This window comes from Bos grunniens, chromosome 2, assembly GCF_055505025.1.
Source record: "Bos grunniens cultivar Pamir isolate PY7600 chromosome 2, Bosgru_T2T1.0, whole genome shotgun sequence".
Lineage (NCBI taxonomy): Eukaryota > Metazoa > Chordata > Mammalia > Artiodactyla > Bovidae > Bos > Bos grunniens.
In genome coordinates this window covers 131,606,347-131,875,190 of record NC_141166.1, presented here as the reverse complement: position 1 = coordinate 131,875,190, position 268,844 = coordinate 131,606,347, and the positions used below count along the sequence as shown (strand labels likewise).

The following is a 268,844-nucleotide window of genomic DNA, read 5'->3' as shown; positions in this document are numbered from 1 at the left end:
GTACAGCACTGTTCCTGGTTGTGAAGTACAAGGCCCTTATGCTGCCCACACGGCCCACTGGAGAAAACCAGAGAAACAGGATGAACGTCTAACAAGGCAGACGCACTGTGCAGAGGCCAAGTGGCTGGTGAAGATGGCGATGCTTATGAAAGAGAGGGAAATCAGAGCGAGTAGGGTGACCAGGGAAGGCTACCTGAAGGAGTCCAGCTTCAGCTGGACATCAGAAGGCAGGCAGGACCCAGGTAAGAGAGGAAGGGCCCTCAGGCGGGGAGGAGGAAAAGACAGAGTTTGGGATGGAGCTTCTGGCAAGAGGAGAGTCAGTGGCTGTTTGTAAGGTCTGGGGCTGCTGCATGGAGAAAGGAAGTCATGGTCCTGATGACTTGGGCAGGAAGCATGAAGACCATGTGCCCAAACACACAAGAGGGGCGGCTTTCACAGCCAAGGAATGTATAAAGATGCCCCCTGCACCCCCATGCTAGCTCCAGGATCCTCCCCCATGAGTCTGCAGCATCACTTTTACCCCATAGCCTGCTATCCCTCATTTCACCTTCCAAGTGCAAGGCGCTGTGCTTGTTCACGGGGATTCCTGCCCATCTTCTCTCCCCTGCCATCTCCTTGCCTCCCGCCTGCTCCCCAGCCTAGCCCAGAAGGTCAGCTCCGTGTGAAGTTTACTTAGGGTCCACCACAAACCCTGACCAAGAATAAGGGACTCTGCCAGAGGCGCCCACCTCCAAACCAGCCGAGATGCCAAAGCATCAGTACCTAGAAGAGCCAGGGCATCTGCAGCCAGCGCAGGAGACTCGGGTCGCCTCCCTGAAGCAGAGAAGGTCAGTGCCACCAGCTCTTACCAAGTTCTGCTGACTCTGAAAGGCAGGCATCACCTGGAGTGTCCGGGTGAGTCCAGGTATGCGGCATCTCTGCTCAATTGCGACAGCCTTCCAGCAGGGGGCGCTGCCCTGGTCCCGCGGAAGGGTTCCGGCCCGGGCAGCTTCACCCGGCGTGGTGGACGTAGCCGACTGACCTTATCTGTCTCTGGGGTTGCTCTTCCTAGGTGTGAGTTGGTCCGATTCAGTCAAGTTGAGTCAGATGCTAGAGCAGAACTCAGGCATTCCGGTTAGAGACGGTTGAGAGACGGGAAGGAGTCTGCGTGCAGGGAATTGCCCGAATTTGTGAGGACGAGGGAGAAGGTACGGGAAGCAAAGGTGTGAAGTAAAAAACAAAAGCCAGAATTATCAGGTGGCATCCAGAGGTGGGACGTTCAAAAACCTCCCCTTTGGGATCAGGCTCACACAGGTTTAAACCTCATCTTGGTTCTTTCCTGGCTGGGTTAACTTCCCTGGGCCTTAGTTTCTTTTCTGGAAATGAGGCCAAGAAGAGCATCCACCCAGGGGGTTGGTATGGGGATCAAATAGTGTGTGTGTATATAGATATACGATAATATGTATATAATATATAGATGTATATTATATATGTGTGTTTATAGTTTATTTCTGGCTGCACTGGGTCTTTGCTGCTTTGCGCAGGTTTTCTCGAGTTGCAGCCAGTGGGGGCTACTCCTCACTGTGGCGCACGGGGTCCCCCTTGTGGTGACTTTTCTTGTTGTGGAATACAACCCACTCCAGTGTTCTTGCTTGGAGAATCCCGAGGGATGGTGGAGCCTGGTGGGCTGCCGTCTCTGGGGTCGCACAGAGTCGGACACGACTGAAGCGACTTAGCAGCAGCAGCAGCAGGGTACATGGGCTTTCAGATCGTTTCTACAAGGTGGACAGGGCCTGGGACTTAACAAGTGATTGAAAAGTCGAAGTGTTAGTCGCTCAGTTGTGTCCCGCTCTTTGTGATGCCATGGACTGCAGCCCGCCAGGCTCCTCTGTCCATGGAATTCTTAAGGCAAGAATACTGGAGTGGAAAAAAAAAAAGGAATACTGGAGTGGGTTGGCATTTCCTTCTCCAGGGGATCTTCCCGACTCAGGGATCAAACCCGGGTCCCCTGCATTGCAGGCAGATTCTTTACCCTCTGAGCCACCAGGGAAGCCCACGTGACTGATTAACTGACAATTTTCTCTTCCCTGCTCCCCAAATATGTCAGAGAGAAGGGGAAGATCAAAGCCCAGCAGGAATGGGGTCCCCTTTCACAACTGCCAGTGGAGGCGGCGGTTAGCAGGAGAGGAAGGGCAGCTGCCATCTGTGTTGCAGGTTACCAGCCATCAGCTCTGAATGCTGAGTCACCCCAGATTCCCAAGGTCTGGCGGGCGTGCCTACCTAGTATCGGCCAACTCTGGAAACAGGTGTCAGAACCCAACGTGAGCTCACGTACTGGCGAGAGTGATTAGAGGTGTGAAGGCTTACAGGGAGCCTCTGCCCTCACCCCCTGCCTCTCCCCTTGCCTGGTGTCCATTTGTGTCTTCTGGCGTAGAAGCCAGGCTACTCAGGGCTCACCCTGGGAAGGGTGAAGAGAGGAGACAGTCCTGGGTAGGTGGGTTCCCCGTTAAGAAGTGGAGATGAATAGATACAGTCCAGTGTCAACAGCACAATGGCACATTGGTTCTTTTTAATTTTATATTGGAATACGGTTAATTCACAATGCTGGGTTAGTTTTAGATGTACAGCTCATCTCACACTCTAGTAAAGTAATGCTCAAAATTCTCCAAGCCAGGCTTCAGCAATACGTGAACCATGAACTTCCAGATGTTCAAGCTGGTTTTAGAAAAGGCAGAGGAACCAGAGATCAAATTGCCAACATCCGCTGGATCATCGAAAAAGCAAGAGAGTTCCAGAAAAACATCTATTTCTGCTTTATTGACTCTGCCAACACCTTTGACTGTGTGGATCACAATAAACTGTGGAAAATTCTGAAAGAGATGGGAATACCAGACCACCTGACCTGCCTCTTGAGAAACCTATATGCAGGTCAGGAAGCAACAGTTAGAAGTGGACATGGAACAACTGACTGAATCCAAATAGGAAAAGGAGCACGTCAAGGCTGTATATTGTCACCTTGCTTATTTAACTTATATGCAGAGTACATCATGAGAAACGCTGGGCTGGAGGAAGCACAAGCTGGAATCAAGATTGCCAGGAGAAATGTCAATAACCTCAGATATGCAGATGACACCACCCTTATGGCAGAAAGTGAAGAGGAACTCAAAAGCCTCTTGATGAAAGTGAAAGTGGAGAGTGAAAAAGTTGGTAAAGCTCAACATTCAGAAAATGAAGATCATGGCATCTGATCCTATCACTTCATGGGAAATAGATGGGGAAACAGTGGAAACAGTGTCAGACTTTATTTTTTTGGGCTCCAAAATCACTGCAGATGGTGACTGCAGCCATGAAATTAAAAGATGCTTACTCCTTGGAAGAAAAGTTATGACCAAAGTTAGATAGCATATTGAAAAGCAGAGACATTACTTTGCCAACAAAGGTCCGTCTAGTCAAGGCTATGGTTTTTCCTGTGGTCATGTATGGATGTGAGAGTTGGACTGTGAAGAAAGCTGAGCATCGAAGAATTGATGCTTTTGAACTGTGGTGTTGGAGAAGACTCTTGAGAGTCCCTTGGACTGCAAGGAGATCCAACCAGTCCATTCTGAAGGAGATCAGCCCTGGGATTTCTTTGGAAGGAATGATGCTACAGCTGAAACTCCAGTACTTTGGCCACCTCATGTGAAGAGTTGACTCATTGGAAAAGACTCTGATGCTGGGAGGGATTGGGGGCAGGAGGAGAAGGGGACGACAGAGGATGAGATGGCTAGATGGCATCACTGACTCGATGGACGTGAGTCTGGGTGAACTCCGGGAGTTTGTGATGGACAGGGAGGCCTGGCATGCTGTGATTCATGGGGTCGCAAAGAGTCGGACACGACTGAGCGACGGAACTGAACTGAACTGAAAGTGATTTAATTATACATATTCATATATCTGGGTTTCCCTGGTGGCTAAGGTGGTAAAGAATCTGCCTGGGTTCGATCCCTGGGTTGGAAAGATCCCCTGGAGAAGGGAACGGCTACTCACTCTAGTATTCTGGCCTGCAGAATTCCATGAACTGTATAGTCCATAGGGTCTCAAGAAGTTGGACATGACTGAGCATCTTTCACACATTCATGCATCTATGCTTTTTCAGATTCTTTTCCCATATAGGTCATTGCAGAGTGTTGAGTATAACTGCTGGGCTCTACAGTAGGTCCTTGTTGACCTGTTTTCATTTTGAAAGAAAGAAAGTGAAGTCACTCAGTTGTATCTGACTTTTTGTGACCCCGTGGACTGTAGCCTACCAGGGCTACGTGGGATTCTCCAGGCAAGAATACTGGAGTGCGTTACCATTTCCTTCTCCAGGGGATCTTCCTGACCCAGGGATTGATCCCAGGGCTTCTGCATTGAAGGCAGACGCTTTAACCTCTGAGCCACCAGGGAAGCATTCATGTGCCAGTCCCATCCTCCCAATTCATCGCTCTCCCCAGCTTTCTGCCCTGGCAACCATAAGCCTGCCCTCTAAGTCTAGGAGTCTGTTTCTGTTCTATAAACAGGTTCATCTGCACCATTTTTTAAGATTCCACATATAAGTGACATCTTTTGCTATATGTCTTTCTCTGTCTGACTTACTTCACTTCGTATGGTAATCTCTAGGTGCATCAGTATTGCTGCAAATGGCATTATTTCATTCCTTTTTTTAAAAAAATAGGTGTGCAGTATAATTTACAAGCAGTAAAATTCACTCATCTTGAATGAACGGATCTGTTCTGACAAATGTATGTAATAGTGTAACCAGCAGCACAAGCATTAAATGGGTCATTTTTAACACCCTCACAAAGTCACCCTGTGTCTTATCCCCAGCCCCTAGCAGTCACTGATCTGATTTCTGTTGTTTTCTATAGAATGATAGAAACATGGAATCCTTACAGTATGTAACCTTTTAAAACTGGCTTTTTCATTCACCGTGAAGCTTTTCAGATTTATCCATGTTGATGTGTATATCAGTAGTTTCTTTCGGTTGCTGAGTAGTTTCCATTATACAGAACTGCCACATATTGTTATCTGTTTGCCTGTTATGGGCTATTATTAAATAAAACTGCTAGAACACTCACCGGAGAAGGCAATGGCAACCCACTCCAGTGTAATTGCCTGGAGAATCCCAGGGATGGGGGAGCCTGGTGGGCTGCCGTCTATGGGGTCGCACAGAGTCGGACACAACTGAAGCGACTTAGCAACAGTAGCAGCACACTCACACACAGGGTTTTGCGTGGGTATATGTTTTCTTTCCTTGTAGGCAAATATCTAGGAATGGGATTGCTGAGTCATATGGTAAGTACATGTTCACTTAAAAAAAAAAAAAGAGTGAAAGCAAAACTGTTTTCAAAAGTGGCTTATACCATTTTGCATCCCCACCAGCAACACTTTGTTGTTATTGTTCAGTTGCTAAGCTGTGTCTGACTCTGCAACCCCGAGGACTGTAGCACACCAAGCTCCTCTGTCCTGCACTATCTCTTGGAGTTTGCTCAAATTCATGTCCATTGAATTGGTGATGCAATCTAAACATCTCATCCTAACAGAAGCAGAAGAGCTTAAGAAGAGGTGGCAAGAATACACGGAAGAACCATGCAGAAAAGTTCTCAATGATCTGGACAACCATGGTGTGATCACTCACCTAGAGCTGGACATCCTGGAGTGTGAAGTCAAGTGGGCCCTAGGAGGCATCACTATGAGCAAAGCTAGTGGAGGTGATGGAATTCCAGCTGAGCTATTTCAAATCCTAAAAGATGATGCTATGAAAGTGCTGCACTCAGTATGCCGGCAAATTTGGAAAACTCACAACATACACATGTTCTAATTGCTCTGCATCCTCCCCAGCATTTGGTGTGGTCAGTTCTTTGGGTTGTAGCTTGAATTTTTACTTCCCTAATTACTAATGATGGTAAGCATCTTTTTCATGTGCTTACCTGACATTTAGGGCTTCCCTGGTGGCTCAGAGGTTAACGTGTCTGCCTCCAATGCGGGAGACCGGGGTTCGATCCCTGGGTTGGGAAGATCCCCTGGAGAAGCAAGTGGCACCCCACTCCAGTACTCTTGCCTGGAGAATCCCACGGACGGAGGAGCCTAGTGGGCTACAGCCCATGGTGTCGCAAAGAGTCTGACGAGACTGAGCGACTTCACTTTCACCTGACATTTATATACCTTCTTTTGGTTATGTGATGGTTTAAATCTTTGACCTATTTTTTATATTGAGTTTTGAGAATTTTTATATATTCTGGCACTAAGTCTTCTGTCACATAAAATTTTCTTTCAGTCAATGGTTTGTCTTTTATTACTTAACAGTGTCTTTTCATGAGCAAATATTTTTAATTTTGATGAAGTCCAATTATCAATTTTTTTGTGTGGTTTTTGTATCCTACCTAAGAAATCTTTGCCTTAGATCATGTAGCTCACAAAGGCTTTCTCTTGTTTTCTTCTAGAAGCTTTATGGTTTTAGCTTTTGCATTTGGGTCTCCAACCCATTTGGAATTTATTAATTTTTATATATAGTCTGAGGCATAGATTAGTGCTTTAATTTTTTTCTCTATATGGATATCGAGTTGTCCCAGCAGCATTTGTGACAAACTCTGTCACTTTCCCATCAGTGTCATCACTTGATATTTTGTTAAAAATCAACTAACCATATATACATGTGTCTATATCTGCACTATATTTTTAAAAAAGATTTTATTTATCTTTGTCAACGCCAGGTCTTTGTTGCTTTGCGGGGGCTTTCTCTAGTTGCGGCAGGTGGTGGCTTCTCTCCTTGCAGAGCACCGACTTCACTTAGTTGCATAGCAGCCCCACAGCACGTGGAACCCTTTCACACCAGGGATCGAACCCACGTCCCTTGCCTTGGCAGGCGGATTCTCATCCACTACGCCACCAGGGAAGTCTATATTTTATTCTATTGATCGATCTGTTCCTCCTTATGCCTGCATCATATTGTCTTAATTTCCTGGTCACTGTTACAGGACTCTACTGAATTATGAAATCGGGTAGTGTAAATCCTCCAGCTTTTTTTTTTTTCAAAATTATTTTGGCTATTCTAGGTCCTTTGCATTTCTACACACATTTTAGAATCAATTTCTACACACATTTTATTTTTCTTAATTTTATTTTATTTTTAAACTTTACAAAATTGTATTAGTTTTGCCAAATACCGAAATGAATCCGCCACAGGTATACATGTGTTCCCCATCTGAACCCTCCTCCCTCCTCCCTCCCCATACCATCCCTCTGGGTCGTCCCAGTGCACCAGCCCCAAGCATCCAGTATCATCTACACACATTTTAGAATCAATTTCTACCTAAAGAATGCTTGCTGGAATTTTGAATGGGGTTGAGTTGACTCTATAGAACAATATGGGCAGAAGAGACATCTCAACACTGAGTCTTCTGATCTATTAGCATGGTATTTCTCTCTATTTTTTTAAAAGTCTTTGTTAATTTCTCACGAAAGTTTGATAGTTTTCAGTGTGCAGGTCTTAAATATATTGTTAAATTTATCCCTACTTAATTCATGTTTACTGCTACTGCTAACTCGCTTCAGTGTCCAGCTCTGTGCAACCCCAGAGACGGCAACCCATCAGGCTCCCCGTCCCTGGGATTCTCCAGGCAAGAACACTGGAGTGGGTTGCCATTTCCTTCTCCAATGCATGAAAGTGAAAAGTGAAAGTGAAGTCGTGTCTGACTCTTAGCGACCCCATGGACTGCAGCCTACCAGGCTCCTCTCCATGGGATTTTCCAGGCAGGAGTACTGGAGTGGGGTGCCATTGCCTCCTCCATAATTCATGTTTAAGATTTATTTATCTCCGGCTGTGCTGGGTCTTTGTGACTATGGCCTTCCTCTAGTTGCAGGGTGTGGGCTTCGCATTGTGGTGGCATCTCTTGCTGTGAGCATGGGCTCTAGGGGACCCAGTTTCAGTAGTGTGGCCCATGGGCTTCCCAGGTGGCTCAGGCAGTGACGAATCTGCCTGCAATGCAGGAGACCTGGGTTCAATCCCTGGGTTGGGAAGATCCCCTGGAGGAGAGCACTACAACCCACTCCAGTATTCTTGCCTGGAGAATCCCCATGGACAGAGGAGCCTGGTGGGCTACAGTCCAAGGGTTCGCAAAGAGTTGGACACGACAGAGCGACTAAGCACAGCACAGCACATGGGCTCAGTAGTTGTGACACACAGGTTAGTTGCTCTGCAGCGTGGGATATTCTTCGACCAGGAAACAAACCCCTATCTCCTGCATCGGCAGGTGGATTCTTAACCACTGGACCACCAATGAAGCACTTATGTTTTAAAAATGTTATTATAAGTGGAATTCTAAAGATTACAATTTGGAATTGTTGGTTGCTAGTATATAGAAATACAATTGATTTTTTAATATGGAGACTTTTTTCAGTTTTATTGAAATACAGTTAACATATATTAGTTTAAGGTATACAATATGATCTGACATATATGTACATTACAAAATGATGACCACAATAAGTTTAGTAACCATCTATCACCTCATCCAGTTATAATATTTTCATTGTGATGAGAACTTTTAAGATCTAATTTCATTGCAACGTTCATACATGCAATACAGCATTGTTAACTATAGTTACCATGTTCTACATCACATCCCCAGAACTTATTTACTTATAACTGACCTCCTTCACCCATTTCTGCCCCCATCGCTTCTGACCAACCTGTTTCCTTAATCTATGAGTTGTTCTTTTTCAATTTAACACATTAGGAAGAAGCAAGAGAGTTCCAGAAAAACATCTATTTCTGCTTTATTGACTCTGCCAACACCTTTGACTGTGTGGATCATAATAAACTGTGGAAAATTCTTCAAGAGACGGGAATACCAAACCACCTGATCTGCCTCTTGAGAAATCTGTATGCACGTCAGGAAGCAACAGTTAGAACTGGACATGGAACAACAGACTGGTTCCAAATAGGAAAAGGAGTACGTCAAGTCTGTATATTGTCACCCTGCTTATTTAACTTATATGCAGAGTACATCATGAGAAACGCTGGACTGGAAGAAGCACAAGCTGGAATCAAGATTGCCGGGAGAAATGTCAATAACCTCAGATATGCAGATGACACCACCCTTATGGCAGAAAGTGAAGAGGAACTCAAAAGCCTCTTGATGAAAGTGAAAGTGGAGAGTGGAAAAGTTGGCTTAAAGCTCAACATTCAGAAAACGAAGATCATGGCATCTGGTCCCATCACTTCATGGGAAATAGATGGGGAAACAGTGGAAACAGTGTCAGACTTTATTTTTCTGGGCTCCAAAATTACTGCAGATGGTGACTGCAGCCATGAAATTAAAAGACGCTTACTCCTTGGAAGGAAAGTTATGACCAACCTAGATAGCATATTCAAAAACAGAGACATTACTTTGCCAACAAAGGTCCGTCTAGTCAAGGCTATGGTTTTTCCTGTGGTCATGTATGGATGTGACAGTTGGACTGTGAAGAAGGCTGAGCGCCGAAGAATTGATGCTTTTGAACTGTGGTGTTGGAGAAGACTCTTGAGAGTCCCTTGGACTGCAAGGAGATCCAACCAGTCCATTCTGAAGATCAGCCCTGGGATTTCTCTGGAAGGAATAATGCTACAGCTGAAACTCCAGTACTTTGGCCACCTGATGCGAAGAATTGACTCACTGGAAAAGACTCTGATGCTGGGAGGGATTGGGGGCAGGAGGAGAAGGGGACGACAGAGGATGAGATGGCTGGATGGCATCACTGACTCGATGGACGTGAGTCTGGGTGAACTCTGGGAGTTGGTGATGGACAGGGAGGCCTGGCGTGCTGCGATTCATGGGGTCGCAAAGAGTTGGACACGACTGAGCGACTGATCTGATCTGATCTGATCTGATACAGTATTTACCTTGAAGCTGAGTTCTTGATCCTGCAAGCATTTGCTATCATGAACAACCAACTCAGTTTGTCCGGGATTCTCCTTATTTTAGCAGTAAAAGTCCTACATCAGGTAAACTCTTCCCTGGGATGAGAAAATTCCAAGTTTTCAGTAATGGGCACAGAAGGTTGGGGGAAAGGTACAGCCCCCAAAGGTGACCCCAAAAAGAGAGGCTGAAAGCCATACTGATTTTAGTACCAAATGAACATGGCACTCTCCCTAGTTTCTACCACTGCTGATGGCAACCACAATTTGCAGTTCCTGATAATGGATCATTCATTATAACCATCCTTCCTGACCCAGGGATTCAACTCAGGTGCACTGTAATCTAAAGCATGAACATCCACTTTGCCTGTGAACTGACTGTTGTGATTTGTGTTGAGACAGTGCTAGTTCAATTTTTAACACGGTGAATATTGTGGCCATGTTTTTTAATAGTTCAGTTAATGAAAATGAGAATGATGACAATACCAGTCAGTGCCAGCAGGAACCAGACATGATGATCATTTAGAAGTCCAAACAACTGTAACGTTTAAAAATTACATTTATTTATTTATTTGGCTGCATTGGGTTCCAGCTGTGCTACACGGGTTCTCTGGTTGCAGTGTGTAGGCTTAGCTGCCCCACAGCATGTGGAATATTAGTTTCCCCACTGGGGATTGAACTCATGTCCCTTGCATTGGAAGGTGGTCCACCAGGAAAGACCCATAACTGTGTTACTTTGCTGACTACTGGCATAACATTGCAACTGGTTTAGGGAGGTAAATCAAAAAGGGCATGCTTCACAATATGCAGAAAAGAATCTGAGGTTGGGCATGGTTGAGAAGGCTTCCCAGGGGGCTCAAGGCAACCCACTCCAGTATTCTTGCCCGGAGAATCCCATGGATAGAGAAGCCTGGTGGAATACAGTCCATGGGGTCCCAAAGAGTTGGACATGACTGAAGCGACTAAGCATGCACACAAGCACATGGTTGAGAAAGGAATGTAAAAGTAGAAACTGATATTCACAACTCTTCAGTGAGATAGACAAGGGCTTCTAAATTCATCAAAATTGTTTTTTTGTGTGTGTGTGTGTCCCCCAACCAATTTGCAGTTGAGTATAGCGGCCACTGGAGGAAACATGCTAACTTCAGACTATACTACAAACCTACAGTAATCAAAACAGTATGGTCCTGGCACAAATACAGACACAAATCAGTGAAACAGTATAGAGAGCTCAGAAATAAACCCATTCCCTTATGGTCAATTAAGTTCTTACCTGCTGAGTGTCTTGCAAAATTGTCCACAGCACAACTATTGGAGTGTGGGTTGTTTCCTGGGATACTGAGGCTTTCACAATAAAAGGTGTGGTGACTTCTGTTTCCCCAAAACACGCAAAAGCAAAAGTTTCTAGAAACTCCAGCCACTTGGGTTTCTAGAAATGGAAGACGAGGATCTCCTACAGACATATGCCTACAAGACAGCTCTGACTGCGGTCAGTCATACACCACAGTTAACCTGCCATAGATGTGGACAGGCTATACAGAATGGATAGACAACAAAGTCCTACTTATAGCATAAGGAGCTATATTCAATATCCTGTGATAAACCATAAGGAAAAAAACATGAACAAGAATATGTATATAAAACTGAGTCACTTTGCTGTAGAGAAGTAATTAATGCAACATTGTAAATCAGCTAAAGATAGTGAAGATAGTGAAGTCACTCAGTTGTGTCCAACTCTTTGTGACCCCATGGACAGTAGCCAACCAGGCTCCTCCGTCCGTGGGATTTTCCAGGCAAGAATACTGGAGTGGGTTGCCATTTCCTTCTCCAGGGGATCTTCCCTACCCAAGGATCGAACCTGGGTCTCCCGCATTGTAGGCAGACGCTTTACCATCTGAGCCACCGGGGAAGTCTTATCAACTATACTTTAATTAAAAAAAAAAACTTAGCCTTCTACAAAACCATCTTTTCAAAGTGTGGGACAAGAATAATGACTTTCTCTAACATGGGGATAGACTGAGAATGAGAATGGAGAAAAGGGTTGCAAGCAGAAATTTCTCAACTGTTCCTCTAAAACTGTTTGATCTTTGAAGAGGCCATCCAGACACTAAAAATGGGTGAGCTGACTGCACCTGATTTGTTCAGTGTGATATGTAGGTAGTGACAAAAACTCATATAACGAAAAATGACTCAGTTTGGGGGAAATAAAACAAACATCACCAGAAGAGGAAAACCAGTTTAAGCAGGACTTGATCATTTCTTTACTAAAACTGGAAATTATTTGTCATTCAACTTTAATTTCCCAAGTTCATATATCATTGTGCTTTAAAACCATTTTTCCTAACAAATAGAGGTTTCGCTTATGACATCCAGAGTGCTTCAACATGTTTAAAAAGAAGGCTATTTTAGACATGGATATCCTATACACTGAATTTATAGATGCAAAGGAGCTCACAAACAGCTGGTCTACCAAAACCAGCCTGTAGGTACAAAGTGGATGCACATTTTTGGAGAGCTGGAAACTAATCCCTACAGTCTAAAAACCTGCTGTTGTTAGTAAGACCCTAAGTATTCCCTGCTCAAATGATTTGGTGCCATCAATGGTATCTTGATGCCATTACATTGGACTGACAGCCGGAATCAGTATAAAGTTGGCTCAATAACAGCAGAGTTGCAAGTCAAAGAATTTTATGTTTAACCACATTCAGTTGGATCACTACATAAAGGAAGTGTTCCCTAAAGGCTGCAGGCAAGGAAATAGAGGTAAAAAAAAGCCTTTGTATCATAGGACAGAAATGTCACTGTTATTTTTTAACTTAAATATTGGTAATTGGTCCTATTATATTTGCTTTCTCTTTTTCAAAAGTCTTATATGTATCTTTTTTAAAAATTTATTTTTGTACAGCAGTTTTAGGTTCACAGCAAAATCCAGGGGACCCCCACACATGCATAGCCTCCCCCATTATCTACATATCTGACATAGTGGTACAATTGCTACTATGAACCTGCATTGACCCAACATCATCAGCTAAAGCCCAGAGTTTACATTAAATTCACTGTTGATGTAGTGCTTCACCTACTCATCCCTGCCACTAGCCCCACCCCCAACCCCTGGAAGCTACTGATCTTTTCATTCTTCTCACAGTTCTGCTTTTTTCCAGAATGTCATAAAGTTGCAATCATACAGTACATAACCTTTCATACATATGTATTTAATACAAAATTTAAGTAACCCATAATGGATTAAAAAAAATTGCCCTATCAGAGGACAGAAACATTCTAAAACTATTTGTATATTTCTTTCTCCTGCATATTATTTGTTTAATTCGTCCTACTATGAATTATTGCCATTGTGACTAATCCTATTGTTTAAACAACAGCACTTATGTAACAGAAAAGTAAATACAGAATATATAATTTCAAATAAACACCTATTTTTCATATTTTAATAATGTGTACTTCTAATTGTATCATTTCAAATAAATGATTTGGTCATTTTCACAAAGCGTAGAATATTTTTACATATTACTAAAGTGAAAGTGAAGTCGCTTGGTCGTGTCCGACTCTTTGCGACCCCATGGACTATATAGCCCACTAGGCTCCTCTGTCCATGGGATTTTCCAGGCAACAGTACTGGAGTGGGTTGACTATGGGTATAAGAACTGCATTTTTTACCTATTACATTATCATGGGTTTGGGCGATCTGGTACGCCTGTGTCTCAGGTGGGATCACTAAAGTTGGTTGCTCCACTACAAGTCTACCTCCTCCTGTCCCCGGGCGCTGTTTAAACCCCAGGGATTCAGAGCCTTCTGACACCCGGTCGCTGCCCTCCAGGGGCTCACAGTCTGGTGACGAAGCCAGACACAAAACAGGCAGGCGGAGAGCGAGGTCGAAGGTGCCAGGAAGGATGCCCCGGCCACCTTGAGGCGGACTCTATCTAGCTCCTAGCAGTCCGGGTGGGAAGGCTGCCTGGAGGAGACCAGCCCAGGCTGGACCGCGGGGGAAAAGGCCGGGACGGGGACGTGTGATCCGGTGGGCGGAGCCGCCGCCCGGGCCTCTCCTCACCCAGGACTGGCTCCAAAGGACCTGCGCAGCGGGGGTCTCCCTCCGGGTCTCCGCCCCTGTGCGCTCTGGGTGTTACGCGCTTGAGTTGCGCCAGGGGCAGTCGTAGTCCTTCCGGGCCCAGCTTCTAGCGTGGCTACTGCGCCCGGCAACGCGGGTTGCCCGGCCCCACAGAGGTCAGGATCCTGCAAAGCTGCTCCTGTGGCGGGACCTGCGCCCGGGCCCGCGCCGCTCCGACTCCCGCGCGGCAGCCGCCACGCCCCTACCTCCGCCGGCTGCGCCGCCCGCCCGGCGCCCCGCTGCCCGGCCGAGGCGTGTGCTGGATGCACGCCTGCAGCTGAGTCAGCCTGTGAGTCAGCGCCCCCTGACCGCTGGCCGCTGCGTCTGGGCTGCAGTTGGGGACCGGCGCGGGGAGCGGAGGAGGAGCGAGGGATGGGGGAGGGGGAGAGAGCGGGGAGGATAGCCGCTTCCAAAGCAAGGGTCTGCAGCCCACGGCCTGCGGGCCGAATCCGACTGTCTCGTGTTTTTGTTCAACCCAGGAGCTAAAAATGACTTTTACATTTTTAATGGTTTTGAAGTACCAAAAAAATGATTTATTTTGTAAGAAACAAAATGACATAAAATTCAAACCTCAGCGTCCATGAAAAGTTTTATTGGAACAGCAGTGCTCATTTGTTTCTGTATTGTCCGTGGCTGCTTTGCAAGACAGCTGCAGAGCTGAGCACCCGTGAGGGGCTGTGTGGCCCCCAAAGCCTAGGCGCTTCACTTTCCGTACGTTCACAGGAGGCACGCTCAGCCCTGGCTGTTAAGGAGGTCCCTTGGTTTGCAGAGAGCAAGTCTTGGGGTGGGGGTGGGAAGGGCAAACTCAGGCCCGAGGGGGATTACCACCCTGGGAAGCTTTCCAGCCCAGCTGAGCTGCCTCAGGGTTTGTCAGCTGGCGGGAGAGCCCCCAGGCCTCTGTGGTTGAACTTGCTCTGGGATAGAGGGCTGCAGCCCTGGAAACCAGGTTTGTCCCACAGCACCCCTGGGAGCCCTAACTGCGCTGTAGCAGGGTCCCCCACGGGGCCACAGACTCCCAGCGGAGTGGTTTCTGCTCCTGGTTACCCATTAACTGGCTAGTCCTCACGTAAAATTTCAAGGAAGTCAGGCCTGCTTGTTTATTGCCAGGTGGATCCCTGGTGACGACCTACCCTATCACTTGCAGCCTGGGGAAAAGCATCCTGGAGAACCTTTATGACAGCTGTGGCTCCAGGCAGTGCTTTTCAAACTTTAAAACAAAAACAAACTCAACCCTCAGTAAGAAACATATTTTACATGGTAACAAATTTGCCCTTAGTACAGTTAACCCTTAATACAAGTTCACCCTTAATACCTTGATGCATTCTTGCCACTGTCAGTTCCTTTCTTCTTGCATCTCTCTTGAAAGAAAAGCTTGCTAGAAGATATATTTTACAGAGACTATTGTGGAAAGTCTCAAACACAGAAAAATAGAATAATATAATTGGCTTTCATGTACCAGTCCCTGAGCTTCAAGATTAAAGTTTTGTCCAACTTGTTTCATCTCTTCCCATCCTTTTTTCCCCAGAATATCTTTCCTATTTTTCAAAAATTATGATAATGAAAAAAAAATCATGAAACACTGAATTGATTTTTTGACCTACTAATAGGTTGCAGCCTGTTGCATGTGCGTGCAAGTCCCTTCAGTCATGTCCAACTGTTTGTGACCCTATGGACTACAGGCCACCAAGCTCTTCTATGCATGGAATTCTCCAGGCAAGAATACTGGAGTGCGTTGCCATGCGCTCCTCCAGGGGATCTTCCCATACCGGGAATTGACCTCCACCTCTTACATCTCCTGCATTGCAGGGGGATTCTTTACTGCTGAGTCGCAGGGGAAGCCCTGAAACCTTAGTGCAATATAAATGTGTTTGATGGCATCCAGACATATCTGTCTCTTCTCTTTTCAGTTCAGAAAAGGTCCTCCTTCGCTTACTGGAGGAGGCTTCTGGCTCTCAGTTGCCATGACCCTCCTTGACTTCCTTTGACTGAAAGAGCCCTCAGCCTCTATGGGCAATAAATACATGTACCTGTTTGTTATTATCTGATGTGCATTAAATTCTTGGTAAATAACTCTGATAACCTGGGAGAGCAAGGATTCCAGAAATACATTTGCTTCATTGACTATGCTAAAGCCTTTGACTGTGTGGATCACAACAAAATGTGGAAAATTCTTAAAGAGATGAGAATACCAGACCACTTTACCTGCGTCCTGAGAAACCTGTATGCAGGTCAAGAAGCAACAGTTAGAACCGGACTAGTTCCAAATCGTAAAGGAGTACATCAAGGTCAAGGCTATATATTGTCATCCTGCTTATTTAACTTATATGTAGAGTACATCATGCAAAATGCCAGGCTGGATGAAGCACAAGCCAGATTCAAGATTGCAGGGAGAAATATCAATAACCTCAGATATGCAGATGACACCACCCTTATGGCAGAAAGCGAAGAGGAACTAAAGAACCTTTAGATGAAGGTGAAACAGGAGAGTGAAAAAGCTGGCTTAAAACTCAGCATTAAGAAAATGAAGATCATGGCATCCGATCCCATCCCTTCAGGGCAAGTAAATGGGGAAACAATGGAAACAGTGACAGACTTTATATTCTTGAGCTCCAAAATCACTGCAAACGGTGAGTGCAGCCATGAAATTTAAAGGCGCTTGCTCCTTCAAAGAAAAACTATGACCAACCTAGACAGCATATAAAAAGCAGAGACATTAATTTCCAACAAAGATCTGTGTAGTCAAAGCTATGGTTTTTCCAGTGGTCATGTATGGATGTGAGAGTTGGACTGTAAAGAAAGCTCAGCGCTGAAGAATTGATGCTTTTGACCTGTGGTGTTGGAGAAGACTCTTGAGAGTCCCTTGGAGTCCAAGGAGTACCTCAGATTAGCACTCGAACCCAGCCAAAGCCCACAGTACCTGGTTTCAGGACCCAATGAAGCTCAGATTCTTGGTGTCTCATCGCAGAAAGAATTCAGTGAGAGACAAAGTGATAGGTTCAGTTCAGTGACTCAGTCGTGTCCAATTTTTGCAATCCCATAGACTGCAGTAAGCCACCTTCACTGTCCATCATCAATTCCTGGAGCTTATTCAAACTCATGTCCATCAAGTCGTTGATGCCATCCAACCATATCAACCTCTGTTGTCCTCCTCTCTTCCCACCTTCAATCTTTCCCAGCATCAGGGTCTTTTCCAATGAGTCAGTCCTTTGTATCAGGTGGCCAAAGTATTGGAGTTTCAGCTTCAACATCAGTCCTTCCAATGAATATTCAGGATTGATTTCCTTTAGGATGGACTGATTGGATCTCCTTGCAGTCCAAGGGACTCTCAAGAGTCTTCTCCAACACCACAGTTCAAAAGCATCAATTCTTCGGTGCTCAGCTTTCTTTATAGTCCAACTCTCACATCTATATGTCATGTGAGTGTATGTTCCTCAGTTCTTTGTCTCGTCACAACAAAGATTTGGAGCGATGCTGAGAAGGATTGAGGGCGGGAGGAGAAGGGGATGACAGAGGTTGAGATGGTTGGATGGCATCACCAACTCGATGGACATGGGTTTGGGTAAGCTTCGGCAGTTGGTGAAGAACAGGGAAGCCTGGTGTGCTGCAGTCCATGGCATCGAAAAGAGGTGGACAGGACTGGGTGACCGAATGACACCCTGGGCGGGAGGGCGGGAGGAGGAAGGAGCTGGGGATAGGAAGAAGACTTTTCACTGTTGTGTTTGAATTTTGTCGCATGTATATTGCTTTGAAATTTTTATTTAAAAATATTTCCAACCTACACAAAGGTGTCAGGAACAAATGTAACACCACCAAGCCCACATACTCGGCCTTCCTCCCATTCTCCCTTCTGTCCGCCTCCCCACAGACAGCTCCAGCTAGCCTCTCTACTGCCCAGTGGAGTGGATGAAGCCAAAGAAATAGCATTCAGGGCAGCCCTGAGCTGAAAGTTACTTGCTATCTTGTAGGCTGCCCCCTCCCAACACTGTCTGCCAGCACCCAGTCTTTCTATTTTGAAAATCCCACATGTCATTTGCTTGTCTTGGCTCCTGGGTCTCCTCCCATCTGGGACAGTTCCTCAGTCCTTGTCCCTGGGGCAGTTGTTTTGTAAGCTATTCCTCACTTTGGGTTTGTCTGATGGGTTTTTTTTTTTTTTTTTCCCTTACTAGATTGAGGTTATGCGTTTTAGGCATAACACCATCATACCACGGAAGTGATGGTGTGCCTGGCTCGGGATACCACATCAGGTGTTGTGTCAATTATTGCTCATTGCTTTTGTTGTACTTCACTTATGTTCCTTTTTTTTTTTTTTTTAACAGATTGAGGGTTTGTGGCAGCCCTGCATCAGGTGCCTCTGTTGCACTGTTTTTCCAACAGCGTTTGCTCACTGTGTTTCTGTGTCAGATTTTAGCAATTCTCACAATATTCCAACTTTTTCTGTATTATATTTGTTTCGGTTGTCTGTGATCAGTGACCTTTCGTGTTCCTACTACCTCTCACTAAAGGCTCAGAAGATAGTCAGCACTCCTTACAATAAAGTATCTTTAAATTAAGGTATGAACATTGTTTTTTTAGACATAGTGCTATTGCAAACTTAATAGACTAAGGTATTGTGTAAGCATAACTTTTATAGGCACTGGGAAAATAAAGTGTGACTTGCTTTATTGCGATATTTGCTTTGTTGCAGCAGTCTGGAACCCAACCCAAAATATCTCCCATGTGTGCCTGTACTAGTCATGGTAACTTTAACTTTGATCACTTAAATGTGTCCTTGAGATTTCTCCACTGTTACTGTTTTTCTTTGTAATTAATAAACATCCTGTGGGGAGAACCTTTATGACTATGTAAATATCCTGTTTCTCATGGTACTTTTCCCCCCTCTAAGTTTAGATTAGATCATACTTGTTTGCAACAGTTATTACTATAGTTTTTACCAAACGGTGGTTTTTCTAAATATTACTATTATTCTTTCTACATTGGTTCATTGGAATTCTGCTGTAAAAAAAAGAGCTGTCTCTTTCCCCCATTTATTTATGTATTCCTTTATTTCTATATTTGTATGGACTTTTGAGTGTTTTTTTCATTCTATGAGTTATCAGTTCAGTTCGGTCACTCAGTGGTGTCCAGCTCTGTGTGACCCCATGGACTGCAGCACACCAGTCCTCCCTGTCCATCACCAACTCCCTGAGTTTACTCAAACTCATGTGCGTTGAGTAGGTGATGCCATCCAACCATCTCATTCTCTGTCGTCCCCTTCTCCTGCCTCCAGTTTTTCCCAGTATCAGGGTCTTTTCCAATGAGTCAGTTCTTCGAAACAGGCGGCCAAAGTATTGTAGCTTCAGCTTCAGCATCAGTCCTTCCAATGAATATTCAGGACTGATTTCCTTTAGGATTGACTGGTTGGATCTCCTTGTAGTCCAAGGAACTCTCAAGAGTCTTCTCCAATACCACAGTTCTAAAGAATCAATTCTCCTGTGCTTAATTTTCTTTATAGTCCAACTCTCACGTCCATTCATGACTACTGGAAAAACCGTAGCTTTGACTAGATGGACCTTTGTTGGCAAAGTAATGTCTCTGCTTATTAATATGCTGTCTAGGTTGGTCATAGCTTTTCTTCCAAGGAGCAAGTGTCTTTTAGCTTCATGGCTGCACTCACCATCTGCAGTGATTTTGGAGCCCCAGAAAATAAAGTCTGTCACTGTTTCCATTGTTTCCCCATCTATTTGCCATGAAGTGGTGGGACCAGATGCCATGTTCTTAGTTTTCTGAATGTTGAGTTTTAAGCCAACTTTTCACTCTCCTCTTTCACTTTCATCAAGAAGCTCTTTAGTTCTTCTTTGCTTTCTGCCATAAGCGTGGTGTCATCTGCATATCTGAGGTTATTGACATTTCTCCCAGCAATCTTGATTCCAGCTGTGCTTCCTCCAGCACAGCGTTTCTCATGATGTACTCTGCATAGAAATTAAATAAGCAGGGTGACAACATACAGCCTTGATGTACTCCTTTCCCAATTTGGAACCAGTCTGTTGTTCCATGTCCAGTTCTAACTGTTGTTTCCTGACCTGCATATAGATTTCTCAAGAGGCAGGTCACGTGGTCTGGTATTCCCATCTCTTTAAGAATTTTCCACAGTTTGTTGTGATCCACACAGTCAATAAAGGCTTTGGCATAGTCAATAAAGCAGAAGTAGATGTTTTTCTGTAACTCTCTTGCTTTTTCAATGATCCAGCAGACGTTGGCAATTTGATCTCTGGTTCCTCTGCCTTTTCTAAAACCAGATTGAACATCTGGAATTTCATGGTTCATGTACTGTTGAAGCCTGGCTTGGAGAATTTTGAGCACTACTTTGCTAGCGTGTGAGATGAGTGCAATTGTGCAATAGTTTGAGCATTCTTTGGCATTGCCTTTCTTTGGGATTGGAATGAAAACTGACCTTTTCCACTCCTGTGGCCACTGTTGAGTTTTCCAAATTTGCTGGCATATTGAGTGCAGCACTTTCACAACATCATCTTTTAGGATTTGAAATAGTTCAGCTGGAATTTCATCACCTCCACTAACGTTTTTTGTAGTGATGCTCCCTAAGGCCCACTTGACTTTGCATTCCAGGATGTCTGGCTCTAGGTGAGTGATCACACCATCGTGATTATCTGGATCATGAAATCTTTTTTGTATAGTTCTTCTGTGTATTCTTGCCACCTCTTCTTAATATCTTCTGCTTCTGTTAGGTCCAGACCATTTCTGTCCTTTATTGAGCCCATCTTTGCATGAAATGTTCCCTTGGTATCTCTATTTTTCTTGAAGAGATCTCTAGTCTTTCCCATTCTGTTGTTTTCCTCTATTTCTTTGCGTGGATCACTGAGGAAGCCTTTCTTGTGTCTCCTTGCTATTCTTTGGAACTCTGCATTCAAATGGATATATCTTTCCTTTTCTCCTGTGCCTTTCGTTCTCTTCTTTTCACAGCTATTTGTAAGGCCTCCTCAGACAACCATTTTGCCTTTTTGCACTTCTTTTTCTTGGGGATAGTCTTCATCCCTGCCTCCTGTACAATGTCAGGAACCTCAGTCCATAGTTCTTCAGGCACCCTCTCTATCAGATCTAATCCCTTGAATCTGTTTCTTACTTCCACTATATAATCTATGGGTAATAACCCATTACTATCACACCTTTATTTTTGCTCAGATTGTACCACATTCAGCTATTGGGAACATCTTCGAGTTGGTCCCTGTGCCTGTGATGTACCCCATCTCCATTTGAGCATTTCTTTATTGTCTGACACAAGATGTTCCAGGCTCATCTTGTACTTCCCCTGTTCCAGCTTTGGGATCAACCCTTTTTCTAGGAGGTCTAGTTTGTTTCCAGAGAAGGCAATGGCACCCCACTCCAGTACTCTTGCCTGAAAAATCCCATGGACGGAGGAGCCTGGTAGGCTGCAGTCCATGGGGTCGCTAAGAGTCGGACACGACTGAGAGACTTCACTTTCACTTTTCACTTTCATGCATTGGAGAAGGAAATGGCAACCCACTCCAGTGTTCTTGCTGGAGAATCCCAGGGACGGCGGAGCCTGGTGGGCTGCCGTCTATGGGGTCGCACAGAGTCGGACACGACTGAATCGACTTAGCAGCAGTAGCAGCAGTTTTTTTCACTGGAGAACAATATTTAGAAAGTAAGATCTAGGCATGAGTCAGATTCAACTTGGTTAAATGAAAATGCAGAACTGGGCTGGCGTTGGGACAACTTGGGAAGGAGAGGGGCAAAGTGCAGGGTTGTGGAGAGAGGCAGGGGGACACAGAGACTGTGGGACTGAGAGTGAGTCACAGCTTGGCCCCTCAGTCCTTGGCTGGAAGCACCTGTGGGGCCCTGGCCTCTGAGCAGGCGAAAGGGTAAATTCAGAGCAGCAGTGCCCCTCAGTCCACTGGGCTCTACACAGAGCTTGTCTCTGGGAGTGGAAAGGGAGAGAATAATTTTTCTTTTTCTCTCTTGGCTCAGTACTATGTAAAAATTTTTTTAACCACAGCATCTATTATTTTTAAAGCAGTACAGAAAAGATCAACTATACTTTTTTTTATAGTAAGCATTTTTTTTTAACAATGTTTATATTGTTTCCTTTTCTCAAACTGAGGAACAGTGGAGGGGTTCTGGATGGATTGTTACAGCAGCGTTCACCCACCACAAAAAGTGTTTGTGGGTGGTCCACCTGCACTTCAGTTCTGAAGGAGAGGGGCTTTCGTACTCTCCTGATTGTCACCCAGAATTAAAAATATATGTTACAAAATGTCCTACCATAAAGACACACACTCAATTTAAAATTTCACAACGTAATAGTCGTGTTTTGTGTGACATTTTCTACCCAATGCAGGTTATTTCCCAGTACTTTGATTTCAGAACATACTAGCGAATGCATCAGGACCTGCAGTTTGAAAAAACACCCCTCTAGGCTGACTTGTTCTTGTGCATGGGGGGAAACAGAGGTCCTAAGAAGGGGAGTGAGTGTCCAAATGGCTGTGGCTTTTCAGGATACATTTACTTATAGCATTTAAAACTGCTTTTTTACAGCTGTTGGGGAGAAATAGGTCTGAATAATAAGACTAGATTTTTTTAAAGTGTCCAGAGCTAGATGAAAGTAGGCCAACAAGGATCATGAACCAGTGACTTCCTGCCCTTATTCCATAGTCTCAAATTCCTAATGTTGGAGGCGTTTGGCTCTTTAAAATAAATGTTTTGGGACTTTAGTAGTCCAGTAGTTACGAATCCGCCTGCCAGTGCAGAGGACATGGATTTGACCCCTGGTCCAGGAAGAGTCCTGATGCCATGGAGCAACTAAGCCTGTGCGCCGCAACTCCTGAACCTGTGCTCTAGAGCCTGCGAACTTCAACTCCTGAAGCCTGTGAGCCTAGAGCCTGTGCTCTGCAACAAGAGAAGCCACCGCAATGAGGAGCCCGAACACTGCAGCGGTGAGAGTAGCCCCGGCTCACTGCAACTAGAGAACGCCTGCATGCAGCGAACGAAGACTCAGTGCAACCAAAAATAAATACAGTTTTTAACAACAAAATAAGCATTTTGTCCTTCACCTACCCACGCATCTGCTTACTCAGCAAATATACACAGCTCGTCCTAGGCAGAAGCAGGCATGCAAGGTGAAGCTGGGGTGCTTTCCCCTTGAGGTGCTTTCGGTCTCATTGGGAGGCAGCTGTACAAGCAGCCACAGAAGACCTTGCAGTGACAGAGATGAATAGGGTGAGAGTGAAACTGTCAGCCCGGCAGGATGGGAGTGTGACTGTTGAAAAGTCATCCTTCTGAGCCTCAGTTTCCTCCCCTGTAAAATGGAGCAGTGAAGCCCTGCCTGCTTGAGTTGTACTGAGCCTGGGAAGGGCCTCAGGAGAGCATTGTCGGGAGGCCTGTGGAGGGAGTCAGGGGAGGGGAGGAGGCGTTCAGCAGGGAAACTGCAGGCCTGAAAGGTGGGGCTGGTTGAGGATTTGGGGGCTGGAGAACAGGGCATGATGAGAATAACAATGAGGGGTTGGAGATGCAGAGGCCCCAGCATGGAGGCCTTGACTGCCTGCCACACAATGGAGTTTAAACTTCATCCTATGGGCAGGGAGGCCAATGAGGTGCTCCGTGAAGGGTTGTTGAGACAGACTGGGACTTGGGACCCTTTGCTGCAGTGCTTCCATCTGGACATATATCTCCAGAGCAACCAAATGCAAAGAAACTGCAAGGGACTAAAAATAACTATATACATGTGCTGCTGCTGCTGCTGCTGCTAAGTCACTTCAGTCGTGTCCGACTCTGTGCGACCCCATAGACAGCAGCCACCAGGCTCCCCCGTCCCTGGGACTCTCCAGGCAAGAACACTGGAGCGGGTTGCCATTTCCTTCTCCAATGCATGAAAGTGAAAAGTGAAAGTGAAGTCACTCAGTTGTGTCTGACTCCCAGTGACCCATGGACTGCAGCCCACCAGGCTCCTCCATCCATGGGATTTTCCAGGCAAAGTACTGGAGTGGGGTGCCATTGCCTTCTCTGATATACATGTGCAGTTGGGACAAATTATGGACAATAAGAAACAAAAAGACCAAAAACCCCAACTGCCACTTCTGAAGAGCTGGGAGCAAAAGCAGGGGTCCAGAGCAAAAGCAGCGTACAGCGCATGTTCCCTGCACTCAACACCACCAAAGGCGGTGGGCAAACCACGAAAGCCACCCCTCTGGGCTGACCCTCACCTCATATAAGGAACCAGCTCACTTGCAAGAGAGCAAGGGAACCCATTACTTGTTCTTGCTCCCTCTTGCTGCAGTAGGGCCCCAATAAAGCCTTCCTGAATTTCTTGTCTGGCCTCTTATCAATTCCTATTGACTAAGGAGGCCAACAACCCTGGTCTGTTACAGAATGATGTGGCCAGATCTGTATCCTTTACACTGACTCAAGAGATTCCTGCAGCTGTAAGGAGACTGGTCAAAGTCTGACATCATACAGCACTTGGAAGATAGCCTATGGAGGTGAGGCAAGAACAGAAAAGGGAAACTGGTGTTTCCAGTGAGAGGAGACAGGCTGAGGCATGAAGGCAGTCACAGCCTCTCCCAGCCAAGTGCAGGGACCATCTGCAAGAGTCAGACCTGCCCCTGATGTCAGACAGAATTCTCCAGCCCTCCAGCTGTGGGACCGCCCTGGAGAACTGCTGCAGGCTGAGCCCAGGAGCTCAGTCCCTGAACCCCCGGGGCACTTGAAGTGGAATGTCACAATGAAAAGACAGGGTGCTGCACCACAGAGAACCAAGTTGGAATCCTGTTTCTACCACCTCCAATTTAGGTGATTTTAGGAAAGTTAGTTTATTTTGCCCTGGACTACAATTTCCTCATTGTCAAATTCAACAGGGAGATAAGTGTGAATGAGGTAATATGTTTAAAGTCTGTTGTAAGCCCCCAGTAAGGAGTCACTCTTAATATGATCTCATAGGCTTCCTGTCATGATGAGGAGGCTGAGGTCAGAGAGGTTAAGGTTAAGGGACTGTGTAGCCCAAGCCTACACAGCTGGCAAAACCAGGACCCCAGCAGTGGTCTGACTCTCTGTACCTGGTGTTCCTACCAGGAGCTCCTGCTGCTCCGGGCTCGGTTCCAAAGAGGAAGCCTGGCCGGCTGTACCCAGCCTGAAACCGCGTGTACCTGGTAACCTCGTCCCAGGGGCCACAGTGCGCAGGAATGAGTCACCACAACCCATTCCCGCGAGGAGACCCCCCTCCTCCCCAGCCCGCTTGCGGCCCAGACCTGGTTGCCAAGCAACAAGACACAACACACATAAACACACTGCGATCCCTCGCTGTAAGCGTGAGGCTGTCTTTGGCGCTGCTGTCTTTCCTTTGCTCCTCCCCGCCAGCCGGGGCCCTGGAGCGAAGGTTTGACCCTCGGGCTAAAGGCTTCCAGACTGGAGTGAATGTGTATTCCCTTGTGTGGGTGTGGGGCTCTGCCCTAGCGAGGAATGGGACGACGCTGCACAGGGCAGGGTGCAGGGAGGGGCAGCCGAAGGCGTGGGCGGCGGCAGGCGGCGTGAACTTTCACCATTTCGGCCCGCGGAGGTGGTGCCCAGGCAGGACTTCCTGAGTCTGAACTGGAGGATAGCAGGGTGGCTCCGCGATGAGAGTGCGTGCCCATTTCCCAGGCACGAGAAGCTTCTGATGCCCCGAGGGCGGTGACACCGTCCTGTGTGGGGCTCGGAAGCTCCACAGTCCCTCCTTTAGAATCTGCCACCCTGCGCTCTCCTTACTCCACCACTCAGTTCAGCTGAAAACGTCTTGAGAGGGTGGCTCCCCTGGGTAGCCTCTTGCCCACACATTTTGCCTGCATGGTCAAAGACTGTGTGCGTGGTTAACAGCTCTTATTTTAGATCTGCTGTCCTACTCAGGCACTGAACTGGGGGCTGCATATGTATCATTCCATTAACCCTCACAGTGACATTGTAAAGTAGGTATTTAAAAATGAGTTTTATTAGGCTTAATTTACAACAAAATCCAGCAATTTTATGTATATAATTTGATGAATTTTGACAAAAGTATACAAGCTTTTCACCACCACCACACCGCAATGTTCATGACATATTAAACAGAACATTCCTATTATCCTTCTGCAGACAAGGCTCCACTTTTGGCTCCTGGCAACCACTGATCACTATAGCTTTACCTTTTCTGCTGCTGCTGCTAAGTCGCTTCAGTTGTGTCCGACTCTGTGTGACCCCAGAGATGGCAGCCCACCAGGCTCCCCCGTCCCTGGGATTCTCCAGGCAAGAACACTGGAGTGGGTTGCCACCTCCTTCTCCAATACGTGAAAGTGAAAAGTGAAAGTGAAGTCGCTCAGTCGCATCCGACTCTTATCGACCCCATGGACTGCAGCCTACCAGGCTCCTCCGTCCATGGGATTTCCAGGCAAGAGTACTGGAGTGGGGTGCCATTGCCTTTTCTAGAATTTCATATAAATGGAATCATGCACTGTAGTCTTTTGTCTAGTTTAACTTAGCATAATGCTTTTGAAAGTCATTCAAGTGAGCCCTGGTTTTTTTCTTTCTTTGCTAACCAGTTGACGAATATTTGGGTTGTTTCCAGTTTGGGGCTATCATAAAAAAAGCAGCTGTGAACATACGTGTGCAAGTCTTTGTGTGGACCTATGTTTTCATTTCTCGTGAGAAAATACTAGGAATGGAATTGCTGATTCATTCAATGCTATGCTATGCTATGCTAAGTCACTTCAGTCGTGTCCGACTCTGTGTAACCCCATAGACTGCAGCCCATCAGGCCTCCCTGTCCCTGGGATTCTCCAGGCAAGAACACTGGAGTGGGTTGCCATTTCCTTCTCCAATGCATGAAACTGAAAAGAGAAAGTGAAGTCGCTCAGTCGTGTCCGACTCTTAGCGACCCCAAGGACTGCAGCCTACCAGGCTCCTCTATCCATGGGATTTTCCAGGCAAGAGTACTGGAGTGGGGTGCCATTGCCTTCTCTGGATTCATTCAATAGGTGTTATTATTATTATCATCTCCTTTATGCAGATGAAAGATTGAAGCTCAGAGAGGTTAAGCAGCCTGCCTGAGCTCAGTTTGGCAGAAATTCAAAGTCAAGTCTGACCTGTATGCCAAGTGGCCATCCATAGGAAACAGGTATTTATTGAGCTGAAAGTACTTCCTTGGTCAGTAATCAGTGTAGCAATGTGTACGTGGCCTGAATTCATCTGCACTCAAGTGCATAGCTTGACACTGAGCACAAGTTGCTGAGCACAGCATGTACACAGGGACAAAGGGCACCCCTCGTGGCCACTGCAGTGCTGACTTCTGGAAGCCAAAGTGGCAGAGCTGCAGGGTATTTGTGTGCTGAAGACAGTGTTTGCCAGGTTTCTCCATCGTAAAGTTACTATTTCTCCTTTGTAATCAATAATTTGAGAAGAGAAACTTTGAAAGTAAGTATTCTATTTCTCATCACGCTTTCACCCACCTGTTTGAATATGCAACATGAATTACCTAACTCCACCATTCCTTTTACTTATTAGCTGAATTCTTCTGCTATGGAGGTTTTCCCTTTATGTGTCAGTATGACTCATGGGTTATTTTATAATATGGGATAGAATTCACTGTTTTAATGTTCAACATGTCCCATATTTGGCCAGCAGCAGTTCCTTTACGCTGACTCCTGACATGCCTTTATGGTCTTCTGGGCACTTCCGTACTCTCTGATGTAAGATGGTCCAGGGCCTCGCACGTCTGCACCAGTCCTGGTCCTGTCCATGGAGAACGGCATTCAGAAACCCTACCAGGGCACTGAATATACGCATCATCACTGGGATGTCTGACTCACAGGCCCCCCTCAGGCTACCGGATCTTATGGCAGTAGAGTTAGGTGAAAGGCAGGGCACTGAGACTGGACTGGCAAGTGAATGCTCAGCAAAATCAGCCATCAGCCTGTACGGGAATTTATAGTAAAAGCCTGGTTCAGTGGCCATGGAAACCCAAGCCAGACCAATCACAGTACGGTTTCTCTGCTCAAAAATGTCTCTATAACTTTATAAGCCTCTGGGGGTAACATCTTTCAACATTTCCTGCTTTGGTGTGAATTACTTCCAGGGCAGAGGACATGAGAGCTTGGCTCTCAGGGATGGTGGAAGAGGGTTAGGGAGAGTGGGGGAAGGATGGTCTCAGGGGCTCCAGATAGTCGGCTGTGTATCCCACGGTGTAGAAAACAGCACAGATTTCTCCTGGCACAGACCCTGTTCTGTGCTGCAGGCTGACTGGCCAGTTGGCTCATCAGGGCCTGAGCATTGGTGTGAACTCCAGGAACGAGAGGTGGTGACTCACAACGTGAGGCCATAACTACACCTTCCGGTTCTGTTGGGTGCTCTCCATTCCGAAGGGCCGGCTGGCTCTGTAGTCTCCAGGGAGGGGCATGCTGGGCTTCTTGCGGGCAGCAGGTGGGGACAAGTGCTGTTGCCCAGTGGCTTTCACATGCATTAACCCACTGTGTCCACCACAACCCTGGGCCAGGATGCCTTCCCGTCTTCAGATGAGGATGCTGAGTGAAGTGGCCGAGAAGGCAGACACCAGTGTCTGCCAACTCCAGTGTTCTGTATGGTTCAGGCTGGCCCGAGCTACCAGGCCTGGCCATTGCAGAATGACTACCATTTGAGGGCACAGGGAGCCCCACTATCTGAGACGGGTCTGAGCAGTCTGGAGGGCCTGAAGGCTCAAGTGGGACACTGAGCTCTCTCTGCTCAGCTTTAGCCAGGCTGGTCTATAGTGTAGAACCAGTTGAAGAAAGGACACCAACCCTTGTGACTTGCCTTGCAGAAATCGCTTGTGGAAGGAGCTATGTCACACTGGGTTGAGGGATATGGTGAACCTTAAGGAGGGATATGGCTAACTCTTCACTCACCTCTGCTAGTGTCAACCCACTTGATGGTATACCATTGGGGCCTAGGGTCCTGCAAAGCAGATCTGAGATGGGGCTGGGAAGGCTTGGACAGAAGGACCATGGTTTCAGGAATGGTGAGGCTGAACCTGGAGAGCAGAGCCCTGGTGCTGGGAGGGGCACAGGGCATTAGGCAAATGGAGAGAGCTGGCATCAAGGAGCCAAGTGAGACATCAGGAGCAGAGAGGGCTGGACAGGCAGACTCTAGTTCAGGGCTGCTCCATTAGATGTCCCAGGGGCCTGGTGCAGCCCAACCTTTCTCTGACAGTTTTTCCTCATAGGTGAATGAGGTATTAATTCTGCAACCTACTTCATAGGATGTTTATGAAAAATAACTAATAAAATTTGATAAAGGAGAGTGAGGTAGAGGTAGATAGAGAAGAAAAAAGTGGAACGGAAAAGAAATAAGAAGCCAGTGTTAATAAAAACAGAGGAAGGGAAGAAGCAGCCAATCCTTGTTTTGTTGACAAGTCAGAAGGGAGGAGGAGCCCATGGGCAGTGGTTCGGTTGGGGGCTGCTGCAGTGGTGGAGGCCACCAGGAGGCCCCAAACAAACAGCCACCTTCTTAAAAAATGATTATTATTGTTCACAGTGTTGTTGTTGTTGTTTAATATTTATTTGACTGTGCTGGGTCCCAGCATCTTCAATCTTCGTTGTGGCATGCGAACTCCTGGTTGCAGCATGCAGGATCTAGTTCCCTGACCAGGGATCAAATCTGGGTCCCCTGCCTTAGAAGCACAGAATCTTAACCACTGCACTACACCAGGTAAGACCACACAACTTGATGTTTTCAAAGCGTATCTTGGGGGACTTCCCTGGTGGTCCTGTGGTTAACCATCTGCCTTCCAATACAGCGTTCAGTTCAGCTCAGTCATGTCTGACTCTTTGCGACCCCATGGACTGCTGCACGCCAGGCTTCCCTGTCCATCACCAACTCCCGGAGCTTGCTCAAACTCATGTCCATCGAGTTGGTGATGTCACCCAACCATCTCTTCCTCTGTTGTCCTCTTCTCCTCCTCGGTGTTCTCAGGTTCAATCCCTGGATGGGGACTTAGGACCCCACACGCCTTGGGGCAATTAAGCCCACGAGCTGCAACTAGAGAAGCCAGAGTGCACAACTGCTGCAACTAAGACCCGACACAGCCAAAAATAAACAAATAAAAATATAGTAAAGAAAAAAGAGCATATCTTAATAAGACTGCCCTGGTGGTCCTGTGGTTAAGATTCTGAGCTCCTAATGCAGGGGGCTTGGGTTTGATCCCTGGTCAGGGAACTAGATCCCACATGCCACAAGGTACAGCCAAAAAAAAAAAAGCATATCTTTTAACTAGATAGTCTTAGAATGCACCAACTCATATAAAACATAGGATTTAAGTACCTCTGGGTTCTTTTCCAAAACAGGATATTCTCCCCCAATGGTAATCCATAATATTCTTTTGACCTTGTAAGCAAAATTCGATCATGCTGGGCAAGGGCTAACAGAATATAAAAGGGACAGTCGTTATGTGTATGAGCTTCACTTCTCAGATCTAGCTGAGCATTGGGATCTCCTCTGGTTGCTCTCACGGCTCAGACACTAAGCGCAAAAAAAAAATCTCTAATGTGTCCCATGGTACACAAGAAGCTGTCACTGGCTCTACATATATCCATTTTATGAACATTTTTCATTAAAAAGGTTAGAATAAAGGTAAAACTTTAAGTATATATGCCAGCTGTTCAAATTTGCTTGCAAGTATAAGGGAAGATAAAGTCAGACTACTTATGCTGTGTAAGTGAAAAAAGTAGGACATAAAATTACATGTGAAATTACTTAAAAACTATCTAAAAATGTATCTAAAAGTAAAAAAAAAACACCCCTACAACAAAGCTCCACACATAGAGAAAAGATGGAATGGAAACAGAGCTACACAATGAATTAGAGGCTTTTCCCCCTTGTGTTTTCAACATTTTCTATTAATTACAGGAAATATACTACAATTTTAAAGAAATGTACGTATTAGCAACAGATAAATGAAAGAATTGGAGATGATCAGGATCACAGAAAATTCAAGATAATCCCTCTGTTAGAAATCCTTCATATGCCCTTTCACCAAACTCAGAAAACGTAAAGGGCTATTCTAAACAGCAGAAATCCCAGAAATGAGTTTTCTTTGATCGTGGAAGCACTGTGCACTTTTTATCAGAAGATTTACCTTGTTAATGTTTTGTTTTTTAAAACAGCAAAGTTGAGTTTCAACCGCAGCTGCCCTGAGGATGACAAGGATAACAAATCTCCCACAGAGCATTTACACAGTATAAGATAAGCTTAAGGGGTCCTGCTCTGGCTCTCCACATCCTGACTCTCCAAGCACTTCTCAGGTACACCCCATTGGCTACTACACAACAGCCATCCATTCCTCGACTCCCTTGCAACCTCACCCAGGTTTCTGTCCAGACATGGCCTGGCAGTGTTCCCAGTCCCAGGGCGGGCCTCCTGTGGGCTGAACCCTTTGTGGTAAAGCTGAGTCCTTTGCAGGCACAGACACAAGGCCCAGCTCCTACCAATGAGATGCTTTTAGGAGTAGGGTAGGTTCATCTACTGGCGACAAGTATTTACTCTTCTCTCTTGTGAAAGTATAGAGCCCTGGGAAGAGGGCTCTGCTTCCAGCTCCACCATTCCTGTTTTTCACTCTCCAAGAAGGCCAGGAGGTATTCCAGGATGGAGGAAGGGATGAAGACAGAGGGGCAAGAGCAGTGGTCTGTTAAGGAAAGATCTCTGAAAGCAGGTACTTGGACTAGACATTTTCATTTATTTCCTTTTAGACAGTACTTAGTCACCCAGCTATGATGAGTTGCAAGTGAGATTGGGAAATTGACTCTTTACTATGGGGTGGGGATACTATGTACTCAGGTAAAATCTGATGACTTTGGGGCCACCATTAGAAGATCCTGCTGCAAAAACAAAAGAGGCAGCCTTCTCAGGAGAGCTGATGTGAGGACATCCTCAAAAGAGAATCCCAAATATACTCAGCATCAGATCTTTGTTTCTAATGTCATTCCCCAATAAAAGGAAACAGGGCTCCTTGGAGAAATGGCTGACTCTAGGACTGGGGCAGGAAACAGTCAAGATGAATTGGCACCTCTGGTAAGGCCAGAAAGTAGGGGAGTTCTCTAAAAGTAAAAACAAAACAAAAACACTCAACATCCCAAAACAAACCAACACAAGAAAACACCCCACAATGATGGGGATATGTCAAAGGGCGACAAAAGTCAATGGAAAGAGTTCCTAATGCCCAAACTTGGAGTAACTTGAACAAAATAAATAATGTGGTATTGGATTATTGGTTCAGTTTAATCGTTCAGTCGTGTCTGACTCTTTGCGACCCCATGGACTGCAGCACGCCAGGTTTCCCTGTCTATCACCAACTCCTGGAGTTCACTCAAATTCATGTTCATTGAGTCGGTGACGCCATCCAACCATCTCATCCTCTGTCGTCCCCTTCTCCTCCCACCTTCAATCTTTCCCAGCATCAGGTCTTTTCCAGTGAGTCAGTTCTTTGAATCAGGTGGCCAAAGTACTGAAGTTTTAGCTTCAGCATCAGTCCTTCCAGTGAATATTCAGGACTGATTTCCTTTAGGATGGACTGGTTGGATCTCCTTGCAGTTCAAGGGACTCTCAAGAGTCTTCTCCAACACCACAGTGCAAAAGCATCAATTCTTCTCCACTCAGCTTTCTTTATAGTCCAATTTTTACATCCATACATGACTACTGGAAAAATCATAGCTTTGACTAGATGGACCTTTGTTGGCAAAGTAATGTCTCTGCTTTTTAATATGCTGTCTAGGTTGGTCATAGTTTTTCTTCCAAGGAGTAAGCATCTTTTAGTTTCATGGCTGCAGTCACCGTCTGCAGTGATTTTAGAGCCCCAGAAAATAAAGTCTGTCACTGTTTCCATTGTTTCCCCATGTATTTGCCATGAAGTGATGGGACTGGATGCCATGATCTTAGTTTTCTGAATGTTGAGTTTTAAGCCCACTTTTTCATTCTCCTCTTTCACTTTCAACAAGAGGTTCTTTAAACCAGAGATAACATAAAACCCATGAGTCCATAGTAACATAAATAAATGATTCCATAAGTAAGTAACTGAGGGAGAAGGGACACATCTCCCATGCAGAAGAATTCCATGGAATTCATGTCGATACTTTGTACTCCAGGGAATGGAGCCTAACTCCCCACTCTCCAGGTGTGAGAAGGGTGATTTCTTTGCAGAGAGTACTGCATGGAAAGAAGGTGAAGAAGCCTGACAAATAAAACCACAAACAGGCAATCAAGGTCAAGCTCAACAGCCATAAACCATGTGGTCAGGAATGTCCTTGATAAGGCTGTGGTGAGAATGACATGTTACCTCAGTGATCTACATCCCCCAAACCCACAACCCTGGTCAAATCACCAGAAAAACAGCAGACACACTACAGTGAAGGGATAGTCCTCAAAGCACCTGACAAGCACTCCTCAGAACTGTCAAGGTCATCAAAAACAAAGAAGTCATGGCCAAGAGGAGCCTAGGAGGCATGATGACTAAGTGTAATGCGGTATCCTGGATGGGATTCTGAAACAAGAAAAGGACATTAGGTGAAAACTAAGGAAATCTGAGTCGAGTATGGACTTCAGTTAATGATATTGTATCAATATTGGTTCCCTGATTGTGACAAATTACCATTTTCATGTAAGATATGAATTAAAGAGGAAACTGGCTGTGGGGTATATAGGAACTCTCTGTACTATCTTCTCAACTTCTCTGTAAATCTAAGACTATTCTAAAATTAAAGGTTTATTAGAGAGTGAGAAGACAAAGACTTTCTCTCCTTTCCTGAATGAGAGGTCATAATGTCTGAAGCTGAGGCAGTCATATTCTGACTGTAGAGATGACAATTCACAGCTCTAGCCCAATTTTGCATTTTTGTTATGTGAGAAAATAAACATTACTGTTTAAGCTGTTTTGTTCCTTGCAGCTGAAAAAAAAAATATTCCAAGCTCACGAATTTGTAATCATATATCCCCAAATAAGCCAGCATGCCAGAGATTTACGGTCTAAGCAAGTATCTCACCAATGTAAAAAGAGACTGGAGAAAAAGAAAAAAAGAGGCTTTTATTAATATACACGTGTGGTGGAAAATGATGGATGAAGTCCCAGTTAGGGTAGGGAGAGAAAAAGTGAGTAGAGGTATGAAGAAAAATCCATCTCCATCTTGAGATTATTTTGTAAACAAGAATTTATTGAGTACTATATGGTCAGGCTGCTGCTGCTGCTGCTGCTAAGTCGCTTCAGTCGTGTCCGACTCTGTGCGACCCCATGGACGGCAGCCTATCAGGCTCCCCCGTCCCTGAGATTCTCCAGGCAAGAACACTGGAGTGGGTTGCCATTTCCTTCTCCAATGCATGAAAGTGAAAATGAAAGTGAAGTCGCTCAGTCGTATCGAACTCTTAGCGACCCCACGGACTGCAGCCTACCAGGCTCCTCCGTCCATGGGATTTTCCAGGCAAGAGTACTGGAGTGGGGTGCCATTGCCTTGCTAGGAACCATGGAAAATAATATAAAAGTTTAAGATTTAAATCCTGCCCAAGTATATTGAGATCCTTTATTTTTCTGTGGTATATCAGGCTTGGATGTTAGAACCAAAAGCCATCTTAAAGACCCGTTTTCTGCTTAAAAGTACTCTACTTTTTAAATTAGTGGCAGCAAACTGCTTTTCTATTAGGCTTTGTATTTTTGAGGTCCTCCAGCATTAGCCTTTCTTTGTGGTGGCCGCCTAATTCTCTGCAGAGCAAATGAACCATTATTTATCCGCTCAGTCGGAGTCATTTAGATTTCCAGGCTTCACCATTACAAAAACTTGCCAATGAACATCTCTGTTCTTGCTCCTTTGACAACACCGCTAGTGTGCCTGCAATAAAAATTTCACGAAGGGGACCTAGATATTTTATTACATAACACCCTTTCCCTCAGTCCCTGCCCCACAGGTGCGATCTCCCCTGCTCTTCAGGGCAGCAAGTTGGGTAGCTGCTTACCTCTGGGTGGGCACCATGCCCATCTCTCCTATTTCAACTGTTTGAGTGGATATGAGGTCTGGAAAAGGCAGGAAACAGGTGGGATCCATAACCTACCAAGAAAGCACGCAGATACTAAAGAGGGAAGAAATGGCGCAGGAAGTTGTAAGGGGTATTTGAGGAAACAAGAGATGGGGCAGGAGAGATACTCTCTGGATCATAGTGAAAGTGAAAGTGAAGTCACTCAGTCGTGTCCGACTCTTTGCGACCCCGTGGACTGTAGACTACCAGGCTCCTCCCTCCATGGGATTCTCCATGGCAAGAATACTGTAGTGGGTTGCCATTTCCTTCTCCAGGGTATCTTCCCGACCCAGGGATCGAACCCGGGTCTCCTGAATTCCAGGCAGACGCTTTAACCTCTGAGCCACCAGTCATAGTAGTTTGGGCTAAAGACAATGCAGAATGCAGGTCAGTCACATGACAGAGGCCTCCAACGCTAAAGCGAGGAATTTGTACTTAGTACTGCGGGGCTACGGGGAGTGAAGAAAAGACTCAGTGAAAGCGACTGGGTTTTAGACTCTGTCACAAGTCCTGGGGGTGGAGTGTCAACTCATCTTCCTGCACCGAGATTTCCACATTTGTTAACAATTAAAAAGTAATTGCTGGGCCGACCTCGCATACATACAAGTAAACCGTGAACTGTAAAACTTAGAAGGCCGATCTCCAGGGTAGTGGTTTACGGTCAGGTGACAGGTCGACAAAAATTTCTTAAGTTTTTTAGGAAAAAATGCTGAAACCAGATCCCAAAACGAAATCTTTTCGCCTGCAAACGACTTGCTATGGACTCGAAGTGGGTCGCAGCCTCTTCTTGCTCTGCTGCTCTCGCTCTGCCAGAAGCCCACGCGGGAGACCATTTTCGAGGTTTGTTTTGGCGTCTCGGCGCCAAGGACTCCCGTAAGGGAACTGAGGTGCATGTGTGTGCGTGAGAGCACAGGCCCGGAGCCGGCTGCCACGAGCTATCGGCAAAGTGGCGCAACAGCCCTGGCAGGCCAGGAATCTCCGCACTACTGAGCCGGCGGGTGCAACCGGGCGTGCGTGGGCGCAGCCAGCCACTGCGCAGGCGCGGACTCGCTCCCCCTCGGCCTCCGCGCGGCGCTCTGGGTGAGCGCGCGCTCCCGGCGGGTTCCGCTCCCGACAGGCGGAGGGCTGCGTGCGCACGAGAGAGCCGGCCGTGACGTGCACCGCGCTACGCCCGACGTCACGGGTCCGTGTGTAGTGGCGGCCGGGCTGCCCTCAGCAGCGGCTCCCGACGAGGGTGGTGCGGTCGCTGGGTGCGGTGTTCGGGGGTCCTGCGGCCCGCAGCGGCAGCGGCGACGACGACGACTACCGGGAGGCCCGGCGCTCCCAGCCGCGGAGTCGTCGCTCCCGCCCCTTCTCCGGCCTCGGCGGCACCCGGCCCGCGGCTTCCTCCTTTTCTGCCCAGCTTCCCGCGGGCCTCGGGGCCGCGGCGGCGAGAAGGAACGAGGGGCGCCGAGAGGCCCCGGCCGGCCGCCACGGTCCACGCTGCGCCCGGCGCAGGCTCCATGTGAAGGAAGGCCGGGCCTGGCCCCCGGCCCGCGCCCGACTCCTCGTGCGCCCCTCCGGTCCCCGGGGGCCCGCAGCCTCCCTCGACCGGGGGGCGCGGTGACAGGCCGCGCGGGTGCGGAGGGGTGGGTCTGCGGCTCCCTACGTCCCCGCGGAGCGGCGGGTAAGTGCGTGTGTGTGTCTGTGTGTGTGTGTGTGTGTGTGTGTGTCTGTGTGTGTGTGAGCGCGCGCGCGCGCGCCCGCACAAATGTGTGGCGGTAGGGGTGGGGGAGCGGGGAGGGGGCCGGACGTGAGGAGGGGGCCGTTACCGGCCTGGGCGCAGCCCCTGGGGCGGAGATTTCGCTAGGTTGTTGCCTCGCTTGGGGTGGGCGGACCTTGGGTCCCTTGCATCCAGTCCCGAAGTCCAGGTCCGAGCGAAGTAGACCGCTGGGCGGTGGAGCTGTCAAGACGCGTAGTCCGCCGGGTTTTGGAAGGAAGATTGCGCCTGGTCCTTGGGAGACGCAGAAATGTTACATGCAGGAAGCGAGAAAGTGCTTGTCTTTGCCCCGCTGTATCGTCGTGCACTAGTGTTAGGGTTGATGCCCTTTTCTCTTTATGGACCGTTTAGCGAGCACTTGTTACGCCCCCGGTACTTACCGTGCATCGCTCACCTCACCTTCGAAGCCCAGTGAGGTGATACTGTCTTCATTTTACGGTTGAAAACATCGAGGCTCAGATTGAGGAACTTGCCCAAGGTCACGCAGCTTGGTAATCTGGGAAAGCCTTGGTTCGAATATGATGTCCTTTCTGTAGAAGTGTATTTCTCTAGTTCAGATCTTGCGAAAATAAATATGTGAGGAAAATGAGAAAACATGAAAAGTTTTTTCTTGGGAGTAAAATCTAAATATTTACAAAAGTAGATCGAGCTTACATGCCCGTATTGTAGGTTGTTCAGTGTGTTTTGCCTGCAGCCTAGCCAAATGATTTTCTTGATTCTTTCCCCCCAAAAATTACTTTTAAAAGGTGACTCCAGGCACCTTTACCTTTTTCTTTTTTTGCGGTGGAACTGACCGAACAGAAAATATTTCCCCTCTTATCAAAAAGAAGAAATGGATTTAGTTAAACTCCGTATTTCTTGAAAAGTTACAATTTGTGCAATTTATTCTTGATGCATACAGGGAACTCACAGTTGGGTTATTTGCTTGAGATTTCCTTATTGCAAAATTTGTCTCTGGATTATGTGGCAATGACAACATGCTTAGTAATTTGTGCATTAACTTGTGCAATAGCTCTGAGTGGAGTGCCAGAATTTAATGTGTAGAGTTGCACAAAGTTATCTTTTAATGATGTGATTGTTTTCTTTCGTATTTATGTAGAAAACTAATGAGTATTTATAAAACTAACTGAAATTCTCCTTTTAGCATTGACCTATACTCTGTTTCTTGGATTATGATTAAAGTTAGAGCCTTTACATTTCTCTTTGCAGAAGAAAGTGTTGATAAAATTCTCTTGAGTAACTTAAGTTTCATGTTTAGTTGTAAATGTTTAAGAAATCTATTGATGCCCCAAATTGTAGTATTTTATAATTTTTTAAATGTATTATCAGGTTTAAGAAAATTTGTAGTTGAATGTCTTTGTAATGTCTGTAGAGAAAAAGTTGAATTATAGAGTTAAGAAGTGGATGGTTCACAGATTAATTTGTTGTTTGCTTAAAATATAAACATATGTTGAGTCTTGTTGAATGTAGTATCATTATAGAATGGTTATCTAGTCATGCTCTCCATGAATCTCTCTTGAAAGAAATAACTATTAAAGATTTATTGTAAATAATTTTATGATTAATTGTAGGCTCAGTCTTTTAAGTGTTTTAATTGGAACTTTCTTCCCTTGTTTACCTTATTGCTACCACAGGGGTAAACTATATTTAATAGATGCTGTATTAAAATGGAATTGTGTTTGGTTCTAGACAAGTCCCACAGCTTTAGTATCAGATTGATTTTATTTTTCCTTGTAGAATTGGAGCTAAGCTCCCTCCCACCTGCCCCCCAACCCAGCCCCAGCTTTTTATTATGAAACAGTTTTAAGTACACAGGAATTTGGTAATATCAAACACCCATATAGTAATCCTATAGATTGACTTATTGGCATCTTGCCATAATGTGTACATTATTTTTGGCCATGCGTACCTGTGTGCTCAGTCACTCAGTCAGGTCCCAGTCTTTGTCACCCCATGGACTGTAGTCCGCTGGGCTCTGTCCATGGGATTTTCCAGGCAAGAATATTGAAATTGATTGCCATTTCCTCCTTCAGGGGATCTTCCCAACCCAGGGATTGAATCACTATCTCCTGTGTGTCTCTCGCATTGGCAGGCAGCTTCTTTACTACTGAGCCACGTGGGAAGAATTTTTAGCTATACTATTTGAAAACTAAACTGTGGACACTATGACACTTTACCCCTAAATATGCCAAATTGCATTTTCAAAGATAAGGACATTTTCTTACACAGCCAAAATATTATTGTTAAGTTTCTGATTAATAGTTTCTTATTGTTAATTTCTTAATGTAATCTAGTATCCATCCATGTTTAAATCTCCCCATTTGTGCTGGAAAGATCTTTTTTGGCTTTTTATACTTACTCCCACCAAACCAGGATCCTATCAAGGTTTATTCACTACATTTGGAAGTCTCTTTGATCTCTTCCAGTCTAAAACAATATCACCTCTCCATTTTATTTATTTTTTTATCTTTTGGCCATGCCACACAGTATGTGGGATCTTAGTTTCCCAACCAGGGATTGAACCTATGGCCCCTGCTGTGGAAGCACAGTTTTAACCACTGGATGCCTTGGAAGTCCCATCATCTCTCTATTTTATAAAATGGATTTTTTTTTAATAAAAGAGATCAAGCCAGTTATCTTATAAAACCAGTCACATTCTGGATTTGTCTGATTCCCGCCCCCCCCCCCCCATGGTGTCATTTAGCATGTTCCTCTTTGCCTCCTGCGTTAGCTAACTGTAAGCTAGATTTAAAGAATCATTAGTTTCAGGTTAAATATTTTGGGCAAGAATAACTACTGAATGTTTCTGTGTACTTTATATTGCTCCCCATTGGGGTCATATATTGTTAAGTCCTATTTGTGATCCTGAGTTTGATCACTTGGTTATGGGGGTTGTTGTTGTTCAGTTGCTAAGTCATGTTTTTGCGACTCCATGGACTGCAACACTCCAGGCTTCCCTGTCTTTCACTATCTCCCTAAGTTTGCTCAAACTCACGTCCGTTGAGTCAGTGATGCCATCCAACCATCTCATCCTCTGTTACCCCCTTCTCCTGCTGCCCTCAGTCTTTCCCAGCATCAGGGTCTTTTCCAGTGAGTCAGCTCTTCCCATTAGGTGGCTAAAGTATTGGAGTTTCAGCTTCAGCATCAGTCCTTTCAATGAATATTCAGGGCTGATTTCCTTTAGGATTTACTGGTTTGATCTCCTTGCTGTCCAAGGGACTCTCAATAGTCCTCTGCAGAACCACAGTTTGAAAGCATCAGTTCTTAGGCGCTGAGCCTTCTTTATGGTTCAACTCTCACATCCCTACATGATTACGGGAAAGACCACAGCCTTGACTAGATGGACCTTTGTCAGCAAAGTGATGTCTCTGCTTTTTAATATGTTGTCTAGGTTTGTCATAGCTTTCCTTCCAAGGAGCAAGCATCTCTTAATTTTGTGGCTGCAGTCACCCTCTGCAGTGATTTTGGAGCCCAAGAAAATAAAATCTGCCTCCGTTTCCACTTTTTTCCCATCTGTTTGCTATGAAGTGATGGGACCAGATACCATGATCTTAGTTTTTTGAATGTTGAGTTTTAAACCCGCTCTTTCACTCTCCTCTTTCAGTCAGTTCAGTCGTGTCCGACTCTTTTTGACCCCGTGGACTGCAGCATGCCAAGCTTCTCTGTCCATCACGAACTCCTGGAGTTTACTCAAACTCCTATCCATCGAGTTGATGATGCCATCCAACCATCTCATCCTCTGTCATCCCCTTCTCCTGCCTTCGGTCTTTCCCAGCATCAGGGTCTTTTCTAGCGAGTCAGTTCTTTGCATCAGCTGGCCAAAGTACTGGAGTTTCAGCTTCAGCTCTCCTCTTTAGGTGAGGTATATTTTCCCCACTGCAACTGGCATGTGTTCTCCAGTAATCTTTAAGTTTTCAGTAGATAGTAATATTGATTGCTGCATCTGTTGGCAAGCTGACTTCTGAATTTCAATGCTAACAATCTTTTGTTGGTCTGTAGACAGCAACAGAACCGCAGGAATTGTAAAAATATTCTGTGTAGCTGTATTAATCAGGTTCTGATTTTGCAGCTGTATTAATCAGGTTTTGATTTGGGGGATTTTTAAGTATTTTTAATAATGAATTCAAGGTTATCGCCAGTTATGAATAAAAAGAGACCTGACTTGAGAGAACAGAGGACAATTCAGTTCCTGTCTTTTCCTGTACTCTCTCAAGGAGTGTGTGTGTGTGTGTGTGTGTTTTGGCTGTACTGTGAGGCTTGTGTGGCTCGTGAGATATTAGTCATCACTGAACCTCAGTCCTTGGCAGTAAAGTCGAGGAGTCCCTATCACTGGGCTATCAGGGAATTCCCTCAAATAATATGTTTCTTTTAAGTCTTAGCCAATATTTGTTGCTCAGGAATAGCTGAAATATAAAAGGAGAGCTACTTTACTAAAGAATATTTTGAGAAAACTGTTTTCTGGTGTCATGCAAAGGAGAACTGGATTGAGAATCAGAAGGTCTAAACCCTAGGCTTAATTCAACTGTTATATGAAGTTCAAGGATTATAAACTTTTTAACTTCACTCTGTATTCTCATGTCATAGTGATTGTTAGTAAACATGGTCGTAAACATGTCAGGAGGATAGGAATAGATTCTTCTTTGGTGTTCTTCCCATAACTAGCCCACCACCTTTCTTGTAAGTGCTCAAGAATGTTATGCTTGAGATTCATAGTGCTATAAATTTAAAAAGCATTCTGTAGTTTATAAACTTTGGAAGTTTTTTCTAGGGTAATTTCCCCCCATTTATACAGTTAGTCATTTAGTATGGACTTTAATAAATTAATAGTGACAAATTAAAAGAGTAGTTTAAGATACAATTTTATCAGCATTCTTTCAATAATTCCCAGATTGTGCCTGCTCAGCGCCACTGCCTCAGGCAGGCTTCCCATTGAGCGCCCTGTGTTCGCCTCTGCCACCCTCGCCTCTGCCACCCTCTGACTGCACGGCACCCGCGGTTGTCTCTGTGTCCTCCGCGGAGAAATTAGCTCTTCAAGCACAGAGGCAGTGCTGTGTTGATTGTGGTGCCCCAACGCCTAGCACAATACCTGTTGCCAAACGTTTATTACATGGATAGGTAATTGACAAGAGGCCTCCTTCAGTGTTCTCAGATTCTTAAAAGATGGCAGCTACATTAGTGGAACAGGGTGGGGAAGTTCAATAAAATGTTTCTGTACCCTCAGAGAAAATCAAGCATTTGTGGAAAGCTCTACCACAGAGGCAAGGTAGTAGAAAAGTTTCTGAAAATTATTAATAGGAATCAGTGGGAGAATGTGAGATAATACTTATTATTTCTGAAAGTCTTTTCAGAGAACAGTTCTGCAGTCTAAGCCGAAATAAAATTTCAATTCTTTCTGTGCTATTTAGTAATAGTTATATGCTCCCAACTCATATTGTATTTTAGATTTGTGACTTGAAGATGTTTCATTATCATCATTATTGTTTGATAAGTTTGTCATTACCCTAAATTTGACTGACTTAGCTACATTTTAATGATATTTATGGAGCTTTAACTCAAAATACTTTGTTCTTTTGTTTTAATATGAAAGGAATGAGACCAATGTTCTCCAACTAAATTTTGCGGAGAGATTAATATCATGATTTATATGATGCTTTAATGCATTTTAAAATCAGTTTAGGCATTTTTAGACCTGTTGACTGCTTTGTAAAATTAGTAATAGTTATTATATGATATGACATAATATATAAAAACAGTATGTCAAAGAACATTTACAAACTTTCTTGTTTGTTTAGATATTACAAGGAAATGAAACAAGTAGAAGGTAGCTAGCTCAGCCTTGATGTTGATAAAGATTTACTTTGAGAGATGGTGTATCATTAACCATCCAGTCTGTTAGCAGTACCTGACTGCATTCAGTTGACTTCACCCCCAAACCACCATATACCTTCATTATAAATCTTTCCCCATGATTTGAGAAAGAGTAGATTAATTTTGTGTTCTGAGATCATGTAATGTGTATTAATCAGCATCTCAAAGTTTTGTCCCATAGTTATGGACTGTTGCATACTGCCTTAAGGTTAGAAGGTTTACTCAGGGATGTACCTGAAGAGTTTCTTGCCTAGAACGTTCCTGAAGTGAATACACAGACTGCAAACTGTATTTCATACTGTTTGTTGAACACTGATAGTAGATGGAAAGCCTGATTTCAGTCTTAAATCTGCCATTAATTAGAAGTTGACTGTGACAAAGTGACTTCAGTAATTTTTTAAAAAACATTATCTTAGCACATAGCAGGTATGTGCAGGTCTTCGCTGTGTCATGTGAGATCTTTCTTTGTAGCACACGGACTCTTAAGTTGTGGTCCACGGGCTCAGTACTTGTTGTGCTTTGGCTTAGTTGCTCCACACCATGTGGGATCTTAGCCCCCAAACTAGGAATCCGCTCTGCACCCCCTGCATTGCAAGGTGGATTCTTAACCACTGGACCACGAAGGAAGTCCCTAGTTCAACATTTCTGAATTTGAAAAAGTTGCTCTAGTTGATTTCTTTTTTTAAAAAGATTTATTTATTTTTTGGCTATGGTGGGTCTTTTTTGCTGCATGGGGACTACTTTTTCTTGCAGTGCCTGGGCTGCTGCTTGCAGTGGTTACTCTTGTTGTGGAGCACAGCCTCGAGGTTCGTGGGCTCGGTAGTTGCAGCTCCCGGCCTCCAACTCAGGCTCAGTAGTTGTGTGCACAGGCTTAGTCGCTCTGCAGCACACGATCTTCCCCAGCCAGGTATTGAATTGACGTCCCTTGCATCACCAGGTGGATTCTTAAACACTGAGCCACCAGGGAATCGCCCCCCGCCCCCCACCCCACCTAGTTGATTTCTTAAGGACCTATCTAATCTATGATTCTGTGAGATCCACAGCATCATAGAAAATAATAGAGTCAAGAGAGATTCAAGTTTTCTTGCTTGGGAGATTGTTAAGATGACAACTGTCCAGGGAAGATTTGTTATAGGGCAGCATTTGGAAGATAAATAGCTCTGTTTAAATGTGATTAATTTGTCAGAATGACATCTTTTACTTAAAGATGTTTTATAGCCAGGTAGCTTGTGTTGAACTGTGATAATCTGTGGTAGGTTCGCAGTAAATACTTGTTGAAAGAGTAGATGAATAACTTCAGGACTGATACGATTAAAATCAGAATCACCTGATGATATTTTAGTGATGAAAATCCAGGATAATAACCACTGAATTCTAGAAAAGAACTAAATTATTCTCGTAAATGGGCACCCAAGACTAGTGAAATACATTTTTTGAAATACTTTAGCCAAAAGTGAGGGAAGATCTTTTTGGAAAAGGAAAAAAAAAGAAGTATTGGAAAAATTTTACCTGCAGTCTATGCCCGCTAGAAATTTTAAAATAATTTTATGGATGTACTGGATAAACCCCAAATGATTACATTAAAAAAAAAAATTCTTACTTCCCAATGGAAAAAAAACATTTGGGGCAAACCATACATCAGCAAAAAAAAATTTAATATATATATTTATTTTTGCGAGGCTGTGTGGGATCTTAGTTCCCTAACAAGGAACTGAACCTGTGCCCCCTGCATTGGGAATGTGGAGTCTTAACCATTGGACCACAGGGAAGTCCCAGCAAATTTTTTTTCAGAATCTTTCTGCTTCTTTATTCTTCATTTCTTCCATCTTCGCATCTCTAACCAAAGCATAGAAGTACATTAAGTGTTGTTAGCTTATTTTGTTTTTAGGTAATAAATTGGTATTGGCATTTGTTAAACTAGAGCTTCCCTTATGCTCAGATGTTAAAGAAACTACCTGCAGTGCTGGAGACCTGGGTTCAATCCCTGCAGTCTGTGGGGTCACAAAGAGTTGGACACGACTGAGCGACTAACACTTTCGTTAATCTGATACCCACTCTAGTTTTTTCTCTCATATAAATCTTGCTCTTTTGCAAATGGGAGGATCAAGTTTGGATGATATGGCTTCATAGAATGAGGGCGCTTCATCCTGTTTTCAAAGATTGGCAGCTCAGAACTGATAAAAGAAGGCTTGATTGGAGATTATAAAAGACTAAGTGGCTTAAATTTGGTTATGCAGGAAGGTCTCTAGAGGGAAAGTTGCAGAGATCTAGATCAGTAGGTGGAGGGGGGGCTTGAGTAGTTGCATGAGTTAGGGTTCAGTCACAGAGGAAGAACGAACTGCTGTGGTATCATGGAATTAAGGAATTTATGAAAGATAAAAGACCTTATGGAGTTGTGGGAGAAGCTTGGAAACCAAAGTCTGTAAGGGGGAATTGGCAGATCAGAGAAATCACTAATCAGCCTTCCTGAAGCAGTGGTGCAGTGGGCAAGTCAGAGTTTGCAGGGGAATTTGAGAAGCTAGTTATGCCCAGCTACTGAAGTGTGGGCCCACACAGTAGAGCTGGTGGAAAGTATAGAACGCTGTTGTCTCTACATAGCTACCTCTTCTGTGGTCTTCAGTCAGGCTTTTGATGGTGGGCCTGAGGTTGCTGTTTGGTTGGCAGGGTTGACAATAAGAAAGAGCTACATGCAATACAGTGGAGAGCAGAGACACAGTGAAATACTCTGTCAGCTCTATATCCATCTAACCATAATCTTCAGAGAGTAACTTCCGTCTTTGACCATTTCTAACCAGGAACCTGGTGGGAAAAGGATTCTGGAAATGTAGTTTGAACTTAAAAGTTGAAATGGTACAAACTGTCACCGGGGGTGAGAGTGGAGGGTGGGTGGGAAATCACAGTGAGGGCTGTGATCGCTGTGGTAGTCCACAGTGACGTTACATCTTCTGTGAGAGAGCAAGTGCTTTAAAATCTCCAAGCCTTTCTCTTCCTCTGTAAGATGGGAAGATAATACCTACAGGAGGGATTATTGTGAGCATTAAATAAAATGTTTTGTATTTAGCAGACTGTCAGCACAGTGTAAAATAACGTAAATAATAGCTTTTATTAGTAGTAGTAATTGTGGTAGTAAAGAGGATGGATTGAGAAATAGGAAGGGTGTATTTTGAAAGAGAGGGGAGAAGTAGAGAAGATGAATGGAGATAAGAATGAAGTAGAAGACATAGTTCCTGTAATTGAAAATGCAATAATCAAGCTGCGGAGGACACATGCCAGCCTAGAGCAAGGTTGGGAAGGTGTTAAATCAGATAATATCCTTTGAGACAAATGACCCTGCCATGATGAGTGGAGAAACGACGAATGCTGTCGTCCCGGCACGCTCATGCTCCATCGTCCATTTAAGTCCGACTCTTTGTGACCCTGTGGACTATAGCCCGCTAGGCTCCTCTGTCCATGGGAGTTTCCAGGCAGGAATACTGGAGTAGGTTGCCATTTCCTTCTCCAGGGTGTAGTTAAGATTAAAAGTGGTAGTGTAAAATTCCTAGTACACTGTCAGTCCTCAGAGGTTATTTTTCACTTCTTTATCATTTAGAAAGATGGACAGATGAAGGGAGTAGAGAAGGCTGAAACTGGGTCCTTGTTTAGACAAGAAGGAAAGGAGGACACATTTCAGATAGCAGAAATAGGAGGAGGCATCATCATGGCATGCAGCACTTCATAAGACGAGTTGGTACCTACTGGCTCCTACTCTGTGCTTTTGATAGCCTGTTTGTAGTTTCTTGATTTTGATTTTGAAGGATTGCTTATGCTTGTATCACTGCAAACAACCAGTACCCAGTAATTGTGTAGCACATAATGATACTTACTGTACAACAAAGCCTGAGTTTTTACCAACTGTAAACCCCTAGACTTAGGTGTCTCCCTCCTCATCCATAATCTATACCATGGCGTTTTCTCTTCACACTCAGTAGATTCATAAGGTCATTTACCTTTAGTGACTCCACTTGCTTACAGTATGAAATGATGAAGGTTGATAAAAGGAGAGATTACATTTTTAAAAAATAAATAATAAAGAAGAAAAAAGCAAAGCTTAAAAGAAACAGCAGCTCTAATTTATTCGTGAGTCTCAGGGCTCCTTAAATGTTTTACTATTTTGGCTTTTCAAATCTAGCCTAAGCTAAAATGATGAGGTGTGGTAGATGCTGTTAGACATACTCACAGTTCCCAAAGACCCCAGTAGAGTAAAGACCAAAAGAAAACAAAACTAAAAGAAGATAAAACAGGAGAGCTGGGTTTGATCCTTGGGTTGGAAAGATCCCCTGGAGAAGGAAATGGCAACCCACTCCAGTATTCTTGCCTGGAGAATTCCATGGAGCAAACACCCTCTTCAAAGAACACAAGAGAAGACTCTGCACATGGACATCACCAGATGGTCAACACCAAAATCAACACCGATTGATTATATTCTTTGCAGCCAAAGGTGGAGAAGCTCTATATAGTCAGCAAAAACAAGACCGGGAGCTGACCGTGTGGCTCAGATCATGAACTCCTCATTGCCAAGTTCAGACTTAAGTTGAAGAAAGTAGGGAAAACCACTAGACCATTCAGGTATAACCTAAATCAAATCCCTTACGATTGTACAGTGAAAGTGAGAAATAGATTTAAGGGACTAGATCTGATAGACAGAGTGCCTGATGAACTATGGATGGAGGTTCGTGACATTGTACAGGAGACAGGGATCAAGACCATCCCCAAGAAAAAGAAATGCAAAAAGGCAAAATGGCTGCCTGAGGAGGCCTTACAAATAGCTTTGAAAAGAAGAGAAATGAAAAGCAAAGGAGAAAAGGAAAGATATACCCAAAGAATAGATATATAGATATGGAAAGATATATCCAAAGAATAGCAAGGAGAGATAAGAAAGCCTTTCTCAGTGATCAGTGCAAAGAAATAGAGGAAAACAACAGAATGGGAAAGACTAGAGATCTCTTCAACAAAATTAGAGATACCAAGGGAACATTTCATGCAAAGATGGGCTCGATAAAGGACAGAAATAGTATGGACCTAACAGAAGCAGAAGATATTATGAAGAGGTAACAAACAGAAGAACTATACAAAAAAGATCTTCACAACCCAGATAATCATGATGGTGTGATTACTCACTAGAGCCAGACATCCTGGAGTGTGAAGTCAAGTGGGCCTTAGGAAGCATCACTAGGAACAAAGCTAGTGAAGGTGATGGAATTCCAGTTGACCTATTTCAAATCCTCAAAGATGATGCTGTGAAAGTGCTGCACTCAGTACGCCAGCAAATTTGGAAAACTCAGCAGTGGCCACAGGACTGGAAAAGGTCAGTTTTCATTCCAATCCCAAAGAAAGGCAATGCCAAAGAATGCTCAAACTACCGCACAGTTGCACTCATCTCACATGCTAGTAAAGTAATGCTCAAAATTCTCCAAGCCAGGCTTCAGCAATACATGAACCGTGAACTTCCAGATGTTCAAGCTGTTTTTAGAAAAAGCAGAGGAACCAGAGGTCAAATTGCCAATATCTGCTGGATCGTTGAAAAAGCAAGAGTTCCGAAAAAACATCTATTTCTGCTTTATTGACTATGCCAAAGTCTTTGACTGTGTGGATCACAACAAATTGTGGAAAATTCTTAAAGAGATGGGAATAACCAGACCGCCTGACCTGCCTCTTGAGAAATCTGTATGCAGATCAGGAAGCAGCCGTTAGAACTGGGCATGGAACAACAGACTGGTTCCAAATAGAAAAAGGAGTATGTCAAGGCTGTATATTGTCACCCTGCTTATTTAACTTGTATGCAGAGTACATCTTAAGAAGTGCTGGGCTGGAAGAAGCACAAGGTGGAATCAAGATTGCCGGGAGAAATGTCAATAACCTCAGATATGCAGATGACACCAGCCTTATGGCAGAAAGTGAAGAAGAACTAAAGAGCCTCTTGATGAAAGTGAAAGAGGAGAGTGAAAAAGTTGACTTAAAGCTCAACATTCAGAAAACTAAGATCATGGCATCCAGTCCCATCACTTCATGGCAAATAGATGTGGAAACAGTGGCTGACTTTATTTTGGGGGCTCCACAATCACTGCAGATGGTGACTTGCAGCCATGAAAATTTTAAAATTACTTACGCTTACTCCTTGGAAGAAAAGCTATGATCAACCTAGACAGCGTATTAAAAAGCAGAGACATTACTTTGCCAACAAAGGTCCGTCTAGTCAATGCTATGGTTTTTCCAGTGGTCATGTATGGATGTAAGAGTTGGACTAGAAAGAAAGCTGAGCACCGAAGAATTGATGCTTTTGCACTGTGGTGTTGGAGAAGACTCTTGAGAGTCCCTTGGACTGCAAGGAGATCCAGCCAGTCCATCCTGCAGGAGATCAGTCCTGGGTGTTCATTGGAAGGACTGATGTTGAAGCTGAAACTCCAATCCTTTGGCCACCTGATGTGAAGAGCTGACTCATTTGAAAAGACCCTGATGCTGGGAAAGATTGAAGGTGGGAAGAGAAGGGGACAACAGAGGTTGAGATGGTTGGATGGCATCACCAACTCGATGGACATGAGTTTCAGTAAAGTCTGGGAGTTGGTGATGGACAGCGAGGCCTGGCGTGGTGCAGTCCATGGGGTTGCAAAGAATTGGACGTGACTGAGCGACTGAACTGAACTGATGGGCTACAGTCCATGGGGTTGCAAAGAGTCAGACATGACTGAAGCAACTTTTATACTTGTAGTTTCTAAAGATTGTCCATGTTTACTCCTATTTGGGCCAGTTGCGCACCTCTGGACCATCTGTTTTGGTGAGGGACCACACTGAGCTAATTTGGTGACATTTAGTAATCAAATGGGTGGTTGGAGGTTGTGTTTGTAGAAGGGATAAGCTTCCAAAAGAAGGCCACTAGAGTGAATCACTTAATTCAGTATATTAATTGATTAATTGGTCAGTTCAGTATAATCTACCTTGTTATTTTCAAGTTCTTCGAATGAAGCGTTTTATTTTAATACAATCAATATGCAAGTTAAGTTTCTTTTCTTCACCTTTTCATCAATTTCTTGCTAGCTTTTGTTCTACTGGAATCGCTTTCCTTCTTCATGAAGTAATATCCTTTATCGTGGCCTTCTTAAAAATATTTATTGATTGTATTCGGTTGCCCAGGGGGCTTTGTTGCCTGGTTTTCTCTAGTGGTGAGTGGGGGCTTCCCTCTAGTTGTGGTGCCCAGGCTTCTCACTGCAGTGGCTTCTCTTCTTGAGGAGCACAGGCTCTCGGTGCAAGGGCTTTAGTAGTTATGGCATGCAGGCTCAGGAGTTATGGCACATGGACTTAAGTTACTCTGAGGCATGTGGAATTTTCCTGGACCAGGGACCGAACCTGGGAAAATTCCATGTGCCTCAAGAGTAACCAAGTCCACGTGCCAAAACTATTGAGCCTGGGACCAGGGATCAAAGCCAAGGAGGGCATGGCAACCCACTTCAGTATTCTTGCCTGGAGAATCCCCATGGACAGAGGAGCCTGCTGGGCCAGAGTCCATGGGATTGCAGAGTTGGACATGACTGAGAGACTAAGCACAGCACAGGGATGGAACCCATACCCTGCACTGGCTAGTGAATTCTGAACCACTGGACCACCAGGGAAGTCCAAAACCCACGGTCTTTTGTTTGTTTGTTTTTAAACTTTTTATTTTGTATTGGGATATAACTGACTAGCAAACAATGTTGTGGTAGTTTCAGGTGAACAGTGAAGGGACTTAGTCATTCATATACATGTGTCCATTTCCCCCCACATCCCCTCCCATCCAGGCTGCCACATAGTTGAGCAGAGTTCCAAGACCTATGGTCTTTTAACTGAGATCACACACCAGGTTTTGCCTTAATGAAGCTCAGATTCTTGATGTCTCATCACAGAAAGCAGTCAATGAGAGACGGAGTGATAGGTAAGAAGAGTATTTTATTTATAGAAAAACACACTCTACATGGAGTATGGGCCATCTCGAAGGCTAGAGTGGCCATGAATTATATCCTGTTGAAGTTCCTAGACTAAGGGTCTCTTGGTGACAAATTACAGTTTTTGTTGGAAATCTTTAGCTCGTGTTCTTGAAGCTATTTTAGTTGTGAATGAAAGTCTAGACTGGCAGTTATTTTTCCCTCAACATTTTGAAGATATTATTCCATCCTGTTTTCTACTGTATAATCAGATCTAAAAGACTGTATGGATATGGGGTTTTTTTTGAGTATTTTTATTTATTTTTGATTCAGAATTTTTTTTTTTTTTTTTTAGTATATACTTATTTATTTGACTGCATCAAGTTTTAGTTGCATCATGTGGGCTCCAAAGTGCACGGGCTTAGTTGCTCCACAGCATGTGGCATCTTAGTTCCCCAACCAGGGATTGAACCCACATCCCTTGCATGGCAAGGCAGATTCTTAACTACTGGACCACCAGGGAAGTCCCTGGATGTTTTATTAATAATAATTTTTTATTGTGTTGTTAGAGTATATAATTGACTTTTTAATGGAAATATTCACATTGGTTTTTATTTTTTCTACTTTAATTTTTAAATTCATTTAACGCTTATTGAAAATCTTAGGAATGTCTTAGGAATCAGTAAAATAAGCCTTTAATAAATTTGTTGTTGAGTTTTAATTGTTGGTGGGCACAATTATTAGTAAAATGTTTGACTTCCTTCTGTGTGTTAGCACTGAAGATAAATGAATCGGTCATTGTTTCTATAATTATAGAGCTCCATTCTAATGTGGGAGGGAGACAGACATACCTTGCCTCATAATTTGTTAGGGCTTCCTAGGTGGCTCAGCTGGTAAAGAATCCACCTGCAATGCAGGAGACCTGGGTTTGATTGCTGGGTTGGGAAGATCCCCTGGAGAAGGGAATGACTACCCACTTCAGTATTCTGGTCTGGAGAGTTCCATGGAGAGTCCATGAGGTCACAAAGAGGTGAACACAACTGAGTGACTTTCAATTTTCACCCAGGTGGCTCAGTTCAGTTTAGTCTGTCAGTCATGTCCAACTCTTTGCGCCCCCATGGACTGTAGCCTATCAGGCTTCTCAGTCCATGGAATTTTCCAGGCAAGAGTACTGGAGTGGGTTGCCGTTTCCTTCTCCAGGGGATCTTCCCAATCCAGGGATCGAACTCGGGTCTCCCGCACTGCGGGCAGATGCTTTACCGTCTGAACCACCAGGGAAGCCTTGGTACACATAACCTTTCTACAAAACTTGAAAGGGACTTTGGGAATTGATTTGATGAAAACTGGGTAGCCTTGGGTTTTGTGTTTTGGTTTGTTTGTTTTTGGTTTTGTTGAGTCTTTTGCTGCAAGGGCTTTACTCTAGTTGTGGTGAGGGGTGTACGTTCTAGTTTCGGTGTGCGAGCTCAGTTGCAGTTGCTTTTGTTGCGTAACAACATGCTCTAGGGCATGTGGGCTTCAGTAGCTGTGGCTCCTGGGCTCAGAGCACAGTCTTAGTTGCTCCACAGTGTGTGAAATTCTCCCAGATCAGGGATCGAACCCTTGTCTCTGGTACTGTCAGGCGATTCTTCACCACAGAGCCACCAGGGAAACCTGGCTGTAGGGTTTTATGTTAGAGTTTGAGGTTCCTGGCAATATATACTGACTTCAAGAGTTCTGACTGAGAAGTACTGTATTTCATATTTCTTGGCAGCTTTGATTCATATGACAAGCAATAGAAAGTGTTTGACTCCTGCCAGCAAAATGAGTATGCTGAACATAATCCTATTTTGACTATAACCCTGGCCATCATTTTACTCTACCAGTATAGGGTATACTTGTTTGCGTACTTTTTAAGGTTTGGGTAGATTTTAGAATTTTAAAGAGACATTAATATTTTAGAACTTGGTATTTTGTTATTTTTTTGAATCCAGGAGCTTAGCCGGTGGAGCATATTGGTACACATTAGGCATGGGCTAAGTGTTGGTTGAGCAAATGAGAGGCAATATAATGTAGCATGTCAGAGTGGATTGCAAATAAGACTGTCTTGAGTTCCAAAGCTGAACTTATTATAAGTAAACTTAGCTCTTACTATTTTTTGAGTGTTCACTGTGCTTTATTTTTCAAAGTGCTTAATAAGTAATATTTCATTTATGCCTTACAATATTTACATAAAATAGGTACAGTTACTGTTCCCATTTTATAGATGAGGAATTGGGCACTGAGAGCCATCATTATCATTATTATCAATGAATTTTGAGAGGTATTTTTGGTAAACTAATGATATTTTTTTCTCTCTGGTACCTGATAGAAATATCAGGGAATGACAATTACTTCTTCATCAGCCTGCAGTAATTTAAGTTTGAACAAAAGCCTAAATTTCTTACAAGTGTTGACTGAAGAGTTACCTCATTCTCCGTTAAGATCCATTTAATAAAATGTAGAAAATAATTAAGATGTGTAGACATTTAAATTCCCCTACATGTATATGTATGGCTGAGGCCTTTTGCTGTCCGCCTGAAACTATCACAGCATTGTTAATTGGCTATACTCCAATACAAATAAAAAGTTTTTAAAAAGTTAAAAAAAAAAACACCAGTATTCTCAATTTGATTTAAGAACTAAGGAAGAGGAAAAAAAAAAACTCAGGAGATATCAACTTACTTTTAACAAACATTTGCATAATTATTACCAATATGCTAGGCCCATTCTAGGCACTTTACAAACATTAACTTGTTTAATCTCCATGGTGATCTGGTGATGATTATAACTATATAATCATTCTAGGAGGCTATGTATTTTTTGTTACTACTTTTATAAAATTACTTAAAATGTTTTAGGAACACTTTTAAAGCGCACACTCTTTTTTTTTGTCTATGCCATGTGGCATGTGGGATCTTAGTTCCCTGACCAGGGATCAGACCCACACCCCTTGCAGTCCCTCCAGTTCTCTTTAAATTTGAATTCTATATGGTTTTGAGTAGATAATCTGGTACAAAGTTCAGAAACTATGAATAGATAAACAATGCAGGTCTGCCTCCCCAGCTACCCAGTTCTTCCTAACTGGAAGTGACCAGTGTTACTAGGCAAATACTCCCTTGAAATTGTCTTTAGAATTTTTGAATACCTGAAATTGGGATGTGTCTGACACATGATGACAGATTTTATTTTTTAAAGTCAGAATTCATTTGTAGTCTGGCAAATAAAGGGGCTACTGCTCTGTGTAATATTTTTGTAAATCAAAAGCAAGGGGTGTCCGTAAGGTAATGAGACTCGTGTAACTTATAAATTGGCTTAAGGTCAGTAGTCATAGATGCAGTGCTAGTAGCATTATAGAATAAAATTTGTAGCTAGATTGAGATAATCGACAGACTACACATTTAAGGTATGTGATTTGGCAAAATCAGATATGTGTATATACACGTGAAACCACAACCTCATCAAGATGGTGACCATACCCACCGCCCCCAGGAGCTTCTTCATGCCCTTCTGTACTCCCATCACTGTCTTGCCTCTTTTTATTGTCCCTAGGCAACCAGTGATCTGCTTTTTGTTATCATAAACTAGCTGTTCAGCTGGTAATGGGCATTTGAGTCTCCAGTTTGGGGCTATCACACAGTAATGCTACAAACATTTGTATACAAGTATTTGTGTGGACAGTCCATGGGGTCGCAAAGAATCAGACACAGCTTAGCAGCTGAACATCAGTGAACAGTTTGTGTGGACTTACACTTTCATTTTTCTCGAGTAAATATCTAGGAGTGGAATGGGTGGGTCATAAGATTTTGCCAAACTGTTTCATAAAGTGGTTATACCATTGGACATTTGACATTCTTACCAGCACTGTGAACATTTTCATTGCACAGCATCCTTGCCAACACTTCATATGACCATTCTTTTGGAATCTCATTGTATTTTTTTCCCCCTCCCCTCTTTTCCAAAGGTGAAAAGGAAGGAATTTTAAGGTGGTTTTTTTTTTTTTTTTTTTTTTTGAGCAGTTTTAGATTTACAGAAAAATTGAGCGTTGAGTTCCCATTTACCCTCTCCCTTGCTCCAAGTTTTCCCTATTATTAACATTTTGCATTAGTGTGATACATTTGTTACCTTTCATGAGCCTGTATTGATATATTCTTATTAACTGAAGTTCATAGTTTACATTAGGGTACACTTTTTGTGTTATTTATTGTATGAGTTCTGACAAATGTTTAATGACATGTATCTACCATTCTTACAGTATCATGGGAAATAGTCTCACTGCCCCAAAAATCTGTGGTCCTCTTACTCATCCCTCCCTCCCTGGCTGCCATGCCAGCCACAGACCTTTTGCTTGTCTCCTTAGTTTTGCCTTATCCAGAATGTAGTATGGTTGGCGGAGAAGGCAATGGCACCCCACTCCAGTACTCCTGCCTGGAAAATCCCATGGACAGAGGAGCCTGGTAGGCTGCAGTCCATGGGGTCGCTACAAGTCGGACATGACTGGGCGACTTCACTTTCACTTTTCACTTTCATGCATTAGAGAAGGAAGTGGCAACCCACTCCAGAATTCTTGCCTGGAGAATCCCAGGGATGGGGGAGCCTGGTGGGCTGCCGTCTATGGTCGCACAGAGTCGGACACGACTGAAGTGACTCAGCAGCAGCAGCATGGTTGGAGGCATACAATATATAACTCTTTCACATTGGCTTCTTTCACTTTGTAATGTGCATTTAAGTTTCCTTTAAGGTCTTTTTCATGGCTTGAGAGCTCATTTCCTTTCAGCACTGAGTGTTCTACTGCTCAAATATATCAGTTTATTTATCCACCAACTTAAAAAAAAATTTAACTTTCATCACTCTTTGAAGGTTTGGAGTGAAAACAGGCTGATTAGATGGGAAGGTATTGGAGATAACCCCAGGCAAGAGATAGTATCATGCCTCTGAGTGGAGTGGTAGTAGTGGAAATGTGTATTTAAAGAAAAGCTAACAGGATTTGCTGATCCAGGCGTGAATGTAGAAAGAAGGAATAAGAGGAATTAAGGCTGTCCCAAAATTTTTGTCTTGAACAACTAGAAAAGTAGAGAATTTTTGTGTGTGTGTGATAGTAAAGACTGGGGAGGAATACTAATGTTTATTTTCCAAACTTTGTTAAACATTTTTTCTTTAGAAATTTTCAGAAGTTGAGGAATTTCTTTTCTTTTCATTTGAGAGTAAATTGCCAGTATGAGGCCCCATGACCTCAGAACACTTTAGTTTGTAATTGCTGTCAGCAAGGAAATATTCTCACATATCTGGAAAGAAACCATCAAATCATGAAGTTAGCATTAATGGAATTGGTATCATCTAATCCACAGAACCCATTCAGGTTTTGTCAGTGGTTTCAGTAATGTCCATTTTAGCAAAATAATTCAGTCTAGGGCCGTATTTTGTTTTTAGTGTCTCTTTAGTGTTTTTCGTTCTGGAACTGTTCTTTCATGTTTTGTTTTTTTTTTTCCAATTTATTTTTAATTGAAGGATAATTGCTTTACAGAATTGTGTTGTTTTCTGTCAAACCTCAACATGAATCAGCCATAGGTATACATATATCCCCTCCCTTTTGAACTTCCCTCCCATCCCCCGCCCCATCCCTCCCCTCTAGATTGATACAGAGCCCCTGTTTGAGTTTCCTGAGCCGTTTAGCACATTCCCATTGGCTATTTTACATACGGTAATGTAAGTTTGCATGTTACTCTTTCCATACATCTCACCCTCTCCTCCCCTCTCCCCATGTCCGTAAGTCTGGTCTGTTCTTTATGTCTTTTTCTCCATTGCTGCCCTGCAGATAAATTCTTCAGTACCATTTTTCTAGATTTCGTATATATGTGTTGCTGCTGCTAAGTCGCTTCAGTCATGTCCGACTCTGTGCGACCGCATAGACAGCAGCCCACCAGGCTCCCCCGTCCCTGGGATTCTCTAGGCGAGAACACTGGAGTGGGTTGCCATTTCCTTCTCCAATGCATGAAAGTGAAAGTGAAGTCGCCCAGTCATGTCCGACTTTTCGTGACCCCATGGACTGCAGCCTACCAGGCTCCTCTGTCCATGGGATTTTCCAGGCAAGAGTACTGGAGTGGGGTGCCATCACCTTCTCCAATATATGCGTTAGAATATGACATCTATCTTACTTTTTCTGACTCACTTCATTCTATATAATAGGTTCTGGGTTCATCCACTTCATCAGAACTGACTCAAAGGTGTTCCTATATTTATGGCTGAGTAATATTCCATTGTGTATAGGTACCACAACTTCTTTATCCATTCATCTATCAATGGACATCTAGGTTGCTTCCATGTTCTAGCTATTGTAAATAGTGCTGCAGTGAACAATGGGATATTTGTGTCTTTTTCAATTTTAGTTTCCTCAGGGTATATGCCTAGGAGTGGGATTGCTGGGTCATATGGTGGTTTTATTTTTAGTTTGTTAAGGAATCTCTATACCATCTTCCATATGGCTGTATCAGTTTACACTCCCACCCACAGTGCAAGAGCGTTCCCTTTTCTCCACTCCCTGTCCAGCATTTATTGTTTGTGGACTTTTGGGCGATGGCCGTTCTGACTGGTGTGAGGTGATATCTCATCGTAGTTTTGATTTGCATTTCTCTAATAATGAGCGATGTTGAGCATCTTTTCATGTGTTTGCTAGCCATCTGTATGTCTTCTTTGGAGAAATGTCTGTTTCAGTCTTTTTCCCACTTTCTGATTGGGTTATTTGTTTTTCTGGCATTGAGTTGTATGAGCTGCTTGTATATTTTGGAAATTAATCCTTTGTCAGTTGTTTCATTTGCTATTATCTTCTCCCATTCTGAGGGTTGTCTTTTCAGCTTGCTAATAGTTTCCTTTGCTGTGTAAAAGCTTGTAAGTTTAATCAGGTCCCACTTGCTTGCTTTTGTTTTTATTTCTGTTAACTCTCGGAGGTGGGTCATAGAGGATCTTGCTTTGATTTATGTCATCGAATGTTCTGCCTATGTTTTCCTCTAAGAGTTTTATAGTTTCTGGTCTTACATTTATAGTTTCTGGTCTTTAATTCATTTTGAGTTTATCTTTGTGTATGTTCTTAGGAAGTATTCTAATTTCATTCTTTTACGTGTAGCTTTCCAGTTTTCCCAGCAGCATTTATTGAAGAGGCTGTCTTTGCCCCATTGTAAATTCTTGCCTCCTTTGTCAAAAATAAGGTACCCATGGGTGCATGGGTTTATTTCTGGGCTTTTTATTTTGTTCCATTGATCTATATTTCTGTTTTTGTGCCAGTACCATACTGTCTTGATGACTGTGGCCTTGTAGTATAGTCTGAAGTCAGGAAGGTTGATTCCTCCAGGTCCATTCTTCTTTCTCAGGACTGCTTTGGCTATTCGGGGTCTTTTGTGTTTCTATATGAATTGTGAAATTTTTTGTTCTAGCTCTGTGAAAAATGCCATTGTTAATTTGATAGGGATTGCACTGAATCTGTAGATTGTGTTTGGCAGTGTAGTCATTTTCACAGTATTGATTCTTCCTGCCCAGGAACATGGACTGTCTCTCCGTCTTGGGACAGTTCTTTCATGTTTGCCTGACATTCATGATCTTGACAGTTTTGAAATTTATAGAATAGTTGACTCTTAAAATATTCCTCAGTTAAGGTTTGTCTTATGCTTCCCCTGTAATTCAACTTAGGTTATATATTTTTGGCAGAAACATTACAGAAGTGATGTGATAGTCTTCTCAGTACATCCTGTCAGGTGCAAGTGATTTTAATTTGCCCATCACTGGTGATCTTGATCACTTAAGCATTCTGCCAGATTTCTACACTAAAAAATACTTTTTTCCTTTATAATTAATAAATATTAGGAGGAAAAGTATTTTGAGACTGAGTATTTCATTCCTTATCACTTCACCTGCTAGTTTTAGCAGTTACTGATTTTTTTGGCTGAATTACTATTATTGATGATTGCCAACTAATTATTTTATAACTTCATTAATTATAATTTATTAATTAACACTCAAATACCTATGCCTTGAATGTCAAAAAAAGATAAAGCTTCTTTCTCTTCTCCCATTTACTGATTCATTTTTTAATTGTATATCTGTAGACTTGTGGGTTCCCTTTTTTTGTTGTCATTCAATGGGTTGTAGTTTATCATTATTTGTTTTGAAACCCAAATTGTCCCATATTTGGCCAGTGGGAGCCCATTTAGAGTGGTTTTTGTGTCCTTTTGACATGTCCCGTGATTCTTTGTATACTTATATTCTGGTACAGTAAGATGTTCTCGGGTTACCTTGCAGTTACATGGAAATAACCCGTATTTTCAAGGAGTCCTCATTCCTCTTAGTGGAGATTGATATTTAGAAACTGGTATCTAGCAGATGTACTCATTGTGAGTAGGATGTCACTGCTTCCAGGTCTCCATAGCCAAAGCTGTAAAACACATATGGGTACAAATGTGTATGTTTGTGTACATCTGTTTCTTTACATATTTCAAAACTGTGGTCTCATGATGATACCTTCAGTTCCAGTTCCACACCACAGAGTTCATTCTTAACCTTACCCCTTTCCATGTTTTCAAGAGCCCAAAGGACATTAGATGGGGCAACTGTTGCATGGTGGGAGGTGGGTGTAATGGCAACACAGAGTGGTCCTGTAAATCTTCCTCTTATCACTTCCTTACCTGCATTTTATATGATGTAACATGTTATATTTTTATTTAGTTGTGTATACTTAAAAATTTGTTGAGACTTTCTCGTTTAGCTGCAGATTATTCTTTACGTATGTTGTTTCACTTCCAAATGTTTGGAGATTTTTCCTGTTGTCTTTCTGTTATTACTTACTGCATTGCTTCCATTATGATCAGAAAACATAGTTTATATGATTTTAAGTCTTTTAAGTGTGTTATAATTTATTTTGTGGCTCAGGATATAGCCCAGGTCTACCTGGGTTAATGTTCTGTGGATGCTTGAGAAGAATGTGTAATCTGCCATTAGCCATTAATGGGTGGAATGATATGTGTGTGTGTATGTGTGAACTAGCTGTATACAGTCAAATTTTTTTAAGGAGCTCAAGAGGAGGAAAAATACTAATCTTTGAACTTACTCTTAAATTTAATTCTTTTGATTTGAATGTTCTTCAGTTTGTCTGCTGGATTTGAGTTTCCTCCTCTAATGTCACTTCTCAGTCTGAAGAACTCCCCTTAGTATTTCTTATAAGGCGGTTTTTGCAAAGAGTTCTCTCAGTTTCTGTTTATCTAGGAATATATTTATTTCGTTTTCTGTTTTGAAGGATAGTCTTGTTGAATATATGATTCTTGCTTGATATTTTTGTTTTGTTTCTCTCATTGCACATTTCATTGCACCTTCTTCTGACTCAGTTATTTATGCTAGAAGTCAGTAGTTAATTGTATTTTTTCCCTGTAGCAAAATGAGTTATTTTTCTGCTTTTAAGATTTTATTTATCTTTGGCTTTCTATAGTTTAACCATGATGTGTATCTAGGTGTGGTTCTCTCTCTCTCTTTTCTTTTTTTTTTTTTAATTTTTCAAATGGTATTTAAAAAGATTTAGGTAGAGATCTCTTGATATTTATTGTGTTTCAGGTTTATTGAGCTTCTTGGATCTTTAGATTCCTGTTTTTCATGAAATTCGGCTACTTTTCAGCCATTGTTTTCTTCAGATATTTTTTTCTGTCTACATTTTTCTTTTTTCCTTGTGGGACACACATTAAGTGTTGGTCTTCTAAGTGTCTCATAGGTTTCTGAGACTTCGGTGATTTTCCTTCAGTCTTTTTTCTCTCTGTTCTTCAGATTGTTGACTACTGTTGATCTTTTTGTGGAGTTTAATTTTTTCTTCTGCCATCTCAGATTTACTAGTGAGTCCATCTGATATATTTTAGCTTTGGATATGGTATTTTTCAACTCTAGAATTTGCATTTTTTTTTATAGTTTATTGATATTTCCTATTTGTGGAATAATTTTCACCAGATTTTCCTTTAATTCTTTTAAATGTATTTATGATAGCTACTTTGAAGTCTTTAGGCTTCCCAGGTGGCTCAGATGGTAAAGAATCCACCTGCAGTGTGGGAGACCTGGGTTTGATCCCTGGGTTGGGAAGATCCCCTGGAGGAGGGCATGGCAACCCACCTCAGTATTTTTGCCTGGAGAATCCCCATGGACAGAGGAACCTGGCAGGCGATAGTCCATGGGGTTGCAAAGAGTTGGACATGACTGAGCGACTAAGCACAAATTCCAACATCTTGACCTACCCAGAGTTTGTCTCTACTGACAGCTTTTTAAAAAAAATCTTAAGTGTGGGTCCCACTTTACTCTTTGTTTGCTTGCCTTACTTTTTTTTTTTTGAAAACTAGACAGATAATGTAGGAATTTTGGATTGGGCTTTTTAAAAAAAAAAAAAAACAAGTTTATTTTTTTTTAATTTATTTATTTTAATTGGAGGCTAATAACTTTACAATATTGTAGTGGTTTTTGCCATACACTGACATGAATCAGCCATGGATGTACATGTGTTCCCCATCCTGAACCCCCCTCCCACCTCCCTCCCCATCCCATCCCTCGGGGTTATTCCAGTGCACCAGCCTTGAGCACCCTGTCTCATGCATTGAACCTGGACTGGCGCTCTGTTTCACATATTGTAATATACATGTTTTATTGTGTGATCTGTTTACTAACCAAAATGTATGATTGAGAGAATGTAAACACAAATGAGAATATACATGTTTTAATGCTGTTCTCTCAAATCATCCCACCCTCGCCTTCTCCTACAGAGTCCAAAAGATTGTTCAATACATCTGTGTCTTCTTAAAACCAACTTTAAATTTAAATGTGGAATACATCATTGGCCATGCTTGTTGGGCTGTTATTATATTTGTTTAGTTATTTTTTGTTTGTTTTTCTGTCTGTATCTTTTAAGCCAGACTTCCTAGGGGTTACCCTGTAATTGTGTAACTTGGTGGTCAGGCGGTGATTGGGCAGAGGTTGCATTCAAATACCTCAAACCTAAAGATGACTTCAGCCATCTTCTGGTGGGTGTGTATGAATTGGCGAGCACAAATTTAAGGCAATAGCCAAGTGGACCTTAGTTTTTATTTTGTACCTGGCCGTTTTGGGCATATTCATGTCTTGGGTCTATGCATTCATGTCTCTGCGTGCTCATAGTTTCCTCCTCAGCCGGAGATTTGTAGAGTCCATCGAGCACTTCTGTGGCTCTCTGATTTTCAAGATCTTCCCATTAAATTTTTGGCCAGTCTGCCTTTGCCTTCACCTGAGACATTTTTCTTCCTCCTCCTAATAGAGTTACTGGTTTTCCCCATTCATTTTTACTGTGTTTTTTCCTTTTATTGTTGGTGTCGGTATTTAGCGTGACTTTTCATCTTTCACTCCAAATCACGTCAACCCCTCTAGCAAGAGTTGCTGAATTTCAAAACTGTTGAAAGTTCTTATGTAGACCAAGCTAGGTTAGTGTTGGGAATCTACTGACTCCCACTGCTTTACCTGAGGGTCTGGTAGTTTTCCATGAATAAATACTTCTCAATTTGTTGTTTTATCTTTTGGTAAGTTCCAAATCCCTGAAATAGTTTTTGGCAATTTGTCCAGTTTTATTCTTATTTTTGGAGAAGAGGATTTGCTGACTTCAGTATTCTGCATTAACTGGAAGTCCCAAATTCTTTTTTTTTTTTTTTTTTAATAATTTTATTTATTCATTTATTTTTGGCTGTGGGGGTCTTGTTGCTGTACGGGACTTTTCTCTATAGCTGTGGTGACCAGGGGCTACCCTTCATTGCAGTGTGCAGGCAGAGCACAGGCTCTAGGGTGTGTGGACTTCACTAGTTGTGGAATGTGGGCTCTGGAGCGCAGGCTCAGTAGTCACGGCGCGTGGGCTTGGTTGTTCCACAGGATGGGGAATCTTCCTGGACCAGGGATCGAACCCCTGTCTCCTCCTTTGGATGGTGGATTCTTTACCACTGAGCCACCAGAGAAGCCCCCCAAGTTCTTTTTATTCTGTCTTCAAAATATGCCTTGAATCCATCTTTTTTTCTCCATCTTCCCTGCTGCTATTTTATTCTCAACATTTTAATGTATCATCGTCTCTTTCTGGACCTGAGTAATCCTATAACCAGTTTTTGCTGCTTCTGTTCCTTTTACAGTTCATTCTTTAAATAATTTTTTGAGTTTGCAAATGTTCTAGATTTATAGGAGAGTTTTAAAATAGTTAAGAGGGTTCTTGTACTCTGTATCCAGTTTCCCTAGTGTTAGCATCTTATGTATACATCTGTCACAAGTAAGGGAGCAATATTGATTGTTTTTGTTGTTTAGTTGCTAAGTTGCATCTGATTCTTTGCAACTCCATGGTCTGTAGCCTGCCAGGCTCCTCTTTCCATGGGATTTCCCAGGCAAGAACACTGGAGTGGGTTGCCATTTCCTTCTCCAAGCATTATTGATACATCATTATTAACCTCATACTTCATTAAGATTTCATTGTCCTTTCTCCATTGCAGGATCTCATCGAGGATACAACATTGCATTTGCTTTTGTAATGCTTTAATTCCTCTGGATTGTGGCAGTTTCTCAAACATTCCTTGTTTTTAATGACCTTGACAGTTTTGAAGAATATTGATCAGGTGTTTCATTGACTGTCTCTCATATTTCATTTTGATTAATGTTTTCTTATGTTACTTAGTTTTTGAGTTCTTGGAGGAAGATCACAGAGATAAAGTGCTATTTTCATCACATTTTATAACATCGTATTAAAGGCTGAGTATGACATGACCGAATAAATGGACACGAACTTGGGCAAACTCCAGGAGATGATGAGGGACAGGGAAGCGTGGTGTGCTCCACGGGGTTGTGAAGAGTCAGGCACAACTTGGTGACTGAACCACAGCATAAACATGAATTCATCACTGTAGTGTTGGTATTGGTCACTGAGCGGAGGCAGTATTTATTGTATTTCTGCTCCGTAAAGTTACTCCTCCCCTCTTTTACAGATGAAAACACACTAAGGATTCTTTTTTGTTTGCTTTTTTGCTCAACATATGTTTTTAACTTTAAGCATTTTTTGCTCAATAGGAATTAATACCCATGTTTTATAACATGTATATGTAGTAAAGCAAATGAACAAACTAACATTCAGTGTTTGAATTTATAATGTATCCTGTCTATGCCTGATACACATTTTGGCTATTTACTGAGCAGCCAATGTGACATTTAAGAACAGATGAAAAAACAGAAACAAAACCCAACCAACCAAACAGAAAAAAACCCTCAAATCAAATGATGTCGTATCTTTGCTTAAAACCATTATCGACCTACTGTTGTATTACATAGGATATCTAGATTCCTTTATGACCTTCCTTGGTTGTAGTTCTGGCTTACATTTTCAGTTTATTTATTGTCACTCCCTCTTTGCTTTGTAAAACGCTGATCACACAGTTCTTGCTATAGTTCCTGGGACATGCTGAGCTTTTTGGGCATTTGCGTGTGCTTTTTTTCGGCCTTGAGAGCTTTCCCACTGAGTCTTCTTAAGATTAATACCTTCTCAGTTTTAGAGGTTTTACATGTTTTCTCATTCACTGAGTTCATTTTCTTCATTGGCACTTTGTAGTCACATGTTTGTCTTCCTCATTAAAGTGTAAGCCCCAAGAGTACAGCAGTATATGTGGCGCATAGTGAGTAGACACTTAATAAAATGTTTTTTGTTTGTTTTTTAAGAAACTAGTGAATAGTAGTCCTCAAAAAGTGTTTGAAATGGAGAAATTTACAGTGTTAGTAGATCATTGGAAATACACAGTAAATTCCTACATTGAAAAAGTAAATGATTGCATTTGAAGGAAAGGACAGTGTAGGATCATTAGATTTTAGAGTTGAGTCTTGTCGGCATTTTGCAAGAAATAAGGTTTTGGGGGGGTTTTCTTGGTATTTTTATAAATTGTGGTGGTGGTTTAGTTGCTAAGTCATGCCTGACTCTTGCAACCCCATGAACTGTGTAGCCTGCCAGGCTCCTTAGTCCATGGGATTTCCCAGGCAAGAATACTGGAGCAGGTTGTTTAAAATTGTGGTAAAATACAAATAACTTAAATTTACCATCCTCACTATTTTTTTAAACTGTATAGCACAGTGACATTAAATATACTAGCATTCTTACGTAACATTGCTAGTATATTTCACTGTCACCACCATCCATTTCTAGAACTCTTTCATCTTGCAAAACTGAAACTCTAGATTCATTAGACAAGACTCCTCCTTTTCCTCTGACCCTAGCTCCTGACAACTTTCTTTCTACTTTCTGTCTGTGTGAATTTGACTTAAATAAGTAGAATCATACACTATATTTTTGTTGACTGGCTTATTTCATTTAGTAAAATGTCCTTAAAATTTATCCCTGTTGTAGCGTATGTAAAGATCTAATTCCTTTTTAAGGCTGACTAATTCTCCATTGTATATATGCTTCCCTGATAGCTCAGTTGGTAAAGAATCCATCTGCAATGCAGGAGACTCCAGTTAGATTCCTGGGTCGGGAATATCTGCTGGAGAAGGGATAGGCTACCCACTCTGGTATTCTGGGGCTTCCCTGGTGGCTCAGATGGTAAAGAATCTGCCTGCACTGTGGGAAACCTGTGTTTGATCCCTGAGTTGGGAAGATCCCCTGGAGGAGGGCATGGCAACCCACTCAAATATTCTTGCCTGGAGAATCCCCACGGACAGAGGAGCCTGGTGGGCTACAGTCCGTGGGGTTGCAAATAGTCAGACACGACTGAGCGACTAAGCACAGCACAGAATGGTAACTTAGTTTTTAATTTCTGAGGACCCACCATACTCTTTTCCATAGTGACTGCACATTCCTACCAACAGTATACAGGAGTTCCAAATTTTCCACATTTTGCCAACATTTATTTTCATTTTTCTTAACAGTAGCCATTGTATGGGTGTGAGATGATACTTCATTGTTTTGATTTGTGTTTGTTTCCCTAATGATTAGTGATATTCTTTGGAGAATGAGTCCTTTGTCCATTTTTTAGTCTTGTTTTTTTGTTGAATTGTAAGAGTAACTGATAAATTTGGACATTAACCTCTTATCAGATAAATGATTTGCAATATTTTCTCCCATTCCATGGATTATCTTTTCACCCTGCTGATTGTGTCCTTTGATGCACAGAAGTTTAAAATTTTTAAAGTTTTATTGAGGTGTAACTGATAAAATAACTGCACATTTTTAATGTATAGAGGTTTTGAGTTTGGACATAAATGAACACTCGTGATGCTGTCGCCACAATTGGAGTAATAGAAATGTGCAGTGCCTCCCCAAATTCCTTGTGTCCCTTTCCCTGCTTTCTTTTTTTGGTGGTGGGAAAGGAGTAAGTCAAGGCTATATATTGTCATCCTGCTTATTTAACTTAAATGCAGAGTACATCATGCAAAATACTGGGCTGGATGAATCACAGACTGGAATCAAGATTGCAGGGAGAAATATCAACAACCTCAGATATGCAGATGATATCACTCTTATGGCAGAAAACAAAGAGGAGCTAAAGAGCCTCTTGATGGGGGTGAAAGAGGAGAGTGAAAAAACTGGCTTAGAATTCAGCATTCAAAAGACAGAAATCATGACATCTGGTCTCATTACTTCATGGCAAACAGGGGAAAAGTGGAAACAGTGACAGATTTTATTTTATTTTCTTGGAGTCCAAAATCACTGCAGATGGTAACTGCAGCCATGAAATTAAAAGATGCTTTCTCCTTGAAAGAAAAGCTATGACAAAACTATGCAGCATATTAAAAAGCAGAGACATCACTTTGCTGACAAAAGTCCATATAGTCAAAGCAATGGTTTTTCCAATAGTCATGTGTGGATGTGAGTTGGACCAAAAAGAAGGCTGAGTGCCAAAGAATTGATGCTTTCAAACTGTGGTGCTGAAGAAGACTCTTGAAAGATCAAACCAGTCAATTCTTAAAGGAAGTCAGTCTTAAATATTCATTGAAAGGACTGCTGCTGAAGCTGAAGCTCCAATACTTTGGCCACCTGATGAGAAGATCTAACTCATCGGAAAAGACCCTGATGCTGGAAAATATTGAGGCCAAGAGAGAAGGGGGCGGCAGAGGATGAGATGGTTAGATAGCATCACTGACTCAATGGACATGAGTTTGAGCAAGCTCCAGAAGACAGCTGAAGGACAGGGAAGCCTGGTGTGCTGCAGTTTATGGGGTCACAAAGAGTTGGATATGACTTACCAACTGAATAACAACAAGAATACTTCCCATGACATCTACCTTCTTAACAAAATTTGAAGTGCCCAATACCATATTAATAACTTCAGGCAATATGTTTTACAGAGGATCTCTAGAACTTAAATCATCAGCATAAACGAAATTTTACATACATTGAATAAAAATGCCCCATTTTTGCTACCTGACAACCCCCCGAACCCAACAGCCACAGTTTTATTCTCTGTTTCTATAAATTTGACTATTTTAGATACCTCATGTAAGTGGAATCATGCATTATTTGCCTTTCTATACCTGAATTATTTCACTTAACATAATGTCCTCTGGGTTTATCCATGAGGTGTTTTAAATTTTGATTAACTCCAGTTTACCTATTTTTTTCTCTTGTTGACTGAGCTTTTGATGTCACATTCAAGAGATTGTTGCAAAAATGGTTTCCCTCTATACTTTGAAGAGTTCTGTAGTTTTAGCTTTTACATTTAGGTTTATGATCCATTTTAAGGTAATTTTTGTATCTGGTGTAAAATACCAGCTACTTTTTTTTTGCGTGTGGATATCCAGTTTTCCCATCACCATATTATTAAAACACTATGCTTTCCCTCTTAAATAGTCTTGGCACTCTTGTCAAAAATTATTTGACCAAATATGCAAGGGTATAATCCTGGGCTCTGCTCCATTGGTCTTTATGCCAGTGCTGTGTTGTTATGGTTACTGTAACTTTGTAGTGAGTTTTAAAATCAGAAAGTGTGAGTCCTCTAGTTTTGTTTCTTTTCAGGAGTGTTTTGATTATTTGGGATCCCTTGAGATTTCGTATGAACTTTTGGATGGATTTTTCTGTTTCTGCAAAAAATGTCATTGGGATTTTGATAGGGTTTACATCAAATCTATTGATCATTTTGTGTAGTATTGACATCTTAGTATTTTAAGTCTTCTAATTCATGGACATGGGATAAGTTTCATTTATTTGTATCGTTTTAATTTATTTCAGCAGCATTCTGTAGTTTTCATTGTATAAGTCTTTTAGTACCTTGGTTAATTCATAAGTACTTTATTCTTTTTGATGCTATTGTAAATGGGATTTTTGTAGTTTCATTTTCTGATTGTTCATAGTGTGTAGAAATTTAATTGGTTTTTGTGTGTTGATTTGTAACAGTACGCACAGTGTTGTTGAATGTGTTAGCTTCAGCACCATGTCTTTAGGCATTTCTGTATTTGAGATTATGTCACCTTCAAATAGAGATAATTTTGCTTCTTTGATGCTGATTTGGAAGTCTGTCTGTTTCCATTCCTGTTGCTCCTACTAGAACTCCCAACACTGTGCTGAGTAAGAGTGGCCAAGTGGACGTCTGAGTCTTGTCCTTGGTCTGGACAGGAAAGGCGTAGGGAGAAGCCTTCAGTGGTTTGCCCTGAGTGTGATGTCAGGTATGCTGCTGCTGCTGCTGCTGCTAAGTCGCTTCAGTCGTGTCCGACTTTGTGCGACCCCATAGACAGCAGCCCACCAGGCTCTGCCGTCCCTGGGATTCTCCAGGCAAGGACACTGGAGTGGGTTGCCATTTCCTTTTCCAATGCATGAAAGTGAAAAGTGAAAGTGAAGTCGCTCAGTCGTGTCTGACCCTCAGTGACCCCATGGACTGCAGCCTTCCAGGCTCCTCCATCCATGGGATTTTCCAGGCAAGAGTACTGGAGTGGGGTGCCATTGCCTTCTCCAGATGTCAGGTATAGGCTCTTCTTATATGACCTTCATTATGCTCAGGGAATTTCCTTCTGTTGCTAGTTTCCTGAGTGTTTCATCATGAAAGAGTATTAAATTTTGTTAAATGGTTTTTATGCTTTAATGGAGAGGACTGTTTTTTCCCCTTTCTTCCCTTAATGTGATTTATTACGTTGATTTTTTCATGTGTTGAATCATCCTTATCTTTTAATAAACAATCCCATTTGATTGTGATGCATAATCCTTTTCATATGCTGCTTAGTTTTGTTTCCTAGTATTTTGTTAAAGATTTTTGCATCAGTATTCATAAGAGATAATTGGTCTGTAGTTTTCCTGTAATGACTTTGTCTGGCTTTGGTATCAGGCTAATGTTGGCCTCATCCAATGAGTTAGTAGATTTTCCTTCCTCTTCAGTTTTTTGGAAGAATTTCTTCTAATGTAGAATATTACCAGTGAAACCGTCTGGACCTAGACTTTTCTTTTTAGGAGGTTTCTGTTTATTCATTTGGGTTTTTTGTTGTTGTTGTTTGTTTGTTTGTTTAGCTGTGCCACGTGGCATATGGGATCTTGGTTTCCCAACCAGAGATTGAACCTGTGTACCTCCTGCAGAGGAAGTGTGGTGTCCTAACCACTGGACTGCTAAGGAATTCTCTGATTATTTTTACTTCTGTAATGTTTCCTCTTTCATTTTTGATCTTAGTTTGACTCTTTTCTCTCTTCTTAGTCTAGCTAAAATTTTGCCCATTTTGTTGATCTTTTTGAAGAATCAACTCTTGGTTTTATTGATTTTTCTTTTATTATTTATCTCTTTATTTTGCTTCTCTCTGCTCTAATCTTTATTATTTCTTTTCTTCTGCTAGCTTTGGGTTTAGTTTGTTCCTTTTCTGGTTCCTTAAGATGTAAAGTTAGGTTGCTGATTTGAAATCTTCTTTTTTAACATGTACATTTACAGATATAAATTTCTCTCTTACCACTGCTTTCACTTCATAATTGCTATACATTTTTCTTTTAGCACTGCTTTTACATATGGTAGTGTGTGTTTCCATACTGCTGTCTCCATTCATCCCACCCTCTCCTTCCCAACCCTCACCCCATGTCCATAAGTCTGTTCTTTATGTCTGCATCTCCTCTGCTGCCAAACAGATAGAATCATTAGTACCATCTTTCTAGATTCCATATATGTGGATTAATATATGATACTTGTTTTTCTCTTCTGACATACTTCATTCTGGATAATAGTCTCCAGGTTCATCCACCTCAGTAGAACTAACTCAAGTGCATTCCTTTTTTATGGCTGAGTAATATTCCATTGTGTATATGTACCACAGCTTCTTAATCCATTCATCTGTCGATGGACATCTAGGTTGCTTCTACGTCCTAGCTACTGTAGATAGTACTGCAGTGAACATTGGGGTAAATGTATCTTTTTCAGTTACGGTTTTCTCAGGGTATATGCCCAATAGTGGGATTTTGGGGTCATATGGTAGTTTCATTCCTGTTTTTTTAAGGACTGTCCATAGTTGTCCATAGTGGCTGTATTGATTTACATTCCTTCCAAGAGTGGAAGACGGTTCCCCTTTCTTCACATGTTCTCCAGCATTTATTGTTTGTAAATTTTTTGATGATGGCCATTCTGACCAGTGTGAGGTGATATCTCATTGTAGTTTTCATTATTGCATTTGTCTAATAATAAGCAATGTTGGGCATCTTTTCATGTGTTTATTAGCCATCTGCATGTTTTCGTTGGAGAAATGTCTGTTTAGGTCTTTTGCCCACTTTTTGATTGGATTGTTTGTTTTTCTGGTTTTGACTTGTATGAGCTGCTTGAATATTTTGGAAATAATCCTTTGTCAGTTGTTTGATTTGCTGTTGTTTTCTCCCATTCTGAGGGTTGTCTTTTCACCTTGTTTTTAGTTTCCTTTGCTGTGAAAAAGCTTTTAAGTTTAATTAGGCCCCACTTGTTTATTTTTGTTTTTATTTCATTACTCTAGGAGGTGGGTCATAGAGGATCTTGCTGTGCCTATGTTTCCCTGTAAGAGTTTTATACTTTCTGGTCTTAAATTTAGGTCTTTAATCCACTTTGAATTTATCTTTGTATACGGTGTAAGGAAGTGTTCTAATTTCATTCTTTTACATGTAGCTTTCCGGTTTTCCCAGCACCACTTATTGAAGAGGCTGTCTTTTTCCAGTGTATATTCTTTCCTCCTTTGTCAAAGATAAGGTGCCCATAGGTGTGTGGGTTTATGTCTGGGCTTTCTGTCTTGTTCCATTGGTCTATATGTCTTTTTTTGTGCTGGTACCATATAGTTTTGACTGCTGTAGCTTTGTAGTACAGTCTGAAGTCAGGAAACGTCCAGATCCATTCTTCTTTCTCAAGATTTCTTTGGCTGTTTGGGGTCTTTTGTGTTTCCATACGAATTATGGAATTTTTTGCTCTAGTTCTGTGGAAAATGCCATTGGTTATTTGATGAGGACTGCATTGCATCTGTGGAGTGCATTTGGTAGTGTAGTCATTTTCACAGCTTTGATTCTCCCACCCCAGGAACATGGACGCTCTCTATCTGTTTCTGTGACCTTGATTCCCTTCATCAGCGTGTTACAGTTTTCTGTGTGCAGCTCTTTGTCTCCTTGGGTAGGTTTATTCCTAGGCATTTTATACTTTATGTTGCAGTGGCATAATGGGCTTGATTCCTTAATTTCTTTTTCTGATATCTCATTGTTCATGTATAGGAATGCAAGTGATTTCTGTGTATTGATTTTTGTATCCTGCAACTTTACTAAATTCACCAATTAGCTCTAGTAATTTTCTGATAGTATCTTTAGGGTTTTCTGTGTATAGTATTGTGTTGTTTGCAAACAAGAGTTTTACCTCCTTTCCAATCTGGCTTCCTTTTATTTCTTTTTCTTCTCTGATTGCCTTAGCTAGGACTTCCAAAACTGTGCTGAATAATAGTGGCATGAGTAGGCACCCTTTTCTTATTCCTGATCATAGATCTCTTTTAACTTACAATTTATTCATATCAGGATACAGTCTGCTAATCATTATTCATTTCTTATAAATGTGAAAGTCATTAAAATCTTGTTAGAATGGTTTGATGTATTTAGATTGAGTACCACTTTTGACTGTCATTTTTACGTGAAGACAGAGATACATAACATTTGGTTTGATCTCAATTCATACTTTACTTGGGGATGGGGGAAATGCACTTACTCTAAGTTATTAATGGTTGGAGGACAGTATGGCAGATACTGTCACACAGTGGGCTGTTTCTTAACCTGTATTTTAATGACATCTCTCTGTTAAAATCCATAATACTACAGCAGTGTCTTTTTCTCTTTTCTTTATTGGTCCATGGGCTTTTTGAGTGTGGAGTACAAAACTGTCTTGCTAATGTCTTACTCATTTTCTTAGTATCTGAGCATTTGTGTAGACCTCCCCACCCCCGCAAACCCATTCTTTTAGAGTTAGTTTTTTGATCTTTGCAAGATAACTCCTGTCTTCTCTTATTCTTCACCTCCCACTTTTTAAAATGTTCTCTTTTATTCTGAAATACCCAGCACCTTCTATGAGCCATGCAGTATTCTGTGCATCAGAGGTGCAGTGATCAATGATACCAACAGAGTCTCTGTTCTTAAGGCTACCGTGTGCCAGTGGGGATGGAGGTGCAATAAATAAGTAAATTGACTAAAAGAATTTTTATGTGATGATGTGTTTTATCAAGAAGCAAAAATAGGATGATGTAAAAAAAATAAATAATTGGGTGAATGAGGGAAATGTTTTCTATTAGATGGTCAGTAGACCTTAGCAGCCACTTAAAGACTTGGGGGGAAAGACCCTTAAATGTAGCAAAAGTGAGTCAGGAGGCCCTAAGTTGGCTGTTGTGAATTGAACAAAGTCTAATTGGTTATGCACAATTTATTGTGTTATTTTAGGTAAATAAATATATAGCAGTCAGTGAAGTTAAGTGAATATCAGCTGCTTTCATATAATCTATTGGCTTATAGTGAAAGTAAACCTTAGACCAAATCCTTCCAAATGCAGTAGACTTTTATTTTGCCATCATTTATTAGCAAGCAAGTTCAAAAATAGTAAGTGCCATCTGCTTTGTAAACATGTGAACTCCTCAGCTTCCTTATCTTTAAGGTACTTCAGCCATACCTTGTGTGAAAGATTCAGTTGATTTACAGATGTAACAAAATTGTAGACGCAGGAGTTGGTTAATCTTATTGGTGGCATTAAATAACCAGACTCCTCAAAATGAATGACTGGCCTTGACACTGTCTTTAAGAAGATAGGCTTTTATAGAAATAAACCACGTACCTACAGTCAGTTAATCTAACAAAGGAGGCAAGAATATACAGTGGGAAAAAGTTAGTCTCTTCAGCAAGTGTGGTGTTGGGAACACTGGACAGCCACATGTACATGAGTGAAGTTAGAACACACCTTCACACCATAGACAAAAATAAACTCAAAACGGCTTAGAAACTTAAATATGATACACGATACTGTAAAACTCCTAGAAGAGAACACAAGCAAAACATTCTCTGATGTAAATTGTGCCATTGTTTTCTTCGGTCAGTCTCCCAAGACAATAGATGTAAAAGCAAAATTAAGCAAATGGGACCTAATCAAACTTAAAAGCTTTTGCATAACAAAAGAAACAAAAAACAAAATGGAAAGACAACCTACGGACTGGGAGAAAATATTTTCAAATGATGCGACCAACCAAGGCTTAATTCCCAAAATATGCAGTCAGCTGTACAGCCCCATAACAGAAAAACAACCCAATCAAAAAATGGGCAGAAGACCTAAATACACATTTCTCCAAAGAAGACATCCAGATGACCAGTAGACGCATGAAGACATGTTCAACATTGCCAGTTACTAGAGAGATGGAAATCAGAACAACAATGAGGTACCACCTCACACCAATCATAATGTCCACCTTTAAAAAGTCTACAGATAATAAATGCTAGAGAGAATGTAGAGAAAAGGGAATGTAAATTGGCACAGCAACTATGGAAAACAGTATGGAGTTTCCTTAAAAAACTAAAACTAGAGTTGCCATATGATCCAGCAGTCCCACTCCTGGGCATATATTGGGAGAAAACTCTTAATTTGAAAAGATAGATGCACCCCAGTGTTCATAGCAGCACATTTACAATAGCCAGGACATGGAAGCAGCTTAAATGTCCATTGACAGATGTAAGGATAAAGAAAATGTGGGATATATATGTGTATATATATGTATACACACACGAATACTCAATTCAGTTCAGTCGCTCAGTTGTGTCCGACTCTGTGACCCCATGAATTGCAGCACGCCAGGCCTCCCTGTCCATCACCAACTCCCGGAGTTCACCCAAACTCATGTTCATTGAGTCGGTGATGCCATCCAGCCATCTCATCCTCTGTCGTCCCCTTCTCCTCCTGCCCCCAATCCCTCCCCAAATCAGGGCCTTTTCCAATGAGTCAGTTCTTCACATGAAGTGGCCAAAGTATTGGAGTTTCAGCCTCAGCATCAGTCCATCCAATGAATACCCAGAACTGGTCTCCTTTAGGATGGACTGGTTGGATCTCCTTGCAGTCCAGGGGACTTGCAAGAGTCTTCTCCAACTTCTCCACAGTTCAGAAGCATCAATTCTTCGGCGCTCAGCCTTCTTCACAGTCCAACTCTCACATCCATACATGACCACTGGAAAAACCACAGCCTTGACTAGACGGACCTTTGTTGGCAAAGTAATGTCTCTGCTTTTTAATATGCTATCTAGGTTGGTCATATTACTCAGCCTTAAAAAAAGAATAAAATAATGCTATTTGCAGCAACAAGAATAGACCTATAGATTATCATACTAAGTAAAGTCAGTCACATACAGAAACAAAAATATCGTATGATATTACTTACATGTGTAATCTAAAATATGACACAGATGAATCTGCTTACAAAACAGAAACAGACTCACAGATATAGAAAAATAGAAAGCAAGCTTGTTTACCAAAGGGTGGGAGAGGGATAAATTAGGAATTTGGAATTAACTGTTAGAAGCTTCTGTGTTTAAAATTAAAGTTGTAGCGCCAGTACTTTGACGACCTGATGTGAAGAGCCAACTCATTGGAAAAGGCCCTGATGCTGGGAAAGATAGAAGACAAAAGAGGAGGGTGACAGAGGATAACATCATTATCTCGGTGGACATGAATTTGAGCAACCTCTGGGAGATAGTGAAGGACAGGTAAGCCTGATGTGCTGCAGCCCATGGGGTTGCAAAGAGTCAGACACGACTTAACAGCAACAGCAATGTAAAAAATAGATAAAAAGCAAGGTGTAGTAGTACAGGGAATTCCAGTTGAGCTATTTCAACTCCTAAAAGATTTGTGAAAGTCCTAAAAGATGCTGTGAAAGTGCTATACTCAATATGTCAGCAAATCTGGAAAACTCAGCAGTGGCCACAGGACTGGAAAAGGCCAGTTTTCATTCCAATCCCAGAGAAAAGCAATGCCAGAGAAGGTTCACACTACCATACAATTGCACTCATGTCACACACTAGCAAAATAATGCTCAAAATTCTTCAAGCCAGGCTTCAGCAGTACGTGAACCGTGAACTTCCAGATGTTCAAACTGGATTTAGAAAAGGCATAGAAACCAGAGATCAAATTGCCAACATCTGCTGGATCATTGAAAAAGCAAGAGAGTTCCAGAAAAACATGTACTTTTGCTTTATTGACTATGCCAAAGTCTTTGACAGTGGATCACAACAAACTGCGGAAAATTCTTCAAGGGATAGGAATACCAGACCACCTGCCCTTCCTCCTGAGAAATCTGTATGCAGGTCAAGAAGCAACAGTTAGGACATGTTGGACATGGAACAGCAGACTGGTTCCAAACAGGAAAAGGAGTACGTCAAGGCTGTATATTGTCACCCTGCTTATTTAACTTATATGCAGAGTATTTCATGAAAAATGCTGGGCTGATGAAGCACAAGCTGGAATCAGGATTGCTGGGAGAAATATCAATAACCTCAGATACACAGATGACACCACTCTTATGGCAGAAAGCAAAGAAGAACTAAAGAGCCTCTTGATAAAGTGAAGGAAGAAAGTGAAAAAGTTGGGTTAAAGTTCAACACTCAGAAAACTAAGATCATGTCATCTGGTCCCATCACTTCATGGCAAATAGGTGGGGAAACAATGGAAACAGTGATAGACTTTATTTTTTTGGTCTCCAAAATCACTGCAGATGACGACTGCAGCCATGAAATTAAAAGACGCTCCTTGGAAGAAAAGCTATGACCAACCTAGACAGCATATTAAAAAGCAGAGACATACTTTGCCAACAAAGGTCCGTTTAGTCAAAGCTATGGTTTTTCCCGTAGTTATGTATGGATGTGAGAGTTGGACTATAAAGAAAGCTGAGTGCTGAAGAATCGATGCTTTTGAACTGTGATGTTGGAGAAGACTGTTGAAGAGTCCCTTGGACTACAAGGAGATCTAATCAGTCCATCCTGAAGGAAATTAGTCCTGTATATTCATTGGAAAGACTGATGCTGAAACTGAAACTCCGATACTTTGGCCACCTGATGAGAAGAACTGACTCATTTGAAAAGACCCTGATGCTGGGAGGGATTGGGGGCAGGAGGAGAAGGGGACGACAGAGGATGAGATGGTTGGATGGCATCACCGATTCGATGGACATGAGTTTGGGTAAACTCCGGGAGTTGGTGATGGACAGGGAAGCCTGGCATGCTGTGGTTCATGGGGTCACAAAGAGTTGAACGCGACTGAACTGAACTTATAGTATAGGGAACTATATTCAGTGTCCTGTAATAAACCATAATGAGAAAGAATATGAAAAAGAATATGTGTATAAATGTATAACAGAATCACTTTGCTGTACACCAGAAACTAACACAATGTAGTAAATCAACTGTACTTCAATAAGAAAATTTTTTTTTTAATTAAACAATAAAGAATATAGGGTTTTATATTTTGTTCATGCAGAGTAGCAGAGTGTTTCTCTGGTGTTTTAGGCAGTCCATATATTTGAATTCCCACCAGTTTTGTGGATTAAAAACTCATTACTAATATGTCTTTTATGCCAGTTAATAATCACTAGAACACACATGCACATTTTTATCATAGCATAAAAATAGGAGGATAGCAGAGACAGTAGTAACTGGAATGTAGACTTTCTGAAGAAATAATTCCTATACATATTCCAATTTCATCATTTGACCTGATAATGGCCTATATAGCCGTTTCTCTCTGGTGCAGGATCCAGTCTAGGTTTAGGAATGATCAAGTTGCTGTATCTCTTTACTCTCCTTGAATCTGCAACATTTTCATAGCCTTTCTTTGACTTTTATTTGATTGACATTTTGAGGAATGCCATCTCCGTTTTTGTTTAAATGCAATGTTTCTCATTTTGTCTGAGTTTTCTTTAATTATATTTAGGTTATACAGTCTCAGAAAGCTGCTTAGTTTATGCTGTTTCCTTCTCAGAGTATTAAACCTTGAGACACAGAATGTCCATCTGTCTTTTATATGTGATGCTAATCTTAATCACCTCATTAAGGAGTTGCCCAAATTCTCTGCTGTATACTTACTGACTACATTAGATTTGTTAGAGTGAAGATACCATAAACAAAGTGTAAAGCTAAGACATAGACCGTAGACCATAATGAACATATCCAACAGAGTTCTTGTATTTAAAATTTTTAAATGTGCAAAAGGCTTGTTAAATAGCCACTTTACAAAAGAGGATATCAGAATGGCCAGTAAACCAATGAAAATGGTTTTCAACATCATTAATCACCAGATAAGTGTAAATTAAAACTATAGTGATAAATACATTACACAGCCACCAGAATGACTGCTAGGGTTGGTGAGGATGTGGAAGAACTGGAACTCTCTTCCATTACTGATGAGAGTATCTGTGTTTAACACAGGCGCTTTGAAGAAATGTTCCTCCATAAGTGCTGAAGGTAATTATATGCATGTCTTGGAGATTTAGCAGTTCCCTCCTTGGATATATATCCAACAGAAATATGTGTGTATGTTTACTGAAAGGCATGTTCAAGAGGTTCATAGAGCTTTTATTTGTAATAGCCAGTAACTGGAGACAGCCTTCATGTCCACCAGTAGTAGAATGGGTGAATTAGTCGAGGTATAAGCTTATAATGGAATATTGCACAGTGATGAAAGTGAATAAAATACTTGTACAGAGTATGTTGAAGAATTCCAGAGACATAAGATATCAAGTGAAAATAGATACAGGCAGTTCCATGGTGGTCCAGTGGTTAGGGCTTCACGGGCTTTCACTGCCAAGGGCATGGGTTCAGCTCCTGGTCGGTGAGCTAAAATCCTGTAAATTGTGTAGCACAACCAAAAACATAAAATAAAAAAGAAAAATACAAAGAATATGTCTTGTATGTTTCAATTAGCATGAAATGTTAAAAGGCAAAACTAATCTATGGCAGTAAATGTCAAGATGAAGGTTCCCTTATGGGGTAATGGTGGCTGACAGGGGACAGGTACAAGGGAGTCTTCATGGGTCCTGGGAATGTCTATATTTTTATCTGTTGTGGTTATTTGGGTGAATGCATATGTAAAATGTATATTAAAAATGTGTGCCCTTTAGGTAAGTTCTGCAGGGTGGTAGGTAAAAAATGATGTTTATACCTCTGTTCCCTTCTAAGAGTTTTATACATTTAGCTTTTCCATTTTGTGTTTGATCCATGTTGAATTAATTTTTGTATAATGTGTGAGGTAGGAGTCTAACTTCTTGTTTTGGCGTGTGGATATCTAGTTGTCCAGTACCATTTATTGATGATTATTATTTCCCCATTCTCTTGGCACTCATTTAACTATGGATGTTGGAGTTTATTTCTGAACTCTCCCTTCTGTTTCACCAGTCTCCCTCCTTATTTCTGTACTCCCACTGCTTTGATTGCCATAACTTTGTAGTAATTTTTAAAATCAAGAGCGTGTGAGTCCTCCAACTTTATTTTTCTTTTTCACTATTGTTTTGGCTCTTCAGGGTCTCTTTTAGTTCCATATGCATTTAAATATCACTTTTTTCATTGCTGTAAAGAAAGGTCATTGGAATTTTGATAGAGATTACATTGAATCTGTAGGTGACTTTGAGAGTTTTACCATCTTAAAAACATTTCTTCCAATCCTTGAACATGGAATGTCTTTCCAGATACTTAGGTCTGTTGTAATGTTTTTCAGAAGCGTTTTATAGTTTTCAGTGTACAAGACTTGTTGTTGTTAAATATATTCCTAAGAATTATATTATTTTGATGGTAATATAAGTGGAATTTATTTGTAAATTTTAGTTCTATATTATTCATGGCTTGTGTGTAGAAATACAACTGATTTTTTAAAATTATTTTTTATTGAAGGATAATTGCTTTACAGAATTTTGTTGCTTTCTGTCAGACCTCAACTTGAATCAGACATAGGTTTACAACTGGTAATTTTAAATGTTGATCTTGTATCCTGCAACTGTGCTGACCTCTTTCATTAACCCTAATACTGTTTTTGTGAACTTAGATTTTCTGTATACAAGGTTGTCGTCTGCAAATAGGTATAGTTTTGCTTCTTATTGAGTCTGAATTCCTTTTATCAAATATTTCATTTTCTTGCCTCATTTTCTGACTAGGACTCTAGTACAATATTAAATAAGACTGGCAAGACTAGAATCCTTGTCTCTGATCTTAGGAGGCACATATCCAGTTTTTTATCATAAAATATGTTAGCTGCAGATTTTTCATGGTTGCCCTGATCAGCTGCAGGAAGCTCCCTTCTCTTCCTTATCTTCTGAGTAGGCAGTTGGATTTTGGCACTTGCATTTTCTTTGTCTATTGAGGTGATTATGTATCTTTCTTTTATCTGTATTTTATTACATTGATGTTGTATGCTGAATCCACCTTGCTTTTGTGGGATATATCCTATATGTTTCTGGTGTAGAATCCCTCTTTTTAATGTTCTGGATTAGATTTGTTAGTGTTTTGTTAGTATTTTTCTATATTCACAAAGTTATCAATCTGTAGTTTTCTCAAAATATCTTTGATTTGATTATCAGAGTAATCCTGGGTAATAAAATATTAATAATTGGTGGTAATTCTTCCTTAAATGCTTGAGCCATCTATCTGGGTTAGGACTTTTTATTTGTGAAAAGCTTTAAAATGTCTGATTCAGTCACTTTATTTCCTCCACGTGGTCTTATTCACTGATGTACAATTATTCATAGTGTTCGCTTTTCCTTTTTGTTTCTGTAAGGTTGGTAGTAATTCTCCTTTAATTCCTGAGTTTAGATATTTGAATCCTCCTCCTTTTTTTTTCTTGGTTAATCTTGCTAAAAATTTGTCAGTTTTTTTGATCTTTTCATGTAACCAACTTTTTGTTTCATTGATTTAAAAAATTTGTGAGTTTATTTTCTGGTTTGTTTCCATTTCTAATCCTTATTGTTTCTTTCCTTCTACTTGCTTTGGACTTAACATGCTCTTACATCTTTTAAGGTAGAAGTTTAGGTTACTGATTTGAGATCTTTCTTATTTTTTAATATAAACATTAACAGTTATAAATTTGTCTCTGATTTTTTGGGGAAGGGGCATGCTGTGTGGCTTGTGGGATCTTGCTTCGCTGACCAGGGATTGAACTCAACATTGAGAGAGTTGAGTCCTAACCACTGGACTACCAGCAAATTCCCAGCAGTTACAAGTTTACCTCTAAATTATACTTTAGATGCAGCTGATACTTTTCAGTATGTTTTAAAATTTTCATTCATTTCAAAGCATTTTCTAATTTTGCATGTTACTTCTTTTTTGTCTTATTAGTTCTTTAGGAGTGTGTTTAATTTTCATGTTTGTAAATCCCCCAGATTTCCTTCTGTTAACAATTTCTCATTTCATTGTTGTCAGGGAACATACATTGTGTATCTTTTTTCTTTTATTTCTATTCAATTATATTTTTATTCTCTTGACCAAAAGGAGGAAAAATCTGTTTGGCTTTATGGTTTGCCTTTTATGCATATGGTTGTCTAAAGTTCTATATTCAAAGTTATAAATTTCTACAGTTAGGAAAGGCTTGATAACATTTTGTTTTAATAGATATTTTATAAATATTCATGATTATGATTTACCTGTACTTTTTGTTGTCATTCCTGCACATTCATTTACTTATTTTTTGTCTTTTGAGCTTTTTCTTTTATACTGAAGTACTCTTGCCTAGAAAATCCCATGGATGGAAGAGCCTGGTAGGCTGCAGTCCATGGGGTCTCTAGGAGTCAGACACGACTGAGCGACTTCACTTTCCCTTTTCACTTTCATGCATTGGAGAAGGAAATGGCAACCCACTCCAGTGTTCTTGCCTGGAGAATCCCAGGGATGGGGGAGCCTGGTGGGCTGCCGTCAATGGGGTTGCACAGAGTGAACCCGACTTCAGTTGGGTCCGACCGACTGAAGCAACTTAGCAGCAGCAGCAGCATAGCCAATGAGGGCCTCCCTGGTGGCTCAGACAGTAAAGAATCTTCCTGCAATGCAGGAGACCTGAGTTGATCCCTGGGTTGGGAAGATCCCTTGGAGAAGGGAATGGTTACTCACTGCAGTATTCTTGGCTGGAGAATTCCATAAACAGAGGAGACTGGTGGGCGATAGTCCTTAGGGTCACAAAGAGTTGGACAAGACTAAGCGACTGACGGAGAAGGCAATGGCAACCCACTCCAGTACTCTTGCCTAGAAAATGGACGGAGGAAATGAAAATGCTTCTCCTGCCATGGACGGAGGAGCCTGGTAGGCTGCAGTCCATGGGGCTGCTAAGAGTCAAACACGACTGAGCGACTTCACTTTCACTTTACACTTTCATGCGTTGGAGGAGGAAATGGCAACCCACTCCAGCGTTCTTGCCTGGAGAATCCCAGGGACGGCGGGGCCTGGTGGGCTGCTGTCTATGGGGTCGCATAGAGTTGGACATGACTGAAGCGACTTAGCAGCAAGCGACTGACACATTCACTCAGTACTATAGCTGATTAACACTTTATAAGTTTCAGGTGGACAGCAAAGGGACTCACCTATACATGTACCATTCTCCCCCAAACTCCTCTCCCATCCAGGCTGCCACATAACATGGGGCAGATTTCCTTGTGCTACATTTGGACCTGCTTGGTTATCCATTTTAAATACAGCAGTGTGTACATGTCGATCCAAAACTCCCTAACTATTCCTTCCCCGAATTTTTCACCCCTGGCAACCATAAGTTTGTTCTCCAAGTCTGTGAGTCTATTTCTGTTTTGTAAATAAGTTCATTTGTATCGTTTCTTTTTAGATTCTGCATATAAGGGATGTCATATGATATTTCACCTTCTCTGTCTGACTTCACTCATTATGACAATATGTGGGTCCATCCATGTTTCTGCAAATGGCATTATTTCATTCTTTTCAATGATTGAGTGATATTCCATTGTATATATGAACCACATCTTCTGTATCCATTCCACTGTTGGTGGACATTTAGGTTGCTTCTGAGTCTTGGCTATTGTAAACAGTGCTGCAGTGAACATTGGGATGCATGTATCCTTTCAGACCATGCTTTTCTCTGGGGTATATGCCAAGAATATTTCTTAAATCTATTTATACTTACTGAGATAAGTTTTATTGCCTAACATGTGATCTGTCCTGGAAAATGTTCTACATGCATTTGAGAAAAATGTGTATTTTGCTCTTTTGGGGTTGAGTGTACTATAGATATGCTCTATATCTAAATAGAATTATTTTATCTATATAGCATATTATAGCATTACTTAAATCTTTAGTTTCTCATTGATATTTCTGTGTACTTGTTTATCCTTTATTGAAAATGAGGCATTGAAATCTCCAACTGTCCTACTTTAATTATTTCATATCTTTTTTCATGTATTTTGAGAGTCTGTTGTTACATGCATACATGTTTACAATTATGTATCTTGTTGATAAGTTGGCCATTTTTTCACTGTAGATATCCTTCGTTGCCATTAATAACCATTTTGTAATATATTCCATTTTTCTGCTAATAGTATAGCCTTTTGGCTACTGTTTGCATGGTATTTTTTAGTCTTTTAATCTATTTTGTGCTTGAATCTAAAATGTGTCTGCTGTAGATAGTATGTAGTTGTCAAGTTTTTTAACCTAGTCTGCTCATTTCTGCCTTTGTTCGTTCTGCTTACATATATATATATATATATATATAATTATGCAAAAGGGAAGATTACTTCTGCCATTTTTGCCAGGTGTGTTCTGTGTGTTTTATATCTTTCTTTGTTCCTCATTCCTTCATTAGTGCCTTCTTTTTGTTAAATAGATATTTTCTAGTGTGCTTTTTAATTCTCTTGTTTCTTTTGCCATTTAAATAAATGTGCACTTCAGTGGTTGACCTGGGGATTAAAATCAACATCTCAACCTACAACAATATAGTTTGAGTTAATACCACTTAATTATAGTGGCATACAAAACTTTCCTTCTGACTCCATCCCTTGTCTGTCTTTTGTGCTATTGTTGTTATATAAACTACATCTACATAATACACACCGAACAGCATGCTTATAATTATTGATTATGCAGTTTCTTTAAACTTGTCTATTAATTTCCTCCTGCTGCTTGTGTAAAAAAGAGTTACAGTAGACCTTGCTCCTTATCCTTGAAATAACTGCTTATGAGGCCTGCTCGTTGCTGGCATCTGAAAACTTGGATTTCAGGAGGGTTCCCACCCGCCTAACTGACACGAATGGCTTACTGTGCCTAAACTGCTTGTACAAACAATGTAGTTCGTGCTGAAGGGAATCTGGAATTTTGATACAGATCTAGTTAGTCTGACATTTGGGCTTCTTCAGGGTCGGTTTCTGTTGATTGCTTTTTCTCTGTGTATGGACCAATGTCTTTGTTTTTTTTTTTTTTCCTTGAAAACTGGACATTTAAAATATTTTAATGTACCACCTCTGGAAATCTGGTTCTTCTCCCTCCCCTGTATTTCTTTTGTTGTTATAGTTTGTTTGTTTAATGACATTTCAGAACTCATTTTTAAAGTCTGTATTCTGTTGTATGTGGTCCCTGAAGACTGCTCCTAGTTTAGTTGTCAGCTCGTGATTAGACACATTTCCTTAAATACTTGGAACCTTTAAGTCTCACAGTCTTTCAAGGGGTGTGTGTGTGTGTCAGGCATTTACAGTTTGGCCTCGTGCTTCACTTAATGCTGCACAAAGCCTCAAAGTTAGCCAGAGGTGAAAGGCCTTTCTTGACTGTGCAACAGCCTTGGGCGTTTGCATAACTTCTAGATTTCTAGGAATCTGTAGGAGATTTTCAGAGTTCCCTACTGACATCTCATTCCTCAGCTTTTCTAGAAAATTTTTTTCTTAATGTATTGCCTGCCCCAACTATTTTTTCCCCAACCTCTGACAGTTGAGATATGTAATGGTTGTCCTTGATTGATTTTCAGTAAATACCCCAAGCTCTTCGCGTTGGAAAAGCTTTAAGTCAGGTTAAATAAAGGCAGCCGTTCAAATGGGGGTCTATCAGCAAACCATTAGATAGGTCAAATATAATAATTTTGGGGGAATTCATTCTGCCTTCAGTGGCTGCCAGGCTGCTCATTTTCATGGGGACTTTGGGCTTGTTGGGGCTTTTTGTTTTGGGGCCACATTCTAGCATGTGGAATCTTAGTTCCCAGTTGTATGTATGTGCTCAGTTGTATCTAACTCTTTGTGACCCCACGGACTGTAGCCTGCCAGGCTTCTCTGTTTATAGAATTTCCCAGACAAGAATACTGGAGTGGGCTGCCATTTCCTATTCCAAGGGATCTTCCCAATGCAGGGATCAGACCTGCATCTCTTGATGTCTCCTGCTTTGGCAAGCGGATTCTTTACCACTGTGCCACCTAGGAGTCCCCTTAGTTCCCTGACCAGGGATCAAACCTGCACTCCTGCATTGCAAGTACAGAGTCTTAACCACTGGACTGTCTGGGAAATCTCTGGGCTTGTTGGTTTAAATTGCTAATTTGGAGCTGGAAGTAAAGGGTGGAAAGATAAGAATAGGGAAGGCCAAAACACCACAAGGCTTTCTGTTTTTATTGAGACTACAGAATTTCTTCCCAGATGGCCGCAAACTTTTGGTTAATTCCTTTGTGTTGATTCTGATAATTTTTTCTTTTATGGAGGAGAGAATTTTTGTAGGCTTTTACTACTTTATTGATATCCTCCTTTTTGTCTCTGAACATGACCTTTTCCATTCATCTTTATGTGCCTCTGCCTTGTGGGAGCTTGAGTTTATTCAATTATCTCTTAAGCTTTTTAACTGTCAACAATTGTTCCATTTTGTTTTGCTTTAGTTTAGATAGACAGGAATCTGAACAATATTGAAATAAATTTAATATGAAGTCATAATGATTTTTAGTTCATTCTCAATAATTGAATATCTGGGAAGAATAAGGCACTTTCCCCATAAAAATGTGTAAAAATATTAATATTGTACATTCTCATTAGTGGTACTTGTAGATTTTTTTTTTTTATGGCTCCCTCTTCTCTTCCTTCTTACTATTACCGTGTTCATTTTTTACCTCCTTAGGCCACAGAGAATGCTGATGGGAGAACCATTTCCCTAATTTCCAAGTAGTCAAGCTGATTGCCATGATGGGTGAGTTCCAACTAAAAGCATTTCTCATCTATAATTAAAGGATAATATGGGGTGGGGGCTTTCTCTGTGTGTATGATGAGCTTCTTAGGAAGAAATCTTATGATTTAGTAGGTTTATATAATGTTTTACATTTATTTACTTAATAGATTTTCGATTAAAGCACTTACTGTGTTGACTTTTACAGTTTTGGGATAACCAATTTGTGCAGGACATGATGTGGACATTCAAAATAAACTGTTAAGATGGATTGTGATTTTTTCTTTCTTTCTTTTATTTATTAATTTTTTTGGATTGTGATTTTCTTAGAGTCTGATGGCCAGATAAAGTTTTTGGTAAAGAAACCTGACTTTTAAAGATTGAGTAAAGGCTGAGGAATGAATTATTATATAATTACTCAGCAGTATAGTCGTATAGATAGACTAAAGAAAATAGCTGCATAAAAATAGTGAATCATAAAACTTTATAACAGAATCGAGGAGTAAATCATTGGTGCTCAAGGAGGATATGTTTTACAACTCTTGTGAGTTTTCTGTGGTGTCATATAATGTTAATGGAAAGGAAGGCCAAAGTATGGGAATGGATTGTGGGGTTAAGTTTATATATCTTTTTGTTTTCTTCTGTACTTTCTTTTTTCCCCCTCCTTTTCTCCTTGGAGTTGAGGGTTCCAATGTGAGGCAGGGATTAGACAGGGAAAAACTAGAAAGAAATGGAGCAAATGGCCCATCCTATCCTAATGGGGAAAAATAGACTGTGTAGTTGGAAGCTGAGGTTTTAAATTTAGACCAGTATCTTATACCAGTATCTTAATTCTGACATGTATTTGCCAATGTTTGTCTTTGTCACAGTGTTCCTATCCCTTGCTTAACAAAGATATTATTCAGTCTTATATGTATATACATGACATTAGAGCCAAAGAGCTTAAATTTGTCCATGTTCTTCACTGGAAGGGCTAGCACACATCAGTGTGTCTGTTGTGGTAAATGTGTAGGCAAAACCCCCACCTTCCTACTTTTTAAATTTCTCTTCCGTTTCCTCTTTTTGTAACGAGGAGTGCAGTGCCATCAGGTGGTCCAGATGCTCCACTTTTGTCACCTTCACCTCCAGTTCCAAATTGGAACTTTTACTGAATTCGTACCAGCTTTTCATTTTTGTTGCTCTCACCATAGTATGCAAAGTACAGTCATTGCTTAAAAACATTTACAGAGGTAGTCTCAAGAAACTGTGACTATTTAGAAGGATGCATCACAGATACTTGAATTTTAATTGAAGATTTTCTCCTGTAAATACTTTTTTAAGTATAATGAATGAACCATAAAAGCTAATAAATTAAGCATTTCTGATAAATCTTTTATTTGAAATTATTACCTCCCAAACATTTTCTGTGTTTGTGCTCAACAATGAAACGTCCTCTTAATGTGTGTCAGAAATTCACTGCTGCTTCTGTGTGACTCTTGGTCAGACTGTGGGATCCTCTGAGCAGCCTCTCTGCCACATAGAGCAACTCATGATCCTGTGATGTTTATAACCTGTCTAATCTTGCTGGTACCTGTAACCACCATAGAGATTCTTAATAGAGTAAAATGGTCTAGAATTGTTAGAGCAGTGCTTGTAGTATAAGTTCACCACTTTGCTTGATCCTTTGGGCATTTGTTAGCTTATATCTTATCAAAAGCAAGTTTCCTGTTGGGTACTTATGTAGCATCTGATTCTCCTTCAAACCAGAAAAAAGAAGGAACTCGGTTAAGTAACCCTTCATTTGTATGTCGTCTCCCTGAGAAGTTACTTTTATTCAGTGGCCCTCTCTACTTTTTTACATGTACAATGGCAAATGGTATTCATTTCTTTAAACTCAGTACATGTAATATACTGAGTATATATTACATGTACTGAGTTAATATATGTAAACGTGATAAGAGATTTAAGCCAAAGCCTTCCCAAGAATTTATTTTGGTGTTATAATATTAAACATGTAATGTTGAACATGAAATATGGTGAAAATGCCTAAATTCACATGCTTAAAGAAGAAAATAATTAGGACATAGATACGTGTAGGTATTAAAAGTTTTCCTCTCCCCAGTGTAGAATTACGGGTCTTACTTTTCATAAGAAAGTTATATCAGATAATTTCATTCCAGTTCATAGTATTTTCAGCTTATTCTTTTTCTAAGGAAGGATTTATATTTTATCAATAAATGACATAGTCTGGCTTGGACCCATATACAGCACACATGTTGTAATTACGTTATAGACCCATTTGGCTCAGTTACTGTTTGGCTAAGCTAATATTATGTAGAAATTATATTTCACAAACAATACTTCTTGAAGGATTAAAATTTTCTCTTGACCTGGAATTTGTTAACAAAACCTTTGGAGCCATAATTTTAATTTTAGTATGCAAGTAGTTTCACCATAGAACAGAATATATTGAGTGTTGTAAAAAAATTAAATGTTAGAGAAATAAGCAATTTGTGTGTTCAAAAGACTGATAAAGCCATTAACTTGCCAAATTCTTTTTAATGATCTCCCTTTACAGGATAAAGCATGTTTTAATTACTACTGCTGTGGAACATAAATTATTATTACCAAAAATGGTTACATTGTAAAATGTAAGCTGTAAAGTCCCTCAGTTCCTTTATTGACCAATTGTTGATTATCATTAGTAGAATTGATTTACTAGTGAAAAATCAATTAAATTGTCCAGAGATCATATAATTATCATTACTAGGATGCTCATGCTTATATAGTCTTAGAAAGAAATCTTTGGTATGTTTGGAAAAGATTAAAAGTTCATGGTTCATGATCGTTTCAGTTTTATGGATTCAGTACTTTTTTCTAAGAAGTGAATTTTTCTTGCATTGATACCTGTTAAGTTGTTAGTGGTTGAGGTCATTAGTCTGTTAATGTAGTCTTGTTGAACCTTATGGTAAAGATATTAAAAAAAAAAAACCACATCCAAATATCAGTAGCCCTTTATCTACAGATACAGCTTTTCTTTGTTTCTGACTTGAAGTACTGATGAAAGAGAAAAACTCTGAAAGGAATTCTGTATTTTAAACATACATGCTAAATAATGATAGTATTTAGAGAAAGGTATTTATTTTTTCCCCACTTGTTTTAATTAAGATTTTAGATGTCTTGTTGATGTTTTGTTTAGGAGTCATAGAAAAGAATTTGTTATAACAGGGTTGTTTTGACCCATATCCGAGGATGTTACATCAGGAGAAGAGTCAGGACTGTACTTGCCTTATAAATGTCTTGTGTGAACACCTAGTGTGAGGCAGGCGCTTGATATAGTACAGTTTTAATGTTATTTATGTTCAGTTTTTAAATAACTAAGCTTTTCTTTCACCAAAAAAACCAACGCAGGCCTTAAAAGTGTTCTAGATGCATTGAGTTGTATTATAAATTTTGTATTGATGTCTATGATAAATACATATTGAAATCACAGTTCTGTGTGTGTTTTATTTTTAAAATACCTAGATGATCAGCAAGCTTTGAACTCAATCATGCAAGATTTGGCTGTTCTTCATAAGGCCAGTCGACCAGCATTATCCTTACAGGAAACCAGAAAAACAAAGTCCTCATCACCAAAAAAGCAGGTATTTGTCTCAGTAATATTTTAGTAAATATGTATTTGTTCTGTGAATTATCTTCTTTGAATATCCTAATTGTATAGAGTACTTGTTTGAAGTGATTAGCTTTTATACTTTTGAATCAAGTATTTTGTTGTTTGTCATACATTTTTCTCTAAGGGTGTCAGTTTTTTTTTTTTAATGATAGTTTCATTTGTGGTAACTTCTCTCTAGAGTAGATACCTCATCCAATTCCTAAGGCATGTAACACACACAAATGGCTTTTACTTAAATAACTGACTATTCTCTGTATTTACAGATGAAGATAATTTTGATTCTCATACATGAAATTTATTTGGAACATCTAACATAGATAGTGGAAGTGTAGTATTCTGTATTGCTCTCTAACAGAATTAGTAAATGTCTCATACTGGGGATGCCATCACTAATAGATCTTGGTGCTCTTTCCTGTTGAGCCCAGGTTAAGCAACCTAATTCTCAACTCAGCTCTTTGGTAGAAACTGTCAGGTGATTGAAGTTGACACTGATTGAAATCTCCTTCCCCCTCTGCTCTATCTTAAATGAGTGACTAAAAAGAAAAGTGATTTAGAAATTCTGGGAATTTTATCTCATCTCTGACATGACTTATCATTTCATTACAGAATGATGTTCGAGTCAAATTTGAACACAGAGGAGAAAAAAGGTAAGGAAGGAAGCATTATATGTCAGTTCATTGATTTAATCAAATGCATGGCCTGCTTAAGATAGTAGAGGTTCTTTGTAGATTTTAATGTAGGTTCTCATGGCTTACAAATTGAGAATGGAATAGTCCTTGTTGGTAACTGTAATGTGTACTTGTACTTAAGATAGAGTCTATCAAATTTCAGGCTAAGCATCAGAAGTGAATCATGTTTTTACTTTGCAGTATTAGGAAATAAGTCAGGTCATTGTGTAATGCAGCTTTAAATATTACCATTTAAAAACATTTTTACTCAGTGGAAATTAAATATTTTTCTCCTTATAATTCTATCATCTCTTCAGATACTATACAGATTTTAGGTGTATGGATTTAAATTCACAATTTTGAGTATTCTGAAAAAACTTGAATCATTTGACCTTTATTAGTAACATTGAGAAAAGTGTTGGACTGGTGACTGTAAATTATTTAGCAAAGGTGGACGACTACCCTTCACCTGGGCGTTTGTATCTCAGTGGAATGGTGGAAATGGTCGCAGTGGTGGGTGGTTGACGACAGAATTGCTGACAAGACCTCGTAGATGTTAAAGAAGATAGAATTTTATTTCTATTATTAGTGTCTCATTAATGTAATGAAAGATCTATCCGTCTTAAGGATTTTAAAAAGCTTACAGATCATATAACCTGAAGATGTAAAAATGTTTTACACAGAGATTAAAAAAAAAAAAAGAGGTGGAGAGTCTTCCCTGGCGGTCCAGTGGTTAAGACTGCACTTCGAATGCGGGGACTGTGTATTTGATCCTGGTCAGGGAGCTAAGATCCTACATGCCTTAGGGCCAAAAAACCAAAACATAAACAGAAGCAATATTGTAACAAATTCAATAAGGACTTTAACAAATAAGTAAACTTAAAGAAAAGAAGGGAGTAGGGGATGCAGATACATCATATAAGTATTGTCCTGTCTACTTTTTCCTGTTTACAACTTTTATGGATATATTCTCAATTTTGTTATAGTTCATTGAGCACTGTTTATTGAGTACTTACTATATGCTGGGCTATAAAGGGAATAAAGTTAAGTGAAATATGCATGATCCCTCCTGTTACAAAACTTACAAGTCTAGTAGATAATCTCCAAGCTTAGAGGCATGGTCCCTAGGGGCAACACAAGTCAATCCTTTGTGAAATAAGAAGAAAATTCTAGGATTAAAAATTTTTAATTCTTTAAAAATATTTATTTGGGATGTGTATGCTTACGTGATATATATGTGTGTATGTGTGTTTGTGTGTGTGTGCATGCACATGCACTCAGAAATACTGAGTTGATAAGAGTTCAGAAATCAGAACTTGGATTCCCAGAGAACAACTTTATTCTTTTAACAGTTTCATCGTATGGCCATGATGTAGTTATTAATCACTTTCCAAAATGAACATTTTACATTGTTATTTAGTATTCTTATAAATAACAGTGCAAATTATAAACTGCAGAGTATTTTGAGTATTTCCTTTTTATAATTTTTATTAGGCTAGAACAGACTTCAGAGTTCTTGAACTTTGTGTTAAAATGTTAGTGCACCTGATCAGAAATGAGCCATTGTAATGTGTAAGTAAAGTGAATATTTATATTTTAACTTGATTTTGTATTTCTGTATTCAGGAGATAACTGTTACGATTAAGTTATTTAACTGTGCATAAGAAAATAAAATATATTAAAATTCTGTTTACATAGAATCCTTCAGTTCCCCAGACCAGTTAAACTGGAAGACCTGAGGTCTAAAGCTAAAATTGCCTTTGGACAGTCTATGGATCTGCATTATACCAATAATGAGGTAAACATGTGCACATTAACTTTCAAGTTCTTTTTTTGGAAAAATAGTGTGTTTATTTAAGAGATTGTTTTAGGATGATTGTGCTTTTATTTGGGCATCGATACAGATGTGCTATTTTAGAGGAATAAGATATCAGTAGTAAATTTTAACTCATTAAAATGCATTTTTTCATCGTGGAAGGTACTGAAAGGTGCTGCTGTGCAACAGTTGAGAATCTGTTAAAGGAGGAAATGCATGTATCGCCTAGAAGTTTGCTGCTTGTTTATGTTTTATTTTTGTTCTTTGTTCTTTATTGATGAACTCTGTCCTTTTCATACTGTATACTTTTCTACAGAGACAACAGGGCTTTGGTAGTTGGACAGTTTAGTTAAAGCTTAAAGGATTGCTTTCATACTGGTAAGGATGTGATTAGATTATGTTTGGGAGTCAGTATGTAATCTCAGGGGCTCACTATGACACTAAGGAGCTCTGTGTTCTGGGGAATCCCTTTTGAGCCTTCTGTAAAATTTGGATTGCAAATCTCTGAGATTTTTTTCAGATCCTGTGATCTCAGATCAAGATCTTGAGATTTAAAAATTTCTAGGGACAGTTTAGTTAATTGGTTAATTTATTTTCTTTTCCCTCTCAGAAATATCTGTTGAATTTGCAAGGCATGATGGTTATGATTTATGAATTGCAGCCCCTAGTGAATTTTATAGACTTGTAGTAGAGGTAGACAGTTAATAATTGAATTGTTTAAATATGTGAATTCTTTGAAGGAAATGCATAAAATATTATGATAAAGGATAAAGGCAAGGGCAGTATATGTCTTATTTAGTTAATAATAAGGAAGAGCTAAATGAGGTCGTAATACTTGATTGTTGAGATTTGAAGTATGATAAGCCAACCCTACAAAGAATTTGAGGGGAATAACATTCACGGTAGAGAGCAGCTTGAGAGCAGAGCGTACAGAGATCCTGGGAAGGAAAAGACTTGTGTGTCAGGAATAGAAAAAAATGTCAGTGGTAATGGAGTGACAGTGGGAAGTTTAGTAAAAATTAGAAAATGTGCAAGTACTTTGCAAATGTTAAAGCATTGTGCTAATAAAAATATTTGAAATATTAGATTTTCTAATGAATTACTGTCATTTTAAAGCAAGAGAACATGCAAATATGGCTTGTCTAAAGATATCACTCATAAAGTGGAAAGTATTTTGAATAAGTAAAAATCCGTATCCAAACAAACAGTGTTTCTGAACAAAGTGATGAGTACCATACTATAGTAATACCTTAAAATATCATTTTTCAAATACTTTTTGGGTTTTTGGTTAGCTATGAACACCTCTTCTTGCCTGGCCCTGTCTTGACACTTATTTGTGTCTGTGCTGGCCTGATTTCCAACTGCCTGCCCCTGAGATTCTGAGGACTTCTCAGAGATACGACTGTAGGGTGTAACCTGAGTACATAAGGGAGGGAATGGGGATTGGTGATACGAGGCTCAAGGATGTGGTGGGAGATGGGGATGGATGGGCCCCACTTGCCCACAGTGCCAACTTGCTGGGTGGTACACCCTTTATGGACCTCCTCTCTTCCTTGTCTTCCCGATTACCCTGCCAGTGTTTCCTAGTATCTTTTATAAACATACCTGAATCTTTATCTCATGGTACGATTCTGGGGAACCCAGATATATCTTTGTTTTGGTTTTGTTTGGTCTAAAATTGTGTCATGGAAAACTTTCAAATGCCAAGGTACATTGACTACAATATTTCCTTGACCTGTGAGCCTAGTATGTCTGTCAAGAAAATTAGGTTAGTTTTGCATGATTTGTTCATATTATTCCTGTCTGAGCTCTTAAAATTGCCATTTCCTTTTCTGAGTTCTCCCAGTTTGTTTACAGACATACCTTGTAGATACTGCAGGTTCAGTCTAGACCTCTACAATAAAGTGACTGTTGCAATAGAACCAGTCACATGAATTGTTTTCCCAGTACAGTTATGCATGTGTTATAGTCTCTCAAGTGTGTGATATTAAAAAATACTTTATAGTTAAAAATGCTAGCCATCATTGTAAGCTTCAGCAAATTATAATCCTTTTGCAATAGTAACATCAAAGATCACTGATCATAGATCACCATAACAGTTACAATAATAATGAAAACAGTTGAAATATTTGGAAGAATTACCAGAAAGTAACATAGAGACACAGGGGAGTAAATGCTGTTGGAAAAATGGTGCCAATAGACTTGAGGCAGGGTTGCCACAAACCTTCACTTTGTGAAAAAACAGAATCTGTGAAGAGCATAGGTGATGTGCTCTAAAGCAGGGGTGCCTGCATATAATATTTTCTAGGGTTTTCTTGAGGATTGACGTAGAGCTGATTGACTAGGTTTTAGCAACTTGCTCCCATTTTCCAAAAATTGGGAAATTTCTCCGTATCAGCTTCTTTTTCTCATGCTTTCTGAAGGAGTCTTAGAGTGGTTTTGCTGTTTATATCTGGGTGTCCTCTTGGCAAAAGTATGGTAGAGGAGGCATTAGGGTACAACATTACATTGCTTAACGTTTTCCTGCCGCTCTGAGTTCCTGTGAGAGTCTGTGATTTTTGAGTTAGCTATGTTCTGATTCACAAAATGACAAGCCTGGTGTGTGTTCTTGGACAGTGGGGGTACTAGGGAGAGACTTAAAAGAGGTGTTAGTTTTATGGACCTGTAGATATGCAGAAAACTCACTGATACTGTTTTTATTCCGGTTCTATAAATATTTTTTTTTCTGTGTAGTACAAAATCCTCTGTTCTAAAAGAATTTTTTGGTTTACCAGAATTGAAACAATTTAAGCTGGGATTGGATCTTTATCTTATACAGTGTCAGGCAGGTATGTATTGTCACAGGGCATAGACGGGGATGTGCAGGCCAAGTGGATTTTCTAAGACTTTCTCCATTTTAGATAGGTAGACGGTGAACCTTTTTATGAACTGTTTTCATGTTTCACTATGTAAAGTTAAAAGATAATTCATTTATTTCAAATTTAGGTTCTATTTAATGAGATTTTTGGACTCAGTTTTTTGTTTCCTTTCCAGAAATTATTTTTATTAACATACAACTGATTTACCTGTAATAAGCTTGAGGGAAATAGATTTTATGAATGAGACTGAAGTGAACTCACCAAACAAGAAAATATTGGGTAATTTATTTAGTATAATTTAGAAAAGGTGAAACTTGTTCTCGACTTTTAGTTCTTGTTTTAAAATTTGTAACAGGTGCCGTTAGCACATATGAGAGATTACATCAGAGCTATAGACCAAGGTGCCACTCCAGGCTCCTCCAGAATGTCCAGATTTCACTCTAGCAAGCTGTAGAATCATTTATGTTAATATTCTGTTACTGTGATTTAAACTAGTATCTTTTCCTTGGAGAAGTAAACAATACAATTATAAATAATGTGTAGTTAAAGTAAATATTCAGGTTTTCTCCTTAAGTGAAAATTGGCAGAACAATCCTTATCATTGCTTTAAAATGTTTTCTAGTATTTAAAATTTAATTTAAAAGCTATTAAAGATGGGAACAAAGGGTTCATGATTGATAGAAAAGTGAAAGGAATTTAATTAAGTAGATCAGACTTGTTTTTTGATATCAGTTACTATTCTGTTTGTTTGTTTGTTTGTTTTAAGAAAAAATTCTCAGGAAAAAAAAGGGCCTAATAGTAGATAAGTTGTAACAGTATAAAATTTGCTATGAACAGAAACTGGGAATATAATTTCAAGTACTGAGAGAGGGTAGGCAGATTGTATGATGTAATTCACATTAGTCTGCCTTGTATTTGTGTCTGGCAGCCTTTCTTAAACAAGGGGTAGTTTTCATAAAAGAAATCGACAGAGAACGAGTTCACACCATGTCAGCTAGTGGGTTTGAGTACAGATGAAGCTTTACCCTATGATATTTATTAGACAGACAGTATTTACCAAGAAGTTGCTTTCTGCTGTGCTCTGCCTTCACTGCTAGTTTAGGGGAAACCCTTGTCTGCTGGGTGTTCATACTGCACAACACCCTTACCTAGTTCACTGGCCCTTTACGTTCGCATGGCCTGTATACTGCTTGTGTTAGTGCAGGCTCACAAGTGTGGAGTACGTTTGCTTGTTTTCATTCTGTCCTTTTAATGAAATGGAATGTACTTTGAAGATTATTGACAGAGTTGTCTTTAGCTAGTAAATTTACATTTTTTTTGTTACTTTTTTATCTTTATTTGTATTGGTTTTGCCATACATCAACATGCATCCGTCACGGGTGTGCACGTGTTCCCTATCCTGAGGCCCCTCCCACCTCCCTCCCCATACCATTCCTCTGGGTCATCCCAGTGCACCAGCCCCAAGCTTCCTGTATCTTGCATTGAACCTGGGCTGGTGATTCGTTTCTTACATGATATTATACATGTTTTAATGCTATTCTCCCAAATCATCCCCCCCTCCCCCAAAAGACTGTTCTATACATCTGTGTCTCTTTTGCTGTCTGAGCCTATTATACAGAGTGAAGTAAGCCAGAAAGAAAAACACCAAAACAGTATACTAACGCATATATATGGAATTTAGAAAGATGGTAACGACAGCCCTGTATGCGAGACAGTAAATTTACATTTAAAACAAGTATTTTGTTAAGTAGTGTGAAGCTTGCTTTTCCCTCACGGACTGTTTAGGTGCTTCTGTCGCTTATAACGTCTGATCCGTAAGAGGACTGATGAAAGCAGAGTGCAGCATCCAGGGCTTACTGAGGGTGGCTCACCTGTTCAGCTTACTGCTTTAGATGGCGGTGGCCACGTTGCCATGGTCAGGGACAGCAGTGCAGGGTGGGCTATAGACTGCGGGCACGGTACTGGTGGCACCCCGCCACGGCATCTGCCACCAGTGCTTAGTTGCGTGTTATATGTTGGTAAGTACACTGGTGAGAATGCATTTCTCTGGTTATTATTTTTAAAAAATAAAAATTTCATCAGTGCAGGTGAAAGATAATACTTTTATATAGTTTTTGTTTATGTTCCTTAATGCTGTTTTGAGGTGAAGAGACTATAACTTAAGTTTAACGATATTGTGGAAATATCCTAGAAAATTGATCTTTAATCTTTAAATATGTTTTCTAGAAAAATTTAATGTATAAGAAAGCAAAAAATTTATTCATATTCATTTTATGATTTCAGTGATGGTAGGATGAGAAGAAAAAAACCTAGATACATGTATTCATTCAGAATTTCATTATACTGACAAGGAGCAAAGTATTTTGAGGTTGATAATTCCATAATAATGGAGATACTCCTGGAAGGACTTGATGAGATGGCTACACAATTCCTTATGTTCCTTTTTGTTTAGTTGGTAATTCCATTAACCACCCAAGATGACTTGGACAAGGCTGTGGAACTGCTGGATCGTAGTATTCATATGAAGAGCCTCAAAATATTACTTGTAATAAATGGAAGTGCACAGGTATGAACTGGGAATTTTTTTCAGTGAGGATTATAGGATATATGCCTGTAAGAAGACAATGTATGAAACATAGTTATATTCTATAATCATTGATATATTTTCAGTATGATTAAATTTAAACTTAAACATTGTAATTGCTATAGTTCAGTATCCTTGCTCCTCAAAACTATATAGCCAAAATTACAAATAAGTATAATATACTGTACACATGATGTTAATAGCAGCTGAGAACCTGGGAAGAATTACATTAGATTTAAAATTTCAAAGAGTAAATTTGCTAAGACCCAGACAGAGAATACTTGGGTTGTATTTGATAGGGGAAGGAGTCTGATTAAAACCCTAAAGGAGGGTACTCTTTCTGCCCCCTTCTGATGCCTATGTCAGAAGCTTTCTCTATCTCCTTTATACTTTAATAAAACTTTGTTACACAAAAAAAAAATAAATAAATAAAAATAAAACCCTAAAGGAGAAGAATAACATTCATCTTCCTTTTTTCTCTTTAGGCTACTAATTTAGAGCCATTGCCATCACTAGAAGATTTGGATAACACAGTATTTGGAGCAGAGAGGAAAAAAGGACTTTCTGTAGTAGGTAAGAAAGCTTGAGTGTAAATCATGAAATGGGTTATTCTCAGCTTCATCTCCATTCTTTAATGTAGGGCAACACCTGTACATAATCCTGATAAATAGTTTATCTTTTTACTCCTTGTAGTTTATTGCAGTTAACTACATTCTAGTATCTGATGTCCCTTGAAAAGTTACTTCAAGTATTAACAGGATTAGCAGTCACCAGTTTAAATATTTCCTTTCTGTATATACATGGGGTATTTTGATTTTTAAAAAATTAAAACCTAAAAAATGTTTTAATTGTAAAAATAAAGGGAAAAAATTAAAAGTAATTCCAATATATTAAAGTTAATGGATGGACTAATAAGTTCATAGGCCTTTCTCTAAGTTTTAATTATTGCCAGGAATGCTGTCAAAATAAAGATTGCTAAGAATTTGCAGATTATGCTTTATAATTACTTTAGTAGTCATTAAAAATACACTTATAATTAAGCTTATGATAGAAAAATGGATCCTATGTGCAATTTTTTTTTTAAAGGAGGCTTATTAGAGAAACATAGGCTGGGCAGAGGTGCTCTGAACTCGCCAGTTCTGTGAATCTTCTTGAGTTTGTATAAAACATTGATATTCTACATTTTTATATGATAAAAACATTATATTGCTCAAAAAACATTGATATAAATGTTTTTAACAGATAGGGCAGTGAATATGGGCATTAAAGGTAGCATGAAAACATGAGAGATGGATTTAAAGAAGGAAGGTAGAAGGAGATAAAAACAGATGAACAGGGAGAAAGCGAAAGGGAATCTAAGACTGGTGATAGAAGAGGATTGTTAGTAATGAAAGAAAAGGTTAAATTGGCGTGTGAACAAACCAAAACATTTATGAATTTGTTACTCATCTTCTGTCTTGTCCCCCCAAACTATTTATGACTTGCTGCTGCGTGCGTGCATGCGTGCTCAGTCATGTCTTGACTCTTCATGGCCCCATGCACTGTACCCTGCCAGGCTCCTCTGTCCACGGAATTCTCTAGGCAAGAGTATTAGGATGGGTAGTCATTCCCTTCTCCAGGGAATCTTCCTGGCCCAGGGATCACACCTGAGTCTCCTACATTGCAGACGGGTTCCTTACCATCTGAGCCATCAGAGAAGCCCATTTTACATCTGCATCCTTCCAAGTGTCTGTTTTATGTTAAATCTCACTTTGGGTTTCCAAAGTGTTAGAAATATGAGCAGCAGAGATAATATACAAGTAAAATAATAATAGTTGCTTATCTTCATTTGTATTTATTTTTATATAATTTTTGATAAAAGAATATTACAAGTATCTGAGTTCAAATTCTAGCTCTCTAATTAACCAGCAGCCAGTAACATGGTCCTCATCTTTAAATCATGGGATTATTGCAGCAGACAGTTGAGAGAACACTTTAAAGTACATTTAGCTTTTCAAACTAGAAAGCATGACGGTTATTAATCATCGATTTCTTTCTGTATTCCCTTTTCTTATCATTATAGTACCTATCATTTTAAAGCAAAAAAATGCCGGTTCACCTTAGTTGTATTAGATAGAACAAGCTAAATACATTAGTTAAATTGGCAGTTTTAATTCATTTTCATTTAAAACTGTGCTGAATGCCTCACTTTTACTCTGCTAATAAATATTCTTATTTGACTTCAGTGCCAGTATAAAAGAAACGGAAATTGTAAAGTATAATACTACTAGTCTTTTCTTGGCACCTCTTTAAGCTTGAAGTGGGCTTGATAGATATGACCATTATCTTTTCCCTTTGTTTATTAAAAATTATTTCCTTTAATTATTTTCACAAAAGATAGAAGAAGAACTTCTTTGGGACAGGAGTATATGCTGGTGTGAAGGTCTTGACCATTGAAATATCCAGTACTAACAAAGTTTCAAAAATATAGGTTATCAAGTAAGGAGATAAAGAAATTTTCAAAGCCTTTTTTCTTCCCTGTTGTGCTTTGAGAAATGAGTGTATTTATCTTCTTTTGTAAATAAGAGCTTATGGAAGGAATAAAAACATTAGGGACATTGTGATCATAGTTGTTGCAAAGTCCAAATCAATTCCTGGCTCAGAGGTTTCCTAATAATTTTAGAATCAAGTGTAGAATATTATCTTTTTTTATGCGTATCTCTTGGTAATCATTTTGTTCTCTTTCTCCCTCTCTCTCCACTAACAAATGCCAACATGTGTTTAGTGACCCCTTTACATGAGGCAAGAGGCTTTTTTGCTTGAAATTTGACCAGAATGCAAATGCTCACATAACTTCCTCAAATCTCTTTTTTAATTTCAAAAAATTAGGAGGAAAGCACAGAAACTGTGTTAATAAACATAGCACAATGAGATGAGCTATTTTAGTGTCTCTAATTCTCTAAACTATGAAGAAATTTAAATTCCAGGAATGTGGCTTGCCACCAGAAGCCTAATTTTAAGTATCCAAGGATAAAATCCAGCATTCCAAATTGGAAACATTCTAATATTGGCTAAATGACTAAGAAGTAAATCTCACTTTAGATTTCTAAAGATTAAAGAGAGGCAGTGCAAAGAACATCCTGTAGACAAATGTGCACGGCGTATGTTCATTAGGAATAGTTTTGCCATCACAGCACCTTTGCAAAGGAAAGCTTTAGTCCCATGTTTACAGATGAGGAAACAGGTTCAAGGAGATTAGATAGCTTTTCCAAAGACAGAGCTGGTAAATAACTGGAACTAGAATTTAAACTGAGGTTGGACTGTGAAGTTCACATACTTTCACATGATCACATAGATCATGATGCCTTTCATAAATTACATTAAAGGGTAACATATATCAGGGTACCAGTGACCTTTGGAAATGAAGAAGCAGTGGCATTTATCTAAAAATATAAGATCCCCTGGAATGGCTACTCACTCCAATGTCATTCCCTGGAGAATTCCTTATACAGAGGAGCCTGGCAGACTATATAATGGGGTTGCAAAGATTCAGATACGACTGAACAACTTTCTTTTCTTTTTGTTTTTCATTGTGTTATCAACCTCATAATGCAGTTGTCAGCAGGCAGAAGAACATACTACCTAACAAGTATAAATGACTATTACATTAAGGTGGGAGTTTAGAAAAGAGTAAAAAACATTTGAAGTTTTACAGACATGAGTGCTCTGATAACTTTTAATCAAAATTGGAGATCAGTTGCTAAAATCAATCATTAAGTTCTGAGTGTATATTTAATTAAAATAAGAATTGGTCCCCTGATAGAATTTATAAAATCTATAATTTTTCTCTCTTGAGGTCCCATTAGTAGAGATAGAAGCTCCCCTCCCCCTGGATACATTCCAGATGAGTTACACCAGGTTGCCCGGAATGGGTCATTTACCAGTATCAACAGTGAAGGAGAGTTCATCCCAGAGAGCATGGACCAAGTAAGCAAAATTTGAATGTTGTTTTTCATTTCATTTAAAGGGATATTGTCAGGGGATAGTGTGGTTTGGCAGGTATATGGAGGAAGGTATTTGTTTTACCTCTTGTCCAGTCCCATATCTTCCTTTTCAAGTGAGCAAAACAGGGGAAATACAGGAAAATACCCACTAATTTACATGTGTCTGTATTCATATATAAAGAAAGGTGGTATAAGGCTGATTTTCTTATGTTCATAAATGAATGAATGCATTTGTTTATAATCCTGATATTAACATTCAATTTAATAAATGTTTAACTTTGTGAAGTTGAGGTTTGTCTACTAGGATTCCTAAAACATTGAAAAAAATTTTTTTAATCTTTTTAAAAAAGATTTACTTTTTAATTTGTATCTTTGTTTTTGGCTGCACTGGGTCTGAGTTGCCACAGACTTTCTCTAGTTGCTGCTAGCAGTGGCTGTGCTTTGTTGTGATGCGTGGGCTTCCCGTTGCAGAGCACAGGCTCTAGAGCACGCCTGCTTCGGTAGTTGTGGTTCGCAGGCTCAGTAGCTTTCGGGTTTAGTAATTATAGCGCATGGGCTGAGTTGCCCTGCGGTCTATGGGATCTTCCTGGACCAGGAATCGAACTCCTGTCTTCTGCATTAGCAGGTGGATTCTTAACCACTGGACCACATGGAAGGCCTTAAAATGTTTTTTTAAAGTTTTGTAGTAGTGAAGTATTTTTATGGAGTTGCTGTTGTTCTCTTATCATTACATTGGCTGCTTGTATTATTACAGGAGTTCACATTTTCTAATAATGTAGCAGTCATGGTGTCATTTATTTCAGTTTGGGTGGTGCTGTTGTTCAGTTTTCAGTAGACAAAATTATGTGAAGTGTTTAGCTTTTAATTATTTAGATGATAATCCAGAGCGGAAGATATAGAAAATTCCTATTTTTCTATTAGTAAATTTTGCAGTTTTAGTCCACCTACAGGGGACAGCTACTTTTAGAACATTTAAATAGGGTGGCTGCTATTGGATATGGAGTTTATTTTTTGGGTACTGAAAGTGTTCTGCGATTTTGGTGAAAGTTATACATTCTGCTATTAAGCACTGAATTGCACTATATGCTTTAAAATGGGTGAATTTTATGATACATGAATTATAGCCCAACAAAGTTATTTTTAAAAAACAGTAACTTCGGTTATATTCATGTAGAATCAAGGTGGACTTTTTATTTTTCTAGATGCTGGACCCATTATCTTTAAGCAGCCCTGAAAATTCTGGCTCAGGAAGTTGTCCATCACTTGATAGCCCTCTGGATGGGTAATGTTGATTGTAGTTTTTGTTTTTTAATATACATGGGTAAATATGCATATGTATTAATAGCACGTTGAAGTAGCACATCAACTCTTCTGTGCTACATTCAGAGGAATGTAGTTCATACTCATGTATACTTAATGGCAAATTGATTTTTCCAGTCATCAGGCTCAGTATCTTTTTTACTTAAAATGATTTCTGATGATAATATTTTGTTTCCTTCTTGGTAAATTTACTTTTAAACCTGTGTTGGTGAAACTGCTGTCAAATGTTTCATAATAGGTTTAATTTTGGAGATTCTTTAATTTCTGTTGTTCAGAATTATTTTTATTCTGGTACCAAATTATAAGTACTGTACATTCTTGGTAATTATGTCCCAGTTTTGGTTGTCAGTTAAAATTTAAGTACTTTTTGTGAGGAATATACTTTTGTTCAGGAATATAAGCATGGTCAAGTTGCATCTGTGAATTTTTGTTACAAGTGCTCCCTCTCTCCTGGTCTCAGCAGGACTGTTTTCACTTGTAGCGTGCAAAGTCAGTACCTATTTACTCTCCTCTGAGACTGCTTTTGAAAGTAACTTCTGAAAATGCAACTACTATTGTATGGAAATATACATTTAATTTTCTATTAATCATGTATATGAAACCATTGTCTGTGCCCATGTCTGTCTCAAGATAGATACTTAAAACATTTAAGGAATTCAGGGGAATGAATAGTGATGTGAAAGCTACATATTGAGTACTTAGTATTTGAAAGACAGTGTCCTGAGATAGACAAGTATAAAATTGCTGAGTTAGTATTATCTCCTTGTTATAAATGTGGAAATCATTTCAGAAAGATGATTTGCCAGGGTTGCAATAACTAGTTTAAGTGGCAGAGCTAGGATTGAAACACAGGTTTTTCCATGTATCTATAATGCCAAAATGTATCTTTCTTAACCACTGTACTCTGTAGGTCAGTTTTAAAAACCAGGCTTTTTGTGTGCGTGTATCAAATAAGTGTTTGAAAAAAGTTTCCTTTTTTCAGTTAATGTTTCAGAGAGAGTGCTGTACCTGTGTATGTATATATTATATATATATAAAATATGTATATTTGTGTGTATATATTTCAAATACCTATATATCTATACATACATATAGATACTGATATTGCATAAAGATTTTTTTAAAATATCTTAAATACTTTCTCTTAAAATAATGACACTTTTTCTACTTTTTAGAGAGAGCTATCCAAAATCACGAATGCCTAGGGCACAGAGCTACCCAGATAATCATCAGGAATTTTCAGGTTAGACTGTTCACGTTCTAAATGTTTAAATATTTATGTCATTGAATAATATTTTGGCTGGGTGGGAGAGAGAAATTTTTTTAAAAATCCAAAAATGTGTAAATGTGTTTTTCATGATCAGAAATATTTGATTTTTTAAATATATAACTTTCTTATGTATCTTAATAGACTATGATAACCCTATCTTTGAAAAATTTGGAAAAGGAGGAACTTATCCAAGAAGGTATCATATTTCTTATCACCATCAAGACTATAATGATGGTAAGTTTATTAGGTCAACAACAGTTGTTAAAAATCTCGCAGACAAAAATAAGTTTGTTCCTGTATGACTTAGTTTTCTACTTAAAACTTTTTAAAAAGACTTTGGATCATAACTACAATAGCATTTTAGCTTTATGCCAGCTTACCTCTTGAGACATGTCTTTCCTTAGAAAAAAAAGAAGTAGTTAAAAATGGTACTAATTAAAATTACTCCTTTAGTGATGAAATGCATACTGTATTCTTTTTTTTTTTTGTATTGTCCTTTTAAGGAGAAAAAGTACTTCCTATTAACTTTACAGTTTTTGTTTATATTTTAAATCATTACTGAAAATGAAAATAAAATATTTTTCTCCTTTTTATACAAAGTGAGAGAGTTCTGTCTGTGCTTTTATGAATGTGTGAGCACACAAGTTATTTGAACTTATATTCAGACTCTGTTTCTTTTTTCCCCATTTTTCATTTCTACTTATACCTTTTTTTTTTTTTCGTGATTCAGTGTTAGCTAGGGTAGTTCCTTGAACTCTTAAAAATACTGTTCTTAAGTTTAAAACGTAAAATCAAATAATCATTGCTGTTTTAGCTTCTTATCCTAGTCACAGAACAAATTCTGTTCCTTATGCTACAAATTTTAAATACTTTGAATTACGATATATTATTACAAGTTGCAAGGTAATTCTGTTTTCATTTTGTAGGTCGTAAAACTTTTCCAAGAGCTAGAAGGACCCAGGGGACCAGCTTCCGATCTCCTGTGAGTTTCAGTCCTACTGACCACTCCTTAAGCACCAGTAGTGGAAGCAGTATCTTTACCCCGGAGTACGATGAGAGTCGAATAAGAAGAAGGGGAAGTGACATAGACAATCCTACTTTGACTGTAATGGACATTAGCCCACCCAGCCGCTGTGAGTAATAGAAATTGGCATAGTGAAATGTGTGGCAGAACCTGTGCAGAATTTTATAATATTAATAGGAGCAAATATAACGAAGCCAGTCCTCAGGGTGCAAGCAGGTTTTCAAAAGAGGTAAAAATGATATTTCTAATGTGTTTATAATGTTGGGTAAAAGCATGGTATTACTGCTAATTACTTTAAATGATTTACTATCTTTTGCTTTTTTTGGGAAAATTGTTACCAGTTACTCATTCGTTCATTCCACATATTCTTATTGAATGCTTAGTTCTGAGAAATTTTAAATATGACCTCCAAGATGTAATCTAATGGGGAGAATGATGTGTGGAGAAATAATTATAGTATAGTGTCTAATCAAGACCTTTAATGTGAGGAGGAATTCACTAGTTAAATAGGTGACATATACAGGAGGCCATGACATATTTTGGGCTTCCCTGGTAGCTCAGCTGGTAAAGAATCCTCCTGCAATGCAGGAGACCCTGGTTCAATTCCTGGGTTAGGAAGATCCCCTGGAGAAGGGATAGGCTACCTTCTTCAGTATTCTTGGGCTTCCATGGTGGCTCAGATGGTAAAGAATCCACCTGCAATGTGGGAGACCTGGGTTCGATCCCTGGGTTGGGAAGATCCCCTGGAGGAGGGCAACCCACTGGAGTATTCTTGCCTGGAGAATCCCCATGGACAGAGGAGCCCGGCGGGCTACGGTCCATGGGGTCTCAAAGAGCTGGACATGACTGAGTGACTGTGCACACATGACATATTCTGAAAATGAGAAATAGTTCTTTTTTGGCTGAGGTGGAGGATATCTTACTTGAAGCAGCAGAAATAGAACTAGAATGGTAACTAAGGCCAGATTGTGGAGTATGTGACCTTTATCTTGTAAGCAATATATAAAAGATTCATGCTCAAGGGTATTTTTTGCAACAATATTTGTATACTCTGAATTCCTTGCTTTTGTGCTCGTGTTGTCGTATTTTACTTTTACACCTGCAACTTCCATTACATTGCTGCTATTTTTGGCTTAGGCAACTATATTTTAAAGTAATTAAAATAAGAGATGAATGTCTTTTATATTTACCTCCAGCTTATTTCTATAGATCTTTATTTATGTTGATCCAGGATTCTGTTAGGTATCATATCCCTTTTGCCTGAAGAATTGTTTTTAACCTTTATTCTAATATGAGTCTACTGGTAACAAATTCTTTCAGCTTTTGTTTGAAAAACTTTTATTTCTTTATTTTTGAAAGATACATATATTTTTCAGGGTATAGAATTCTGGACATTTTAATTTTTTTCTTTCAGCACTTTAAAACTGTTTCTCCATTGTCTTCTGGCTTATATACTTGCTGAGAAGTCTGCTGTATTTCTTACCTTTGTTCCCTTGTATGTAATGTGCTTTTTTTCTCCCACTGGCTGCTTTAAAGATTTCCTCTTATTAGAATGAGAGTGATGGTCTTCCAGCTTTCTGCACTGTAGGCAGATGGAAAAACTTATTACAAATATTACTGCAATAAAGATTAGAAATAGCACATCTTATATAATCAGTGGCATTTTAAATTGTGTGAAAGATGCTATTATATTTATAATCAGGTAAAAAAAAGCCTCATTGGAAAAAATTAGTCCTAGGAATCTGAACCATGTTTGGATTTAGAATTCTTACAGTTTTCAAAGATGATGATCATTATGAATTTGGATGAACATGATTTTCTCTTAATATCCAAGCATATTCAATTAAAGATATCACCAATGCAATAGTCCTTAACCATTGTGTGCCATTGGGCTACTCCCATTTTAAGAAAATGTTCTTTTTTAGCACCTCGTGCTCCAACCAACTGGAGATTGGGCAAATTACTTGGCCAGGGAGCCTTTGGCAGGGTCTACCTCTGTTACGATGTTGATACAGGAAGAGAATTGGCTGTTAAACAAGTTCAGTTTGACCCAGATAGTCCTGAGACCAGCAAGGTAAGAATCATTGAACAAGCAACTTTGTCACATTATAAGAACCATTTTTACTAAAATAAATATAACACACCATAGAATTTTTTGTTTTTCCTCAATGCAAATTATTTGAAAAAAATAGATAATGGATATGTTTACTTGCTGTGTACTCTGGATTTTCTGTTTTAGTACTCAGTTGTATTCTTAATCTGATTTAGTGTTGGTTTAGCATACCATCAAGGACTGTTACAGAATTATTGCCTAGAGACTTTAAAATGTTTATTCTTTGGGAAGTGGAAATTTCAGAATGAAATCACCTTGATGGTCTATGATGTTTGCATTTTTTTTGCTTTTACTAGCAATGCTATAAAGACTTAACAATGAGTTCTGTCTTTCAGGAAGTAAATGCACTTGAGTGTGAAATTCAGTTGTTGAAAAACTTGCTGCATGAGCGAATTGTTCAGTATTATGGCTGTTTGAGGGATCCCCAAGAAAAAACACTTTCCATATTTATGGAATATATGCCAGGGGTAAGTTAGTACATCCTTTGAAATTAGAGATACTCTATTTAAAGTCTTAGTTGAGGATAAAGAAAAACAACAACTTTGATTATAAAATGTTATGGACATTTTGGAAGAGTTTAAATTTAATATAATTTTATTTTTCTGTCTTCTTCACTTATCTTTGTATTTTTTTTTAAATACTAAAGTATACTAAAATAGGTTATAAACATCAGAGCAGTCTATACTCAGATTTCCCTAAGTGCACTAAAAATAACACACAAGTGGTTTATCCAAACCAGGATTCAGCCCAGGACCACACCTTACATTTTGCTACTATGTCTCTTACCCCTCTTTTAACATAAAACAATTTTTAGGTGACATAGATTTGACAAAGAGACCAAGCTAGTTGTTCTGTTGACAGTCTCATCTCATAGACTTCTCTGATCACATCCTCATGGTAGTATTTAGTTTGTTCCTTTGTCTGCATATTTCCTATAAACTCCAACTTAGATCTAAAATCTAAATTATATTCAAATTCAGCTTTTACCAGCATGCATCCCAGATGATGCTGTGCATCCCATTAGAAGACACACAGTTTCTGGTGGTTCTGAGAGTGATGTTAAGATTGACGGCTTAATTAGGGTGATTGACATCCTGTTTTCTCCATTGTAAAGTTTTTTTTTTCTGAAGACCAGAAAGTAATCTGAGCGGTAGCAGTGGCACATGGGAATATCCAGTTCCTTTTCAATCATCTACCTAAATGTTTTTAACACAGATTAATAAGAATTGCCTGAGTCATTCATTTCATTAGGAGGTGAAAATGTGATTTGCAAAAAACTCTTTCATTCCTTCTACATTATTTTTAGTATATGTAGAGTACATTCTAATACTAATGATTTTCAACATGGTGGTATATTTACTCACTTAAAAATACATTCATTCTCATAATAGGTGATATGTGTTAGAAAAAGATTTGTGGATCTTTAAGGAAAAAGCTTATTAGAATTGTATGTAAAATAAAATATACATATTGCAGCTTAATCTTATGGATCAACAAAACCGTGGACCAGTATCTGATAGTACAGTTGTCCTTTGGTATCCCCGGGGGATAGTCAGGCCCTCCCACAGATATCAGAATCCAAGTATGCTCACGTCCCTTATCTAAGGGTATAGTATTTGCGTATAACCTGCATACATCCTTCCATATACATTGTCATCTCTAAATTACTTATACTACCTAGTACACTGTAAAATGCTACATAAATAGTTGCCAGTGCAGCAAATTCAAGTTTTGCTTTATGGAACTTTCTGGAAATTTTTTTTCCAAATATTTTCAATGAGTAGTTGGTTGAATCTGGAGATGTGGAGTCCAAGAATATAGAGAACTGATTGTAATGGTTTTAACCATCCTCAGTCTTACAAGAGCAACAGTAAACTTTGATTTTTATCTTCATGAATAATTGTTTATAGTGACATCATTGTTATTCATCATTGCTGCTGTTTTATTTTCAAAGATTTATCTTGGCAGTGTAAAAATTGTTCTTTAAAATTCAGTCTACAGAAATAATTCAAAAGAAGATGAAAGTTGTGTACCTTTGTTTTAGTACTGTCTGTAATGGCAAAAGTGGAAATATCAGTTCACTCAGTGGGAGTAAATTATGATGACATTGTCCAAGAGAATATATATTTAAAATTGTGAAAACCAAGTAACAAAGTTGGAGGAAGTAGGAGTACTTTGAGAACGAAAAAGAATATAAAATGCTTTTTAATATTGGTAATGGTATTTTAAAAGTATCTGTATTTGAAAAATAACAGAAGAAACTAAAAAATGAAAATGTAATATGTTGGTGTTGTGATTGATTTTTCTTTTATTCAGATTTCCATTACTGTTTGTGCAGTAAAGATGTAAATTAAATACCTATGAATAAATGTGACTAGAGATGGAGATTATTGAATATAAAGTTAATTAAATTGGTTTGTTGGCTAGAACCAATTTATGTCACAAATAGAGATGTAAGTCCTCTTTATATATTTAGCCATCTTAAGACTAAACTAGGACTATTCAGGAAAAGGTATTAGATCATATTTCTGATTAGATTTTGTAAAGATAGCTATCTTTTCAAAGTGTAGGTTATCAGTCCTTGAATTTGAAAAGCATGTTACTAGATTAATTACAGTTCTCGTATGATAAACCTATGGCATATATGGACTGGACATAAGTGTTCCTAGACTTTGCTGAATCTCCAGGTCTGTGAATTCTGTATAATTTCCATCAGTAGATTTGGTATAATGGGCCCCTTTATGCCCTAGATTCAAGCTTTGCCAGAAACATCATTCTTCAATTTTCCCAAAAATAGCATTTCATTTTTTAGTTAATCTAGAACTATTTTCATATTAGAACTGTAAGTTTCTTTTATCTCCAGTGCCTGGATTAGCAGTTGACTTCTGTTACTCTTACTTACACACACAGTTTATCTGGCACAGTGCTTTCCAGCCCACTCCAGTTGTTCACACCAAAGAAGGTAACATTTTCATGTTACATAGCAGTATACACACTACATTGAGAGAGCTGTTAGCACCATGGGCCACTGGCCTAGCTGCCTGAGGACCCAGAGGATGCAAAAGTCTGGCAGTCATTTGCAGCCTACAGGTATCTGGGGGCTTATGATTTGGAAAGCTCAGTTCTAGCTCTGTTATTTTGTGCATTACTACAAGAGAGACATAGTAAGTTGACTGAACAAAAAGCCACATTGAGTTATAGGTATGCCTGGTTGCCTAGCTTGAGTCACTGTCTAAGGCTTTCAATACATGTCTGCAAGTCAGGGTTAGCAGGACTGCATCTTGCTGTCCCTTCAGGGATTGCTCAGAATAGTGGAAACAGCATATGGCTAAGTCTGCAAAATCCAAGGATCTATTTTTATATGACAGAGTATACAGTTTACAAGAATTGAAAGAAAGACAGGAACATTTGGATATATTTTTTCTTTAAAGGAAAAGATTTTGTCCCTCAGGAAGCATTTTATTTCTATCTTTTAAAGTGGTGATTGTCAAATTTGCACGTTGGAATTATCAGAGAAGCTTTTTCAAAATTCAGATGCCCATGTCTTACCTCAGATTGATTCTCTGTTCTCAGAAATAGCACCTGCCTAAAAAGACTTCAAAAAATTAGAAATCCCTTTTTAATATACTTTTCTCATGTTTTGAGCTAAAATGGTGAGTATATAAAAGAAAAACTTTAAAATCTTATATGTGTTCTGATCTTCTAATCATACCCATTCTTTCTCCTGAGAAGTAATTTTTCAGATATCAATAAAACAGTGTTTTAAAAACAAAGTAAGAACAAAATAAATAAATTTAAAGTAGGACATACATAGAAGAGCAAGTAGGAAAATAAAAAAAATGTATTCAGGGCAAAAACAAGCAAGACAAAGGTACTGGAGAATTTTAAAAATTGTAATTAGCAAGAGAACAGGAGATAGAACCAGTGCAGTCACAGAAACAAGGATATCAGTCAAAAATAATTTAAAGGCTTTCTTCAGCTATGCCATATACTCTTTCACAGTTCTAGTCCAGAAATACAGTAGAGTTTTGTGTTAAATTAATGGCATATAATGTCCTTTCTAAGAATTCCTGTGTTCTCCAATTAGAGCCTTCTAGTCATTGATTAGAATTCTCTAAATTAAAACATCTAGTTTTAAATAAGTAAGTCATGGGATGTAATATACAGCATAAGGAATATAGTCAAATAATACTGTAATGACTTTGTACCGAGGTAGATGGTTACCAGGAATGATCACAGTGGTGATCATTTTGTAATGTATTTAAATGTTGAGTCATTATGTTACATACCTGAAACTAACATGACATTGTATGTCAACTAAGCTTCAAGTAAATAAAATAAAGAGCACTTCATTCAGTCAATAAGAATAATAGATAAATATAGGTACACAGATCTTAAAAATATTTACCAGTGCTTTTCCTTTCCAACCATACTCTAGTTTTCTTTTGTTTTCTCTTTTCCTAGGGCTCCATTAAGGACCAATTAAAAGCATATGGAGCTCTTACTGAGAATGTGACCCGGAAATACACCCGTCAGATTCTTGAGGGAGTTCATTATTTGCACAGTAATATGATTGTTCATAGAGATATAAAAGGTAAGTAGTGAGGTGTTTTTTAAGTACTCAGTTGTTTTGTTTTGTTTTTTTTTTTAATGAAAATGTGCTATGGTTAAGAAATTTAACATTTAAATTAATTCATCTGCCTCTACAATGCCATAGGAAAACAATTCCAGCTAGTCCTGTTGTTCAGGTTTCCAAAAGGGAAGCTGTCCTGTGGAGGTTCACAGAATCAGTAAAGTTCAAATGAACATAAGAATGAGACATATTTTCATACACAGCACACAGGCTTAGAACATAGTGGTTAGGAATAGGGGGTCTTGGGGTAAGGAGAGAGTGGGACAAATTGAGAAAGGAGCATTGAAACATACACATTACCAGGTGTCAAACAGACAGCCGGTGGGGAGCTGCAGTGTAACACAGTGGTCACAGCCTGGAGCTCTGTGACGACATAGAGGGGTATGGGAGACACGTTCAACGGGGAAGGGGTATATGTATAGTTATGGCTGACTTACGTTGTATGGCAGAGACAACACAGATTATAAAACATCCTCCAATTAAAAATAAGAAAAAAAAGGGGGGCTCAAATTTGACCCAGTTCGCATTCAGGCTTTATCCATCATCACATGTGTAATCTTGGACAAGACACTTAGTCTTTCTATGCCTCGGCTCCTCAGTTTTTAAACATTAATTTGGCTGATCTGGATCTTCGTTGCTGCACTTGAACTTTCTCTAGTTGTGGCAAGCAGGGGCTGCTCTTAGTTGAGGTGCATGGGCTTCTCATTGTGGTGGCTTCTCTTGTTTTGGAGCACGGGTTCTAGGTACACAGGCTCAGCAGTTGTGGCACATGGGCTTAGTTGCTAAGGCGTGTGGAATCTTCCCTGATTGGGGATTAAACCCGTGTCCCCTACATTGGCGGGAAAATTGTTACTCACTGCACCCCCAGGGAAGTCCCAGAAGGAGCAGTGTTTAAATGGCAAGGGAAAAAGAAAGCTAGTTGCTTACTTTTAAGTTTATACTCATGAGTTCATAATGAAAAGTAGGGAACCAGCTCATTATTTCGTAATAGGGTTTCTTTATTTGACCTTTCTTTTATGAACTATACTGCTGCTGCTGCTGCTGCTGCTGAGACGCTTCAGTTGTGTCTGACTCTGTGCGACCCTGTAGATGGCAGCCCACCAGGCTCCTCTGTCCCTGGGGTTCTCCAGGCAAGAACACTGGAGTGGGTTAAAAGTGAAAGTGAAGTCACTCAGTCCTGAGAACTCTTAGCGACCCCATGGACTGCAGCCTACCAGGCTCCTCTGTCCATGGGATTTTCCAGGGAAGAGTACTGGAGTGGGGTGCCATTGCCTTCTCTACTGAGGACTAAATAGAGGATGACCTTTATAAAAGTATTTTGGCTAACAAAGAGGGAATGATAGAATAGTACCATTTTACAACTACTAATGGGATTAATAGATATATGCACTAAACATTAATGGTTGCTAACATCACCTCACAGAGACAGTCTGTCATTGCATACTTCCTATTTGTAGACTATATCTACAAAGCAGTTTCCTACCCACCCACCCCCCAAATTCTTTTTGAACCTGAGTCTGATCAAGCCTCTAGATTCAGCTACCAAATTGGAAAATTATGGAACATTTATAGAGAACAGATCAGCATGTTAAATGACTCCTTAGGATGGGCTCGGCAGAATCTAGACCATAAGAAAGCTGTAGGCAGACAACTTAGATTCTTCATAAACTGCAAAGAAAAAAAAAGATTGGAAGGAACTTTAGGAAAGACCTAAAAGATGTATCAGTGATTCTCAACATAAGGTCCTTGTTTGGATTTGGATTTTTTTGGGGAAAAAAAAAAAAAAAAAAACTTAAAACCCCACTGACTATATATTTAATAATGTCAAGGAATTATTATCTGTGGTCTTATGTGTGATAAGAGTCCTTGTCTTTTAAAGATGTGTACTGAACTGTTTATTGATCATGATGTCTTTAATTCAATTCAGATAATATGAGGGGAAGGAGTGGCTAGTAGTGTGGTTCGAAGAGGTTGCCCAGATGATTACTGGGATTGGGTGAGAGGGCCGTGCAGTGTTCTGTCTGCTTTTGTGTGTCTTTGAAAAGTCTCCTTAACAGTTTACTTTTAACGTATCCAAAGTAAGGTTTTAAAAAGTTAGGTAACTATATTGGGAACCTGGTATGTACATTTTCTCCTCAGCCCTTTGTATGGATGAGCATTGATTCAGCATTGGTGATGACTCCCCAGTGATAGCTCTCCTTGTCTACCTGCCTGGGACTGTTTCTGCCCAGGTGGTAACCATTAAAAACTGGCTTGTTGGTTGTCCTTCCCCAGCTTAAATATTTTAGACACAGTGGTGTGGGTTTTTTTGACAGAGTCCTTCTTTAAGTATTGGACAGCAAGAGGTGTCAAAAAGGCAGTGCTGTTTTAGAGAATCATTGGTACCAAGGCATACTTTGGCTTATGCATGCAGAGAATGAATCCTTGACTCTCCCCTCAAGACAGGCCTTAATTGACTAGACTGGGAAATTTGCTGGAGAACAGAAGACAGGGCCAGAAGTTCATGGTAGGGATGGACAATTTGCATTCTCTCCAGTCTATAATATACGTTTTTCTCCACTATTCACATTCCTTCTTAGAGGCTGTTTTTAAAAAAGAAAAAGAAGGTAGGAATCTTTTTTTTAATCTAAAATATGCTGAAGGTTAGGAAGATTTTAGGTAAAGTTTAGAAACTAAAATTAGATAAGTCGATAAAATACTTGTTTAAAAACAGCAACTTAGCTGGAACAACATGAGCAAAAAAAATAATAAAGTCATTGGTTTATAATCAAAGTGCAAAATAAATATCCGTGTATTCATACTGGTAGAAATGGATGGTTGAATAGGTAGGAAAAAAGAGACAAATCTCCTATGCAGAATAATTCCAAATAATATATGTAACTACTTAAAAAATGGTAGTTTTTTAGAAATAATTTATATATGAAGAAACTAGACTTATAATCCTAGAAAAAAGGTTGAGTTTAAAGAATGGTAAAGGGGAAAATAGAGAATAAAAATAAATGAACCTAGCTCCTAGATTGCTGGTTTCTGATACCATTCTCCACTAGAAGGAACTAGTGTCCCTTGGAGAAATGGCTGACTGTAGAGCCGGTGCAGGAGGTGCAGAGTGAGCATGGGGCATCTTCTGGTTCCAGAATGTAAGGCAGTGCTGACACAAACAGTCCAGAAATCCAAACAAGTGAGAACACGATGACTGAATTATGGCAGTGGGACACAGGCGTCAACAGAGAGGACTCCCAATGGACAAAGCTGTAAACAACATGAGCAAAAACAAAACAAAAATAATAATAAAGTCATTGCTTATAACCCAAAGTACAAAATAAATATCCACATATTCAGATTGGTAGAAATGGATGGTCAAATAAATAGGAAAGAAGAGACAAATCTCCCATGCAGAATAATTCCAAATAATATATGTAACTACTAAGCCTAGAGCATAATTTCTCACTCACTTATACGTAGTGAACTTCTTCCAGAGAGCTGAGTATGGAAAGGGGGAAAGAGTAACTTTACACTGGAGGACTCTGTAAACACTTTCTCAGCTAAGCAGTCGTGGTCAGTTTATAATAAATAAAGTTAGAAGTTTGTTATAGAAGCAAATGAAATTTTAAAACAGAAACCTTGAAGCTTGCTTAGATTAGATTTAAAATGTACTATATAGAAGTTGAGGAGAAATTTTGATTCTGGAGGTTCCTGAGGAGAGGCTAGGTTCACAGGGAAGTAATCTTGTAGACATGGGCTTCTTGCTTTATAACAGAGAGGCTGGGGCCAAGAGCCTGCTATTGCTTTCATCATCCTTCCCTGAACTTCCCGTTCCTTTTTTTTGAACTTCCCATTCTTAGTCCTTTTCCCCTTTCACTTCTTTTTCATCCTCACCTCCCACTTGCACCAGCCCTTTTCAGTGGGGGAACCTTTTCTTAGGTCTTGAAGCACACACAGTGACACTAAATTTTCATTGTTCCATGTAAGAAATCTTTAATACACACTGACCTTACACCTAGCATTATGCTAGGTACTATTCAGAGGTGCAAAGCAGCCTGATTTTGGAGACAGATTGAAGAGTCTAAGTAATTTTTTGCCATTTTCTTTTACGTTATATTCCAGATTACCAATAAAAATAATGAAATGAGGATATTTCTTGTTTTAGGCGCAAATATTCTGCGAGATTCAACAGGCAACGTCAAACTAGGAGATTTTGGGGCCAGCAAACGGCTTCAAACCATCTGTCTTTCAGGGACGGGAATGAAGTCTGTGACAGGCACACCGTATTGGATGAGCCCTGAAGTGATTAGTGGAGAAGGCTATGGCAGAAAAGCAGATATCTGGTAGGTTTTGACGCGGGATTTGCCTGAAAACACATACCTTATTAACATATTTCCACTCAGGATGGAAATTATTGAAATGAACTTAAATTCTTTTTTGTATTTTTGAAATAAAATGTCAGGATTACAAGGATTGATATCATTTTAATTATGCCCTTTGAGGCTTAATAACTGACCAAATAAATAAAGCTTTCGAACCATTTTTTCATTCTTTGAGAAGAATTTCATCTTAAGAAAATTTCAGCATTAGAAAGCTGTCTTCATTTTATTTCCCGGATGAACTTCTAAAGTAATTAATGTTTATTGCTAGTCTTACAAGTCATTTAACCTTTAATTGCTTAATAATTTTAAGTTAGAACATAAAACGGCCATTTCCTACTTCCCACTGAGAAAAGTGGTTTTTTCCCTTCGGTGTTTATTGGTATTTGTTGAAGTGGCAAAGAGAAGGTTTCTCTCTGTGACCAGTGCAGAGCTAGGAAGTGAGGGAGGGGAGTCTCTGTTCCTCCTCTTGCCGTTCAATAAAGGTCACTCTGGTTCCTCCTTAACCAAGTTCTCACTGCCTGCCAGCTCCTGAGCCTGAGATTGGGCACCCTGAGAGGTCAGCAGTTCTCTAAACCCTTTCTATTGTGCAGCTCGGGAGTCTCTCCTGCCTGCTTCTCAGCCCCAGCTACTTATATGAGTTCTTTTGAGTAAAGTTGTTAATAGGTATTCGTTTTAGGCACCTAAAGACAAAGAATTTCTAATGTTTCTATTCTTTGTGAGATAAAGACAAAAAAAACACTTACATTCAGTGGCAGGCTAGAGAATTATATGGAGCAAAACTTATGAATAATATTCTGTGCCTAACAAATTTGAGAGCTTAAATTGTAGTTTGTTTTCATTGATTTTTATGTTTAAAGTACAGGTTTGGGTTTTTGTTTTTAGCTCAAACATAAGCTGCTTATTTTTTTAACAAGATAATAACACAGTAATTTAGTTGTAACAAAGCCATCAACAGAGCCATATAGAAACAAAACTAAATGTATTGCTTTAAATTGATGATCTCCTTTAAATAGGAAAAATTTAACCTGTTAGTCTAGTGGTTCTCAAACATATCCACACATTTGAGAAATGGAGGGAAGAAGGAGGAATAAAGTTAACTATACCCAGAGCTCATCTCAGAACTATTATATGTGAGTATCTCAAGAGTGGGGCCCAGGCAAAGATTTCTGAAGTGTTGTCAGGTTTGAGAAGTACAAGTCTAAAGTAATAAGCAATAAAAATTATGCCTTAAAAGCAATTCAAAAACACAAAGTTAAAAAAAGAAATATGGTAAATTTCTTTTCTCTTACCCTAGCAAAAGGAGGAGGAAAGCACCAATTCATTTCTCATTATTTTTTATCCGTTTTTGATTGCCCAGAGTGGAGTTTAACAAACATCAAATATTGAAAGTTATACAAATGTATTATATGCTACAGTTTTCACTACTTTACATTTGGAAAGCTCTTCTAAGACAGTACCAGCTTTCAGAAAGAAAATCACTTTTTAAAATTTGCATAGATGTTTAAGTTGGCTGTTGGTTCAACTAAGAGTTGATATAATGCACTAAAAGGCATTTTATTAGTAATAGTTATTATAAAACAATTCATGTACCACAAATTTAACTTTTTGGTGCAACAAGAAGAATATTTGTTTCCCATTTATTTCTACAGCTGTTAGAATTCATTGAAATGCAGACTTAAAACATAAATTTTTCTTCGAGACTGCATACATAAAATACTTTTCCTATAACTACACTATATCCCTGACAGATCCCTACGGGGGAGTTCAGTAGTGACTACAGGCATATTTATCTTTAAAGCAATTTTTTTCTCATTGTTTGGGTTTGGGATTGATACCAAGTTTGGAAAAAGATGTTTCTTTAAGATTACATAAATTCACTTAAAAATGTCTCCTCAAATTTAAAAGCCCTGTTTTCTTCAGCTCCTTCTGTCAGGTCTCCATGTCAGTCGATCTAAACCACATCATTCTTGCCCTGAAGTGCTCTTCTCTCAGGTTGTCTTCATTTGACCTTCCGTGGATTCTCCTCCAGGGCTGGGAGGGGGCCTGGTGGCTGGGAGCAGGTGTCCCGGCCATCACGCGGTTGGCCAGGCCAACTGAGGCCTCAGTCACCCCTGCGTCTTTTTGGCGCTTCACAGGGGCTCCAAGACCCCTCAGGGCTGCTGGGGAAACGGACAGTCCAGAGCAGGAGCCCTTCAGAGGCACGTAGAATGTCAGCCTCAGAGCCCAGCGGCTCCATGAGGGCGCCGAGGGCCGTGACCCCAGTTCCAGCTGTCAATGGTGACAGCCTTGTAATGAAGTTTTACACTTGAAACCAAGTCATGTTTAAATGTATATGAACTTCACACGTTTCTCATTTCGTAGGTAGTTAACTGACTTTCATGATGATGTTGTTTGTGTAAGGTGTTTTTTTTCCCCTCTTAGGAGCGTGGGCTGTACTGTGGTAGAAATGCTAACTGAAAAGCCTCCTTGGGCCGAGTTTGAAGCGATGGCTGCCATCTTTAAAATCGCCACTCAGCCAACGAACCCAAAGCTGCCACCTCATGTTTCCGACTATACTCGAGACTTCCTCAAACGGATTTTTGTAGAGGCCAAACTGAGGCCGCCCGCCGACGACCTGCTGAGGCACACGTTTGTGCACTGCCACTAGCGGCCGGGGCCTCTGTGCGCCTGCCCAGCTCCCTGCTGTCCACGCACCCTCTCTCTGACTGCACTTTTCCTTGTTTATAACAGAGAGATGCGGAGGGAAAAAGACAAGAGGGAAAAGTGTTTCTCTTGATTCTTGGTTAAATTTGATTACTAATAATAATAGTAACCTAAATTTTTTATATTTAATCTTTTTTTTCCCTTATAAGAACTTGAAGCTTTTTTTTTTTTTTTTAATTTTTATAATGTACTGATGTGGTTCAGAGACATACAGCACTTTAGTACATAGTCACTCTTTTTAGTACAAAAAAATCATTGGAATACCTAAAGATTGTAGAGTCTTTCCCTGTGTCACTGACGGATTGGCAGTGATGGGGAGACAAGGAAAACGAGAAGAAAAAAATGATGTATAATTTGTAGATTTTAGTGATAGTATTTAAAATAGATTCTCGTTTGTGGGGTTGAGCCCTAAACTTGAGTTTAGGATAGGTACTCAACTGAAAGAATATAGGTTTCTTCTTGTATCTGTATTCTTTAGATCCTAACCTCTGTCTACCAAGCTTTTTGCTCAGTAGGAATCTTGATAGAAAATATGAATCTCTAGAGGAATGTTTATTTGTTAATCCTAACCAGTATAATAAGCAAATACACTATAATAGATCCATATTACTGGAATCTATCAACCTTGAGGGATAGCTTTCTGCTTTAAAAAAAAAAAAAAAAGATACTGTTTTATTTTAAAGCAGATATGTGAAGTCAATAAGCAAATTCAAATTAAAAGATAGAAGACTGCTCTAATTAAATGTCTGAGAGTAGAAGAGGCCACATTTGCCAGTCAGCAGAAATGAAAAGAACCGAGTGTGGTTTAGTGCATGTTAAACTGCGTTCTTTACCTGAGGGGGAAGCCCCAAAATCAAGGGGAAGGAGAAGTGAAATCATGCATACTGTATCTTTGCAGTTCCAGCTCCTGATTCCCCGCAGGTAAACATCTTGAGGAACTGAGAGTTTAACCTGCAGTATCCATGTCTTAAAAGCTAATGTTGTGAGAGAAAACCCTTGTTCTTTGGATCACAGAGGACTAAAGTACCTCAGAAAACAGTTACCATGTAAAACAGTGGTTTTCATGGCTGGGGTGGGGATAGTTTTACCTGGCATTTGGCAATGCCTGGAGACATTTTTGGTTGTCATAAAAAAGAGGATGCTAGAGGCATCTAGTGGTTAGAGGTCATGGATGCTGCTAAACAAACTAGAATACACAAGAACAGCACCTCCCTTCCCCATCAAAGCGTTATCCTCCTCAAATATTAAAAGTGCTGAAGTTGAGAATCCCTGAGATCAATACTAGCCCTGGTTATAAACCAAAAATGGCTATGTACAAAGCAGGTTCCTTGCAAAAAGTAAATTTCAGAGAGTGATATAGTGCATAATGAGGGTTTTACAAGAGCAGAGATCACTACTTCAAGTCAAGGGTGAATGATCTGTACAAACAGCAAGGAGCAATCCTTTTCTTACCAGCTGCATATTGCACCCAAATCAGTAACTTTCATTTTGGAAATAAAATTAACTTAAACATGGAGCCTGTTGAACTCAGCCATCTGTATGTATGTATTCTTTCCTCGGAAGTCAGTTCATTCATAATTGTGGGAAAAGAAAGGCATATTAAAACAAAGTATTAACTACTTTAAACAAAGGTTAAAAACTGCCAGATATTTCTAGTATAAGAGCCAAGGACATTAAGCAGAAAGAGACTGCTGGGAAACTCCCACTATCTCTGATGGACCTGTGCTACTGAAAAACGTGAATGATACAGTGATTTGGCCACTTGCAATGTTTTCAGCATATTAGAGCAAGGGCTGAGTACTTTAAGGGTCTAGAAAATAGTATTCTTCCTGGAGGCCCTCAGTGTGATGCCTTTCATGGGATTCATAAGGGACTTGGGTATTTTATTTTCTGCTGAAAGGTATGCTTGTTTAGGAATCGTTTTAAAATACTTTGTTTCTGAAGTTAAGTAGATGTTGGTTTACTGTATCAAGGTCCTATCTGGCATTCCCTGTAGGAATATTTGAAATTCCACTAGCTAGTCTGAGAAGAAGTCAAAGCACAAATACAGCTGTTAAAGCTTCTCCTATTCCCGTATAATGAAAGGAAGCAGCTTGCAAGGAAGAATATGAATTAGTAGCCTACCTCCCACCCCCCAGAAAATCAACTGCCAAATCTTGTGCTATAAACATAGTCCCCAAGGATGTGGATCTATTATAATTTCTTCATCTTTTATGAGTGAAGGCATCTCTTCTACTTGAGCAAGACCATGGTATCTGGACCAGTGGGCTTTTCCTTCCCTTGTGCTGTGTGCTTGTGATTTTCTTTTGGCTCAATTTTGGTCTGTCAGGGTAATCAGCAGTGCAGAATATGAGACAAGTGCTCTTTAAAGAGAAACCTTGGGAGACTGTGAAACCCAAAGCAAAATGTTTGCTTTTTTCAGTCTCTCTCTCTTTCCAAAATGCTATAGAAAATAAAATCACCTGAAAAGAAACTACTATGTTAACACTGCTGCGTAAGACCTTTGTTTTATAAGAAAAATATTAGCTATGGAAAAGTATTGTTCTCTATGTAAAGACTTAAGAATAGATAATAGTTTACAGAGCTATATAAAAATGTGATGTGAATTTATTTCATACAAGTTGTTAAAGGTACCAAAAACACAAAAAAGTTAATATATATAAAAACTACTAGAACAAAAAAGCTTAAAGTGGGGTGAGGTATGGAAGATCAAAATTAAATTTAAAAAAGAAAAATTTGAAAGGAAACACATCTATCAGGGGCTGTAACACTCCATTTTTTTTTCTTTCTAATAATGCTATGGATCAACAAATGAAATTTGAACTTTTTAGGATGACTATAAATGTGTTTTGTTTTTTAAATGCACAGCCTGATTCTTCTATACTGTAATGTTTCTTTGCTGAGGCTGGAAAATGACCAGACTGCTAACTTTGTGCCTTTAAAATGCGTTCTGCTTTGATAGTGGCAGACTTTTTGGTGCTGGAGAAGATTCACTAGCAGTCTTTTATGTGCTTTTCAGGATATACCTTTCTACTTAGGCCTTGAGAGATTCAAGATGGCATGACTTAGGCTTGGACCAAATACAAGATCTTTTACATTGCACTCAAATTATATTGAATAAAAGGGTTTAAAAATATCATAATGACTAATAGAAATTTTGATGATAATTCTTTAAAATGTATTTTAAAATATACAGACTTTGAAAGTTTCAATATGATGATCTTTAATTTTCCTCATTTACAAAACATGTTTCTAACCTGAGAAACAGTTGAAGACTACTGCCTTAGAAAAGTTTTCAAAGGCATGACAACCTTACATAATTTATATGGATTGAAATGTTAATGCATAGGCTGAACTAGAAAAGAAAAATTAAAACTTATTTCATAGTAAATTGAATTGGCTTTGAAGGAGTCTTTATCTTATTTCCAATAGAAGCTACATTTAAAAGGTGAAATTATTTCTTTAGAGTAGCTTTCTCTGCTACTTCAGTTCTTGTATATGTCAGGTCTGGTGTGTAATATTTCTGAGATGGAAGTATAATAAGGTACATGAAATTACTGAGAAAATACAATTTGAACAGTTTATAGGGACAACCAAGCTTGGGAGCAAAAGCAAATACATTTGCCAGATGCAAACTCCTTGGCCCACAGCAGAGTTCTTTGTCATTGATTTCATTTGGGACCAATAGTTCAATATAAAATCACCTAGTGTCAGCCAAGTATAGGGATCTATCTATTTTTTTTTTAACATGGTGAGTCTTTTTCATTTACTTATTCAATATTGTGACTTACTATGTCAGGTATTAAGTTAACTTGTCCTTAAGGAGGTCACAGTCTAGGAGGAAAAAATGGGCAAACAATTGTTTTTTTTGACATATCTTAACTCTGAAAAGTTCGTCAATGATGTTTTAAACTGTTATTACTTATAAGGTGAGGGGAAAGCGATTTTGGGTGGCCATTGGCTGTGATAAACTGAACAGCAGACAGCAGAAGCGCCCCAGCTGGAGAGATCTGCCACAGGTCAGGCCCCCTCTCGCTCAGGACTCTGAAAACCCAGCCTCTGTTCAGACAGTCCCAGTGATGGGGCATTTATTCCATCACATGGCACTTTTTTTTCCCCTGCTTTTTTCTTTTAAGGAAAATATTTTCTTTTGGTCTGAATTATTAAAATACCCAAAACATTTGATAGAAACTGAATTCTGCCAACAGTGTTTTTTATACTAAGATCAGGAAAATCTTGAGATCTTACTGTTTTATATGAAGTTTGGCCTTTGTTACACATGTAATGTTCATATTTATTTGAATCTTAAGATTGGTTAAAATGTTAATGAAAAGCAGTTTAATTGTTAATTTTTCGTAGTGCCTTTTTCTCTGTATGCCTTAATTTTGTTTTATATCAATAATAATTCACATTACCCACCGCAATGAAAGTTTCTCCAAAATCAGTAGGCTTCAGGAGTTCCTTTGGCCTTAGACTGTGTACTGGCCATTAAACTTTTCTTAATGCCTGCTTCCTCCTACCCTTTTCTACCTCTTTTTTTTAAAATATGTTAGAAGAGAAACATTAACATTGTTTTGTGATAGACACATTGCAGTTTTACTAGACACAAATTTCTAAGATAAGGATAGAAAGATATTTTAATTCTAAAGAGACATAGTAAATTATTTTCCAAGTTGATTAGTTGATTTTTCAATCACATTGGCACTGTTCAAATTCTTTGCATATCATGTTTCAGTTAACGATTTTCAAAGAAGAACTGGAATGGTGGTTTTTGTCCTAAAGAGATCATTTGAATGGTTTACAAATGTTAAGGCAATGAGACTTAGGGCAATGAGCAAGAAATCCAGGGATAGCAAATTCTAATCCTTACTTTTAAGCTAGCATTTTGACTAAAACTCTAGCTTTTCTGTGAAGAGTGTGTGTCTGTGTGTGTGTGTGTGTGTGTGTGTGTGTGTGTGTGTGTGGAGTTGGGGCAGGGGTGGGAAGGAAGGAAAGGTGTGAATGTCCAATTAGATTAGTCTCTGTTCTTGGAAGAACAATTTAAATATGTATAACCTACTGATGTTGGAATGCCAGCACATTTTCCAAAAGTAGCTAGTACAAACAGTTGTTTAATAAAGGTATTTATTGTAAATTGCCAAGCTCTTGGTTGCTAAAAGTAGATTAAAATTGAATTTGTATGTGTGTATAATAGCTTATATATAATTTCTAAATAGAAAGTAATTGGTTTTGCATAGTTCTTCATGAGCTCTTTGGAATAGAAATTCTGCCAGACATTATCAAAACAAGCATCCTTAGCTTACCAAGTGTTCAAAAGGAAATTGTTTTATACCTCTTTTTGGTTGGCTAGGGAAGGCGTGCTGTGAAGCTACTGTTCCTACTTGATAGTCACCTTTAGCTTTGCTTTGACTTCTGCCGCGACCTGGACAGGATGCCATAATAGTTGTGGGAGTTATCGTGCCTACTGACTCTGTGTTCACCTTTCAGAGCTGTAGCGGGTAGTGCGCTCTTAGGGCAGTTTAGAGAACCTTCTCTCGATGGTAGTGAGAGTGGACATGGTTTAGTTTCAGAAAGTTGAGGGAGGAGTCATAGCTATAGTAAAGAATAAACTTTATCTTTGCTTTGTATTACAGTCTCATGTAATTCTTCATATTTTTCAAAATTGTGCATTTTAATTGACAGTAATGCTATTTTTGTTAATAGAAAAGGCGTTAAATCAGTGATTACTATTATTCCCTATGCCTAATGACTTCTTGTTTGTATTTACAATCTGTATTATCAGAATCACTTTAAACCAAAGCTTTTATATTCTCTGCACACATAGCCAAAATGATTAGCACTGTTACTTCTGCCCAATTGTAAGCTAATAGTGTAAAAATGATAAAACAGGTACTAGTAGAATTTGTATCTCAGTCTATCCTTCAAGTTAAAGGACAGGTGCTCGGTGTTTGCATTTAGACATGCAGAATTTACTTCAACTATTATGGAACTATATAGACATTACAGACTTGAGCTTGTACACGTGCCAATCTTATTAATGTCACTTGACCACAGATGCATATACATACACATCGACACACATGCCTCAGGTTGGGGGCGTACTTTCTTCTTAATGTCTTGACATTTATGAACTTGTGTTTGACTTGAGGGGCATTCCAGGAAAGTTTTGCAGAAAAGTAGGTTATGGACTTTTTGTGCCATAGACATTTTGGAAGACAAGGACAAGTCTGCTCTCCAGCATACATGCAGAATTTGTCCCCAAGTAGGATTTCTGAGTCCCTTAATGCCAGTTGAGGACAGTAAAGTTTGTGACTGTACTGAAAAGCACTTTTGTCTTCACTTATTTGTGTAATTAACTGTTGGTGATTTAGCATTAGCATTGCTTGGAGGGGAGAGATAAGTAACAAAATTACATCTAACTCTGTTAGACACTTAGGCTTCAAAATAGATTTGTCATGTTCTCATTTTTCCAAAGACTTTTTTTCCACCTGGAATAAGAAAGAACTAGTGGAAACATTTGCGCTGGAAAGGTTTACAGGCAAAAGAAAGTAGGCCAAACCCTTGGAATATACCCCATTCAAGTGAAAGTGCAGTGTCTAAGGATAAGAATACTTCTTTAAAAAACAAGCACTTGTTTTTAATACAGTCTTAGTAAGTAAAAGGTTTACATTTTTTCTATTGCTGTTGGTTTTAAAATTTGCTACCCTGCATTCTGAAATATTATAAAAGAGTTAATACCAAAAATACTTTTAATGTCTGACATCTCTTACATTTCACATGGTTCTTTTTATTCAGATATCATTGTAAATAAAAGTAAACTTGGATAAATATGAGAATAAACTTTTAATTGTTGCAAATTCTGATTATCAATTTGTAAATTTACCCTTTGACCTAATGTACATTTTTAAATGTAGCCATTAAATTCTCTATATTTAATCTGTTAGTTTCTCTCTGTAAATGTTTTTAATCTCAGTTAAATGCTGGGCAGTTTATGTACAGAGGTGTTCTTTTCCTATCAAGGTTGACTTTTTTGCACATTTTTGGAAATGTTTATTTGTACACTGATTTACTACTCTGACCAATAATTGTTGATGGGTGTGTGAGCATCGTGAATGCGTGCATTGAACTACTGTCTGTGTCTCTATGTTTAAACTTCTTTCAAGATGTAGCCATCAGTAACTGCATTGCTATTACTGATTTAGATGGACTTTCATGCTTTTACAAAGTATACTTATCTATGGTTCTATCTTTGTTGAGAACTCAGGAGTTCAACATCACTTTCTGATTTTATGTGTATTCTAAAATCCATGACTAAGTTGAAAGTATGCTTGTAACTCTGTGTATTGGGGGATGTGTGTGTGGAGATGTCTTTTTCTGTCTGTAGGTATGTGTATATATCCCAGTAATTTCTTATTTTCATTTCTACATTTTTATGAACTTGTTTTATAAGGGTACTGTTTAGTTAGAATAATTAAATATATATAAAGCTTTCTGAGAGATTATTTACTATATGAATATATTTTCAGCTGGCTGATCAAAACTATTTTCTTAATTTTGTTTTTACCATTCAAAATGTATTTGTATTTCCACAGTTGATTGCAGATTTACTTAGATATCTATCAATTAAAATACTCTTGCAGAGAACATTGAATTCTCATTGAGAATTCTATGAAATGCAAATTAAGGGGAAAAAATAGGTTTTAAGCAGTAGCAAAAACACTGTCCACTAAAACAACCTTTGAATTCTCAGAGCTATGAAAAAATGTGAGAAACTAAATTATCTTGAAGAGATGTCAAGGCTTTTATATCTCCAGTTGCTGTTCGCCTGTCCTACTGTTTTTGAATATTTCCTTTATTCTACCCCAAAGATTTCAACTTTCAGTTTTCTTCTTACTGGGCAAGGTCAGACCTCACTCATAAAACAATATATTAAAAAATTGTGATTCTCTGTGATTAACTATAAATTGGTTTAGAAATGTCCAAACATACATTATTGTGTCTTTACACCGTATTTTGTATTTTAAGTAACTGGCAGAAAACGAATTGGGAATTAAATTTCCAATCTGACAATGTTGTTGTACTTAAGGAGAACCTTGTTTTTAATATGCGGTATCATGTGAAATTACTTATGTTAGGAATAGAGTCCACTGTTGAAGTTGAATGTCACTAAGCTTATGTTATAAGGAGCCGATATGATTAGAAAAACCTACCAGAAGCCAGATACAGTGTGGTATGTGCCACATTTCATGCACATTTGACTTTGTGTTCATTCAAAATTGTGCTTGTAAAAATGTATAAAATTTTTGAGTTTTACAGTTTTTATGTACTTGTTTTTTCTTGCTGGTAAATAGCTTTTTTTTTTAATCTAATGTGAAAGAAACCATGTTTATATTTTGTTAGTGATCAATGACTTTGTTTATATGGAAATTTGTATATGGTTGGCACACATCTTTGTTTAGATTTATCGTGCATGAAGGCCTGCAATAATTAGCACAATGAAAATTGCTTTTTCTTACATGTTCATTTTTTGAAAGATTGTGGTGCAAAGGCTTACTCTAAGTAACCTTCTGGACTATGGAATGAATATAAATGAATGGCACTTTGAGTGTTAATAAAGCTGATATTTATTTCCACTGTGATTGCTTTGTCCACAGCTCTTCTTGGACACACTGTTGTCTCTCCTCTGCCTGCTTTGATCACTCTCTAGGAGACAGCCTAGAAACATTGCAACTAAATCTTCCCAAGATACAAGTCTGTAATGTTCTCCTCAACGTGCTCTGGCATATTTCTCTAGATACTTTGATTACCCAAATCAGAAATTAACAGTGACTAAAAACAAAAAGACTACTGTCAGAGGGTAGAGAATGGACACTCCCACAGTACTGGAGATCATTTAAGTTAACACTGTCATATACAGGGCAGCCTAGCAACACCAAGTCAAAAGCCTTAGAGTCTTGTATATCCTCTGACCCATCAGTTTTGTGTGTAGGAATATGATTGCAGATGTGCAAGAATATATCTATAAAAGCCCCAAATTGAGTTCTCCATGTTCAGTACTGGGGGCTGTTGTAACAAAGCACTGCAAACTGGCTGGCTTGTTTTGCTGTAGAGGCAATAAGGCCGAAGTTAAGGTGGGCTTCTCAGGTGGCTCAGTGTAAAGAATCTACCTTCAGTGCAGAAGACATGAGTTTGATTCCTGGGTCCAGAAGATCCCCTAAAGGAGGAAATGGCAACCCACTCCGTTATTCTTGCCAGGAAAATCCCATGGACAGAGGAGCCTGGGGCCATGGGGGAGTCTACAGTCTGTGGGGACATGACTGAGCATAAGCACACACAGCAACACGCACAAGGCATCATCAGGCCCGTGCTCCCCCTTAAACCTGCAGGGGAGTCCTTCCTTGCCTGTTTCGAGCTTCTGGTGGCCCCAGGCATTCTTGGCATGTGGCTATGTGGTGGTCTCCCTCTTGTTTCTTTTTTTTAAGTAAGGACACCAGTCATGCAGTATCAGGGCCCACTGTAATGACCTCGTTTTAACTTGATTACCTCTAAAGACTGTATTTCCAAATAAGGTCACATTCTGAGGTACTGGAGGTTAGGATTTCAAAATATCTTTTTGTGGGAAACACAAAACATACTGCAGTCTGCCCTATGGCTCCTGAAAATTCATATTTTTCCCAGGTACCAAATACTTTGACCTCATCCCAACTTTCACCCCATCCCAACTTCCCCCAAAGTCTTATTCTAACATCAACTCTAAGTCCGTACATGTTACTAAACTTCCGTTCATTCAGTTCAGTCGCTCAGTCATGTCTGACTTTGCAGCCCCCACAGACTGCAAAACACCAGGCTTCCCTGTCCATCAGCAGCTCCCAGAGCTTGCTCACATTCATGTCCATCCGGTTGGTGATGCCATCCAACTCATCCTCAGGAAAATTAACCGGGTTTGGCAGTTAGAGCATAAATGCTGTATATTCAAGGTCATTTTTTGTTTTTCTTTGGCTGCTCCACATGGCTTGCGGGATCTTGGTTCCCCAACCAAGGATCAAACCCAGGCCTTCCACAGTGGAAGTGCAGAGTCGTAACCACTGGACCACCAGGGAACTCCCAAGCCATTATTTCTGTTTACCAAAATTTGTCTTAAGTTCAAGATGCAGTTAAAGATTAGTATCTGACAATACTCTATAGAGCGATTTACAATAGGGTAAGTTAGAACCGGTCATGGAACAACAGACTGTTTCCAAATAGGAAAAGGAGTATGTCAAGGCTGTATATTGTCACCCTGCTTATTTAACTTGTATGCAGAGTACATCATGAGAAACGCTGGGCTGGAAGAAGCACAAGCTGGAAACAAGACTGCCAGAAGAAATATCAATAACCTCAGATATGCAGATGACACCACCCTTATGGCAGAAAGTGAAGAAGAACTAAAAAGCCTCTTGCTGAAAGTGAAAGAGGAGAGTGAAAAAGTTGGCTTAAAGCTCAACATTCAGAAAACTAAGATCATGGCATCTGGTCTCGTCACTTCATGGCAAATAGATGGGGAAACAGTGGAAACAGTGTCAAACTTGATTTTTTGGGGCTCCAAAATCACTGCAGATGGTGATTGCAGCCATGAAATTAAAAGACGCTTACTCCTTGGAAGGAAGGTTATGACCAACCTAGATAGCATATTAAAAAGCAGAGATAAATTACTTTGCTAACAAAGGTCCTTCTAGTCAAGGCTATGGTTTTTCCAATGGTCACATATGGATGTGAGAGTTGGACTGTGATGAAAGCTGAGTGCCGAAGAATCGATGCTTGTGAACTGTGGTGTTGGAGAAGAGAGTCCCTTGGACTGCAAGGAGATCCAACCAGTATATTCTAAAGGAGATCAGTCCTGGGTGTTCTTTGGAAGGAATGATGCTGAAGCTGAAACTCCAATACTTTGGCCACCTGATGGGAAGAGTTGACTCATTGGAAAAGACCCTGATTCTGGGAGGGATTAGGGGCAAGAGGAGAAGGGGATGACAGAGGATGAGATGGCTGGATGGCATCACCGACTTGATGGACATGAGTTTGAGTGAACTCCGGGAATTGGTGATGGACAGTGAGGCCTGGGGTCACAAAGAGTCAGACACGACTGAGCAACTGAACTGAACTGAACCTGGAACTAACTATTCCAATACCCCCAAATTAGGGTTTGACTAAATAAATTATGACTGTTGTTTTTCAGTTGCCAAGTCATGTCCAACTCTTTGTGACCTGATGAACTGCAGCAGGCTGGGCTTTCTTGTCCTTCACTATGTCCCAGAGTTTGCTCAAACTCAGGTCCATCCAGTCGGTGATGCCTTCCAACCATCTCATCCTCTTTCATTCCCTTCTGCTCCTGCCTTCAATCTTTCCCAGCATCAGGGTCTTTTCCAATGAGTCAGCTCTTCTCATCAGGTGGCCTAACTATTTAAACTTCATTAAATAGTCATTAAACATTCATTTTTGAATGTTTTTCTAGTAGTCATGTATGGTTGTGAGAGTTGGACCATAAAGAAGGCTGAGCGCTGAAGAATTGATGCTTTTGAACTGTGGTGTTGGAGAAGACTCCTGAGAGTCCCTTGGACTGTAGGTAGATCAAACTGCTGCTGCTGCTGCTAAGTCACTTTAGTCGTGTCCAACTCTGTGTGACCCCATAGACCGCAGCCCACCAGGCTCCTCTGTCCCTGGGATTCTCTAGGTAAGAATACTGGAGTGGGTTGCCATTTCCTTCTCCAGTGCATAAAAGTGAAAAGTGAAAGTGAAGTTGCTCAGTCGTGTCCGACTTTTCACGACCCCATGGACTGTAGCCTACCAGGCTCCTCCATCCATGGGATTTTCCAGGCAAGAGTACTGGAATGGGTTGCCATTTCCTTCTCCAAGATCAAACTAGTCAATCCTAAAGGAGATCAGTCCTGGGTGTTCATCGGAAGGACTGATGTTGAAGCTTAAACTCCCAGTACTTTGGCCACCTCATGCGAAGAGCTGACTCATTGGAAAAGACCCTGATGCTGGGAAAGATTGAGGGCAGGAGGAGAAGGGGACGACAGAGGATGAGATGGTTGGATGGCATCACTGACTCAATGGACATGAGTTTGAGTAAACTCTGGGAGTTGGTGATGGACAGGGAGGCCTGGTATGCTGCGGTCCATGGGGTCACAAAGAGTCAAACACGACTGAGTGACTGAACTGAAAGCTTATGTTAAGATTTTTTTTTTTTAAAGATAAAAAAAATTCTATGTCCAAGCAACATCTTGATGTTAAAAAAACACCTACTCACAGGAAAAAAAGCCTGGGGAAAAAAAGCCAAAATATAGATGGCTAGGGTTGTGTTAGGTATGATTTAAATAGCCTTCACTATACTTTTCCCTGTTTTCACATGGAAATGATTAATCAGAGGGAAAATGTAAACCTGCCAAAGAAAGTTTTAGTGGTGTTTCCTCCATTTCTTAAAAAGTGAAATTCATTTAGAGCAGGGAACAACAAAGCTTCAATTTACTGAAGGTCATTTATCTGAGAACTGATCTTCTACATTGCAGATTTTGTGGCTGAGTCTGTCTTCAATTTGCTCAGCTGATCAGCAGCATCTAACACAGCAGATCACTTCCTTGACCCTGAAATGAGATGAATAAAAGGATTTCCAGGATTCCTGATTTTCCTATCTCACTGGCTGTTCTTCATTCATCTGGTTTTGAAGAATTCACCATTTTCCAGCCTCTTGACTGTAAAATGTTCCCAGACGTTTTTTTTACCTACATTTGTTCCCTGGGTAACTTTAATCAGTCCTATAGCTTCAATATCATAGATATGTGATGGCAGTTCTCAGACATATTTTAGGTCCCTGAACTTCAGATTTCCACCCAACTGTCAACTTGACATTTCGTTTATTTATGTAATAGGCTGCTTGTAGGAATTGCATCGTCCCCTGAATTTGTACACTGAAGATTTAACTCCCAACGTGACTGTATTTGAAGACAGAGCCTGTGAGGAGGTGATAAAAGTTAAATGAGGTCATATGGTTAAGGCCCTAATCTGAGAAAACTGGTGCCCTTATGTGAAGAAAAGACACCAGAGTTTTCCCTTCCCTCAGTCCCTGTGTGAGGACATAGCACGAAGGTGGCCATCTTCAAGCCAGGAAGAGAGCAGGATCCTAACCTTGGACTTCCAGCCTCCAGAATTGTGACAAAATAAGTTTCACTGTTGGAGTCATATAGTCTGTGGTGTTTCGTTATGGCACTCAAGCAGGCTAGTATAGCCACTCACATTCAATATATCCAGAACCACTCTTCAAATCTGTACCTTTTGAGGTGGGAGGAAGCAGTTTGGGAGCCTTTGGGAGAGGACAGTGCTTAGCCATCTGGGGGCTGATCCCACAGATTGGTTCCTTTGGGTTTTTCCAAGGTTTGGGAAAAGGTGCAGCCCAGCAGGGACCCATAGTTTCTGGAAGGATGGTATGGTCTCGTCCAATGGTGTAGTACAGGATGAAGTAGTACACTGCGCGACTTGGCAGTAGCATACCTCCACAGAGCTTTCTCAGTAGAGACCATGGTCCCCCAGTGGTAGGGGTGCCCAGCGCTGGACAGCAGCAGGCTGGTACCAGGCTGAGCGCTGCTCAGTCACCCTTATTTAAAAAAAAAAAAATCTGTACCTTCCCTGAGGTACATCATTTTTACAGTTGCTCAGGTCAAAAACGTTGCAGTTTTCCTTTACTCCTCTCACTCACCTTCCAGAGCTAGTCAGCAAATCCTGTGCTGTCTTTAACATATATTCAGAATGGAACCACTGTGCATCAACTTTACCCTTATCACCCGGATAAAGCCAGTGACTTCTCAACTGGAGCCCTGCAGTAGCTGCCCTTGACTTTGTAAAATCCATCTTCAACAATGCATCTAGTGCAGAGTGACCCTTTAATACTAAATCAGACTGTCATTTCTCTGCTCAAAAATTCCCCAGTAGCTCCCTATAATAAAATCCAAAGTTTTTGCAATGACCTACAAGGCTCTATATGAGGTGTTCTCAAAGTTGAACATCACATCTGGAGGGCGAGATTGTTGCCATGGCCTGCAGAATTTTATGATTCATCTGTTTTGTGTTTGTGCCTTTATAACTAATTTTAACTAGTTCCTATATGATGTCGATGAGCCAGGGGATCCCATTTTGAGAATCAGTTCTGTTCACGCACTATACTGTCTCCTGTCCCCCACCCCTCCCAGCCATGGTTCTCCTCTTAAATGCCAAACCTGAGTGGGCCCCTAGGTCCACACTGTACCTTTCTGGTATTTACATAGGACATTGTCCACTTGCATGATCACTCACTCAATTAGCACCGCTTCAGAGAGAGATTCTAGCACCATCCATTCAGAATAGCACAAACTCATTCTCTTTTATTTCTCCTTAGAGCGCTCAACACATTTGTTTACTGCCCACATTTTTCTGTTACAGAGGGCCAAGACCTTTTCTCAGTTCACTGTCCTGACCCACGGGCTAAAACAACAGTGCCTGGACGGTCATAACAAGTACTCAAAACATGTTTCACTGACTAGGAGAAAAAGTGTCGAGAAAGCGCCTGCACCGGGAAAGAGCCAGCGGATTGCACAGCTGCCAGGCTCAGCTACACTCACACCAACCGAACGCCCCGCGGCGGGACTTCCTGGGAGGTGCCCGGAAGAGCTTCCGGTGTGAACAGGAAGTCCCTCCTAGAGCTGCCGCCGCGGTAGGCTAGGGGCGGTGGTAGGTTGCAGCGGGCGCAGTCATGGGCAAGAGAGACCGCGCCGACCGCGGTGAGACGTGGCGCGGGCGTGTTTCGGGGTTGCTTGCACCCGCCGGCCCCCTCATCCTGTGTGGTTGCTGCTTAGGCCTTCTCAGAGGCGGTAGACCCCAGAGTCGCTCGCGGCCGGCGCATGCTGTCAGGACTGGCCGCTGGACTGGGGTCGACCCCGACCTCCGGAGAGCCCTGCAACCGGGCTAGGTGGGCACCGTGAGGGAGAGGACTCCCGAGGTGCACAGTGGCTCCGGGCTAGGGGTGGTTGGCGCTGGGGAAGTCTGGTTCCCCCGACCTGCGACTATTCAGTGCGGGGGGAGCTCAAGGCTCCTGCAGGGCTCACGTTGTGTGTCCTTGTTAATATCTGCAGAGAAGAAGAAGTCCAAGAAGCGTCACTACGAGGATGAGGAAGACGAGGAAGACGACGCCCCTGGGAACGACACCCAGGAAGCTGTTCCCTCCGCGGCCGGAAAGCAGGTGGATGAGTCCGGCACCAAAGTGGATGAGTATGGAGCCAAGGACTACAGGCTGCAGATGCCGCTGAAGGACGACCACACCTCCAGACCCCTCTGGGTGGTAAGCACGCCCACAGCCAGCGGCCAAAAGTTGGTGGGGCCCAAACAGAAATGCAGGATCGTGCGCTTCGGAGCCCACTGAGAGCGAGCTTTCACAGTCACGGACTGAAACAGCCGAGATAGAATGAGCGTGTTCGCTCTCATGTGCTGGCGGGTCTTGGGCTTCCTTCCTCACTAACCCCTGCTTTTACTCTCATTCTCTCTCCAGTTCTGCCGCGTGATTGGAAATTACTTTCATCTATGGAGTAGCGGCATGTATTGTGTAACGTTTTAATTCCTCTTGGAAAAAATTAATGAGACATTTGCTAGGCAGCTTTTTTGCTCAACTTGAAGTAATTAATGTTCTCCATTCATTGGTCATCTAGCCAGACAGATAGCCAGTAAGGTCGTTCGTTGGCTTTTCCTGTGAAGACTAGTGGGAAGCAGCTACTGACTCTGGAAACTTTGTCTTCTGTTCTCTCTACTCCTTGTATCTGATTAAAGTAGTAGCAGGCCCTACAGTTGACTGAAGATGTGCTTACAAAAGTATCCCTGGTGTTGGTTTTCTGGGCAGCTTATCCTTTCTAGATAATGATGTGGAAAAGAGTCTAATCATCTCATTAATTTCCTTGACTGTTGTGTCCATTTGGTGTTTCTCAGGCTCCTGATGGCCACATCTTTTTAGAAGCCTTCTCTCCAGTTTACAAATACGCTCAAGACTTCCTGGTGGCTATTGCAGAACCGGTGTGCCGACCAACCCACGTGCATGAGTACAAACTAACTGCCTACTCCCTGTATGCAGCTGTCAGCGTCGGGCTGCAGACCAGCGACATCACGGACTATCTCAGGAAGCTCAGCAAGACAGGAGTCCCAGAGGGAATCATTCAGTTTATTAAGGCAAGTGGGGGCTAAGGTTGGCTCTTTTGCCCTCCTTCTTAATGTAGGAATGATAGGGACAAGTGCTGTACATCATTAGCCTGTGGCAGTCAAGAAAATGCCATTCAGATTCAGTGTGGGGAGCAGAATAACCAGTCACCCTGGCTGCTGCTCTTCTGGATCCACTATTGTGTTTTGCTGAGGCTACACTTCCCATGAGCTGCTCTTAGCCAGTGGGTACTAACACAGTGGGTATTCAGGCCCATTCTGGCCCGGGTTATTTGGGAATACAGCCCAAAGTGTGGCTGTTACAGACTGAATTGTGCCTCCTCCAGAATTCACATCTCAAGGACCTACCTAACTTGTAATATGATTGCATCTGGAGTAAGGAGATAATTAAAGTTAAATGTGGTTAAAAGGGTAGGGCCAACAGGATTAGTGTCCTTATGGGAAAGGATACCAGAATGCTTGTATGCTCTTTCTCTGCATTTGTACAAGGATGAGGTAATGTGAGCACAGACTGAGAAGGTAGCCCTCTACAAACCAAGAAGAGAACCTTCACTAGAAAAGAAATTCCTGGCCTTATGATCCTGGACTTCTAGAAATAAGTTTCTGTTTGTTAAACAACTTGGTCCAGGGTGTACTGTGTGGTAACATGAACAGACTAGTACAGATGATAAACTTCACTTAAGTCTGAGAGACAGGAGACCACTAGTCAACAACTTCCATTAGGCAGAGTCAAAAAGGACTTCATACGTGAAAGAGGAAAGAGCTCTCTGTGACGAGCACTTGGGTTCTGAGAACATGCTTGGGTTCTGAGAGATGGTGAATACCCTTCAGAAGAGATGGACGGTAGCTTTCATTGCCTTCTGCTGGTCAGTAGGCAGTTGGATTCGGATTCCAGGTCTGGAGTGGCAGAAGATGAGTACCACAGGCGTCCAACCCAGCACAGAAATGAAGCCAATCTCAGAGAAGCTGGTGGGAGCCCTGGAGAGACTTCTTTTCTTGTGATGTGCAAGGGTACCTTGGGAGAGGGGCTTGCATCTTATAAAATGAGCCTGCTTCAGTTCCCCGGCTCTTCTCAGTCTTGGCTGGGAGCTGCCTGCAGGAATGCGGGTATTGGTTAGTGCAGCGGTGGATTTAGAGGGCAGTAGTGGAGGCAGGCAGCAGCCCGAGATCTGAGTTGCAAATTTTGTGGCCACCACATTTTCTCTGCTCATTCCATCCTAAAGATTGTTGGGAACTTGGGAGGATTTTCTACCATTAAGAATCTTACATCTAGTTGAAGAAATGGGAATCTTGGCAAGGAGGCTGGAGGCTTTGTGTTTAATTTTTGCAGCACACACTTACTGAACACATATTCTGCCAGCTTTGGGGGTAGCTTTGTGTTGGGGGTAGCGCTGGTACAGTGGGATGAGTCTCTGGATTAGGATGGGGCTTCTCGAAGTGAAGAATAAAGAGAAAGGGAAAATAACAGAAAGATTTAAAGCAGCATTTTATAGGTTAAGGTATGTGCATCAGAATTAGCCAGACAAGAGGGAGGTTTTGCTCTCAAAAAGTAGAAGCTACACAAAGAGACATGACTGAAATGGACTCAGCATGCACACAAAGGCACCAAAAGGTGTGCAGTGAACAATTTATCTCCACTTACCACTTTCTGTAGTGGTTTTGTATTTTATTCTTATCTTTTCTTGACTAGATCAACTACTGATTTAATCTATTTTCACTTCCCCACCCCACCCTGCATCATGGGCATGTGGGATCTTAGTTCCCTGACCAGGACTTTAACCCTGGGCCCTCTGCAGTGAGAGCCTCCGGTTCTAACCACTGGACCACCAGCGAATTCCTGCTATTTTCAATGAAAAAAAATTATTTCTATTGGATTTATTTTACTTGAAGTAGTTTTACTGTTTGTTTGTTTTATTTCTTCAAAATTATTTTTACACTTTTATCTTTAATTTTTGTCCTTCTGTTTCTTTTGGGTTTTTGTGGGTAGTGGTGTTTTTTTAACCTGTAGCTTGAGTTAGATACTTAGTTCATTAATCTCTAGTCATCCTTATTGGTAGAAATATTTAAACATATGTATACCTACGGCTGATTCATGTTGTTGTATGGCAGAAACCACCACAATATTGTAAAGCAGTTATTTTTAATTGAAAATAAGGTAAAAATAAAGTAAAGCTTAAAAAAAAAGTAGAAGCTAGTAGAAAAAGCTGTATTTAGACAGATCTACCCCTTCAGGATGGCACATTGGATTTTCCTAAAGTAAAATGAACCCTCCACTTGGCTGATAGGTAGTAAAATGCGTCCAGTAATGTTGTGAGTGCCCTGCATGTGGCTGATTTTGCCTGTCTGGTGTTCTCACTCCTTGCAGTTGTGTACCGTCAGCTATGGGAAAGTCAAGCTGGTCCTGAAGCACAACAGGTAAGGGGCTCCGTGAAAGGCCCACCAAGGCGTTTTCACCCTCTGCGTATCAGCGGCAGGAAGCTAACGTTTGTGGAATGTGCTCTGCACTAACAACTACTCCCCAGAGTAAGGGGCTAAAGGGAATGAGTGAAGCTGTGTGGCCAAAACTGTTCATTCACTGACCACTGTGTTCTCCTAGCAGTGTAGCTGGGGTTCAGATCCCTGCTAGTTTGTCTTCAAAGTGGGGCTTTGCCAACAACCCTTCTGTGTTATATCATGACCAGTAGCTCATCACTCAGCTTTGGCAAAGGGATGGGGAAGGGTGGATGTGGAGAGAAGCCGGAGGCCACTATCCCCAGACCATCTTAAGAATGCTAAATGGACTCTTCTGCAAATTCTGTCCTGGTCAGTAGGCTTCTGCTTCCTCCCCTTTTATAGATACTTCGTTGAAAGTTCTCATCCTGATGTCATCCAGCATCTTCTCCAGGATCCTGTGATCCGGGAGTGCCGCCTGAGGAACTCTGAGGGAGAGGCCACCGAGCTCATCACCGAGACTTTCACAAGCAAATCTGCTGTATGTGGTCTCCTAGGTCACCCTCAGGGGTTGGACACATCCAGGATTTTAGCCCTCAGGTGCTTTTAGTCCAGCATTTGCAGCCTCGTAGTCCTGTAGCTTTCTTGCAGCTTTGACTGTTGCTTGGTAGCAGTAGGGTTAAATGTTTTGTGCAAGTCCAGATCCTGCCTTTCTCTTTCAGATTGCTAAGAGTGTTGAAGGTAGCGGTGGGCCCTCTACTTCCCGAGTGACAGATCCACAGGGTAAATCTGACATCCCCACAGACCTGTTTGATTTTTATGAGCAAATGGACAAGGATGAGGAGGAAGAAGAAGAGACACAGACAGTGTCTTTTGAAGTCAAGCAGGTTAGTGAACATAACCCCTCCTGGTTGCTTCTCTAAGCGGATGTCAGAAGCTGGTCTGGCCCTGCCTGGACTGCCCATAGTTTGTGTGAGAGGAAGGAACCCCTGTCTATCTCCAATGTACTGTGGCATCATTCTTCCTGATGAAGTTATATCTGAGTGTCCCATTCTTCCCACTGGTGGGTCAGTGAGAAATGGTGTCTGCGGGGCATTTTGGTAGCTGATTGGATTTAATTTTGTTCATTACCTTAGTTTGGGGTCCTTTTCTATGCTTTAACCCAGTTGTTATCAAGCAAGATCTGAAATGGCAAAAAGTCTAGGTTAACTTGTTTTTTTATTGTTAGGTGTCTTAGGATATGTGTTGCTTCTGAGCACGCTTTGGAGTTAACAAGATTATGAAACCTTCATGCTCACTTTCCAGGAAATGATTGAAGAACTCCAGAAACGTTGCATCCACCTGGAGTACCCTCTGTTGGCAGAATACGACTTTCGGAATGATTCTGTCAACCCTGATATCAACATTGACCTGAAGCCCACAGCTGTCCTTAGACCTTATCAGGAGAAGAGTTTGCGGAAGATGTTTGGGAACGGGCGTGCACGCTCCGGGGTCATTGTCCTTCCTTGTGGTGAGTGACTGAGTGAAGGAGGTGGGTGGGCTGCTCTCTCTGCATCTGTCCTGAGTCGTGTCTGGTCTAGCCTAGGTTCTAGGCTGGCAGTCATAGTAGACTCAGCTGGAGCCCTGCCCCAGACTCTAGAAGGTGCACTCTCTCAGGAAGGGGCCTGCACCTTCATTTTTTTTTTTAAGCTCCATGGGTTACTTTGAAGCACATCCCTGGTTAAGGAAGAATTGCTTTTTAAAGGAACAGCTTGAGTTTTAATCTTGATCTTCTCATGGTGGATGGTGGTGAACTCAGAAGCCCCTGGAGTTTCACCTTCCTGTGTCTTTGCCAGTAGCAGTGTTCACACTACCACATTCCTGAGTGCTCAGCCCAGTTGATTGTGTGATCTTAGTAGCCATCTTTTACTCAGTCCCTCCGAAGGTGGTCCGTGTGTTGGGTACACTGTACCCTAGCAGCACTGCTGTCCCAGGGTCTTGGGCAAGTTGCACCTTAGATTTAGTTTTCCCATCTTTAAAACGGCAATAGTAGAGGTGTCTCTTATTCATAGTTTGTTTTGACAAATGTTGCTTTTTAAGATTTAAACAAGGTGCATATATGGTGCTCTAACAGGGCCTGGCACTTGTCTCTCAGTTTTCACATCTGTGTGTGAAGTGGGCATGCCTCCTTTTCTGTAAAGAAGGAAACAGGTTTGGAGCAGAAAAAATGCCTCAACAGTGTCCGCTGTGAGGATCGTTACGAATAATTTGGGCCAGATTGGTGTGCCGGCGAGCCTTTTTGTCTGTCCCTGTCCCTCATTTCAGCTCGGCTTGGGGGGGTTGCCCTTGGTGTCTTGTAGGTGCTGGGAAGTCCCTGGTGGGCGTGACAGCCGCGTGTACTGTCAGGAAGCGCTGTCTGGTGCTGGGCAACTCGGCCGTGTCTGTGGAGCAGTGGAAAGCCCAGTTCAAGATGTGGTCCACCATCGACGACAGCCAGATCTGCCGCTTTACCTCCGATGCCAAGGACAAGCCCATAGGCTGCTCCATTGCCATCAGCACCTACTCGATGCTGGGCCACACCACCAAAAGGTCCTGGGAGGCTGAGCGGGTGATGGAGTGGCTCAAAACTCAGGAATGGGGCCTCATGATCCTGGATGAAGTACACACCATACCAGGTAAGCAGGCTGAGAGCTGGGATGCTGCTCACCGTATGGACAGAGTAATTTTCCAGTTCTTGGGTTGAGAGAGGGGCTGCTGTGTAATACATCCATCTTGCTAGAGAAACTTTCTTGGTGAAGCTTTCAGTGAAGTAATGAGCATGTGCGGAGTGGGGGTTAGTGGTGGGTGGGCGTCCACACTGACAGTCTTCTTAGACTGGCCCAGAGTAGTCATTTAGAAAGGGATACTTTTTCCCTTCTCTGTTTTTGCACCTCAACTTATCCACTTATCCTTAACCCCTCCCCTCGCTTTTTTTACAGTCCCACAAAAACTATACTAGGAGCACAAAATAGTTCTTGCAATGTTTGTTTTATTTTTAAGACTAAAGTATTGATCCTTATCATGTTATAGAAGTTGTACTTGTCCAAGTATTGCAGGCAGCCATATCACAATATGGCTTTTAATAGCCATATTGATATAATTTATGAGCCATAAATCCATCCATTTTAAGTATATGATTCAAGATTTTTAGTAATCTTGAATTTAGTAAGGCGTTCGTACAGCCATCACCATGATCCAGTTTTAGAACATCTTTCTCATACTCACCATCACTGCTTTTCATCTTGGCCCCAGGAAATCACTGAATTGTTTTCTGTTTCTGGATACATGCCTTTTCTGGAAATATATTAACAAAATCATATATATTTTCTTATGTCTCACTTCCTTCACTTCACATAATGATGTATCCACATTGTGACATGTGCTGATGATGTGTTCCCTTTATTACTGAGTAGCAGACCAGGCAAACCTTTCTTGATAAAACAAATTAACAGTTCTGATCAGTTGAGAAGTGGAATTTAGAGCTGCTGCTGCTGCTAAGTCGCTGCAGTCGTGTCCAACTCTGTGAGACCCCCTGGACTGCAGCCTACCAGGCTCCTCCATCCATGGGATTTTCCAGGCGAGAGTCCTGGAGTGGGTAGCCATTGCCTTCTCCAGGAAATTAGAGATGACTCTGAATTAAACGAAATCAGAGGCATTTTCACATAGTGTTTTCAAAATATTGTGAAGATGGCCTTTCCATCTTTTTGTTTTCTCTGTAACGAGAACTCCTCCAGCCTCTCTGGATGTCTGAAGATGCCTGGGAGATGTTCACAGCAAGCCAAGTAGAGATGAGATGTTCACAGCAAGCCAAGTAGGGATGAGGGTCTCTCGGTCAGAAGGACACAGTCCTGAGATGGGGAAGTAGTGCCTCCATGGTCTGACCTCAGTGTAGTTCTGTGGCTGCGGAGGGCGTTGAGGGGGAGAGCAGTCAAAACTGAGTTCAGAGAGGTGTTGGGGCCAATCCTGTAGGGCCTGAAGGTAGACCTTCAGCTTGTACTCTGGGTGAGATGCCTTTTGAGACATTTGAGCCAAGGGTGACAAGATCTGACTTAACATTCTAAAAATTTCACCCCGGCTGCTGTGCTGGGAAGACACTGCAGGAAGCAAGGGTGGAGAGCATCTAGATATGTTAGTTTGTGGAATCCCAACACAAGGCTTGGAACCAGTAAGAATGAAGGTAAGCTGATTCTGGTTATGCTTTGAAGATGAACTGCACAGGTTAGATGTGGTTCTGAAAGAGAAATCAAGGGTGACTATCAGATTTTGGCTTGAGCCATCAGAAGAGAGGAGTGGATATTAGGTGGAGAAGGCTCTAGAAGGAGCAGGTTTGGAGAGAGAAGATTGGGGGTAGGCTTTCAGTTCAGTTCAGTTGCTCAGTCATGTCCGACTCTTTGCGACCCCATGAATCACAGCATGCCAGGCCTCCCTGTCCATCACCAACTCCCGGAGTTCACTCAAACTCACATCCATCAAGTTGGTGATGCCATCCAGCCATCTCATCCTCTGTCATCCCCTTCTCCTCCTGCCCCCAGTCCCTCCCAGCATCAGAGTCTTTTCCAATGAGTCAACTCTTCGCATGAGGTGGCCAAAGTATTGGAGTTTCAGCTTTAGCATCAGTCCTTCCAAAGAACACCCAGGACTGATCTCCTTTAGGATGGACTGGTTGGATCTCCTTGCAGTCCAAGGGACTCTCAAGAGTCTTCTCCAACACCACAGTTCAAAAGCATAAATTTTTCAGCATCAGCTTTCTTCACAGTCCAACTCTCACATCCATACATGATCACTGGAAAAACCATAGCCTTGACTAGACGGACCTTTGTTGGCAAAGTAATGTCTCTGCTTTTGAATATGCTATCTAGGTTGGTCATAACTTTCCTTCCAAGGAGTAGGTTTTAGACATGTTAATTTTATTGCCTTTAGACAGTCAGGCAATGGCAGAAAATGTTAGAAAACAGGCAAAAGACATGAATAGACTTCATCCAAGAGACACAGCTATTCAGTTCAGTCGCTCAGTCGTGTCTGACTCTTTGCGACCCCATGAACCGCAGCACGCCAGGCCTCCCTGTCCATCACCAACTCCCGGAGTCCTCCCGGAGTCCACCCAAACTCATGTGCATTGAGTCGGTGATGCCGTCCAGCCGTCTCATCCTCTGTCATCCCCTTCTCCTTCTGCCCTCAATCTTTCCCAACATCAGAGTCTTTTCCAATGAGTCAACTCTTTGCATGAGGTGGCCAAAGTATTGGAGTTTCAGCTTTAGCATCATTCCTTCCAAAGAACACCCAGGGCTCATCTCCTTCAGAATGGACTGGTTGGATCTCCTTGCGGTCCAAGGGACTCTCAAGAGTCTTCTCCAACACCACAGTTCAAAAGCATCAGTTCTTTGGCACTCAGCTTTCTTCACAGTCCAACTCTCACATCCATACATGACTACTGGAAAAACCATAGCCTTGATTAGATGGACCTTTGTTGACAAAGTAATGTCTCTGCTTTTTAATATGCTATCTGCTGCTGCTGCTGCTAAGTCGCTTTAGTCATGTCCGACTTTGTGCAACCCCAGAGACGGCAGCCCACCAGGCTCCCCTATCCCTGGGATTCTCCAGGCAAGAACACTGGAGTGGGTTGCCATTTCCTTCTCCAATGCAGGAAAGTAAAAACTGAAAGTGAAGTCGCTCAGTCGTGTCCGACTCTTAGCGACCCCATGGACTGCAGCCTACCAGGCTCCTCCGCCCATGGGATTCTCTAGGCAAGAGTACCGGAGTGGGGTGCCATTGCCTTCTCCAAATAGGTTGGTCATAAATTTCCTTCCAAGGAATAAGCCTCTTGTAATTTCATGGATGTAATCACCATCTGCAGTGATTTTGGAGCCCAGAAAGATAAAGTCAGCCACTGTTTCCACTGTTTCCCCATCTATTTGCCGTGAAGTGATGGGACCAGATGCTGTGATCTTAGTTTTCTGAATGTTGAGCTTTAAGCCAACTTTTTCCCTCTCCTCTTTCACTTTCATCAAGAGGCTCTTTAGTTCTTCACTTTTTGCCATAAGAGTAGTGTCATCTGCATATCTGAGGTTATTGATATTTCTCCTATTAGAATGTCTATATATATAGAATGTCTATATATATATATAAAGTACCAAATACTGACAAGAGTGCAGAGCAGCTGGAACTGTCATGCATGGCCAGAGGAATTGCAAAATGTACAGTCACTCTGGGGAGGTTTGGCAGTTTATTAGAAAATCACCATATGAGCCAGCAGTCCCACCATGGGCATCTGTTATGGAGAAATGAAAACTTAGGTTCACACAAAAACTTGTCATGTTTATAACAGCCCTGGTTGTAGTCTCCAAAACCTATATTGACCATGGAAATGCGTGTCAGTGAGGGGCTGGATGGACAAGCTGGTACGTCATTCGATAGGATACTTCTCAGCCGTGGAAAGGAAGCCCAGAGGCATCTTGCTGAGTGAAGTCAGCCAGTCCCAAGAGGCTGCAAGAGTGCGTGATGCCTTCAGTAGGACATTCTTGAAAATATAAAACTGTAGTGACAGAGAACAGATCAGTGGTTGCTGGGGCAGGATGGGGGGTGTGACAAGGCAGAGCATAGGGGAGCTTTTGGGGTCGTGGATCGGCTTGTAACCTGGTCGTGGTGGTGGCACAGTCTGCCGCTGTGTTAACATTTATAAAACAGGGTAAGCTCACTTACCCACCCTCAGGAAAAGTTCATTGTGCAGTGTACTAAGTCATTTAGTCATGTCCGACTCTTGTGACCCCATTGTAGCCCACCAGGCTCCTCTATCCATGGAATTCTCCAAACAAGAATATTGGAGTGGGTTGCCATTTCCTCCTCCAGGGGATCTTCCCGACCCAAAGTTAGAATCTGGGAATCTTAGATCTGCTGCATTGGCAGGCAGGTTCTTTACCACTAGTACCACCTGGGAATCAAAAACTATAAACTAAAAGAAAAAAAAACCCTTACAGAGAAGGTGGGTATTTGGTCAGATGGATTGGAAATTGATAAAAAGAAACATTTTCTGTAAATAACTTTGAAGTTGCTTTGTAGCAGTTCAGTTGGAGGCTGAGTTTGAAGCATTCATTCTGGTCAGCAAGCTTCAGGGTGCATAAATTCCTTGTGAGTCAGAGCTCAGTGGCATTTTAATATCCTGGATCATGGTTCCAATTGCTGTTTATGCTCCGCCCGATAGCTTAGCTGTGTGAGGGGAGCGCCAGGGCTCCCTGGCCTGGGGCTTCCTCTGAGTCACTGCCTCCTGTTCTCCCTTTCACCCCTCTTTGGAGCAGGTCTGAAAGTGGAGTTGAAGCTTTCTCACCTAGTCATTCATGACTAGAGCCAGGTTTCTGTGATCCTGTGACCCAGGGCTTAGACATGTGGTGTCCTGGACCAGTCTTAGGTCAAAGCTGTCTTTGGTACTTAGAGCATTTAAAAAGTGATGGTGTTAATGTGCCAATTGTTTCCCCAGCCAAGATGTTCCGACGGGTGCTCACCATTGTGCAGGCGCACTGCAAGCTGGGTTTGACCGCAACCCTCGTCCGGGAAGATGACAAAATCGTCGACTTAAACTTTTTGATTGGGCCGAAACTCTATGAAGCCAACTGGATGGAGCTACAGAACAGTGGCTACATCGCCAAAGTCCAGTGTGCTGAGGTAGCTGGCCTCTTCCTAATGGTCCCTGAGGGCGGGCACTGCCCTGCGGAGGGGAACTGGGTCAGGTCAATTCCTCACAGGCAGATACGCGGGTCAAGACCTGAGCAAGGGTTCTGCTGCCTTTGCAGTAGCCTCAGCCCTCCTGTGGTGTGGGCGATGTGCCATCTCAGATGTGTCAGACAGTCGCTTGTCCAGGGGCACACGGGAAGTGGTCGAATCAGGAGGCTAATCCAGGTGGGCTGGGCTCCTCGTCCTCCCTTCTGGGAGTGAGCACCTCAGGGTGCTTCTGCACGCCTTCACCCCAGAGGGATTCTTGGTTCCGTGGGAACAGCCACCAGCCACCCCCAGTGCCAGAGTCTGTTGGTTTTGACACCCACAGACAGCACATGTGACCAACGTTCAATTTCTAAGAACACATTTTCCCAGGATTGTTCTGTGATGAATACCTGCACAGGTATGTGTTAAAAATACACGTTCAAAGGAATAGCAACAGAAGGCCTTTCTGGCACTTTAAAATGACCGTCACTTAGTGGCTAGAGTAGGGTGGGCTGCGTCCTGGAAGGGCAGAGATGGGCCTCCTGGGTGAAGATGAGCAGGAGGCAGCTGTGCAGGTGGCCTTGCTCTATCGAGACGCTTGCTTACTCTCTGGGTACATCTTCATAAAGAGCACCAAAGTTATGCACAGCACTGCTGGAGTCTTTGAGGTGCCTCTTCCTGTCTGATTGCATCTCCTCTCCCTCTGCTGCTGTCTTGGAGTTTAGGTTTGTCATTTTCTTGCTTTTCTTTGTTATTTTACTTCCTATGTGCAATTCCCTAAACATTTGTTGTTTAACTTTGCTTTTTAAAAATCTTTGTTTAGTTGCTAAGTCATATCTGACTCTTTTTGACCCCATGGACTGTAGCCCGCCAGGCTCCTCCGTTCTTGGGATTTTCCAGGCAAGAATACTGGAGTGGGTTGCTGTTTCCTTTTCCAGGGGATCTATTCAGTTCAAGGATTGAACCCACATCTCCTGCATTGGCAGGCAGATTCTTTACCACTGTGCTACCTGGGAAGCCCCTTTAAAATCTTTATGTATATGCAGAAAGAATCAGGAGAGAGATATATGTGTATATATATATAGATATATATATATATAAATGTTCTTGCATGGTTTCTGATTTTTGCTTAATATTTTTATTCCTTGCATAATGCGTTGTTTTTGATTATTCTTATAGCTATAGTTCATTACTTTGAATTCCCCTGTAATATTCCACTGGACAAATATACCACAATTTGATAGCTAATGGAATATTACACAGCAGTAAAAATAGTCTTTTCTAATGTTAACAGGGGCTTCCCTGTTGGCTCAGTGGTAAAGAATCCGTCTGCCAGTGTAGGCGATGTGGGTTTAATCCCTGGGTGGGGAACATCCCCCGGAGGAGGAAATGGCAACCCGCTCCAGCATCCTTGCCTGGGAAATCCCATGGACAGAGGAGCCTGATAGCTACAGTCCATGAGGTCGCAAAGGAGTTGGTCGTGACTTAGTGATGTTGACAGACATTGGGGTTGCTAAGTTGCTTTTTTTAACAGCTTTATTAAGGTCTAGTTTATGTTCCATAACATTCACCTATTGTAAGTAAATGCTGTTCATTTATAATTTTTGTGATTTTAGTAAATGTAAAGAGTTGTGCAGCTGTGTCCTCCAATCCGGTTTTAGAGCATTTCCCCCACCCTCAAGAGTTCCCTTGTATCGTTACTGGGATGTCATTGCTAGGCTAGCCCAACACATAGAGCTGGCAAGTGTGTGTGCAGTTCTCTGTCCAAAGGTGGACAGAGCAAGTCCACCTCTGCTGTCAATACATTTTAAAATCGTTGCTATTAACATGTAAGAGGGTCTTGGTTCGGCATTGGGTTTCAGGTTTTGTTTTGTAATGTGTGTGTTTACAATAGTTTTGAGATGTAATCCACATGCCATTGGTTTTGTCTTGGTTTGTTTTAAAGCTGATTTGCCAAAGTTTTCAGTTGTGTGGTACTTAAGCTTGCATACTGACCCCTAATTCTTCCCGTTTCACAGGTTTGGTGCCCAATGTCTCCTGAGTTTTACCGGGAGTATGTGGCAATCAAAACCAAGAAACGGATCTTGCTGTACACCATGAATCCCAACAAATTCAGAGCTTGCCAGTTTCTGATCAAGTTTCATGAAAGGAGGAATGACAAGATTATCGTCTTTGCTGACAACGTGTTTGCTCTGAAGGAGTATGCCATTCGACTGAACAAGTAAGAATGGAAAAGTTAGAGTTTGCCTCAAAAGCCCAGGTATCTTCCCCACGTGAGAGTGCAGAAGACTGTTTTTTTCTCGAAGCTCTCAGGAACTTGTTAGTATCTGAAGGCCTAGTTTTCTGTTCCCAGGGACCATATGAGACAGAGGAGCAGTGGTCAGAGTCAGAGGTTGGTGTGTATAGAAAAGAGGGCCTGGTCACTGTGAGCCAAGAGAGCAAGTGCTGCCTTGGAGCTGGGCTCCGAAGGTGGGCACTAGTTGGCATCTGGAGTTTCAGGCTGAGTGGCACTGTGACTGGAGATGCGATCAGACCACATGGACTAGGGGCCGGGAAGGCAAGGCAGACGGAACCAGCATCCCAGGTATGGCCCAGCATCTAGAAAGAGCTGCTCAGGAAACAGCCGGCAGAGTCCTTGTTACAGCCTCACCCAGATACTACTGAAAATTTGAAAATTTCCTGCCAGGTAAAGAGGAAGAGGCCTGTGCTTCTTTACACAGTGATACAGGGCTTCAGGTGCTGTGAGTGTAGCAGAAGACAAGGCCCTCCGGCCTGAATTTTTATGTCGCTGGGAGGGATGCATACAGGCAGCTGCTCTTCACAAGCTGTGATTTAATCATCACCTCAGCCGCAAGACATGATTGTGTTAGTCTCATAGACTAAAAACTGGGACACAGACTGAGTTTCTCAGATTTCTAAAACTGTGCCTTATTTAATGTAGGAAATATTTTATGTTTTATCAAATTAACATAGGCCGTCAAGAAAACTAGCAATTCCTTGCACCTGTCTTCCTAGTCAAAATTCCTTGTTCCCCAAAGATGGATACTTTCAACTCTTTTCTGTATTTACCTTCATATTTCTAAGTAATAATTTATATAGCAATTTCTTGATGATTGATTATAGAAATTGGTTATTAATTTCCTACCATGGGAGCTGTGGATTTAGCCCTCTTACATACATCATTCCATCCCCTACCTCCACTCCATCCCCACAAAATGTTTGGGGCCAAGTTAGTTTCAATGTTACATTTTTACATTTTTTTTTTATTAGTTCTGTTTTTTTTTTTTTATTGAAGGATAATTGCTTTACAGAATTCTGTTGTTTTCTGTCAAACCTCAACATGAATCAGCCACAGGTATACATACATCCCCTCCCTTTTGAACCTCCCTCCCATCTCCCTCCCCATCCCAGCCCTCTAGGTTGGTACAGAGCCCATTTGGGTTTCCTGAGCCATATAGCACATTCCTGTTGGCTATCTATTTTACATATGGTAATGTAAGTTTCCACGTTACTCTCTCCATACTTCTCACCCTCCCCTCCCCTCTCCCCATGTCCATAAGTCTATTCTTTATGTCTGTTTCTCCATTGCTGACCTGTAAATAAATTCTTCAGTACCATTTTTCTAGCTTCCATGTATGTGTGTTAGAATACGATATTTATCTTTCTCTTTCTGACTCACTTCACTCTAGGTTCACCCACCTCATCAGAACTGACTCAAATGCATTCCTTCTTATGGCTGAGTAATATTCCATTGTGTATCTGTACCACAACTTTATCCATTCATCTGTCGATGGGCATCTAGATTGCTTCCATGTTCTAGCTAATGTCAGTGTTACATTATTTTGACTCTGTAAGTATTGTTCAAGCCAAGGCAGGCAGTGTACTGTGATTACATTATTTCTTAACATGTTGTTTTTCCCTAGATTTAATAGTTGCCTTGTCATTACTTTTGCTTGGTTTTCTATGTAATTACTGAGTTATCCCTTTTCAGACTCCTCGTAAAATTCCCTCTCAGAAGGGTCAGATCCCTTCAGTGCTTCATCTTCCTGTCTTGCTCTGGTCTGCTGCTCTCTAGGACTCGAGATGCTGCCTGGCACCTTTGGGCACGCCTCTGATATCATCCTGGGAATTCCTTGTACCTCTTCCCTGTGTTGAAACCCCTGTTGCCACATCTCAAGTCTCCCCTTTTCTGGTCACTCATTTTGATGGAGTGTATCCTTTCGTAGATTTCTGAGAGAAGGTATGTAGAGGAAAATTTCATAAGAATTTGCTTGCAGATGTCATTATTCACTCTCACACTTGGTGAGTAGTTGATGGGGCCTCAGAATGTCAGAGGTAGGGCTGTTTTCTCAGCTTCCAATGCAGCTGTTTGTTTGCAAGCCTGCTTGATGCCCTTCTGACTCCTCTCTGTATGTGATCTATTGTGGTGATCATAGGTTTTCCTTCCCTCAAGAGGGTTTTAGAATCTTTTTTTCATTTTTGGAAGTTTGAAAACAGTGTGACTGGTGTGATCTTTTTTCTTTCATTACAATACATGCAGTAGACACTTTTCAATCTGAAAACTCATGTCCTTCAATTCAGAGAAGTTCTTTCTGTTTTTTCTTTGTTACTCATCTCTGTTTTCTCTTCTCTCTTTTTTTTTCGAGGGGTGAGAGGGCCGTGCTATGTGGCATGTGGGATTTTAGTTCCCCAACTAATGCCCCCTACGTTGGCGTCTTAACCACTGAACTGCCAAGGAAGTTCCTTTTCTCTCATTTTGAATTCCTGCTGGCCAGGTGTTAGATCTTCTGGGCACCTTCTCCAATTCCTCCCTGCCCCATCCCACCTTTATTTTGGTTGTGCCATGTAGCTTATGGGATCTTAGTTCCTTGACCAGGGATTGAACCCAGGCTGTGGCAGTGAAAACACTGAATCCTAACCACTGGACCATCAGGGAACTCCCATTTTCTCTTATTTTTTATCCTTTTGTCTACCAACTCTATTGAAGCTTTTGTGAATTTCCAGGAGTTCTTTATTGTCAACTGTTCTTGTTTTTTTGAGCAAGTACGGTGTCTTCTCTGTGGCTATTAAAGCTTTCAAAGCTTTCTTCTGTTCCCTGCACCATCTCTCTCTTCTTCAAGTGTTTTGTTTCAGCTCTGTCTTTCGAGCCCATCTTCTGATTTTTGGTGATCTTTGGCTCTATTTTCTTACCTAAGGGTGAGTCACTGAAAAGCTGATTGGCCTTTCTGTATAGCTTGGTGGGTTTGCCAGCCTGTGGACCTCTCCATGATCAGGCATGGGCCTGGCTAGTTTGTCAAGAAGTTGCCAGATGCCAGTGTCTCAGGGTCTTTTCTTTTGGGCTGGAAAGTTTCTCCAGAGAGGAATCTTACCGTTTCCTAGATCCCAGCCTGTGGCAGGGGAGGGAGTGGGGAATCCCTGTCTTTCTTCACTCTTACTCTTGCTTAACCCTCAGCTCTCCCTGAGGGCAAAGGGTCTCCCTCAGTGTGTTCAGAATCTAGGCAGTACATCTCCAGTTTCCTGCCAGGTGGGCAGAGGCATGCTTGGCGGCGGGAGTTGGAATCCGACACTGTTCCTTACACATACACTCTGTCCGTCTTCCTGTCTGTAATCCTGCCCTAACACCGACCTTCTGAGGCAGCTGGTGATTAGATCTTGAACCCTTTTGTGTTCTGTATAGAAAACTGGCTTGTTTTATGTTGGCTCTGCTTTCCTGCCGGCCTGGGCTTCTGCTTTCTCTGTTCTACCCTTTTGCTCTACTATCTCTTAGAGTTACCACCACCTACCTCAGGATTCTTACATCTAGTAGGTGTTCAACAAATGTTAGGTCCTTTTTCTGGAGGATGGTTACCCTTCTGTTTCATTTCCTATATGAGGGAACCTTCCCTGTGGCTCAGACAGTAAAGAATATGCCTGTAATGCAGGAGACCCAGGTTTGATTCCTGGGTCGGGAACATCCCCTGGAGAAGGAAATGGCAACCCACTCCAGTACTCTTGCCTGGAGAATCCCATGGACAGAGGAGCCTGGCGGGCTACAGTCCATGGGTTCACAAAGAGCTGGACACAACTGAGCAACTGACATTTTGACTCAAACTGAGGGCTTGCTGCTATATGAGTTGTTTTTCCTGATGATGATCACAGAGAAGAATCACCTAAAAACCTAGATGTCAAGAGACAAGCTGTTCTGAAGAGTACAGATTCCCAACCTTTTTCACAGCATGAACATCCAGAAAATAATAAATTTGTAGGGTGCTCCAAACACTCTGGAAGCCAGGCTCACAGGATTGGGGAAGCATCCAGCTGTCCCAGGCTTCGCCCAGCTTCCCCATAGGCCAGGGGGCTGCTCTCTCGGCATCCATGTTACCAGCTTATAGCACAGTGTCGGGAAGTGTGTGTGAAATAGCAAAAGCAGTGCTTCCTAGGCCTTCCAGGGAGCTGATGGGCCTGCACGGGGGAACAGCCACTTGAGTTCAGCGTCCTCTGGCTCCCAGCCTCAGGTGTACAGGTCTGAGGGCTCCTGGCAGGCGTGGGTCTTCCCCACAGCGTGGAGCCCGCCTCTGTTTGGTGTTGGGGGGGCCCTGCGCACTTGGCTGCTGTCCTCATTGTCCTTGTCGTCGTCACTCTCACTATCGTTATTGACCCTGTGGAAGCTACAAAAAGCACATCAGTACAGGAAGACTAGAGGAGTGACGCTGCCAGAGGCCAGGGGTGAGCCAGTGAGGTTGTTAGAAAGGGCTGTGCCCTTTGGCAGCTGGAGACTAGCGAGAAGTGCTTTGAACATAGCGTTACAGGGAGTCAGTGGGAAGAAGTCTGGAAGGGGTTCTTTTCTCCTTTCTTGGAGAATGCCTGTTTCACTTGGAAATGGTTCCTTCCAGGCTTTGGTTTGCAAATAGCAATGTTTTCTTTTTTTCCCCGTTGTGCTTCATGGAATCCAGGGGATTCTCCTTGTATAGACACTAAGCTTAGAGTGAGAGATGCTGAAGCAGGAAGGAGCACAGTCCAAAAACAAGAGAGTGAAGGGAGAATCTTGAAGAGAATGGTGACCTGCACCTTGGCTCAGGGGGAAGGGGTGGCGGCAGTGGGGGCGTGTTTTCTATGGGTCTCTTCCTGTTCTTCTTCCATGACAGAGGTCTTCCTGGGAGAGAGAAACCTTGCAGAGCTCCGTTTCCCTCTGACGTGCGTTCAGGACAGTTGAGGAGTGCTTCCGAGGTCTTCCTAACGTAGCTTTGTTCTTCTCTAGACCCTATATCTATGGCCCTACGTCCCAGGGAGAAAGGATGCAGATCCTCCAGAATTTCAAGCATAACCCCAAAATCAACACCATCTTCATATCCAAGGTCAGTGTGGCATGCAGCAGCCCGGGGCCTGGGGGCAGCTGGATGATTTCTGGGCAGTGCACTGGGGTTTGTTGAAGGAACATCATGCGTCAGTTTTCATTCCCGTGTGTCCAGTTTCTAGGGACACGGGAATGTTGTTTGGCGGGTAGTAGAAGAAGGAGATGTAGAGTTTAGTGTATACATTCTATATTCCTAATTCAAGGAGTATACACTCTAGCAAGTCCTTTTGTATGACTTAAGCTTTTTCTGCCTCTTTTGGGGATACAGGAATTTTAATTTGTATTTTTTTCGTATAAAGGGGGAAGTTCACTAAATACTCTGACAAAGGGAGGCATGTGGATGAGGTTCTCTTTGTGGGGTTGGAGATTCCTGCGGGCCGCGGGCAGCCTTTGTCCTGGCTCCTGTGTGCCTTGGGGGTGAGTGGTGAATGTGAACACAGTACAAGGTCACATAGGCCAGCTTGGTGACGGTTTCAATTTGCAGTCAGAAGTGGTAGCCTGACAGTGTAGAATAGTTGTTTAGATTAGAATGACCCAAAGCCCCAGAGAGATGAGATTTACCTATAACATGATCATAGATGGATCAGTAAGTACCAGCCTTTGATTTCTGTGTCTGGAGACCTTGATGGTGCTGCCGTCCCCCGTCCCCCAAGCTGGGGCAGCTGCCCTGAGCCAGGATCCAGCCCACTGCAGGCCGTGGGCCCTACCAGGTCACGTGTCCAGCTTGTGCTGTTGGCCTCAGTGGCCTCGAGTTAAGATTGTGGATGGTTTTGTGCAGACCTAGTTCAGTTGCAAAAAATGAAAAGCATCACTCAGAGTGTTGATCGGGCCCTCTTGTCTCTGGGCCTTAGCAGTTCGCACTAGGACTGTTGCTGAGACAGATGGTTAGGACCTGGGTCCTGACAGCTTCCGTAAGACAGCTCTCCAGAAGCACACTCGGTCCTAGAGACCTGCTTGCATCTGAGGGACCCTGGTATAGACTGAGATGGTAGTGATTGTTGTTCATAAATTATGTACAGAGCCTTTTTAAATTTGAGACTAGTTGAATTTTTTTTTCCTTTTTGTCTCACATATAAAAACCTTCCCAAGCTCACAGCTGTCTCATTTCTGCAGGTGGGTGACACATCATTTGATTTGCCAGAAGCAAATGTTCTCATTCAGATTTCCTCTCATGGTGGCTCCCGGCGGCAGGAGGCCCAGAGGCTAGGGCGAGTGCTCCGAGCGAAAAAAGGTACCTGCCCCGGGGCTCTCTTTTCCACCACTTCTGTCCGGTGCCTGTGTGATCGTGAGGGCGGGCTTGTGCTCCTGGGTTAGGTGGACTCTACAAGGGGGCGGGGCGGAGGGGGTTCCAAAGCAAGGACCCAGGCTCCTTGGCATTATTATTTCCATCTGGATGTTTTCCATGGCAGCTGTCTGGAACTCATAGTCTGAGCTGAGTGCTTATGTTCATGGAAAAGGGACCTGGGAAGCAGTGCCGAACGGTGTGCTTGTAGAGGGAGAAAGCAACGCTTTGGCCCCCAGTGGATGTATCGGAGCTGGAAGGTGCCCTCTGAACCTCGAGTTAAGAGTAAGGGGAGAGCTTGGCAGGAGCAGCCACGGTGGTTACCTCACTCCTAACCTGTGAAGAATGGTCCCCCGAGTGGCAGCTAATAGAAGCTTAGCAAATGAGGAAGCAAGAGGCATGGAGTTTCTGCTTGTTAATTGCAGTAAAGAGGCCTAGACCCCCATCATGGGCAGAGTAGAGACCAGTATTGCTGGCATCCTCCAGCACCCTCCTAGGGCCATGTAGGTCCTACAGGAATGACCCAGGCCCTGTCCTCAAGGGAGTCACTCATCTCAGGAACAGCTTGGACTGTTAGGGTTTTTGAAAATGATAAGATTGATGAGCATTTGAGTATATTTAGGAAGCAGCTAACTGACTGTGATTACAATGGAGACAGGGCAAGCTGTAGGAATAGCAAACGTGGGCTTGGGCCCCAGACCAGCTGTGTGACCTTGGATAAGTGATTTGCCCCTCTCAGCAAAGCAAATCGGTTTCTCATCCGAAGCAGGACTGACGATCCTTATCGTTCAGGGCTATTAGGAGGAATGAGACTACAGTACAGAATACAGTAGTTGTTGTTGTTTAGTTACTGAGCGGTGTCTGACTCTTTTGTAACCCCATGGACTGTAGCCCTCCAGGCTCCTCTGTCTGTGGGATTTCCCAGGCAAGAATACTGGAGTGGATTGCCATTTCCTTCTCCAGGGGATCTTCCTGACCCAAGGATCGAACCAATCTCCTATATTGCAGGTGGATTCTTTACTGCTGAGCCACCAGGGAGCCCCCCAGAATGTAGTAGACTCTTGGATAAATCTGACTAATATATGTGAAAATGACTCTTTATTTACTCGTTACTCTTCATCACACAGAAACAAATCTAATTTGAACAGCTCTTTGATTTTGTTTTTTAAAGTACTGTTTGAAAAAGTACAAAAGTACAAAGCTAGTATTGCCCTGATATCAAAACTAGAAAAGTTCACTACAGAAAAGAAAAGGACAGGCCAAATATCCTATGAATACAGATGTAAAAATCCTCAAAAAAATACCAGCAAACCAAATTCAGCCCCACGTTAAAAGGATCATTCACCATGATCAAGTGGGATTTGTCCCTGGGATGCAAACATACACAAGACACACAAATCAATAAATGCGATACCTCACACTGATAGAATTAAGGAAGAAAATTCATATGATCATTTCAGTAGATGGAGAAGAAGCGTTTGAAAAAATTTAACATCTGTGTGTAATAAAAACTCTTAACAAATTAGGTAAAGGAGGAACGGGTGTGCATGCTCACTCTCTCAGTCATGTCCGACTACTGGGACCCCACCGGACTGTAGTCCACTAGGCTTCTCTGTTGGTGGAATTTTCCAGGCAAGAATACTGGAGTGGGTTGCCATTTCCTCCTCCAGGGGATCTTCCCGACCCAGGGATCAAACCCATGTCTCCTGTGTCAGCTGCATTGACAGGTGGATTCTTTACTCCTGAGCCAGCTGGGAATCCCATAGGAGGAAAGTACCTCAGCATAATAGAGGCTGTGTATGATAGGCCCACGGCTGACATCATACTTAACAGTGAAAAGTTTGAAAGGTTTTCCTCTAAGATCAGAAGCAAGACAAGGACACCCACTGTCATCTGTTCATTATACTGGAAGTCCTAACCAAAGCAATTAGGTGTGAAAAAGGCATCAGAATTGAAACAGAAGAAGTAAAATTTTCTCTATTTGCATGTGACATGATTTTACAGGTAGAAAACCCTAAAAACTTTACCAAAAAACTGTTAGATATATTCAGCAAATTCAGTAAAGTTATTGGATACAAAGTTAACATTAAAAAATCAGTAGCATTTCTATACACTTATGACAAATTGTCTAAAAGAAAAAAGTAAAACTATTCCATTTACAAGAGCATCAAAAAACAATAAAATATTTAGAAGTAAATTTAACCAAGGAGGTGAAAGAGCTACAAGACACTGACGAAAGAAATGGAAGAAAATACAAATAAATAGAAAGTATCCTTTGTTCATGGATTAGAAGAATTAATGTTGTTAAATCTGTATTACCCAAAGCCATCTTTAGATTGAGTGCAATCCCTATTAAGTCTTTACTGGCATTTTTAAAGAAGTAAAAATAGTATTCCTAAAATTTATATGGTACCACAGAAGACCCTAAATAGCCAAAGCAGTTCTGAGAAAGAACAAAACAAGAGGCATCACACTTCTGATTTTAAGTTATTTAATAAAGCTTTGGCTATCCAAACAGTATGTTACTGGTATAAAAACAGATTATAGACCAGTGGAACAGAATCCAAAGCCCAGAAATAAACCCATGCAAGAGAGCTGAGAATACCCAGTGGAGTAGAAGACAGTCTCTTTAATAAATGGTGCTGGGAAAATTGGATATCCACATATAAAGAATGCAGCTCCACCCCTATCTTTCACCACTAGCAAAAGCCCGCTCAAGATGAATTAAAGACTTAAGTACAAGACTGGAAACCATGAAACTCCTAAAGGAAAACATAGGGAAAAAATGCTCCTTTGACATGGATCTTGGCACTGTTTTTTTTGACTGCCAAGTCAATAGTTGACTACATGAAACTAAAAAGCATCTTCACAGCAAAAGAAATAGGCAGCAAAATGAAAAGGCAGGGACTTCCCTGGTGGTCCCAGTGGTTAAAACTCTGCCTTCCGATCAGGGGCCGTGAATTTGATCCCTGCCCAGTGCTCTTGCCTGGAGAATCCCGTGGACAGAGGAGCCTGGCAGGCTACAGTCCATGGGTCTCAGGACACGACTTAGGGACTAAACTACTACTACAGGGGACTGAGGTCCTATGTGCTGTAGGCAACTAAGCCCACAGGCCACGATGGGAAGGTCCCGTGTGCCACAGGGGACTGAGGTCCTATGTGCTGTAGGCAACTAAGCCCACGGGCCACGATGGGAAGGTCCCACGTGCCACAGTGACGGCCCTGCACGTCTCAACTAAGACCCGATGCAGCTGAATAAATAAATATTTTTTAAAAAATAATGAAAATGCAATATGTGGAATAGGAGAAAATACGTGCAACTCATTTATCTAATAAGGAGTTAATATACATATAAAGACTTCATACAACCCAACAGCAAAAAAAAAAATAATAATTCAATTAAAAGCTGGGCAAAAGACCTGAAGAGACAGTTTTCCCAAGAAGATACACAAATAGCCAACAGGTACATGAAAGGTGCTTATCATCACTAATTATTAGGGAAATGCAAATCAACACCATGAGATTGCTTCACACCTGTTAGAATGTTATCAAAAAGTCAGTAGTTAACATTTGTTCATTGTCAAGGATGTAGAGGAATGGGAACCATTGTGTGCTGTTGGGAATGTAAATTGGTACAGCTGTTGTGGAAAACAGTATGAATGTCCCTTAAACAATTAAAAATAGAATTGGCGTATAATCCAGCAATTACACTTCTGGATGTATATCTGATAGAAATGAAGTCACTATGCCAAAGAGATATTTGTGCCACCATGTTAATTTAATGTCAGCATTATTTTCAATACCCAAGACATGGTATAAATGTTCATCAGCAGATGAATGGATGAAGAAAATGTGGTGTGCGTGCACGTGTGTGTCCATATATTGAGTTGAACAAAAAGTTCGTCCAGATTTTTCCATAAGATGTTACAGAAAAACTGGAACGAACTTTTGGGCCAACCCAATATAATAATCAGCCATAAAAAAGAAGGAAATCCTACCATCTGTGACAACATGGATGGGCCTTGACAATGTTATGCTAGTTGGAATAAGTCAGACAGACAAATACTATATGATCTCCCTTATATAAGGGATCTACAAAAAAACAAACTTAGAGGAAAAGATATCAGATTTGTGATCACCAGAGAATGGGGATTTGGGAGTGGGGGATTTGAAAGAATGTATTCAAAAGGTACACACTTTCAGCTAAATACGTACTGGAGATACGAAGTGCAACATGACGGCTATAGTCTCCACTGCTGTATGTTATACTTGAAGTTGTTCAAGAGTACATTCTCAAAGTTCTCATCACAAGGGAAAAGCCATTTTTTCCCTTTTTTTGTATGTGTGTTACTGTGAAATGACGGATGTGAACTAAAGTTACTGAGGTAGTCATTTTGCCATATATGTAAGTCATATCATTACGTGTCTATAGCACTATGTCATTTTTATCTCAATAAGACAAAAGAAAATATTTGTTATAAGATAATTAGCCCTTTTCTTTGCATCTCTGCGCTCTTGGAAGACAAACAATTGAATTCAGAGGCAGTACACAAATAATTAACTTACACTGAACTGTGAAGCAAAAACATTCAGATTTTCCTGCAGGACCAGATTTTTAGGTTACCTTGTTTCTGTGATAATTCTGTTGTGTCTTTTCTCTGAGCTTTTTATTCTTTTAGTAGTTTTAGCATAATATTTTCAGAAGGGTTATCCATATTGCAGCACCTGTTAGTACCTCATTCTTATTTATTGATGAGTACTATTCCACTGTATGAACTTTTAAAATCCATTTATGGACATTTGGATTATTTATACTTTTTGGCACTTAGAATAGTGCTGTTATGAAATTCATATGCAAATTTTGTCTGGACATAAGTTTTAATTCTCCTGGGTGTATCTTGGCATGTAATTGTTGGTCATGTAGTAACTGTATGTTTAACAGTTTAATAAACTGCCGGGCTCTTTCCCAAGTGGCTGCACCATTTCACGTTCTCAGCAGCAGTGTGTGAGGATTTCAGCTTCTCCACAGCCTTGACGACAGCTGTAATCACCCTTTTTATCCTCGCTATTCTGTGGTGTTCGGCAGTATTTTGTCATGGTTTTGACTTGCATGTCCCTGATGACCAGTGCCAGTGAGCTTTCTCCATGTGCCCATGGACGCATGAATCTTCTTTGTATATCTTCTTTGGGGAAATGTCTATTCAGATCTTTTTTCCTGAATATAACTGGTTTGTCTTTTCATTATTGAGTTGTAATAGTTTTTTTATGCCTTAGGGGCAAATCCCTTATCAGATGTATGCTTTGTAAATGTTTTTCCCAATTCTGTGAGTTGTTTTTTCACTTTTTTTATGGTGTCCTTTGAAGCACCAAAGTTTTTAATTTTGTTGAAGTCATTGTGCAAAGTCAGGGCAGTGACCCCTCTGACTGCAATGCTCTCCCACTGCAGGACTTAACTTTTTTTTTTTTTTTTTGCCACTTTATTTTTTTTATTAACTTTATTTTTTAATTGAAGGATAATTGCTTTACAGAATTTTGTTGTTTTCCGTCAAACATCAACAAGAATCAGCCATAGCTACCCTTTTGAGCCTTGGACCCTTAGTTCCTGGAGTTCTGATGGCTCATGTCATCCTTTTTCATGCCCTCCCCCCAGGGATGGTTGCAGAGGAGTACAATGCCTTCTTTTACTCGCTGGTATCCCAGGACACACAGGAAATGGCTTACTCAACCAAGCGACAGAGGTTCTTGGTAGATCAAGGTTACAGCTTTAAGGTATGTATCCATTTTGGTCTCTGGTCAGAGTCGGACCGAGGCTTTTTTCTACCCAGCCCTCCATGAGAAGTGGGGGCCACTGTCAGCACAGCGTGGGACAGGTCTCCGGCAGGCACAGAAGTTAGGGGACTGGGGGCCCCGCCTCAGACTTCTGTTCTCCTTGCATGAACTGTGGGGAGCTTTGAAGGAAAAAGCTTGTGTAGGCTCCTCTCCTGCCTCCAACCTCTCAGAGAACAGGGCCTCTGAAGCAAGCAACATGTGGAGTCTCAGCTTGTTAACTTTTTATAGTCATCTTGCAAAAAAAAAAAAAAAAAGATCCCATTCGACGTTGGTGGGAAAATGTGCTAAGCTAGCAGGGCTTGAGAAGCCAGGGAGCTGTGGCCACCACTGCGTGAGTGTGAGCCCTTTGGGTTTCCTTTCTCAGGGGTCCCCGCCAGTAGCTGGGAGAGCTCTGTCCTTAGCCATCAGTGAGCCTCAGCTTCCGTGAGCCTCAAACATCAGGAGCCATCCACGAACTATAAATCTGGTATTCTAATAACTTGGGAAACTCTGAAGCTTTGGCTGACTTTCATTGGTGAAAGCATTTGCTTGCTTTCCTCTTGACACAGATAGTAAATTTATGCCAGGATTTAGTATCCCAAAGGGTTTTTTTTGTGTGTGTGTGTGGAGGGTACTGCAAGCAGGGGACTGAAAGGGCGTTTTAGAACATACAGGTTCCCAGGTTCCTGATTTGTGGAAGCCTGTAGGCTGCCTCTCCAGCTACTTTAAATTGTATCTTTCTCAAATTGGTTTAGAGTAGAACTAATCAGGGAACTAACAGAGTTCCCTTTATCACCTTAGACAAGAGGACAGGGTTGTCCGACCCTCCTCTTTCAGTCAGAGGCAGTGACACTTTTCAGACTTCTCATGCTGAATTCTAGTTCAGGACACTTGGCACAGTTTTTCGAAGGATTTTCACTGCAACCTTTTTATCCGTCTGTATAACATTTGTGGTGAGAACAGCACTCGTACCTTCTGATTCCCAGGGGAGTCATAAGGGTAAGAGAAGCACTGAATCAGGAAGGGCTCTGGGTTCTTGACAGGTGAGCTTGACAAAGTGCTGAGCACGTGGTGGTCTGTGTTGGCTGGAGCTGCCTTTGCGAGCCTCACCTTCAAGTCTGCCCGCCGAGAGCAGCCAGGCTAGGGTTCCCAGAATCATGACCCTGGGGAGGAGGCCAGGGCAGAAGTGTCCCGCATCTGTCCTCCAGATCTGTGGCCACCTGAAGGGCTTAGCCAGGTCCTTCCTTCTAGGAATTTTCTTTTAAAATTACGTGAAAATTAGAGGGGGGGGAGCAGAAAAGAAGTTCCCTTCACGTAATCAATCCTCACTTTCTGCAGGTATAAGTAGGCCTTGTAGTGAGTTATCCCCAAGGAAGTGAAAACCAGATCTCCACCCTGCTGCTGTCTTTCTCTTTTAGAAAAAATATCCAATCATTTGTACATGCCCCTTCTGCTGGAAGCCCTGGGTGCCAGGCCTGGAGGTTGGATACCTTCTTAAAGGGCAACAGTCTGTGCCCTTCAGTTCTTGCTCCCTCCCTTTACCTGGTGCAAGATGGGAAAGCTACTAGAATGGTTCCTTGGAGGTTGCCAAGATCCCTGGAGATCTTCTGTAAGTGGTTATTTAGGTGCCATGTGTTGGGAGCAGATTTCCCTAGAATTTGCTGAACCTTTCCTGCCTTGCAGTCCTTGGCTGAGCTCCTTGTTGAGGTGGCTCCCGAGGCTGGGCTCTGCACTGCCAGAGAGGAGCTCTCTGTTATTAGGCAGCTTCTCTGCTGGGCCTGAGTGAGGAGCCGACCAGACCAGATGAGCCCAGGAGAAGGTGGGATCGGGCCAAGGGGGAGAAAACAAGAGGGTTCCTTCCGCTCTACAGGTGATCACCAAGCTTGCTGGCATGGAAGAGGAAGACTTGGCATTTTCAACGAAAGAGGAGCAACAGCAGCTCCTACAGAAGGTCCTGGCGGCCACTGACCTGGATGCTGAGGAGGAGGTGGTGGCAGGCGAATTTGGCTCCAAATCCAGCCAGGTGAGTGAGTAGGTGAGGCTCCAGATGTCCGTTCTCCTGAAGGACAGAGTCTTAGACACCCATACAGCTTCACAGTTCTGTGTGTGTATGTGCCTCTGTGGTTTTTTAAAAACTTGGAATACATGGGAAATTGTAGCGAAGGAAATAATAGAAATTATCCCTGTTAGCCTTTCTGTGTGTCTGTCTTATTTTACGTGTCTGAGCCCATGGTAGGTGTAGTTGTCTCCTGCGGCGCTCACGTAATAGTCAGGCGTAAGTGTTTGTTAGTATTTGGATGTTGGAGCCCAGGCTCCCGCTAGGGTGGTGGTGGCAAGGAGTGTGACGGATCTGGGGCTACCCCTCTTGGCCTTGGGTGAGTCACCTCACCCCAGCTTCCTCCTCAGTGATAACACAGCCTTCCGGCCTGTAAGACAGGACTGAGAAAGAACTGTGTTGTAGTTTCAATGCATGTTTTGAAAAATTTAGAGTTCTCTGCAAGTGTTCAACTTTTCAGTAATTCTGCGCATACTTACCGAATGCCTGTTTTTGCGCCGGCAAATATAGTATGGTATAACTAATGAGAGTATCATGGTGAGGAATTCGTATCTGGCCCTTCCAAGGAGAGAAGTACTGTTTGATCAGGTGCTTTTGAAACTAAGTTGGCGGTAGAGCTGCAAGGTGAGTGATAGTAGAACAAGGGAATAAGGAAGCCGTCGCCGGGAAAGGTGCTGTGTGCCCTGAGACCTTCCTGTCCCAGCGCCGGCGGCTGGGGGCTGGATCTTCTCCAGGCACCCTCCATGGGTGCCCAGGGAAGCTTCCGGTTTTTGTCCGAAGGTGGTGTCAAGTCAATTCCGCTTCACAGTGGGTCACCTAAGGTCAGGCTGCAGAAGGTGTGGCTTCAGTGCCCGTCTGCATCCTTTGCTTGTAATCTGGTGCGAGTTGTGTGCCAAGCACTGGGCCAGACCCTTCTTGACCTGTGTGATTTCCGTTCACACCACATATGTCAAGCAGACGTGGTTATCCCCATTTTACACGTGAGTTCATTGAGTTACAGACATTCAGAATTTGCCCAAGGCCATTCAGTGAGACACAGAACCAAGAATCAGGCCTGGGGCTTTCTGAGTTTCCACTTGATTCAAGCCTTATGGTAGGGTCTCAGGAGATTTGAAGGACTCCTGCCCTCACTGTTAAGATTCTGTTTAGAAATTGCCATGAAGAGAGGCAGTGTGGTATTACAGTTAGGTACAGGGAATCTAAGCCTGGGTTCACGTCCCATCTCTTAAAGAGTTCTGTGCTCTTGGACGAGTTACTTCATTTCTCCATGTTTGTTTCCTCTTCTGTAAAATGGGCATTAGAATGATCGTGAGGATTCAGTAAGTTACGACATGTAATAAATAAGTATAAGCTGCTTAGAATAATACTTGAGACATACTATGCAGTCAGTAAATGTTATTTTAAAAATTATAAAATCTATGAAACTCATAAATTTATAAAACTTACTATGATTATAAATGTAGAAGGGAGGGTGTTTCACCTTGGAAACTAACGGCGGGTTGGGTCCCCCTGCAGGTGTCCCGGCGCTTTGGCACGATGAGCTCCATGTCCGGGGCCGACGACACGGTGTACATGGAGTACCACTCATCGCGGAGTAAGACTTCCACTAAGCACGTGCACCCACTTTTCAAGCGCTTCAGGAAATGACGCCCACAGGGGCATGTGGCTGAAGGCTGGATGGCCAGCACCAACGCTGGAACAGGATTTTAAATGTAGCATTTTCTTTCTACATCTATGTTCTTTCCAATAGCATTGGCCAAACCAATCTAGATTCAAGTATCTGTTAACCATGTTGAAGAAAATGCATCAAGAGCTTGATTCTATCTTCCTGGGTCATCCAGGGTTTAAAAGTGGGAGTGGGGAGACTATATTTTTGGGAGTTTTTTTTTCAGACCACTTTTCAGAATTTTGGGGGAGTGTTCATTATTGTATATAAAAATTTTGTAATATTTAGGTGTATTTATCTTAATGTTCTCCTGAATAAACAGAAATGGGACATTTAACCACTGTTCATTATAGATGTTCTTATGAGCCTTGCCATCAGTTATGTCTAGATGACAAACCTCCAGCAGGGCCTCAGTTGGTGGCAGGCCCAGAGGAGTAAGATGGGAAGTAAGTTCCCGTCTGCAGGGAGCACCGGAGAGACGAGAAGACTTGCCAGTTAGTGTGCTGTGTGGCCGGGGAGGCCCTGTGAGCCTGTGACGGTGGTCCAGAGCGAGCAAGGACTTTGAGCAGCTTGCAGTGCTGCCTGGCCCCTGGTCAGCTCACGTGTGTTCCCCGGGAGGTACCCACAGCTGGAGGCCCTCTAGGTCACCTGAGGGCCATCACCCCCTTTGGGATCCACAGTGCACACAGGTCCTGGTGGTTGATCTTCTCTGAGAGAATGATCTCTTATTTCTCCCTCAAGATACATTGTTGATGTTGCTGGAAGGCTGGATTCGTCTTCTAACAGCATTCCTAGAACTAGAACATTCCTCTTCTAGTACCCTTGGATCTTTTTTTTAATTAATTAATTTTAATTGAAGGATAATTAGATAATTACTTTAAAATATTGTGATGGTTTTTGCCATACATCAACATGACCCTTAGATCTTTAATGGCTGGTTCCTTTATTCTGAAAAATGTCTCTGGGCTTTTTTCCTTATTCCTAGTATGAAAGAAAAGGTGTTCTTTCATACCATAGAAGACAGACAGGCATGCGCAAGGTCCTGAAGAGTGTGTTCCAGCGTCTTGAGGAGGCTCATTCTGTGTGACTAAGGCTTCTCAAGAGTCCTGCCTGCCCCTTGCCGCTGGGCAGCAGCGTTTCCATCTGTCAGTGCCCTCCTGGGCAGAAGACCACATTCATTTTGTCAAGAGTGCTTTTAAGCAAAAGCCACTTTCCCTGAATTCCTCTTCTCTGAGCTGACCTTTTGGGACAAACACACTGTTAAAGTCTGGCCGGCAGTTGGTGCTGACCCACAGAGCCAGCTGCTTTGTCCGTTCAAACCCTGGATATGGCCCCGGGCAGCCAGACCTTCAGGCCCTGTGAGCCAGACCTCTGCTCAAGCGCGGCTGTGCAGAGGCTGCAGACCAGCCCGTCACTCACCGCAACGGGTGGCTCCCAGCTGTCTCAGGCTGGACTTTAACCAGCATTGTTTCCAGATTCTCGTATCCTGTCCCACCTGTATGCTTGAGATGCTCAAGCAACAGCGAACACTTGCATTTTCGTTTCTGTCCTTGTTGCTTACTGTTTTCGTGTTCTTTAACGTATCCATGGGTGATGTCAAGTTGTACCCAAGCTCTGTGATCCTGGAAGACAGAGACAGCATGTTAAAGAAACACCCAGTCTTTTGTGTTCTGGAAAACAGCTTGCTACAAAGAACCACTTTTCCCCTTAAGTCTTGAGTCTTAAGACTCAAGGAAGGGTACTCTTCTCGTTTACCAGTGACAAGGCCAAACACAGGCCTCCCATTCTCTGCCTCATGTGACTAGCTGAATTACTTGTTCCCACTGATCAATTGGAACAAAATGCTTCTTAACCAAATCTCGGTTAAGATTCCATCCTTCCCACAGGCCCCTAAATTTTGGCCCAGCCTCAGCCTACGGCCCCTCCTGAGAACAAGCTGGACTCGGGAAAACAGTGTCCGATCTGCCACCTGACCACCCCACTGCTGTTCACCCTATTCCTCTCCTCCTTTTTGGCGGCACTGGGTCTCTGTTGCTGAGCACAGGCTTTTCTCAAGTTAACGGTGACTGGGGGCTTCTGTAGTAGGTGCGCATAGGCTCATTCACCCTGAGGCATGTGAGAGCTTAGTTCCCCTGTGTCGGAAGGCAGATGCGTAACTGATGGACTGCCAGGGAAGTCCCCACTCTCCTTGTTTCCTCCTTCCTGTAAAAGAAAACTTTTGTGTAACTCTTGAGATACTTGCCGATCTTATGGTCAGTGTGTTCTCCTTGTTGAAACAGTTGTTTTCTGCTCTGCTGTCATCTTTTCGAGTAAAATCTGCCCTTGCCAAGTCTGGATTAGTTCGCACCATGTAGCAAATTCCTGTTGATCCTCTGAACGTGAGTTAAGGTGGTGTCCCCAGGAAGCCTGACTCCCGCTCCCACCCCTGTCTCCCTGCTGCTGTGTCCTCTGTGCTCTCTTCTTCCTTTTTGGTTCTTACATTGGTACCCTATTTGAGTTTCATCTGTACCCCGATATCTGATATACAGTTAGGCAGTGATGAATTGGACTCTTTTCAAAGTTTATGGACTTAAACAATAGAACAGTAACTCTGCCTGCTTATACCTTGAGGGAAGTTGTAAATGAGTGATTCACTGGCCACCATTTACCCTGTTATCCCTTCCTGCTGCCTTTTCCCTGAACCAGCCCTTACACCTCACCACGGGTGGAATTTACAGGGCAACATACCAAATCGGAGAGCTGCACGAAGAAGTACTGAATATGCCTGGGGGCCCTACGGGTCTTCCACTGAGCACCGGGAAGCACATGCACATGAAGAAGCTACTTGAGACTGGGGAAGGAGACGCCTGGAAGGACCAGGGGAGCACATCCACGGTCTGCACTGTTCCTGTTCCCACCAACCTGGATGACGTTCCTCATCTCACAGGGCATCAGGCAGAGTATTCAACAAGGTTTTGCTTCAATATTGCGAAAGTTAGACCTAAACTCATGCTGCATGCATTCTAATAAAGTTTTGAAAACACAACCCAAGAGAATCCAACTATTTCCAAGTAACTTACCACATTCCAGAACAAAGCTACCTATTATAGTATGAAAATATCTAGCAACCAATTAGGTAAAACTTTGGCTCAGACAATAGAGTCTGCCTGCAATGTAGGAGACCTGGGTTTGATACCTGGATTGGGAAGATCCCCTGGAGAAGGAAATGGCAACCTACTCCAGTATTCTTGCCCAGGAAATCCCATGGATGGAGGAGCCTGGCAGGCTGCAGTCCATGGGATCATAAAGAGTTGGACATGACTGAGCAACTGAAAAATATATACAGTATCTGACATCCAATCAGAAATTACCAGGCAAGCAAAGAGCCAGGGAAAAAATACAACTCATAATGAAAAGTCTTTATTCTCTGACTTGATGAAATATGACAAAAGTCCATATTCTCTGACGTATCTCATTTGCTTGCTCTGACACGGTAAGTTGCCCAGTGGAGAGGCCCACATGGCAAAGAGTGGAGGGAGCCTCAGTTCAATGGCCCTCAGTGGACTGGGTCCTGCCAACACTCACAGAAGAGAGGTTGTAAACAGACCCTCCTTTGCTGAACCTGAGATGATCACAGCTCTAACCTACCCCGTGGTTGTATCCTGGGAGGACCCTAACCCAGAGGACCCTGCTAAGTACCTGCATTTCTGATACCCAAAGCCTCAAAATTACAATTTTCTTACTATATATATCTCTCTTTTTTTCTTTTTTAAAGAGAATTGACTGCTAAGCTCTGGAGATGGATAGTGGTCATGGTCGCCCACAGTTACAAAGCAGTGGATAAATAATACAGATTTTGGTACCAAGAGTAGGATGCTATTGTAATAAATACTCAAAAATGTGGGAGTGGCTTTGAAACTAAGAAGTGGGCAGCAGCTGGAAGGATTTTGAGGACCGTGTTAGAGAATGCCCAAATTGCCATCAACAGATTATCAGTGGACATCCAGACTTTGAAAACACTGCCAGCGAGTGCTTAAAAAGAAGCAAAGAGGCTGCTACGGGGAACTGGAGGAAGGAGGATCTCTGTTACACAGTGGCCAGAAACTTAGCGGCTCTGCCATCTGCAGTTGTGTAGAAAGCAGCATGTGTCTAATGAACTTTGTGCAAGATTTGCAAGTAAAGTTGCAAGGAGTCACTTGTTTCCCTCTTGCTTAGTAAAACACAAAAGGAAAGAATAAAAATGAGTGCCGAAGTATTCTAAACAGGAGCCAGAGAGTACGCTTTTTTGTGCAGGGAAACAGATAAAGATGGCAGACGAAAAAAAAAAAAAAGATGGCAGACGGTGTTCTGTGGCAACAGTGGAATTAAATTTAAAATCAGTAAAAGAAACCTGTCACAAACTCCCAGTTGTTTGATGAGATTTCTGGAGAGGGAGAGGGTGGGATGATTTGGGAGAATGGCATTGAAACATGTATAATATCATATATGAAATGAGTTGCCAGTCCAGGTTCGATGCACGATACTGGATGCTTGGGCGTGGTGCACGGGGACGACCCAGAGGGATGGTACAGGGAGGGAGGAAGGTTCAGGATCAGGAACACGTATATACCTGTCACGGATTAATGTTGATATATGGCAAAACCAATACAATATTGTAAAGTTAAAAAATAAAAAAAAACAAACATGCAATTGGGACTTCCCTGGCAGTCCAGTAGATAAGACTCCACATTTCCAAGTGCAGAGGGCATGGGTTTGATTCCTGGTCAGCGAACTAAGATCCCACATGCCACGTGGTGTGGCCAAAACCAAAAAAAACCATGTGATCAAAAAGACTATGGAAATATATCTTTAAGTATTGAAGGAAAAGATAAACAACTTAGAATTCTGTACCCAGCGGAAAGATCTTTCAAAAATAACAGTGAAATTCTTCACGTGTAGGAGTGCTGAAAAAGTTCATTAGTAGCACACCTGTACTGGAAGTCATGTTAAAGGAAGTCCTTTGAAGAAAGGAATATAATACTAGTTATAGATTTGTATCTACACAAAGGATTGAAGACCACTACAAACTACATTGATAAATATAAAAGATTTTCTATTGTACACATCAATTTTTAAAAAAGGAGAACTGGTCGCTAACTTCCGGAGCTGGACAGTGGTCACAGTTGCACAACAGGGTGAGTGTACTTGATGCCACTAAATTGTGCACTTTAAAGTTAAAATGGTACATTTCATGTTTCTATATTCTACCACAACAAAAAAGATAACTTTAAAGAAAATGTATTGTGGGGTGTATAGCACGTAAAAGTAGAAAGTATAACAACAGTAGCACAAAAGCCAAGAGTAGAAATGGATGTTTCTACTGTTGTACTGTTGCGAGTTTCTTGTGTTATATATGAAGTGGTATATCACTTGAAAATAGCTTGTGATGTGATGTGACCACTGAAATAACAAAGAATGGCTAAAAAAACAATATAGGACATGAAGTCATGAAAAATACTCAATTCTAAAAAAAAGTCAGAAAAAGAGGAAGAAAGAAGCAGGAGCAGATGGGATTAAGAATAAATAGGAAAAGATCTAAACACCCTCAATTAAGAGTCAAAGATTATCAGATTTTTAAAAGAAGAACAAAATTATGCTGCCTGCAAGATTTAATATTAGGATGCAAGTGGGTTTAAAGAATGGAAAAATATGTACTATGCTAACATGAAGCAAAAGAAACCTGGAGGAGTTATATTGATATTGGGCAAAGTAGATTGCAGAGCAAAAAATATTACCTGGGTCATTTTATAAAGAGGTCAATTAAGCAGAACTAATAATCCTAAATATTTATGTCATTAACAATAGCTTAAAAAGACAAGAATCAAAAAACCGATACCTCTGCAAAAAGAGAAGAATTCACATTTCAGAGATTTTAGTATCTTTTTCTTAATAATTGATATACTAAATAGACCAAAAATCAGAAATGATTTGGAAGACTTCAGCACTATCAACCAAGTTCACCTGATTGGCATTTATGGAATACCACCGAGTAACTGCAGAATATACATTCAAGTTAGTATAGATCATTTACTAAGATTCAATTCTGGGCTGTAAATAAGTCCCAATAAATTTAAAAGGATTCAAGTCATACAAGCCATATTCTATGACCAGAGTGGAAGTAAATTAAAAATCAAGAAAAGAAAGATCTGTGGGAAACCCCCAAATATATGAAAACTAATATCATTCTAAAATAAAAATGATCAAAGGGAAATTAGTATTTCAAACTGAGTGAAAATGAAAACTCTTTGTTTTTAGTTTTCTGTATATTATGTTCTGACACCTTAAAAACTGTTCTGGGTGGGGAGAGACAGCCCTTGCTGAGGCTAACCCGTTCCTTTTTTCTTTGTTTAATGATAGTTGATTTACAATGCTGTGTTAGTTTCTGGTACACAGCAAAGTGATTCAGTTATGCGTGTGTGAGTGTGTGTATGTGTGTGTGTGTGCATGTGGGTGAAAGAGCAAAGTGAAAAAGATGGCTGAAAACGTGCAAAAAACTAAGATCATGGCATCCAGTCCCATCACTTCATGGCAAATAGATGGAAATAAAGTGGAAACAGTGACAGATTTTATTTTCCTGGACTCCAAAATCACTGCAGACAGTGACTGCAGCCATGAAATTAAAAGATATTTTCTCCTTGGAAGGAAAGCTATGACAGACCTAGACAGTGTATTAAAAAGAAGAGACATCAGTTTGCCGACAAAGGTCTGCATAAGTCAAAGTGACGGTTTTTCCAGTAGTGTCCAGATGTGAGAGTTGGACCATAAAGAGAGTTGAGTGCCAAAGAATTGACGCTTTTGAATTGTGTTGGAAAAGACTCTCGAGAATCCCTTGGACAGCAAGGAGATCCAACCAGTCAATCCTAAAGGAGATCAGTCCTGGGTGTTCATTGGAAAGACTGATGCTGAAGCTCCAATACTCTGGCCAGCTGATGGGAAGAGCTGACTCATTGGAAAAGACCCTGATGCTGGAAAAGACTGAGGGCAGGAGGAGAAGGGGACGACAGAGGATGAGATGGTTGGATGGCATCATCGACTTAATGGACCTGAGTTTGAACCAATTCTGGGAGATGGCGAGGGACAGAGAAGCCTGGTGTGCTGTAGTCCAAGGGGTTGCAAAGAGTCGGACACGACTTAATGACTGAACAACATAGTATATTGAATAATTAAATATATTTCCCTGTGCTATGTAATAGGACCTTGTGTTTACCCATTCTATTTATACTAGTTCTCATCTGCTAACCTCAAAGTCCCAGTCCATCCCTCTCCCACTGCCCTCCCACTTGGTGACCACAAGTCTATATGTCTGTTTCTGCTTTGTAAGCCATTTCATTTGTATCATATTATAGATTCTACATAAAAGTGATATCATATGATATCTGTCTTTCTCTTTCTGACTCCCCTTCATATGATAATCTCTATGTTTACCCATGTGGCATTATTTCATTCTTTTTTTGTGGCGGAGCAGTATTGCAGTGTGTGTGTGAAACCACATCTTCTTTATCCATTCATCTGTTGATGGACATTTAGGTTGCTTCCTTGTCTTGGCTGTTGTGAATGGTGAGACTAGCTAGTTCTTGTGATAGCAAAGGGCTCAGCCAGGAGAATGTCTTTGACCTACAAACTAACCACTCCAGAAACATACCTCCTTTATCTGATCCATACACCTTCGGAGCAATATTCCTCTGTCTTAGTCATCCCAGGGCCAGGTACCAGGCAATTGGGGACCACGCTGACATTTGTAGAACCTGATGAAATTATTCAAACTAGCCAATTCTAAACTGTTCACTTTGCCCTGCCTTGCCTGTCCCACAGAAACGCCAATAAAGATTCTAGCCTCGGCTTTGCCCCCATTCCCACCTTCAGCCTGCTGACCACTCTGAGGCCTTCCCATGTAGCCTGCATGGCATGGTATGCTCTGCATCCAGTGCTGGGACTTGGGAGCTTAATAAACTGTCTTCCTGAGCCTCTCCCATGCTGCCTTTTGTGGCCACACCTGACTGACAGTCACATAAAAGAACACAGAACAAAACCCAAGATATCCAAATTTGGGGGATACAAGCAGTGGTGTGTATGTGTGTGTGTGTGTGTGCACGCTCAGTTGCTTCAGTAGTGTCTTGACTCTTTGTGACCCCATGAACTGTAACCTGCCAGGCAGTACTTAGAGGGAAATATATAGCATTAAGCTGTATTAGTAAAGAAGAAAATTATGAAATTAATGACCTCAGCTTCTAATTTAAGAAACTAGAAAAAGAAGAGAAAATAAAGCGGAAAACAAGCAAAAGGAGATAAATGAGATAGAAACAAAACAATATAGAAAACTGACAAAAATGGAAAACTGATTCTTTGAAAAAATAAATAAAATTGATAAACTTTTAGCCAGACTGATCAGGAAAAAAGACACAAATTACCAATATTAGGAACGAAAGCTATGACAGTACTATAAATCCTGCAGATATTAAAAGGATAGCAAGTGAATATTATGAACAACCATACATATTCCTCCCCTCTAAAAATCATTCTGTGAAGAGAGTGTTACTCTGATAAGGAAAGCAAAGACAGTTCAGGAAAAGAAAATGACAGACTAATATCCCTCATAAACATAGATGCCAAATTTCCTAACAAAATTTTAGCAAATCAAATCTGAAAGTCTATAATAAGGACAATACATCATGACTAAGTGGATTTTATCCCAAGATTGCAGTTTGTTTAACATTTGAGTATCAGTCAATGTCATTTCCCATATTGAAAAACCACCTGATTATTTCAATAGATACAAAGAAAGCATTTGATAAAATCCAACCTCCTTTCATGAGAAAACTTCTCAGGAAATGAGGAATAGATGAAAAGTTTCTCAAACTGATACAGGACATCTACAAAAAAATCCTACAGCTAACGGCATACTTGGTTCCATTAAAGTGGCTCAGATAGTAAAGAATCTGCCCGCAATGTGGGAGACCCTGGTTTGATCCGAGTCCGGAAGATCCCCTGAAGAAGGGAATGGCAACCCATTCCAGTGTTCCTGTCTGGAGAATCCCATGGCCAGAGGAATCTGGCAGGCCACAGTCCATGGGGTGAAAAAAAGCTGGACGTGACTGAGTACACTTTCACCTTTCAACGGCATGCTTGGCTTCCCAGGTGGCTCTAGAGGTAAAGAATCCACCTGCCAATGGAGGCGTGGGTTCAATCCCTGGGTCAGGAAAATCCCCTGGAGAAGGAAGTGCAACCCACTCCAGTATTCTTACCTGGAAAATCCCATGGACAGAAGAGCCTGGTGGGCTACACCCTGTGGAGTCACAGTCAGTCAGACATAACGTAAAACTTCAGCACACACATACAAATGCATACTTAATGCTGAAAGGCAATGCTTTCCTGCTAAGGTCAGGGACAAGTCAAGTATGTCCATTCTCACTTTTTATTTGACTTTGTATTGGAACCTCTAGCCAGTACAGAAAGGTAAGGGAAAAAAATCATACAGGTTGGAAAGGAAGGAACAGAATTATCTTTATTTGCAGGTGACTTGATTATCTATGTAAAAGTCTCATAGAAACTACAGAAAGAGCTCCTATAGGACTAATGAGTGCGTTTAGCATCGTTGCAGGGTATTTTAACATATGAAAGTCAATTACATTTTAATGAACTAGCAACAAACAATTGGAAATTGAAGCAAATATACTGTTTATAATACCATAGAAAATATGAAATGCTTCAGGTTAATCTTCTAAAAGATATCAGTTCTGCTTATATTGATCTATAAATCTTTAAATCAAATTCTTTACCAGGTTTTTCAAGAGAATTTACAAACTTATTATAAAATAAACATCAAATACAAAGAAACAGTGTAAACAGCTCAATATTAAAAAAAAAAAAAAAACCCAACCAAATAATGGGTTGAAGACCTAAATAGACATTTCTCCAAAGAAATACAAATGGCCAACAGACATATGAAAAGATACTCAACATTGCTAATTATTAGAGAAATACAAATCAAAACTACAGTGAAGTATTACCTTATACCTGTCAGAATGGCCATCATCAAAAAGCCTACAAATGATAAATGCTGGAGCAGGTTTGGAGAGAAGGAACGCTCCTACACTTTTGCTGGGAGTGTGCATTGGTGCAGCCACTATGGAAAACAGTACCGTGCTCGTGCCAAGTTGCTCAGTTGTGTCTGACTCTTTGCAACCCCATGGACTATACCCACCAGGCTCCTCTGTCCATGGGATTCTCCAGGCAAGAATACTGGAGTGGGGAGCCATTTCCTTCTCCAGGGGATCTTCCCAACCCAGGGATCGAAGCCAGGTCTGCTACATTGCATGTGAATTCTTTACCATTAGTATGGAGCTTCCTTAAAAAAAAACAACTAGAAATAGAGCTATCATATGACCCAGCAATCCTAATCCTGGGCATATATCTGGAGAGAACTCTAATTCAAAAAGATACATGCACCCCAATGTTCATAGTAGCACTGTTTACAATAGCCAGCACATGGAAGCAACCTAAATGTCTCAACAGAGGAATGGATAAAGATGGGGGGTGTATATACATGTATCAGTGGAATACTGATCAGACATCAAGAATGAAATAATGCCATTCGCAGCAACGTGGATGGACCTAAGAAATTATCACACTAAGTGAAGTAAGTCAGAGAAGGATAAACATATATGATATCACTTATTTGTGGAATCTTAAAAAATGATATAAATGAATTACTTACAAAACAGAAACAGACTCTCAGACATAGAAAACGAATTTGTGGTTACCAAAGGGGAAAGGAGAAGAAGGGATAAAGTAGGTGCTTAGGATTAACAGATCCACACTACTTTATATAAAACAAATGAATGACAAAGTTCTATTGTGTAGCATAGAGAACTGTATTCAGTATCTTGTAATATCCTACAATAGTAAAGAATTTGAAAAAATATGTATATGCACATGTATATGAATGAATCACTTTTCTGCATGCCAGAAACTGACAGCATTGTGAATCAACCATACTTACACTTAAAAATAAAAAATATTAATGATAGTTTACAAGAAGAGCACTGTAGGCACAGGAACAGAGAAATGTTCCTATTAGAATGACACAGGAAACCTGGAAGAGACTTGGTATCAAGAACTTGATCTGTGCTAGACGTACCCACTCCAGTGTTCTTGCCTGGAGAATCCCAGGGACGGGGGAGCCTGGTAGGCTGCCGTCTATGGGGTCGCACAGAGTCGGACACGACTGCAGCGACTTATCAGCAGCAGAAGTAATGTATGCGTGCTTGTATACACCTTCATCCAGCTATATCCATTTTAATATTCATCTGATATTTCTCTTCCTCCCTCTTCCCTCCCTCCCTCCCTTCTCTTTCTTCTATCTAATCTGCCAGCTATCATCATCTATCATCTATCTCCCCACGAGTTCACAGTGATAACTATAATTCCAATTCAAGGCACAGGTTTTATTTTATCCTTCCTTTCATATTTACAACTTCTTTCTCTGACATTGTGATAACTGGCTCCCATTACACAATTTTTTAAAATTTACTCAGCCCTAGAATGTACATAAAGTAGTTTCAGTGTTAACTTTTGCCTCTGAAAAATCAGCCTACTAATGAGAATTCAGTGTTTGTTTAGGGATGGTTTGTGTTTTTAGCCTGAGGGCATGCATTCAATAGCTCTATTACTGTGTTCAAACATTATTCACATCTTCTTTAACCATTCTTCTCTTGAAGGACATTGTTTCCATGTCTTGGCTTTATCTACTGCTTTGCAAACCATGGGCATCCATGATCACGATCCATCTCGAGCCTAAAAATCAATTCTCACAATTGCCACCAGGGGAAACATCAGTCAGACTCTGGTAAATTTGTATCTCTTGAAAGCCTTGTTAAGAACAGAGTCCTCTGGAGTATTTTCTCCTTCCCTTCTGGAAGTATGAGATTTTTCCCTGGTGGCTTAGATGGTAAAGAATCTGCCTGCACTGTGGGATTTGACCCGGTTTTGATCCCTGGGTCTGGAAGATCCCCTGGAGAAGGGCATGGCAACCCACCCCAGTATTCTTGCCTGGAGAATTCCAGGGACAGAGGAGACTTGGCTACAATCCATGGGCACTGACTATAAAGGAGCATAAGGGAATTTTTTGAAGTGATGAAGTTATTTGCTAGATATCAATAACCATAAGATATCACTGTGGTGATAGTCACACAACTGCATGTGTTTGTCAAGACTCATAAAACTGTACACCAAAAAGAGTCAGTTTGGAATCAAATCTCAGTGGACAGAGCGCATGGGAATCGGTGTCCAGGCAGACAAGTACACATTTTAGTTAACTTCTCCTGGTAGCTCCCATAGCTCCTGGCCTGCTGACATCCACACAGGAGGAGCTCAACAGTCACAGATCACAATAAACTCAGCCTCATCAAATTCTGTGGTGGATGAAATACATTGTATGATATTTCCAGACCTAACTCTGATTGCTGGCTTCCAGGTGGTACTAAGTGGTAGAGAACCTGCCTGCCAATGCAGGAGACATTACAGACACATGTTTCATCCCTGGGTAAGGAAGATCCCCTGGAGAAGGGCGTGGCAACCCACCCCAGTATTCTTGCCTGGAGAATTCCAGGGACAGAGGAACCTGGCGGGACATAGTCCATGGGGTCCCACAGAGTCAGGCTCACTGATGCGACTGAACATGCACGCAACTATGACTGCTATCAGTGCATGGATGAGGCAGGGCAAGTAGGTGGAGAGAGTCTGGGACAGGGAGTCAAGAAGACTGGAATTATCCTGGTCACTTGCCTACTGGATGACTTGGGGAAAACCACTCTAATAATCTCTAGCAATCAGCCACTGATCTGTCTAGCCAAAGCACTGTCGAATGCGTCAAATGGAAATAACATATTTTACAAACTATAAAGTATTGTCTACAAATCAGATGTTAGTATTGTTATTGTGACTGTATTTTCAAATAGGGAAGATGAGTGTCAGAATTTAAGTGACCCATCCAAGAAAAGAATCCCAAAGTGAAACCCCATCCTCTGCTCTTCTCAAGTTAAATGAAAAGCTGATGCTCTTAAAGCCCAGTGGAAAGCAAGCCTTGAATGAGCTATCCTACAGAATTTAGGAGCCAGTGATATGAAGCTTGCAAGCTACTTAATCCATGTGAGCCTCTGTTCCCTGTCTATTGTAGGAAAGCCACTTGTTCAACAACAAAATGTTAATATACACGTGAGGTTTCAGGACCCACACAGAGCAGACACCAATGGGTCCACAGAGCCCTCAGGACTGAGGCAGTGACACAGTCCTCCCAGAGGATGACAGAAGTCCCGAGGCCTTGGTGGTCTTTGCCATAGTCCTGATCAGTGGACAGGGGGTCATGGATCCATCTAAGTACTGGGAAGTAGTCTGGCTAACATCACAGTCATGTTTCACCACTGCAGGCAATGTTTTCATCTGATCAGTAGATGGTGTGTGGTTTATATCTCACAGTAGCGCTGATGAGACTTGGTTATTTTGCTGACTGAAACATGTTTGGACATTCTGGAGTGATACCAAGTGTGTTAGCGCTATTTTAGGCTGGGGGGATCCAACTACGAGTGAGACCTAATCCCAGCCCTTATGAAGTTTAAGTCCTAGACGCAGGCTAGGGACCACATGTTCACTCCTTCAGTTGTGCCCGACTCTCTGTGACCCCATGGACTGCAGCCCGCTAGGCTCCTCTGGCCACGAGATTCTCCAGGATAATACTGGAGTGGGTTGGCACGCCCTCCTCCAGGGGATCTTCCTGACCCAGGGACTGAACTTGGGTCTTCTGTGTCTCCAGCACTGGCAGGTAGATTTTTTACCACTGTGCCACCTGGGATCTCGGAGGCTTGGGAACAAGCACCCAGGGACTGAACTTGGGTCTTCTGTGTCTCCAGCACTGGCAGGTAGATTCTTTACCACTGTGCCACCTGGGATCTCGGAGGCTTGGGAACAAGCACACTTTGTCCAAGGGTAGAGGCCTAGGGATCCATGAGGGACACCAGGTAACCTGCTGATAATTTCACTTCAGATGTCTGCAGGGAGAAAATAGACTGGTAAGGTCAATTCAAATGTTTGATACTTTCAGAGCTCACCCTCTTATTCTAAAGTAATCATTTAAGTTACTCAGAGTTTAATCATATTGAGAGTCCCCACTCCTATCAGTGAGGTATTCTTCATGAGGCTCTGTTCAGGGAACAGAATCTCTAAATCTGCAAGACGGAGGACCTCACTCTGAGCCATGATTAATTCACCAGGTAAACGCCACTTTGTAAAGGGGAAAGAGTACCAACTCACCTGAGAAGGTAGGGAAGAAATGACACATCCCTTCTGGGAAGCTGAGGTCCAGGGTCTCTCAAAAGAGTGTCAGGCCTCCCCATCCTTTGTCTGCACCCGCTTGGGTGCCTCTGAGTGTGACAGCCAGCTCACGGGGGCTTACAGGTTTCGATCCCAGAGAAGACAGCATTCATACCGACTGCTCTAGTAAAGTCAATGGCAGGCTCTGGCCACTCTGGAATCAGAGGCCCCCAGGCAGCTAACACCATCCAAACTGAGGTAGGAGATAGGCCCTAGGCTGAGCAGCTGGAGTCTGTGCAGCAGAGTAAACTGGAGCTTTGTTTTCCCCGACACTCCAAGGGCAATGTTAATGGCAGGAGCTGAGCTCTGCCGGAGTAAGGAGATCAGAGGACCACATCTATTACTCCTGAGCTCAAGGAGACCTCGCTGACTGCACATGGGCAGGAAGGCTCCTCTGGGGTCAAAAAGGGAGGGGGCGCCGCCCCATAGTAGGTGCTGCCGACCTCCTGTAGGCCTTTGTGCTGGAGTCCATCTTGACAAAACGATGCACCTACACATTGCCGGGAGGGGCCTAAAGGCAAGTCAGGTGCGGGAAAAGAAGTGAGACAGTTGGCCAGAGGCGAGCAAAGACCCCATCTAGGCGATTTAAATCACCTCTCTGGCAGGCTCCTCACTCAGGAAACCCACACTCTCCTCTGGGTATGAATCTCTGCCCTGCTTCTGTCTTAAATAAACTGTTTCTCTGCGTGCTCTCCCACATGTTGTGCCGAGTTTCTGATAATAAACTGTGTACTGGGTTTTGCCCCCTTGAAATGGGGTTCCTGAACAATTCCTGGGCACAGAAATAAGATCCTACTTCAGGATCACTCACTGCTGTCTCTCTGAGGACAAAACCTCCTGGATAAAGCAGGGCAGCTTTGAAACAGGGAAGGGCTGGCTCTCCAAAAAAGAGGAAAGTGAGAGAACAGCACTCACCTCCTCCTGGGGCCTTCCGCCTTCCTCTCAGGAGGCACTACAGCCTCCCTCTTCGTTATCTGTCTACAGCAATCCTGCAGGACATGGTGAGTGCCTTGAAGCAATATGCCCTACCGCCGCAACCTGTGCTGGCCTGCGCCGCTTCTCTTCACTTCCATGCAGAGCAGGTGCCGTGAAAGCAAACTCTGAAGCCGACTTGGACTCAAATGTTAACTTTGGTCCTACTAAGCCAACGCTTTTTAGCAGAGCTCTTAAGCCTGTTTCCTCAAGCAAATGAGGCTAATGTGCCCATGTCACAGGGTAGTCATAAGAATGAGATGGATTAAAAGGGATAGAAGTGCTAGGATAGTGGCTGATGCTCAGTACAAGTCTACCGAATATATAAGTGTTTGGTCTGTTTTAAATACTTGTATTTAGCACATATATTTATATGTAAACACATCTATTCAATAACAATACTACACATATTACACTTGTTTCTGGCAGCTTAACAACTGCTTGAAAGCCTTTGCTGGATGATGAACCCCAGCAGAGAATTCCCACATACCTTTATTTTTTAGCTGCCTCACCTGGCTTGTGGGATCTCAGTTCCGTGACTGCGGTTTGAACTCGGGCCACCGCAGTAAAGGCCTGAAGTCCTAACCACTGGACCCCCAGGGAACTCTCCCCACATACGTTTCTAAGAAGAGGAAGTTTTTCTCTTGGCCTGAACTAACAGGGATTTTTGTGGCCAGATGTCAGCAATAGCTTAGGAAGAGGATTTAAGAGCTCTCAGTTCTGGAATAACTTTGTCTTATTTTCTTTCTGTTCTGTTCTTTTTAGGAATGAGTCTAGGGGAAGGAACAGTATCACACCATTAATTCTTTTTGTAAAAATACCATTAATTCTTCAAATGGAGAATGAAAGCAGCCAGTGACAAGGACTCAAGAGCACAGGGGACAGCTCACCTAGACAGGGGGAGCTTGGTGAATTAATCCTGCCTCTCTATGACCAGTTTCCCAGGTGGCTCAGTGGTACAGCATCTGCCCACCAACGGAGGAAAGGCAGGAGATGTGGGTTCGATCCCTGGGTCGGGAAGATCCCTGGAGGAGGAAATGGCACCCCACTCCAGTATTCTTGCCTGGAGAATCCCACGGACAGAGGAGCCTGGTGGGCTACAGTCCATGGGGTTGCAAAGAGTCAGACACGACGGAGCACGCATGTACTATGATTAGCAAGTTTGGATTTTTGGAGTTCAGAATCTTGTTTCCTAGAACGTCTTGTATGGTTGCTATCTTTTCTGAGATCCAGTTTGATCATCCTTGTTCTATTCCAGGAATACACTTTGTTGAGCTTTGCGTAACTAACAGGCCCCAAGTTCCAGTTCTGCATCCTGAGATGTATCTGAGGTCCCCTTTGTTGGAGTTTTGAGAGATGTTGAAGACCATCTCTTGGTTTTACTTCCACAGATGGCTAATTATTTGTGTGTTTATTTGTCTAACTTTTAGAGGGCAATCTTATTTTCCTGTTTTTTGTTGGGGAAGGGCAACTCATTGTTTCCCAATGTACTGCCAACAGACTGGTTTTCTTGAGGGAAAACATCTGTACAAAGTCTGGTTTCAGGTCAGATGGGGACAGATGGTGCTGTTCTGTCTCCTGGAACTCAGAGTCTCATTTCTGTTTCTCTTGCTCACTGGGGGAGAAGGGGACAAACACATGGATGGTATTTTCCTATGCTGGAATTCTTTTTTCAGTTTTTTGCCCTTTTTTTTTTAAAGATTCTTATAACCTTCCATCCTTTATTTCCTCCCCACTAGACTTCCCCACAATTACGAGAATCATTTGTTTTAAATAACCCTTTCTAAAAAAATACAAAGCAGGGACCTCCCTGGCACCCCAGTGGTTAAGACTTCACCTTTCAATGAAAGGAGTGCAGGTTGGATCCCTGGTCAGGGAGCTAAAATCCTACATACCTTGGGGCCAAAAAGCCAAAACATAAACAGAAGCAATATTGTAGCAAATTCAATAAAGACTTTAAAAATGGTCCATATCAAAAAATCTTTAAGAAAAACAACAAAGCAATATTCATGAGAAGAAACTTGGATAGACCAAAGTAATAGTTACTTTTATAATTACTTTTGATTATCACACAAAAAAATTCTCCCAATCTAAATGATTTATTCCATGTCTGGATTCAGATGTGTTTCCTGCTATAATAATTAGCTACAAGATAGTATACTGTTTCATTGCAGAATTTCAGCTTGATAATTTATACCAACAAACTGAGACTCTAAAACAGCCTTTTGCCTATTTTCACTGAGCTTGAGCCAAATATCAAGAGCTGCTGCTGCTGCTGCTAAGTCGCTTCAGTCGTGTCCGACTCCCTGCGGCCCATAGACGACAGCCCACCAGGCTTCCCGTCCCTGGGATTCTCCAGACAAGAACACTGGAGTGGGTTGCCATTTCCTTCTCCAAAGCATGAAAGTGAAAAGTGAAAGTGAAGTCGCTCAGTCGTGTCTGACTCTTCGAGACCCCAGGGACTGCAGCCCACCAGGCTCCTCCATCCATGGGATTTTCCAGGCAAGAGTACTGGAGTGGGGTGCCATTGAGCAGGAACCCTCAAAAATACTTCAAAACATCTCTAGGAACAGAGCAATTGTGCCATTCTTCATATCCTGCCTTCTAGCTGAACTGCTACCCCACTTCTGCCTATTAAAGTTGAGCCCTCTCTTCAAACCCTGCCTGAAAGACTCCTTCCTTCAGAAGGGCTCTCTCCTGCACTACTCTTTCCTACCCTAGTAGGAGGTGTGATCTCTCCTCCCCACAAATTCCAATCATATTCTGTATCAGTTTCATGGCACTTATGCTAATCTGGTGTGTATTTGTGTACTGTTTTATTCTTCTTGTGGGTTATGAGCTCCTTGAAGGCAGGATTAATATCTTACACTTTGAGTCCCTTACAGCAATAGTACCTTATAAATAAGAGTTGCTAAGTACTTCCTAAAAATGGAATAACTAAGTACTTGTTAGAAACTATGGTCTTCTTTGCTTCACTTACCTACTTACGATTATTTAAAAGAAATGCACATTTAACAGAGTTGTAAAGGTATAAACTACTAATCAAAAAGTAACAATATTTTGTAGGCTTTTAAAAAAACACATTTAGATGTAGAAGAACAAACTGCATGAAATCTTTGAATAATGTTCTCAGTTTTCAGAGTGAGTTGTTGAATAACTAGTTCAGAATCTGGGCTGCCTTCCTGAAACCAGATGACACATTTCTTGCCCCTCCTGTGCCAAGCACCTCCTTTACAGCCCACTTTCCTGTGCAGCTTGGCATTGCCATCTGAACCTATGTTAGCAAAGTGCTCTTCCTTCTCATTTTCGCCTGGAGGTGTGTTCATTTCTCTAGGCATTGTGCAACAGGACCAATCCTTGCTGGAGACAAAAAACACCAAATGTTCAAGAAGTCACTCAGCCCTCACCACAGGTCCTCACTAGCACTTCCAGTCTGTACTGTGTGCTGGGATAAAATTAAGGAGACCTATAAAACCTTCAATAGAGGCAGCATATTTTTCATTATGAAAACTTGTGCTAAAGTAATAATGTGGTCATTTTACAATACTGTGAGGGATCGCAAAGTCATCCAACATTTTTGTTCTCATTTCGGGATCGAATTATAATTGCATAACTTGAAATCACAAAGAACAGGTTTTAAAATACAAAAGGAGCAAATTAGCTTTCTTTCGTCAATAGTAATTTTTAAGGAAGGAAATAATGTAAAAAATCTCAGTCGACTTCTTTTTTTGGCCATGCTTGGAAGTGGGATTGACCTTAAAACTTTGCGGTCTCAAGGAACGCTTAATTAATCGATGTGAAGAAAAAACAATAATCGCTTCATTTCTGTTGCAGTCTAATCACAGACCACCCCCTTTTCCCCAGCCTTAGGGGAGGGAGCGTTCAATAAAAGTCTGTGTAAACTGATGCCCGGGCCGTAGTACTTCGAAGGAGCGCTGCTCGAACAAGTTAAAACGGAGCAGAGAGTAACCTCAAAGAGCCGCCCTCGAAACAAAAAAACTGCTCAAACCGACCAACGCACGGGATCGCAATGGCTCTGCTGGCGCGGATCCTGAAAGCCCGTCCGAGCCCGGCGGCCGGGCGTAGCGGGCTTCTGGGCGGCTGGGACGCTGGGCAGCCCCGGCTGGCCAGCTCTGGGCTCTCGGCGAGGGCGCGGGCCGAGGACAAAGGAGCGGGGCGGCCAGGGGCGTCGCAGGCCGGGGGCCGGGCAGAGGGGCCCCGAAGCCTCGCCGCCATGCCAGGGCCCCGGACCCTCGCCAACCTGGTGGAGTTCTTTGGCAAGGACGGCTTCAGCCGCATCCACGAGATCCAGGTAGCGGCGCGCGGGGGCTCTCTCCGGCGGGAGGGCGCTGGGGACGGAGCGCCGGGAAGGAGACCCGGGAAAGACGCCAGCGAGGGAAGCCCGGGGAGCTCCGGAAAGAAACCCCGGGAGAGGATGCCGGGGAGGGAGCGCCGGGGAAGGGTCCCGGGAGAGGATCCCTGGAAGCGCGCCGGAGAGGGGACCTCGGGAGGGGGCATTGAGGAGGGACGTCCGAAGAGGAAACGCCGGGAAGGGTTCCCTGCGGGGCGCGCCGGGGAGGGGGCTCTGAGTGACCCGAGGAGGGGCGCCAGAGGGCAGGTCGAGGGCCGGGAGCGCCCGGGAGCCCTGGGCCCCGCGCGCCGTGCGCTCCGGCGGGCTCCGGCGCGCGGGCCTGCGGAGGAGAGGGGGAGCGGGCAGCCGCCGGGCCTTCCCCGACGGCCCCCGGGGAGGCCCAGAGGACCGTCTCTCCACGAGGTGGGCGAGGAGCCCGTGGGTCTTTTCGCGGCCGAGGACTGGTTGCATATGCTTTTAGTCCTCTTTGCTGGTGTTTTATAATTGAAAAACAAAATCCCCCAAAGAGCGGGGGTTCGGAGGCTCCGGGTTATGTAACCTCCAAGTGATAAGAAGACAGACGAAGGTTCCTGAATCTCGGCGTCAAGCCAGGGCTGGGCAGGGCCTTAGGAAGAACCCAACCGGTCCAACAACCCTGTCGGAGTGTAGGGGAGCCCGCTCATTCTACGGTGGCTCACGTTGACCCAGAGTTTTGCCCTTCCCATGCCCACCTCAAACTTTTAATTGCAAGGTGACCCTCACCTTTAAGGCCGGCAGATCCGGTCTCTCTCACTTGCCGGGCAGCTGCTGCCCACTCTGCCCCGTCGTTTTCTCAGGGCTGCCACTCCAGCACCGGCTGTCATTTCTGGGACCTCTTCCGAGAACACCCTCCGCCCCTACTACTCCCTTCCTTTTGTTCAAAGCTTACCGTTCAACCTTCAGAAACTTCTCAGAGGAAGATTTTGTAACCATCCACCTGGGTTTTGGTCATTCATCCATTCCCTCAACCATTAACCTACCAGATGGTGCCAGAGGCCAGGGCTACCTTTAGAGGACCAGAAATTTCATTGATAGAGAAAGACTGTGGACAAGAGGAGCAGTTGTAATTTGACTAAAATTCCAGTTGGCCCCCATCTTGCCATCTGCCACATGAGCCCTACACAATTTCTTCCCAGACATGTTTCTAGGGGTCAAAAATGATTTCCTCTCTTTTCCATGTGGAATCTGAACATAAGATATCAGGATGATAGTTTTCAAATATGGTAAAAACATTATTTATTATTTGTTGGCATGTTTAATACAGGTTGCTCTAGACTGGATAAGGTTCTCTTATAACCCTTTTGCGGTGCTCTCCAGATCACCGCTACTGCCGTTCTAAGGAGGAAGAGAATTATTCTGTTATCTCAACTCCAGTTTTCTTTCACTCGACTTGTAATCAGAATGCCAGCTATAGGATCCAGGTCTTTCACTTTACATGTGGCAAACACCCAAAGCCTTGGGTGAGTGACTTGGCCATGGTCACACAGCTAGTTAGTGGCAGAGCAGACAGTGATCAGGGTGCCTGGTGTGACAGAGTGGAAGGGTCCTGAGTTACATACCAGTGATCTGCAAACACCTGTGGAGTCTTCGCCAATCAGTTATTCTCTCTGGACTGTGGTTTCCTCCTCTGTGCAGACGTCTAACATTCGTCATCCATCTCATGGGTTATTGTGAGGGCTTTGTAAGCTGTAGTAATAACCAATACATAAGAAGAATGGACACTTCTAGAACTCTTTTCATGGTTGCCCAGGCACAGTTCTAAGTCCTCCCTGGGAGGTAATTTCTATTATTTCTCCATTTTGCAGATGAGGAAACTGAGGCACAGTGGAACCTCACTTCCCAAGGTCACCCATCTGTGACCCAAGATGCCAACTCCAGAGTTTGTGCTCCAGCTGGCTAAACAAACTGAGTCTGGCTGACTGTATCATTCCATGGCCCTCCACTGAAAGGGCCATAAACTTGGTTCCTTCATTTGGTTCTTTCTGCCCCTTGGTCAGTTGCTCCCTTGTCTGCTTGTGCCCATTCAGTAGCTGGATTTCCCTGATGAATGGCCCCTCTCCCAGTCCTTCCTGTAACAGCCATGCTATCAGACACCTGGAGAAACGCCCTTCTGGGGTCACCTGTTGGTTAGGCCGAGTGGTCCTTTGGCACCTGACACATCCCAGTTGAGTCTGAGTGTCTTCATCTCTAGGCAGCGGGACTTCAACCAGGCCTGTAAAGAAGCAAACAGCTTCCACTTGAGAGCAGAAGAGTGGAGAGATGACAGACTCTCTGGCCTGCCATTTGCATGGTTGAGAATTGGGGTGATAAGAAACGTTGGCAGATGCCAAAGAGAAATGCAGTCATTTCCGCCACGCTCAGCCCTGCCTTTGTCATACTGAGCCATGCTTGAGGGCACTTATCTTTCATCCTTTCTCCTTCTCTCCTTCCTTCCTTAGTTATTAACTGGACAGATTAACTCATTTACATCTATTGTGATTTCCTTTTTTGGTAACAACTTTGTTGAGATATAATTCACATGTCATACAGTTCTCTCACTTGAAGTATACAGCCATCACCACAAACAAATATAGAACATTTTCATAACCTTAAAAAGAAATCCTAAAGAATACAATATATATCCTTTAGCTATTACTCACCAACCCTCCATTTCCCCCAACCTTAAGCAACTACTGATGATTTACTTTCTATCTTTATAGATTAGCCTTTTCTGGACATTTCATATAAGTGGAATCATACAATATGTGGTCTTTTGTGTTTAGCTTCCTTCACTGAGCATCATGTTTTCAAGGCTCACCCATGTTGTAACATGTATCAGTACCTCATTCCTGTTTATGGATAAATAATATTCCACGTTTTGCTTATTCATTCATCAGCTGATGGACATTTGGATTGTTCCCACCTTTTGACTGTTATAAGTAATGCTGCTAGGAATATTCAGTGTAAGTTTTTGTGCAGACACATGTTTTCATTTCTTTGGGGTCTATTTCTTGGAGTGCAATTGCTGTGTCAAATAGTAACTCTGTATAGACTGTTCTTGGAGAAGGCAATGGCACCCCACTCCAGTACTCTTGCCTGGAAAATCCCATGAATGGAGGAGCCTGGTAGGCTGCAGTCCATGGAGTCACTAAGAGTCGGACACAACTGAGCGACTTCCCTTTCACTTTTCATTTTCATGCATTGGAGAAGGAAATGGCAACCCACTCCAGTGTTCTTGCCTGGAGAATCCCAGGAACGGGGGAGCCTGGTGGGCTGCTGTCTATGGTGTCACACAGAGTCAGACATGATTGAAGCGACTTAGCAGCAGCAGCAGCATAGACTGTTCTAAAGTAGCTGCAATGGCACCCCACTCCAGTACTCTTGCCTGGAAAATCCCATGGACAGAGGAGCCTGGTAGGCTGCTGTCTATGGGGTCGCACAGAGTCGGACACGACTGAAGTGACTTAGCAGCAGTACAAGAAGGTGTTGATTTCTCCACATTCTTGCTAATACTTATTATTACCTGTCCTTTGATTATAAGCATACAAGTGCATGCAAGGTGATATCTCATTGTGGTTTTGATTTACATGTCCCTAGCAACTAATGCAATGGCACCCCACTCCAGTACTCTTACCTGAAAATCCCATGGATGGAGGAGCCTGGTGGGCTGCAGTCCATGGGGTCGCTAAGAGTCGGACACGACTGAGCGACTTCACTTTCACTTTTCACCTTCATGCATTGGAGAAGGAAATGGCAACCCACTCCAGTGTTCTTGCCTGGAGAATCCCAGGGACGGGGGAGCCTGGTGGGCTGCCGTCTATGGGGTCGCACAGAGTCGGACACGATTGAAGCGACTTAGCAGCAGCAGCAGCAGTGACTAATGATGTTGAGCTTCTTCCATGTGATTATTAGACATTTTGAGACCTTCTTTAGAGAAGTGTCCATTCAAATAATTGCCCAGTTTCTTAATTGAATTATTTGTTTTCTTCTCTGTTGGGTTGTAATAGTTTCCTATACATTCTGACATAAATCTCTATCCATATGTACTTTGCAAATATTTTCCCCATTCTAGGGATTGTCTTTCACTTTCTTGATAGTGAAACACGTTTAAAAATTGAAGCACATGTACAAATTGTGAGATGTCCAAACATCTATTTTTTCTTTTGTTGCTCATGCATTTGGTATCATATCTTAAGACACTTTTGCCAAATCTTAGGCCATGAATGTTTATCCCTGTGTTTTCCTCTTAGAGTCTTGTGGGTTTGGCGCTGATGTTTTGGTCTTTGGTCCATTTTCAGGTAGTTTTTGAATGTGGTGTGAGACTAGCGTACACCTTAATTTTTGTTTGTCGCTATCCAATTTTCCCAGCATCGTATCTTAAAGAGTCTATTCTTCCCCATTTAATTGTCTTCACACCCTTGTTGAAAATCAGTTGACCATAGATATATGGGTTTATTTCTGAGCTGTCAATTATTCCAATGATTTAGACGTCCATCCTTAGGGCAGTATCACACTGTCTTCATTACTTTCATAGTAACCTTTGAAACAGGGAAATGTTAGGCCTTCAACTTTGCTTTTTTAAAAAAGATTGTGTTTGCTGTTCTGAGTGGCTGGACTTCTGATGGGCATTATGCTGAATTTATGAATCAGTTTGGGAGGTATTACCATCTTAATAATATTGTTTTTCTTTCCTTTAACATGGATTATCTTTCCATTTGTGTATGTTTTCTTTAATTTCTTTCAATGATTTTTGTAGTTTTCAGAGTGTAAGTTTTGCAATTCTTTTATTAACTGTGTTCCCAAATGTTTTATTCTTTATGATGTTATTGCAAATGGAATTGTTTTCTTAATTTTATTTTTGGGTTGTTCATTGCTAGTGTATGGAAATACAATTTTATTTTTGTATATTGATCTTATATTCTGTAAGCTTACTGAACATATTTATTAGTTCTGATTTTTTTTTTAGCAGGTATCTTAGAATTTTCTATATGTGAGATCATGGCATCTGTGAATAGTGATAGCTTTATTTTCCCCTTTCTAATCTGGGTGCCTTTTCTTTCATTTTCTTGCTGTAGATATTTTCACAGGTTCATTACACATTGCCCACAGGCAGCTTTCTTCGAGGGGGCAGGCTGGGTGGGCTGCTGAGGGCCTAAGGGAAAGGAGCCAGCAGAGGACGTTTGACTCAGAGGACATTTGACTCAGAGGACATTTAGACCCTGCAGTTAGTTCATCTACACCCCATTCCTCTTGTTGCTTCACACACTTAAGTTATTTTTAAATACACATCTTTAAAGAATTAAGAAAACTTCTGTGGATATGATTAATGATGTGAAAATATGTTTATCTCAGGAATATTTAACGTGGCCTTCTTTTTTTTAAATTAATTTTTACTGGAGTATAGACCCACTCCAGTGTTCTTGCCTGGAGAATCCCAGGGAGAGGGAAGCCTGATGGGCTGCCGTCTATGGGGTCGCACAGAGTTGGACATGACTGAGGCGACTTAGCAGCAGCAGCAGCAGAGTTGAGTTACAATGCTGTGTTACTTCCAAGTGGACAGCAAAGTGACTTAGTTAGACATATATTGTTATCCACTCTTTTTCAGATTCTTTTCCCTTGCAGGTCATTACAGAGAACTGAGTAGAGTTCCCTGTGCTATACAACAGGTCCTTATTAGGTATCTATTTTGTATTTAATAGTGTGTGTACATCAACCCCAATCTCCAGTTGTTCCCTCCCCACTCCTTTCCCCCTTGATAACCGCAAGTAAAGCAGCCACTCTGATCAGTTCTGTACGATGTAGAGCTTCCCTCTGCCCCAGTGTTCTGCCCCCCTGACACCTAGGAGTGTCTGTATTGAAGGTGTGTCATATCTGTGTATTTTTTTACTTTTGTGATTTCTCCTTGGTATTGCAGCAGAAGCACACACGGGAATATGGAAAAATCTTCAAGTCTCACTTTGGTCCTCAGTTTGTAGTATCTGTTGCAGACCGAGACCTGGTGGCTCAGGTGCTCCGCGCGGAGGGGGCTTCGCCCCAGAGAGCCAACATGGGGTCCTGGCAGGAGTATCGAGACTTGCGGGGCAGATCCACTGGCCTTATCTCTGCGTGAGTATGTGGAGCCAGGCTGAGCCTCAGCAGGAGCAGGCAGCCCAGGGAGACTCCCTCCCTGAATTACTGGGCTCCTAAAACCAGCTATTAATAAAGCACAGAACTCCCAGGGGGACTGTCTCAAAAGAGCCTCTTGTGTGGTCTCCTGAAATCTCCTGAAATCCTCTGGGAAGAAACTTGATGGCGGGGACAGGTGGGAGGTCCCACTGACCAAGTGATGGAGAGAAACTGTTTCTCAGGCGACACTTCGTGGCTTTAGGTGTCCACGTGATGACCACCAAGGTGGCTGAAGCTCACAGAGCCCACCTGTGGACCGGGGTGAGGGTGGTGAGCTCTTGTGGTGAACTCCAGGATGGTCTCGGAATGTCAGCACTGATTGCTTTGTGAGATTCCTGTCTCATAACCGCTTTGGTTATTATTTTGTTTTTATACACCTTTGTGTCTTCCGAGAGTTAATCAACACAGCCTCAAGCAGGGAGGAGAGCACAGTGCATCCCCCGATCCCCTGGCCCAGTTCCCATCAGTTCAGAGATTCTGTTCTTGCCTGTTTGTCCTTATACATGAGCTGGGGAGTGACACCATCACTCCCCTCTCTTTGCCGTGTCTATCCTATTGCCATTCCATTTGGATTGGCAGATCTTGTTGACTATTGCTAGGAAATTTTTGCAGAGATATTCTGAATTCCTTCCCAGAATATTGATATAAGTAAGATTATTTGAAATTCACTTTATTCTAGGGAGGGTGAACAGTGGCTCAAGATGAGAAGTGTGTTGAGACAAAGAATTCTGAAACCGAAAGATGTGGCCATTTTTGCAGGAGAAATCAACCAAGTTATTGCTGATTTAATTAAAAGAATCTACTTCCTCAAGAGCCAGGCAGAAGATGGAGATACAGTGACCAACATCAATGACCTTTTCTTCAAATACTCAATGGAAGGTGAAGTGAAGTCAGATGGTGGGAAAGATGAAAGAATGAACGTTTGCCAAAATGTTTGTTATCATTGAGCATTTCCTGCGTCCCAAACTGTGCTAAGCCCCATATGTATGTATGTGTAATCCTCACAGTGCTAACGGAACCAGAGTGACCACCACTGTTTTACAAATGGGGAAACTGAAAAACTACTGTCCATTTTTAATGGCAGAAACTTTGTTTCAAATTCAGGCCTCTCTAACTCAAGAACCTCGCTCCTAATTACTCCACATTTTGTTTTAGCACAATTTAAAAAGCAACAGAGGGACTTCCCTGGTGGCCCAGCGGGTAAGACTCTGCACTCCTAATGCAGGGAGCCCCTGTTTGATCCCCGGGCGGCGTATTAGATCCCACATGCTGCAACTAAGACCCGGCACTGCCAAGTTTAAAAGACGCAGCAGAAATTGAGAGGGTGTGTACTGCAGTCATTCTAGCTTTTAAAACCCTTGTTAGATGGGTAGTACATTCCCGTGGTTCAAAAACCAAATCCAAAAGGTACTCATGGAAAAGTTTCCTTCTCTCCTGACCCAGCTAGGTTACCAGTTTCTTCAGGGAATATTTTACACATGTACGAAGAAATACACGTGAGCCTTGTTTTTACTTAAAAAAAAAGGTAGCATACCAAACATTTTTTCTGAACCTGAGTTTTTTGAGAATTCTATTAGATTCCCCACTTTAACTATTTATTCACAGGCTGAGGATTGAACCCATGTCCCTTGCAGTGAGAGTGCAGAGCCTTACCCGCTGGACAACCAAGGAAGTCCAGGTTTCCCATTAAAAAAAAAATTAGTTTAGCTTGCTTCAAATTTAGTTTTTAAGTTAACTTTTTAAAGTTCTGGCATTAATGTTCTCTAAAAACAGTCATAAAATCAAGAGAAGTGAGTTGTAAATACACTGAGAAATCCTGCTCTTCCCTGATTCTTTGGCAGCCCTTTCCTCTGCCCCCTTAGCTCTTGGGTCTGGGGCTCCCTGATGTGTGGCCAGGAAGAGCCACCTTTTAACTCCCCAAACTCGAGCAATTGGCTGAAAGGTTGGGAATTTTGCGTCGTGGGTCTTGAACAGACTGTTGACCTGAGGGCATGGTGAGGCCGAGGGTCAGTCATCACCGAACGCACAACGTCCTGAGGATCAGAATCTGATAGAGGAAAACCTCGGGGGTAGCTACTTTTATGGGCAGGTATCTCATGTTGATTCTGTGGCTAATCCGGAAGGAGAAAAGCTGTAACCTCTCCCCTGTGCAGGAGTGGCCACCATTCTTTATGAGAGTCGCCTGGGCTGCCTGGGGAACAGCATCCCGCAGTTGACCGCGGACTACATCGAGGCCCTGGCGCTCATGTTCTGCACGTTCAAGACCTCCATGTATGCCGGCGCCATCCCTAGGTGGCTCCGCCTGCTCATCCCCAAACCCTGGCAGGAATTCTGCAGGTCCTGGGATGGACTCTTCGAATTCAGTAAGAGAAGAGTGGGGGCACCTGCTGTGGAGCCGGGTGGGCCTGACTTCCCCGCTGCTTGTGTGTCTCACACTCACACAGACAGTGGGATCACTGCAGGGGATGCCCTGGTGAAGTTATGTGCTGTTTGGACTCGAGAACTCTTAGCCTGGTTTTCTGAAGGAGCAAAAAGCACGTGGGGTGTGACCACAAGTAATGTGATTGATTTCTCATTTTTAAACTCTTTTAATTTTAACCAACATGCTTGCAGGGATAGGTGCAAGTAAGTGTTGTCTATGGGAGATGATGTCTTTAGTCCAATCATTCTGTCATTGCTTCAATCATTGAAACATTCTCAATGGAGGCTTTTTTGGACAAATTCATTTGTTGCTTACTGGGTGAAAACAAGCTGGGAGAAACCATTTTGCTCCAACCCAAGTTGAGATGAACAAAGTAAGATTAGTTTTCCAATATGGTTAAAAATTTTAGTATAAAAGAATTTTCAAAGTGAGAGATTTCCAAGATGTCTAGAACTATGTTTTTAGAACAATATTAACATTGAAAGAAGTGTCTTAAAAAAAAAAAAAAAAAAGAAAGAAAGAAGTGTCTTAGAGGTCAGCATTCATTTGATTTCTCTTTTTTTTTTTTGTGGCCAAACTGTGCTGCTTGTAGGGATCTTAGTTCCCTGACCAGGGATCGAACTTCATCCCCTTCAGTGAAAGCTTGGAGTCCTAACCATTGGACTACTAGGGAATTCCCTCATTTGCGTATATGAGTTCTGATATATATAATATTCTAGCATCTTTCTGCAGTAATTTGGCCCTTTCCCTCATTCATTCTCCCTTCTGGAAACACAGTGGGAAAAAAGGATCTATATTCTTGTTACTTCACAGCTTTTTTGGCTATTACAGTAGAAAAACGAACATTTGCAAATACTTTATAGATTATTTTACAAAAAGAAGAGATGTTTATCTTTCTTTCTTCAGAGTATATGTAAGTACCTTGTTGGGTTTATTCAACAATTCATGAACCCAGTAGCATCCCACCTTGCAAATAGAAGGCAGTTCCCAACCATTATTCATTTATACAAACAAGCATATGGATGAAGTTCCAAGGTTGGCAGTAAACCAATGGGGGCTGTCTAGCCTCTGAACCTGTCAAAAATTGAGAGAAGTTATTGGAGGGATGAAGAGGGAATTGAGACTGAAGGGGAGATTCTTTTTTTTTTTTTTGTACTGGAGTATTCAGGTGGACAGCAAAGGCACTCAGCCACGCACATAGCATAAATCCATTCTGCCCAAGCCCCGCTCCCTTCCAGGCTGCCGCATGGCATCGAGCTGCGTTCCATGTGCTATACAAGAAGTCCTTGTTGGCTGTCCACGTCAAATATAGCACTGTGTACGTGTCCATCCCCTAGCCTCCCATCTTGTCCTAGTCGCCCTCCCCCACTGGAAGTTCCATGAGTCTGTTTTGTAAATAAGTTCATTTGTATCACTTGAAGAGGTGATTCTTAACCAAACTTCTTCCAACAGAAACACTGTTTTCAAACAGGCCAAATTCACATTGACAACAAGCTGAGGGACATACGGTGCCAGATGGAAAGAGGGGAGAGAGTGCGAGGAGGGCTGCTCACCTACCTCTTCCTCAGCCAGGAACTGACACTGGAGGAAATCTACGCCAACATGACCGAGATGCTGCTGGCCGGTGTAGACACGGTGAGCTCTCACGAGTCCTTCTTTCTCAACAGACACACAATGGTTAGAGTCTAGGACCTTTCTAAGAAATCCGACGGAAATCCGACGGATGGCGGATACTTCAAAAGGACTGTGCGTGTTTGTACTAGCTGAGCGTCTGCTTCGCTGCTGCACATCTCCAGAAGAAAACTCCACTTTTTCTCTTTTTAAAAATATGTGTAAAATGTAAAACTAAGGTGCACAGTGAATTCTGTAAAGAACATAACCAAGTTCCACAATCATGCACACAAAGTAACAATTTAAAAAAATATTTTATGACTTTTTTACTGGAGTATAGCTGCTTTCCAATGTTGTGTTAGTCTCTGCTGTACATCAAAGTGAATCAGCCACATGTAGAGGTGTATCCCCTCTTCCTTGGGCTGCCTTCCCATTTAGGTCACCATCGAGCATTAACTAGAGTTCCTGTGCTAAATAACACGCTTTAAAGTTTAAAATCCTGATTTGCAAACGTTTCTCCATTGTTTCATAATATCAGAAATGCAGAGAGCACAGACATGAAAAGCCCTCTTATTTATCACCTAAAATATTCTGGGTTATGGAAAACTCCCCAGTTCATTTGATAAGGCCAGCATAACTTCAAAACCTGCTAAAGGAAGCGTAAGGAAAGAAATGTTTAATAAGCACTTTGCTTTAATATGTGTGTGTATCAGTTTAAAATAAAATCTGAATGAATAGATTCAATCAGTGTAGCAGATGGATAATATACTATGACCAAGGAGAGCTCAATATCAGAATGAAACAAAGCACTGACCACTGATTTGGAGGAAATTCTGTACCCTATTGCTAAGTGAAAAATGAAGGTGCAGAAAAGTGAGTATCCTGTGTTCACGTTAGTAAAACCAGCTTTGCCCCCGCCGCCGTCCACGTGCAGGCGCACCTCTGAGCGGTTGCTGGGCATGGGGGAAGTGTGGGACCTGCACACCGGATGGTCCACGCGCAGGCGCACCTCTGAGCGGTTGCCGGGCATGGGGGAAGTGTGGGACCCGCACACTGGATGGTTACCGCGGGCTCCCTGACTGGGGCGAGGGTGCTACAGGGATGCTGAGAAAGATAGTGGTGAAATAGGAAAAAGGAGGGCCAGGCTTTCAGTAATGTGGAGGAAGTCAGTTGCGTGAAATAATTAAGATTAAGTAGTAAATGTGGTGATTGTGCGTGTCTGTAAGTATCCTTTTGTTCTCACAGGATCTTCTGAAGTAGGTGTTATTGTCCTCGATTAACGGGTGGAAAGATGAAACAGCAAAGATTACCTCAAGGTTTTTCCTTCACACGAGTGCTTCCTGGACTTGAGGAAAGCATGAATCTCCCTTTTAGAGGGAGAAGAAAACCTATGGTTGACATTTTTAGTGACATGATGTCACTTAAGTAAAAGCAGAAAAACTTCACATAAATTCATTACTCTTTAGATCATCTTCAACAATAAAACAAAATGTATGTATATGAAATGCAAACTAATCAATGCACTCAGTTCCAGCAATGAAAATTCTAATTAATGGTGTGAATGTGACTTCGTGTGGCTTTGAGTGGGGAACCAGTGTTGGAATGCACAGCCCAGCCCTAAGCTGATTCAGATGTGTGGTACTCTTGCCCCCTAGTGGTAACTAAGAGTATCACCACGTGATGGAGGTGGGGGTGCAGAAAGGACCCATTCCTACCTGAAGGAACCTTCAGGAGACAAAAGCTTGCAACGTTATGCTCATTTAAAAAAAAAATGTTATTTTAAAAAGCCAACTTTGTTGAGCATAATTTGTGCACAACCAACTATGTCCATTTAAGTGGTACAATTCAGTACAGATTGTTGACAGATACAGTATAAATACAAATGCTATCATTTTTTAAACCAACACCACAATCAACATCCTGGACATTTTTATCATCTCTGCAAGTTCCTCACCCTCATTTCAGTCCATCCCTCCCATACCCCCGCCCCTGGCAATAGCAGCCACTGTACATAAGTTTGCATTTTTCTAGAAATTTATATAAATGGAATCATATGGTGTGTATTTTGTGTCTGGCTTCCTTCACGCAGTGAAATGATTTTTGAGATTCATGCATGTTGTTGCTTATAAAGATATTTATTCTTTTTTTTTTATTATTGAATAGTTGGCATCACTGATTCAATGGCCCTGAGTTTGCGCAAGCTCCAGGAGATGGTGAGGGACAGGGACGCTAGCATGCTGCAGTCCATGGGCTTGCAGAGTCGGATACGACTGAGTGACTGAACAACAACAATTACTGAATAGTATTCCATTGTATGAAGAAGGCAATGGCACCCCACTCCAGTACCCTTGCCTGGAAAATCCCATGGACGGAGGAGCCTGGTGGGCTGCAGTCCATGGGGTCGCTACGAGTCGGACATGACTGAGCGACTTCACTTTCACTTTTCACTTTCATGCATTGGAGAAGGAAATGGCAACCCACTCCAGTGTTCTTGCCTGGAGAATCCCAGGGATGGGAGACCCTGGTGGGCTGCTGTCTATGGGGTCACACAGAGTCAGACACGACTGAAGCGACTTAGCAGCAGCAGCAGCATTCCATTGTATGGCTATACCACATGTGGTTTTTCCATGAAACTGATTTTAATAGAAATTTTCTGTTCTCTTGATCGGAAGCATCTAATTTATTTCCTTAACCATTTACAGGAGGAACTTGCATATTATATTATGTATTACAGTAGAGCTGTCCTATAAACACTTACGGACTATATCCTCTAAAAGTCCGTAATATCTATCGGAGGGAAATAATGTCAATGACTTACTTAAGTTAGTCTTTTTAGTTGAAAGGAAGGGCTCTTTACTGTGGAATGTCCTTGTTTACAAGCAAGTGAAATATAGTCACATAGATAATAGTATTGATTTTAGTGAAAATCTTGGAACCTAGGATATAGAATAGAATTATTCTCAATAACCAGAAATTCCATCTTCAATCTAAGAAGTGGTAGAAACAGTGATACTGCTTCGTGCAAATGCCGTCCAATCCGCATATGGTAGTTTGCTTGATAAGCACACGGGAACAATGAATGGACCATTAATAGACCCATGGCTGCCCCCTCTCCACCCTTACTCCCTGACTCCCACATCTCCTCATCTGATTAGGGCAACCAGAGCAGGCCTGGCCCAGCCACGGGCCTGCGGCATGCTGTTCTCAGCTTGATGGGCAGCCTCAAGCCCTTCTTAGCAAAACCCAAGTGACCCTTGTAAAGAAAGTTGCAGAAAGTTCTAGGCACAACCTCCAGGCTTGACCAGCATTCCTATGGGCCCACAGACTCCAGGCAAGAGGAGGCGAGTTGCTCTTCAATGATTTTCTAAGATTACTTTTTATTTTTGGCCACGTCATGTCGCTTGCAGGATCTTAGTTCCCTGGCCAGGGATTGAACCCAGGCCCTCGGCAGGAAAAGCACTGAGACCTAACTGGGCTGCTGCGGAATTCCCGCTCTTCAGTGATTTTTAAAAAGTTCTAAAATAATGTTTCCTGTAGCTCATTATTGAAAAAAACACTTGGATCCCATAGCTGACACTACTTTCCCAAGATACCTGGAGGAGTTAGGGGGATCGTCTCCTGTTTGGGTAACACATACAACGCCCTGACAGAGTTTCACCTGCACTTATTCTTTTGTGACCTCATGCCCAGTGCTTCCTGCTGCGGAAATCCTTGGCTTCATTCAAGACACGTGCCCCTGTCTGCCGGTTTCTTTCTTAGACATCGTTCACGTTGTCCTGGGCAGTGTATCTCCTCGCAAGGCACCCAGAAGTGCAGCAGGCCCTGTACCAGGAGATCGTGAGGAATCTGGGCGAAAGGCACGTTCCCACGGCCGCAGACGTCCCCAAAGTCCCACTGGTCCGAGCTCTGCTTAAGGAAACCTTGAGGTAAAAGGCTCACCAAAATTTATGTCAAAAACCATGTCCATTACATCTGATTCTTCATCATGATGATTGTGGCTTTGACTTAAAAACTGGGTCCTAAACCAATACTCCAGTGACCCTTGGTGGCTGAAATGTTTAGGAAGGAGGAACTCATGACCATTTTATTTCCTCTCTGCTCTCTTCAGAGCAGGAGAAATGTGTTCTGTTTTAGAGTTGGAAATATTCATTTCTTCATTAAGACCTTCATTACTCTTTTTTTGTGGCCATACCACATAGGATGTGGGGTGGAGTTCCTCCGCCAGGAACCGAACGTGTGCCCTGCGTTGGGTGTGGGAAACGTTATCACTGGACTACAAGGAGAGTGCCCTTGAAGATCTTAAGAGCCTCGCTCAAACTTTGCACTCACTCTGGACATCCGCTTCACCAGCCGTTTCCCAGTGTGCTCCTTGAAGGATAAAGCAGAACCAGAGTGATCGTCAGGAGGATGTACTGGGGTGTTTGGCCAGTTACCACGTGTGTTTCCAAGATCCTGTGGTCTTGTGTAAACCTCTGAGTTGGGCTGGAGACGCCAAGTAGTGAGGCTCCTCTGCTCCCTGACGGGGCTTTACCGACACGGGGAAGGCCAGAGCGTGAGGGATATAAGTGATGTTGGGCAGCCTTGGGTGGGAGGAGGTGGGATTAGGTAACCAGTGAAGGTTCTTCCTCCTGTGAGGGTCAGGATCCTGACTTCCTCTATGGAGGGAATGCCATGACAAGGAACAAGGGTTATTCACAAAATACTCACTAAAATAATTCTCGTAAACCTGACTTGATAATGATGTTTCAAGTCATATTTGCATCCTCAATCTTCAGCATGCGATTTAATCTTAAAAAAAAAAAAAGCCAGTTGTGTGTTAACTGGTATTTGTCAATTAAAATTATATTCAGAGTTTTCGTAGGTCACCTCTCAGAGAGTCTGAAAATTAAAGTATAGTTCTCAGAATTTATTTCCTGGAACCCTGAGTCCTAAGAACTATTCCTTGATAAAGAGTTCCCATGCATGCATGTATTTCAGAAATTCAGAATTATTCCTCTTGGGAGCATAATAACACACTGAAAGCTTTTCTTTGTGTTTTGTAATCTTTCTTGACTGTGAGACCTTTTAAAAAATTTTTATTTTTAACTGGAGGATAATTGCTTTACAATGTTGTGTGAGGCTTTTTTGAGTCCTTCTGAGGACCACAAAGGTTCTTGCAAGATTTTCCCATTTAATTTTTAGAAAATGAAAATGGCATTGTATCCAGACTTTTATATGTTTGATAAACTATTCTGAAAGTCTCCGCTCCTTTCTGGCCTCCGTTGGCTCTCTCCAGGCTGTTTCCAGTGCTGCCGGGGAACGGCCGGGTCACCCAAGAGGACCTGATTGTTGGCGGGTATCTGATTCCCAGAGGCGTGAGTCTGGTGGGCACAGTGGGGCTGGCTGAGCTGGGGAGGCTGGATTGGGAATTTGCTTCCACGTTTAGGATGTCCTTGTTCCTGTGTGAATTTCTGTAGATTTCCTTTTCTTCTACATGTGTTTTTAGGATGAAGATGGGGCTTTAGGAGCAAGGAGAGGTTTACTGTGTGATATTGCTCTGGCAAAAACAAAGTCAGATAATTCTGTAGCTCATATGACCATTCCACCCTCCCTCCCCTGGAGGCTCCGTGAAAGCAGAAGGTCCCTCAGGGGGAGTTTCTGAAGGACTTGAATTGCCTTCTCTGCGGCATTGAGGTTCATTCAGGGTGGGGTATGCTTTGAAGGGGGACCTACCATCCTGGGTCTGCACGGCCTCTTGGGCCCTTACATGGCTTGTCCCAGCCCAGAGCACCTCTGGAGGGTCCGCCCAGCCAGGGCTATGGCCTCTGCTCTGCTTTCCCTGGATTCCATTCTTTATTCCTTTTCTTATGGTTTGCACAGACCCAGCTGGCCCTCTGCCACTATGCCACATCCTATGAGGATGAGAACTTCCCTCGGGCCAAGGAGTTCCGGCCTGAGCGCTGGCTGCGGCAAGGAAACCTGCGCAGGGTTGACAATTTCGGGTCCATCCCCTTCGGCTACGGGGCTCGAAGCTGCATCGGGCGGAGGATTGCAGAGCTGGAGATCCACCTGCTCGTGATCCAGGTAAGCCTTAGGGGCTAAGTGGCCTGTGGGCTTGGTCTAGGTGACTGGGCTCAGCTGGATCAAGACCTAGATGGAAAAAAGGGAAAAAGAATTTTGAAAACTTTACGAGCTTCCTATTAAATCTTGTTTATGTGTTAAAATGCCTCCTCCTCCCCTGCAGGAGCCATCTCTGGTCACATGGCCACCTGCCTTGTCTTTGCTTCTTTCCTCCTTGGAGTCATGTGGGCAGAACTGGGAGGGGTGTATGTGGGCGGGGATGGGAAGCTCCCAGGGGAGCTCTGCAGATGGGTGTGTGGGAGGTGTTCAGGAGTGGCCCTCAAACACCATGGGTCACCCTGTCACCAGGAGCTCCCGGCCACAGAGAGAGTCACTTAGTGAGTCTGGGGTGGGTTCCAGGTGATTCTGAGGGCAGTGTCCGTGGGCTGCACTCTGTCTAAGAAAATGCACGTGCTGGGCGTGGGGGCAGCTCCACCCACCCCTGTGGATGCTGTTCAAGTCCCGGCCTCCCAGGCTCCTCCCTTCCGAGCTTGTCAGTCTTGTCACTGTCACTGGGGAGGATGTCACGCTTGCCCCCCGAGGCCCCTTCATCACCTCGTTTTATGTGAATCAGCCTTTTACACAGGGAGGTGGTTCTCCAGCTTGTTTGGGTTTCAAAACCTCAGGCAGGCTTGGTGTTGGTGAGAGAAAACCTTACACTTGAATCTCTAAGTGTGCAAGTGTTTACTTTTGTGCTTGTACAGAATCCAAGTTCAGGCTGCGGCCGGAAGTAAACAATGACTGAAGGAAATTTTATAAGAGAAAACCTGTAGTAGAGAAAACTCTACCCATTATCCTTTCCCACAGATTTGGGAAGCCTGCCACGGAAAACCTTGGCCCAAGGTTCCGGAGCTACTGTCGTTGACCCCAGGCTTTGGAAGCGTGAGGGGATGGCCTGGGGACCCATCTCCCCCTTTCACTGATAAGAAAGCTGAGTCTCAGCTTTCAGTGGAGTTGGAGCCACTTGCCACCGTTGTGGCGTGGCAGGTGTGGGGCACTGGGCAGGTGTCCTGCCTCCCACCTACACTTCCCCATGTGTCACTGAGGTGCTTCCTGCAGGCTGTTGGAGCCCAGGGCAGAACATGCAGGGACTGGGACCTTTGCAGATGATGGCATCAGAGAGCATAAGGGATGGGGAAGCCTGGCCAGCCTGGTGGGGATTCTGGGTGGTTGGCATGGGGAGGCAGGCTTGGGGGAGGTGAGGGGCCACTGCCAGGGGAGGCTGGTGTGGAAGGGGTGGCTGGACCGTCGTGCGGTCATCCCGTCTCTATGGGCATGCCAGTGGCTGCAGCTCAGCAGGGCCGAGTTGTGTCTCTTCCCGCCATGAGCCCCACAGACACTATCCAGGCTCAGTCGTGGACAAAGTGGAGACAGGTCCGTGCAGAGGGGATGGTGGCTTCAGGCAAACGGACTCCAGTCCCACTTCTGCCAGTCTGTGGTTCCGACACCCTGGGCAGGCCGCTCCGCAACTCTCTGAGCCTGTTCCTCATCCACAAAGCGGGCCAGATACCTGCCTCTTGGGTGTGTGAGGGGTGAAAGTGGTCTGTGCACAGAGTCTGGGTGGCAGCCTTTGGGGTTTGCACGCCTGTTCTCGGTGTCTGCTCCCAGGGACTGGGAAGGCCCTGGCTCCCTGAGTGATGCTGTGGGCTCCACGGGCACATCTCTGACAGGCAGAGTTCATTGCTTGCTGAGAGCCATTCAGACAGCTGGCAGGGAGCTCACTGCCTCCTGGCTCTGATGGCCTGGACAGTTACAGGGGATGCCAAGGACAAGAGTCAGCTGAGGGCCCAGATGGGTGGACTGGGAGAGGATCAGAAACGGCGTGTTTGGTGGTGGGGACAGGGGTTTTATTTGTTTCTGTTAACATACTCGTGTACCTGATGAAGTTCTTGCTTCAAGAGTTCTCATTTCTACTGCAAGTGTAGAGAGGGAAAATCATTATTTGTTATTTCCAAGAGAGAAAAAGAAAAAGGAAAGGCACAGATAAACAGCACTAGGAATGAGAAAAAAGGCATAGCTGCAAATGCCGTGGAGGATTATTTTTAAATCAAGAAAAGACTGCAAACAGCTATTTTTCTTTTTTTACAGAAATGCCCTGTCACCAAACCAAGTATGTTCAGGAATGCAAGAATGGCCCACCTCAGGATAGAGTTTATCACAGTGGGAGAAATTAACGGACAAAATTTTATGACCATCTCCCAAAATAACTGATAAAATTCAATACCCATTCATGAAGAAAATCTCTTAGCACAACAACAGTGGAAGGGCTTTCCTTCAGCAAATAAATAGTGTCTATCCCAACAGAACAGAGACTGTGCCTGTGGCCTATGGGAAGGCATGGATTGGTTTTAATGCTGCAATAATAACATGTTTTCTTGAAATCAGGAACAAGACATTCATATCGCACAGGGAATGTTTGGAAGATACACCTCTGCTCCTTGGGAGGCGGAGTCTTGAAGTGGAACGAGGGCCTTGTTTTTTGTTTTTATGCCTCCTGCATAGTTTTACTTTTTCAGTGAGCATGTACTGCCATTCAGAAAGGCAGAAAATCCATGTGGGATGTTGGCCTTAGAGTGAGAAGTGCGTGTGCGTCCTCCCACTGCCACAGGGGGCTGTGCCAGCAGTTCTATAAGGTCAGAACAAAGAGTCAGAGATCCGATGTTGAGGTGACGGCCTCTTGATGCCAGAGCATTCTAGATCTGCCTGAACGCGGGTCATTGCGCTTGGCTCTCTAACGATGACAAGGGGTAGTTCGGTCTGTGTCTTCACTGCAGCCCCGCTCCCTGCCTGACCCCCGCCCAGCTCACCTGAAGGACCCATCAGTGCACACTGTTGCTTTGCCTGGGAGACGAGGCTGGAGAGTCGGGGTGGAGTGGGTTGGGGCGCCCACATCCCACATGGTGATACAGGTTCTCCAGCGCCTATGCTCTGTTAGGTGGTTGGAGTGGGGGAGGGAACAGTGGCTGTCTGCCCCTTGCACGGTCCGCACGGGCTTGTGAGCCAGGCCCTGCCTCCCCTCCAGGGACCAGTGCAGTTCTGACAGAGGTCGGTAGAGGAGGTTGCCTTTTTTTCCTCTAAGCTTAGAGGTGATTTTGAAAATCAGGCCATGGCCAATTGATGGGGACATTAGTGCTTGAGGCTGATGGGTCCTTAGGTGCTCTTTAAAGCTGGTCGTTTAGATACTTTGCAGTTTCACCCTGAGAGAGAGGACTACTTCTGCTTTGGAACCATAGAAGTGAGAAATGGAATCAAAGGTGCAAATGAAGAATATTTAAATTAAGGACAGTAATGGGTGAAGTCTGGATGCTCTGCCTCCTCCTGACAGCTGTGTGTGTCCCACCACTGAGGTGGCTGCAGATTCTAAACCTTGGAATTTCACTTTGTTCTTTTCTCCTTCCTTTCTCCTTTGATTCCTTCTCTTTCTAGACCTACAGTGGAACCAATAGAGTTAGAATTTTGAACTGGCTAATAAAATATAAGTTATTTGAACATTTTGTTACCAAGCAAAGTTCATGTGCCCAACACACTGAGGCCAAACCAACCAAAACATCAGACTTTGGAGCAGTAAAAGGTTTATTACAGAGTCAAGCAGGAAGAATGGGTGGCTTGTGCTCAAAACCCTTGATCTAGTCAATGGTTTGGGGGGAGAAACTTTTCTAGGCAAAATTTGGGGTGCGGCTGCAGGGTGCATGACTTTCTTCTGGTTGGTTGATGGTAAGTTTGACAGGGCGGTGCTCCAGGAATCTTGTGTTCAGCGTGACTTTACCCTTTTCCACCTAGGTGGGGTCCTTAGTTCTGCAGAAGAGCTCTAGTACACTGTTATGTGTATCCCTTGAGGAGGAATCCGGACTCTGACTGCCGTCCCCTTGGTTCTGCATCCCCTCCCTTCACTAATTAGTAACTGGGTGATTCCCTCTTTGGAACTCAGGGAAGGTCAAGGAGGCCTAATGAAGCCTATTTCTTTCAAACAAGAAATGCGGGACATGAAGGCTTTTGTGCCCAGGAACCCCACAAAATCCTACTCAGTTTCAGTTCTGCCTGCATATCTGTTCCATGGACCTCCCAGTAAGTCACTGGATGTGCCGGACTCCCGATCAGGACATGACGCTGTTTCTCACATCTCTTGTTCCCTTGGTTTCCTGCAGCTGGAGCTATGATGAGAGTGCAGGTGCTGCAGAGTTTCTGCTATCCCAATTTTAAAACCCTTCTCTCTTTCTCGTTTTAGCTGCTTCAGCATTTTGAGATCAAAACATCTCCTTGGACTAAAACTGTTCATGCAAAAACCCATGGGCTTCTGATGCCAGGGGAGCCCATCCACGTGCGTTTTGTTAACAGAAAGTGAGCCTGGCGTTTTTCACCCAGCCACCAGACCGACACACAGCAGGTGTCTGTGGGCCATGGATGACGGCAGGGGAGGAAAGAATTTCTTCTCAGGCGATCTTGGTCGTAGACTGGCCTCCTTGGTCCTGGGAAACTTTGAAATCTTTTTGCAAAGTAATGTGAGAAGATTGCTTTTGCATTCCAGAGTTGCTTTTTTTTGGTTTGTTTTTGAGTAACAGCTGTTGAGAAGCCAGTGGCACTGAATTCTCAGGCCTCATATGGTGTCTTGCCCTTGGACTCTCCTCTGCATTTGGGCCAAGAAGTGTTGGTATACTTACAGATTCAGTGCTTGAACATACCTTCTCTGATACTGCATCAGGACTGCATCTTAGGACAGAATTCCAACTTCTTATCTTGAAGAGGAAACATTAGAGGCTTCTGTAGAACAGACCTGTGGTTGCCAAGGAGGGTGGGTGAGGGAGAGAAAGATTGGGAATGTAGAATTAGCTGTATAGTACAGGAAACTGTATTCAGTATCCTGGGATAAGCCATAATGTAAAGGAATATGAAAAAGAATGTACATATATGTATAACTGAATCACTTGCTGTACAGCAGAACTTAACATTGTAAATCAACTGTAATAAAATAAATTTTAAAAAAGAATGCTTCTGTAATACCATAATTTTGGGAAGTGACTCATATGGGGAATTGAGCCCACATGCCAGGACTTGAACACAGCCTAAATCTGACTGGAACTTGAACCAGTGGTCTTTTAATTAGAATCACTTACCTGGGGTCTGGACTTACTGAGGCTCAGGTTCTTTGTGTCTCAGTGCAGAAAGAATTCAATGAGAGACATATTAATAGGTAAGAGGTGGGTTTGTTTAGAGAGATGCACATTGCATAGACAGCATGCAGCCTATCTCAGCAGGCAAGAGTGGCCTGGGGAGAAATACACTCCCTGTTCTCCTCCTGGCCAGAGTCTAAATCTCCTGCCTAGGGTTCAGGATGGGGAACACATGTATACCTGTGACAGATTCATTTTGATATATGGCAAAACCAATGCAATATTGTAAAGTTAAATAAAATAAAAATAAATAAATAAAAGAATGGTGGCACACAAAAAAGAGGCATTTTAACTTTGGACTTTAATAAAAGAGTAAATTCAACAAGGACCTACTATATAGAACATGAAACTCAGTGTTATGTGCCAGCCTGGATGGGAGGGGGACTTGGGGAAGAATGGATACGTGTATATGGATGGCTGAGTCCCTTCACTGTCCACCTAAAACTACCATAACACTCTTAATCAGCTATACACCAATACAAAATAAAAAGTTTAAAGTTTGGAAAAAAAGAAAAATAAAAAAATAAACCTCCTGCCTAACTTCCCGTTGTCCCCAGCCTCGTGTGTGCAGTTTCCTCCCTGTGTGTCCAGTCCTGTGCGGGGATTTTTTCAGGTGATGTGAGCTAGGCTCTGGTCTCTGGACCCTGCAGACTCTGAGTGGGGGATGGGATCAGGCTCCCTCTGAGAGGCTCCAGAAGCGCCCCCTCCCCCGGCACTTGTCTGGCGAGGGTTGTAGCCCCCAGCCTGGGGTTAGGGAGGAGAATGTGAGGTCCCTGCCATGCACTGTTCACAGTTTGCTCTGTTTGCAGCCACTGCATCCTTACTGGAAAAGATACAGCCCAAGGGGAAGTCCTTGTTCCTCAGTCACCGCTCCTGTCCACAGAGCTGGGGTCTGGCCTTTGAGCTGACGCTGGAGACAGGACCTGCTGATGTGGGTGTCTGTGCTTGGCTTTCTCATTCTTTCACACCAGAGGCAGTGCTGGTCTAGAATGGACCCTGAACCCTCCCTTGAGTGGAATGGGATTGGGGTGGGGAGCAGATCCTGACAGACACTTAGAGCCCCGCCCATTGCCATGTCTTCTAGTTCTGCAAACCTTTTATTTAAAGTGCTAATTTAATGGTCCTGGGATCTGTATTCTTGCCCGGGAAATCCCAGGGACAGAGGAGCCTGGCAGGCTACAGTCCACAGGGTTGCAAGAGTCGGGACATGACTTAGTGACTAACAACTTTATGATGTGGAAACTTGCTCTGTGGCTTCATACAGGGTTAATTTATGAAAATGTTCCGTGATGCTTGCTGGATGAAGGGCTCCATATCTGTCTTATTATGCCAGGCTTGCTGTTGTGCTGCTGAAAACATCTGTATGCTTCCTAATGCTTGCCTCTCCGTCATTAAGAATGGTGTATTAAGAATCCCCACTCTAATCGTGGAGTTGTCAGTTTTTGCATATTGCAACTTCAGTTCATGTTATTACGTGCATCTGAGTACTGTTTTATCTTTCTGGTGAAATGCTCCATTCATCATCATGTAGTAACTCTCTTGATCCCTCCAGGCACTTTGGCCTTAGAGTCTCTTTTTATCTGACAGTGATTTAGGAATTCCAACTTTATTTTATTTGCCTGGCACTACTATGCCTATTAGTTCCCTTTCCCCACCCCCCCTAGTCTTTTACTTTTAATCATATTGTCTTCTTTTTGTTTTAGATGTGTCTCTTGTAAATAGAATGTAGTCAGATTTTTTTTTTAAAATCCCACTTGGTGATCTCTGTCATTTGACTCTTTTTTTAAAAAAAAATTATTTAATTGAGGTATACGTGATTTACATTGTTGAATCACAATAAAATGATTCGGTTATACATGTCTGTATATACATTGTTTTTCATATTCTTTTCCATTATGGTTTATTACAGGATATTGAACATAGTCCCCTGTATTATACAATAGGGCCTTGTTGTTTATCCATTCTATGTGTAATAGTTTGCATCTGCTAACCCCAAACTCCTACTCCATCCCTCCCCCACCCCTCTTGTCATTTAACTCTTTTTTTTTTTTTTTGAAGGAAAAAAATTTAATCCTGCCTCTCTTAGTGACAGAAATTTCAGAGAAGACAAAAATGGCAACAGACTTCTAGATAAAGATATTGTCAGAGTTCTGATTAAATCATTACATTCCCTTGAACATGAAAGTGTTAGTTGCTCAGTCATGTCTTACTCTTTTTGACTCCATGGACTGTAGCCTGCCAGGCTCCTCTGTCCATGGGATTCCTCAGGCAAGAACACTGGAGTGGGTAGCCACTCCCTTCTCCAGAGGATCTTCCTGACTCTGATGCCTATTGGTGACAGCAGCTCCCTACAACCGTGAGGATGTGGTTGGTGGGCAGTTTGCAAAGCCTCTCAGGGTCAGCTGTGTCCACCCCTGCTTTGAGAGGGTCTCTGCTGACCAGTTAAGTGCTGGCTGCTTACATAACCTTCTAGAAAAGGGACCCCCAGAATAACTTTCCTGGGCCTGCCAAGCCCAACCAGCCTCCCAGCCCAGCAGGGCAGACCAGATGGTGCCAGGGCTGAGGACGGTAGTAGAGACAGCACGGGAGGGCCGCCTCCATGCCCTGTGTGGGCCACTCAGTGCCCAGGACTTCTCCTTGGGGAGAGAGCCAGCAGTCCCTGTCCCCACTCCTAGCCCTCCTTTTCATCTCTGGTGATCCAGGCAGGGTCTGCCTTTGCGGAGCACCCCTGAGGACCATGGTGCTTTGCTCTTGATAAGATGGGAAACTCTTGGAAGACCCTGATCTAAGCATGGCATGATCAGATTTTGGCTTTGCAGACTCCCTGGCTCTGCTGGTGGAGATGGCAGGGGAGATAGCCAGTGCAGGAATCCTCTCCAGTAGCTGAAGCGTGCATGGAGTGGAAGTCAGACCCTTCCTGTGCTGGTGCTGGAGAAAATCAGGGCACCAGCTGCCCTGCCTGTTGCCCTGTAGATTTGCCCTAAGGTTCCTGGTCTTCAGGGCTTTCCTGGTAGCCCAGCTAGTAAAGACTTCACCTGCAATGCAGGAGACCTGGGTTTGATCCCTGAGTTGGGGAGATCCCCTGGACGATGACATGACAACCCTCTCCAGTACTCTTGCCTGGAGAATCCCCATGGACAGAGGAGCCTGGCGGACTACAGTACCTGGGGTCTCAAAGAGTCAGACATGACTGAGCGACTAAGCACAGCACAGCACTTCTGCATGAGACATAAAGCAACAAACTACACAAAATGTAATGCTTCTAAGAGGATTCATTACCCAATAACAATTACATAACTATTAATGTGTTAGCCAAGAGGTATCTTCCCACTGAATTACTCAAAAATGCATTCCTTTAGGACAGCCAAGAGATGAAAACACATCAATGGTTATCATCAAAATAGAAACATGAACACATCCACATACAGTCCTCCCTTCATACTTCCTTCTATCCCTCTGCTGCCAACCTAAATGAACAAGTCCTGATGTATACTTCTCAGAGATTGTATAACCAACCCCGGGTCCAAAATGCTTTTTAAAAATCAATGATAACAAAGATATTTAAAAATTGGTTAATTCAATAGCTCTATTTTTTAACCATACTTTGTCACTTCAGGACATTGAAAAAGCCTAGATGTTGCAAAATAGTGACGTTTATCCACAGTAAACATAGGTACTTTACAAAAATGCACATATAGGTGTATGGTTATGATCTAAAACTATCTTCTAGATAATGGAGATTAGCCAAAGGCCCTTCTGCTCACCCTTCTTCTTACCCTCCTCCAGCATTTTGGTGAAAACATACCAGACTACATCTAGCTCCAAGAGGTGGATTAATATAGGCACTCCCAGAAGACACAGCCCTTCCTAAGAACCAACAAAAGGGCATTTATTAAGTGGTTATTTTATTACCTCTACTTTGTATATACTGTGGGCATTATGACTTGCTTATTCTTTATGGCACGGCAATATTAACTAAAATGCACAAACAGAACAATGGCTCGACAGTGTGAACTTGTCTAAAGATTGATGGGTATTGAGCCCTTCTCTCTACACGTCCTTCCCTGTCCCTTCCCTCCATCCCCACCACCCAGTGAAGAGTCATCTTACTCTCCAAGACTCGTTTAACAATTCCACTCCCCAAACACAACCATTCGTATAAATTAACAGAATAAAGTACTTAAAAGTGTTACTTTAACTCTCTACTTTCAAAATAGGTTGTGTACTTCTACACATCTAGAAAGGCTGGATGTTTCAAATAAGGAAAGTCATGTCTGACTCTTTGAGACCCCATGGACTGCAGCCCACCAGGCTCCTCTGTCCATGGAGATGCTCCAGGCAAGAATATTGGAGTGGGCTGCCATTTCCTCCTCCAGGGAATCTTCCCAACCCAGGAAGGGTTGTTTCCTGGGTCTCCTGCATTGCAGGCGGATTCTTTACACACTGAGCCACTTGGGAGATGTTTCAAATAAGGACTTAAGTTTGTCCACTATATACACAGTAGTGTTGAATAAACTGCACACATGTGACAATGATTCTCTCCGAAAGTGTTTTCTATGAAGAAACATTCTAGTCTAGAACATTTCATTGCTCCAGTTCCTCCTTTTTGCCATCCATCTAACAGTGGGCAGTGAGTATAGACACGTGTATCACTTACCTGTGATTGACAATTTCACTTCCAAAGGTCCTTTTCAGAAGATGGCCTTTCAATGAATTTTAACACAAAGTGTAAAAAATGTGTTAATTTACTAACCCTACTTTTGTCAGACATTGGCAACCTCTTTGTTATCTAGAGAATAAAGACCAGATATTATAGAACTGGGACCCATTTGTCCAGTATATACATAATATATACAGTAAAGTTAAAATGCATTTAATATATGGAGCAGTGGTAAGCTGAAATGTTCTAAAAGCATCATATTGCAATTTTCCTTCCAACCTCCCTCAACCCAATGAAAAAGCACAGTATACTGTTCAGAGAGGAGGTTTAATAATTTCATTTCCAAAGACAGTGTGTGTATGCATGCTAAGTGGCTTCAATCTTGGCGGACTCTTTGAGACCCTATGGATGGCTTCTCTGTCCTTTGGATTCTCCAGGTAAGAGTACTGCAGTGGGTTGCCATGCCCTCCTCCAGGGAATCTTCCCAACCCAGGGATCGAACCCATTGACAAAGTTTAAAATTGAAAGGAGAATCCAAGTTCTTGTTTGCAGGGCTGAAGAATGAACTTCACAAACACACAAACACTCTTGGTAGCAAGCAAACAGAATTTATTTCAGAGAGAAAGAAGTAAAAAACTCAGCATAGACCCTACAAGAGGGTGAAGTGCCTGAAGAGGCAGGACTTACAGCAGTTTATATTCTTACTAGTATTGATTTGTACCCTTTTAATTGGCTCTTACTTTTAACACGTATCATTTCTAACCAATCAGGTTAAAGGTTGCAATGTTTAACTTGACATCTTTATGGCTTCTTTAGATCCTCAGATTCTTAGTTTTCTTAGACATTAAGTCATCACCCCTTCACCTTTTCTCATGACCTCTGGCCATTTTACAAAGGACCAGACGTATGGGCTAAAGATTAATGATCTCCAATTGTTTTTCCCTCAGTCATATGGAACAGAAGTTAATTACTACTCTTTCCTGGATCTGAGTGCTGGTAATTTATCAGACCAAGGACACACTCCTCTGCCAGCCAGGAATTTGGGACAAAGGGTGTAGCTTTAGGTTAATGGAGCGGGATGTTTATTGAAACAGGCTGAGATCTCAGAGTTCCCACAGTAATTGCTTAACAATTTCTACCTCAAAATGATTCTGTATCTGCCTTCTTTAAATGAAAAGACCTCACAAGGTTTAACCTTGGCCACCTTCTTCTGTCATATGTGTTTTTGTCATTCGGTATTTTGGTTTCATCGTTTCTATCCTCTGTATTATTCATTATTGTAGTTATGGTTTTATATAGGATATATTCATTTATTTCCTGCACCTCAGATCTTTCTTCTGGTTTTAATTTCTTTCTTGCTGAAGAACATCACTTAGAAGGTCTAGCAATAAAAATCTATTAGTGGCAAACTCAATTTTTGCCTGGAAATGTCTTTATTTCATGCTCATTTTTGGTCACATTTTCAAATTTTATGTAAATAGTGCACACTGTATTATTACACCACAGCCTGATTTCCCCCCTCTCAACAGTCATTTTAAATGTTATTCATGCAGTTACATGTAACTGTTTCTTTCATTTTAACTCTTACAGTATCTCATTATATTAATACAGCACAATTTATCTACCCATTCTCTTGGAAGAAGACTTTCAAGAGAATTCATTTTTAAAATTTATTTTATAATTTATATAATTATAATCAAAAATTGGTTCAAAATCAGGAAAGGAGTACATCAAAGCTGTATATTGTCACTCTGCTTATTTAACTTATGTGCAGAGTACATCATGTGAAACGCCGAGCTGGAAGAAGCACAAGCTGGAATCAAGATTGCCGGGAGAAATATCAGTAACCTCAGATATGCAGATGGAACCACCCTAAAATGGCAGAAAGCAAGAGGAACTAAAGAGCCTCTTGATGAAGGTGAAAGACGAGAGTGAAAAACCTGGCTTAAGACTCAACATTAAAAAAATGAAGAACATGGCATCAGGTCCCATCACTTCATGGCAAACAAATGGGGAAGAAATGGAAGGAGTGGCAGATTTTATTTTCTTGGGTTCCAAAATCACTGTGGATGGTGACTGCTGCCACATCCAGCACAGCAGGTGAAAAAGACCTGAAATGGAGGCAAACATAATGAAAAGACAGACACATATAACTTGGCATCGGGGAGTTAGGGGGCCCTTCTCCTCTCCATGGCAGGAAGACAAAATGGCTCCTTTCAACCTGTGCTTTTATTGGCAGAAGTCACATGAGATCATTAAGAAATAGCTATACTAGGAAGTTTGATCAGCACGTCATAAAGAGGGAGTAAAGTTAAGGCTCTGTTGTCGATCAGGAACATCTTGTTTTGTTTCTATGGGGACGGACGCAGGGGCTGGCAGTGAAATGGAGCAGAGAGCACGTCCCGCCCCGAAAACGTCTGTCTGGCATGCTTACTAGGATGATTACGAGGGCAAGTCATGGGGCAGGCTCTGGGCTCTGCTCCTCCCCCTGCAACAGACTGCAGCCATTAAATTAAAAGATGTTTGCTCCTTGGAAGATAAGCTATGACAAACATAGAAAATGTACTAAAAAGCAGATAAATTACTTTGCTGGCAAAGGTCTGTATAGTCAAAGCTATGGTTTTCCAGTAGTCTTGTATGGATGTGAGAGTTGGACCATAAAGAAGGCTGAGTGCCAAAGAATTGGTGCTTTCAAACTGTGGTGTTGGAGAAGACTCTTGAGAGCCCCTGGGGCAGCAAGGGGGTCAAATCAGTCAATCCTAAAGAAAATCAACCCTGAATATTCGTTGGAAGGACCGATGCTGAAGTTCCAATACTTTGGCCACCTGATGGGAAGAACTGACTTGATGGAAAGGACCCTCATGCTGGGAAAGATTGAGGGCAAGAGGAAAAAAGGGTGACAGGGAATAAGATGGTTAGATATCATCACTGACTCAACGGACAAGAATTTGAGCAAACTTCAGGAGAGAGTGAAGAACAGGGGAGCCTAGCATGCTGCAGCCCATTGTGTTACAGAGTTGGGCATGACTTAGCAACTGAGCAACAGCAACAGCAGTGACTATAATTATTTTATAACAAAATAATTCTATTTATTTTATAATATTAAATCTGTTTTATAACTATTATTATAATACTTTTTTTGTGAAAAATTTCTAACAACCACCATATATAGCATAATGAAACATGATGTATTCACCCTCAACAATGATCAACTCATAACCAATCTAGTTTTGTGCATATCTCCACTCTCTAGATTATTTGAAGTAAACCCTACACATAGTATCATTACATCTGTTAACATAAGAATTAATAAAAACCCCATTATACCATGATAACACATAAAAGTTTAGCAATGCTTCATTATTATTATTAAATGTCTAGTCACTATTCAAAATTCTAGTTGTTTCATGACTATAATTTTTAAAAATAGTTTGAATCAATTCAAGTGAGGCCCAATCACTGAGACGGACTAATTTTCTCTCTTAAGTATCTTCTAGGGTTGTCTTTTTCTTCCTTTTTAAACATTTCCTTGCAATTTATTTGTTGAAGAAACCAAGGTGTTTGTCCTGTGCCAGTCCCCACAATCTGAGTGTTGCTGATCTTGTCCAGCATGCCCTTCTATCCCCTGTTTATCCTGTATATTTGTGGCTAGAGCCAGAAGTCCCTCATCCTCAACTCACTTAGCTGAGTACAGAACTATTAATTGTTATTTTCTTTCAGCATTTTGAAGATATTCTGTGGTCTTTAGGCGCTGCCTAGTATTAAGAGGTCTGAGTCAGCCTGTCTGTACTTTGTAGCAATTTATCTTTTTTTCTCTGACTGTCCCTGTCCCTAAAGTTCTCCAATTTCATTATTTTTATTTCTCTTACTTACAGCTCATGCTGCTGCTGCTGCTGCTAAGTCGCTTCAGTCGTGTCCAACTCTATGCGACCCATAGACGGCAGCCCACCAGGCTCTCCTGTCCCTGGGATTCTCCAGGCAAGAACACTGGAGTGGGTTGCCATTTCCTCTCCAATGCGTGAAAGTGAAAAGTGAAAGTGAAGTCACTCAGTCGTGTCCGACGCCAAGCCACCCCATGGGCTGCAGCCTACCAGGCTCCTCCGTCCATGGAATTTGCCAGGCAAGAGTACTGGAGTGGGTTGCCATTGCCATACTCCCTAAATTGGAAGATTCATGTCCTTCATCAATTATGGAAAATTCTCAGCCATTATCTTTATAAGAAAATGTTCTTTCTCCTCTTCTTTCCATACACTCAGTTCAGTTCAGTCATTCAGTCGTGTGTGACTCTTTGCAACCCCATGAACTGCAGCATTCCAAGCCTCCCTGTCCATCACCAACTCCCAGAGCCCACCCAAACCCATGTCCATTGAGTTGGTAGTGCCATCCAACCATCTCATCCTCTGTCGTCCCCTTCTCCTCCTGCCCTCAATCTTTCCCAGCATCAGGGTCTTTTCCAATGAGTCAACTCTTTGCATGAGGTGGCCAAAGTATTGGAGTTTCAGCTTCAACATCAGTCCTTCCAATGAACACTCAGGACTGATCTCCTTTAGGATGGACTGGTTGGATCTCCTTGCAGTCCAAGGGACTCTCAAGAGTCTTCTCCAACACTGCAGTTCAAAAGCATCAATTTTTCAGTGCTCAGCTTTCTTTATAGTCCAACTCTCACATCCATACATGACTACTGGGGAAACCAAAGCTTTGACTGGAAGGACCCTTGTTGGCAAAGTAATGTCTCTGCTTTTTAATAGCTTTTTTTCCCAAGGAGCAAGTATCTTTTAATTTCATGGCTACAGTCACATCTGCAGTGATTTTGGAACCCAAGAAAATAAAGTTTTTCACTGTTTCCATTGGTTCCCCATCTATTTGCCATGAAATGATGGGACCAGATGCCATGATCTTAGTTTTCTGAATGTTGAGTTTTAAGCCAAGCTTTTCACTCTCCTCTTTCACTTTCAAGAGGCTCTTTAGTTCTTCTTTGCTTTCTGCCATAAGGGTGGTGTCATCTGCATATCTGAGATTATTGATATTTATCCCGGCAATCTTGATTCCAGCTTGTGCTTCTTCCAGCCCAGTGTTTCTCGTGATGTACTCTGTATATAAGTTAAATAAGCAGGGTGACAATATACAGCCTTGACGTACTCCTTTCCTGATTTGGAACCAATTTGTTGTCCCATGTCCAGTTTCAACTGTTGTTTCTTGACCTGCATACAGGTTTCTCAGGAGGCAAGTCAGGTGGTCTGGTATTCCCATATCTTTAAGCATTTTCCACAGTTTGTTGTGATCCACACAGTCAAAGCGAAGACATGTTTGTTATTATCACAATGCCTCCATGCGTGTGTTCTAAGTCTCTTCAGTCATGTACGACTCTTTATGACCGTGAGGACTGTAGCCCTCCAGGCTCCTCTGTCCATGGGATTCTTCAGGCAAGAATACTGGAGTGGGTTGCCATACCCTCCTCCAAGGGATCTTCGGACCCAGGGATCGAACCTGGTCTCTTATGTCTTTTGCATTGGCATGCAGGTTCTTTACCATTAGGGCCACCTGGAAAGCCCCTATTATCATAATAGAACACATTCGATTTTACTTGGTACTATTTCTGTATTTTTTCTTAATGAAAAAGAAAAAAGCATGGTATACTTAAGCAGCAGGGGGAAAAGATTCTACAGTTAATGGGAGCTTAATTATTATGATAATAATGGAGATAATTATTCTGATAAAATATGAAAGGTAAGACCTTTTGCACAGCATAACTTCTTGCATTTACTCCTTTTAGGAGCATATTTCTACTCTGGTAGAGTCAGGTACTTTTCTTAAAAAACTTTTTATTTTGCCTGGAGAATCCTGTGGACAGGGAGCCTGGGAGGCTACAGCCCATAGAGTCGCACAGAGTCAGACACGACTGAAGTGACTTAGCATGCATGCATCAGATCAGATCAGATCAGTCGCTCAGTCGTGTCCGACTCTTTGCGACCCCGTGAATCACAGCACGCCAGGCCTCCCTGTCCATCACCAACTCCCAGAGTTCACTCAGACTCACGTCCATCAAGTCGGTGATGCCATCCAGACATCTCATCCTCTGTCATCCCCTTCTCCTCCTGCCCCCAATCCCTCCCAGCATCAGAGTCTTTTCCAGTGAGTCAACTCTTCACATGAGGTGGCCAAAGTACTCGAGTTTCAGCTTTAGCATCATTCCTTCCAAAGAAATCCCAGGGCTGATCTCCTTCAGAATGGACTGGTTGGACAATTAATAAACAATGTTGTGATAGTTTCAGGTGAACAGTGAAGGGACTGAGCCATACATATGCAAGTATCCAATCTCCCCCAAACTCTCCTCCCGGATAAAAGGTCATTTTAAGCAGTACCCACTGAAGGGGACATGAAAGGGACATCTATTTTGTGTACCGGATTGTACATAATTACCTTTTGTGAATTCCTTTATTTAGACAACCATTTATTGTTTAATCAATGTGAATTCAGCATCTACCACACCCAGGCATTATTCCAGGAACACGGCAAAGTAGATGATGAGTTTCATCCTTCTTGGAGTCTTCATTTTAGTGCTTGGTTCTTACTCTCTGCCTCCCGGAAGCCACTGGCTTGCTGCCTGTTCTTGTTCTTTCAGACTGACACACAATCCAGCCTGTTTCGGTTTGAAACCTCAGCTTCTCTGTCTTCTCTCCTCTTTCTTTTTCACTTTTGTATAATATTGGAGAACTTCCAGAGTAAGACCTAGACTTCAGAGGTGCTCCTATTATGTCTTAGCCTTCCTGATCAACAGGCTGAGTTGGTCTCAGCCTCCTAGTGAAAGTCACTCAGTCATATCTGACTCTTTATGGCCGTGTGAACTGTAGCCCACCAGGCTCCTTTGTCCTTGGGATTCTCCAGGCAAGAATACTGGAGTGCCATTCCCTTCGCCAGGGCATCTTCCTGACCCAGGGATCGAACCTGGATCTCCCATACTGCAGGTGGATTGGACCCAAGCCCAAGACCTTGTTAAGGACTGGGGAAAAATCACTGGGAATTAACGTACTTTATTTTAAACAAACCAGTGATGATGTTGATGAACAGATTCTATTTTAAGACATGGTAAGGATTTTCTATGACATAAGTAGCAGCAGCAGCAGCATAATCCCCACAAAGTTTTCCCTCAGTCCATTAACTTAGTGCCTCCTCTTTGATGTTATCTCCTTTGTTGAAATAAAGCAATAACCAGAGAGCCATCATGCAGTTTTATTATTTTATTGCTCTTTTGTAGGAGGAACAAATAGTGATGAAATGGATCCTAATGTTCTCTGAATTAAATTATTTATTGAAGCTGAAATTTTTAATATAATAGTGTACAACTCCAAGTCAAGATAGACCCCAAAGTGATAGAACATATTATTGTAGTTTTATCTTCTTATATTCTGGTATATCAGTGACCTACATGTACATTTCAAGAGAAGTTCTGAGCCAGAGTCCAGTGCTGACAGCAGAGCAGGTAACTCAGGGCTTATGAATCCTATTCTTTGCTGGCTTGATTTTTAGAAATCAGTTTTACTGTGGGCTAACTGCACTGGTATCTACCATGTCAGATATTTCAGTACTTTGCCTGTAGACTTACCTTGCCTACATACTTCAAGGCATGATGAGATAATTGACAGGACATAGCATTTGGCCCATTCAGCGGGTTTTCTATTACTAATGGCAAAGAAGCTCTCATTGCAAAAAGAAACTTGAATACAACTACGTTAATTTAGCTGAAATATCTTAACAAGTTACATAAAAGTATTCTAAGTAATAGTGGACATGCCAAGAAAAATATTTATGAGAACAAGAAGTTATATTTCACTTTCTTTTTTAAAAAGGAGATAGTTTCTTTTATAAATCAAGAACACATTCCAGAGTAAAATGTCTGAGTGGAACAATTAGTATCTTCTGAATCTTAGCTAACAACAAAGAAAGGTGGTGTGGTGGTAAAGAATCTGTCTACCAATACAGGAAGCAAAGAAATGGATATTCAGTCACTGGGTTGGGCAGATCCCCTGGAGGAGGAAGTGGCAACCCACTCCGGTATTCTTGCCTGGAAAATTCCATGGACAGAGCAGCCTGGCAGGCTACAGTCTATGGGGTCGCAAAGAGTAATACAACGCCTTTTAAGTTTCTTTTTCACAGTGGGCCTTATTTTCTCCTTTATATCCAAGATCTATAGTTAACAATAATATTTTGTGTACTTTATTTTTATTGGAATATAATTGATGTACAATATTATGTTAGTTTCAGGTGTGCTACATGATTTTGGACCTCTCATTCTGCCTTCTGTCTCTTATCTTTTCTTATAAAAGTTTCATCTCCATCTCTTCCTAGTGGGACTCTTGGAAATTGCTTCTGACTTATTTTCCAATTCACTATTGGTCTCTTCAGTGGACTTGTCCATTGAGTTTTCCATTTCAATAACCATTGTTTTCCACCCTATAAACACTTTTGGGTTTATTTTTAAAGCACGCCCAGTAACACATTTTAATAGTATCTTTCCCCTTTGTCGTGTTCTGACTCCTTCCTTTATTCGTAGATGACCTTAAATGTAATCACTCTACAACCTGTATCTGCCTGTTCTGTCGCCTGCAGTTCTTGGGAGTGTGGGTCAGTGGCTCGCGGTCTCTGTTGGCTGTCTCTCACAATGGCTTGTTCTTCGCTTGCTCTGTGGGTCTGGACCACACATCCCTGTGGGTGGAGCTTCAGCTGCAGAACATGTGCAGCCCAGACTGAAGGTCTTTATAGAACCCTCCTCAGGAGTGTTCACAGCACAGAGCTGCTGGTTTTTTGTTTCTCAGCAATGGGCTCCTGGACACTCAATGCACTGGGGTGGGCCTGTGGCTGTGTCTGTTCATGCACACATTTTAAGACAACTTGAGGCAAATTGGTTTATAACTCCACTCCCCTTTATTTCCACTGGACATGTTTTTGTGTATTCTTTGAAAGTGAAAAACTTTAAAGGCTCCTGGCTTTTTATGGGGGGGGGGTGGTGCTCAGTTCTAATGCCCCTCTTTGTCTCTAGATGTCTCTTGCCTTTGTGGCCATTAAAATGCAAGCCGTTTGGAAACTGCTATCCTCCCCCATCCAAGGCAGCTGAACTATTAGCCGTACTTTTTTTTTTTTTTATTCTGGTTTTCCTTTCTGCGGTGGGTCGAATAATGTCCCCCACCCAAAGATGTCTGCATCCTCACCTCCAGAACCTGAGAACACACAAGAGCACATGGCAAAAGGGGGCATCGAGGCTGCCGGTTATCCGGTGGCCCTGATGGGAGGAGCCACAGGGTCCACATGAGTGGGGGAGGGAGATCGAGGCTGCCGGTTATCCAGGCAGGCCTGGTGGGAGGAGCCACAGGGTCCACATGAGTGGGGGAGGGAGATCGGAAGCTGCCGGTTATCTGGTGGGCCTGATGGGAGGAGCCACAGGGTCCGCATGTGAGGGAGAGGGGTGCGGGAGAGGCTCAGAGGGAAGTGTGGCTATGGAAGAATGGTCAGAGGGAGGCTGCTCTGCTGGCCAGGAAGGTGAGACAGGCCACAAGCCAAGAAAGGCAGGTGGCCTCCCGGATCTGAAAAAGCTACAGAAGTGGGTTCTCCCCTAGAAAGCAGTCCAGTGACAAGTGTGGAACTTCTGACCTTCAAAACTATAAGGAAGTAAATCTCACGTTGTCAGCCACTAGGTATATGGCCATTTGTTATGAGGGTGATAGAAAATGAACATACCCCCCAAGATATTTGGCTGTAAGTCTCTTTACTTTTCTGTGGACCCATCCATGTATTTAAAAGGACATTTATTATATTTCTCATGGTGTTTCTGGGTATTTCATAGCAGAGGGTTTTCACTTTGCAGTCTATCACATTGCTGTGAGCAGAAGCCCATACCTTCACTACTGAAAGATTCATTATATCTTTATTTCCAGGCCTGTTTCGTTTGGGTTCTTGAATTGGTTTTTGTTGTTGTTTGTTTTAAAACGATGTATTTATGGGACTTTGCTGGCGGTCTAGTGGTTAAAAGTCTGCTATGCAATGGAGGGGACACAAGTTTGATCCCTGGTCAGGGCCCTGAGATCCCACATGCCTTGGAGCAGCCGCTGAGCCTGCGCACTCTGGAGCCCACGTGCCACAAGTAAGGAGTCCACGCAGCACAGTGAGAGATCTGCCTGCCGCAACAAGTACCTGACACAGCCAGATGGATCAGCATATGATTTAAAAATATGTATTTATTTACTTGGCTGCATCGGGTCTTAGCTGTGGCATGTGGGGCCTAGTTCCCTGACCAGGGATGGAACCGGGACCCCCACTTTGGGAGCATGGAGTCCCAGCCACTGGGCCACCAGGGAAGTCCCTGGGTCCCTGCACTGTATTACTCTCTTAGTCCTCATGTGTGTCTTGTCATGGGAGCATAAGGATGAGGAGGAGGACAAGTCCACTCTCTCCGCTGAGCACCCTCTGGAACTTTTACGGGCAGTGAGGCTGTGAACCAGAATGGTCTTGACAGGTCCAAAGGTCAGTGTCACACACGATAGCCCTGGTTAAAGGCCCATCCCTGTTACAGGGTCAGCTGTAGAGGGGAGGAAGATTGCAGTCACTGCCTTATCTTTGCATTACATCAAGGCTCTAATTTAGCTCTTGGATAACAAAGACCTTCTCTAGAACACTCTGTTTTATTTCATCCTTGGACTCTGCGGAGGCACCGGTTCTGTTCTGGCCATCGTGTGGGTGGGAGGCAGGAGCAGAGGTCTCTGCAGAGAGAGGGAGTGAGCAGTGGGCCTCAGGGCGGGTCATTTTGTGAGTGTAGTAAAAGCACAAGGGCTCCTGGTACCCAGCGTGGGTTTAAAATGTCAGGCATGTGGTAGGTGGTTCTGTTACTATTATCACACATGGATTCTAAATTACAGCCTCAGTGAAAGCCTAGGATCACAGTGTGGCTTGCAGAACCCACGCCACCCCCCTCCCTGATTCTCCAGGGTTTGAGTGGGACCAGGGAGGCAACCTCCAGGGTGCGGGGTCTGGTGTGTGACCTCAAAGCAGCCCCCAGGGACCTGCAGGGGGTTCGAAATTGCCTTCTGTGTGAAAGAAAGTAGGTCCAGGAGATTTTCATTTGGAACTATATTTTAAAAAAGGAAACAAAACGGTGTTTCTGCTTGGGGTGGACATGGAGAGAAGTTCTGCACCCTTCTCCAGGGTGCAGAAGCAATTTCCATAAATAGATGATTCCTGAGGGTCCCTGAGCACAGAACCCTGACTCAGGGAGGGAGGCCTTGAGAGTGCCGGGAAGTTGACCCACTTTGGGGAGCAGGCAGCATCTGCTCAGTCCGAGCTCCTGTTCCCTCTCACCTGCCTCCTTGAACATCACTGCTAGATGGGTGTCCCCCAGCCCTGCTCCTATCCTCACCCTGCCTAAAGTTCCTGTGATGGGAAGTTAGAGCCCTGAGACATCTCCCAGCTTTGATGCAGACAGATGGGCCTTTGGTCTGTCCGGCTCTCAGTGCTGTCTAGCGCTTGACCTTGGTGAGCACTCAAGGACCTCAAGGTCTTTGCATAAATATGGGGAGAGGAATTGCTACTCTGCTTGAGAAGGGTTAAGATCATGTCCACAAAGCATTTGGCACACAGCTGGACTCAGGAAAGGCTAACTCTTCTTAATGGAAAGGCCTCACAAAATCAACTGCTTGATATGGTTTTCAGTGGATTCCACATGAGGTTGGGAAACAGCCTGGATTCTGAGTCCCACAGCGTGGTGGCTGAGGACAGGAACTGTGTGTGCCATTAAGATGGGTCCTGGGGCACTGAGACATGAAGTCAGGGTCCAGATGGGAAATGAGGTCCAGGAGGGGCTGGAAACCACTAGCAATGGGGAGATGCTCAGGATCGTGTTTGGGCTGGGTGTTGGACCGCTGCCTGGCTTGGTCCTGGCTGCCCCAGCGACAAGTTGCTGGTCTGGGGGAAGTGACTGGAACTCCCCAGCTGATAGAACATTGACTTTGAGATGAGGTTCTCAGCTGCTGTCTGGTCCACGGGAAGACGTTTGTGTTTCCACAGCTCCCCATCCTTTCTCCGCTGCAGAGCCTTCTCTGACTGGCAGCTCCTGTGGTCTCTCCTGCACCGCTCTCCCTGTGGTCCTGATGCTGCCCCCCGCCTGTCGCCTCTCAGGTATCCCTCCGCTGGGGCTGCAGACAGCTCAGCTCTGGCTCCCGCCTGGCTCTGCGTCTCACTGCCCTGCTCACAGGACCTGGTCATGAGTTCTGAGCTAACTTTGAAATTAGTCACAGCAGGAGTATTTACACCGTGGAAACTGGCAAACACTATTGCAATGGCTTTTTTTGTTGTTGTTGCACTGCGTGGCATGTAGGATTTTAGTTCCCTGGCCAGAGATGGAAACTGAACTCCCTGCACTGGAAGCTCACAGTCTTTTTTAAAGTCTTAAATTAAAAGAAAAAAAAAATTTTAAATTAAAAAAATTTTAATTGGAAGAAAATTTTAATTGGAGGAAAATTGCTTTACAGTGTTGCACTGGTTTCTGCCATACACCAATGCAGGTCAGCCGTAGTTATACATATATCACCTCCCTCTTGAGCCTCCCCCACTTCCCAACCCCTGTCAGCACAGAGTGCCGGGCTGGGCTGCCTCTGTTATAAAGCAGCTTCTCACCAGCTATCTATTTAGCATATGGTAGTGTGTATAAGTTGATGCTAATTTCTCCATTCGAACTGCTCTCTCCTCCCTGCACTGTGTCTGCAAATCTGTTCTCTTTATCTAAAAAGTTTTAAATTTTATTTAATTATTTTTGACTGCACTGGGTCTTCTTTGCAGAGCAGGCTTTCTCTGGTTGCAGTGAGTGTGGGCTACTCTAGTTGCGGTGCGAGGGCTTCTCGTTGTGGTGAATCCTCTTGTTGGTGAGCGCAGGCTCTAGGGTGTGTGGCCTCAGTAACTGTGGCGCGTGGACTTAGCTGCCCTGCAGCGTGTGGGATCTTCCTGGACCAGGGATTGAACCTGTGTCCCTTGAATTCAAGGTGGACTGTTAACCACTGGGCCACCAGGGAAGTCCTGGCAATGTCTTCTGATGCTCCCTGGAGTTAGGCCGAACTTCACAGGTCAAAGTCACTCTCTCTACAAGGTGGCCCTCACAAGTTCAGAACAATTTACTCTGGAATGGAAAGATTGCCTGAGAACAGGCTTTTCAGACAGGTTAGATGGAGCACCCAAGATTCACAGAGCAATGTTATGTTGGAGTTGGAAGACATAACGCTCGCTGCTCCCCCACCGCCCACCCCCGACCCCCTCCAGGCAGGTGACTTGACTGCCATCTTTGAGGCTGGGTCCTGAAGCCTGGGGTGGGGTAGGGGAGCCAGCTCCTTCTCTGAGGACCAAGTCTTGACAGAAAATTCTTCTTTATCCAGGCCTGGATGGAGCATCACACAAGCTGCGCTTCGCCAGCGCTCTTCGGCTCCTGCACCGCGTCCCTGACCAAGTTCACCTGTGTTGTTGTCGTCAGCCTCTTGTTCTATCAAGAGGATCATTTTAATACTCTGTTTTTGTTATCGTTGATGGTTTTTTCTTTAGATAATGAGCACGTTTAGTTACTGAATATAGTTCCCTGTGCTCTACTGTACGACCTTGCTGTTAACGCATCCTACATATAACAGTTTGCATCCGCTGACCCCAAACTCCCACTCCATCCCTCCCCCACCTCAGAAACCGCAAGTTTGTTCCCCACGTCTGTGGATCTGTTTCTGTTTCATAGATCAGCTTATTTGTGTCATAGTTGAGATTCCACATACAAGGGATATCATACAGTATTTGTCTTTGTCTGACTTCACTTAGGATGATGAACTTTGGGTTCACCCATGTTGTTACCAATGGCATTATGTTGTTCTTTTTTATGTCTGAATACTATTCCACTGTATATAAATACCACATCTGCTTTCCATTCATCTGTCAGTGATTATTTAGATTGCTTATGTGTCCTGGATATTGTAAATAATGCTGCAATGAACACTGGGGAGCATGCATCTTTTTGAAGTGTGGTTTTCTTCAGATACACGCCCAGGAGTGGCATTCCTGGATCATGCGGTATCTCTATTTGTAGTTTTTTGAGGAACCTCCATAGTGTTCTGCATAGTGGGTGCACTAGTTTACATTCCCACCAACAGTGTAGAAGGCTTCCCTTTTCTCCCACAGTCTCCAGCATTTGTTACTCAGTTCAGTTCAGTCGCTCAGTCGTGTCGGACTCTTTGCAACCCCATGAATCGCAGCACGCCAGGCCTCCCTGTCCATCACAAACTCCCAGAGTTCACTCAGACTCAGGTCCATTGAGTCAGTGATGCCATCCAGCCATCTCATCCTCTGTTGTCCCCTTCTCCTCCTGCCCCCAATCCCTCCCAGCATCAGGGTCTTTTCCAATGAGTCAACTCTTTGCATGAGGTGGCCAAAGTATTGGAGTTTCAGCCTCAGCATCAGTCCTTCCAATGAACACCCAGGACTGATCCCCTTTAGGATGGACTGGTTGGATCTCCTTGCAGTCCAAGGGACTCTCAAGAGTCTTCTCCAACACCACAGTTCAAAAGCATCAATTCTTCGGCGCTCAGCTTTCTTCACAGTCCAACTCTCACATCCATACATAACCGCAGGAAAAACCATAGCCTTGACTAGACGAACCTTTGTTGGCAAAGTAATGTCTCTGCTTTTCAATATGCTGTCTAGTTTGGTCATAACTTTCTTTCCAAGAGTAAGCATCTTTTAATTTCATGGCTGCAATCACCATCTGCAGTGATTTTGGAGCCCAGAAAAATAAAGTCTGACACTGTTTCCACTGTTTCCCCATCTATTTCCCATGAAGTGATGAGACCAGATGCCATGATCTTAGTTTTCTGAATGTTGAGCTTTAAGCCAACTTTTCCACTCTCCTCCTTCACTTTCATCAAGAGGCTCTTTAGTTCCTCTTCACTTTCTGCCATAAGGGTTGTGTCAGCTGCATATCTGAGGTTATTGATATTTCTCTAGGCAATCTTGATTCCAGGTTGTGCTTCTTCCAGCCCAGTGTTTCTCATGATGTACTCTGCATATAAGTTAAATAAGCAGGGTAACAATATAGAGCCTTGACGTACTCCTTTTCCTACTTGAAACCACTCAGTTGTTCCGTGTCCAGTTCTAACTGTTGCTTCCTGACCTGCATATAGCTTTCTCAAGAGGCAGGTCAGGTGGTCTGGTATTCACATCTCTTTCAGAATTTTCCACAGTTTATTGTGATCCACACAGTCAAAGGCTTTGGCATAGTCAATAGAGCAGAAATAGATGTTTTTCTGGAACTCTCTTGCTTTTTCCATGATCCAGCAGATGTTGGCAATTTGATCTCTGGTTCCTCTGTCTTTTCTAAAACCAGCTTGAACACCCAGAAGTTCACGGTTCATGTATTGCTGAAGCCTGGCTTGGAGAATGTTGAGCATTACTTTACTAGCGTGTGAGATGAGTGCAATTTTGCAGTAGTTTGAGCATTCTTTGGCATTGCCTTTCTTTGGGACTGGAATGAAAATGGACCTTTTCCAGTCCTGTGGCCACTGCTGAGTTTTCCAAATTTGCTGGCATATTGAGTGCAGCACTTTCACAGCATCATCTTTCAGGGTTTGAGAGAGCTCAACTGGAATTCCATCACCTCCACTAGCTTTGTTCGTAGTGATGCTTTCTAAGGCCCACTTGACTTCACATTCCAGGATGTCTGGCTCTAGGTGAGTGATCACACCATCGTGATTATCTTGGTCTTGAAGATCTTTTTTGTACAGTTCTTCTGTGTATTCTTGCCACCTCTTCTTAATATCTTCTGCTTCTGTTAGGTCCATACCATTTCTGTCCTTTATCGAGCCCATCTTTGCATGAAATATTCCCTTGGTATCTCTAATTTTCTTGAAGAGATCTCTAGTCTTTCCCATTCTGTTGTTTTCCTCTATTTCTTTGCATTGACCGCTGAGGAAGGCTTTCTGATCTCTCCTTGCTATTCTTTGGACTCTGCATTCAGATGCTTGTATCTTTCCTTTTCTCCTTTGCTTTTCGCTTCTCTTCTTTTCACAGCTATTTGTAAGGTCTCCTCAGACAGCCATTTTGCTTTTTTGCATTTCTTTTTCTTGGAGATGGTCTTGATCCCTGTCTCCTGTACAATGTCATGAACTTCCGTCCATAGTTCATCAGGCACTCTATCAGATCTAGTTCCTTAAATCTATTTCTCATTTCCACTGTATAATCATAAGGGATTTGATTTAGGTCATACCTGAATGGTCTAGTGGTTGCCCTACTTTCTTCAATTTAAGTCTGAATTTGGCAATAAGGAGTTCATGATCTGAGCCATAGTCAGCTCCTGGTCTTGTTTTTGCTGACTGTATAGAGCTTCTCCATCTTTGGCTGCAAAGAATGTAATCAGTCTGATTTTGGTGTTGACCATCTGGTGATGTCCGTGTGTAGAGTCTCCTCTTGTGTTACTGGAAGAGGTTGTTTGCTATGACCAGTGCATTCTCTTGGCAAAACTCTATTAGCCTTTGCCCTGCTTCATTCCGTATTCCAAGGCCAAATTTTCCTGTTACTCCTGGTGTTTCTTGACTTCCTCCTTTTGCATTCCAGTCCCCTATAATGAAAAGGACATCTTTTTTGGGTGTTAGTTCTAAAAAGTCTTGTAGGTCTTCTAGAACCGTTCAACTTCAGCTTCTTCAGTGTTACTGGTTGGGGCATAGGCTTGGATCATCGTGATATTGAATGGTTTGCCTTGGAAATGAACAGAGATCATTCTGTTGTTTTTGAGATTGCATCCAAATACTGCATTTTGGACTCTCTTGTTGACTATGATGCTACTCCATTTCTTCTAAGGGATTCCTGCCCGCAGTAGTAGATATAATGGTCATCTGAGTTAAATTCACACATTCCAGTCCATTTTAGTTTGCTGATTCCTAGAATGTCGACATTCACTCTTGCCATCTCCTGTTTGACCACTTCCAATTTGCCTTGATTCATGGACCTGACATTCCAGGTTCATATGCAGTATTGCTCTTTACAGCATCAGACCTTGCTTCTATCACCAGTTACATCCACAACTGGGTATTGTTTTTGCTTTGGCTCCATCCCTTCATTCTTTGTGGAGTTATTTCTCCACTCATCTCCAGTAGCATATTGGGCACCTACCGACTTGGGGAGTTCCCCTTTCAGTATCCTATCATTTTGCCTTTTCATACTGTTCATAGGGTTCTCAAGGCAAGAATACTGAAGTGGTTTGCCATTCCCTTCTCCAGTGGACCAGATTCTGTTGCTCAGTCATGTCCAGCTCTTTGAGACCCCATGAACTGTAGCCTGTCAGGCTCCTCTGTCCATAGGATTTTCCACACAAGAATACTGGAGTAGATTGCTATTTCCTTCTCCAGGGGATCTTCCCAACCCAGCGATTGAACCTGGGTCTCCTGCATTGCAGGCAGACTCCTTATTGGCTGAGCCAGGAGAGAAGTCACATTTGTTACTAGTGGACTTAAAAAAAACAATGTTTTATTTATTATTGGAGTATGGCTGGACTTCCCTGGTGGCTCAGACTGTAAAGAATCTGCCTGCAGTACGAGAGACCCGGGATCAATTCCTGGGTTGGGAAGATCTCCTGGAGGAGGGAATGGCTACACCCACTCCAGTGTTCCTGCCTGGAGAATTCTGTGGACAGAGGAGCCTTGCAGGCTACAGTCCATGAGTTTGCAAAGAGTCAGACACAACTGAAGTGACTTCACACACACAGCTGAACGGCTCTGCCGGCACTGCGTGCTTCATGACTTGGCAGCCACAGTCCCTGGGTGCAAGTGAGTCACTGGCAAAGACACGTACTCGACTGCCCCACCCTGCTTCCACCGCCCCCCATTCCTGCTGCAGGGAGCCCCCTTGTCCTGCTCAGAGCCCCCGACTGGGTGTCAGCCGCTCTTCTCAGACTCTCAGGTGGCCTTGCTTGTGCCTGTAGTCTGTTCTTGGGCTTGCTGCTCTCTTGAACCCTGTCTGGGTAGCTGCCTATTGGCAGCTCACAGGCTGGGCTATTGCTGCCCCATCTCTGCCCTGGGCACCATCTCTGAAAGTGGGGGCCTCACCGCTGATGGCTCATCGTGTGTAGCTCACCCAGGTTTGGTTTTAAAATGAGGAGAAGGCCCCTCCTCCCACTCTGAGCACCTCTATCTCCTCATCTTGAGTCTTCTCGGCAAAGAAGAGCTTCCCACCTTCCTGTGCCTCCCGCCGAGGCCCCAGCGACCTACCAGCTTTCTCCTTAAGTGTCTGTGGCGGTCTCCAGCTGCATCTTGTTGGGGACAAGCACAGCTGAGGGGTGAATTTCCTTCTTTCCTTGGCTCTCTCAGTCTTCACCACAGCCCCCAGGATGCTCTTACTACCCCTCTTCGTGTGAGAAAACAGGCTCGGAACGGCATTGCTCACTCAAAAATCATAATGAGGTGAGTCTCAGGTCACGTTGTCCGTGTAGTCCATACGGATTTATTGAGCCCCTACTGTGTGCTGTCTGCCTCCAAAACGCACACTCTTTCTACACTTCCTGCTGCCCCTCAAAGTGCTGCTCAGAAACAGGTCAGAGCAAGAGGCTTGGGGTGGGGATTGGGGGGAGGTGGGTGCCAGTCCTGCAGATAGGACGGAACCATGCCCTGTCTCGCCACTAGATGGTGCTGCTGGCCCGGTCGCCCAGCGTTTGCTGCGGGAGCAGAGTCCAGCCCAGCAGCTCCTCTGGGCCCATTTATTCCTGAAAGCGCCACCCCAACCAAACAGGGAGAGCACTTTAAAGAGGCCAGGAAGCCATCCCGAGGCAGTCTCACCCGTGGAAAGCTGGAGCCTGAGGGGCCTTTGAGACTGCCCAGCTCACGTCCTGCATGTTGGTTTCTTAGGAGTTGTGGCTGCAGAAGGCTCAGAAGGACCAAGAAGATGCTGGAGGGTAGACGCTAAGCCTGGCTGGCAGGGGGTTGATGGGGAGAACCCTGGAAGCTATAGGACAGAGTAAAGGGACAAAGTAGGTGGTTAAATAGTCTAATACTTAATAGATTGTAAGTAAGTAGAGAAAATATGAGAGACCCCTGTAAATTAATGATTACTCAAGAAAGCAGGTTTGTTTAAGCACAAAGCAGGCTTGCTTAAGCGAGAAAATCCTGCGACAGAAGCACTAGAAGAAAACAGCAAAGCCATGGTGGCCTGAGGACCACATCCTGCTAAGTTAATGATCCTTAGGACGTGCTCTCTGCACATGTGAAAAACAATTAATCTGTGGACCTAGCTTCACCATGCAGGGTCAAGAACTCTCCCCTGCCCAACCTGGAGGAGGAGCTGATGATGGAAGCATGATGTCTACTCAAGAAAGATGAAGCGGTTCTTCTCCCCCTCCCCACTTTTGCCTTGATTATAAAACTGTGGCCCAGTAAGTTCTCGGGTCACCGCACCCCCTCATCCACACCCTTGTAAACCTCACAAGTGTCTTATTCTAAGAAATCACTTCTTATCTATCACTTCGCCTCTCACCGAATTCTTTTCTGTACTGAGACATAAAGGACTATGATACCAGATGGAGCTCTTCAGAGCCCCTGAAATGACACCTGAGTGATTTTAGAAGCATAGAGTTAATTATTAGGGCTTTTTTCCCCCTGTAAACTTAATATTGAAAATTTTCAAGCCTGCAGAAGAGCTGAAAAAATAGTACAATGAACACCCATTTCTACATTATTTAACATTTGGCCACAGCTGCTCCATCTCTTTCTCACATATGCATGTGTGTGTGTGTGTGAACCATGTGAAAGTCAGTTGTAGACAGGACACTCTCTACCCCCATCAATTCAGCCTGCTTCTCCTAAAAGCCAGGCCATTTTCTCTCCTAACCATGATGCTGTTCTTTGTGGTTTTACTTTTTAAGAAAGGAAGGGAAGGTGTATCGGCTTAAGAAATGGAGAAATCTCCAGTGAGATATGGTTGCCAGGAGTGAAAACATTAACATGCCTAATGTTTAAAAGATTCATTCTTGGCATTTCCTGGTGGTCTAGCGGTTAGGATTTGGCACTTTCACTGTGGTGGCCTGGGTTCAATCACTTTGCTGTACAGAAGAAATTGAAAAAAATTTTAATTGAAGTATAGTTAATTTACAATATTGTGTTAATTTCTGCTATACAGCAAAGTGACTCAGTTACACACATACACACATTCTTTTTTATATTTGTTTCCATTATGGCCTGCTGCTGCTTCTAAGTCACTTCAGTCGTGTCCGACTCTGCGACCCCATAGACGGCAGCCTACCAGGCTCCCCCATCCCCGGGATTCTCCAGGCAAGAATACTGGAGTGGGTTGCCATTTCCTTCTCCAACGCATGAAAGTGAAAAGTGAAAGTGAAGCCGATCGGTTGTGTCCGACCCTTAGCGACCCCATGGACTGCAGCCCACCAGGTTCCTCCGTCCATGGGATTTTCCAGGCAAGAGTACTGGAGTGGGGTGCCATTGCCTTCTCCCCATTATGGCCTACCTCAGGACATTGAATATAGTCTCCTGTGCTCTATAGCACAGGATAAATGTTGTTTATCCATTCTAGAGGTAAGAGTTTGCATCTGCTAACCCCGAACTCCCAGTACCTTCCTCTCCCCTCCCCCACCTTGGCAACCAAGTCTGTTCTCTACGTCTGTGAGTTGGTTTCTGTTTCCTAACTAGGCTCATTTGTGCCATATTTTAGATTCCACAAACAAGTGACATTATAATGCATTTGTCTTTCTCTGTCTGACTTAGTACGATAATCATAGCATTCTTTAATTCTTTTTTATGGCTAAGTAGTATTCCATTGTGGGAGAAGGCAATGGCACCCCACTCCAGTACTGTTGCCTGGAAAATCCCATGGATGGAGGAGCCTGGTGGGCTTCAGTCCATGGGGTCACTAAGAGTCGGACACGACTGAGGGACTTCACTTTCACTTTCCACTTTCATGCATTGGAGAAGGAAATGGCAACCCACTCCAGTGTTCTTGCCTGGAGAATCCCAGGGACGGAGAAGCCTGGTGGGCTGCTGTCCATGGGGTCGCACAGAGTCGGACATGACTGAAGCGACTTAGCAGTAGCAGCAGCAGCATTCCATTGGATATATTCTGTACAGCAGAAGTTAATACAACATTGTAAATCAGCTATATATCAATAAAAAAAGATTCAATCCTCCTTCATTTGCTTTGAGAGAAATTTTCAGCTTGATGGTGGACGAGGCTTGGTGTTCCTAAGACAGATGTGTCTGACCCATTGTCAGAGGGTAAATTCAAGGACAACGCAACCCCAGGGGCATAGGCTGGGTGGGAGCTCTGTGCTGGCCCAGTGCCAACCCAGTACCCGGGACATTTTGAATGCAAGCCCTGCCCACAGCTGCTTCCAGGAGGAGGAAGAGGCTCAGCTCCCCCAGGATTCCTGCAAAGGGCCTGGGAGGGTGATTCTCAGAATAAATTGCGGTTGGCGCACAGCATTGAGAAACTGTCCTTTTCCATATGGGAGAGCTGGACTGAGGGGTGGGGGCAATGAAGCACTGCTCCTGCTTAGTGGAAGCAGAGAGGGTGTTTGGACCCTGTTTCCTTTTGGAAAAGATGAAGCACAGGGGAGGGCATAGAGCTGGGCTGAGGCCCGCTGTTTAGACCCCAGGCTCGAATGGCTGCATATGATGGGTGATGAGGAGCTGCTATTTGCTGGCAAGAAAAATTTCCATTTAATACATACGGATCCCAGTTTGGGTGGAATCTTCTAGAGGCAGCAACCCTAAGCATTTCCCTGGCCACTGGCCTGTCTGGTACAAAAGCTGGAGCCTTCATGGAGGCAGGGCCTTGAGAAGTCAGGGACCCTCTCTGCGTGGATGATCACATATTCAGTGACTTCTGAAAGGAATCTTCTGAGTTTCTGTCCCTCCAACCTGTCCTGGTCAGTCCCTCCAGTCACAACCAGACCAACCTCGGTTTTCTGCCCTTATGAAATCTGAGTGCAGCCTGGGCTGAGTCTGGCCTCACCTAGCAGAGAACACACACACACCCCGACCTCACACACACTCTCTCTCTCTCTTTCTCTCTGTCTCACACTGTTCTAGGAAAAAGAAGAAAAGAACACACAGATACATCCAGGCATGTTCCCCCGCATTGTAAAACTTCTAGGAATTCATTCAAATGAATTGGGCATTGCTCTGGCACTGATTGGGAAGGGACCTTGGTGGTGTCTGGTCCCACCCAGAATGCAGGAGCCAGAGGGGCACCTGGTCCACGTGCTTCATCCCAGAGCCTTTTGGGTGCCCCAACTGACCTTTCCCTGATGGTCTCTTCTCTAGAGTGAGGGGAAAAGGGGCCACCCTGCCTTCTCCTAGGTGGGGCTGTTAGGGCCAGGCCTCCTCCCCTTTTCTCAGCTTGGTGCTCAGAGGCAGGGTTATTTCTGGGGTCCTTTAACAAATAGCTGGGGACATGGAGCAGTTGATTGCCTTCCCTTCCTTTGCAGCCCAGTCCTAACTTCTTCACAAACACCCCTCCATCCACTTCTGTCCACCACACGTGAGGCCAGTTCAGTTCAGTTCAGTCCAGTCACTCAGTCATGTCCAACTCTTTGCGACCCCATGGACTGCAGTATGTCAGGCCTCCCTGTCCATCACCAACTCCCAGAGTTTACTCAAACTCGTGTCCATTGAGTCGACGATGCCATCCAACCATCTCGTCCTCTGTCGTCCCCTTCTCCTCCCCACTTCAATCTTTTCCAGCATCAGAGTCTTTTCAAGTGAGTCAGTTCTTTGCATCGGGTGGCCAAAGTATTGGAGTTTCAGCCTCAGCATCAGTCATTCCAATGAGTATTCAGGACTGATTTCCTTCAGAATGGACTGGTTGGATCTCCTTGCAGTCCAAGGGACTCTCAAGAGTCTTCTCCAACACCACAGTTCAAAAGCATCAGTTCTTCAGTGCTCAGCTTTTTTTATAGTCCAACTCTCACATCCATACATGACTACTGGAAAAACCATAGCCTTGACTAGACGAACCTTTGTTGGCAAAGTAATGTCTCTGCTTTTGAATATGCTATCTAGGTTGGTCATAGCTTTTCTTCCAAGGAGCAAGCATCTTTTAATTTCATGGCTGCAATCACCATCTGCAGTGATTTTGGAGCCCCTGAAAATAGTCTGTCACTGTTTCCACTGTTTCCCCATCAATTTGCCATGATGTGATGAGACCAGATGTCATGATATTAGTTTTCTGAATGTTGAGATTTAAGCCAACTTTTTCACTCTCCACTTTCATCAAGAGGCTCTTTAGTCCTTCACTTTCTGCCTTAAGGGTGGTGTCATCTGCATATCTGAGGTTATTGATATTTCTCCTGGCAATCTTGATTCCAGCTTGTGTTTCATCCAGCCTGGCATTTCACATGATGTACTCTGCATATAAGTTAAATAAGCAGGGTGACAATATACAGCCTTGATGTACTCCTTTTCCTATTTGGAACCAGTCTGTTGTTCCATGTCCAGTTGTAACTGTTGCTTCTTGACCTGCATACAGATTTCTCAGTAGCCAGGTCAGGTGGTCTGGTATTCCCATCTCTTTAAGAATTTTCCACAGTTTATTGTGATCCACACAATCAAAGGCTTTGACATAGTCAATAAAGCACAAATAGACGTTTTTCTGGAACTCTCTTGCTTTTTCGGTGATCCAGTGGATACTGGCAATTTGATCTCTGGTTCCTCTGCCTTATCTAAAACCAGCTCAAACATCTGGAAGTTCACAGTTCATGTACAGTTGAACCTTGGCTTGGAGAATTTTGAGCATTTCTTCACTAGCATGTGAGATGAGTGCAATTGTGCAGTAATTTGAGCATTCTTTGGGATTGCCATCCCAATTCTTTGGGATTGGAATGAACACTGACCTTTTCCAGTCCTGTAACCAGGAAAGAATTCAGTAACAATCTTTCTTGCATCCATGTCTTGGTCTGTCCCATGTTTGGCCTGGCCGAGATGGGGGCAGATGGGCGACTACCTGTGGGAACAGGGAAGGTCAGTCGTCCCTTCCTTACACACTTGAGGTGAAGCTGATGAGTAATCTGGTGCCAAAGAGATAACCTAAGGGTACCTGGCTACTGCCACGGAGGGCTGAGTCTGTACTTTTTGGGTCTCAGGAGCTTATTAAACTCTTAAAAATTATAATAGACCCAGAAGAGCTTTAGCGGGTATGGATTATAATTGTAGATATTTTCTTCTTGGATATGAAAACAGAAAATTTTAAACATTAATTCTTTTCACTGAGTACTTAGCAACTTACGACAATCTTGTGTATACAGAGACTGCTATACCAAAACCTCATGGTAACCACAAACTGAAAACATGTAATAGATAAACACACAAAAAAGAGAAAAAAGCAATCCAAAAGCAACACTACAGTCATCAAATCACAGGAGAACAAAAGAGGAAAGGAAAAAAAAAAAGACCTGCAAAACAAATCCAAAACAATTAACAAAATGGCAATAAGAACATGCGTATCGATAATTACCTTACATGTAAATGAATTAAATACTCAGACCAAAAGGCATAGACTGGCTAAATGGATCAAAAACAAGACCCATATATATGCTATCTGTAAGAGACCCACTTCAGACCTTGCACTAAGGGCTGTTATTCTCTGACCCTCAGAATCTTTGGCTGCTTTTAAGTGTATCCACTGTCATTGATCATTTCTGCTCTCCTCCCGGAAGCGGCAGGCTTTAGGACCCTCCACCCTGCAGATGAGTGTTGCACATGCAGTAAAAGGCTTGCTACTCTGGTGTAGCTGGTCTCAGTGAGAAAAGGCCATGATGAGGTCACCAAAGTGTTTCTCACTAAGGTATGAATGACTGCCAGCCCCATAGCCACCCAGAAAAACCTGATTGGAAGAGGAGTCATGCTTATACAAATAATTCTCTCCCTCCCTGAATTTTCTAGCCCTGTGACAATAGAAAGAACATTCTACCCACCTGTGGGAGTGACTGTGGAGTCCTTGTTCTTCAGTTTCCTGGATTCTTTCTGCCCCACACAGCTGCTTCTCCTCTTCCACTTCTAGGCCTTTAATACCACTTTTTCAGCTCTGTATGGAGAGCTCAGTGGGGTCTGCAACAGTGTGTGTGGGGGCCCAAGAAGTGGGGCTTAAGGACGGTCTCCAGAACCTCAGATTTTAGGTCCACTGTTTCCTGTGGGGGGGGTTGTGCCCTCACCTGGGCCTCAAGTTCCTGATGGGTCTCACTGTGAATCAATGTGCAGAACTGGCACCATACTTGGCACCAGACACACTGACCCAGAACAAAGAAGTCAGGTGCCCACTGTCTGCGAAGACTCAGTAGGCATCACTGCCCCATGATGGATCTAGGTTTGTGCTGATGCTGCAGGTCTCCAATGTTTTGGTCTTAAGATTCCTTTTCAGTCTTCAAAATTATTGAAGACCCCAAGGGGCTTTTGTTTATGTGCACAAGCATCTATCCATATTTTTTTCCATGTTTAAAGTGAGAAAGTTTAAAATATTGATTAATTTATTAAAACATAAAGCCATTTCATGTAAACACGAATAAGACATTTTTCTGGGAAAAAAAACTCCATGTTTCAAAAATCAGTTTAGTGAGGAGAGTGGCATTGTTTTACATTTCTGCAGCCTCTTCAGTATCTGGCTTGATGCATTCTCTGACTGCCCCTGCCATCAATATGCTGCTGTAGGTTGTTTTGGTTGAAGTGTTTGAAGAAATGTGTAGCTGGAATAAGGAGGTATATGTTCCTTCATAGCCTTTCAGGTAGCTCTGCATCTGCTTCTTTGTTAACTGCACCAGAATGTCATAGGTAGTGGTCTCTTTTTCTTTTCTTTCTTCTTGTCTAAAAAAATTTTTTTATTGGAGTATAGTTGATTTGCACTGTTGTGTCAATTTCTGCTCTATAACAAAGTGAATCAGTTATATGTACACATATATTCACTCTTTTTCAGATTCTTTCCCATATAGGTCATTACAGAGTGTATAGCAGAGTTTTCTGTGCTATATAGTACATCCTTATTAGTTATCTATTTTATACGTGCCGCCGCTGCTGCTGCTAAGTCGCTTCAGTCGTGTCCGACTCTGTGCGACCCCGTAGACAGCAGCCCACCAGGCTTGCCGGTCCCTGGGACTCTCCAGGCAAGAACACTGGAGTGGGTTGCCATTTCCTTCTCCAATGCATGAGAGTGAAAAGTGAAAGTGAAGTCGTTCAGTCATGTCTGACTCTTAGTGACCCCATGGACTGCAGCCTAGCAGGCTCCTCTGTCCCTGGGATTTTCCAGGCAAGAGTACTGGAGTGGGTTGCCATTGCCTTCTCCATATTTTATACATAGTCATGTGTCTTTGTCAATCCCAATCTCTCAACTTATCCCTCCCCACCTTGCCTGGCAACCACAAGTTTGTTGTCTACATCTGTGACTCTATTTCTGCTTTGTAGATGAGTTCATTTGTACCACTTTAAAAGATTCCACATCTAAGCAATATCATATGGTATCTTTCTCTGTCTGACTTACTTCACTTTATATGACTAATCTCTAAGTCTGCCCATGTTGCTACCAATGGCATTATTTCAGTCTTTTTTTTGGCTGAGCAGTATTCCACTGTGCCTATATGTACCACATCTTCTTTATCTATCCATTTGTTAATGGACATCTAGGTTGCTTCCATGTCTGGCTACCATAAACAGTGCTGCCATGAACATTGGGGTGCATATGTCTTTTTGAATTATAGTTTTTCTCTGGATTTATGCCCAGGAGTGGAATTGCTAGATCATATGGCAACTCTATTTTTAGTTTTTTGAGGAACATCCATAATGTTTTCCTTACTGGCTGCGCCAATCTACATTCCCACCAACAGTAGGAGGGCTCCATCAGGGAGAATTGTAAGAAGACTTAGCATATGTGATGGAGAATCACGTGATTACTGCTGCTGGAGCCGAGCAAAGGCCCTCAGGTTACCCACCACTGTCTGTGCTCCAGCAGCACTAACACCAACAAAACTCAAGTGGCATTTCAGTGGGACTGTGAAAATGTCTTTTTCATCATCAGATCAGATCAGATCAGATCAGTGGCTCAGTCGTGTCCGACTCTTTGCGACCCCATGAATCGCAGCATGCCAGGCCTCCCTGACCATCACCAACTCCCGGAGTTCACTGAGACTCACGTCCATCGGGTCAGTGATGCCATCCAGCCATCTCATCCTTTTTCATCCCCTTCTCCTCCTGCCTCCAATCCCTCCCAGCATCAGAGTCTTTTCCAATGAGTCAACTCTTTGCATGAGGTGGCCAAAGTACTGGAGTTTCAGCTTTAGCATCATTCCTTCCAAAGAAATCCCAGGACTTATCCCCTTCAGAATGGACTAGTTGGATCTCCTTGCAGTCCAAGGGACTCTCAAGAGTCTTCTCCAACACCACAGTTCAAAAGCATCAATTCTTCGGCGCTCAGCTTTCTTCACAGTCCAACTCTCACATCCATACATGACCACAGGAAAAACCATAGCCTTGACTAGATGGACCTTTGTTGGCAAAGTAATGTCTCTGCTTTTGAACATGCTATCTAGGTTGGTCATAACTTTTCTTCCAAGGAGTAAGTGTCTTTTAATTTCATGGCTGCAGTCACCATCTGCAGTGATTTTGGAGCCCAGAAAAGTAAAGTCTGTCACTGTTTCCACTGTTTCCCTGTCTATTTCCCATGAAGTGATGAGACCAGATGCCATGATCTTAGTTTTCTGAATGTTGAGTTTTAAGCCAACTTTTTCACTCTCCACTTTCACTTTCATCAAGAGCCATTTTAGTTCCTCTTCACTTTCTGCCATAAGGGTGGTGTCATCTACATATCTGAGGGTATTGGTATTTCTCCCGGCAATCTTGATTCCAGGTTGTGCTTCTTCCAGCCCAGCGTTTCTCATGATGTACTCTGCATATAAGTTAAATAAACAGGGTGACAATATACAGCCTTGACGAACTCCTTTTTCTATTTGGAACCAGTCTGTTGTTCCATGTCCGTAGACTCCCTCAAGGGTCTCGTGGTTTCCAACTCGCCTGCTCTGTGCTTTGAAACCCTGTGGGCAGGAGCAGCCGGCACGTCCCCCTCACTGTCCTCTTAGCACAGCTCCCAAAGCCTCATGGGCTGAACAGCTGGCAGAAGCTCCGTTGATGGCTGCTGGCTGAAGCCTTGGCATCTCTGTCAGGCAGGTTTAGGGCACAGAGTCTCGATAAAAGGGAAGTTAATGCGCAGAGCCGGAGGGCTGCTCCATGGAGACTGATAGGTTTGGGGCAATGTTCAGGCACTGGTATTTTTTAAGTATTTAAATGATTTAAAAATTCTACCACAAGAAAATGGACTGCAGGGCCTTGAGGCCAAGAGCAGAGAGGCAGCCCGGCTGCAAGGGCGAAGCCACAGGCTCCTCTCCCCTTCCCTGCTGCTCTTTAGAACTGTGTAGACGGGCCAACTTGCCCTTGGATCACAGGCTCTGGGCTGCGTTGCTGGGTGGCTTGTAGGCCCCTTCTGCAGCACATGCATTCAGGGCCTCAGGCTCGCGTGGTGGTGGTGCTGGGGGCACTGGAGCCACTGGGTGCCTTTGGGATCACAGGGGAATGGGGCCTGACCTGGGACGGGATGTGGCCACAGAACTTTGGAGCCCCACACAAGGATAGGAGGCCAGGGAGCTCTGAGTGCAGCCCTGCCCTAGTGGCCTCCATCAGGGGTCTTCCTGCTCCCACCCCAGCCTTCCAGAGCCCTCTTTGGCCCTGCTTCTCCCCTTAGTAAGTCACTACTGTTTCTGTGAGTGACTGTGATTATAATTCTGAGCCCACATCCCACCCTGGGACAGGCTGACCGGCTCCAACCTTCATACCCACCAGTCCTGGGTCCTCTGTCCAGGCATGGAGTCAAGTCTAGAGCCCCATGGGCCCCACCTTCCACCCGTGGTCCTCCTTCCTAGAGATGTATTTGTGGCTTTGAGGAGGTGACAGGTGTCGTGAGAACAAGGCTCTTCTGGTTCTGGAAAATACTTTTGATTTCTTTTTTCCAAGTGGCCTCTGACCTCCAGAGAGGAACCCCTGGGCTATTTGTCTGAAAAGCTTCCCAGGTGATTCTAATGCGTGGCCTCGGGAGAACTTGGTTCTAATTATTTGCTTTTTTGTTTATCCCTTAACATTGACTATTCAGCAGGGAAATTGGAAAAGATATTTTTGAGGTCTAGGTAGAAAGCAGAGATATGTACCCTACTTGAGGTTATGCAATGAAAAAAAAACAGCAATATGTTCCTACATAGCTTACATGCACAGATTATTCATCCAGAACTGCATTTGAAATTTGGTTAACACTTTCATTGATTATGTTTATATTCCTATAATCAGTTCCAAAGTGATATTTGAAATCTTGAAGACTAAGTTTCTCAACAGCACTATGAGCTTATGAGAAGAAGTAGTATTATTTTGTAATGTCATGGAGGGTAAAGAAACTAGTTTTGTGTTTATGCAGGCTTCAGTTCAGTTCAGTTCAGTTCAGTTCAGTTACTCAGTCGTGTCTGACTCTTTGCGACCCCATGAATCGCAGCATGCCAGGCCTCCCTGTCCATCACCAACTCCCAGAGTTCACTCAAACTCACGTCCATTGAATTGGTGATGCCATCTAGCCATCTCATCCTCTGTCGTCCCCTTCTCTTCCTGCCCTCAATCCCTCCCAGCATCAGAATCTTTTCCAGTGAGTCAACTCTTCACATGAGGTGGCCAAAGTACTGGAGTTTCAGCTTTAGCATCATTCCTTCCAAAGAAATCCCAGGACTTATCCCCTTCAGAATGGACTGGTTGGATCTCCTTGCAGTCCAAGGGACTCTCAAGAGTCTTCTCCAACACCACAGTTCAAAAGCATCAATTCTTCGGCGCTCAGCTTTCTTCACAGTCCAACTCTCACATCCATACATGACCACAGGAAAAACCATAGCCTTGACTAGATGGACCTTTGTTGGCAAAGTAATGTCTCTGCTTTTCAATATGCTATCTAGGTTGGTCATAACTTTTCTTCCAAGGAGCAAGCGTCTTTTAATTTCATGGCTGCAATCACCATCTGCCGTGATTTTGGAGGCCCCAAAAATAAAGTCTGACACTGTTTCCACTGTTTCCCCATCTATTTCCCATGAAGTGATGGGACCAGATGCCATGATCTTAGTTTTCTGAATGTTGAGCTTTAAGCCAACTTTTTCACTCTCCACTTTCACTTTCATCAAGAGGCTTTTGAGTTCCTCTTCACTTTCTGCCATAAGGGTGGTGTCATCTGCATATCTGAGGTTATTGGTATTTCTCCCAGCAATCTTGATTCCAGGTTGTGCTTCTTCCAGCCCAGCGTTTCTCGTGATGTATTCTGCATATAAGTTAAATAAGCAGGGTGACAATATACAGCCTTGACGAACTCCTTTTCCTATTTGGAACCAGTCTGTTGCTCCATGTCCATTTCTAACTGTTGCTTCTTGACCTGCATATAGGTTTCTCAAGAGGCAGGTCAGGTGGTCTGGTATTCCTATCTCTTTCAGAATTTTCCACAGTTTATTGTGATCCACACAGTCAAAGGCTTTAGCATAGTCAATAAAGCAGAAATAGATGCTTTTCTGGAACTCTCTTGCTTTTTCGATGATCCAGCGGATGTTGGCAATTTGACCTCTGGTTCCTCTGCCTTTTCTAAAACCAGCTTGAACATCAGGAAGTTCACAGTTCACGTATTGCTGAAGCCTGGCTTGGAGAATGTTGAGCATTACTTTACTAGCGTGTGAGATGAGTGCAATTGTGTGGTAGTTTGAGCATTCTTTGACATTGCCTTTCTTTGGGATTGGAATGAAAACTGACCCTTTCCAGTCCTGTGGCCACTGCTGAGCTTTCCAAATTTGCTGGCATATTGAGTGTAGCACTTTCACAGCATCATCTTTCAGGATTTGGAATAGCTCAACTGGAATTCCATCACCTCCACTAGCTTTGTCCGTAGTGATGCTTTCTAAGGCCCACCTGACTTCACATTCCAGGATGCCTGGCTCTAGGTCAGTGATCACACCATCATGATTATCTGGGTCGTGAAGATCTTTTTTGTATAGTTCTTCTGTGTATTCTTGCCACCTCTTCTTAATATCTTCTGCTTCTGTTATGTCCATACCATTTCTGTCCTTTATCGAGCCCATGTTTGCATGAAATATTCCCTTGGTATCTCTAATTTTCTTGAAGAGATCTCTAGTCTTTCCCATTCTGTTGTTTTCCTCTATTTCTTTGCATTGATTGCTGAGGAAGGCTTTCTGATCTCTTCTTGCTATTCTTTGGAACTCTGCATTCAGATGCTTATATCTTTCCTTTTCTCCTTTGCTTTTAGCTTCTCTTCTTTTCACAGCTATTTGTAAGGCCTCCCCAGACAGCCATTTTGCTCTTTTGTATTTCTTTTCCATGGGGATGGTCTTGATCCCTGTCTCCTGTACAGGGATCCGCAGGCTCACTGATCAAATTTTCCTGAAACTTGGAATCCTGGTGTCTTAGTCTGCTCAGGTTGCCATAGCAAAATACCATAGGCTAGGTGGTTTAAACAACAGAAATTTATATCTCACAGTTCTGGAGGCTGAAGTCCAATATCAGGTGCTGGCTGATTTAGCTCCTGGTAAGAGCTCTCTTCTGGCTTGAGATGGCCTCCTTCTTGCTGAGTCTTCGTATGGCAGAGAGAGGGAGCAAGTCCTTTGGGTGTCTCTTATTATAAGGCACTAAGGTGGCTCAGATGGTAAAGTATCCACCTGCAGTGCAGGAGACCCAAGTACGATCCCTGAGTTGGGAAGATCCCCTGGAGAAGGGAATGGCTACCCACTCCAGTATCTTTCATGGAGAATTCCATGGACAGAGGAGCCTGGCGGGCTACAGTCCACAGGATTGCAAAGAATGGGACATGACTGAGTGACTAACACTTTCTTTCAATCCCATCAGGAGGTTGCCCCTCACATTTCCTCATCTAACCCCAATCATCCCTTCATATTGGGGGTTAGGGCTTTAACTTATGAGTTTGGGGAGGACACAAATATTCATTCCATAAAACTGGGCTAAAAGGAAGACTTAAAAGTTAATTTATGGTAAACATAGTAAGAGAACTCTACAGTTTACTTAACTCTCAAGTGTGTAGTTCCATAAGTCACTGGGAGTAAGGCCTGGGAGCTTGGAGACAACCAACTCTAGGTCACCTGGCCCTTGGAGGGCTATATTTACACCGCAGACAGTAAGCATGAGAACCAAGATCCAAGGAGCAAATGTGTCGGCCCCCTCTCAGGAGCGTCTCCATTCCCTGGCTCAGGAGTGTCCACTTGTGGCAGATTTTTCCATTTGCTCTCGTCACGTCACCTGGGTAAAGACCTGAGCAAAGAGGGCCACCGGCGTACTATTTACCACAGGACCACTAGTGAGAAGTCTGTCTCAGATCCAACACATCATACATACATTTGGGGTAAAATTAATAAAGATTATCAAAATCCAAAAATGTTAAGTCAAAAAAAAAAAAAAACACACCGAGGTACTTACATACAATGGAATATTACTCAGCTATAAAAAAGAATGAAATAAAGCCATTTGTAGCAACATGGATGGACCTAGAGATTGTCATACTAAGTCAAGTAAGTCAGACAGAAAAAGACAAATAGTATATGATATTGCTTATATATGGAATATAAAAAATGGTACAAATGAACTTATTTACGAAACAAATAGTGTCACATATATAGAAAAGAAACTTATGGTTACCAGGCAAGAAAAGGGAGGGATAAATTAAGAGATTGGGATTGACATATACATACTGCTATATGGAAAAGAGATAGCTAATAAGAACCTACTGTGCAGCACAGGGAGAGTGAGAGTCACTCAGTCGTGTCTGACTCTGCGACCCCATGGACTATACAGTCCATGGAATTCTCTAGGCCAGAATAGTGGAGTGGGTAGCCTTTCCCTTCTCCAGGGGATCTTCCCAGCCCAAGGATTGAACCCAAGGTTCGTGCATTGTGGGCGGATTCTTTACCAGCTGAGCCACCAGGAAAGCCCATAACACAGGGAACCCTACTCAATACTCTGTAATGACCTATGTGGGAAAAAAAAATCTTAAAAATGGTGGATATACATAAATGTATACGTAATTCTCTTTGCTGTATACCTGAAACTAATACAATACTGTAAATCAACTATACTCTGATAGAAATTTAAAAAAAAACAGGTAAAAAGTTATATGTGCTGAATGATTATAACTAGACAAAATACCCTCTAAATAGAAGAAAATATATAAGAATGGCTGAAATGATTAATATGATAGCAGTTGCAAGGGGACAAATTTGGTGCTTTTAACTTGTTTTTCCTCCCTAAGTTTTCTTAAAGTGTGTATATTAATAGGACAATGGAAAACAGTAAAAAGAAAATGTCTTCTAAAATATTTATTTATTTTTGGCTGGGCTGCGTCTTCATGATGCTCAGGCTCGTCTCCAGTTGCAGTGAGCAGAGGTTACTCCCTAGTAATGGTGTGCAGGCTTCTCACTGTGGTGGCTTCTTGTTGCAGAGGACAGGCTCTAGAGCGCACGGGTTCAGTAGTTAAGGCACGTGGGCTCAGTGGTGGTGACTCCTGGGCTCTCCAGTACAGGCTCAGTAGTTGCGGCACACGCTCTGGGGTATGTGGGATCTTCCAGGACCAGGGATCGAACCCATGTCTCCTGCACTGGTAGGTGGATTCTTTACCACTGAGCTACCAGGGAAGCTCAAAAAAGAAAAGATCTTACCTGAAGGTCACAATGATTCTGATGGCAGAGTAACTGGAAGAAGGATCTCGGTCCTTGTCTTCTTTGAGGACAGAATTTAGCAAAGAGACCAAGATTGTGAAATAGAAATAGTGTTTATTAGAAGCAAATTACATGTGGAAAAGCACATGGGTGAACTTGGAGTGAAGTGTGTGCAATGGGGGCAACTTGGGCTGCTTACCCTGGGGCAGTTTTCTGGGCTGTCTCTGGCCAACCAGCTGGAAATGTCAGCAGGAGACTGGTTACAGCTGCTTAGCCCGGGGCTTGTCTGTCCCCCACCTCAACAGCAGAGAATCTCTCTGTGTTAGCCATTTGTTGCTGTGTTATAGGTTAAGCTAAAACACAGCAGCCTCAAAGAGCACCCCTTGTTATCTCTTGGTTTCTGCAGTCAGGAGTCCAGGCCTGGCTGAGCCAGTCCCCCAGCAGCACTGGGCCAGGCCTCCCACCAAGAGCCCACGGTCTCAGGAGTAAATGGACTGAATTTACGGGTTATACTAAACTCGTGAAGTATGTTTGAGGGTCTTGTTTCTCTTTCTGGTTTTCTGTTTAGGGTTTCATACACAATTTCTAAAGTTTCTCATTATGACCACGCTCTTCCTGTGCTTGCGTGAATCCAGACCTCACAAACCCTGGGGGTTTGCATCATGGGCCTTGGTCTTCTTGGCAGTATTTACAGTGTGTTTGGAATCAGTTCCCGCAGTGGATGGAGAAGAGGTTGCAGGATTTCTTGGCAGTAAGAGTCTTCCTTAGGGAAATGCACCATCAAGCAGGATGCCATGGGATTGGTGGGGGGACCATGGCTTGGACTTCAGAGTAAGATGAGAATGAAATAGAAGACCCATTATTTGGAAACACAAAAGCCAAAGCTAACCATGCAGGGATGTGCACCCTCATCTTGGAGATAGCTGGGCTCTCCTGGGCTTTACTGGTCACCTCTCTTTCTGGGACCACAGCCTTCTGATCTTTACCCACAGGAGCAGCCACTAAGGGGTCCTCCAGGTTCTGAGCAAGACTGCCAGGAATTTATGACTCCTGTCCCCGCTGCCCAGTCCTGGCTTGGCTGACCTGCCCCTGGACTGGACCCTGGTGGGAGGGCTGAGCAGGGCCACTGGGAGCTCACTTCTCCAATGATCAGCTCCTTTCCTCTCTGGGGAATCCCATGACCAGCCCTCAGGACCTCAGAGAGCAGCCTCCTCCTGCCCCAGGAAACCAGCCCTCCTCCACGCCTCCCCCAGAGGACCCCCCTGCCCCTGCCGGGGTCCCAGTCCCTTAACAGTGCAAGGCTCACCCAGTGGATGAATGAGGTGATGTTTGTGAGGCTTCCTAGGGTAGGACTTCAGGCCTGAGGCATGAAGGAGGGTTCTAGGAACAAGGACAAGCTGAGACTGGTCTCACCAGCACATGGGGGTCCTGAAGAAAGCTTTCAGGACTAGAGGATATGTGTCATTGGAGCCCACCTTTTCTCCAAAGTCTCAAAAAGTTACCGCTTAAACTTTGCGCCACAAATTCTACGTCAGTGGATTCTTCAATCCCAATCAATACAAAAATTATTATTATTATAAGCAGTTTATAATAAAAATGGGGACTGGCTGAAGGTCTGAGAAGGGGTTGTAGTGCAGATGCCCAGGGCTACTGAAGCAGAGCCTTGGTGTGTTTGGAGAGCATCACAGACTGTGGGGTGCACTGGGAGGCTATGAGCAGAGCCGGGCAGGAACCGCAGATGGTCTGATCACCACCCAGGCCCTGTCCCAGAGGCCAACTGGATGTCCACAGCCACTGTCTCTGTGTCCTCGGGTCCTCTGCTGAAAGGATGACCCCACCAGCATGGTGACTCTGGCAGAAACACCTAATCATCCAAGCTGAGTCTTGTAACCTCCCTTGGCCACCAGGAGTAGGAAAGGAGAGGGCTTAGCTCCCTCCTGGCACACATTGGGAGGCAAAGCCTGGCTCCCACCAGAGAGATGGGAAAAGAGCTCTCCTGCTTGGGTAGCATCAAATATTAGGTGTCATTATAGTGGCCAAGAAGCTGTGGTATTTTATCCATGTATTTGAAATGGTAAAAGAACTCTGTATTTATATATATATATATATATATATATATATTCTTATTGATTTTTATATATATATATTCTTATTAATATATATCAGAGAAGGCAATGGCAGCCCACTCCAGTACGCTTGCCTGGAAAATCCCATGGGCAGAGGAGCCTGGTAGGCTGCAGTCCATGGGGTCACTAGGAGTCGGACACGACTGAGTGACTTCACTTTCACATTTCACTTTCATGCACTGGAGAAGGAAATGGCAACCCACTCCAGTGTTCTTGCCTGGAGAATCCCAGGGATGGGGGAGCCTGGTGGGCTGCCGTCTCTGGGGTCGCACAGAGTCAGACATGACTGAAGTAACTTAGCAGCAGCAGCAGCATTGAGATATATATATATATATATATATATATATATATATATATATATATATATATATCATATACAGTGTCTTTATTTTGATTTGGTTTTGTTTTGGCCCCTCCGCAGGGCATGTGGGATCTTAGTTCCCTGACCAGGGATCAAACCTGCATCACTTGCTTTGGAAGTGTGGAGTCCTGACCACCGGACTTCCAGGGAAGTCCTATAATACATTTATTGAACTCAGTCTTTCAGGAGAAGGGGACAACAGAGGATGAGATGGTTGGATGGTATCAGCGACTCGATGGACAGAAGTTTGAGCAAGCCTTAGGATGGACAGGGAGGCCTGGTGTGCTTCAGTCCATGGGGTCACAAAGAGTCAGACACGACTGAGTGACTGAACTGAACTGAACTCACTCTAGTGGGGTTACGACTGAGCTATCCGGCCCACCGTTGGGATAGTCTGATAAATAAGAATGCAGACCATTCATTTCAGCCCCATATTTGCAATCACCTATTTTAAGGTCCGTGCCAGGCACAGCTGACAGAAATGAATGCTAACTTGGTCCTGTACCCAGGGAGGTTACAGTTGGTGGAGGAGACAACACAGAATTAGAATGTTTTAATGAGCTGTACTTCTTAGGAGTGTGTTGGTAGGTGTGAAGTCCCAGAATACACTCAGGGTATCTTTCTTGAGAGTTAATTTCATTCTACAGGAAATCATTTAAAATCAAATAAGGTTATAATAAAAACAGTTGGGGAGAAAACCCACTTGGATATATCGCGGAGTAGAATGTAAAATATGAAGTGGAAACTGACAGATATTGGCACAATTCTGAAATTTCTGTCTGTAAGAGCAATGAGAAAATTGACCCCCCAAAGCCAGAATCAACCTTTGCAGAACTCTAGAAATTAACCGCAGGTTTGCAGAAATCTGGGAAATACTTATTTTAAAAAATGGCTGAATCTTGGAAGGATGGTGGATTTTGTGGCATTTTATTCTGTCCTAGTCCTATCCCTTATGGTAGCCTTGAAAATTAGCTGCCCCATTTGCAGTGAATATCAGCAGCCTGGCAGCCACCTAAGGGAGCAGAATTGACCTGGAGCTCTTTCAAAACCCCATTATCAGAGAACTGTCATCATTTGACTTGCTGGTGGTACCCTGGAGACCCCTCTTTATATAGCTATCTGTTTTTGACCAGACTTTGAGCACATACAGCGTGAAGAGCCTTTCCCCAGGGAACTTTCATTGAAAACAACTACAGGCAACTGATAACAGTTGGGTTAAATAATAGACTAGTAAAAAAATCCTAATAGGAAGAGCTGGGAATGAAATGTCCATAGGAGTATTCAAATGCTCTAAAATATTCCTAGAAGTCTAGAAGGCTGCCTTCATGCACTGGACTGTGAGCATGGCCAGAGCTGTATGCAGACTCAAGAAAGACCTGCGAAGGTTCTAAGCTCTCAACTCTGGCTGACCTTGAGGCTCTGTTAAAGCAGAAAGTGAAGGCTGTAAGAGTTGTAAGCTGCCTGGCTGAGTGTGAAGACATATCCAACACACACAGACACACACACACACACACACAGCCCCTCATCACAGACTGGCAGAGGTATTGGTTCCAGGTGTTCAAGAAAATCTCTGTCCGATCAATAAGAATCACAGGGTTAACTAAGCATAAACTTCAGAACCACACACAACAAAGGGTACTTACTATGCAGAAGTTTTAGTTCCATAAGAGGCACTAAACAACAAAACAAAAACTCAACTGTAACAAACAGCAGAAACAACAAATCCTGGAGAGAGGGAGGACCTGTTTTTCAGAATTGCCATAGTATAGTATTTGAAATGTCATTTTCATCAAAAAATTATGAAACATGAAAAGACACAAAGTATAACCCATTCATAGGAAAAAAAGCAATCAATAAAAACTGTCCCTGAGGAAATGTAGGTGATGGACTTGCTAGATAAAGACTTTAAATTGGCTATTTTAAATATGCTCAAAGAACTAAAGAAAACCATATCATACTAAAAGAAAACATATGATTAATTTATATATAATTTTTATCTTTTTATCAATGTACTATGCATATTATGAAATCATTCTCATACTTTCCTTTAGTATGACTTGTAGATAACTGTGGACCTATATATGTGTGCATGTGTGTGTGTGTGTGTATATATATACATATATATACACAATAACTATCATGAAAACTTCACCAGAAGGGCTCAACAGTGTATTTGAGCAGAAAGAAGAAAAACGTCAATAAATTTGAAGTAGATCAATTGAGATTATCCAGTCTGAGAAGTGAATTAAGCAGAAAGAAAAAAAAAATGAAGAAGAAAATGAACAGAGCCTCAGAGACTATGGGCACGATCACATATACCAGTATATGTATTAGATGAAAATGTCCCACATTTGATGAAAAAAAATCATATATATGCCTAACTAACTTCCAAGTGTTCAAAAACTTCAAATAGGGTAAATTCAAAGATAGCCACACCTCAGATTAGATCAGATCAGTCGCTCAGTTGTGTCCGACTCTTTGCGACCCCATGAATCACAGCACGCCAGGCCTCCCTGTCCATCACCAACTCCTGGAGTTCACTCAGACTCACGTCCATCGAGTCAGTGATGCCATCCAGCCATCTCATCCTCTGTCGTCCCCTTCTCCTCCTGCCCCCAATCCCTCCCAGCATCAGAGTCTTTTCCAATGAGTCAACTCTTCACATGAGGTGGCCAAAGTACTGGAGTTTCAGCCTTAGCATCATTCCTTCCAAAGAAATCCCAGGGCTGATCTCCTTCAGAATGGACTGGTTGAATCTCCTTGCAGTCCAAGGGACTCTCAAGAGTCTTCTCCAACACCACAGTTCAAAAGCATCAATTTTTTGGCGCTCAGCCTTCTTCACAGTCCAACTCTCACATCCATACTTGGCCACAGGAAAAACCATAGCCTTGACTAGATGGACCTTTGTTGGCAAAGTAATGTCTCTGCTTTTTAATATGCTATCTAGGTTGGTCGTAACTTACCCTCCAAGGAGTAAGCGTCTTTTAATTTCATGGCTGCAGTCACCATCTGTAGTGATTTTGGAGCCCAGAAAAATAAAGTCTGACACTGTTTCCACTCTTTCCCCATCTATTTCCCATGAAGTGATGGGACCAGATGCCATGATCTTAGTTTTCTGAATGTTGAGCTTTAAGCCAACTTTTTCACTCTCCACTTTCACTTTCATCAAGAGCCGTTTTAGTTCCTCTTCACTTTCTGCCATAAGGGTGGTGTCATCTGCATATCTGAGGTTATTGATATTTCTGCCGGCAATCTTGATTCCAGCTGTGTTTCTTCCAGTCCAGCGTTTCTCATGATGTACTCTGCATGTAAGTTAAATAAGCAGGGTGACAATATACAGCCTTGATGAACTCCTTTTCCTATTTGGAACCAGTCTGTTGCTCCATGTCCATTTCTAACTGTTGCTTCCTGACCTGCATATAGGTTTCTCAAGAGGCAGGTCAGGTGGTCTGGTATTCCCATCTCTTTCAGAATTTTCCACAGTTGATTGTGATCCACACAGTCAAAGGCTTTGGCATAGTCAATAAAGCAGAAATAGATGTTTTTCTGGAACTCTCTTGCTTTTTCTATGATCCAGCGGATGTTGGCAATTTGATCTCTGGTTCCTCTGCCTTTTCTAAAACCAGCTTGAACATCAGGAAGTTACACCTAGACCCATCATAATCAAACTCTCAAAAGACAAAGAATCTTGAAAACAGTGAGAGAAATGATTCAGTATGTACAAATGATCCTCAATAAGATTAAAAGCTGATTTCCAATTAGAAACAATGGAAGCCATGAAACAGTGGATGATATATTCAAAGTGGTGGGAAAACCCCTCAAATAATTCTATATTCATCAAGATTGTCCTTCAAAAATGAAGAATAGATTAAGATATTCCCATATAATCAAACACTGAGAGAATTCGTCACTAGGAGACCTGTCTTAAAAGAAATTTAACATTAAGTCCTTCAGGCTAAAAGAAAAGAAACTCTGTAAGTAACTTGAAGCAAGTAAAGAATTAAAAGCACTGATGAAATAACTACAGGGCTTCCCTGGTGGTTCAGTGGTGAAGAATCTGCCTGCCAAAGCAGGAGACGCGGGTTTGATCTCTGGGTTGGGAAGATCCCCTGGGGAAGGAAATGGCAACCCATTCCAGTTGGGAAATCCTATGGTCAGAGGAGCCTGGCGGGCTATAGTCCGTGGGGTTGTAAAAAAGCCAGACATGACTTAGCGACTAAACAACAAAAGTAACTACATAGTTAGATATTAAAAAAACAGTATAAATGTATATTGTTAGTAACTCTTTTCTCCCCATCTGAAATAAAAGACAATTGCATAAAGCAATAATCAGAAATCTCTGTTAATGGTTACAAAGTATATTAAGATGTAATTTGTATGAATATATCACCACAAATTAGAGGGGAGGGAATGGAGTTTTATTGGAAGAAAGTTTTGTGTAAGATTGAAACTATGTGCATGCTAAGTCACTTTGCTGCTGCTGCTGCTAAGTCACTTCAGTCGTGTCCGACTCTGTGCGACCCCAGAGACGGCAGCCCATGAGGCTCCCCTGTCCCTGGGATTCTCCAGGCAAGAACACTGGAGCGGGTTGCCATTTCCTTCTCCCGTGCATGAAGGGGAAAAGTGGAAGTGAAGTCGCTCAGTCGTGTCCGACTCTTAGCGACCCCATGGACTGCAGCCCACCAGGCTCCTCTGTCCATGGGATTTTCCAGGCAACAGTACTGGAGTGGGGTGCCATTGCCTTCTCCAAAGTCACTTTAGTCATGTTCAACTCTTTGTGACCCCATGGACTGTAGCGGCCAGACTCCTTTGTTCATGGGTGTATCCAGGCAAGAATACTGGAGTGGGTTGTCATGCCCTCTTCCAGGGGATCTTCCTGACCCAGGGATTGAACCTGTGTCTCTTACGTCTCCTGCATTGGCAGGCGGGGTTCATTTCCACTAGAGCCACCTGGGAAGCCCCATGATTAAAACTACGTTGGTATTAATCTGAACTAGACTGATATAAATTAAGATGTTAATTCTAATCCCAAAGTAACCATTAAGAAAAAACTCTTTGAAAATACATAGTAAAATACTGCTACTGCTGCTGCTACGTCGCTTCAGTCATGTCCAACTCTGTGTGACCCCATAGACGGCAGCCCACCAGGCTCCCCCATCCCTGGGATTCTCCAGACAAGAACACTGGAGTGGGTTGCCATTTCCTTCTCCAATGCAGGAAAGTGAAAAGTGAAAGTGAAGATAACACTAAGTAAATAAAAATGTTACACTTAGGAAATACTTATTTAATACAAAAGAAGGCAGTAGCAGAGGAACAGAGAAAAAAATATATGAAATATAGAAAACAAAAAATAAAAGGGCAGATGTAATTTCAACCATATCAATGATAACATTAAATGTAAATAGATCAAGTAATCCAGTCAAAAGGCAGAATTATCAGACTGGATTGAAAAAAAAACGAAACCCAACTACATGCTGTCTACAGGAGATATGCTTTAGATTCAAAGATACAAACTGACTAAAAGTAAAAAAATGAAAAGAAAGTAATACAAATAATAAAGAAAAGACAGAGTGACTGTACATGGAACAAAATAAGTTAAAAAATGATATTAGAGAGATATTTTTATAATGATGAAAGTGTCAATTCATCAGCAAGATGCAACACTTATAAACATATATGTACCTAACAGTAGAGCCTCAAAATACATGAAGCATGACATACTTAGAGGGAGAAATAGACAATGCAACAGTAATAGTTGGGTACTTCATATGCCATATTCAATAATGGATAGAACCAGACTAAAAAAATCAACAAACAGAAGACTTGAATATCACTATAAATCAACTAGAATTAATAGACATCTATAGAGCTTTCCACCCAAAAATGGTAGAATATACATTCTTCTCAAGTGCACCTGTAGCATTCAGAAGACAGACCATGAACTAGGCCATAAAATAAACCTAAACAAATTTTATTAATAAAAGACAGAAATAATGCAAAGTATATCTTCTGACCACAATAGTCGAAATTGCAAATCAAGAGCTGATAGCAATGTGAAAAACTCACAAATGTGGAAATTAACATCATATTTCTAATTACCCAATAGATAAAAAAAGAAATCGCAAAGGAAATTAGAAAATACTTCGGGATAAATGAAGTGAAGATACAATATATCAAACTTATAGGATGTGAGCAAAGCAGAGTTTAGGAGAAATTGATAGTTGTCAATACCTATGTTAAAAAACAAGAAAGATCTAAAATCAGAGGCCTAAACTTCCACTCTAAGACACTAGAAAAATAAACTAAACCTAAGGTAAACAAAAGGAAGGGAATAATAAATGTTAAAAAGGTATAAATGAAATAGAGAATGGAAAAAATATTAGAGAAAAATCAATAAAACCAAAGGGAAAAGGGAAGTCACTCAGTCGTGTCCGACTCCTTGCGACCCCATGGACTGTAGTCCACCAGGCTCCTCTATCCATGGAACTTTCCAGGCAAGAGTACTGGAGTGGGTTGCCATTTCCTTCTGAATAAAACCAAAAGTTGGTCCTTTAAAAAGACCATAAAGATTGACAGATCAAACTACTTTGACAAAGAAGAAACTCCAATAACTAAAATCACAAATTAAATAGAGGATATTACTACTGATTTTATAGAAATAAAAAGGATTATAAAGGAGTTATAAACTATGAGGGACTATGAACTATAAAGGACTTTATAAAGTCCTTTATAAACTATAAAGGACTATGAACAATGAGTGATGATAGATTAGATAACAGATGAAATGGACACATTTTTAGGAAGACATAAACCATCAAAACCGACTCAAAAAGAAATAGAGAATCTGAATATACTTAAAATAAGAAGAGATTGAATTAGCCGTTAAAAAACTATCCACAAAGAAAAACCCAGGCCCAGATGGCTTTATTGGTAAATTTCACGAAATATCTAAGGGAAAAATAAAACCAATTCTTCACAAACCTTCCCAAAACATGGAAGAGGAAGGACTTCTCAATTTTCTGTAAGGCCACTATTAACTGTGGCCTTACTGTACCAAAATAAGACGAGGACATCACTAGAAAGAGAAAACCGCAATGTCTCTTATGAATGTGAATGCAAAAATTGTTCACAAAATACTAACAAATCAAGTCCAGCAACACATGAATAGACTTATACACTACAACCAAGTGAAATTTATTCCACGAACCCAAGATTGCTTTATTATTCCAAAATAATTAATGTAATACACCATATCAATATATTAAAAACAAAAGCCACATGGTTATCTCAGTAGAAAAGACAATAAGAAAAGTCATCTAACAAAATCCAGCACCCTTTCATGATAAGACACTCAAAAAAGTAGGAGTAGAAGGGAACGTCCTCAGTCTAATAAAGAACATCTACAAGAACACGACAAAAGCAACACCAGAAACAAAACCCCTAAATCCACAGCTAACATCATGCTTAATGGTTAAAGAATGTACATTTCTCTTAAGACCAGGAACAAGATACAGATGTGTGTTTTCACTATTTATTTTTTAATTAAATTTATTTACTTTAATTGAAGGATAATTGCTTTACAGTATTGTGTTTGTTTCCGCCAAACATCAACATGAATCTGTCACAGGTATACATATGTCCCCTCCCTCCCACCTCCCTCCCCATCCCACCCCTCTAGGTTGTTACAGAGCACCGGTGGTTTGAGTTCCGAGTCATACAGCAAATTCCCAGTGACTATCTATTTTACATATAATAATGTACATCAGAGAAGGCAATGGCACCCCACTCCAGTACTCTTGCCTGGAAAATCCCATGGACGGAAGAGCCTGGTAGGCTGCAGTCCATGGGGTCGCACAGAGTCGGACACGACTGAAGCAACTTAGCAGCAGCAGCAGCAGCAGCAGTGTTAGTTGCTCAGTCGTTCCAACTCTTTGTGACCCCATGGACTGTAGCCTGTCAGGCTCCTCTGTCCATGGGATTCTCAAGGCAAGAGCACTGGAGTGGGTTGCCATGTCCTTCTCCAGGGGATGGTAATGTGTGTTTCCTTGGTACCCGCTCCACACATTCCATCCTCTCCTTCCTCCCTCTGCTTTCACTGTTCCTATTCAATATTGTCCTGGAGGTGGTAGCCAGGGCAATTGGGCAAGAAAAGGAAATAATTGAAACCCAAATTGGAGAGAAAGGAGTAAAACTTGCTGAGTTCACAGATGACATGGCCTTTTGGATAGAAAAATCCTAAGGAATCCACAAAAAATTATTAGAACTAATGAACAAGTTCAGCAAAGTTGCAGGGTACAAACTCAATACAAAAGAATCAGTTGCATTTCTATACCTTAGGAGTGAAAAATAAAAAAATGAATTAATAAAACAATTCCACTTATAACAGCATGAGGCAATAAAACACTGTAGAATAAATTTAGCAAAAGATGTATAATCCTTACACTTAGAAAACGACAAAATTGAGAAAAATTAAACTTAAATAAATAAGAAAACATGCCTTGTTTCTGGATTAGAAGACTTAGTGTTGTTAAGATGGCAATACTCCCAAAACAGATCTACAAATTCAATACAATCCCTATAGGAATCTGAGCTGACTTCTTTGTAAAAATTAACAAGCTGATCATAAAATTCATATGGAGACCCACAAGACCCAGAATAGCCAAAATAATCTTCAAGAAAATAATGTCAGACTACTGACACTTCCCAATTTCAAAACTTACTACAAAGCTATGGTAATCAAGACAGTGTGTTACTGGCATAAGGACAGAAATGTGGATGAATGGACTGGATGAAAATTTGGAAATAAACTGTCTCATTTATAGTCAATTGATTGTTGACAAAGGTGTCAAACCAATTCAGTGGGCAAAATACAGTCCTTTCATCAAACGATGCCGGGAAAATTGGATTGCCACAGGCAAAAAAAAAAAAAAAAGAATTTAGATCCCTACCTCACACTATATATAAAATTTAACTCAAAATGCATTAAAGATTAAAGGAAGAGTTAATGCTATACATGGAGAAGGCAACGGCACCCCACTCCAGTCCTCTTGCCTGGAAAATCCCATGGACGGAAGAGCCTGGTAGGTTGCAGTCCATGGGGTCGCTAAGAGTAGGACACGACTAAGCGACTTCGCTTTCACTTTTCACTTTCATGCGTTGGAGAAGGAAATGGCAACCCACTCCAGTGTTCTTGCCTGGAGAATCCCAGGGACGGGGGAGCCTGGTGGGCTGCCGCCTATGGGGTCGCACAGAGTTGGACACGACTGAATCGACTTAGCAACAGCAAAAAAAAAATAATGCTATACAAATTTTAGGAGAAAATAAAGGAGTGACCTTTATAACTTTGGATTTGGTGATGGTTTCTTAAGTATGACATCAAAAGCACAAGAAACAAAATAAAAAGTAAGTAAAGTGAACTTCATCACAGTTGAATGATTTTGTGCTTCAAAGGGCACTTTGAAGGCAAAGTCCAACTCACAAAATGAGAGAAAATATTTGCAAGTCATATATGTAGCAAGAGACTTGCATCTAGATTATATAAAGACTTAACAACTCAATAATAAAAAGACATAATCCAACTAGAAATGGGCAAAGAATCTGAACAGACATTTTCCAGATAGCCAAATAGCCAAGAAGCATAAGAAAAGATATTCATCATCATTATAATAAGAAAGGCAGATAACACCAAGTGTTGGCGAGGATGTGGAGAAACTGGGATCCTTACACACTGCTGGGGAGAACGTAGACGGGCAGCCTCTGTGAGAGACTCTGGCAGCTCAGGGGATTCAGGTGACCCCTCTGAACTAATCACGGGGCTGAGAGAGGTCAGGGAAGGAGCAAATCCTTCAAAGAAAAAGGTGCCTTTCTTGGAGGAATGGAAGCAACATTGAGTAGAAACACAAATGATGTCCATTCCATGGACCTTATTGGATTCTTTGATGCTGAAGCTGCTCCTGATTATAAATCCTGGGATAGTTGACTGGATTACAATTTTACCCAACAATAGGCATATATCCAAGAGAAATGAAAACATATGTCCAGATAAGACTTGTACATAAATGTTCAGAGCAACAGGATGTATAGTATCTGAAAAGTAGAAACAACCCAAACATCTGTCAATGGTTGAATGAGATAAAGAAAATGTGGTATATTCATACAATGGAATATTGTCAGCCATAAAAATGTACTGATTTACGCTATAAGATGGATGAGTCTTGAAAACATTCTCAGTGAAAGAAGACAGTCACAAAAGGGAACATATTGTACAATTCCATTTGTAGGAATAGAATGCCCAGCATAGTCAAACCTGTAGAGACAGAGAATAAATCAGGGCTGCCAGGGATGGGGCAGCTGGTGAGGGTAACAGCTTAAAAGGTGCAGTGTTGCTTTAGGGGACGATGAAAATGTTCTAAAATTGTTTGTGGGGATGGTTGCACAATTATGTGACTATATAAAAACTACTGGGTAAATAGTGTGCTATAGGAATTGCATCTTAATAAGGCTGTTAAAAATGCATATGCATGTTTTAGGAGAAAACTTGAGACTCCAAGAAATCATGCCCTTGTGGAGTGCTCTGTCAATCTACATTTCCTAGACCTTTCAGCAGAGACTCTGTGAGTCCTGTAACCCTCGCTGGAAGAGAGGCGCGTCCAGGATCCCAGGCAAGGTTAGTGCGATGCTAGTGTTGATCAGCCCATGGGATCAGGGGTCCCTCCTAGCTGTCAGGAAGCAGGATCCCTTGGGCTTTACAAGGCTTGTCAGCTGGACACACTTCCCACACAGGCGCTCCCAAGAGAGGTATCCCAGAGCCCTTGGCGATAACTCCCTTCAGCGTGAATCAAGTTCCCTCTGCTGAGCTCAGACGCCGTGTGGGGCAGCACAGCTGAGTGCCAGCTCATCTTCCCCCAGGACGTGCAGCCGCAGGGCTCCTGAGCCCTTTCTGAACCACGGCAGGCTGCTAAGAATAGTGATAGTGGGGCATGTGTGCTTCTGGCGTGGGCAGTATGTACAGCCCTTCCTGGAATAGGAGATCTTCAGCCTGCAGAGCTGCTTTGAGAGTGTCCTGTGGTCTCTCAGTCAAAATCCAGCCTTAGATTTCCCTCCTTCAGAAAGCATATCTTACCAAACTTTACGGGTTGAATTTCTCAAATGACTAAACTTGAATTTGGCTGAGGGATGGATCATGAGTAGGTGACATCTGTAGGGCTTTGAGGGAGGACTCTGGCCCTGGCATTTTCTTTGGGGCCTATTTATCTTCTTTTTGGATAAATTGATATACAGCATGAACATTAGTTATAACTCTTTTTTAGGAGAGGGACTGTGTAGCAAAGTCTGCAGAATTTAAGTTTCCCCACCAGGGCTTGCCTCAGGGGCACAGGTGAAAGTGCAGAGTCCCAGCCACCGGACCATCAGGGAATTCCCAGTTATAACTCTTTGATTGTAAGTGACAGAAACCCAACCCAAACTTGGGTAATAGCTGGGGTGATGGAACCAGAAACAGCGCTCCTGGGGGAGGGGCAATCCTCTAATGAAGGAAGTGCCTTTTATAGAGGAAGCAGTACTGGGCAGACAATGTCCGTTACACGATGCTAACTGGGTTCTTTGATGCTGATGATAAGTGGCTGGGATAGACAACAGAGGGGACATTTGCTATTCTGCCTGCCCAGCACTCACTCCCCTTTTCCATGCAAGACTCCAGGTTCCTTTGTGGAATCACCCCACTCCTGCTCTCAGCCCATGTGCTGGGATGAAACTGAATGCTAGCCAGGACAGGGACACAAGAGCTATACTGGTCAGTCACATAGTCCATTGCCTGCAGCCACCCTGATGGTCTCGGGGCCCCGACGGCAGCAGTTTCCAAACTTAGCTGATATGCAGAACACCTACAGGCCCCTCCCTAGATATACTGAACCTGCAGATCTGGGGCTGGTCTGGACCGTCTATATTTTTAATAAGTTCCCTAGGGAATGTGGATGATTAGGTTTAGGAATCACTGCCCCACTGTGTCTGTGTACGGTAGGTGCTTTAGAGCCGCTGGTGTCATGGAAAAGGTGGGAGTCCATTTTCCGGTTGTGATCATACTGGCTGGCTTTGAGCTGCCGCTGGAAGTGGAGCAGCCAGGACTGTGTGTGCGGAGGTGGTCTGCCGCTTTCAGACGGTGATCCTCGTCCTCCCTGTTCGGCGCGATGGCCCTTGCTAATGGGAACAAGGCCTGCCGTTCCAGGAGCTGGCAGAGCTCCGGGGGTCTGGGACAGCTGAGAAGACAGCTTGAAACGGGCTCCTCCGACCAGTTCCAATCAGGCCACCTCAGGATGACTCAGAATGTCAGGCCTTCTAAAATTAATCTGTGTCCACATCTAAAATCAGCACCTCACTTAGAGTCACCGGCTCCTCCTTGCCTCACTGAGGGTTTGTGACTCGGGGGGAGCTGGGCCTGGACCCAGACATTTTTCTGTCCTTCAGACATTTGTCTGAATTTAGACTTGCTAACAGACAGCTTTCCTTCTGCTTTTCTTTTTAAATTCTCTCTCCCCTAACTGCAAGCAAAGACTATTTTTATGACCAGAGGTTTCATTTGAGAAATGAAAGGAGGATGACAGTCGGCAAATCTTTTAGTACATGTCCTTAGTTCATACTAATGCAATTTAGGGGCAAATTTAATCCAAAATATTCAGAGCTCTTCATTTTTAGAAAAATTTTTTTCTGATTAAAAGGATTGAATATAATCATTGTAAAAATTACAGCTAATACACAAAGTTCTGAAGAAGAAAGCAATAACTACTGGAAATCCCTCATCCACAGAGAAACACTTGTTGCTTTTACTACTAATGTGTTTTTTAAACGAATCTCTAAATCCCATGGAGTAAAACAAACTGAAATGCATAATCTGCATATATGGAAATAAATATTAAGTCCAAGAAAGACTTTGGATTCTTTGTGCAAGGCAGTCTCCTGGAGGAAAGAAATTAGATATTTGGAGTCTTTTACACTACTGTTACCTTTAAATTGTCTTTCACTCTCATAATCTGTTGGTTAGATTACAAATGAAACACTTCTGGAAGGCAATTTGGATTTATGGATGACAAACCAAAGGCTTCCCAGGTGGCGCTAGTGGTAAAGAACCCGCCTGTCAATGCAGAAGACAAGAGAGATGTGAATTCGATCCCTGGGTTGGGAAGATCCCCTGGAAAAGGGCATGGCAACCCGCTCCAGTTTTCTTGCCTGGAGAATCCCATGGACAGAGGAGCCTGGCAGGGCTCAGCGTCCACAGGGTCACAAAGAGTCGGACATGATTGACTCGACTTAGCATGCACACACAACAAACCAAACTTGCCTATTTTTTTCCCCCCTCGCCTACCTTTTGACATAGCAAATGCAGTTATGGGAATTTATTTTAGAGTAGAGCTTCCCAAACTTTCTCACTTCTTGGTCCTTTTAGTGTCTCAGAAATTCTTTCACAGCTCCTTCTGGGCCAAAAGAAGCACCTGATAGTTAGGTCCAAATAACTTGAGTACTTTCTTCTTAACAATTGACACATGATTTGAAAAAAAATAAATAAATAAATTTCAGATGGAAGTAACATCAGACAGCAACATTGGTAACTAGAAGACACCAAAGGGACAATGTCTTCAAAATTCTGGGGGAAAATAATTTGCAATCTGGAATTCTGTGCATGTCTGGTTCATCCCTATTAGATTCTCACTGAGTCTATACTGAATAAATGAATGAATGAGGAAATGAATGAATGAATTTATAGGCCCTGCCAGTTTCCAAGTTTTCTTCAAAGTCCTTGGAGATAAAGGAATCTATCACTGAAGTCCAAGCCTTAGAAAGGTGGGTGGACATTAGAGGCCAGGTGGAGGGGATGTAGGGGAGAAGATATGCAGACAGCCCAGGATGTGCCCTATGACCCTAGGAGAGGGGGCGAGGGGAAGGAGGGGGCCAATGGCACAGGTATAGGAAACCAGCTGCTCTTTGCTTTCAAAGCCTGATTTAGAAGAGAGCATGATTCAGTAGGGGCTTCCCTGGTAGGTCAGCTGGTAAGGAATCTGCCTGCAATGCAGGAGGCCCCCAGGTTCGATTCCTAGGTCTGGAAGATCCCCTGGAGAAGGGATAGGCTACACACTCTGGTATTCTTGGGCTTCCCTGATAGCTCAGACGATAAAGAATCTGCCTGCAATGCGGGAGACCTGGGTTCAATCCCTGGATTGGGAAGATCCCCTGGAGGAGGGCATGGCAACCCATTTCAGTATTCTTGCCTGGAGAATACCCTTGGACAGAGGAGCCTGGTGGGCTATAGTCCTTGGGATTGCAGAGTTGGACACGACTGAGAAACTAAGCACAGAACAGCACAGCATGATTCCATAGACACAAGAGACCAAAAGACCCGGTGTCAGAGCCTCCCTCACTGGCTCAGTTAAGTCCTCTGCAAAACAAGATTATTAATAGTTATTTTCATAATCAGAATTAAATGAATTCAGTAGCATTGTGAAATATGATTAACCCTCCATAAATAATAGCTGTTAACATCAGTGGTTACTCTCTTAGAACCGCTTTTTCGACTCTAACATGGAATTATCATCTAGCTGATAGCGAGGACTAGACACCGGGGGAAGGGCAGGCTCCGGGCTCACTGTTGTCCCCCTGGCAGAGCAAGCGTGTACCTGCACACCAGTCCGTTGTGGGCGCCTTGGTGTGTTCCCCTTTTGCTCCTTCTCGTCCCTTCCCTATCTCCCTTTTTACTTTCTCTCCCAACCCTCCTACTTTCCATACCAAAGAGGAACAGGAAGTGAAAGCAATAAAAGTAGAAAAAGAAAAGGACCTTTTCCTGTAAATTACGGATGTTTCCTCCCGCTCTGGGGTTCCTCAGTCCTAATCTCGAATTTGGGCTCTTTGAGGGCAGCCACCAGGCCTTTCTGAGTTCCATGTAGAATTCTGGGGATGATGAGGCTTAAACTAATTCTTGCAAGATTCTGGTCCCTGCCAGCTGTGTTCATCCTGGCGTGGAGGAGTCTGACTCTCCCTCTCCCTCCAACACCCGACTCTGCTCGTTCCTGGAAATCTCACCTGTCCAGGTGTCCTCTAGTGGTGGGAGGGCTTTTGGAGGACCTCAGGGATGGTAACAGGGGAAAGCTAGCGACTGTGGATTCCACCGAGCGTGGAGCTGGCTCTATGTTGGGACATCCTCTGGACACTAGGGTCGGACAGACTAGTTCCTTTAGGGAATGCTTGAAGTGGACCAGGGGTTCCCTTTATACTACGCAGGACTCCTAGGAGAGGAAGCAGTGAATGATAAACATCACGCAGCCGCTGTGAATTTAGCACCTACAGTGAACGAAGAACCGTACCTGGCTTTTTCTGTCCCTTACCTCATTAATAACTAAAAATACCGAGTGCAACATATGTCATGTAATTCACTCTGCAAATGAAGAAACTGAGACTTAAAGAAGTTAACATTTGTCCAAGGTGGCAAAACTAATATTGAGCACAGTCTGTCTGGCTTGGGGATTAGTATTATGAGATATGAGAATATTAATTGGAGGGCTGGTGTATGATTGTGAAAAACTGGAAATCAGCCTTGGTTTCCAGCAAGAAGACAGCAATTTATAGATGTACCACATCTATAAAAATGATTAAGATTGATGTTGCAGTATTTGTTGACTTGGGAGTATTTGCATATATGTATATTCTTAAAAAGGGATAGTCTATATAATGTGTTAACTCTTTTAAGATAAAGCAAAAGTTGTAGGACCTTATAAATATTGTTAAGAAAAAATTATGTATACATAGATGTATGTCTAGAATGATGCCAGCCAATGTCTTGGGCTTTTGCAAGGTGGGATTATGGGTGATTTTTACTCCCTTCTTGATTGCCAACTTGAATTTTCCACAATGCTCATGTATTACTTACTTTAAAAATATAGAGGAAAGGGGGTGCTGGCGTGGGAGTAAGGAAATCCTCTAATGCCAGCCCTGCCTCTGATTTGTGACCTTGGGCAAATCCTTTTCCTTCTAGGTTTTGACATCTTCATCTGACACATGAGCCATTTGCCTGGTACACAGGAAGGCCCGTGAAGGTTGAGACCATGCCTAGCTTGTTTCAGAAGTGTCTGTACTCAGTAAATAGTGAATTAGTGAATAAATAAATGAGGAGTGAAGATTCAAGATTAAGACTCGTGGTGGGTGGGAGAGTTTCAGAGACATGACCTATAGCAGTGGTCTTCAAATGTGGTCCAGAACCAGAAAACCTGGAGGCTGTGGACCTTTTATGGATACTATGACTGATCATGAGACTGGTCTCTTGTTCTCTTCAGCTCACCAGCACTGGAAGCCGGTTTAGAACCCTGGGCTTAGCATTGAACAGACTTGGATTACAGTCACAATGTTGCTCTTTGCCAGTTGTGAAATCTTGAGCAAATTATATATGTTTTTTCTAAGCTTGTTTTCTCACCTGTAAAATGAGACTAACATTTGAACAATCTGTTTAGGAATTAGTTCAAAATGGTAGACTGGATCTCATGCAAAGATGGGCACAATAAAGGACAGAAATGGTATGGACCTAACAGAAGCAGAAGATGTTAAGAAGAGGTGGCAAGAATACACAGAAGAACTATACAGAAAAGATCTTCATGACCCAGATAACCATGATGGTGTGATCACTCACCTAGAGCCACACATCCTGGAATGCCTTAGGAAGCATCACTACGAACAAAGCTAGTGGAGGTGATGGAATTCCAGTTGAGCTATTTCAAATCCTAAAAGATGATGCTGTGAAAGTGCTACACTCAATATGCCAGCAAATTTGGAAAACTCAGCAGTGGCCACAGGACTGGAAAAGGTCCGTTTTCATTCCAATCCCAAACAAAGGTAATGCAAAAGAATGTTCAAACTACCCCACAATTGCACTCATTTCACACACTAGTAAAGTAATGCTCAAAATTTTCCAAGCCAGGCTTCAACTGTATGTGAACTGTGAACTTCCAGATGTTCAAACTGGATTTAGAAAAGGCAGAGGAACCAGAGATCAAATTGCCAACATCTGCTGGATCATCGAAAAAGCAAGAGCATTTCAGAAAAACATCTACTTCTGCTTCATTGACTATGCCAAATCTACTTCTGCTTCATTGACTATGCCAAAACCTTTGACTGTGTGGATCACAATAAACTGGAAAATACTGAAAGAGATGGGAATACCAGACCATCTGACCTGCCTCCTGAAAAATCTGTATGCAGGTCAGGAAGCAACAGTTAGAACTGGACATGGAACAACAGACTGGTTCCAAATTGGGAAAGGAGTACGTCAAGGCTGTATATTGTCACCCTCCTTATTTAACTTAATATGCAGAGTACATCATGTGAAATGCCGGGCTGGATGAAGCACAAGCTGGAATCAAGATTGCCTAGAGAAATATTAATAACCTCAGATATGCAGATGACACCACCCTTATGGCAGAAAGTGAAGAGGAACTAAAGAGCCTCTTGATGAAAGTGAAAGAGGAGAGTGAAAAAGTTGGCTTAAAACTCAACATTCAGAAAACTAAGATCATGTCATCTGTTCCCATCACTTCACGGCAAATTGATGGGGAGACAGTGGAACAGGGACAGACTATTTTGGGGGGCTCCAAAATCACTGCAGATGGTGATTGCAGCCATGAAATTAAAAGACACTTGCTCCTTGGAAGAAAAGCTATGCCCAAGCTAGACAGCATATTAAAAAGCAGTGACATTACTTTGCCAACAAAGGTCCATCTAGTCAAGGCTATGGTTTTTCCAGTAGTCGTGTATGAATATGAGAGTTGGACTGTGAAGAAAGCTGAGCACCGAAGAATTGATGCTTTTGAACTGTGGTGTTGGAGAAGATTCTTGAGAGTCCCTTGGACTGCAAGGAGATCCAACCAGTCCATCCTAAAGGAAATCAGTCCTGAATATTCATTGGAAGGACCTATGCTGAAGCTGAAACTCCAGTACTTTGGCTACCTGATTGATGTGAAGAACTGACTCATTTGAAAAGACCCTGATGCTGGGAAAGAGTGAAGGTGAGAGAAGAGGGGGATGACAGAGGATGAGATGGTTGGATGGCATCACCAATGCAATGGATATGGGTTTGAATAGGCTCTGGGAGTTGGTGATGGACAGGGAAGTCTGGCATGCTGCAGTCCATGGGATGAAAAGAGTCAGACATGACTGAGTGACTGAACTGAACTGAAGCTTGTTTTCTCACCTGTAAAATGAGAATAACATTTGAATAATCAGTTTAGAAATTAGTTCAAAATGGTAGACTGAATTCCAGCCACTTTTCCCTATCCCAAATATTTAGAAACATCAGAAAAGATAAATACATATAATCCATAAGTGTTCTGGCAAACAAGAAGCAGTAACTTCAGAGGATTTGAAATTGTAAGGAATTCCTGAAAGAAGAGCAATGGTGGAGTTGGAAGAAAGAAACTATTGCCTAAAATGTGGGTAGGAGGGACCTACTAACAAAGTGTGATGGCTTTGAAGGTGTTTCAAGCTTGAAGACAGTGGGTGGGGCTGGTGGTAACTGGTAGGGTAATGGCTTAAGATGTTGCAGTAGGGAAAACCAAGACAACCAGCAACCTCCTCCTCCCAGCCCATCTTCCCCTTAGCCAAACAGCAACAGAAATATCTGCCTCCATCATGCAGACGTGGGCACTTGGGCTAGAGAGACAAGGCAACAGGAAAAATGGGCATTGGGTAAGGGCACGCTTCCCATCAGCTTTTTCCTTACCCACTGTCATGCCTCTCACACCATGCTGGGAAACATTATCCATAGAATGGGTAAAAGGTACCTCAAATCCAAGATAAGCACACAACCAAGGGTCATTAAACACGGAGGAAGAACACAACCATGAAAGAGGCACAGAGCAGAATGAACAGAAGAACTGACACTCGAAGAAACAGAGCGAACAGAGCAGACAGAGTAACATTTAGAATAAGCATGAACCTCCTCAGAAAGCTATTAGAAGAAACAGTCTGAGAACCCAGAAATAACAAATGACTTAAAAACATAGTCAATAAGTGGGCTGCAAAGAGGTTGGATACATATGAGTAACAGCATATAAATGAGCTGGAAAATCAAGTTGAGAACTTCTAGGATACAGTGGAGAGAAAAAGAGAAAAACAAGTTAGGACATAAGAACGATTTAGAAAGTCAATGTCCATTATGCAGAAGTTTCAGTAAGAGGGAATAAAGAAAGTGGAAATGAAGAATGCTGGAATAAATACAGGAGGAAATTTCCCAAATTAATGAACACAAAGGTTCTCATAAGGAAAGGGCCCATCACATGACAACAGAACAGAAAATAAGATAACAAATAGATATGTCATGATGACATTTAGAACATGAAGGAGAGAAAGGAGGAAAGCAGATTAATATCGGATTCAGCTGCAACACTGCATGCTGGCTTAGCTTTAGAAGGCCGAGGGACGTTTACTTGAACCAGTCAAGCTTTCGTTCCAGAGTGGGGCAAATATATGAAGACAATTTCAGGCAGCCAAGGATGATAAATCACCTTTAATTTTACCTGTGAGATGATATGTTCCAATACAAAAATAATTCCAAGAGAAAGCTACAGGATTTAAGAAGCATATGCAAAAATTAACTCGTCTGTTCTCTGTAAGTCTGTTTCTGTTTAATAGATAAGCTCATTTATTTCGTACTTTAGATTCCATTTATAAGTGATATCATATCATATTTCTCTTTCTCTTTCTGTCTTAGCGTGATAGCCTTTAGGTTTATCCATATTGCTGTAAATGTGTTATTTCTTTTTTTTATGACTGAATAGTATTCCATTGTATATACGTTCCATATCCTCTTTATTCATTCCTCTTTTGATGGACATTTAGGGTGTTTCCACGTCCTGACTGGGGTTTCTCTGATGGTTCAGTGGTAAAGAATCCACTTGCCAATGCAGAAGACGTGAGTTTGATCCTTGGGTTGGGAAGATCCCCTGGAGAAGGAAATAGCAACCCACTCCAGTATTACCGGGAAATCTCATGGACGGAGGAGTCTGGCGGGCTACAGTCCGTGGTGTGGCAAAAGAGTTGGACATGAACAAAAACATATCTTGACTATTGTAAACAGTGCTGCTATGAATATTGGGGAGCATGTATCTTTTTGAATTAAAGTTCAAGACAAAACTGTTGTTGGCAGATAGTACAACCTTCTACCTAGGTAACCCAAGAGAGTTGTTTGGCAAATGATTAAAATCCAGCAAGCTGGTCAGATTATAATATCTTTAAGTAACATGGACCTTCCCTGCGTGCCATCAATAGTCAGGTTGAAAATGCCACCACCACTGCCACCATCGCAGAACATCGTTAGTGATTTTATGCTCTTCACACGCTGCCCTTTTAAAAGGAAAGCCTCCGGGATAGCTGTCTTTAATCCCTAACCTCTCAAGCTGAATGTCTTTTCTGCAGAGTAGAGGTAGCAGATGGGAAGGAGGGCGCAAACGGCAAAGAGGCAAACTTGAGGCCGCCTGGAATCTTCCTTTTTCTGGAAGAACTGCTGTTTCAGGCAAGACCGGAACTGGCAGAACAAGAGAGCACTTGGCCAGCAGTAAGAGGGCTGGGAAGCCGAGAGAGAGAGTGATGAGATTAAATAGTGACCAGCGGAGGTGCAGCCAGAGACCAGGCCCCTTGGACCAGGTCTCCATGGCAGGAAGCACCTCTCCTCTGGGCCTCTGCTTCCAGAGCTCACGTTCCTAGGAGTCACAGCCCAGCATAGGGCAAAGTCTGAGGAACAGAAGGGTTAATGCCTAAGCCAGTGAGTGATTCTCAACCTTTGGTACTCCCAGAACCAAATGCAGGTGCCAGAGCACCCTGCTTTCTGGAGCCCACCTCAGGGAGCTCCCAGGGGGGCTCACTGTACAGCAAAGCAGGGAAACACTGCCCCAGAGTCATGCACAAGCAGGGCCTGAGCGCCTCCTGCTGCGCTCAGGAAAGGGCTGCCCTGACCATGGCAGGGTCCCGCTGCTTGAGCTACAGACTAGGAAATGTGTGACACCATCTCCCCACTCCTGGCACCTATCATCTGCCTCCTCCACCCATCTCCCGACTTGCTTTTTCATCATCTTCTCATTTCCACCATTAATGATGATAACAATCAATTTTCAATTGCCCACACCAGCAGCCCAGGCCAATTAAATAAAAATATCTGGGGCATGACCCTGGGCTCAGGGTTTCCTGAGGCTCCCAGGTGGCCCAATGTGCAGCCCAGATGGCCACCACCTAAGGGTGACCCAATGGCCTTGCCAGTGATTGGTTCAGAGATGGGCACATGACCCAGTTCTGCCCAGTGAGATGCAAGAAGTCCTGGGGGTGAGGCTTTTGAAATTCTGTCAGTTCTGGAGGATTCTTAAGTCCCAACTGATCCATGATACAACACGGATGCACCCAAAAAATATGATTCAGAGTTTAAAAAGCTGGTCAAAAAGAACATTCTGTATTATTCTACACACGTGAAATGTCCAGAAGTGGCAAACCTATAGGAACAGAAAGCAGATGCGTGGTTACCTAAGCCTGGGAGAGGAAGAGGGTGGGGGAGTGACTGCTTGGTGGTTACGGGGTCTCCTGGGCTGATGACACTGATGTGAAACTGGGGCCTGCTGGTGGTTGCATAATGTTGTGTGTGAGATGCCACTGAGGATAATCATTGTGTGTCTTCTACCATAGAGATACAAAGTATAGCTCTCCTCTGAGAGAATTCCTGGGAGAGATGGCACCTCTCCATGTCAGGGGAAGCCCAGGTGAATCCCCAGATCCTGTGAGCAGTCTGATCCTTTGAGAGGGACCCCTGTACTCCAGACCCTGCCCAAAGGTGGCCAGCGCTGTGGGACCAGCTGGAGAAAGTGTGTGTCGCCAGAGGCATGGTCAGAAAGGGGAGATCAGCCATCAGGCTCTGGCTGGGGTCACGGGGAGCCTTGGCCTACAAGCCTGCCCTCCCGGTCCTCGTGGCAGGGCCACACTTGAGAGGCGGACCCAGTGATATGGCTCAAGGATGAGGCCCGCTGAGTTTGGCCAGCCATTTCCCTTTGCACTGAGCCAGCGTCACCCAGAACTTCTGGGAAGACCTTGGGCTTCCCACAGCAATGCCCCTGTCAGGCGGGGACGTGCCAGCCTCAGGGAGGGGTGCCGCGGCTCTTGGCAGCTGAGGTTTTCACTGTCAGTTCTAGCACTGGCATCTGTGAGGGCTCCACTGGGCCTGTCCCCAGTGTTGACTGACAGAAAAACACACATGTAAAAATGATGAGTTCTGAGTTTAATTTGGGGAACTTACTGAGGACTACAGCCTGGGAGACAGCTCTCAGCATCTCTGAGGACCTCCTCCCAAGAGGCAAGGGAGGAGCCAGGATATGGATGAACTTTTCCTGCTGGGAAGACATGTAGTCAACAAACGATTACTACTCATCACCAAGAACAGACATCTTAAGGTGATGATTTGAGCCCTTTTCTTTGTATGGAAAAGGCTTCCCAGACATAGAAAGTGGCTCAGTGGTAAAGAATCCGCCTGCCAATGCAGGAAACGCAGGAGATGTGGCTGTGATCCTCACGTTGGACAGAGGAGACTGGCAGGCTGCAGTCCCTGGGATCACAGAGTTGGACATGACTGAGCGACTGAGCACGCACACATACATCTTAACTATCGAGGAGTCGATATAACCAAAGCAGAAAAAGTTTCTGTTTTTCTCCATCCTGAATCCCCCTCGAGGCATGCTGTAGGTGGGCAACTGCAGTGGCTGATGACCTGATCCCTGTAGAACTGGAATGGCTGGCAACATTTTCTCCTTGCACTTGGGACTGGGTGGCACTGGGTGGCCTCTGGGCACCTGGCTGAGACCACATCCACATGGTGCATTCACCAGCTCCCAGGGCCACTCCAGCCCTTCCAGCTCCCCAAGGCTCAGGTCTCTGTTCTACAAGAGCTGTACAAAAGGATCATTCATTTTTGGCTCTTGAACGGAGGAGCAGGTGCCTTCTCAAACTGCCTCTTGTTTTTCTGGAAGGAGAGAGCGTCAGTCTGATTCTGCAGGAGGAGGTGATACATCCAAGACCAAAGGGAAAATTGCCTCAAGACTAACTTCCACTCAAACTGAGCCTCGTGAGTGAGCCAGGCATTCAGGAAGGTGCAAGAAGGAGGCTTCTGGGCACTGCCAACACCGTCACAGCGTCCAGACCAGGGGAGCTACCGGCTCATCCTGGCAGTTAGTTATGCCCATCCCCTGGCAGGTGACCTCTTTCAACCTTGTGCCTCTCACTCCCATCCACTCTGGGTGAGTGGTGTCCAGACCCTGCAGGGCTCCTCTCTACCTATCTCCCCCACCAGGCCTTCTCCCTCCCCTGGGGGTGCTAACACGCCCCCTCCTCTCAGTTCCTGTTCTGTTGCTAAGAAGTGCCGTTCCTACATCATTAACCTTGGGTTAACTTCCGTCCCTTCCTCCCCACAGCGGATGGATCTCAAGGCTCCACCTCCCAGCCCTGCTCGACCGCTCCCCCACCTCCCCCGCACAGAGCCCATCAGATCCCCTTTCAGGCCCTTTCTCCTCCTTCCTGATCCATTCCCCTCACCTCTCCTCCTCCGTTGCTCCTCTTCTCCCGAGGTCCCTTCCTCTCTCTGTCTCCCCCGTTCTCCAAACTCAAGCCCTTCTCTGTTCACTGACACCTTGGTCCCTCTGTTTAAACCTGTGCCAATCCTGGGGGCACGTCAGGGATCTACTCACCTCACCATTTCTGGACTCCTTCTGGACCTTCTGGGGCTGACTTGTAACTGGGCAATGGGCAGGGCCGGGCACCGGCCTGCCTTATCTCACTGTATCGTCACAACAGACTCATGAGTAGGTGTTTTTTGTGAGCTGGCACAACTGCATGAGTGAATGAACATCTGCCTTCCTGTGGATGTGGGCTTCTCCAGGGCTTCTGCCCAGGCTCTGACACACAGTGAGGCTGCCACAAGAATGCCTGAAAGAGGGGCAGATCATTCCATGGTAGTGGGGACGATTAATGCCTGGGTTTCAGGGAGGAG

At 42.4% G+C, this 268,844-nt stretch overlaps 3 protein-coding genes and 2 long non-coding RNA genes across 14 annotated transcripts; all 5 read left to right on the top strand.

Moving 5' to 3' along the window:
* Nucleotides 1–15,925: 15,925 nt before the first annotated feature.
* Nucleotides 15,926–18,568, top strand: LOC147378768 (uncharacterized). Its single transcript, XR_015149001.1, has 2 exons — nucleotides 15,926–16,645; nucleotides 18,335–18,568. It is a non-coding gene; the product is annotated as an uncharacterized LOC147378768 (long non-coding RNA).
* A 17,662-nt stretch (nucleotides 18,569–36,230) lies between these two features.
* Nucleotides 36,231–126,833, top strand: MAP3K2 (mitogen-activated protein kinase kinase kinase 2). Its single transcript, XM_086362192.1, has 17 exons — nucleotides 36,231–36,723; nucleotides 85,162–85,230; nucleotides 88,711–88,829; nucleotides 89,465–89,505; nucleotides 91,225–91,324; nucleotides 96,653–96,766; nucleotides 97,270–97,357; nucleotides 100,620–100,750; nucleotides 101,970–102,049; nucleotides 103,263–103,330; nucleotides 103,499–103,591; nucleotides 104,284–104,490; nucleotides 106,307–106,455; nucleotides 106,830–106,961; nucleotides 110,959–111,088; nucleotides 115,275–115,452; nucleotides 117,913–126,833. The coding sequence occupies exons 2-17, from the start codon at nucleotides 85,224–85,226 to the stop codon at nucleotides 118,136–118,138; spliced, it is 1,863 nt and encodes a 620-aa protein (XP_086218318.1). The 5' UTR covers nucleotides 36,231–36,723; nucleotides 85,162–85,223; the 3' UTR covers nucleotides 118,139–126,833.
* A 6,042-nt stretch (nucleotides 126,834–132,875) lies between these two features.
* On the top strand, nucleotides 132,876–163,022 carry ERCC3 (ERCC excision repair 3, TFIIH core complex helicase subunit). 3 transcript variants are annotated; one of them, XM_086362169.1, is made up of 15 exons: nucleotides 132,876–132,980; nucleotides 133,332–133,537; nucleotides 134,176–134,412; nucleotides 136,766–136,815; nucleotides 137,236–137,371; nucleotides 137,553–137,717; nucleotides 138,136–138,340; nucleotides 139,170–139,484; nucleotides 144,320–144,504; nucleotides 146,559–146,761; nucleotides 151,778–151,874; nucleotides 152,987–153,104; nucleotides 158,806–158,924; nucleotides 160,834–160,986; nucleotides 162,535–163,022. In XM_086362169.1, exons 1-15 carry the CDS (start codon nucleotides 132,953–132,955, stop codon nucleotides 162,664–162,666), a joined length of 2,349 nt encoding a protein of 782 aa, XP_086218295.1. In that variant the 5' UTR covers nucleotides 132,876–132,952; the 3' UTR covers nucleotides 162,667–163,022. The 3 variants fall into 3 exon arrangements, with proteins under 3 accessions (XP_086218295.1, XP_086218303.1, XP_086218306.1); XM_086362177.1 differs by having other exon boundaries at nucleotides 132,876–133,168; XM_086362180.1 differs by having other exon boundaries at nucleotides 132,876–133,198.
* Nucleotides 163,023–165,880: 2,858 nt separating this feature from the next.
* On the top strand, nucleotides 165,881–166,926 carry LOC147378765 (uncharacterized). The gene is made up of 2 exons (XR_015148997.1): nucleotides 165,881–166,157; nucleotides 166,440–166,926. It is a non-coding gene; the product is annotated as an uncharacterized LOC147378765 (long non-coding RNA).
* A 15,026-nt stretch (nucleotides 166,927–181,952) lies between these two features.
* On the top strand, nucleotides 181,953–203,689 carry CYP27C1 (cytochrome P450 family 27 subfamily C member 1). 8 transcript variants are annotated; one of them, XM_086372090.1, is made up of 9 exons: nucleotides 181,955–182,351; nucleotides 188,396–188,513; nucleotides 189,253–189,452; nucleotides 190,727–190,936; nucleotides 192,467–192,630; nucleotides 196,366–196,532; nucleotides 197,882–197,960; nucleotides 198,466–198,669; nucleotides 202,931–203,689. In XM_086372090.1, exons 2-9 carry the CDS (start codon nucleotides 188,455–188,457, stop codon nucleotides 203,045–203,047), a joined length of 1,200 nt encoding a protein of 399 aa, XP_086228216.1. In that variant the 5' UTR covers nucleotides 181,955–182,351; nucleotides 188,396–188,454; the 3' UTR covers nucleotides 203,048–203,689. The 8 variants fall into 8 exon arrangements, 7 of the variants coding, with proteins under 7 accessions (XP_086228235.1, XP_086228216.1, XP_086228206.1 ...); XM_086372080.1 differs by having other exon boundaries at nucleotides 181,956–182,351; nucleotides 189,333–189,452; XR_015153361.1 differs by having other exon boundaries at nucleotides 181,957–182,351; nucleotides 188,323–188,513; nucleotides 196,806–197,960.
* Nucleotides 203,690–268,844: the final 65,155 nt, after the last annotated feature.

Bases quoted from the DNA above. Each gene is read 5' to 3' on its own strand.
- CYP27C1 (XM_086372076.1), top strand. From the start codon at position 182,070: ATGGCTCTGCTGGCGCGGATCCTGAAAGCCCGTCCGAGCCCGGCGGCC. The intron at 182,352-188,322 runs GTAGCGGCGCGC...TTGGTATTGCAG, and splicing joins GCCGCATCCACGAGATCCAG to CAGAAGCACACACGGGAATA. The intron at 198,670-202,930 runs GTAAGCCTTAGG...TTCTCGTTTTAG, and splicing joins TCCACCTGCTCGTGATCCAG to CTGCTTCAGCATTTTGAGAT.
- MAP3K2 (XM_086362192.1), top strand. The intron at 91,325-96,652 runs GTAAACATGTGC...CTTTTTGTTTAG, and splicing joins TGCATTATACCAATAATGAG to TTGGTAATTCCATTAACCAC. The intron at 100,751-101,969 runs GTAAGCAAAATT...TTATTTTTCTAG, and splicing joins TCCCAGAGAGCATGGACCAA to ATGCTGGACCCATTATCTTT.
- ERCC3 (XM_086362169.1), top strand. From the start codon at position 132,953: ATGGGCAAGAGAGACCGCGCCGACCGCG. The intron at 132,981-133,331 runs GTGAGACGTGGC...TAATATCTGCAG, and splicing joins GAGAGACCGCGCCGACCGCG to AGAAGAAGAAGTCCAAGAAG. The intron at 160,987-162,534 runs GTGAGTGAGTAG...GTCCCCCTGCAG, and splicing joins TTGGCTCCAAATCCAGCCAG to GTGTCCCGGCGCTTTGGCAC.